Source organism: Stigmatopora argus, chromosome 13, assembly GCF_051989625.1.
Source record: "Stigmatopora argus isolate UIUO_Sarg chromosome 13, RoL_Sarg_1.0, whole genome shotgun sequence".
Classification (NCBI taxonomy): domain Eukaryota; kingdom Metazoa; phylum Chordata; class Actinopteri; order Syngnathiformes; family Syngnathidae; genus Stigmatopora; species Stigmatopora argus.
In genome coordinates, this window is record NC_135399.1 from 16,997,309 (window position 1) to 17,241,101 (window position 243,793).

Below are 243,793 nucleotides of genomic sequence, written 5' to 3' on the forward strand. Positions count from 1 at the left end.
CTCTCTCTCTCTCTCTTTTTCTCTCTCTCTGTCTCTCTTGCCCTCCCCCTTTCCTAGGAGAGCAGCAAGCAAAGCGAGGAGATCGCTCTTTCCCTCTGAAACAACGCTGAGGTGCCTGAAGAAGAAAATGTCACCCAAAATATCATTGCAACAAGGACCTGAAAAAGGTAACGTTTTGCACAATTCATAAGGCAGAAGCAATGACATATCCATCCTGTTTCTTTGGTAAACCACAAATTGCATAACTACACTCCCTGTAATAACAGAAATAGGAGCATTTATTCCTTATCATTCGTCATAGGGAGCGACTGATAATCATTTAACACTCCCTTTTTCTCTAGTAACCCGCAAAATGGCCAATTATTATAATTTTTATTACCTGTTAAAGGCTGATGAGAGCATCCAACTAGTGTACAAGATGAAAAAATGCTCTTCTATCACCAGGGGAAAATTCCTTTTTCAATACAGTTAATAATGAGGAAAACAAGTTTATCTTTATTCAAAAATATAGCAATTTTCCACTGAAACCGCATGCAAAAAAACCAATTACCAATTCAAGTAATCTTTTTACCTGGAAATTTATTCTATGAAAACTCACTTATTTGCATTTTTTGGCTGGTTTCTGCAATGCCCTAAGATCCCACAAGATGCCACCAAACTGCTAATTGGTATAAAAAAAATGTATGTTCAAGTTGCTTTCTATACTTTTGAGATTTTTGCCTGTAAAGGATGAGCTAAATTTAGAATGTGTGGATTCGTGTTGATGTTATCTAAACCATGAGTGTGTTATAAAAAGAGGAACTGGAAGTCCTTTCTTAATTTTCCACATTGGCTTTGCATTCAATAAATCAAAAGAGCGGAGAAATCAGGCTGGAAAGATCCACGTCACACTTTAAAGCTCTTCCATATGTTGGGAATACCTGCTTCCGATTGGGCCCAATTCCCGACTAAATATTTGTCAAAGTGTCCTGCAATTTAGCCGAAATGACCAACTTTTCATTCAATTTCAGATATGTGTCATACTATATCTTGCATATCTCCAACTCGCATTCAGAGTTAGCTTTTGCTAACTTTCCACGGCACAGCAAAGAGGTGGCCAATTGGCCACTTGGGATTTCCATTTCAGTCCAATTTTCCAAAGTTTTCCAGTTCAATTTCTCTCCAAGAAAGCACGGTAAAAGAGTGGTTGGCACACCGTTTTGAGATCAAGGCTTGAATCCCAGGCTACCGCCTTCCTGTGTGGGATTTGCACGATCTCCCTATGCCTGCGTTGTTTTTTTCCGGGTACTCCGCTTTCCTCGCACTTATTAAGAACCAGCATTGTAGGTTGATTGGACACTCCAAATTTGTGAATTTCTTTGAGACCTACTGCCCATAACTGTGGGTATAGATGGGATGAACTCCAGCACCCCCGCGACCCACCTTAGGATAAGTGCGCCGAATGAATTTCTGACCAATGTAACGTTCATACTTCCCAATGATGAACACCCAATTGTTACAATTCGTCAAACATTCAATGGGTAATTTGCCCCTTACAGATTAAAACATCTCATTTAACATTTCATTTCATTTCAAATCAATCAAACTGGCATCCAGACCAATTATTTTTTATGACCAATTTGGCATCCCTTTAGTCCTCCTAAAAACCCATTTTTTCACCAACATACTCAACATTTGTAATATGGATTTCCTATTATTTTACCGCCAACGGCACCTGTTGCTTCCACAGTTCCAGTCTACGTTTCTCCGATATAAAAACATATTTAAAGAGCCATGCACGCATGTTTCATGGGATATTTGAGGGACGTCTCGACAATTTAGCGCGAGCCAGTCGTGCTGACATTCTAACCCGCATTCACAATACCGGCTGATTGTTTCAGCGTGTGTTGGGCTGCCTTCGCACATGTCATCCCCCCCGGCCCGCCAAACTCAAGGCTGTTATTTCCATCTCTCCTGGCTTTTCTGAGATGCACAAACTCCACCCCTCGTCCACCGTACATCGCAATCGCAGTGGTGTTCCTAGCCATTTCTACTCTTCATTATATCTAAGCTTGAGTTGCAAACATTTGCCCCAAAGCGTCTTGTATTTTAGTATTTAAATTTTTTTGTGTCCACTAGAAGGCACTGTTAGCAATGTAAAATTGTGCAGCCTCACGTGTTGCAGCCATGTTGTCCAGCTGTATAGCAGGCTTAGCGAGAAATTTACAGTGTGTGGGTATTGGACGGTACCCCCAGGAATCCCAAAACAGACGCTGGAGTATTTGTTTTTAGAAAGAGTGTTTTCCTTGTTGAGAGCGTCAAAGATTAAAATAAAGTCCTGCAGCAACTGAGACGGAGAAACACACATTTGTGCTAATCTGGCGGTTTTTATGGAATGTGTTTTTGGGCGTTTTGATGCGTCATTTGTCATGCTCGTTAGCATCGTCATGCATTTTTATGCATGGCATTGTTAGGTGAGGTAAAAATTATTCACAGTTTGAAACTTTAAAAACTTTTAGCATAGTTTAATGGTGATCTAAAATGGTTTGCCGTATATTTTTTGCTTAATTTGTTGCTTGCAAACAGCAACAAAGTTCAGAATTTTCGTAATTGAAGAAAAAAAACAGCAAACATTGAGTTTACTGGCCTTACTCACTATTTAATTGATGTTTATGCAAATAGTTGAATGAACCTCAGGTTAAATTCGCTCTGATAAGTAATAGAGTTAAAAAATAGTCACGTCAGCCTCGCTCAAACGTGACGTGGTAATTTCTTTCATTCTCACTTTCATTGTTTGCTCAGTCCTTGGAAGAAGAAAAAAATCCAAAGATCTGCTTGATGAATTATTGGACGTCATTTTGTGGCGCATTATGGCGTACTTTCTCCAGAGAGAGAGAGATTGTGCACGTTCTATTTTCAGCAATGAAAACAGGAGCAAGTTGTGTGGAGTCATCAAGTGACCCTGCAATTTTCCAGATTCAATCAAGTCCAAAACTGGACATTTCAACTGTCAAACTCTTGATAAAAGCCAGAAGTGGCTTGGCCCTCACTTGGCGCGACAGCGTGCCAGAAAGCACTCATTAAAACAATTCAGCGGGATCCCAAGTATTAGTTTGGATTTCCACAAATTCCATCATTTTTCGCTATTGTTTTTGGGGCTCCGACCCGACGCAAGTAGAGGTCACTCCTCATATATTTGACAAAAAAAGATTGAAGGGACACTGGTTAACCCTTCTGAGTTCTGGTTATGGTTTATAAGGTATAACTGGTATCATAATTTACAATTTATGGATGCCTTGTCTGAAAAAAAATGTTGATTAGGTTACCTTCAGGCCCCTAAACACCAAAAAAAGTTCCAAAATTCATAACATGTCATTAAAAAGAGCTCAGTGAATACTTTTTGGCGGAATTTGTCAAGTATAATGAGCTCCAATGTAAATTTATTAGAAGCCCGAATTATGATTTTACTCAACGAGTGTCTATGCTTTTGCACAAAACCGAAGTCTTTATCCACACAAAAATTCTCCTTTTTTATGGTAAGTTATTGGGCAATGTTTCAGAAATGTTGGCCTTCAAAAATGCATCTAAATCTGCATTAATATGTGTTATTATTTGGTTGGAATTTGGAGAGAGGCATAAAAGAAAATGTATCAAAAATATGTATTTATGATAAGATTTGAATCCGGGTTTAGACAAAAGAGATAGTTTGAAGCAATTTTAGTCGAGCTCAGGTTGCCGAAGCGTCGGTTTGTGTTTGGATTTTCACGCCGCTAATTAATATGAAATCATATTTTAGATATGAATTGTGTTTAGAACCCGAATTTCTTCTTTTCAGCCTACAATCATCTTAATTCCCTCGCCTTTCTGCGTGGCCTTAACTTTGTATTGTTATACGTATCCAACCTCACATTTCTGCCAAGAATAAAAAATATTGACTTTCGGACAATATGTTGAAATATTAAAGTGTATCACGTATCTGTGAAAGATACGAGTCGTGGAAAGGTGCCATACAAAAACACTGCTATCAGTGTCCACCTTGAAACTTGGGAAATCGGGTAGAGGAGCTACAAAAATATGTTGGGGAATTATTTTGAGGGTAGAAATTTAAAAAATAATCTTTGAAATTATTTAAAATGTAAAAATACTGTACGTTGGCTAGAGTTCTCAGAATCTGGGTTCAATCCTTGCTGGGTTGCATCCTTCCTGTGTTTGCATGTTCTCCCTGGGCTTGTGTGGGTTTTCTCCAGGTAATCCGGTTTCCTTCCACATCCCCAAAAACATGGATGCCGGGTTTTTTGAACACTTTAAATTGGCCCTAGGTATGATTATGAGCATGAATAGTTGTTTGTCTTATTGTGCCCTGTGATTGGCTGGCCACTGAATCATGTCTCCCCATGACCCTTGTGAGGATAAGTGTTATGCAAAATGAATGTACATGGGCATGTATGAGATATAGCTTTTAAAATGGCCTCTCAAAAATTGCATTCATACATTATATAGGTGTATTAGTATGAATGTAGTGTATGAATTTATGTAAGAACTTATATAAAATTGGCCATGCTTTGTTGCTACAGGTGGTAATAATTGATAGACTTGGATTTCTGGTGTTCAGGATTTTGTGTGTGTGTGGGTGTGTAGGACAAAGATGGTTTTATGTCTTTCAAATACCTTCTTAATGAAAAAAAAAGGAGCGAAGCTAAAGTTTGAACGTAGCCAATGCTGTTCCCAAGTTGACAGTGTTGCTATAGTGGCATTGTCAACAGCGCGCCCAAACTCCCTGGAGATTGAAAGCTGCAGGTTTCAATTACCATCAAAATGCCTGGATGGGACCGCCAGAGAACCTGCATGATCTCGTAACCTGAAACTTATCTCCGCGCCGGGATGGAAACTGCAGATGAAGATAAGGAGGCTGTTAAACTGAAAACTGTACACGCACGCGCTAGTCTTTTTATAGTCTATTAATGTATGGTTGGCCTAAAGCATTTCCAAAACAAAGACCATTTAAACACGTGCGCAGAGACGTTGGAGGGGGGGAAGGAGTTGAATGCTTTTGCCTTGTGGCCTGGTCTGGTCCCTGGCCAAACATTTACACTCGTCCTTACAATAGCCAATCCTGTCGTTTGTTAAATAGTCATGTATTTGTGCTTGGTCCTCCCTGCAGAGTTGGATTTTTTAAATTATTTTTTTTATCATAACATCAAGACTGCCAAACTGCCAATCATTTGGAACTGACTTTTTGACTCGATCCAAGAAATGGGACATTTTGTGTTACCTGGTTTTTGAAAGATTTTTTTTAACTTTAAACAGGGACAAGGAAAGATAGTTCAAAAATTTGATTAAGCAAACTCAATTGGAAATTTTGTGTCAGGGTCATTTTAAGAAAAATCAAACTTCGTTCATCATGTTAATCAGGATTAAAAAAAATTGGGGGGAATTATTATTTTTTTTTCAAATAGTATTGACTCTTTGGTTGCTATTGCCGTTGACAGACGTCCAATCCGTTTTGACAGTCAAACTGTATTGAGTGTTTATCACCAAGAACAAGAAAATACTGGCATTCTACAGTTTTACGAGATTCAGGTTTTGACTCCTGCGCTAAAGCAGAATGGATGTCTTTTGGCAGCCAAGCTAAGAACTTGAACATTTGAGAATGGCTTGATGCGTAAACATGTTGACGCTTTTATGACTGTTGTATGATTACATTTGGAAAGCAATACTGAAAACCTCAACATCTCTTAAAAGCAGTGATCTTGAGATTTCCGCGCACATGGATCACACAAATCTTCCATGTTTATCCCAAACATCTTAAAGTTGATGTTGCTAGTGACTCTTGTTTTGGTGCACATTGATGTCATGTCACCACTTCCCAAAGGTTAGGGGCCAAAAAGTGGTTTTCAGTGATACTACGGACCATGCATGTGAAAACCAGTTTTTTTATATATATTTTTAGGCATGATCATCGACCACTCGCGCTCCAAAACGCACTTTTTAGAAGAAAAAAACGACATCAGTACAATAAAACATCTCATGCCCAGAAATGAACAGTAAGTCGGCCATTTTGGTTCAAAGCGATCATTTCGAACTGCATTTTTTTTGTCCATTATAACAATCAGCACTTATCAATTTCACTGACAAACACAAACTTGATTTTTCTTGGCAGATTGAAAATAAAATAAAATAAAACCAAATAAAGTTTTTCCCCCCCTTTAAAGGTAAATTAAACACTCCATCTTGGATGTTTGCCCAACAAAGGTCCAATCCGAATTAAATTGTGAATCCTTATTTTGCCTCGCAGTCGGACCATGACATTAAGGTTTTACGATCAAGATTCATCATCAAAATAAAAAAAGAGTGTGTGTTTTGAGGGCATTGCTGCTCGCAAGCTTTAATTTTGAACTTTTCTTGACTTGTGGTTGTCGACAGGGAAAGCAGCAAGTCTTGGTTTATCCACGTACCGCAACATTGGACTTGCGCGAGAATGATATGATGTCAAATTGACCACGTCAACTGGAGGTCATCGCCATTCACTCATTCCAAAGTAAGTCCATTTTTTGTTTACTTTGGCTCGCGTCCTTTCCTGCGATGTGTTTTAATTGGCGTCAGCGAAACATGTGCTAGAAAAAGCACCATAAAACGTTCATTTATACCAAATAAGTTTCAGCTCATATTCTGTAATTACCATATGGCATTGAGCAGGTCCTTCATTTTTTTTTTTCAAAATTACAGGTTGTGTCTCATCAACCACAGCGGTGATTTTGTTGCAATATATTAAGTTTTTTCCTCCGCCAACTGTAATGACGGGACGACCTTCGTAAAAAGTGTGCTATTTTATGGTAGCTGAAATGCAAAAGAATAAAAAAAAAATGTTTGGCTAAGATGTAGATCAGAAATTACACCCCGTTCGTCGGTGTAAGGCTATTTAGCCGACGCGAAAGATCGCCTCTGCATGCGAGGCTCTCTCGTTCTTTGATTAGAGAGTGGCTTTCAATTTTGATTTGGTCAAGGCTCTGGTTTGCGACTGCCATGCTACAGCGAATCCACAACGGGCCCGGAGGACACTCAAGCTTTTGCAGGCTATGTAATTACCCAGTAAATTATTCGGTGGCTCCAAACCGTAACATAAAGGCATTCATTTTCAAAACCAGCTTACAAGTCAACCTCTGGCAGTCAACTTTTTTTTTTAAAAAGGGATCTTTAACATACGACGGCCCAGAGAAGGCTTTGTCTTTTTTAAAGAAAAGCACAAATATAAACGAGGAGCACCATTGGAAGATGGTCACATTTCAGTGGAGAGGAACGCAAAGGAAGTGAGGGGAGATGTGATGGGAGTTTGATGTGTTTGGCTCCGGCCGGCCTTGAATCTGCATCGGGAGATCCGACAAATGTGTTTGTGTGGGCAGATGTTGGCCGATGAATCTTGAAACTTTAATACGAAGCAAAACTGACCTTCGGCGAGTTCAGCGTTCATCATTGTGAAGAAAATATTTTTTTTCCTTCCATACCCATAATAATTAACTCTCTATGAACCCGTTTTGGGATTTTGCAATTGGAGTCGGAACTCCTCACTCATTCTTCACAGAGACAGGCAAAAGCTGCAAAGTCGTAAATTTTGCGAGCTCAGCGTTCTGGTTCATCCGGTACAAAAAAATGTAATTTCTTGACTCAGCACGGTGCAGCTTTTGAAATCTTTTGGCCTTGTGTTTGGCCGCTGGCAGGAACATTCATGTTTCAAGACAAAGAGACGCACAAATATGATTTAATCTGTCATCACAACAACGAGATAAAAAAAACAACACTCGGAGCCAGATTATGTATTTTCCTCTTTGAAAAACAAATTATTTTAGAAGACCCGAGACTGCTTTTATTTTGTAATTGGTTAAGGCAGCTTCACCACAAAGATCAGCACAATGTCAATTGAATTGCAGCAAAAAATATGCCAGTTTCTTTTTCAAACAGATCTAGGAAGCTTGTTTCACTTCCTTGGAAATTAACAAAAAGCTTTAAACTATTTTCCCATGTTTCCTATATTACACCAGATAGAAGAAAATCACATATTTGATGACATCATCGCATAGATAAAAAAAAAAGTAAAGGGCCTATTCCACTGATTATGCACAATACTTTCGAGACTTTCTGGCCCAATACTTTTGTCAGTCCCCATATTAGCCCAAAGCCACACAAGGTTTTGATTCCTAAAGAATCCAAGTGGCCACATATTGTGACAGCAGAATGGCCGGCCTTGATTTGTAGCAGAGAGGCTAAGAAGGTCAAAACTGTCAACATGCGTGCCTGCTTGAAACGTGACTGTTGAACCACATATTGTATCACGCTGCACTCAATTAAAAGGTTAAGGCTCGTGGAACCTGCCTAATGAGACATTTGACCTCGCGTGGACACTTGCTCCATCTTAATCTCCAACAATGGAGCACATTCAGAGCTGTGGAAAAAGCTAGAACATTTGCTTGTTCGGTCCAGACTGCGTTGGTTGGCTAGTAGATCAATTTCATGACACATTCAAACCCTGGTTTTCAGATTCTCATGTATATCGGGACCCCTAACGGGAAGGAGGTCAGAACGTTCTCTATTTGGGCTCCAGTCCTTTGGAATTCCGACCCTATGGAAAGTAGAGCTACTACCTCTGTGGTAATGTTCAAATCTCAATTTAAAACTATCTTTGACACTCCACCGCATCTAGTATGCAATTAACCCTGCCTTAACCCCTGACATCTGGATTTTGGCCTGTTTTGATGCCCCCGACACCACCCTGACTCCGCCTCCTGCTCGAAGAGTGGACTAGGTGGTGTATAAATAAACTTGATCCGAATTTTAATCATTACGAGAACAAAGACGTATTTTGTCAGATGTCGAAAGTTTAGCAAAGCACTGATGTCATTTTTCAGAAACTGAATTTCATACTTGGACATGATGTTTTGCCTTTTAGTTAAAAAAAAGATACTTTTATCTGTGGATGTAGAAATGTAGTTTCAAAAATACTTTGCTCTGACTTCAATCTCAGAAACCCTAAATTTAATGACCAGGATTGTTGTCAAGCTTCGGGAATGTTTGTTGATGAGTTGATCATTCGATTCAGGTATGGAAATATAGAAAACAGACTGGATGGGTGCACTTCAGGACCAGAATTGCCGAGCCCTGTTCTAAAACAAAGACTTGATTCATGTTCTTGTGTCAAATCATAGACTTGCGATGTGCCAAAATCAAACAGTTAACTCTATTCATGCCACTGACAATGATAGACGTTTTCTAACCCATTTTAACTTTTGTAAGTCACAATGGATGGGACAATGAATGTGTTTGACCCGAGACTACATAACGTTAATCAGTACAAACACTTCACCTAGTTGTGCTGTGACCTGTGATACCGCCTGATTTTTGTTTTCTCTCCAACTAATTCAAAAGGTGAACTAATGATTAGCTCATATCTGACTCACAGTTCTGGGTTTGTCTCTCACTGCAGGATTTCACAACATCCTCCCACAATACAAAGATGTTAGCTTGTTTGAAGACTAACAAAACAAAACACCGAAACCTATGGATGAAGGTAAGTTTCGGTGGTTTGACCGTGCTAAATTTGGTGAACACCATTTTCTAGTCCTCTTGTGTGTGATGGAAAATGGACACACCTAAGTCAAACTAGATAGGGTGATCTCTTTGCCGTGTGTTGACTCAAGTGTTTCTCCATTTTCTGATCTCCAACTAACCTTGGAACTGAACGGCGTAGTCAGTTTCACCTCCATATGATTCCGATGTTCTCTTTATGAAAACATAAATCCCAAATTAGCTTTTAATACGTTTCCTGGAATTGGCATCCAGTAAGTGAGCTAAAGCAGCCCAGCGAAATTAAAGAAGTCACATATCTGCCAAACCATTCTGCATTATTTAAGGCTCATGTATATTAAAGAAAATTGGAGCACCCGGAGAACGTAGACCTCCGCGAAGCCGAAGCTAAAGACAGCCTAGCCTGTTGCAAATATTACATTATGGAACAGAATACGGGATCACACCCCTGCCAAACACGCAATCTTCAATTTTTGGCTTCTTCTTCCCGCGCTCATGTTCACTTGCTCTACGATAACCTTCACATAAGTGTTGCAATGAATCAACAAATTTGAAACCATCTTCCACAATTACACTTTAACTGTTCCTGGGTCTGTACTCCAACGGGGGAGATCTTGGATTTGGTTCCTGGGATCAGAAACCAGACTGTTCCAATTTCCTCAATCACACTCATTTCTTGATAGTTACCGATATTTTAAATGGTTATACATACATCTCGCTCAACTTGCTTCTTATGTTCTTTGTTAGTCATCACAACATGGTCAGTGTCAACCACGTGCTGGTTATTTTTCATAATATAGGCGCTCCTAAACTAGCTTTCCAGTTGTCCACTCACAAGAAAACACATGTTGTACATGAACCCCATTCCATTGTTAACATTGTTCCTATTTTTGATATACTCCTTCCATAAAAAACTGAATTTAATCCCGAGTTAATCCCTTGCTCATTGTCCTAGCTGCTAAATACCTTGATATTTCTGTGGTGGGGTAAGCAATGATTCCTCTGCGTTGGTATTTTTATTGCCGAACATAAATCTCTCGCCATGACTAGAATCCACCTGCTACTGCGGTAGAAATTCAGCAGTTTGAAAACATTCTACGTTTTTTCGCGTAGCCTCGTTTGCTAGAATTGCTCGTATTGTTGCACAGTTCTTTTAGGGACACTGATCTTTAAGAAAAAGAATATATTTTGTAGGACAGATTCTTATTTTGACCCAGCAGGACCACCACGTGTAAGCGATGCGCGTACTTTCTCTCGTGACAAACTCGTACCCCCCCCCACCCCCGGCACGCCAAAGTTGGCCCGGCCAAGTAACATGTGATGGGCCACTGACAAAGTGCTGACTGGCTGAGTTCTCGCTCCCTTCATCAGTCATGACAATTGCCATTTTTTCCCCTCAATGAATTCCATTGTTGTGCTTTTAGTGCCACAAAAGACATTAGCGGTTCTGGATTTCTGTGCAAAAGTTTTGCGGTTGATTCAGTGGTAGCTAATCAACTGTAACAGCTGCCCAAGCAAACACAACTAAAAATACGATAAAACACACAACAGATTTCAAAACAAAACTTTCTGTTCTTTCTGTACTGGCTCAAACTTGTATTCGGAGTGGAGGGAACCTGATTTCACAACCAATTGGAAGCATAGAATGTGACACATATTACACAATGCAACATAACCGCCAGCTCATAAAAGCAAAACATTTTGTTCAGTGCAAAACCAGTCCGTTGTTATTATTTATTTTTAAATTGAACGAGTCAGATTCCTCAGGCATTTAACATCCTAAGTAAAGTAAATGTGTCAAGAGTCAAATACGGCGTGTTTACGAATAAACCAAGGATGCTCGCATGCCTATTTTGGGGGGCTGTGGGCATCTTTCTGCTAAAACGTTCCATGTGTCGTGAGGTTCACGGGGCAATTCATCAAGCGTAATGATGCGAGGGCACTCTGAGGTAACGTCAAACTGATGCTAATCTTCTCTGCCATAATCAGCATGCACCAAAAGGGAATGACATGCTAAATTATTGCCTCATGAATAATCTGGTCGGGATCATCTTGATAAACAACAATTTTCAGAACCGCCAGTTCCTTCCTGGCAGACGTCACCGTGACAAAAGCTTTTGTCCAAAATTCATTGGGAAACTTGTGGAGAATCCAGAAAAGCTCTAAAAGAAGTGGACTTGAAATCTTTCTCTTTGTAAGAAAAGTCAAGTCGATGCGCCAAGGAGCTTGCTGATGGTTGTCGTTCACGTTGATATAATTATAGACATTCACACCTGGGAGTCGTGCAGTAAAAGTGCTGCGCACGGCAGTTTCACTGCCGCATCTGGAGGTTAATGACCTTCCAACAAAACTTCTCAGCAGGTTCTTATAAAATGGTTATTGTGCACTTACTTCACCGTGCCTGCACTTGAAGCTCTAATTTCTTTCCATTGAGTTGGAGCGCCAAGATACGTAATTATCTTCGAGGTGAACACAAATTGAGGCTAACAACTTATTTAAAAACAAAAAGCTTTCTCTTCAACACCTTACGGAGAAGGTATACCAAGTATATGTAACAATAATTCTCTTTAAAACTAAATGAGCGCCTGGGCAAAAAAACTCAGATAGCCTCTTTCTGGGCCATAATCCCAAATATACATCCATTAAATGGGTATTTAATTTCTGGGCCTCTTTCAAGGTCACTTTTCAATCCAACTCGGCAATATTTCAATGGAGTCCTTGCAACAAAATCAAATTTAGGGTGCAACATAATGAACTATTTTTGTTAAAAAGAGAAATACAGTTCCTCCATTTCATTTTTCTTTATACTAGCAACTGGTAAATCCCAACTTTTATGTGTTATCCTCCCAAAATGTTGAAAATTCATGCAATGCTGACAACAATCACAGAAACTTTAGACGCTTTAAACAACCATTTGACTTCACCACCAACTGCTTAAGGAGAACAAAATGAAACTTGCATGAATTCCCGGGAGAGGAAATCATATCTCAATGGATAGAAAAATAGCATAGACGGACTAACACACAGACATGTACAAGAGCTACATTCATTCACTTATTTATTTTCCATTCCGCTTATCCTCACAAGGGTCGTGGGGGTGCTCGATGAGACAAACAACCATTCACGCTCACGCTCCTGACTTTCTACTGGCATTCTACCAGCCTAGCATGCATGTTTTTGGGGATAAGGAAGGACCCTGGAGTACCCAGGAAAAAAAACAAGACATTGCAAACTCAGCAAGGATTGAACCCTTGATTTTAGACCTGTGAGGCGGACGTGCTAGCTACAATACAGCCATGTTTGTTTATTTGGTTTTAACAACGTTGATGTGGCAAAAGACAAGATTTTCCATGTGGTACTGTGACTTACTGTTACTCATCTTTTTAAGTGAGCAAAATGTCAAAACCTCAGGATCTTCTCCTACTGTTACGGACTCCCGCGGCGAAAACCAAGGGTCAATTTAGCCAGAGATTCCACTTGCGAGATGGACGGATGTGGGTGAAAGAATGTCCAGCCCGGTGCCAGATGTTGATCGCAATCGGCCAGTGGGATAAGCAAAACTCCTCCGAAAAAAAAGCTCTCCTTTCCAAATTCAATATGTTGTGACAAGGCATTTGCTTAGACAACCTTGCAAAGAAGGGCAAATGTGAGATTACATAAGAACTCTAGCATTAGTCAGCCTATTACTCAGACTGTGACGTACTCAAAACTCCCGCACTCAACTTGAGGTGGATTACTTTTGATGAACTGAAAGACTTTTGAGTCGTGAAGCACAGGAAGGCAGATGGTCATGTTTAAAAATGTATTTATTTAACTACAAAGACAGTACTTTGACCACTTTTGCTCCCCCAACAAGCACAAATTGAATTACGGGGACTGAAACAATATAAATTGCCCATAAAATCCCAAGTTCAAGTTGACTCGGTCCAATTCAGATTCTTCGTACAAAGAAGTGTTTTTATTTCATGACTCCAAATTCTGCCGACGGCTTTTCATTATTGTTTTAGGAGCGTTCGTATCTGCGCCCTCTGAAGCGTAACAATCTTCTGTTTTCTTTCCGTGACGTCATGTTGACTCTTCTCACATCTCATTTTAGGAAAGTTTCCTGTCTGGCATTTATCTGGACTAGATATACGTAACTTAAGGCGAAAGCTATGAGTTTCCCTGCTGAATTTCAATTGGAATAGACAAAAGCTCTTTTTATTGCATTTCTGCCAGCTAGTTTCTTATAAATAATGCTTTTATACGTCTGAGTAATGCACATAATCCGCCCGATTCACGATCTGCGTGCACCCAAATGGATTTTCGTAAACACCTATATATTTTGCTCTTGTGTCATCAGACATGGCATCGAGAAGAAAGCCAAGAACCAAGAGCTGAATATCATAAAAAGTCTGACATAGTTGCACTTGTGGTTGCACTTCCATTAAAAAAAGGGGCCCCAAGTTCATTGTCAGCTTTTGTTGACATGCGAGCAGCCAAGGCCGAAATTCTCGGCACCCAAACAACACTTATAAGGGCAAGAGTAAGTCAGTGTGATTCATTGGTTTACAGTGTGGAGATGTGCGTCAAAAGGCCTGTTTGACATTTATATTCACCACATGGCAAATGACAGTAGGCTCATTAAGGCGTCTCTCCCATTTTTTTCCCCCTTTAGAAACTACAATACAAAAGATTAATGAGAGCAATGTTCGCAAAGAGAGACGAACAGACCGAGGCGACTGACCGCAAGCCACACAAAGATTTCTAAACGCCGCAACAAAAGAGTTCGGGTTTTGTGTCGGACTGACGGTGTGGCAATGTGGAACCGACTCGGAGGACTTAACAAGCTTTCGGAAGGGATGAAGTTGAACGTCACTGAGCTTTGGGACAGCAACATTACGGTTTCTACATGTAATTTACGACGTTGAACGAGATACCGTTACTCATTACTGTCATCTTAATACTTTTCTTTATATCTTTTACCTTCTTAATCAATTGACTGTCTAATATCCATTGGTTAAGATTCAGACAGTTGCAGGGTTTAGTATGTACTATGTCTTTTGTCCAAAATTAGCTCCGATCCTGGCCAGAAGCAGCAGTGTTGATAACCGAGGAACAGCTGTATGACTATTTGATATTATTACCGTATTTTGCTGTTTAATATACCCCCCCCCCCTTTAATATACCTGAGTACATTTAACGGCAGGGGTATATTAAATGGCGCACAAACGGGAAGGTACGATCCACTACGCACTCTTTATGCCGTGACGGGGTGCATCAAAACTACTTACTGCTGAATAAAGTAAGACTTGAAATTTTAATGAACTTAAGTATCTATAATGATGCCCCCATGAACACCATACAAATCTTGCCAAAAGAGCGGAGTTGGCGTTTAATATACCCGGGTATATTAAACGGCAGGGGTATATTAAATGGCGCACAAACGGGAGGCCCAAAAAAGCAAAAATCATTTAATATACCCGGGTATATTAAATGGCAAAATACGGTACCATTTTTTTCTCAAAGGGAGAATTATTCATGACATGAACTTGGTAGGGATTCAAACTTAAGTGCTTATACTTGAAACGTGCTCAGTTCCACCTCTGTTTAAAATCGACCTTTTGCGTCACGCCTCCTTTTTTCGTGTTTCTATGTCCTCTTTTCTGTTTTGTTTATCTTTGCGCCAGGCTGGCATTTGTTAGCCTCGCCAGTTGCCACGAGCACACCTCCAGTTGATCTCCAATCAACATCTGCCGGCAATCACGCCATCAGTCAGCCGTTGATGTACCTGGAAGCCGGCGCCGCCGCCGCCGCCACCAGCGTGTCTTATTGTTGTAGCAACCACAGCGGTAGCTAATGTCTCAAGCCACGGCTCAGCTGTTTAATACCGTCTCTGTGTGTTTTTCCCTTACGCATCTAAGCTGTGTTTTCATCTGCTTAAGATCATCATCGCCAGATGCCGACCTGCCTCGTCGATGTCATCCTTGTTGCATACCTCAGCAATTGGTTTGGATTCTCTTGTCTTTTTTTCCATCACAAAAAATGAATTCCCTCACGGTTTATATGAATGTACTATTTTGCAATAAGGTCCATCTTCGTTTATGACCCTGACATACTCGGAGTCAAATTAGGATAAGAAATTAAAGTCAATAAGACATTATTAGACAAAACTAAAGTCATCTATTTTGTTTCATTGATTTAGTCAACTAATGGTGAAAGATTAGTGGAATTGAAATAGGTCAAATACAACCGCAAGATCAGATTTTCGTTTATTTTCTTAATATAGTACATATGTTCGTAATCGGTGGTTGAAGTAATTTTCCAGAGAATTTAACCATGAAATGTCAAATGTTTAGAACGGGAGTCCAAAGAAAGGAAATAATATCATTGAGACTTTTTGATGATTTAACATCGCCTTGGTTAAAATGACCCCAAAATGTTGTTGCTAAACCAAAAAAAACTAATTTTACAAGGGAAAATTAATACGCAAAAAGTACTATAAGGGTCCAAGTACGAAACTAAAGCTTGGCAAAGAACGTATTACCAAAAAAACACGAACTGTTGCTAAAAATTATTTTCAATGATAGTTATATTTTGGATTTGTGCACTTTTGAATGCCAGAACATGCCAAATGTAAACATTTTTTAAACTTCTTCAGTGGAGGCTCAAACTGAAGTATTTGCCTCTTGATTTGCCAGCCGGGAGTTCCACGTCCACACACCACATGAACTGTTGTGTGTTCTGCAAGTCCAGTTTCCATCTTAAGTTTACAGCCGTGATCCGACCAAGGACAGCTTGAATGCTGCTTTTCAGCGCTTGATTTGCAGTTTTGTTGTCAACCAAACTGCAGCAGATTATACACAAGGCCAAGTGTAAGTAATACCGTGTGAGCGTCTATGGATGTTATTGTTTGACATATATATCCTTAAGATGTTACTGAAATATTTTCCATAGGAATTGCCAAACGTCGTTTTCGACGAGCACCTGCAACTTAGCCCTTTTATTTCATATACGCAGCACTTTCCGACTTATAGATTGAAGCAGGAAGCAAAGAAATGAGATGAAAATTGACCTTGGACGTCTGAAGGCATCCATTCCTCATATGAACCTTCATCGAATGTGTCAGTAGTTTGATGAAAAAATATTACGGGGGAAGAGAGGTGATTAAATTTTAGTGCAAACACATGACGAAGAAGCTTACGCGCTTTTTTTTTCCTCCACGAGGCTTCTGTTCAACTAAGAAGTCATTCGTGGTGTGATTTGTTTCAAGTTTGAGGAGTAGTATCTAAATGTGTCATTGGTGGAGCCAAAATCTGCCTGGCAACAGAGTTGGTCAAATGGAACCGTGTGCTTTTATTTTGCTTGTGATGACGAATTCCTTGGAAGAATACCAAAGAAACAAAAAGACACAATCTAATCCTCTGAGACTGCTCGGTTTGTACTTTTTATCTTTTGGCTCGGACCAGACAGTTTGTGAGAAAATATAGGCTGAGCGTTGCCAGATCTTACGGAAATTTACTGTAGTTTTTATGTGATACGAAAAAAAAATGCTTTTAGCGCAAACCGATAAGTCACCGGTGTCCACTACCGCTTTGGATTTATTCAGTCTTTCCTTAAGTTTGTCAAAAATGTTTTCTCGCGTCATCACTGCGAACGACGATGCGTCACGCAAGCGAACACGAAGCCGAACGTCTACTTTTACGATCCGAGCTCTGCGAGGTCTATGGAAAGATGGACTATAATCCTTGAGCAAACATCAGAAGAGCATGGCTCACTTGATTCAAACAACCATGACGCTGGAGAGGAATTTTAGATCAGGCAGACCTGATTAGGCACTTGCTGTTGCTTTGCAGCACGTCCTCCATCACTTATGCTGATCTGGCACTTTTTCTCCACTCTGTGTATGAAACGTACACATATATACGTACACATTCTGTTTTTGAGGAGGCAACATAGAACAATTTCAATCGGGAGTGCAACAAAAGACTAGTAAATCATCTCCATTTTTAATCCATAAGGTTTAATATAATGTGTCCACCCTTTTCAGCTATAAAATGCTTGGACACCTCTGGGAAAGATTTCCCATTGTTTTGTAGGATTTATTTATTGGTTGTTGTTTTTTTTAGCATTCTTCCAGAAGTGCACTTGCGACCTCACATACTGTTGGATGAGAAGATCTAGCTTTCCGTCTCTTCTTAATTCATCCCCCAAGGTTTTCTTTCGGGTTGAGGTCAGGACATGCCAATTAAGTTCATCCATACCTGTCATTATGTTAGAGTAAGAAGAGGCCATCTTTGAAATGTTTGATAGTCCTCAATGCCTTGCTATCCGGAAACATACAGACTTCCTTACATCGGGCTAGAATCTGATTTTTGGGAGAGTTCCATGTGTTTGTTTGTTATTGTTATTTGTGCACTTGGTGTTGAAGCTTTAAATCTCAAGCATTAACTGAAGAAACAATGTGGAGCCATTTAAAGACCCCCTTTAAATGGATTAGCTTCTTGCAAGGTAGTGACCAAGATTATTCATCCAATAGTGAAGACTTGAAAAGGGTCCCGTTAAAACCAATCTGGAAACTATCGCTCCACCAAGAGGTAGAAGATAAGTCTTGATTCTTGCCAAGAAATATCTGCATCGTCTAACAGGTTTAAAGTGCTGCTAGCACTTGATTGACTGATAAAATATAATGTTTTATCGAATCTTCCACGTGAGCAGCCTTGGGTGCTTCGCTGATGGCTTTCTGCTGCCTCCATCTATCCGCAACTTTGCTCACACATGTACAGATACTATCTACTTTTCTCTTCAAACCTGACACTTGGTCTTCCCCTCCCCCACGGCCACGAAAAGCTCTCGGAAATTCCGGTTTGACCTCCAATTGATGCATTTGGCAAATGTACTGTAGGTGAAATTGCTCGTAGTTTTATCACTAATATGTGCTGTTTTAAAAATAAGCGTCGAGACCGGCATATGGGTCGAATGGCGTGATTGGATCGGGGCAGTATATTTCTGAATTGACTGTCGTCTTCATTGATATGCTCATCCGATATGCTTCCCAGACCAGAGGCTAACGCTCTGGGAAATCTGAGAAGTGGTACACGATGTTCCAGACTGGTCGTGTTTTTGAACCGTGTGTAATCCTGGCAGAGCGCTGCCTTGTCCAGTGGCAGCACAATCAAACCCCCAGCCACCATTACTCCCAGTCCCAAGCATGATGTCATCCTCGATGTCATCCGTGACTGGGATGTTGAACAGCCTCTTAGTGCCATCCTCCTTGTCTGCCACAGAATAACACGCAGAATTCCCAGACGTTAGGTTTCTTTCAGGGAGTATCGTTTGTTTGTTTCACTTTTTTCTTGTTCGTCGACGTGGACACGGAGACATTGAATCGGAGGTTTTTTATAGGCTGAACAGTTTTTTTATGTGCCACATGGAAGTTTGGAGTACTCCCGTTGTGGTTGTTTATTTTGTATTGTTTAATCAGAGAAAGCAGCTGGACAGATAAGAGTAGAATAGTTGAAAATACCGTTAAAAATATATGCTACCTAATACAAATACCATTGCTGCCTAGTCTTACTGAGGGAAAACAATGTTGGGAGGGACCTAGTAACCCAAATAAAGGAAGATAGGGCAGATAAAACTGTGTTGTGGAGAATCCATTTCCAGGGTAGAAAACATGAATACGAAGCGTACTTTGAAAGCGAACCGATTGTTGCTCATTGGCTAATATTGCAACCCAGAAACAAATCAAAATGAATGCTTTCCTCCATTGCCGTGATATTTATGGACGTTTATCCCTTCCCAGTAACAAGATTTAAAGAATAGGGAAATTTATTGGCTGCATTCGTACGAACTGTTTGAGAAATATGAACTCAGATTTGAACGTCAGTATTATGCATTTTGCGTATGGATCAATGCCCCCAACGCTAAAATATGCCACGATATTATCACATCATTAAACGGAGAAAGTTTTGCAATATATAAATATATATACATACCTGTCAACCTCTGCCGATAACTGCCCAAAAAACCTTACAAACACCGTACGAGTCGTACGGTGTTTGTAAGGTTTTTGGGGGGTTTGTAAGGGGAATCAATAATCATTTATAAGGGCAGTTATCGGCAGAGGTTGACAGGTATGTATATAGAGCACTTTAGTCGATTCTTGACCTATACGTATTTATGGATTTTAGTTCAAAACTGAGATTTACATCGCTGTTGGTTTTCTGTGCATGTGTTGGATGTTGTTTTTTTCTGTCTTTTTAGTCCACGCATCTACTTATAGAATCCTTGAGTTTTATGCTCGATGATGCTTCATGCTGCAATTTGCGTGCGTGAGTAAAGCCATACATGAGGCACATAAATTAAAGATTATGCAAAGTCTTGTGGCCACTTTGGTTGAACTTCTGATTAATTGCACAGCTCCAGCGGACTGTGGTGAAGGCACGCCACTTTAATTTTGCAGCTGCTTGCTTTCAGCGCATGATACGCACAGTAAAACTGACCACATACCAGAATGCTTAAAATAGGCTTGTTGTTTTTTTAATGTTTTTATTTTTTGGACTTGACTCAACAAAGTGTTCTCTGGCTTCGAAGGTTAATTGTCATCTAGAGGGGACATTTATTTAGATTGTACAGTACTACTCTTATGTATTATTGACTCTCAGGAATGTCGACCCACCCATCAAGTATAAAAAACCTTTTATTAGTCACCCTTAAAATACAATCTATGGATTTAATTAGTAAAATTCAACGCATTCACGTATTCCATAACTCTACGTTATTATGTGAAGATGGTCAATTTCCAAAATATCGTCACTTTTTGACACTTTCTACTCAAAAGCTATCGTATCCAAACCAACATTTTTGGGTAACACAAATCAATTGAATTACTGCCTGGACACTTTTATTTGTCAACTAAAATCCAATTGTTTACTGCCAGCAAACTACGGTCAAAAAAATAATAAAACACACTTAAACCACTTTTCTTTTTAGCTCTATAGCACAGTAGCAAATTGGCGGCCCGTGGGCCAGATATGGCCCGCCGCATCATTTTTTGTGGCCCGGGAAATTCAATCATGAGTGCCGACTTTCTGTTTTAGGATCAAATTAAAATGAAGAGTATAGATGTATATTAAATTTCTTGATTTTCCCCCTTTTAAATCAATAATTGTCATTTTTTAATCCATTTTTTCTGTGTTTCTAGTTCAAAAATCATTTTGTAAAATCTAAAAATATATTTTAAAAAAAGCTAAAATAAATCTATAAAAAACTGAATATTCAGGGCTTTTAATCCAGTTCTTTTAATCCATTTATAAAAAAAATTCTAAATATTATATCTAAAATGGTCCGGCCCATGTGAAATCAAGTTGATGTTAAAGCGGCCCGCGAACCAACCCGAGTCTGAAACCCCTGCTCTATAGCATTCAACGCCACATCCAGAAAAACAGAGGTCTAAATCATTTTGTCATCCACGGATGGAATTGTCCACTGTTCTATTTTCTCGCAGTCATGCGCGTAAAATGTTCTGATGGACGCGTTCCTGGTGAGCCAAAAACCTTTGCTCACTTTTGCTAAAACAGCATCTGCGCTATCTCTTCCTCATGTCAAATGTAGTCTGCCTAATCCCCAACAGATTCAAGCAAGACAGAATTTCTGGAGAGCAGACGCACTTGTCACTTTTGATGTTCTTTGATAGCACGCAGATATCAAGCAGTGTCAAAATCCATGACAGTAGCAACGTGGTATAAATATCCCATTACCGGACAGGCCGAATCCCAAAAGATCTTTCCTCCGACTCTTTCCCCAAAAATGAAATGTCCATCCGAGATGCCAAATACCATGAAAACGTAAAGTCTCACCTTGACGGGTTCACGCCACTCGTTAAAGGTGAGCGAAACGGGGCGTTAAGGGATCAAACCTCCATACGGTTTTGATACTCGGCTTCTGGACTTTCTCAGCGTTTGTTTGACTTGGGCGATAATTAAAAGTGATTTGGCAAGGCGGGGAGCCACTGTGGGCCGTCAGAACGTTGGACGCGTGCCAAACGGGTCCACCCGCCGCACGCAGGCGCTCCGTCACGTGGCGCAGCTCGAAAAGGTGCGCAGTCATGGAAAGCTGGCTTGCACTTTTCCAACTTGGCTCTTTTTTCCCGCATTAGGTCGCACCAACATTCCCACCTGGGTCGAATCACGAAAAAAAATCATTTGCGCCGCTTCGGAGCAAAGATGAACGAAGCTCATTCCACGTGTAACGTATTTTTTGGACAATAAGTCGCACACGAGTATAAGGAAAATGACAAAATATATATCTCGCACTGGACTATAAATTGCGTTTTTGGAGTTTTTTTTAATTAATCAGAAACCAAGAACAAACGTTAGACGTTAAAGTAAGAGTAAAATAGGGAACAATAGGCAAAATAGACACACCTTAATCTTTTTTTTTTTTATTATACCTATAGCCTAAAACACACAACAATGATTTTCCATGATGTAATAAAACTTTGACTCAGATCACGGTTAGACAAATAATTGTGCTTATTTTAAACTTCCAATAAATTGTGTTTTGTCAGATTTCATTAAGCCAATCATGGTTTGAAGCTAAAAATGTCCAAGTGGATAAACATCATGAACATTTCTTTACATGATCAGAACTCATTAACGTAATAACGTCATGTCATTTGTGCGCAGGGCAAAGTGTGTTGTTGCTTTAAGTCATATCACATCAAATCACTTTATGAGTCACGACCAAGTAGAGAAAAAATGTCATACCCTTGCCTTTTGACATCTAAAATCATAAACACCTACCAATGGTCCATAAACATTAAAAACCAGTCAATATCTGTGGAACAAAGATTAATCAATTTAACAGTAAACTTGTGAATTTGTATTGCATTTGACTGAAAAACAGAGTTTGCTAATATTCGAAGTCTGTTTGATTGACATTTTCCATGAAATCGTAGTTTCTTAGGAATTGGAATTTGAACGCTAATGTCGTCAATAATAGCACGATGTTTTTCCTCTAAGCATACGTCGATCTACATCCTATTGAACCGGTCTCAGCACGTTTCATGAACACAAGCAACTACTCTCGTCTTCTCTGCGCACAGTAAATCATATGGAGCGCACAGCAAATCATCATCATCAATTTTTTTTTTTTTTTTTTTTTAGCTGTGAGGCCGACGCGCGAACCACTCATCCGCCGGGCCACCCATTCATAGATATTAATCATTACATTTTATAATTACTAAATCATTTATGTGTAGTAGACATGCACCTGCTTATGGCAGGTGTGATACTGGTGTGTGTGTGCCCATAGCTAGCAATGATGATGTTTGTGTTTGTGGTTGTGTCTTTCTGCCCAGACAAACAAAAAATTAGAGGGAACATTGAACACAAGGCGGCGTGACTCTCGTCGGAAAACCATTGGACACCCGTCTACGTCACGAATTCCATCGAGGACGACCTGAATCTGTTTTTCGGAGTTTGCAAATTCTCCCGACAAAGTTCCGAGATCTCTCGGCGACACTTCTCTCTCCGGTAAGCATTCGGAGGTGAGGGGGTGAAGGAATTGATTTCACGGCATCTCGTGTGACGGTAACAAGCATTCGGAGATTAGCACGTGTGAAAAGGGGGCCTTGCCGCGGCCTGTCCCCGGCCAGACATCGGAGCCGCCATTTACAAATTCATCCGGGAGGACGTGGAGGGGGCCGGCGGTGTTATTTGCCACGGCACCCCTCTTCTCCTCTTCCCACTTTGGCATTCCCCTGTGGAGCGCTCTGCCATTCAGAGTTTGATCCAGAACAGTAAATGAGGTTCCCACTGACATTTCCAAAAGTATCCGGGTGCGCCGAATACTCGCGAGCCCGAAACGCTGCCTGAACTTTTGAACCTGTCACCTTGTCTTTCTTCTCCACAACTGCACGGGAACTCGGCTTGCGTTTTGTGTCGTGAGCCCAAGATGGACTCTATGTGAACTTTCTCCTGGTTTTTGCTTCCCTGTTTGGACGCTAAAGTATTTTCCCCTTTTCGTGATTTGTCCGATTTCTCACGTCAATGAAAGCCTCTGGAAAATGTGTACACAAATGAATTTGGACAAACTTTTACGGGTTTGTTTACTTTTGTATGGTGACCAACGAAATGATCGACACACCGACACAAAGTCGGCGTTGAAGAATTTAGTATTTTCTTAAGTAATCGGCCGTAAAAACTGATTTTCGGTCATTTTTAAAGAAGAAAATGATCTTTTTGTGGAGCTAAACAAACAGCTGACATTTATCTTTTATATATTTTTGGGATTTTGTCGTCCATGAACAGCTAAACAAACATCTGGAAACTGCTTGAAATGCCAAAGTAAAAGATTTCCATCCCGCTGTATTTGTTGAATACGTAGAGTCGCTAATTTTAGCATGACAAATTTACAGTCTGCCATACAGGGATAGCCCATAAGAGTGATTGATACTGAGGGGGTGATTTACTGTGAATGCCTGCAAGTATACGGACAAACTCGTAAAGAAATCAACAACAGTATTATTTGCATCATATCCCTCTACTCAACAGTCGCGGTATGCGTCCTCTGAACGTCGGCCGTTTTTGAGCGAAAGATTACGTTAGTTCCAGTCCAGATGCGGGGTTTAATACGGCGTTGCAATCTCGCTTGGCGAACACCTGGATGGTGACATTGCAACTGGAAAAATCCTTCGCCGAGAGCCTGTAACCCGGCTCTGGCTTGGCTCTGCTTCCCAGCTTGCTTCCATCTCGCTGGAAAGTCTTTTTCAGCTGCTGGAAAGTGAGACGCCCGCTGCCCGGCGAGCCTAAATAAATACTCCCGTCTCAAATGTCCTTGCGTGCGGCGCTCGGCCTGAGGATGCTTCAATTAAGACCCTATCTGATGTCCTAATTATGCATCAATATCTACAAAAAATAGGCCTCAAAACCCACCTTTGCCGTATTAAAAACAAAACAAAGCATGATAGATCATTTATTTATTCATCAGTTAATGTGCTTTTATTATGGTCTTGGTGGGTGACCTGGCATTTCAGTGGTTAGCGCGTCGCCCTCACAGTTCCGGGGTCCAGGGTTCGATTCCTGGTTGGTCCTCCTGCATGGAGTCCGTGCTTGCGTGGGTTTTTCCCAGGTCCTTCGATTTCCTCCCACATTCCAAAAACATGCATGCTAAGCTAGCTGGGTGAACACTCGAAATGTCCTGACCCTAGCTATGATTGGTATGATTGTCTCCTCATGCCCTGCGATTGGCTAGCCCCACCTGGTGCCCAAAGTCATCTGAGATAGGCTGGAGCACCCTCCGCGAACCTTGTGAGGATAAGCGGTTCAGAAAATGAAGTAATAGTCTTGAAAGAAAAGCCTCTTTTCTTCACGCAGGATGCCAGAATATAACTGATTAAAACCCATTTTTTTGGCACCCAAAAAAATCCCAAGAAGCCCAACGTATGAATTGCAGACCCCTTGTAGCACCCGAAGATCTGAACTTTTGCAACAGGCAACTGCCTTTAAGTTAATGGAAAGGACGGAGCAAAATGATCCTCCTCTCTCTGCAGAATATGTCAACAGTGCCCGTTGACTTCCAAGCCAAAACCTCCAGCCCACCAATCTTTGGTTAACCATAAACCAATTAGGTTTTTTTTTTGCTGGCAACTGGACTTGTCCCAGAAATGAAGATAGGCTTTTCCATCAGAGCAGCTCACAAATTGGTCTCCTGTGAGAGAGTGGGATTAGGTTCCCAGTCCCAAAAAATTGCTGCCATGCTGGGATTTTTGGACAGATGGGATTACTGGCTGGGTGGGGTCAGCGGAAGCAGGATCTGCTCAGTCTGGTGCTGCAGACATCTGGAAAAGTGGAATCCAAGCCCTGATGACGAGGTGAAGAAAAGCGCTTTACCCTCTGGACCTTCGGCACCAGGCAGTGATTTGTGCCATGCTACAAAAAAAAAACGAGAAAAAAACAGTGCTCACTTAGAGCTGCTACACTTTCCAGCTGTCTGGCAAGTCTTGACTATTTTTATGTGCCCACGGGCAGCTTTCTCTCCAACTTACCTTTGCCCGGCTTGTTCGTATTGGCGGAAATTGAGAAATTTTATATTGGCCGAAAACGACGCTGGTTGAAACCTCATTTACAAAAGCGGCCATTAACATGGCATTGGGCCATTTTTAACACTTGGGATTGGATAATAAGTTCTAACATAAATCACACCCATACAGTTTTTGACCACTAGTGTCATTTTGAAATTTGATACCACAAATGTATAGCCGATATAGCGTATCGTTAATGTAAAAAAATTGGCACGCTATAGTAAGGTTAGCTTTTCACAGCCGTTGACAATTCGACGTCAAATCCATTTTAATTGGAAAAGCTGGCATTGAGCGATCATTTTTTGCTGTCATTGATGACGATAGACGTCCAATCCAGTTTGAATGGAGGAATGGCAGCAGTCGATTTGGAAAAAATGCTTTGCCACTGGAACGTAACAAAACATGAAACATTATGTAACAGCGTCTTACTGCATTCGAATTGAAACATTAAAAAAAAAAACGTGTATATATATTTTTGGTACAATTACATAACAAGAATACCTTTAGCTAGCAAAAGTGATAACTCGCCACAAAGTCACATAAAAACAATAAATTCCATTTCGATTTGTATCCTAACCCACTGAACACCAAAGCTAAAAAAAATAGCACTTTGTCAAGACATCGTGTTTCGTTATAAGTTTGAACCGCTATGATCAGTTTCTTTCTAATCACATGGGAAGTGTGCGGGTGTGTGTTTGTTGGGGAACAAAATGAACTGTACTTGTTTTGGCCTGATGCAAAACACTTAAAGGCTTTTTCATGGTTGGAAACACTTAAGGAGGCCAAAATGCCCATTGAACCAACGGCTCGAGTCCATCAGTGCGGCGGCCCGTTGCGGTTGTCTTCAGCTGTTTGGAGGCCATAATGTGAGAGTTGTGGGCTTCCATCAGCCTTTCTTTGTCTGCTCCCACAGAGAGGCTCCTGTTGATGACTTATTTTGGAAACCAGAAGCCCGGGCCTCTCGGCATTTGGGACAAGATGGCGAGTGACGGAGCCTGGCCGCTACGCCTGTGTGAAAACTAGAACTTGATAACGGCTTAAGGGATATAGCCGGTTGGTTTATTATTTTCGGTACCGTGTACTTTTGGTGATGGGATCAGGACGGCTAGTGATATGTGGAACTCACCAAAAAGCGAGATGTTCTTTTTGGAGTTGTTGTTGGATTTCCGAGAGTCTGGTTTTACGTGTGTTCTGTTCTATCGTGTTATAATGTTGCTTTTTTTGCTTGTTTTGGTCCTGGTTTTTCAATGTGTACATGTATTTATCATAATAGATACAAATCAGAGCCCTGGATCACAGGAAAACAGAACTGGAGATATTTTGGTCTCAAACAGGAGATAGCGTGATGTGAACTTAGCTTCAACTTGTCTCACTTTTAACTCTCTTATCCCTTGAAAGAGTTCATTGCCGCATAATGCTCGTGTGATGTAAAACTCGGAATCCCGGAAGAGGCTTTATTTTAATTAGAAAGTTCATACCTTTGTTGCAGAGAGAAGAGAAAAAGGTTAATGGACCAAAACGTTCATGAACCGCTTAGTACTGATCTCACAGTTCACTTCATTGGGTAAAATGACACGTTTTTGCAACGGAAATCAAAGCAAATGTGATCTACACATCTTGGAGAATATTCTTTAAAGGAATTGGTCGTCAATCCAATGGAAATCGCCATTGGTTTGTATTAGAGCATGTTGGGCGAGCTGCAAATTTAAAAAAAATCTTCAAAACAAAGCACATTTTCCTTTAAAGAACGAAATGCTGAATATTAAACACCGCCAAGATTTGGCTATCTCTTGAAGTTTTGCTCATGCAATCAAAAATGGACAAACCAGGATGTACTGGTGTGACTGGGATTCATTTTAAGGACGGAAGCTAGTTACTGTCTGGTTACATCGGACTCTGAAAAAGTCATTGCAGCCGGCGACAGATGGGAAATCCATTCCGGGAAATCACATTTGGAATGTCAGTCCAAATGGTGAGCCGGCTACCAGAAGTTAACCTTTTATCAATGCAAAAAAAAAAAAAAAAAAGTTTTTGCATGTAGCATTTCCCGCTCCAGGCTGCCTCCTTTTACGCAAATTGTTTTAAACGTACCAGCTGATCTTTGCCGCTCGCATTTCCAAATGACCTTTCCAGCAGTCGTCATATTGGGAAGCTATCTAGTTTATTATTTTCCTACTGTTGACGACAGCGAAGCGACTCCCGTGCGAGGAGTTAAAATGCAAACAAGAATCGATGGCCGTTAATATCATCATGGAAGGAAAAAGTCGGTGTTTAGTTTAATCACGGGTTGTGCTTTTTTTTATGTGCATTTGATTTCCGACTCTTCACTTCTGTTTATAAAATTTTCAAATCACTTTGCTCCGCCCAGTGCCTTTTTTTCCAGTGATTTAAGCATCTCTGTCTTCTCTCCTAATCATATCCCCTATATTATCCCTCTGCCTGCCCAACTAGCGCCTAGAGAAGATGTGTTACACATATGTTCTTTCCGAACTCCGATCCACCAAAAGCCAGTGTTTCCATTGGGAGAAGCTCATCGGATGGAACGGCAACAATGTGGAAATGTTTAAGGTACGTGGAAGAGGATCCCCTCGACTGTATCTCCACTCTAAACAACAAATTAGACAAAATACGATCAGTTGACATGCAAGAAAAGGCAACAAATTAACGTGGAATTGTTTGACAACCCACTTTTTCAAAGTTGAGGCCTCAACATGGAATTGCGATGCGAGTCGTTCCAAAAGGAAAAATTATTTGGAACACTCAACTTGGGGGAAAAAGGCTTAATGTTAAGTATTGACAAGTTTGTAATACAAAGCTGTCGTGGTTTTGCATTTTTTGATGAATTTTACTGAAAGTTTAATAGCAGTGTTCCAGTAGAGCAAGGGTTCGCGGGCCGCATTAATGTCAACTCGATTTTATGTGGGCCGGACCATTTTAGATATAATATTTAGATTTGTTTTAAATAAATGGATTAAAAGAACTGGATTAAAAGCCCTGAATATTCAGTTTTTATAGATCTAAAACAATGTTTATTTTAGCTTTTTTTAAAATATATTTTTAGATTTTATAAAATGATTTTTGAACTAAAAACACAGAAAAACTGGATTAAAAAGGACAATTATTGATTTAAAAGGGGGAAAATCTGGAAATTTAATATACATCTATACCCTTCATCTTAATTTGATCCTAAAACAGAAAGTCGGCACTCATTTACTTTCTCGGGCCGCAAAAAAATGATGCGGCGGGCCAGATTTGGCCCCCGGGCCGCCAGTTTGACACCTGTGCAGTACATAATCCAGGTGTGTGCAAGAGAGACAAACTCTTTCCATAGATTTTTACTGTTACTGATGAAAATAATGAACTAATTCATTTGCGACTGATTAATATTAACCTAATTTAAGAGTGAAAAAATCAAGAATACTTAAGATAAATGATTTGGAAAAAAAATCAGAAAATGTATCTATCACACACAGGTGCGACAACTCGTTTATTTTCCAAACCGCTTATCCTCACAGGTGTGGACTATCCCAGCTGACTACGGGCCAGCCAATCACAGGGCAGGAGGAGACAAAGGACAGCCAATCAGAGTCCAGGGAGAACATGCAAACTCCACACAGTGAGGACCCACCTGGGTAAGAACCCTCGACCCCAGAACTTAGGCGCGGGTAGATAAAAAATGCAATTTCACTATGTTAAATTTAAGGCCTCAATTTAGAGTCAGTCTGGATTCATTAATAAAATATATATAAAACATAAATGTCTTAAATTGACTTTACTACAGTACCTGAAAATATTGTCGAGCGTTGGCTAAGACGTGCAAAAAGTTGTCGCCAATGATCGATTTATGGATGTGAACATGCCAAAGGAATTTCGAATCTAATCCAGTAGCGTGGGTCTTTTACATTTAAAAAGTCAAACATGGTTGTATTACGTTTTTTATGTTGGCTTTCACTTGATTTATTGCTGTACTTATATATTACTCTTATTTTTTTCCAGGACTACGTGTGACTGGTACATTCGATTGGCAAGTGTAGGTCAGCCATGAGACTTTGAAGGGTTGAAGGATTTAGAAAGGATCAGAAAATGTTCTGGTACAAGGTGCCAAGTCAAGTATGGTGAAGCCTGTTAGGTACTGAGAATGCTTCCAAAAAAGGTTCTAGTTTAAAAAAAAGAGGAAAAAAACAAGGTCAGTGAAGAGAAAGGATCAAATGGGATTACTGTGAAGTCTCTTGAGCAGTCCACCAGAGGTACTAGGATTAGTCCACTTGGATATTATGACAGAATTGAGAATTTGCACTCATCGAGGCACATATTTGACTTAAATTAGCAGATAAAAAACATATTAACCAAGGGAAAATCTTGATTTAGGAGTTATTGGATGTGCAAGTCAGTGGGTCATCGTCAATTAGCTAGATTAGACATTTTAAAAAGTTCTTTCTTCTCTCGACTGGTCATTCAACCTTCAGAAGATGTTCTGATCTGTCCAAAATAACTCTGCCTTTTTTCCAAACATTCATTGAAGTCAAGCAAAAGGCAATTAATTCTGACAGGTGACACAACGCCATTTTTTTTCAGGGTGCGAAAGTCGAGAAGAGGTTGTGACACCTGGCCACACATGAAGATTTTCTTAGTCTGTGATTGACGACGGGCCTGAAGGGTTTTCGATTACATGCAGGTAAATACAGCCTGCCATCTGCCTCTTTTTCTACTGTCAATCCATTGTTCTTTATTACTTTGCGAAAAGAACACACCTTTATTTTCCAGTTTGATTGTTTGCGCATTTTCGGCAGGAAAAATGGCTCACTTGAACCAACGTCTTAGATCACAGTTGTCAAAGTGGCGGCCCGGGGGCCAAATCTGGCCCACCGCATCATTTTGTGTGGACCGAGAAAGTAAATCTTGAGTGCCGACTTTCTGTTTTAGGATCAAATTCAAATGAAGATTATAGACGTAGTATATTATATTTCCAGATTTTTCCCTTTTTAAATCAATAATTGCAATTTTTAATCCTTTTTTTCATTTTGTGTTTTTAGTTCAAAAAGCATTTTGGAAAATCTAAAAATAAATATATAGAATATTTTCTGTTTTTCACTTTGTTGAACATAATTTAAAAATATTTAGTCTCCTTTTGAAATGAGAAACAAATGATTAAAATATGTTTTCCCTTACTAAGAAAAAAGCTCAAATAAACATTGTTTTGGATCTATAAAAAAACCTGAATATTTAGGGCGTTTGATCCAGTTCTTTTAATCCGATTAAAAAAAAAATCTAAATATTATATCTAAAGTGGTCCGGCCCACATGAAATTGAGTTGACGTTAATGAGGCCCGTGAACCAACGTGAGTTTGACACCCTTGATAGATATTGGAAGTTCCCGGGTAAACCCAATCGTACTATCCGATAACAACTGTTCATTTTTTTACTTAGATGACCAAAATGTCTGACTGTTTCGGCGTCACGTAACAATCTTGAGGTCGGTGGTCCAAATGTTTTTCCCAATCCAGCATTCTTGCAACAAGTAATTGCAAATAATTTGGCGATCTCCACATGGAAAAAGCAGCTTGCTGTCAACATTCAAGCTACCTTTACTCACGGCCCACTGAAGACACACACTTGTGGCTTATTTGCCAGCATCTGCAAGGCATGAATGAACAAATACGTATAATTCAGGGGGAAAAAAAAAAACACACATGCTCGTAGCATCTGAACTGATTTCTCTGTTCTTGACATAGACTGTTGAACTGGAGTTGACCTAATATTGGTGACATGACAGTTTCAGCAGGTACTAAATATATTTATGGATGGCTGCACTTTGTGATTGCAAGGGGAGTAGTGAGCGACTAGCTTGGATAGTTATTTTCAGACCCATAAAGTCTGCGGAATAATCCTACACCCACTGGGCCTCACGGCCTCCGGCGCAAAAACAGACTCGGGCCTTAAAAAGGGTCGATGCTGGAACTCTCATTAGAGACACCAATCCAAAGAGAATAAAGCTTGTCCACAAACAAGGCACGTATTCACGTGCGAGGCTGTAAAGCCGACTTTTATGGAAAAGTGGCTTTTCACCGGCTCGTAAATAAATAGTCGGTTCACTGGAGGGCCTGTCCGACCATCAAGTGTGAAATGACATGAGCCAATCAATCTTTGGCAAAGGGCCAGTTTTGCAAAACCAGGGGAAGATTTGCCACGGTCAAGAAATTTAGAAAACGTCGATATGTAAGCACAGCTAGAATGGTAACAATTTAGCATCATTTGACACACATCTGTCAAAGTGGCAGCCCGGGGGCCCAAATCTGGCCCGCCACATCATTTTGTGTGGCCCGGGAAAGTATATCATGAGTGCCGACTTTCTGTTTTAGTATCAAATTAAAGTGAAGAGTATAGATGTATATTAAATTTCCTGATTTTCCCCCTTTTAAATCAATAATTGTCATTTTTAATCCATTTTTTCTGCGTTTTTAGTTCAAAAATCCTTTTTTTAAATCTAAAAATATATTTAAAAAAAAGCTAAAATAAACTTTTTTTTAGATCTACAAAAAACTGAATATTCAGGGCTTTTAATCCAGTTCTTTTAATCCATTTATATAAAAAAAATCTAAATATATCTAAAATGGTCCGGCCCACGTGAAATCAAGTTGACGTTAAAGCGGCCCGCGAACCAACCCGAGTCTGACACCCCTGGTCTAACAGCTCCTGAATCCAGTCCACACTCACAAAGTAGTTTGGTAATTCACGTGTAATTGAATTTCTATATTTAGAAGCTTCTGCCTCAGCCACTCCCAAACTGCAGACCCCGTTATTATTGCGGAAAAAAACCCCTATGAAGTATTATCATAACACAGCAACTGTCTTCACAAGTAATTAATCTTAATGACAGATGTAGTTTCTAAACAGCGACAACATCTCCCTTGCATAAGAACTGCCGTAATTTACTGACTGACACTTAATGACATCTGAATCAAGTAATATTCATGACCGATGACATGTCATAGTTATGAATTTTATCATTATGTACTCCGATAAAGTGTAACCTTAACCTTACTTGTCAGAAGATTGGACCACCCAATAAAAATAGGCTAAGCTATTTTGCAAGCAATTTTGAAACAAAGTTAGTAAAAGGAATAAAATCACGGTACTGTACAATTTTAAAAGCTCCCAATTTCTTCACGATTTGGCACCTTTTTCAAGGTCTGAAAACAATTAGCATTCCCTTGTAGTCGCCATTGTTGCGAACAAAACCCATCTGCATGCGTAGCCTTCTGGGTGGGATCACCAATATAATAATTAAATAGATCTGCTCGCACGTTTAACGACTTTCCAAAAATGCCAAGAACAAACACTACAAAACACGCTTTGAACATTCAGCAAAATAAACGCACACACCCCGACCACTTTTTCCATACAAGACGTTGGTTTAAAAAAATAAAAAATAAATCAAATGGAAACGAGAGATTTTTTTTTGCGGGGAGACGAAAGCAGATCCGGCGTGCCTGGCTCGGAGAAGTATGGAGGGTGTCGGAGGAATTGCGCATGACGTTGATCCGGGTGTGCTCCGTGACTGGCCTTTTGCCGCCCACACTGGGAAAGTGCTGAAATCACAGAGACAAATCTCCAGTTAATTCAGTCATGGGACGGACGGCAGCAGGAAGTGACGGTATGGCCGGGATGTTGACATTACTAAACATTTGTTTCTCTAACCTTGTGAATTTACTCACACGTCTCTCATCCCTCACTTTATTTGCCGGGATGACGTCTTTCGCCAGTGATCTAATGGTATGTTCCAGTGCGGGGCACCTCCAGTATAAATATACTTCACATCAGAAAAATGACACGTATGCAATCACTTTGACTTGTGTTTCCCCATGTCTTGCTTTTTATTTTTTATTTTTTCTCCCTGCCCTTATGACCTCATACTTTTGGGAGATGTAACATGTCGAGTATTTGTATCTGGCTTCTCCGCGGGGACGGAATCCACGTTCCTTCAAGTCCAGTGAGAAGTTTCCATGGTCTCTGATGATTTGTCATCAGCTGGTGCTAGTGCAAAGGGCTTTCTGAAATCTACAATCAAAGCAGCCATCTACTGGGAAATGTTACAACACCTCAGAAAAGTGGATTTTATTCCTGCCCAAACGACCAAAAGTTCCTAAAATCTGTTTCAATGAGCATACCGTGATCAATAGGCCAAAAATCTCCCCTGACACGAACCCCATAGAATCTCTATCGAGCCACCATTGCAAATGGGCTGAATGCAGCTCATTCATTTCATTTTCTGAACCGTTTTATCCTCACTGAGGTCGCGTGGGGGTGCTGGAGCTTATCCCAGCTGAATTCGGGACACCCTGAATCGCTGGCTAGCCAATCACAGGGCACGAGGAGACAAAAAAACATTCACGCTCAAACTCAGACCTTTTGACTGTCCTATCAGGCATGTTTTAGGAATGTCAGAGGAAACCGGAGTACCCAGACAAAACCCACGCATGCCCGGGGAGAAGAACATGCAAACTCCACACAGATGAACTGACCTGGATTTTAACCCTTGACCCCAGAATTCTGAGGCCGACACGCTAACCACTCACCCACCGGGCCACCCCTGAATTCAGCTCTTAATGCTATTTGGATTTACCATCAAGCTATTGTTAACCCCGCCCACGCGTCATCCAGGACCAATTCCAAACATGCATTTTGTTACGACAACAGGGGTGACGTTTCGGTATCGCGACGAGTCGAGCAACCTAAACCACTTAGACTCTGAAGAGAACTGTTTCAGTTGAAGGAAAATCATTTTTTTTGTATTTTTCTGGTGCGGGCAGCACTTCATCAGCAACCTGCCGAATTACGCACACCTACGTTATGGCTGGCCGTGTGTTTTCACGATAACAGCAATGCACCCCCGTCTTAAGGGAATACCCACAATTACTGGAAGAGATGCTCAGTCAGCACCACAATAATGTCAGTTTAAAAATCCGCTGTGGGAAATATCTCTGGCAGCAGGCCAGGGCTAACTAGTTCACACTTGGATCAAGAATGCAGCCTTGGCTCCGGTCCAAAAATGTGAGGTCCAGGCAGACAAGCGTTTTCTCAAAGAAAAAGAGCACGACAGCTGACAATGTGAGATTTGTCTGCATCTGGAAAGGCAATTCGCTCTTTCTGGTCGACGACATCAGGGTCATTTCCAATGACTTTAATGCCGCCTTTCTGTCCCTATCTGAATCGTGCCATTTGTTCACTTATCCAACGCGCACCATAACTGTGAAATATAATCCGATTCACTGATATCTTCTACAAAAGACCGAAAATCTTGACGAAGAACAGTTCGTCTTTTTGAGCTGTCAACATTTCCCATTCTTGAATTTTCCAAACTCAACTTGAAATTGGAGGCAATGTGTGCAAAAACACGACATCATGTAATGTACTCATTGTGTGTTCAGTTTCAAAAACATGTAAAGGTTGTGCACCAACTGTCAGGTTGAAGAAAAACACCTAGGACGATGAAGTTACTCTTAATTTAAATGTTACACAGAGCATTAAAAGCTCTATTTGGCTGTACATATTTCCACTTCATCATTTGTCGTCGAGGAAAAACTGATTTTCTTAGCCCCTGTAGCTACACACTCAACAAAAAAATGAACACCAAACATTTTGTTTAGGATGGCCCGGTGGATGAGTGGTTAGTATGTCGGCCTCGCATTTGGGAGACCTGGGTTCGAAACCAGGTTGGTCCACTTGTGTGGAGTTTGCATGTTGTTTGTGTGGCTTTTCTATGGGTACTCTGGTTTCCTCCCATTTTCCAAAAGACATGCATGGTAGGCTGATTGGACACTAAATTACCCCTACAAATGAGTGTGAGCGTGAATGGTTGTTTGTCTTTTTGTGCCCTGCGATTGGCTGTCAACCAATTTAGAGTGTCCCCTGCCTCTGGCCTGAAGTCAGCTGGGATAGGCTCCAGCACCCCCCCGCGAGTGAAGATAAAGCTTTTCAGAAAATGACAACATTTTGACAAATAACCAATCCACTTGACAGGCGTGGTCTGTCCACAAAGTCAATTTATTGAGTCAAATGAAGTCCTAAAATTCACCTGCCGTGTTGCATTCAATATCTGTACTTGTGTAAGATATATTAAAAATCACAATTTATCTTTATGTGGTAGTTTTGTTAGTTTGGCTAACATAGTATGGTTCATGATAAAAAGTTGTTTTGTTTTGTTAAATGAGTGCATTTTGATAGAGGTGGATGTCTAATTGGGCAGCAGCACACAGCTTGCAAGTTTTTTTTTTTCTTTTTTTCCCCTCCCTAAATGAATGCAATTATCTCCTACAGCTGTGTTGGGACCTTTGCTCCATTTAAAGGGTGGAGGAGTTTGATCAACTGCTTCAGGATGATTCATGGGGTATGATACTGATTTTCCATTGTTTTTGCTGGTTTTGATACTCTAATTTTCTTTTATACACACAAAAAAAACAAGAAGGTCATCCCTCCATCATGTGTTGGGTGGAGGGTTGATTGTTCAGGCCAAAACATCCATCAATCTAGTGCATTTAGCCAGGAGTCCTTTAGAAAAATATATGTGTACTAGTATATTGAAGATTGTATATTCATATAATAGATAATTAAACCACAATGCTAAAGAAATCAATGATGGATTGTATGGATGAGGTTGCATCAATAGATAATTAAACTACAATGCTAAAGAAATCAATGATGGATTGTATAGATGAGGTTGCATTAAAATGGTAAGGAGTGAAGTCACACAAAATAAATAAACAACATAAAATGAATGATTTAACAAATAAAAGTTTGCTTGGGCTTTTACTCGTCACACAAAAGATTTGCCGGCTGCTAAAATGCATGTTTTTAGCTGGCCGGCAGTCAGTAATATGACAAAGATGAGCTGTCAAAAGCGAGTGAAATGAAAAAGCGCTGCTAAGATGCATTTCTTCTCTTTGCAGGCAGGTAAAGGCATGCGTTTTTCATGGGTTGCAGCCTCCCAGACTCCGTTGTCAGTTCCAAAATAGGAATCCAGAACAAACACGAGCTGCACAACAAAAGCCTGCAGCTTCACAGAATGCAGACTCTACTTCAGCTTAACTCTTGCACCCCCTGGAAAGATTCAGCTCACGGTGAGTTTCTTGTTTGCCATATCATCTTCAGTGCCCTGAGTGGAAACCAAAAAAAATGTAAAAACAGGCTAATCAGTCCAGAAAATGGGATATTTTGACATCACATTTATGTATTTCGCCCTGAATCACAAAATATATATTCTAGAACACGTGTCAAAGTGGCGGCCCGGGGGCCAAATCTGGCCCTCCGCATCATTTTGTGTGGCCCGAGAAAGTAAATCATGAGTGCCGACTTTCTGTTTTAGGATCATATTAAAATGAAGAGTATAAATGTATGTTAAATTTCCTGATTTTCCCCCTTTTAAATCAATAATTGTAATTTTTTAATCCATTTTTTCTGTGTTTTTAGTTCAAAAATCATTTTGTAAAATCTAAAAATATATTTAAAAAAGCTAAAATAAACATTGTTTTAGATCTATAAAAAAAACCTGAATATTCAGGGACTTTAATCCAGTTCATTTAATCCATTTATTTAAAAAAATCTAAATATTATATCTAAAATGGACACATGAAATCGTTTTGACGTTAAAGCGGCCCGCGAACCAACCCGAGTCTGACACCCTTGTTCTAGAAGATTCCACTGGATTATAGTTAACTAACATCTGGACTGAAAAGCTCATTGAAAAATATTTTTACTCAAAAAAAACACAATGTTGCAAACATCTATTTTGATAAAAACCCTTGCTAAAGTTCCCTTAAAAAAAAGCATCAAATCAAGAATACCCAGTTTCTTAACTTATTGTTGTTTAGCATGCCTACGCATGACTTGGACTGAAATGAGAACGCAATTTATAGATCTCTTCGAGGTAAATTAAAACCATCTTCTTTAATTTGACAACTACATTCCCCTGAAATGGAACCCCCCTCCGCCATATGCCTAAATTGACTCCCCCGCGGTATGTTTTGGATTCCTGGGTGATGACGCGCCAACGGTCGTTCCAAACGAGTACCTACATTAGGAGTCATTAGATTTGCGCTGTCATTATCCTCATTATAATCTACTAATGAGCGAAGTACGTCTCCTTGCACGAGAGCAGACACGCCTATGGAGAGATATATATCGTCTTCCCCCGGGGAAAGCTGTGGAAACATGCCCCGGACTATCTTGACCTCATCGGCGGAGGTTTGGCTCCCTTCTGTTGGGGCCTGTATCAGACACATACCCAATGAAGGATGGTTCAAACATGACCTCATCGCGCTGAACAAACGACACAGAGAGAGGTGTTATGAATTGCAATCCGCTGGAGGTCATTTTAAGTCCATTTTATTTAAAACAAGAAAGTGGTGAGATGTAAACAATGCAAGATGGTGGAATAATACATCTAGTTTCTCACTTAAAGCTGTCTTAGAGCAAGGTAATAATGTTCTTGACGTTACAAGGGAATGCCGTGCAAATGGTGGAGAGATGGTGGAGAAGACCAGATGTGTGGAAAGATACATAGCGGGTACAAGTTTGGATAAAAAAAAGAATTAAAAAAAAAAAGAGTATGATGTCAATAGAAGTGAGCCAAACTTAATTGGTCACTTTTGGACTTTGGTGGTTGCTCTGCAAAAAGTTAAGTTTGCTCATGTTTGGATTGAAAGACGTGACCAGGGAGGTCAAATCTGTTTGGATTTAAAAAATAAAAAGGATAAATATGAGTTTTAAGGACCACTGCTTTGAGGAAAGTACCGTATTTTCCGGACTATAGGCCGAAGTGGGACAAACTTAATGGGTCACTTTTGGACTTTGGTGGTTGCTCTGCAAAAAGTTAAGAGTTTGCTCATGTTTGGCTTGAGAGATGTGACCAGGGAGGTCAAATCTGTTTGAATTTAAAAAAGAAAAAGGATAAATATGAGTTTTCAGGACCACTGCTTTGAGGAAAGTACCGTATTTTCCGGACTATAGGCCGAGCATTTTTCATAGTTTGGCTGTTCTTGCAACTTATACATGTCTTTTAGTTAGTTTTTTGTTGTTGTTTTGTTGACTGCCAACAGTTTGTTTTTATCCCAAAAAACTGTTAATGTTACCTTAACAGGAACCTATGTTTTCTGTTTTCCCTATTTTACAATTACTTTCAGCTACACTATTTGTTAATGTTTTTTAAGGAATTAAAAAACTTCTACACTAGTGCGACTTACAAATTTATCCTTTCTTTGTCTATGCTTTGCCTAGGACGACTTGTATTCGGGTGCGACTTATAGTCCGAAAAATGTGGCAGTATTATGATGAAATATCGCTTTCTTGTTACATTTGGTATCACAACTTATGAAACCACAATTTACTTGGCCTATTTAATTTTTTTTTCCCGCAGGTACTTGTCATTGAACGTTAAAATTTAAGAAATAATTCAGACTTTTAGAGCCCAGACTTGAAATAACGGTCCCTCTAATACAATTTCAGCTCACTTGAGCTGGCTTACGCCGATGCACTCGCTAAGACGTTGGAAGGAATGAGAAAGTGACACCAAAGAAAACATTCCGTGACAGGGACCTGCTCATGCTCAGCCCGATGTCCGCAACGTTCCCAGCGTGTCAGAAGGGAGTCGTACCAGCGTATTAGCCTTCTACTGACATGGGAAGGGAACCTGACACCATCAAATAGCTGCGCAACTGCAACCTCAGATGGTAAACATTTATGGCAAGCACCCTCCTGCCACATAGTACGAGTATTCAATGTGGTCCTCCTTTAGATCATCGGGAAACTAAATGGACACTCATTGTTCTCGTGTAATTATTTCAAGCACTCGTTCATTCATCTTCTGTAGCACGTAAAGTTTTATCCCTGCCAGTTTTTTCTAGGTTTTGAGCTTAAATTATTGTGACAGAATTGAAGAGTTATGAGTTTGAGTTTTATTCATTCATTCACTTATCCTCATTAGGGTCGTGGGGGGTGCTGGAGCCTCTCCCAGCTGACTTTGGGCACCCTGAATCGGTGGCCAGCCAATCGCAGGGCACGAAAAGACAACTCATACCTAGGGGCAATTTAGATTGTGTTTTTGGAAAGCGGGAGGAAACCGGAGTACCCAGATAAAACCCACACATGCCCGGGGAGAACATGAAACTCCACACAGGTGGACCAACCTGGATTTGCACCCAGAACTCTAGAACTGTGAGGCCAACATGCTAACCACTCATCCACCGGGCCGCCGTAGTTTGAGTTTTATTTATTTAATAAAGGGACAATACACATTGATGGACATATGCATGTAAATATGTAAGATTTTAGCCAAATTATGCATAGGATGATTTTTCAAAATACAACTTTATTGACCAATTTGGAAAGATGGTTGGATCAATATAACTAGAACATTTCTGAGGGCCGCGTTGCCTTCACTGTAATACCGTAAAGATGAATGGCGTATTCATAGGAAGACTAAATTTGTGAAAAAAAAGCTCGCAGGTTTCTGATCGGGGCTTGCCAGGTTTCGATTTGGACGTTCCATCCACGCCCAGATCTCCATGGAGATGGAGACGACAAATAAAAATAGCTTTACTACTAATTCCCTACGGGCCGCTTCACTGGCGTTTGGTAGAAGTCTTTCAATCACGTTACGTGAGGCGGATATGATACGTTGTGTTAATATGGAATTTTTCTCTTATAGTTACGCATTCACAGATGCGCTGTTGTTCCACCATCCAAAGGCAGAAAATGTTTATTAAAAGAAAAAAGCCTCGCTCATAAGGAAGATGTTAATTTTACAAGCGTATCATTGCGATTAACGGGAGCCACGTCTTTAAAATCTTCAATCGCAGCTGCGGGATCATATTGGAAAATGATAACCATGTGCCGAGGACTGGAATTTCAGATGAGGGGAAGACGTGGAACGGACTTAGAGGTGCACATAGTAACACTTTTAACAACGCTGTTTAACATTTAACCATTCTAAACGTTAGATGACCAACATAGCAACTAAATTTTGACTTTCGTTCCCCATTAGTACTTGAAACTCACGTCATGTTTTCAATCTTTCCGATACCAAATTTGATTGGCTCGTCCTAGCAACGGCAACTTGTACCTAACTTGTACCTGCTGATTAGGTTATAGGACTGCTTAGGAGGATCTAGGCAAGGAAGATGATCTTTAAAACCTCTAGACCACAGGTGTCACAGTGGTGGCCCGGGGGCCAAATCTGGCCCGCCACCTCATTTTGTGCGGACCCGAGAAAGTAAATCATGAGTGCCGACTTTCTGTTTTATGATCAAATTCAAAATAAAGAATATAGATGTGTATTATATTTCCTGATTTTCCCTTTTTTAAATCAATAATTGCATTTTTTTAATCCAAGTTCAAAAAGTATTTCCTCTAAAAAATAAATATCTAAAAATATTTTCTGTTTTCCACTTTAATATTGAACATAACTTTAAAAAGACGTTTTCCCCTACTAAGGAAAAAAAAGCTCAAATAAACATTGTTCTAGATCTATGAAAAAACTGAAGATTTAAGGTTTTTGATCTAGTTCTTTTAATTCGGTTTTTAACAAATATTATATCTAAAATGGTCTGGCCCACATGAAATCGAGTTGACGTTAATGCGGCCCGCAAACCAACCCGAGTTTGACACCCTTGCTCTAGACTGTAACCTTAGTCTTCTTGGTGTGGCTCCAGTTTTTTAACTAGGTCTACAATGTCTTGTGTGTCTTGTGTCTGTCTTGCTACTGCAACCAAGAAATTTCCCGAATACGGGATAATATAAAGTTCTAACCTAACCTTACGTACTAGCTCACGGATTGACATCATCGTAAACACTTGCTTTTATCCTTTTTGGTTTTCCCAAAATCACGTTGTTGGAGTTCACTTAGATATTTCTGACCTGTATCGGTTCATTCATTTAATAGCCCGTGACCAATTGAGAACCGTTTCTGTTCCTTAGAAACAAACGTGCTAATAGTGGGATCAGGGCGGAGATGCAAATATCAATAAACAATATACAAACAGACATATAAAGAAATTTCTTGAATACAGGATGAAATAAAGGCTAACCTAACGGAACAGCGTTCAAGAAACTCATTACCCATGAGTATAATGTTAAAAAATACGGCTGTAGGTCTATTTTTGCTGGTTTTTAAGCCATGTACAGCATTCACAAGAATCGACACAATGGCTAGCCTCTAATGAACACCTTTTTCTGGGAAAATCATGATGGAATTTGCTCACGCTCCATTTAGTTTAATTAGGATTCTCTCTTTTAATAATGTCCGAGCACAAAACGCTATGCCTGGCCAGTTTAAGTACATAAAAGGGCATTAAATGCACACATTTAAGTCTTAAATACAAGCTTCAATAGTCCGTGACTGCAGTATGTTAATTGTTGATTTTCAGAAGTGTGGAGGCCAGCACACTCAAGCTGTGAAAGTATTCCATGTTGTTTTATGTATTTAATGAATGCCAAAGCTTCATAAAATATAACCCTGATTTTTTTAAAACCAAGAACAAGCTATTCCTGATCAGTCAAGGTGCGGGTATTTGTGGAATATACAAGTACCAACTCCATGCAACCAGGAAAGTCCCTTTATGGAAATATTTTTGTTGGGATTTGCTTTTGTAAATACGTGGGAGAATTTGCATTCCAGTTAATGTCGCTTTGGCAGAGTTATGACAATCAATTGTTGTGCCTTGTGCTCATGACCACGCGATTCGAGACTGGTGGCTTTACTTGCAAGTTCGGGAGACTTTTGCGATGTAAAAAGGAACTTCATCAGGCCAAAAAAAATGTCAATTTAATTTTGATCCAGACCAAATCAAACAAATTTTGGACTTTCCTGTTGTGAAAATGCTTTAAGACCTGTCCGAGACTCGTTGAAACCAAAACAAACCAAGCCAAGATCAGGACAAGTTGAAAATGACACACAATTAAATATTTTAACCCATTTGTATTTTTTTTTTAAATCTGGCTGGTCAAAAGTCAATAACACAAAAATTAAAGGCACAAATTCGAACTGGACTGAATGCTTTTATTGTCATTTTGCAAGAATATTGCGTTTTAAAGCTTCACCACAAAGCGCCCAAAAATTCCTCCCATCAGCTGTCAGGCTCTTTAACAAAACAAATGGCTGAGTGTTAAGACCTACCTTATGTATTCATGTTCATCTGTGTATGTATGTGTATATATATATATATTTATATATATGTATGAATATGTATGTGTGCGTATATGTATATAACCATATATTTCAGCAACACGCTTATTTATTTATTTATATATTTATTCATGTATTTATTTATTAACTTACTTATTGCCTATCTATTTATGTCTAAAATGCCTTTCCTATATCTGCATTGTCACCCTCTTGCTACTGTGACAATGAAATTTCCCGAATACAGGATGAATAAAGTCATCCAATCCAATCCAAATAACAACAACAAACAAATAATCAATAAATAACAACAATGAATAATAAATAATCAATGAATAAATGCATATTAATACTACTACGTAGTGTTTGTCATTGAACGAAGCAAAATAATTCCAAATTGTAAAATGGTTTAGCAGCTTTCCAAAATGTTTACATGCAATACACTATTTGTTCTATTCCATTCTATTGAAAGAGAAAATAATCGGGTACTCGGTGTACTTCCTAAAAAGACTTTGCTTGCCAGCGATAACATGCTGTGTCATTGTGGACACGGATTTGCAGCTGTGTTGCACTTTCCACTCATGTCAATTAGTTCTGCTGTGTCATTGTCACCAGATGATGGCCTTCACGGATTTTGTTTTGTGTCCAAAATGCCTCGCTGCCCCCCTCCCGTCGTTCAGTTCCTGGCCCCGATGTCGAACCCCCTTGGCCGTGTCAATCCTCTCAAGAGGTTTTCATTCCGGTGCAGAACGGGCCGAGGACGTCGCCACCGGTTCTCCGCCCGATTCGATACTCCTCGCTGCTAGCGGCTATTCGGTGAGCAGTTTTAAAGAACTTGGGCATGGCGCCAGAAGAAAAAAAAGGTTTCACAAAAGAAATTGGCACAATATGAAGGCAATTGTACGAAAAGTAAGAAAACAAGTGAACATGCCCTGGCGGAGAGAATCGCTCTCCGTTTTTTTTTTTTTTTTCGGGGTTGGTGACCAATTATAACGGCGGAGGGTTGTCCCAGGTCAAGCAACGCTAAAATGAACGACGAGCCTTTAACACTTGTGGCCAACAGACACAAACAGTCACCCCCGGGGGTTCAGGAACTGCTTTTAACTCAGTAGACCATGAAATCATATTCCAGACTGAGCAGGAGGGGAAAAAAAGAGCACAGACGGACATCTTGGGACATGTCGGAGAGCCCAGAAAAGATGGGCCTATGCATTCTTAATCGTTGCTGGGATGTACAGACGCGATCATCGTTGGCGCTAAAAAGAAATTGTCGGAAGTTCTCGCAGCGGCGGTTTCTCTTTTTGATCAAAACAACGATCCTTGAGTTTGATATTGACGTCACGACAGTCGTTTCTAAAGTTGTATTGCTTCTCCCTCTTGGCTATATATTATTTATCAAGTGGCATGTCTATAAAAAAAGTATAGGAACAGACTGAGGGACTTCATGTATAGTTTCCATAACAGGATCATTTGGAACTTTTCGATATGAATATTACATGTTCATAAATTGTCCTGTCTTTGACCTGTTGACACTGAAAAGTGCAGACAGCAAATGAAGGCGGAGAAACGAGACAAACGGCAAAAGGGAACAAAGTTTAAGCATCGTTGTCACGATTGGCGTTCAAGAAAAACAATTTTTGTTGGGTTTTTTTTTATCCCAAAGAAAAAACTCTCAAATGACCAACTTCCATTGCATATAATTTCCACATTACATTACTGCAATTCTCAACATTTAAGACTCGAGTGGAAGGCTTCTAACTTTTCCCGAATCCCGCATAAGACATTTTCGCCAAACTCCCGCAAACACGGGTGACTCAAACCCTTTGTTTGTTCACCTGGAGGTGAAATAAGTATTCCTGAATTGTCCATTAGAAAATAAATATTTTCATAGTTGACACACACGATCTGGCCTTTCTTCTGCCAACGACGTGAGTCAGTTTTCCTCACGGCCATAAACAGCGATCTGATTCGCTGACACGAACGAGGGACTACTTTAAACTTGCACTTTGACAATGGACAGAGCAGAGACAGAGCACCACCGTAGCGTGAATACCCGCATAAACATAGGCTGGGCTGCTTCGCATTTAAAAAGCAGGACAGGGCGCTCCCTTGTATTTGTACTGGATGCTGACCATTTGTTTGGCAGTCAAACAAACGTCATTAATTTTACTCTGCTATTTGATTTAAAGTGTTTAGCTTATATACAGCTAAAGGACATCATTTGAATTTGTCTTTGACAGGACATAGTGTGGACAGTTGATCTTTTGTGTTGTTGTTTTTTGTACAAATAGCAGTTCTTTCCCACCAATGTACGTATTTTCTACCTTTGACATTGATTTGATCATGTTTTGTTGGGGTTTGGTGGATGTTTTTGTTTATTATTTTGTGTCCTGGTCATGTGATTGTATGAGTTTCACCTGCTTTGGCTTTTTTTGGCTCTCCTTCCCTTGTGTGACAAAGCCAGGTGTTCGTTATTGTCATCAACCCCTGTCTGTGTATTTAAACCTCGTGTTTGTATGCGTTGGCATGGAAGTCTTTTCTGTCTTTGATATGTTTGCCTTCGTCGGAGTGCGTCTCCCTACTTAACTTTGTTTTTTTGTTAATTTTTTTCCCTGTTTTTTTATTTGTATGGTTATTTTGGAGTGTTAAAATATTAAGCACCTCCCTCTGGTTTGCCTGAATTAGCATTAGTGCTGATGGTTGCACTTAATCAGGTTCAGTGCCTTGTCAACATTTTCTCTTGTTAAGATGAAAATGTGTCACTTAGCAGCCATATTAAACAGAGCCAATCCCAGAAAAGCACCGAGTGATCCAATTTGAGTGACCAATTATACGCATCCAATTTGCATGTAGCAACTTCCTCTGCAACGCTTTAATGGCTGCAGATCAAATCCCCTAATGGACAAACCATCGGATTATTGAAGGATTCATAAATGGAATTCGAGTCAAACATAAGAATACAAACTGCGAATGTTACCTTGAATTGTTTGCAAGGCACACTGAGATTTTAAAAAACTTAACACTCTCACTCATACCTAAGGACAATTTCCAGTATTCACCCAGCTTCCCCTGCATTTTTTTGCCACATAGTACCCAGAGAAAACCCACACAGACACAGGGCGAAGAACTGAAAGGTCCGCAATGCTCGCTCTCAGAACTGCGAGGCGGACGTGTTAACCACTCTCGTACCGTGCCGCCTTTGATTGTTATAAACTTTAATTTGGTCAAATTTATTGGATCTGTGGTTCGTGTTTATGTTCCTATTTGACTGGTGTAATATTTTTACCCTCCAAGGAGAAAACCCTTCCCAACTTTCGACATGCGATTTTGTGTTCCATCTTGTCCGGCGTGCAATTTTATTGGATCATTCGTTTCTGTTAACGTGGCTGGAAGGTGCGCCGCCAGAAGCTAAATTTAGAACTCTGTGGTTATTGGCTGGCACGAGAGTATATGATGAGAAAAGCCCTACGCGGCGTTGCCAAAAAAAAGAGAATGCCTCCGGCCTATGACGGTGAGTCAATGAACTATCCCACCTGGGCCAAAGAGGTTATGGGATTTGTTGGATTTTCCATCTGCCTGTCAAGCGCCATCATTCGTTATAATTGTTGCATTCAGTTTTTGATTAGGACGTGATGGACTGAAGGAATTGGTAGTAGGCGGTCCACCACAACGCATTAACGAATGAAGGTTGGGGTCTGATATTGGATTTGAATGGTTGGAACTGGTTGATGAGGTTCCAAAAGGATTAAGAAGAAAAATGCTGAGAAAGAAAATGAAATAGCGAGCCAGAAGATGAGCGTGACATTTCGTGCCCACTTGTTTTGTTTGACTTCTAGCGTGATGTCTCCCATCATTGACTAGCTTCCAATCACCCTGCAGCTGACTCGGATGATTGCAATTTACAGATGTGTACACACCAAACAACGTAGCCAATGGTGATTGGCTGCCACTGCGAGATGCCAGTTTTAAAGGCTGTCAGCTGTCATGAGTCGTCAAACTGCGTTTTGGCAGTCATCACGTTCATCCTCATTCGTGCCTACTCGCTCTTTACCGTTTGCTTTTTTATTACTCTTCATAGCCAGATAGTTATTTGTTCAGATAGTACTCCCATTTGTTATTCACTGAACTTTATTGTTTTTACAAAAACAAATAAACAACATAAATATACACACACATCCCGAACTTTTTGCGCTAAAAGAGGCCACCAAATTTTACATACAATTGAACTTAAATTTAATAATGTGGTTCAATGGACTATAAGATGCAGGATTTATTGTTGGGGGGGAAAGTAGCAGTTTATAGTTCAAAAATAATATTTAAAGACCTTAAATTATTTTGAAACCAGACTATTTTGCAAAATCTGAACCTTAAAAGGTCATGATCAACTACAAAACTAGAATTCAAATGTGAAAATAAGAACTCTAGTACTTCCTTTCGCAAAAATACATGTTTTTCGAAATAAGATAGCGTCACAATTTCTCTACGGAATACGTATACCTCGATAGTTTACCGTTTTACAGCACGTATTCTTAACTGTACTGCAAACAGCCTCACTAAAATACTTGGACACAGAATACAAATCATGTCTAATTTTAAGATCTGTTAAGGCACAGTCACTGTGTGTGGTAGCAAGGTTACAGAGGGAAACCAAAACAAGCAATGGGGAAGGATGCCATCGGGCAGACAAAAGAGAACTATTTAGTTTGGCTGGAGCGAAGCGTTTTGAAAGGCACCGCTGGTTGCTAAAACAAAAAACCTGGGTGTGGGACAAGTACGCTGTGGCCGTAAAATATCATTGTTGGGAAGCCACCAATAAGATAACGAAAAACTGTGCGATAATGCATGGGAGGTTTTGGTCAAGTTGCCATATTGAACTATAGAGTTAAAAAGTCCATTTGTATTTAAGTGGAGCATTGCCGGGTCAATTTATTTTTTGAATATGGTTCAATCGTTCTAGTCAGTTCTCCCTTTGACTCTAAAACAGCTTTCACTCTTCTGGAAAGATTTTCGATGATTGTGTTTACTCAGCCGAATGAACATTTGTGAGGACAGACAATGATGTTGGACCAGATGGCCTGGTTTGATGGGGTTGAGCTAAGGGCACTGGGGCAGTCAAGTGATCCACTACTCCAAACTTGTCTGACCTAACCCCCCGCCCAGATGGAGGAATTACTTACTGAAAAGTGCAGACTATTCCCTGGTATTGTCGTGGTTGACTTTTATGCAGTGTGAATTCTAGCTTGTCAACTCTGAGACTGGCAAAAAAAACCTCCTGAAAAGACAATTGCCAAGAGAAACTTTAAAGAAATGACGCACTTTTCAGGACCTGTCTAAAATCGTTCAATGAAGAATTGTGAACGGAAAGGAGAAAAGAAAGATGGCGGGTTGACAGGCCTTGAGTCCAGATGTCGTAGACAAAGCTAGGGTTGGAGAGAATGCTACACGATAGCTGTTCTTCGTTCAAATGTGACTGAGTAGGTTAGGTTAGAACTTTATGTCATCCCGTATTTGGGAAATTTCTTTGGTTGCAATAGCAAGACAGACACAGAAGACATTGTAGACCCAGTTAAAAAAACTGGAGCCTCACAGGAAGTCCATAAGGTGGGGACTTTCTCCAGACTGAGACTGAGGTTACCGCACAGTTCGGGTTTTTAAATGAAAACATTTGTAAAAATATTCCTAAAGATCGGGCATTTCCAAGTACGTTTAATTATGCTTTTTTTTAAATCCCTGTGCATCAGTAAAGACAGGCACGTTCTAATTGCCATCCGTTTAAAAGATAGTCAAAATAAAGTGTATTTTGATTGATGATGCTTACGATGAAGCTATGCTACCATGGGCAACGTGAAAGGCAAAAATTTGGGCAATCAAGATGATCTCAGTATATTTACTTAACTTAATGCATCGCCTTGGTGTCTCTCGCTGCTATCGTTTCTGGTATGTACCTGTAGCAGGCGGTGGAATACATGCATGACAGGGGAAAATAAAAGGGGATGAAGGGAAGATCATCCATCAACCACAAGTATTTCGATGAGTATCCTCCAGTGGTGGCGTTCTCAGCCCAAAGCAGGAGAAGCGTGGAGACATGCCACTTATTGTTTGGTCTGACTTGCAGTGGGCTTTCAAGAATGCGAGGTGCCGGGGGGCATTGCAGCGAAGGGATTTGTCTGTCACTTTTTTAAGTAAAACTGTCTCGGGTTAACCGTTTGGGTGCTGACTCTGAGCCACGACTCTCAAGACAATATGTGGTTGCAACGTAGACCAGAAAACATATTCTCTTAACTTGAACATTTAAACAGCAAGTGCAACATCACTCCATGAATAGCTAAGTCGTAGTTTAACATTTTTCATCTGGCCTTTTAATTGGACGTTGTCTACGATGTATGATTGTTTAAATTTCACTTGTAGACACACGGTAATGTCAAATAGATGATGGGCGATGACAGATGATACAACGGTGCGACACTTTTTGCCTCAGGTCTTGAATTTCACGGGCTACTTTGTCGACACGGTGCGACGGTTATTGAAGCGATGATGGACATGTCCTGGGCTAAACTACCGGCAATCTTTTTACTCATTTTCATTATTTAGAAGGGCTAAGAAACAATATCTATATATTATATTCTTTTAAAAGTTAACGTTACAATAGGTGAAACAAACCATATTCATTAATTTAGTCTTGGGCAGAGCTTTATCGACAATCATGTTGCCCAACGCTCTTAGCTTATCAAAAACAACGGTTATATTAAAAACATATCAAATAAGCTGCACCAAAAAGACACAACCAAGGTCAGACGAACGAAATATCGCCAATAAACAAAGGTCTCGATGGAAGCTCAATGTTTCTATGCTCGCAAACGATGATTCTCCGCTCGCCAAATATAAAAAAGCTTTCATAAAAGGTAAACGTAGACAATAAAAATGAGGCGTGGGATGCAGGAAAAGGCTAAAAAGGCGTGTAAAGAACATCTCTCGGGTGTGTAGTGTTACTGCTGAATAAATAAATAAAAAGGAGACCCAACTAAGTACACGGCGATAGCGCCTTGGGCTTTTACTTGGCTCGGTCCACGTTGTTAAAGATGTCAGTCACCAACTAGAGGAGACGTGCCAAAAGGCAGAAGTTATGCCTCCTTTTAAGATGGATGTGTTCTTGGCATGCGTCCCAAGAGCAGTTTGAACCTGCGTATTCTCGGGCTAAGACACTCCGTTTTCTATTGGCGCCGTCTTACCTCCATACGAAGTCTATGCATGATTCTCTATGATTATATTCTCATTTAACAACCTACAAAATCTGAGAATCAGTCAATTGCTGAAAAGTCAAGGATGAATTTGACTGAATTTTTAAGCAGGTATTTGCAGACGATTGCAGTCCTTATTAGAAGTTATCGTAAACGGTGAAAAATAATAACCAGTATCAGTTTCAAGATCAAATCAGAGTCAAGCCTACAGCAATTATATAAAAAAGACAACTCTAATTGCAAAGATGAAACTGGGGGATCCTCATATCTGGAGCTGTCAACTAAAATTCAAGACTTTTGCAGCCTTGCTTTATGTCCGAAAACTCTGTGATTTAAAATCTCCAAGATGGCCATCTGGGGCCTCTTAAGCTTCATTCTATGCAACATTATCTTATGAGGGGGTTTGTTTCTGAAGCTTTATGACTTGGAATGAGTATGCGATGGGTCCCGAGAGTATCCGTCTTTCTCTACCTTAATTCATTGATGTCATGATCTGAAAGAACTTTTCTACTGAAGCTTTATGACCCGGAGATGATATCTGAAAATGTCATTTCCATCCCTCAATTGGAACTCTGGAAAAGCTTTCCCCCCCTGGTAAAGCCATTCTTTTTGGATGTATGAGTTTTCGCGTTGCTCTAGAGGTTAACGGACCTACCTCGTAGTTCTAACGCAATTTCGGCATCTGTCTTGTTTTTTCTAGAATATTCCCACTTTAAAAAAAAAAAAAAAAGGCAATGCCGTATTAGGCATTAATAGTGTTCAACTGGAGATCCTCAGTTACTTGTAGACACAAATAGCAAAACAATACAAAATACATACTAATCTAAACCAGGGGTGCCAGACTCGGGTTGGTCCGCGGGCCGCTTTCACGTCAACTTGATTTCACGTGGGCCGGACCATTTTAGATATAATATTTCTTATTATATTTTTTTTTTATAAATGTATTAAAAGAACTGGGTTAAAAGCCCTGAATATTCCGTTTTTTATAGATCTAAAACAATGTTTATTTTAGCTTTTTTATATATTTTTAGATTTTACAAAATGATTTTTGAACTAAAAACACAGAAAAAAAATGATTAAAAAATTACAGTTATTGATTTAAAAGGGGGAAAATCAGGAAATACAATATACATCTATACTTTTCATTTGAATTTGATCCTAAAACACAAAGTCGGCACTCATGATTGACTTTCCCGGGCCACACAAAATGATGCGGCGGGCCAGATTTGGCCCCCGGGCCGTCACTTTGACACAGGCGATCTAAACCATCTCTAAAAGTCTCCAAAATATGTCTGTTGTTCTTTATGTAGTAGTTTAAATATGCGCAAATAGGAGTATATAAGAATCTGGCAAATATTTTGACAATCACCATCTCGACCAAGGAAGGTTTCAGTGTTTCCCCCGTGGCTACGAAAGCATCCTGTCAATGCTTGTCTCGTATTGACACCCCTTTTCTTTTTGCTTCTCTCACACGCTTTCATTCTGGCTTGTAAAAGACAAAAGAATGCTGCAGGTGCTGTTTGACGAGTGCAACAAATGCACTATTTGGTCCGGCTGTTTTTACAAGCTACAAGTCTCCCCTGTACGCTTTTATTTCAGCACGCATGTTACTGTCTGCATGTCTGTGTATGCTTAACACCTTCTTACGAAATGTTGGGGTGATTGACATGGTTGTATCTCTACTTTTCATTTTATTAATTTAATTTAAACCAATTTTAATTAAATAGCTCTTAAAATGAATGTTCCTCATATCATTTTCATATTATTAGGTGTATTGTAAGCTTACTTCATTCAATTTTCTGAACCTCACAAGGGTTGTGGGGGGTGCTGGAGCACACCCTGAATGGGTGGCCAGCCAATCGCAGGGCACGAGGAGACAAAGGACAACCAATCATAGCTTCAGTTAGGCAGTTTAGAGATTTGGGAGGAAACCAGAGTACCCGGAGAATAGCCACGCAAGCCCTACTTATTAATTGATTATTTATTATTGTTATTTACTGATTATTTATGTTTGTTTGTTTTTGTTATTTGTGCACGTCCCTACTTATTTAGGTTGTTGACTACTTATTAATTATTATTATTATTTATTGATAATTTTTGTCTATTTGTTTATTGTTGTTATTTGTGCACTTTGTGGTGAAGTTTTGAATTATACAAGTATAAGGAAAATAAAATAATTCAATTCAACATGCAAACGCCACACAGTGAGGACCGACCTGGGATCGAACCCTCGACCCCAGAACTGTGAGGCCCAAAGGCCGCCTATATTTTAGTTGGGTTTTGAATTTTTGTTTAGCTTTGAGGTAACTAAAGATGGTAATAATGATTTTTTTTGTGAGGTGGCGCGTTGATGTCATCATTAGTTTGTCAAGTGTTGACTTGAGTTTGTAACTGGAGATAAAATCTTGATGGCTCTGTAGTGGGTTTGTTCATAAGGATGGAGTTACATCGGTCTTGATAATGACTGAGTGACCTCTTCAAGCGCAATTCCGTATCACGTTGCGCCGTCGCAGCTCGCCTTAACTCCTCGTATGTTTAATTGTGTTAAATGGCGATGTCAAGCTTATGGCAATCCGGGTTTCGCATTACACCGACTGCAGCACGTAAAACAATACCGGCGTTGACTTGCGGATTAGATGGTGGTTTAGCAGTTTATTCGTGGATCACTTTAGCCAAATAACACAAAGTATTCCTTGTATCCAATGCTGCAAAAACATGTTCGGTACGGGGGCGGGCGGGACAGAAAGGCTTCGTCAGACTCCATTTTTAAATGTTTTCTTTTCATTTCAAACTCTTTTGTGATTAAGAGCTATACAAATATATACGTATATTTTTTTTGTTCATGCTATGTTGATGTTCTTTCAAATTACAGCACACTGGGGGGAGCTTTGTCCAGTCTGGTGAAAGTGATGGACTGGAAACCCTATCTCATGGACTACTGGGCCAGAAGCAAGTATGGATTTTATTACCCAGAGAGCCAATGGAGGGAAGGCGGCTTCCACGGGGGGGTTAACAAGGTAAGCAGCTTTCTTGAAAATGGCCATCAATCTTTCTTTATCCAGCTTGCTGCCACTTTAAGAATAGAGATATAGCAAAGTATTACACTGCATGAATTGTATACATTCAAAATGTGGAAGGTCTTCTGAAAAGAACAGATTTCATTCCAATTCAGCATGCAACATACATAAAAAAATAGGATACATATATTTCAGGATATGAACACTGCCATATTTTCCAGACTATAAAGCCCACTGGATTATAAGGCACAATGAAAAAGTTTATACGTTTGTTTATACAAGGACATACTGTACATTTTGCGGTGTAAGTGTTGCGATTGTGAGTAGAAGTATGCGTTATGTAGTAAATGTGACCGGTACAGCTGCCATCTTGGATATATGACACAAGGATCTCATGGTCACCATGCGAACAGCCGGTAATATTACGAGTGACGCGTGTCACATGCCTTTCTGGGGGTGCATGTTGTATGTATGTTGTGTATATTGGTGTCTTTTTAAGTAGGAAATAAGGCCAGAAAAATGTAGCATTTTATTTTTTAACCATAGAGCTTGTATGAATATAAGCAGCCCAAACGGGCAATATTTCTGAAAAGTTTTTTTTTTAATCCAGTAAAAAAAATTGTAACAAAATCAGAAATAATATTCAACAATAGAGAAAATCTCCCTAAAAAAACGTTTTGGAGAAAATCCTCAGTATTCCCTTGTCAACATTTTATTTTTATTTTTTTATGCTACACTTTTGGCTCGTCACTTGCTAATCACACAGATGTATGATGCCGAAAAACTGCTTTTTTTATCAAATGGAATATCCTGTCAACTCTGGACAAAATAAAACAGATTAGGAAGAGAGAAATGTGTAAAAAAAATATTGTAAAAGTGTTGTAGTAGCTGGAGTCAAACCAAGGGATAGAAAAATGCCGTGGAGAAATAATTGATATGATATTGGGATGGGCCCTGACAGAGTCTCTTTCCACTCCGTGTTGAATAGGCCAATTGTTTGGACAAGGCTTACACCACACAGACCATTTCATTAGAGAATGTGCAAGGGCATGTGGGAGTAGATGGCGGCTGCAACGTAACTCCGCCGCTTCCCCCTTAGAGCTCCTCTCAAAGAGCTCCATTCTCTCACCCGCAGGCCTACCTGTATGGGGAGAAAGACAGCGATATGGGTGACGTACTCGCAAAAACAAACAGGTTGACTCCACCACAGTAGCGGGGAGAGAGATATGTGAAAAGACATGCGTAACTTTAGAGGCTGTGGTGTAATATGCCGCGTCTCTCCAGTCATTTGGAAGCCATCAACAGTGCAATCGGGTCTCGCGATCGCCATTTTTTTCTGATTTTTGTGCAGGTCAATGTATTGGATGGCAAGGGTGGATATTCACGGCGTGTTTTAAGTGATCCGATGGCAATTTTATTCTCCCAAGCGGTGCCGTTTGTGTATGCATGAGTCATGGTCGTGTAAGCAGAATAAAAACACGTGCAAGCAGATGAGTTGGCTGCAGTCCGATTCGGGACTCTGTTAGGGTGACTGTGTTGCAAGCCGAGGTGGTTGGACACTTGGATTTGTTCAGACAAGTCTAGTTTTTCAGAAATATAATCATTTCAAAATCATCTGAGGTCTCAGTTTTCAAATGGGAGATTTTGGTTCCTTTAAAATTCTGAGTGGCGACTATGTCTTGGTGGTTAGCTTGTTGGGCTCTCTTCTTGGGTCTTGGGTTTGATCCCAGGTCCGCCCACATTCCAAAAACATGCTTGCTAAACTAGCTGGTTGAACACTAAATCGTATAACAAAATTGCTTTGTTATACGTATCATCTAGTTAAAAATTGTAGTACGTACAAGTTAATGCTATGCAGCCTTATGAATGGAAATGCTATACTCATGTATTGGGCAAATGCTGAGAATTTAGTGTTTTATTTTTTTCTGTGTGTGCATAAAAAGGAAGGCATTTCGCCGGGAAACCAAAAGTGAAAACATTTGCCCATCTGACAGAGAATTGAAGCAGATTTACACTTTCTTTCCAACTCCTCCAGTCCTCACATTTTCAATCAATCTCTTCGACCACCCAGCATTGCACGCAGAGCTGGTTTATGTTATTTAGCACCCTTCCAATATCGGAATGTAAAGGATATTGGTTTTGTGACGTTCCGATCCAGAGATTGGCAGGCACAGCTGGAGATGAAGTGTTTTCTGTGTGATAGTGCCAAAAAAAGAACACACTCGATGAAATGAGGCAAAACAGACTATGTATATATTACACGTCAAGTCAAATAGATTTAAAAGGCCCAACCAAAGAGTCGTGGTTTCCATGACGACAATTTTGAGGACATTTAAGTGGACTTCGTTTACAATGTAAAGTTTTTTTTTCAAATCCTAGCGTGCCGAGTGCTTTTTCGCTATGGCACTTGAAATACCCGTGTATGGAACTCTACGGAATACCGGTTAATGGGTTAGCAACACGCTGATGACGCGGCGATAAGAGCAAGCGGGGGTTCCGTAGCTTCCCCGGGGAGCCTGGCTGTCAGGGAACAAACATTACAACATTCAGGTTTGGAAGGTCCAAAGCTTGGCTATAAAAATGTCAAACTGTGTAAGAACACAGGTTCAATTGAGGATTAATGTGGCTCATTGTTCTGTGAATTGCAGTGTTCCTTTACATCCGTCAGTCTTCACCATTGCGTCATCGTCAACCCAATAGACTAAATACGCAACTGCTTTGCATATGTGAAGTTTCAGTTGCTGTGACAGAACACTGCCAGATAAAGAGCACGCCGTTGGAAATTTTTACTCTTACTCCAGCTCTTGGAATGATCGAGGCTCTCGTTATGCTTTGAATCGGATCCAGATCTTCTGCTTACCTCAAAATGCCCCAACAATATCTTTTCATATCACAGCTGTCCGATTGCCAAGAAGCTTTTTGAGGAAACTTCCATCGGGATTTCACCTGGAGGGCGTAGGGACCTATCCCAAAACTGGAATCCCTACAGAGTGCCTGGCGGAAAGGCAGGCGGGGGTGAGGGGAGCGTTTTCGGATTCTCTCCAGGCAATTGCGCATGCACAATTTGTCTTTGTAGCGGGAGAGTTGGCACAACCCTCGACTTCAAGATGTCATGACCAGACCAACTTAGCACGCAGCAGAAGTGCTTATTACGCATTGTATACTCATTCCTGACACAGGGGAGCCCAGTGTGACTCACATCCCGGTGATGGAGCCCCAGCTTTTTCTCAGTTTGTGAGAAATCTGGTGAATTTCCACCAACCCCAGCGTGAACTCCACCACTTAACCATGAGAGACTCCTCATTTTCGGAGAACCAGAGTCGGATAAACACCGGGGTAGGAGGAGAGGGGGTGCTGGGGGGGAAGACGGGAAAATGGAAAACAGGGTTGGCACCTCCAGCAGGTTTATTTGAGGCCGTGACAGCGAGCTCTTGAAAAAGGGAAGGGGTCTGAGGCCTGGGTCCACGGATGGGCAGAGGGTAGACAAAAGAGGTCGTGACAAGTAGCCATGGCATTTCTAAGCCCTTTCGCTTCTTCTTTGCAGTCTGAGAGATAAAGGAAGGAAAAATCGGATTATGGTTCTCGCCCGGTTACTAAAAACTCACTGGGGCACGCTGAAAACAGCGCCTGGGAACAATTTGTCCAGCCTTCATCTCGTGTATCAGGGATGAGAACCTCTTGCCACTCTTTGTGATAAAATTCATCCTCCAGGTAGTTACCTGCTCACCCCCAAATGACGAAAGCCAGCCCTAAATATCCAAACCGATCTGCTTTTGATGTACCGCCTTGTAAAAATCTGGGATTTCAAGGTTTTCAAGTCAGTCACACAACTCGCAGTTGCATTAGCGTGATATATCTTGTTAAAGGCCCAATCCCAAAGTGCGCACACCCAATAAAACAATGAGAACAGTCCGAACAATCGTAAAAAATTTACACCTTCGACCAACTCGTCTTTAACTACAGCGAGTCTGGGAGGTCCCAAAAAGTTCTATTTTGGGGAAAATGACGAATGGAATCCTGGTCCAAAGCGCACGCCATGCCAAACTATCCCGTAGAGAGCCACTACACGCGATGGCATTTATAGTCAAATTTGACTTCCTTTCTCAGGACAGGGGTAGTTGCCTCCGTTGCCCTTAAATGACCAGCTTTCCAGGCCAAATTGGCAGAGAAATGACAAGGTTTGGTCGTCTTTGAAAGTCAACTGGACTCGCTCCATAAATCCAGAATGGAAAGCTATGAAAACGGAGCACGCTTCCATCAGACAGGTACTGTGAAGCTATTGTCCTGCCAGAGAGCGGCGCAGATGGTGGATATCAAAGCAAAAGTACAGTAACATAAAAAAAAAAAAAGCCACCATAAATGATTTGCATGACACCGGGTCGCAAATGCTCAAACCAAATGTCACATTTTAATGATTGCAATGACTGTAGTTCCGGCTATATCATAAAACTATATTTACAACTGACCAAAAAAACAAACACTTATGCCAACCAGATTGTGTCCATACCAAGGAACGATTACAGGTAGCCATTTAACTCTTAAATTTTGACGTTTGCCGCCATGTTCAGCTATTGGAATCCAACCGTGAACTGCTACCGACGATTCTATCCGCCAAGAACCAGCGAAATAATCGAATACCGTATGTCGCAGTAAGTTTGTTGTGCTTGTTAGAGATGTTCAGATGTTATTTGGGTAAATCTAGAATGAAAAAAACTTTTGATTTCATAACGCTCAAAGTAAAAATACTTTCCCCGACTTGAGAAACATTTCAAATTATTCTCCAAACGATATTGTTGACTCTCAACACGTGCGCCGATTCCAACTCGCCGCCATGTGTTGCCTCGGTGTATGCGGAACATCAGCAAAATTTACCACCGGTGACGTGTCTGCTTGATTAAACCCATGTGGCCCGTCAGGAAAGTTTCTTTAGATGTGCTACGAGTGGGGCCCCTCGTGGCCGCCGTGGATGTCGACTTTTACGGCGCGTGGCGCGTTCAAACCGCCGATATCGATATTGTCAGAATACATCTGCCTTTGTTCAAAACATGCCGCAGACCTTGACTGCTGACGTTATGGATTTTCACTATTTACCGCCACAGTTCATAAAATAGCAGCATCACCCGCGAAGACGGATCTCAGAGTCTGAAAATCAGTCTTTGCTTGTGTCCATACATCATTTAATATACGTTTAAAGTAAGGCGGTTCAAGCCTGATTAAGCGTATTTAACTGGAAGAAACGTATTGGAAAAGGTCAAACGCTGAGATTGATTTTAAAAAAAAAAGTAATTTCAGAATTTTAAAGGCCACAGCCTCATCGACATCAAAAAATAGTCTGGTACAAAACCGAATCCCTCTTGAGAAGCTTACTTGCACCAGGTCAACGTGACCCAAGACCATTTTTGCTGCGGCTATTTCCAAGAATTACACGTTATGATTCCAACGAAAGGATGCAGGCCAAACATGAGTCTCAAAACTCCCTCCAATGTCTTGTTTTCAATATCTTGCAATAGAGAGGAACAATAAAGAAAATTGCTTCCCTCGACTCCAGGCTTCCTGTCCAAGCCTCAAACGGCCGATCGTTACCATGGTCAATTCCACGGTCAATTCCACTCAGTCTGTCTGACAGTTGTTTAGAAAACATTGAAGATGATATTAAGTGATGCCTCATGGTGCTTTCCCTCCATCTTGCGCCCTTTCTGTCATTCCGTACTTTAAAGTTATTGTCTGGTGCCGGATTTAGGAGAATTAATTATAATATTTTCTCCAGTCAGGGTAGAAGGGCCGATACCCGGCTCGGTGCTAAAGTGTCCGTTATCAAAGAGCGTTGCCGGGTTGGCCCGTCTTGGAGTACGAAATGTGCACATGTTCACATCTTGCTCGGAGGAAACGCGGGATTACGCCAACATTTCTGAGGAGCTGACTCATGGAATCTTTTTTTCTTCTTCTTCATTGTTGCTGATGTTGTAGTCATGTTTATTGTTTGATATTTAGTTTCCCCGAGTTTAAAACAAAGTCCAAGACCCAGGAGACCGCTTAGCGTGAGTTGGATTTTAAGGGCGTTAGGGAGCTGCAATCAAATGTTTTATTTAGTTAAATGGCTTTCAATTTCTGAAATTCATAACAGAGTGACTCAACGCTGACAAGTTGCTCTCGGTCAAATCGCATCTCCAGAGGAATGGAAAATTCCAAATCCCATTTTTTTCTTTGTCCTCAAAGAGACACAACTTACCTCCATTTGACATCAGTCAGCCATTTTCACATTTTCTCATCTCATTTTCTGAAACCGCTTTATCCTGGGGGGTGCTGGAGCCTATCCCAACCAGCCCCCGAGTCACAGGCGAGGGACACCCTGAATCGGCGACCAGTCGGATAACCAATCACACTCCACATCCATAGCTAGAGGCAATTTAGAGTGTCCAATCAGCCTAGCATCCATGTTTTTGGAATGTGGGAGGAAACCGGAGTACCCGGAGGAAACCCACGTAGGCCCGGGGACGACATGCAAACTCCACACAGGTGAACCGACCTGGATTTGAACCCACGACCGCAGAGCTGTGAGGCCGACGTGCTAACCACTCACCCACCGGGCCGAGTTTCACATTTTTTCCCCCAAAAAAGGTTTCGAGTATAAATTTCCATCTCTCAGTTTGGAACTGATAACAGGAATGGATTTCAGGCCAGACCTCAGAAATGAATGGTGTATGTGTCGTTAACTACGCTTGAGTTTATGGTTTCACGAAGTTCTTTTGTTCAAGACAGAGTATACATTGAAAATATCAGCCAACAAATTGAATATTTATATTATGAGGAAATGTGAGATGTGTGTTTGGAATAACAAGAGGTTTAGCGTTTGTATTATGGACTTACATCGTTTGATTTCCTTCATTTCTGCTACATTTTTTTCAATCGGACAAATTCCACGGCCCTAAAAAGCAGCGTTTCAGACCGTACGTTCACTTCAACCGCAAAGTCCAAGGACAGAATGCACCGTAGAAAATGATGGCGCTTATTCCTCAACTAAAGAGTTTGATTAAAAGCAGAAAATTTGGTTCCCTCCGCAGTATAAACTCCCGTGATGAAGTGAGAAAAACGCTGTGGCGGAATGTTCTGCCTAGTTAACTCCAACATCAGCCACAATGCGTGGTGACATTTATTTAAAACAGTCCCTGCTTTCTGGAGAGACTAAAGACGGGTGAAAAGGAGGTTTTATGGAGATCTCAGGTTCTGTCATGTCCCATCACATTAACGACTCTTTCAACACGAGACCATGTTCGCTAAACTTCAACACTTAAGTACCACTTTCAAGTTTGTTTGGGTTTTTTTTTTCATCATAATGAGCCAGTGTCAAACGCCCAAAGGAGTCTTTAAGAATTATTGAGTCTACTGTAGTATTGAGACCATGCACCACATAAATGAGGGGAGTCGTATTTCATTCATATCACGACTCCATTCGATCCCGATTAGTTCCGATACCACACTTGAAGTTTATTACGGCAATTTGTGTATGTCACTTTATAAAATATGAATAAACATGGCCATGAAAGTACATTGATATCAATGTATTTCTGAAAAACCATTCCACATTGTTTATTTCCACCCAAAACAAAAGCGTAATGATCGATTCCAATGGATTTTGAATCGGTACGAGAATCGCGTGTGCGGTCGATTGGTCGCCGGTCTTTTGGTCGCCCCGACCGCGACAACGGGCGACCAAAAGACCGACAACCAAAAGACCGGCGACAAAACAAGGTAAAACAAGGTAAAACAAGACGGTCTACGCATCAATAAAAGCCAACAATGGCCATGAGCAGTTTCACTGAGCCGACGTGTGAGTGTAGAAGAGTTTGTATGTACATGCGTTGTCCCTTTAAGAAGCGACGTCCGTCAGGGTCTTAACAAGTTCTCCAACAATAAACAATAAAAGTCCGGGAAATTTGGAGCTTTTCTTTAGCCTAATAATTACTAGGGCATTAAGTATGACTAAATAGTCATTCGCAGTTTGTATTTAGGGAATTTGAGCAACAATTTAAATGGTAATTATCACTTACCTTCCGGGCGACCAAAAGACCGGCGACCAATCGACCGTGTACCCGAGAATCGTGCAATGTAATTTGCCGATATATCGCCAAATAGATTTTTGAAAACACCTTTAAATAATCAATATTCTGGCTCTTTCTGATATAAGCACTAATCTTTACTTAGACAACAGGTCCAGCTTTGACATGATTCTGGCTAGTCGAATTTGGAAATGACTAATTTTGGCCTGCCATGCCACGGACAGAAAAACTCATTGTGGGGTCGGTTACCAACGATGAATATTTGCCAAATGATCTCATTGTTTCGCACTAAATTCAGAAATTCAGGGACACGTATTTGGAAAGAGATTTTTCTTGTTTAATTGCACGCTCGATGGGTGGGCAGGCCCTCCGTCCGATTGCCCAACTATTGACATCAAAATGTCACTTATTTCAAATTTCCCCTCAAATGTTTTGCACATATCTTTTTATTATCATCGTAAATTACGAAACAATTGCGACAAACAATGAAACCACATCCCAGTTGGAAGAAAGATTGAGGTGTCGACATGAACAAAAACACGATACGCCAAATATATTTAATTAACATTCCTCTCGGTGTTTCACACTTCCCGTGATCTCTGCACACAACCTTAAAATAACCTCTGAATCATTGGTGGCAAGGACATGATGTTTATGCTTTGCCTTCTTCCTGACTGGAATATTGTAGCTTACTTCTCAGCAAGCGCTCCAAAAATGTTCCGATAAATTCAACAAGAGAAACCAGAACAGTGCACATTAGTCCATTTGAGTGAAACCTGTTGAAGTGTGTGCCGTCTTCTGTTTTCCTAAGGCTAAATATAAATAGGCCACGTTCAAACCAAGCCGAGAAACGGGGAACGGCGTACCTTGTGGTTTACAATTCGAGTGTTTCTGAAATAAAACATACAGGCAGCCATGAAGGAATCATTTATTTCATAGAAAGCAGTTTTTAATTATAAATTGTAGGGGCCATTACACTTAAGATACAACTCTTCAGTAGCAACGGATTTTGACAGATTTTTTTTTCAAGGGTTGTAGACTATTACACTATGGCACATGTGTCAAAGTGGCGGCCCGGGGGCCAAATCTGGCCCGCCGCATCATTTTGTGTGGCCCGGGAAAGTAAATCATGAGTGCCAACGTTCTGTTTTAGGATCAAATTAAAATGAAGAGTATAGATGTATATTAAATTTCCTGCTTTTCCCCCTTTTAAATCAATAAATGTAAATTTTTAATCATTTTTTTCTGTGTTTTTAGTTCAAAAATCATTTTGTAAAATCTAAAAATATATTTTAAAAAAGCTTAAATAAACATTGTTTTGGATCTATAAAAAACTGAATATCCAGGGGTTTTATTCGAGTTCTTTTAATCCATTTATAAAAAATAAAATCTAAATATATCTAAAATGGTCCGGCCCACGTGAAATCAAGTTGACGTTAAAGCGGCCCACGAACCAACCCGAGTCTGACACCCTTGCACTATGCAATTATTAGGGTTCGGGAGTTGATTATTATTTATAAATAATCACCAAATATTATTACTTAACTAGTTTGGGAAAAAACCTGACAGATTTTCATCACTGGTTATGTTCCAAAGATGGAATCTTTATCAATGCCCTATTTTTCGTTACCCTGACATACTGAGGCGCTCGTTAGCTCAACCCACAGATACCAAAACAAAGAAATCCAATTAAAACCAGCTCCATAAATAAAATAAAAAGATACCATAAGCAAAAATGTTCATCGTTGAAGAGTTGCGAGGATGTTCCCAAGAAGAAAGGGACTAAAGATGGAAATTAGCCCTCGGCTACAATCTTACATATATTTACATTAAACAAATATACTAAATATTCATTAATATGTGCTGTCCCTTATTAAATAACTCAAGAGTTTTTGTGAATCCGTAGTTCCAGGTTTCCAATCGCTTCGTCACCCCAATATTTCGTACACTTTAGTACATTTCCGAGCCTGTTTTTGCTCAAACTAGTTCTTTCTTTACACGTTGAAATGGTCAAAAAGTTGGCGAGATCTTTGTAGAAATGTCCTTTGATTGAACCAGCCATCCCAACGTGTAACGCTATACTTGTTTTTTTCCCGTCCATCCAGTTGCAAAATCATCATCCAATCATTTTTTTGCGGTCATTTATTTGGTTTTTCATTGCACGTAAAGTCAACGCTGACAGCGTTGATTTGGAAACAGCCTCCAAAAGAGAGAAATAAAACGTCGAGGCTCGCTACGAGCTTGAAAGGCCATAAAAGTTGATTCATTTGCACGGCTTTTGCGGTGGCAGCCAACACTTTTACAAGCCGACAACTGCAGGCGACGGTATATACCAAAATATACACTCCTTTTTAAATTTAGAAACTCAAGAACTCAAGAGTTATGGACCTAATTGCGATATTATGCATGTACCGACTCTGCTTTAACTGTAATTTGACAAATTGGACCGTTTAGCGCGTAAAATGGAGGATTTAAAGCCGTGTCATTGGATAGGACGATGCTAAAATACATGAAAATAAATTAGTAGCAGAGATTGTGATTCAGGATGGGTTGTTTTTTTGGAAATGTGGAACGAAAAAATGCAAAGCTGGGTTGAAATTGGTGAAATTAATGGATAGAATGGCCTGGCACTCTTTAGGTTGAAAATGAAATAGTTTGTGAGAGATTGTAACAACGTTTCAGAGGCGTGTATTTAAAAATGCCAAAGTTGTTGCAAAATTCTGAGAGGAAACGGGTGTGTTGAGTTACTATTTCCTTGGTTGGTTGTTTTCATTGATGTTCCAAGACTCAAAACTATGTTCGATTTTGTCGTGTTCTGTTGTTGGCCTGCTCGTCTTATCCCGTTGGAGAACCCAGGTGTGTGGTGGGGAGGCGGAGCTACCTGAATCCCACCTGAGTTCCATCTCGTCGAACCAGTGCGGCACTAAACGTCCATTTAAGTTGTTAAAAGTTCGACCCGCTCAGATTTCTCGCTCCTATGTGTCGTTTTGTTGTTGTCAGGGAAGAAAGAAACCCTTTAGTGTTGCGACATGAGCAATATCACGAAAAAAAATAGGCTTGACCAGAACTTTTTTGAAAAATGTATTTGCCCAAATAAGGACTGTCATCGTCTTTTTTCATTCAAAATGTCTTAAAAACAAATTTTCCGTTTTATAGCCATGTTGCATGTCGTTGCCTTATGGCTAATATGAATAGCCAAATTCCATGTAAAGCATGAACTATATAGACCGGGGTGTAACTCAGTACCACAGCTTTAAAGTTCAAAGAGCGTTTCCTCTAAACGACAGTTTTTCCTCCACCCTTAATGCCTGTTTTCTTTTTTTTTTCTTTTTTTCTTCTTCACATCCCCTTCCTTTTGAAATCACCCAGCCTCCACAGCAACTCTCCAAGTCAAACAAATCCTCGCAGATCGTTGGCTCTCGCCCTGAAACCGGAGCGCCGAACGCTGGTTGAATTGCAAGAAAAAAACACTTGTGTTGCCTGGTGGTTTTGATGTCATACTTTTTAAGCATGCATGTTTTACAGGGTTCCCCAAAAAAAGTCTTTTACGTTCAGGGAAACTCATAAAGTGAGTACAAGGTCCCACTTTTGGAGTATTCCAATGCGGCATGTTGACAGATCATGAAATAATACGTTCGGATGATTTGAGGCTAGATGTCGTCGCAACAGGTGTTGACCAGAAATGGCCTTTGTGGCATGCTGGGTTGGACAAATTATGTTTTTATTGTTCGCATTAAATGTATTCAGATTTTATGTGTGTAGTCCTTGGTTTGGACATTCTTGGATTAGGTTTTGGGTTACCTGTGAACCCCAAGAAGACCAGCATTATAGAGCGAATATGGAATATATTGTCAATATTTGACTTGGCTCTGGGATTTTAACGTAGGTTAAAATCAAGGCTGGACTAAGACATGCCAGAAAATAAAAATCAAGACTTCTGGGTGTCAAGACCGGAACAAAACTGACTCTTTTCGGGGTTGAGGCCAAGACCTTTAAAAATGTGGTCTTCAACCAAGACCAGTTTTGAGTGTACAATCCAACAAGTACTGGTTATTGTGAAGCACTGACCTTTTAAAGAGGCTAAGCTAACTAGTTTGACATCCCTGGTCAATATCATGTCATATACTATGACTGGAATAAATACTTTGAATTGGCGAATGCGTATTCTATCGTATAATTATGTATAACCTGGATAGATTAGGACGAGTTGGCATAAAGTTCTCTTCTAAGAAGCTTCCAAACGCTGGGCTTCTTATCTAATCTGTAGGTGACTGGGGAGACAGTGATTAGTATTTAGTATAAAAAAAGCATCTGAAAAATTCAGTGTGAGTAATTTGTCCAAGTTGACACCACCTAGAGTAAGAACCTCATCTAATACTGTGAAACCATTAATCCTCTGGAAAACAGAGGAACTCCCTTCTAAATATCCAATTCTCTCCTGAAAACCAGAATTACCCCAAATAAGATTGAATGTCTTGGGTGGGAAAGCTCGCTAAACAAATCAAACCGTTTGTTTCTCTTGAAAGGTCACAATTGGGTATCAGTTAAACGTCGATTTTATGGACCTGACCTATGACAACCCACAAACAAGTCTTTGTAAAGCCAACTTCCGAAAACATCAGGTGTAGGTTGAATTTTGGATTCCTGAAGTTTGGGGTGACTAATAAAGCCTGTTCATCATTACAACATATAAACAAACATAATCTAGTATACCAGATGCTCAACTTTAAAGGGTTGCCATGTTCTCATCTTGAACGTGAACACGTGTCCATGACGCAGTCCCGTAAGGCGTCTTTCAAAGCCACGCCAAAATCAATTCCCATTAAAAGGTCCACGAGGACTTGCATCCCACCTTCCCGTGGAGATGAATTGAGTTTATCTTGGAGAAGAAACCGCTAAACAGCGATTTTAATATCCACAACAGTAACGCATCAGGTTGAAGGTCTTGCGAGGAGCCATTCCCAAACTGAAGAAACCCTGAAAACGTAAAGATCGATCAACCGAGTGCGATTCCTCTCAAATAGGTGCTTAAATGCAAAATAAATAAAACCCGATACATCACGTTTCAAGAACTCCAGTGAATCTCCGTAGCCAAACGCTAACGTCAAATTCAATCTCTGTGCTAATTTTCTCCCCATGAGACTTGAAGAGCTACAGAATGTGCTCACCATTTGAACTTTGAACACTGCAAAGTAAACAGCTAACACTTGTTCTGTAGTTCAAATGGAAAATCTGGACATTGGACAAGCGCTCTGGGATCTCAGTGGAAGCCCGAGAGTGGGCGGCGGCTCTGTTTCCCTTTCACTTTGCTCATCTCCATTTTCTCCCCACAGCGAGCTTGGACGGCGGTCAGCTCGTCTCAACTCTTTCTGACGAGGTCATTTGGCGTTTGAGCGGAATAAATCAGCAAAAGCATTTGCAGCCCAGTTGGGGTTCTAAAAAATGTTCTAATAGCACAGCGCATCACTTTTTCCCCTCTAGACAAGTCAAACAGAACCAACAGGTTATCCTTAAATCCCATCATTTCAAAAGCTGTCCATTTTCATGGGAAAATGTCAATGTTACCATGACAAATGGACGCCCTTTAATGAAATTGGCTGTCGGTTTTTTTATTTAATTTTTTTCCAGGAACCAACAAGACCCATTTTGACTTTTACCAAGAGACGGTCAAATTGTCCAGAGAGTAATAATAGACACAATTCCTCGACGGTTGTCGTATTGCCAAGTTGCTGGAGTCCATAAAATGCATCTGTAACAATGGAACCACCCAAATGGAGTCCAAATGGCTGCATTTTACTTTGAAAATCCTGTTGGCTGTCCTCTTTTGAGTACTATTGAGAAGTTAAGAAGACAAAAAGTTTGGCGTCAATCAATCATCCAATCGTTTTAGTCCAGTAGACGCCAATCATTTTGGGTACACAGGGCAGGCTGTCCTGACCGGGAAGGCAAACTGTTTGATATCCGGCATTGAGTCAGCACAACTAATGTGGACCGCGTTTTAAATGGCGACACATGCTGGATGCAGAAAATGTCTCTGGCTGGACTTGTGTTCAGTGCTGTAAGTTTTAAAGTCGACACACTCGGTCGACTGGAAACGTCATTTGCTCTTTTGATCAGTCCAGGCGACGAACAAAGTGAATTTTCGCTGTGAGAAAATCCACGCAAATGGTGTGAATGACCTCAAGTGAGCGTTGGTTTCTCCAGAATTGAATTTCAAAGACGTTCTTGGCCTCTCCTTCTTCCCTCCAGTCCAACTGTTGAGGCTTTTTTTCCACGTCCAAAATGCCAAATCAGAGCCAAAGGAGAGCAGATTTTTCAGGCTGTAGATATTTATTTCCTTTGTTGTTAACTTGCTTTTAAACGTCGCTCTTTCGAGAGATGATGTTTCAGATTAAACCAATATTAACTTGACGCATTTCTCATTGATTTGCAATTTCTCTCTTCTAGTATAAAGAGATCTGATTTCATAACAAAGTAATGGCAGCCACCAGAGCTGAACTTACTTTCTAAGAACTGAAATGCGAGTTTCCATCACCATCCAATTTTCTCTCAATTATTTCTCTGTTTAAGAAAAGATTACGGTCCAGAACCAAGAAATAACGAACAGTAGCCAAAGCCCAAATGAACCCTGACCACACCCCGGAGCTCCAACTCTAACCTATAACTCAAATCAGGCTGACTTTCTGAACGGGAAGAATCCAAAACGATGATAATGTGATTTTCTTTCAAACATCAGCCTTTCCAAAGATGATCGAGTTTCAGAACGAAGTAACCCGAACGGGGAAAAGAAGGAATACTCGAGAATATCCAAACCCCAGACTCCGAAAGCGTAACCAAAAATCTGGCCGACTTTCTGAGAAGATAGATCTGCGGTTATATTTTGGGGGGGTATATGGCTAGTCCATGTTGAATGCCATACGCCACATGTGTCAAAGTGGCGGCCCGGGGGCCAAATTTGGCCCGCTGCATCATTTTGTGTGGCCCGGGAAAGTAAATCATGAGTGCCGACTTTTCCTTTTTTAGGTTCAAATTCAAATGAAGAGTATAGATGTATATTAAATTTCCGGATTTTCCCACTTTTAAATCAATAATTGTATTTTTTTAATCCATTTTCCTGTGTTTTTAGTTCAAAAATCATTTTGTAAAATCTAAAAATATATTTTAAAAAAAGGTAAAATAAACATTGTTTTAGATCTATAAAAAACTGAATATTCAGGGCTTTTAATCCAGTTCTTTTAATCCATTTATAAAAAAAATATCTAAATATTCTATCTAAAATGGTCCGGCCCACGTGAAATCAAGTTGACGTTAAAGCGGCCCGCGAACCAACCCGAGTCCGACACCCTTGCCATAAGCTATCTCTCAGCCTAACTGTTAGCATTCGCCATTTGAAACTTCAGATGAACTGCCGATTGCAACATTTTTGGTGGAAACGGTTATTAATCACTTGTTCTGATGCAGTAGAAGGACTTTCCGTTGGATTTGTTTTGGCTGATATGCTATCCTTGCTCTGTTTTGATACACTAGCTCAAGCTGTGCACGGCTCCAATGTTTTTTGAACTTCGCACAGTTGTCTTTATTGGCTTTTCCCACGATGCCTCTACCCACAAGGCTGTGCTTCCTTATTATGTCCTGCACTCTGATATAAATTCTAGCATCATTCCCACCCTTCCTTTGTCGATAAGTCATCTGTTTTCATTTTCATTTCGTTTCCTTCTCTCTTCATCAAAATGCCGCCTGCCATGAACCCAATAGCAAGACAGTTTTATGCCATGCCTTTTTTTTTCGGGAGCGAGGAGTGAGTCATCGTCCTTTTTTTCCGGGGATGAGATCATCCAGCAATCTTGTTGAAACGTTACCTGATTCGAGGCATTCATCCGTGACCATCTCCGATAAAGCAAAAACTGTGTGTGCGGGGGGTGTTGTCTTAAAAGTTGCATAGCGCTACTTTCATCCGCATCTTCTAGGCCATCTCTTGTGCATCATTTTTTTTTTCTCTGCGGACAAAAATGGCCACGCTTTGTTCACTCAGCTGCAAGGCTAAATGCTCCGAGGCCAGACGGTCTGATCTGGATGTTTTGAAAGATAGAATTTTTCACATCATGGCAGAAAAATACACAACTGTATGTTCCTGACTTGCTCCCAGAATGACTATTTTGTCTCATTGGGTCGGGAAATTATTATTATTCCAAGATCCTGGCATTGGATTTATCTCCACGAGTAGCACCAGTCCAAGGTCAGAGTTGATTTCACATACCTGGCTTTTATATCGGCCACGCATGAGATCCACGAGTGCAGCTGTGTTTACGTTCAGATAGGACCAATGCAGGAAAAACAGGACACCGTCTTGCCACCGCGTCCTTCTCGTCACTTGGGCTTTTATCTCGCCCCCATGCTGACTGTTTCAGAACGACGCTGGTTTAAAAGTTTTAACCCCGCAACGAGCTGATGAAAGGGAGACTCACCCCTGCGGTCTCCGGGGTCTTTGCCTCGCCTCCGTTTCTTTGAAACACCTGCATTCGCTCAGTTCTTTTGATTAGAAATTTCCCAGGATTGAATCGAGTCAAAGATGGACTGATAGTTTGGGAGATAAACAAACAGGGAGGCAGGCTGGGTCAGTAAACAAACTGGATCTGATGGTGTATGTCATCACTTGTGTCGTCATACTTCCTGCATCTTCTACAAATAAGCATTTTTTTGCAATGAAATGATAGCGGTTTTATCGGCGTTCTTGCAGTACGTAACCTCAAGAATAATTTCCTGTAGCGACTCCGTGCCGAGAATATGCACAGCATCCGCAAGTTGTTGTTTTTTTACAGTTGTTGGTGGGGGAGAGTTGTCTTCATAGTGAGAGTTGTCTTCAACCGCAATACCCGGTTGGTTGTTATAGATCGGTTTTTCTTTGGGGGAAAATGGCAAGCACTGACTCAGTTGTAAAAAGGGGAACAGAGCATATATACATCCATTTATCCATTTTCTCCTGCTGATCCAAGCTTGGGTTATCTACGAACCAGCAGCAGTAGGTAACCTCGAACTTTATGGGCCGCTTGCATTTGACATTTTCCTCTTTTGGTGACGACCTACTAGACCACATGTCTCAAAGTGGCGGCCCGGGGGCCAAATCTGGCCCGCCGCATCATTTTGTGTGGCCCGGGAAAGTCAATCATGAGTGCCGACTTTCTGTTTTAGGATCAAATTCAAATGAAGAGTATAGATGTATATAAAATTTCCTGATTTTCCTCCTTTTAAATCAATAATTGTAATTTTTTTAATCCATTTTTTTCTGTTTTTAGTTCAAAAATCATTTTGTAAAATCTAAAAATATATTTTAAAAAAAACTAAAATAAACATTGTTTTAGATCTATAAAAAACTGAATATTCAGGTCTTTTAATCCAGTTCTTTTAATCCATTTATTAAAAAAAAATCTGAATATTATATCTAAAATGGTCTGGCCCACATGAAATCGAGTTGACGTTAACACGGCCCGCGAACCAACCCGAGTCTGACACCCCTGCACTAGACAGTGAACATAGGTTAGGTTAGGAACGTACATCAACCTTTTAAATTGACAGCTTCCCTTTTTTGGTTCAGTTCCTTCTCGACCACAACGAACCGATAGTCCGCAAGATTGAGCGTTATTCATTTTTCAAGTCTCCATGTCTTTCAAGATGTCTGAAAAAACGAAATATTCAGCCTGATGGCAGATTAAGTTATGAAAAGCTCTTTTTTTATTTCCCGAAAGAAAAATGTATCCCTCAGCATATGTCTGGTTTATATAAGATGATTGACCGTGATAACGTATGTGTCCTATACGTATGTTATGTCTCGTGTGCGCAAAACGCCGTCGTAAAAAGCGTAAAAATGTCCTTATTTCCGAGGAATATAGTCTTCCAGGAAAATGGGGATTTGTTGTTGGCTGGCTTAAATCAATGTATATTATTTTGGTCCCACTGGGTGGTTGTAAAGTCCCCGAAATGAATGAAAAAATTGAATATCATAGCTATGTGGTCTCCTACTAGCTTGCTTGCTGACACATAAAAAGGACAACAAATAGAAAACAGCAATCCTCAACACGAGAGTAAAAGAAAGCCTTGAAAAATAGTGAAAGTTGGGCTTTTCCTGGACGGACAGATGTGTGTACAGATGGTAATGCTCTCTGACTTTCTTTGCTTTACAAGCAAGAGAACAATTTCCCCCTTGGAAAACGTTAAAGCGCGGCCATTGAGGTAAGAGTGATGAATATCCTCATAACCGCGGTGCCTTTCGGAGGCCGGCGAAAGGAAGTGCAATCAAACCGAGATGGGTGAAAAAAGCCGACGGGAGGTGAGAGCGCGGCCATTAGCGGCACAGCCAAAAAAAGTATCATTAAAAACCCTCGCTACGTTACGTCAAGAGCTCGAAAGCAAAAGGCCTGCCGAGTTCATTACGCGCCGCCAGGAAGGAGTTTGCGAGAGGTCACCGGGAAAAACACAAAGCCTTAAAATCACTTCAAAACATGACGTGTTGGACGGGGAGAAAATATGAGAAGAGCAGAGGCAATTACCCTCGTTGCTTGGGCGACTCGGGTTCAAGAGTTTCGGATTTCCACTTTAGCGGGAGGATGACGGGGTTTTTTTTCTTGGGTTTTACGCATGTTATGGGATAGCAGCCGGTAAATTAGTGGTTAGCACATCTGCCTCATAGTTCGGAGCTTCAGCGATTGACCTCAGCGTGCTTTATTTATTCTAAAAACATGCATATTCGGTTAAAGGAAGACTTCATTTAGTGGCAATGTGACAAGCACGGGTCCCAAAAAAATGACTTGAGGGTTTTTGCTTAGGAAATTAAGTTGAAATTTGACCAAATATTTTTTATTTATTTCATGAGAGCAATATTAAAAGCAACAGTTTGCTGAAAAATGTTTATGGACCCTTAAGGCCATTTTCCGTACTGTCTGGATAGACGTTATACAACACGATTGAGCTAGCCAGGTCAAAAGGTCAATCTTCAACATGGGATTGCAGCGACTGTCTGAATTCTCATCTTGACGTCAGAGCAGCCTCCACTGGTTCCTACCGTCCAACTCCCGTTTCCTCCTATCCCATTCCCGCACCAGCACCCCAGGCCAACGCGGCCCGTCCCCGGACCTCCTCCGCCAAATGCTTTTTACTTCTGCAGCTGTTGCTAATCACGCAGGTGTCATGTTGGGTTACAAGCCCAGCTGTTGGGAAGGCTTATGCATGTCCTGCTGTGGAAAGGAAGATGGACTCGTCAAAGGGAAAATGTGCTAATCATACCGGGTCTTTTTTTTCGTCTTTTTTTCGTCTTTTTTCCCCAAGCCCCGCTTCACAACGGCCAGGATTCCCTGGTGGGAGTTTTCATTTAACCTCCATCCCTTCCACACATCATCGCTAGTGATATTTCTCGAAATGCTTTTGAAACGCAACCCGGCGCTTCTTTTAACAACAGCGACATCATGTCAGAATAACCCACTGCTTTCCCCGAAAGTACCGTTGAGCGTTTTTGAAGGATAATGGTGGTAGCCTATCCAAGTATTTGGTTCTTCAAATTGAAAATTGATTTCTGGTTCTGGGCAACGCACTCAACACAAATTCCTGTCAGAGTTAAAGGTTCAACTCCATGGTCCAAGCTGTCAAGTCTATGTTCTACGGGTGCGTTGTTCCATCTGGCAGCGGCTGTCCGGATCCACAAAAACCTGAATCCCAAACCTTATTCCAATTGCTCAATCCGGTCCGATTTTTTTTGTAATCTTTGCAAGAGCGATAGTGATTACTTGGTGTTTGGTGAATAATTCTTTTTGAAATGGTTTTCTCAGACCTTCACCGAAGTAGCGCCGCACCTGAAACCGCATTTTACCCAATATTTTTGTCATCTTCCCTTCCGCATCCAGCGGCGCCATCCTCTGGCTTTTCGTCTCTTATTACTCAACTGAAATACTTCCATCAGGACTCCATTAAGATCACGAAACGGCAGTCACACCCAATTCCTTCGAGTTTGGGTGGATCTTCATCGAAATACTATCAAGGGCACAATTTCCACGTATTGAATCTGAAGATAAACCTTGAACTTGCCATCCTGGTGGACTGGTGTCATGAATTCTGCACGATTTTATTAAATAGTAAAAAATTGACGCAGCTGACGGAGGGGAAAGCAGGAAGGGGGCAGTAAAGAGCGGCTTCTCCACCCTTTTGGACGATGTTGACAGGGTGCGTGGACTCTCCGCTGCATGGGTGTGCCTTTCTTATTCTCGTCTATTGATCAGTCGTGCTTTCCCAGACCCGTTCGTGGTCGAATTAAACGCAGCTGCTCTCGCTAACTCCTCTGTCGGATATGCTTACAGGATATATTCCGGGAGGTGTCCGTGTTTAGTTACCCAGCAGGTCCAAGAGCCATCATCTTGTCCAATGGCAGTGAATTTCCTTCACTTGATGATTCATTTTATGGCTCAGGTCAGCCACGGGTTCATAAATCAAGATTCTCAGGGAAAATAATGACTCTGCTGCTAGTTTTTTTCTTCTCTTGGTATCTTTTCCATTGCCGGGAGAATCGGTGGATATTGGAAATATTGGGATTTATGTGGATACGGTAATAATTACGTTGTCTGTGGTTATCGCCAACAAGACCATTGCTATAGGGTTAGGGTAGGCGGGGCCTGTTAGACTGGCAGGTTGTGATGTCACAACCAGAATTGTCTGGAGAAAAAATAGTGGGTGTTCTCGATGCGTTGTTCTAACTATGAAAAGAAAGAGCCACATTTGAGGGCCAAATTTTTGGATTTTAAAATTTGAACCATTGTAAGAAGACCGTTCACTTCCCTGATAGCGACCAGTTCTTTCAAATCTTTGTCTTCCTGTAGAGGAATAAAAGGATGATCATCAAGGGTAGGTGTGGAGGAAGTGAATCATCGTATCGCAAAAGAACAGAGAATGATAATCTTGTTTGTCTTACAGACTTTGATGGTTCAGTGAATTTGATCAAATGTCCCTACTTTTTGTGATTATTATTTTTTTGCCATCGCCTTACTTTGCCTCTTACTCATTTCACCCAAAACGTGTTTCACATCATCGATCGTTTTGGAGGATTACTTTGAAAAGGCCGACGTCCGTTGGTTGCCGTACGACTCGACATGAGTAACGCGTTGGCTGCGTGGAGACAAAAGCTGGCGAGACGTCAACAGCGTCCAGATGTGAAGGGAAATTTACAGTTAAAAATTCAAACGTTAAAAAACCAAAAGAAAATGTCCATCGGCCAACGCACAGCGAGAGGGCTCGATTTGTTTCTACGGATAGTAACATTTCATTTATGAGGTGGTATTAGACATATAAATCAAATGTTTAAGGATTATTAAAGTCAAGTTATGTAGAGTCATAAGATTTTTTTATCAACATCTTTTATAGCTTAGACAGGGGATTCCATTGAAAACTACTATTGTTGAAATACATTTAATTCTTAGAAACTGGTGCTCAACTAAGCCAAGTGGTTAGCGTGTCAGCCTCACAGTTCTGGGGTCGTGGGTTCGAACCCAGGTCGGTCCTCGCTGTGTGGAGTTTGCATGTTCTCCCCGGCTCGCGTGGGTTTTCTTCAGGTACTCCGGTTTCCTCGAACATCCCTAAAATATGGACTCTAAGCTAATTGAATGCTAAATTGCTCTTAGCTATGAACGATTGGTTGTTTGTCGCCTCGTGCAATGTGATTGGCTGGCCACCGATTCAGGGTGTGCCCCGCCTGGTGTCAGTAGTGAGCTGGGATAGGGTCCAGCACCCCCGGTTTCCTCAAACATCCCTAAAATATAGGGTCCGGCACCCCCCACGACCTTTGTGAGGATGGGAAAATGATTCAATGAATCAGAAAATGAATGGTGCTAAAGTTTTTTGTACTGTTATGAGTGGTGGTGGGCAAATCGGCTTTCTGCGATTTATCACAAAGAATCTGCTGATTCAGGAAAAAACAGGATCCATGTTTGTCTTTTCTGGTGTCTCAGGGAGTGACCGATTGAATATTTGAGCGTTGGATGCTCGGCGGTTTTTCAGGCGTAACACATGCCAAGCTTCAATCACACAGAGAGGAGGTCATAAACTAGCGTTCAAGCAGCGTTAAAGCGTCGCTTGTCAGTTTCCATTGTGAAACACTGTGTTTTTTATAGCATAACTATTCTTTGACTGGAGCAAACATTTTCCAAAGAAGTGATTTACTGCACGTCATGGGCTTTTTTTTTCTTCAAAAGTCCTGCTTCGAAATGTTGTGTTTGGATTAAGGGGGAGGGCACTCAAGATGAATTTCCCAGTGCAGTAGACCTTTTCGTTTAACTTGTAAATATACTACAAGCAAGTTCTAAACCTAAATATATACCAAGCTGAGCAGAAAAAAAAATGGTTTTTTTTAACAAAGGGAAAAGTGGGAAAACTCCCAACAGGCTTGGGAATACCTTGGGATCCTTCTGGATTTAAAAAATGATCATATTCTCCCGAATCATAATAACGCTCATCAAATCGACAATTTATAACTATTTTCCATCTTTTTCTGTGCCGATCCTGACTCAAAAACTGGGAACACCTTTTGCAAAGTGTGCAAAGTTCTCCACTTTGACTTTATTACCAACTTAAATTCATGTAAACAGCGTACGTGGTAAGTCGTCACAGTCCAGGACCAATGTCACGAGACCTGAACGGGATCTTTGCAAGGATTGGCTAATCCTTCTGATTGACTTTGTGCTAACCTCAGGAGAAATGTTTACAAATTGGGACTGTCAAATCATCTCTCTGGGATTGATGGAGCAAAATAGAACGGGAGTTGGGAAAATAAGGGGAGCACGTCGACGGTGCAGCATAGCATGAGTAATAGATGCTTTGCCCTAGAAAGAAAACCACTTCAACACAAAAGTCTTGTCTTCGGGGACTTTTTTCCCATTATAGGCCTTGGCTTTTAGGTATTATCTAAACTTAAGCCATGGCAGTCAGACCACAGGCCATAGCCCAAAGCAGGTCAATGGCTTTTGTTGGGGTGCGATGTCTGTGGAGAAGGGATTGAACGCTGGAGGTATCGGTTTATAGCAGGTGACCTTACCCAAATAGTTTGCTCAAACAGATGAGGACTTAAAACATTCGATGAAAATGATGATTTAAGCCAATGAACATTTGTATTTGTTTTCATATCGTACTGTAAAAAAGATGCAGTCCACTTTAACGTCAACTTGATTTCACGTGGGCCGGACCATTTTAGATATAATATTTAGATTTTTTTATATAAATGGATTAAAAGAACTGGCTTCAAAGCCCTGAATGTTCAGTTTTTTATAGATCTAAAACAATGTTTATTTGAGCTTTTTTATATATATATTTTTAGATTTGACAAAATGATTTTTGAACTAAAAACACAGAAAAATGGATTAAAAATTACAATTATTGATTTAAAAGGGGGAAAATCAGGAAATGTAATATACATCTATACTCTTCATTTTAATTTGATCCTAAAACAGAAAGTCGGCACTCATGATTTACTTTCCCGGGCCACACAAAATGATGCGGCGGGCCAGATTTAGCCCCCGGGCCTCCACTTTGACACATGTGGTCTAGAGGGAGCCAAGTATCACCATTCCTTTAGCAATAGCAATAACAATAATTTAAAAAAAAAATCCCAATAGCGTCAATCCTGAAAAACCCACTCATATGATTGTTGATTCAAATTTCCACAAAACTTCCCGATATTTTCCATCCAGTGCCCACTAAGTTTGAGAATATATATAAACATAACTGAGACGAATAAAACTTGTGACATCTCTGGCTTTATGTCCCCAACATAGCAATCTCGAGATGGCCGCGGTAAATTATTGAGTTGGAGATGATGTAACTTTGAGACGGGAGCTGACCGAGTGGTCTGTCGCCATGGCGATGGGAGTCAAGGAGCTCCAAAAGAGCTTTCATAATAGAGCACTCATACGTCTCCATTTCTTGAATTCTCATGGCCCCAAACATGAAGGAATGTTCAAACTTTTACTCTTCAAGTGCACATACCGTATCCATGAAAACAAAAATATTTTCATTGGTTCAGTCTTTTGATGTGAAAGGATTGGTCGCCAGCGGAAGCGTAACAGGTCACCCGCTAGAGCCCAAACCTCCGTCGAGGTCAAACACCTGTCAAGAAGTCATCGAACCCCCTCCCAGTTTTTCCAGAAACAACCCACCCCCCCATCTAGACCGCGTCAGCAAAGCAAAGACTGGAACAGGTGTCATTTTTCAGGCCATCTCGTGTTCCAGTAGGTTTCCAATTGTGTTTCAAAGGTGAGGTGTGGTCATGTGCATTGTGTTGATGCGCTGCCAAGAATTTGAGCGGGAGAACGGCAATCCGGCCAGTGTGAAATTACACAACCGAGTTCTTGTTCGCGAGCTGCCTGTTCTGGATTTCACCTTGCCAGGATCAGCTTGGGTCGCACGCGAGCTGCCACTAAGTACAATTCAAGTGCTGCCTCAACTACTTAAAACACACTTCAACTTGGTTTTTATCCCCCTTTAAACTCCACACAGGAAGGTCAGATCCTGAAATAAACCCAATGTATAATTTACTAATAATAAAACCATCATGAAAATAGGGGAAGGATAGTTATGTTTTTACCATTTCAATAGAAGAAAGTCATCATCCCTTCATAAACGTTTTTTAAAAATGAATGCCACACCTAAAGTAAATTGGTGTAATAACCGAGACAAAATAAATGGCGGGTGGCACGGTGGGGCGAGTGATTAGCGCTTTGGCCTCACAGTTCTGGGGTCGTGGGTTTGATTCCAGATCGGTCCTCATGTGTGGAGGTTGCATGTTCTCCCTGGGCTTGCGTGGGTTTTCTCCGGGTACTCCCATTTTGTACATGCTTGGTTGAACAGTCGAAATTGCCTAACCCTCGCTATGATTGGTTGTTTGTCTCCTGGGTGCCCTGCGATTGGCCGGCCACCGATTCAAGGTGTTGTCCCCCGCCTGGTGATCGTAGTTAGCTGGGATTGGCTCCAGCACCTCCCGTGACCCTTGTGAGGATAAGCGGTTCAGAAAATGATCAAATGAATGTATAAATAAATGCGTACTAGCTTATCTTTGGGAGATGGAGTGAATATTTTGAAAAGGTTCGTCAGGACAGATGTTATGGTATAGAAAGGTGAAAAATATATGATGTTATGCACAAGCTATAAATTGAATGGAACCATTGAGCGTACAACATATATCATACATCAGGGGTAGGGAACCTGTGGCTCGGGAGCCATATGTGGCTCTTTCCATGGGTGCATATGGCTCTCCACTAACCTGTGATATAAAATATGGAAATCACTGGTGAGATAGGTGAATCCTGAATGCACTAATAGGAATGTCATGTCATGTTGACACTACCTCTACCACCACTTTAATCATAATTTTGTTTGATGATATCATTGATACTGATTTATTAGCAACGGCATAACAATGTTGTCAAAAGAATTCAGAGACTTTTTGTACTTTAAAAGTGGTGAAATGACAAAAAAACATCACATTTTCATGTGTTTTTACCTTTCAATTCTGAAAACGGCTCTCAAGAAATAACATTAGAAAATAGGAATTGTTTATGGCTCTCTCTGTCAAAAAGGTTCCCGACCCCTGTCATACATTATGTTGTGTGGGCCAACTGCATCTGTTTTAGGAAGAAAGATTTAGGAAAACATACTGAGCTCTATAACATAAAGTTGGACCAACATAGGCATGTCTGTAATACATCGCTGTCGAGTTGGAGACCTTGACAAGACAAATGTTGCCAATGAAATTCTTTCATGTCAGCTTCACCCATGCAAATTTAAGAAAAAATATATCCTCCAGTTTTTCTGCAAGACAAACAATCGATCCCGGACTATTTAAAAGGTCCTTTGTATTTGATCATCAGAAAGGCCATCTTTCATCCTTCATTTGTTTTTGCTTTTTATTCTCCCCACCCTCCGCATTCCCACCTCCCTTTCCCTTTCGCAGTTCCAATTCATTAAACATTTTTGGCTTGGTCAGCGCTCACTTTTCCATTACTGTACCGTTCATCACAGCAGTCCTTCTCTCTTCCCACCACCAGCATGTGGACAAGCATTTGGACAACCCCCACTGCCTCCACTGCCTCCACTACTCCCAATATAATTAGACCTGCTTGACAGTTGTTATCTTGGGTGGGAAAAATGGCGGTAATGGCAAGTGTGCCACACATAGAGAGAGCAATGCGACATGAAAAGGAAAAGGGTGTGCTGAATGAGTAACATTTGAATTTCGTGGAAGCGTCACTCGTCAAATGGGTGGATGTAAAGCCTTTAGGTCTGTGGAAAAACATACCAGACCGTAAAATCACATTGTAGTCCGGTTTGGATTTAGGACTATAAAATGACACTGAGCAGAAAGCAAATCCAATATCGGAGAGTCCATTTGAACGGCCTTTGACAAGTATTCTTGTTCATTTAGAATACAAACGCCCAGTCCACGTCATTGACTTGCCTCTCTTGTTCAAGTCTTTCCAATTCGCGATTTCAGGGAAGGCCCAATGCACCATTATGGAAAGAATAAGCTGAGTTAATGGGAATTTTCTGCCAGACATCTTGGCGAAATGTTCTAGTTCTGATGACTAACGAAAGAAAGGTAGACTCCATTTTTGTTTCTAGTAAAGGAAGAGGAAGTTTGGCAGATTTGGTAGATAGAATACAATACTCTATGGTTCTTGAAAATTAGTCCAAATTATATAAAATGGCTGCCAATCGGAGGTGAAAGAGTTGAATATTAAAAACAACAGTCATTCCTAAGAAAAACTATTTTGATACAACAGTGGCGGCACTGTGGAAGAGTGGTTAGGATGTCCGCCTCACAGTAATGAGATTAAGGGTTCATTCTACGACCTCCTTGTGTGGAGTTGGGTGGTGTGTGGGTTTTTTCTGGGTATTGTCCATAGGCGAAGTGAGTTTGTGAATGATCATTTGTCTTAAAGTTGCTCTGCGAATTGCTGGCAAGCCATTCAGAGTGTATCCTGCTTCCTGCCCAATGTTAGCTGGGATAGGCTCCAGCACCCTGGCAAACCTTGTAAGAATGGATCAAAAAATCTGATACATGTCACATCTGGGCAAAAAATTCTGAGTTGACCAACGGTGAGAATATTTTTGAAGAGTTTAGAGTGAGATCAGACGCAAAGACGCAAGTGTTAAAGAAATGAATCTTTTTTACTATTTTCTGTCATCACATTAAGCAGCAAAATTGTCGACCAGCTGGAGAGTCCCAAACGACTTGTTGTAGCGGGGACAAAGGACATTTGCAATAATCCAGCCTCAAAGTCACGTTGGAAGGAAATTGTTCAGCTGCAAGTTATGTCAGACGGAAAAGGCATTTCAAATGGGATATTAAAAGACTATTTATTCTTCTGTCGGGTGGGCACTATCGATTTCAAAATGTTAGCTCACCTGCTTAACAACGGAAATCCAAGGGCTTTCTGGCCTTGTTCGATTCAAAAATGATCCCATCGCAGATACCCGACCGGCTCCGTGACGGAAATTTTCCACACTTTGTCAAACGGATCACGCAAGACTCAGCGGTTGATTAAAACTAAAATTTATGACCCGCGTTTCTGGACTTTTCGACAAGTCCCATCTTGGGCTGACTGGTGATTGGTCTTATTTGTGCTACCTTGGACTGACGTCTTAATGGTTTTTTAGGCTTCTTGTTAACAGCTCTGCAAATGTTTTAACCGCCGCTGCGTGCTTTTTACAGTTCCTGGCGACAGTCAAAGTTACGATACCGGTGGTTTCCTTCTCCAAATTCTCGCAAAGCCGACGGCTAGACTTGGATCGTCGGGATACCTTTTTACGAGCGACAATAAGGCAAAGGGAGCGAGCTGGAGGTTGACCCGCGTCGGCCGATAGTACGGGAAGACGTTCCATCTGGATGGAAAACGGAAGCAGGGGAAAACTCTGGGAAACGCCGCCCTAATGAGCAGAAGAGGTGTGACCAAAGGATGGATAATATTTTGGAATGTTGGCCAGACGTCGCCAATGAAAGTGACCACTGTGGGGAAAGGACACAGTTCGTGCAAAGCGTGCCGTAAATCCGTGACTCATGATCAGTTAAAGGCAGACAGGTGAACAATCTCCTTGATTCCGGCAAATATCCACTCAGCCCCAAAGCAGCTCAATAAAAGGGCCACCCACGCGGTTCCGTGCAGAGGATTATGCGTGGCGGTAAACGTGGCACGGGCCCTTGGGACGCCGTTTACTGGTCGCAAGTCCAGCTGCGAGTCGTAGATGCCAACCAATCCTGTTTGAGAACAGTTGACTGCGTCAGGTTGCGATAAATGTCTACACGCAGGGGTGTCAGACTCGGGTTGGTTCGCGGGCCGCTTTAACGTCAACTTGATTTCACGTGGGTCGGACCATTTTAGATATAATATTTAGATATTTTTTTATAAATGGATTAAAAGAAATTGATTAAAAGTGCTGAATATTCAGTTTTTTAATAGCTCTAAAACAATGTTTATTTGAGCTTTTTTTAATATATTTTTAGATTTTGCAAAATGATTTTTGAACTAAAAACACGGAAAAAAATGATTAAAAAATGACAATTATTGATTTAAAAGGGGGGAAATCAGGAAATTTAATATACATCTATACTCTTCATTTTAATTGGATCCTAAAATAGAAAGTCAGCACTCATGATTTACTTTCCCGGGCCACACAAAATGATGCGGCGGGCCAGATTTGGCCCCCGGGCCGCCACTTTTGACACGTGGTCTACAGGGACAAAATCTGTGGCCGTTAGTTTTTGAACACTGGCTTAGTTTTGAGAAAAAATAACACAAAATACCGTAATCATGCCAGTCAATTTTTCTACCTTTTGAGGTCTTTTTACTTATGGTTTGGATTATAACATTATCCATCTTAAAGTTACCTTTTCTCAAGTGTCTGGACCCTTGAATAGAACTTTCCCGGTTCCAACTCTGACACCTCACAAAGCATTCAAAGAGAATCTTCCAACCATCAAATCCATGTTTTTCTCCATTCACTTCAGTCTCATTTCTTTCTTTCCTGATGGCAAAACAACAGGCAAGCTAAGGAGATTGCCATCAACCAAAACATGTTTTCGAATGGAGACGGAGTAAAAACTGGAAGTAGGCAACGTTCTGTGGGTTGGCGGCTGCCTGGTTGGGAATTTTTTTACGCTAGAGAAGAGCCAATTGGACGCCACTGTGCGGTCGAGAAGGTATTACCGTGAATCTCGCGCTGCGCAGGTTGCCAGTTCCGTTTGCGGTGCGGCATAAATGCTTACGTTAATTACTCCCGGTGTCTATAATGATGGGGATTTCGTTTTGGTTGACTGCTCTGTAAACTACAGTCATCTTTCATTTGCATTATTTTCACGTACACGTTTTTTAAATCTCTATACTGTTGCTGTTCCGCTACATTGCGTACTGACTGCTCCGTGCGTGGCCTTTTCCCAGCTGGCTTTGCTGTCTATGTTTTGGTTTGTTTTATTCTGGGCGTGCTGCTCATGAAACAAGATTGCCAGTGGCTGTGAACAACACCTGGCTTGTATTTAACCAGGCTATAAATAGATTTGATACAAATTAAACCCCTCCTCTCCCAGTGCTATAGGCAGGTTAGTCAATGAACAATTGTGTGGATGTGGGTTTAAATTTCGATTTTGTTGCCGTGATGGGTTTTAGGGGACTTGGGTTAGACTTGCAATTTTGTGACATATCTGGCCGGGTCAAGAACGCGTGTTTCTAATCATACTGAGAATAGTCGGCGCTTTAAATAGAGACTGGGCGTCGCCAATTTCCTCTGCTGACTCAAAGGATGCAACCGCACAAGAACTAATGAATTACAAGTTCACTGGAAATCGTGAAGACTTCCAGAAAATGAGAGTAATTTGGCGATAATTGCCATCGGCCTGTGAGGTCTTCATAGGTTGAGAGCGCAGGTGCGGCGGACGGTTATTTTCCTGTTGAACAAAACTTCCTCTTTCATTGGAATCACATTAAAAGCACACAGTAAGTGCTTTCCCACTTAGTCATATTTTTTCGGGTGTGGGAGGTAGTTGTATGTCTTGGACAGTATGCCAATGCGTTGGCAGGACAAAGGGTCTTTGAACAGAGCATCTTTTAGTTTACCGTTGAAACACACTCGGGATTTTGTCCTTTTATATTTTATTTATTCAATACACGAGCAAACAGAATTGAAAACGTTGTCATTCATAGGTTGTAGATCCTGACTCGAACCCTGTAGTGCGAACGGTGAAGCATTGGTAATTATAAGATATTTATTTTTACCAATTATACTGTAGGATATAACAGTTAAACCAGGTTCCCTTGAGTTGAAAGTAATTTTGGGAGTTTCTCGAGATATGTGGAAACGTGAGATCGGCTCAAACCGTTTCGCAACAGACGGAATTTTAGTCGCGAGTGGCCCATTCTTCGTACGATGTCCGTCCGAAACGCCGAGGAAGCGCAAAGTGCTTTTTCATGTGAAAGCTCTTGTGTAAACGTGGCCCAAGACGGAGGACAGGTGGTTCGGGTCAAAAAGAAGCCATGTGTGTGAAACCTGAGGATCCCTCCCTCAACGGAGAAGGTCAGCGACAACACCTGCTTCCGATCAACAACAACGCCGTCTTTACTCAACGTTGGCTGACTCCCGGGATCAATGGCTGTTCACACTGGCTCTCTTGTGGTTCTCGTATGAATGGCCATTCACGCTTTTGCCCCCAGGTGACTTTAGTGAACCTTTAAAAAAAAAAACGTTAGTCCAGACTAGCCGTGACATCACCTTGGCCTGCGTCTAAAATCGGGCCATTGAGAAGGGAATTTAGGCTCGATGCTCACTAAAGAAGCAACAGAGATAAGCTTTCTCCATTTATCGGACCGTTGTCGAACTCTTAACTTTATCGGATGCCTTTTTTTAACCTTTATCCAAACATAATGTTGTCCTGATGGGGAGTAGTAGTTTAAATGTTGTACACAAAGGAGGTTTTTACATAAGAAATCACTGGATTGTATTCTCTTCTCAATCCTAGGTAATATAAATCCATTATTTTTGGAACTATACTCTACTCTATACTCTTTTTACAACCTGGTTTGACAAAAATACAATAGTAATTAAACCCTCTGTAATGTCACAGGTCAAATGACCCTTAGTATCAAATAATAAGCTTGTCTGATTAGGTTTTACATCTAATATTGAATGTCTACTTTTTGTTCCCGATATTTAGAAACATTTGGATAAAATATTGACAAATCGTAGACATTCTTGCAAGAGATTGAAAACAAACAAATCACTTTTGTGTGTACTGCATTTGTCAATGACAATTTAAAGACTGTACAGCAGTCTATCATTATTTTAGCAGAGTGTAACTTTAGAGGGTGCAATTTTAACTGTCTTTCTTTCATCTTATTTTGAAAACAATCTGCACTCCATAGTTTAGTAACAATTACTTTCAGCACCTTAAAAGCCACAAAAAGCTCAAGCGGGTTTTTTATGTCGAAACGGAACCGTATTTCCACATCGAATGAATTGTTTTCTCGTGTAAGGCACTTTATTGCCTTACTTCACCGACATTATTGAAATCAATTTGCTTGTACGGCTTTGTTATTATCATCTCCATCCCGTGGAGTTTCGGTGAGGTCTCTTCTTCAAAGCCAGAGATTGAGTCCTTCCTGGCGTGTTGAATTGTCCTCGGATGTGGAGCCAGCCCGGGACTATCCGTTAGACTGGGCCAATTTTATGTCATCAGACTGTAAAGTTACAATAGCTCGACTCGGCCTCGCATTGAGACTTTGCCGATGAGATAGGAAGGCCCGGTAAAGTCTTTCCTGCTACGGAAGCGTGGGATTTCTTCGTCAGGTAGCGTCGCTTGCTGTCGTCGATGTGAAGAATCGACACTTGATGACATACAATGAACGCGATAGCCGCAATCCTTAATAACATTCATAAGTAACAGGTCTTCGTAGATCAAAAGTTATGGCGATCGCTCATTTTCTGGCCAAGAAATGCAACTTTTAATCTGACAATTCAACCCAATTTCAACTGAGTATTGAGTTTTTTTCTTTTTTTTTTTGCAGTTAAAAGGTAATGTTTTCATCAATTAGTATGCCCAAGTATTCGTGGGATGTGACCGTGTCAGTTTCGACCCCATGAATAGTTAACAACCTAGGAAGGTGAGAAGGAAGCTGCCTGTCAGTTAAAAATAGCATTGACTTTGATTTATTTGCGTTTAGTACTAACTCCAGCCACGTCAAACTGAATTTAAGGGTGCGAAAGACTGATTGCAACAACCCAAGTGATTTAAAAGCCGATGAAAAAGATGAATAAATCCATCATCGGCATCAAAATAGAACACGCAAATCATCACAAAGATTATTCACATAAATAATATCGAAACTTGTGAGGCGCCCTATTGGACAGGTCGCCTTGTATTTGCCGACTGTGCAACTTTAGCATGAACATACAACTTTAAGACTGTCTTGCAGTTGTTTACTATCACATTCTATTTTTAGAAAGAGTTGCACATAAAAAAAATAATAGAAATGTTTTTCTACGAAACCTGGAGTTAACCTACTTCAAGTCAATCGGAACTACGACCACCCGGATTGCTCGCTAACCGTCTCATCAACCCAGCGACATGAAAACCACAACCAAAGAGTGCACATGACCTTGACTATCTGAAACTATGAACTCACTCACCAATCAGTCTGAATCCCAATTTACATTTTCCCTGCAAATAAACCCCAGTCCGAATTGAAGTCAGTCATTTTCAGCATGTGGCAATGGCGGATAGAATTTGATTGGAACTCCTCCACTTTCTTTAAAAATCCCACACCCTAATTTGTCACCTCCACACCTCATTAAGAATCCCTCTCGGACACACCAATGACACGGATGCATCGTAGTCATGGAGGCCTGTTTTGGAGTTCCTCTAAGTGCTCTTTCCATGTTCTAAGTATAGCTTTAGCAAATCACCTCCCCTGCTATGCGCAGCTTGAAGCAAGCCTCCTTCGCTTAGTCATTTTATTGCTCCAACTTCAGATAAGATTGATCAATCTTCCCAGTAAAGATGTGTGGAGATGGCCTGGTCCACTATCAATACCTAAACCTGGTCCACTAGCACTGCACAGACTCAAACCCACACGAGCATGCGGCGATTTGCGGCAAGATTAGAAACCGTGTGAAATAGTCTTTTTGATTACGTGCACTGAAAGCCAAATCCTTTTAATATAGACGTATTTATTTTTGGCTTAGTATGTATTTGTCGCTTACCAAGTCACGTATACGCTAGGCCGGCCTTTTCGAGATCAAATTGGGGTCAAGCCCGCCCACGTTCTAAAATTAGTCTGACACCCCTGAATTGTAGGCCCTTCAAAACGAAATTAAAGAGAAACCTCAGCTTTTTCTGGATATTCTCATGGAGCATTCTTGCCATTAATTTCAAGTGTCACCATCGTCTCTTTAGTTAGACAAGTCAAAAGCAGTCAATTACAGTTTGCAAATGTAAAGAAAAGGCGCCATTTGGCAGAAGGAACTTGAAAAAATCTTAAGCCCTGGAATTGCACTCCATATATAGTAGAGAATATGGATAACTTTATTCATCCCATTTTCGGGAAATTGCGTTGTCACAGTAGCAAGAGGGTGAGGATGCAGAAATAGGAAAGGCATTTTAAACATAAATAGATAGGTCATAAGTAAGTTAATAAATAAGTAAATACATGAATAAATATATAAATAAATAAGCCTGTTGTTGATATATATATATATATATGTGTGTATATATGTGTATATGTATATATATATATACATATACACACACATATACACAAACATACACACACATACACACACATATACACACACATATACACACATATACACCACATATACACACACATACACCACATATACACACACATACACACACACATACATACACACACACACACACACACACACACACACATACACACACATACACACACACATACACACACATACACACACGCATACACACACACATACACACACACATACACACACATACATACACACACACATACACACACACACATACACATACACACATACACACATATACACACACATACACACACATATACACACACATATACACACACATATACACACACACATATACACACATATACACGTACATATACACACATATACACGTACATACACATAGATGTAGATGCATGCATACGGTAGGTCTTAACACTCAGCCATTTGTTTTGTTAAAGAGCCTGACAGCTGAGTAGTCATAAGTATATTCTCTGACTTTATTCCAATTAGATGTGAGTCTCAAAAGTGCCATTAAAGAGGAAGACTAATTGAAATGATCCGTAAATCCATCTGAGATGTCAATTGTTGCTAATTGTCGTACAGACCCCCAAGTCAAAGACTCCAGAGGAGTTTAGGAATGAATCCAAGTGCTCCCCTGCCAGGACTTTAAGAATAGGCTACTCCCTCACACACCCACACACACACACACAGAAGAGACTGACAGTCCCAAGAAAAAATTGAAAAGCATAAGAAAATCATAGGAGGGAACCACATCCAAGAAGCATTTTCGTCGTCTCTGCGGTTTCTGACATTTCTAAAACAACGCCATTGACTTAGCGGCTTCGCTGTTGTGCCGCCTCAGACTCCACGTCGTAATTTTTCTGGTGATTTTGCACGAACCATCTGTCGAAAAATCCCCAAACCAAGCCATGGAAAAGTCCAACACGTGTCAATTACTCTGAACCCTCATTCGTCTTCCCCCTCGCTAAGAGCGGCCGCTCATCGCTATTCCCGCGCGTACGGCGACGCCGATCAATCATATTGCCTTCCCGTCGCAAAAGGCTCGGTAACGACGATCCCAGATGTGGTTTTAATAAGTACTCGCCGCCCCCAAACGATTGAAGCTAACCTTCTCGTCGACAAGCCCGCTGGTTAAAAGTGAAATAATGGCAGCTGTTTACTTTATTTGTCTTCTCAAAAGAAGCTGGCGCTAGCGGAGGGTATACTCTGGACCAATATGGTTTCCATTAGGGACACTCCATATTTCACATCTTTTTATCAAGAGGATGGGGTGAAGTCAGGGATGGCTTGGAGCTAGCGCCACCGCAATCTAAAAATACGGTAATGTGCCACGGTCGGAGCTATAGTAATACGCCCATCGCATGCATCGGAATGATTTAGTACGCATGCTTGAAAGCCGTCTCGTCTATTTACATGGTCACGCATTATATAAGCCTGATGGATCTCCTTTACTGCTTGCCATGAGTGGCAGATTTTGAACCGCGTACAAAGACGTAGCCGGAGAGACGTCTATTAAAAAAACGTTAGCCTATAAATATGCTCGCATCCACCATTTTGGTGGTTGAGGTTTTCGGTGCAATTTCTATTTTGGAAAGATTCTTAAGGAGAGGCCAAAAGAGCCTGAATGGCTGGCTAACTGATTATTTGAGGCATAATAAATGCAGTACATTAAAATTGGGAGTCGGTGGCGTAGTTGTTGTGATCCTCGTATGATTCGTTTTGAAAATTTACTTGGTACTAGGATTAGGAATAGGATTAAATCGGGTAATTTGTTTAGTAAAAGAAGCTTCTAATTCAATCGTGCTTTCGGGAAGATGCGTTTAATTGGAGTGGGGTTGAAATGGTTTGTTTTGAAAGTGTTGCATTTAGTTTTTATTGATTTGGGCGCATACACTGCCCTCTGGTGGCAACAGTGAATAATTCTTGTCTATAATGGCCCCGTTACGACTTTCTGAATGAGTGGAGGAAGCTTCTGATACAAAATTTATGGCAAAAACAAATGAGAATAATTACTTATTTGTATAGTGTTTATTTTGATTTTCTTAACTTTTTACATTTTTGTTGGTGTAAAACACACTGATTTCAATGTATGCCAGTGAGAATAGGTTAAAGCAGTTTAAACATGTAAATAGTTCATTTAAGTGTGTCATCAATATAGTGTATAATGACATATATATTTTTTATAGATTCTGCTGTTTTGTAATTTCCACATTGTTTGGCGTGTATTGGTTGTATTGAACATGATGAAAAAATAAGACCCACATTTAGATGAAAGTGCAATTCTGTAGTGTTTAATTTGGGATTTGGATTTAAAGCTCTTTTGAAAGCAATGACTTGAGTCTGACTGTACTTCTGACTAGTTGAAAATAAAAATCTGACTCAACTTTTTATAGGCTTGAAGTTTGCAGCTCGCGGCTGGCATTTACTGTACGCGTCTTAGTAAGATTTCTGGGACTTTCAAGGTGACCTTGCGTGGATTTTTACTCTCAGCATTCCCAGCATAAAATTAGTCCGAAAGACTTTGTGACCTGGTGGAAGTTTTTTTACATATGAGTTGATTTCACTGGATTTTGTGAAACTCTTGCCATTTGAAATCCACGTCACACTGCGTAAACATGTCAAATAATAATGACGATGGTAAGAATGCGTCAGCTTTCAAATCCTTGTCATGTTCAGTGAGTTTAGTTTAAAAAAGCGTGTCTGTTTTGTATTTGTTTCCCAGCTGCTGTAAACGAGCACTTCTTTAATCGAGCCAACTTGTTGACTTGTGAGCGCAAAGCGAAGAATGCAAAATTCCTAGAACAGCACGAAGGGATCACAATTCACAGAGAATGCTCGGTGGAGTGTTGCTTGTCATAAATCACGCAGTTGTTTGCCAACACCCCCCCCAACCAATCGTTATGTTTGCATCGAGCGTGGCGTCATTATCGGCTTTCGTCCTCCACGAGTTCATTTTTCATTGATGTCGCCGAGGAGACTAAATATGGTACGGTAAAAATAATAATAATAATAATCTTCTTGGCAACCGAGCTGCCTTCGTTTAGGTGTTTTTTAATGTGTTTATAAATCAGTCAGTGGTGGCAAGCATGCATGCGAGAACAATGCCTGGAATTTAACAGGAATAAAAAAAGGCATTTTGTTGACAGGTCCATTTTTGTTTGGAGATTTAACAGCGTCCAAATGTAGTGTTTGCTTATTTTCTTTGGCCTGCATTTAGAAAATCTGGATGTGGTCGTCTCGGGGCTTGGCCAAATTCGATCATTATTCACCTCAGATTGTCGAGAATTTTGTAAAATTGTTTGCAGTAGCCTATTTTTCCGACTATAAATCGTACCTGGGTGTAACTCTCACCAGCCAAAGAATACACGAATATATAAGGCGCACTGGACTATAAGTCGCATTTTTGGGAGGACATTTTTGTAGTAGTAATGTTAGTATTAGTCAAAACTATGAAAATTGTGCGACTTGTAGTCTGGAAAATATGGTAATTTGGCTATTGACATAAATCTTACCTGGGTGTAAGTCTCACCAGCCAAAGAATACACGAATATATAAGGCGCACTGGACTATAAGTCGCATTTTTGGGAGGACATTTTTTTTTAATCATCAGAAACCAAGTATTAATGTTAGTATTAGTCAAAACTATGAAAATTGTGAGACTTATAGTCTGGAAAATATGGTAATTTGGCAATGTTTCTTGATTTTTAAGTCATTGATAGGACAGTGGATGAGTGGTTAGCACGTCAAACTCACGGTTCGGGGGTCTTGGGTTTGATCCCAAGTGGGTCCTCACTGTGTGGAGTTTACATGTTCTCCCTGGGCTCATGTGGGATTTCTCTGGGTATTCCGGTTTCCAAAAACAAGCATGCCAGGCTGGTTCAACCCTCTAAATTGCCCCTAGGTGGTTTACCATCTCCTCGTGCCCTGAGATTGGCTGACCACCATTTCCGGGTGTCCCCTGCCTGGTATCCAAAGTCAGCTGGGATCACCTCTAGCACCCTTATGAGGATAAGTGGTTCAGAATTTGACGTAGATTCTCGTTCTTGGTAGTGGCGCAGTCTTGGGGTTACGTGACAGTTTTTAGTTGTCCATCTGTTTACTCCAAAACAAGTCCGGACACCTCCGAAAGTTTACACGTGGATGCGTTTGTGTACATCATGTCGCCGAAGCCCCTGAAGGGCACTTGTGTTCTTCTGACCGTTCCATGTTCCCATGAACGTGGGGTGACGCTTCCCAATTTGTTTTGTCGCTCCTGTCAAGCTAATGAGGTGAGCGAGCGGGGGCGGTTTTGATGGCCGAGCGCGGAGGTCAGCCAAGAGCCAGGCTGCTCCGCGCCGGACTGTTGTGCTTGGGAGACTGCGAGCGAGTGCATGACTGCGAACTGTGGTCATGGCGAAGGCTCCAGGAAGTGCTTGGCATGCATTGCGTCCATCTGCCACACACACACACACAAATACAGCCTGGTGGTTGGCTAGGCTGATATGTCCGGGCGGCCTTTTCACAGCAAAAGTGCACCAGAACAAATTGGAGAGCTTAAAAATTTGGACAAATTTGGACAGATTCCCCATCCCAAAAGACATGGGCCCCCGCCACCTGTCAAAAGACGACTCAATACGTCTTTGAGAGCGTGCTTCGGTATGAGCAATTCTTTTAATAACGGGTGGGGTTGGTCTCACACACTCAGAGTTCCACGTGTTTTTGGTCCGACGTGTGAATTTTTCATTCCAACAAGGGGGAGAGTTTGCAAAGTTTGTTTTGTCAACTTGAGTGGTCAAATGGTGACTTAAATCAAATGAAGTCCAAATTGTCCTCCGGTATAAATGTGAGTGTGAACGGTTCTTTGTCTCATTGTGATCTGCGATTGGCTGGCGACCGATTCTGTGTGTACCCCGCCTACTGTCTAAAGTTGGCTAGGATAGGCTCCAGCACCCCTGTGAACTTGGTGAGAATAAGCAGAACGGAATATGAATGAATTAAAGTCTATGCCAAATGTGTCAAAGGGGCGGCCCGGGGGCCAAACCAACCCGAGTCTAAGACCCCTGGTCTATGCAATGCCGAATTGAAACCTCACTGACCCATGTTGTTCTTCCCGTGATACTTTAAATGCCACAAGTTGGTGCCAAAACTCCTGCAAAAAGAAAATTAGTACTTGTATTTATCATTAAAATCAATCACAATATTGCGCTAATGATGCAATACACTTTGGTGTACACTCGCAAAAATGCAAGTGCAAAACCCAAAACAATTTTATGGGCGTGCTGGTTTAATGGTGCTTTAGCGACCCAAGTGATGAGCTATGGTGAGCGGATTTTACAGAGAAACATTTCTACGTGTGCAATTCCAATAGTTGGAAAAATAATGAGCATCGTATGACCACGTGAAATGAAAGGCTTTTAGGATCCTAGTTTGTGGTATATTTACGGCGCGCCTGAAATTTCACCTGCCCCGTCACTCAACGCCCGCGTTGGCCCGAACTGAAAACCGGTCGGCGCAACTGCTGCCGGGGGCCGCAGCTGCGTCCCGCCCGGGACACGCAAAGTCCACAGAAATGGTGAAAGGTTCAAAGGTCGCCACCTCTTCGCCACTCTGTCTTCTCGGCAGCGACACGGCAACAGCCCCCTCCCCTTCCCCATCGCTCTCCAAACCCCCTCGGGGTAGTGTAACGGCGCCCCGTGTCACAAGTGTGTACGTCAACCCGCTCATGTCCACACAGCTGGGGGTGATTTAACGCAGGGGTCAAGGTCGGGGAGCAGATGGGCTTTTTGGAGACCGTTCCGTGCGGACACCGTGAGCTTAATTAGCTTTTTTTTGTGGACCTCTAACGGGGACTTGGAGAGTTAAAACTAAGTCACGTGTACGGTTGTCCTGTTATTTTCCACTTTTACGTCGGGGTATTCCAATGTTGTACAAGGCCTATATCAAAGGTCATGGTCTTGTCTTGGATTTAATTACAGAAAAGACTCACTATTGGTTCTTGGTATGGATCTTGTTTGGGTCTTGACTCTCTAAAGCAGGGGTGTCAGACTCGGGTTGGTTCGCGGGCCGCTTTAACGTCAACTTGATTTCACATGGGCCGGACCATTTTAGATATAATATTTAGATTTTTTTTAATAAATGGATTAAAAGCCCTGAATATTCAGTTTTTTATAGATCTAAAACAATGTTTATTTTAGCTTTTTAAAATATATTTTTAGATTTTACAAAATTATTTTTGAACTAAAAAGAGAAAAAAATGATTAAAAAAATTACAATTATTGATTTAAAAGGCGGAAAATCAGGAAATTTAACATACATCTATACTCTTCATTTTAATTTGATCGTAAAACAGAAAGTCGGCACTCATGATTTACTTTCCCGGGCCACGCAAAATGATGCGGCGGGCCAGATTTGGCCCCCGGGCCGCCACTTTGACACACGTTCTCTAAAGTATTGATTTGGTTTTAGCAATGTCTGGTTTCAGGCCAGTCTTGCTCCAATGGTGTTTTTTTGTTTCACTCTTACCCTTTTAGATGTGTGTTAGACATCGGATAATTATAAAATGGTATGTTTTTCTGGACCTTTTTGTAAATAACTGCAACGACCACTCCTTTACGACTCCTACTGAAAAAAGAAATCAATCATAGTACTGCTCTGACAAGGGTTATCAGTCCTCCACTATTCCCCGTGTTTACTCTGGCTCCCCTTGCGAGCCTCATTTCCCCCACCTGACGCCCCCCACCCCATGGCTTAACACTGCACTTTTCCAAAGCAGGTGCGAGGGGGTCGCTGAGTAAGCCAAACATGATTTTTGGAGGCCTGCTCTAGAATGTCAGCGGAATCCCTCCAACCAGGGCTTCTTGACCTGCAATCAGAGCCCCCCCCCCGACTTTGACAAGGGGGCGATGGGCGCTCGGGTCCGAATAAGCACATGTTACTCATCCACCTGCACACTGACAGGCAGACGGGCCGTGTCACAACAATCCGCAACCCCCCCGTGCCCTTGCATAACCTTTGCCAACCCCCCAAACCCCTCCAGATGACCCCCAGAGACCCTCGCGGCCATCTGTTACGGGGCTTTGGGGATGTGTTGATTGGCTTGGGGGGGTGAAGGGTGGGCCTCCAGGCTCCTGGATGGCTAATAGGCACGGAGGAGATTTGGAAAGAATGTGGTTAGGAGACAAAAAGCATTGAGCGAACGTTTGCTAAGCTGCCGCTTCGCTTCATGAAGAACACTCGGCGTGCATGGTGTTCACTTGGAAACTTGCAAAAATGTTCGTTTGTTCGTTTTTAAGTGGCAACGTCAGGCCTCCAGCAATAGCCGTCAGGTCTCCAAGAAACCTAAGTGACACTTGTTTTTTTCGTGTGCGGTCGATTGGTCGTCAGTCTTTTGGTCGCGGTCTTTTGGTCGCCCCGACCGCGACAACGGGCGACCAAAAGACCGGCGACCAAAAGACCGACGACAAAACACGGTAAAACAACACGGTCTACGCATGAATAAAAGCCAACAATGGCCATGAGCAGTTTCACTTAGCCGACGTGTGAGTGTAGAAGAGTTTGTATGTACATGCGTTGTCCCTTTAAGAAGCGACGTCAGTCAGGGTCTTCACAAGTTCTCCAACAAAAAAACAATAAAAGTCCGGGAAATTTGGAGCTTTTCTTAAGCCTAATAATTACTAGGGCATTAAGTATGACTAAATAGTCATTTGCAGTTTGTATTTACGGAATTTGAGCAACGATTTAAATGGTAATTATCACTTACCTTCCGGGCGACCAAAAGACCGGCGACCAAAAGACCAGCGACCAAAAGACCGGCGACCAATCGACCGTGTACCATTTTTTTTGGCCGTGGCTTTACGGAATCAGCAGTTGACTTTGTTGATACTATAAGCTTTTGATGATCAAGTTCTGTCCTTATAGTGAGTCACGGCCATATGATATGCCATTTCCCATCCGAGATAAAAATCCTAGATATTACGTGCATATCGTATGTATATTACGAGGTTTTGTATGCACACATGCAGACTCCCCCTATTTTCTTAGGAAAACACTGGGTGCTTGCAAATGAATGAATGACATCTCTGTGAAAGCATTGAGTATTGTCGATTTGAGCCAGACGCAAAGGCCAACGACTGGCTCGACATTTATTGGCCAAATCAAACCAGCCGTTTTAATTGTGCATTTTTTTTTCAAGCCCTATCAAGGGAGATGATATTTTCGACCTTATCTTCCCGTTGACACTCCATCTGGCAAAGCCTGCGTGTGTTCAGTTGGACGCCCGACACCTTGCTCTCCCTGCATGGCGTGACTTGTTTGCATGTGAGAAAATGCAAAAAGGTTCTAGCCACAGATAGAAAAAGACGCAGCGTACTTTTGTCGATTGCAATGTTCAACAATTCATATACCACAATCGACGGCAAAGGAACAATCTTTGCCCCTACTTTCACCAACAACTGTTTTGTTTTTTTTGTTGGCAAGACTGCAGATATGCGCTTAGCAGACAGAACTGTTTGGCTCCACGCCAGGTGCTTTGCCGAGCAAAGCGTGTGACGAGAGCAAGCCATGCGAGACCAATGATGTCACAATCATGTCTTGGGGTTTTTACTGGCCCGCAGCTCATTGGCTCTGAAGGTTTACTCTAATGCCGCAATCATTCCCCTATGTCAGGGGTCGGGAAGCTTTTTGACAGAGAGAGCCATAAACAATTCCTATTTTCTAATGTTATTTCTTGAGAGCCATTTTCAGAATTGAAAGGTAAAAATACATGAAAATGTGTGATGTTTTTTGTCATTTCACCACTTTTAAAGTACAAAAAGTCTCTGAATTCTTTTGACAACATTGTTATGCCGTTGCTAATAAATCAGTATCAATGATATCATCCAACAAAATTATGATTAAAGTGGTGGTAGAGGTAGTGTCAACATGACATGACATTCCTATTAGTGCATTCAGGATTCAGCTATCTCACCAGTGATTTCCATATTTTATATCACAGGTTAGTGGAGAGCCATATGCACCCATGGAAAGAGCCACATATGGCTCCCGGGCCACAGGTTCCCTACCCCTGCCCTATGTAGTCACGCACTATTTAATCATTCACACAGGAATACCCAACCACTGGGAGGACAGACCTGGAATCGAACCCTCGACCGCAGGACTGTGAGGCTAACGCGCTAACCACTCGTCCGCCACAATGAGACAAATGACGATATATGCTCCCACATTTACTTAGGAGACTGTTTGGGGTGTTGCACCAGCCTAGCATGCACGTTTTTTGGGGATGTGGGAGGAAGCGGGGTACCCCGAGGAAAAATTAATTTTAGGCATTATTCATGTTCACTTTATCAGCGCAAAAGTCACGTTTTTTTTCGGTAAAATTATGCTGAATATTCTCAACAAGGGATTAGCTGCCAAGTGATTTGAATTGATGTTTGTGAACACCCGCGTTTTAACAAACTCCTTTATATCGCTCAATTGGAATCCTGACGTTTAATTCCCATCGTATGTCATATTTTGTCATTTGATGTGTGATTTTGCGTCCGATCTTTGGTGCCACTTTGTGTTCATTTTACAGCGACCGAAAGCTCAGGTTACTTTCCACCGAAAAACGCAAGCGAGCTGACGTTTATTTGCTCATGACATCACCACTCCAGGAAATTTAGACAAAGCGCGGACGGATCCGACACCCCCGTCGCTCCCCTGGTTGAGGTCGTTCGGCGTCCAATAGGACGAGGTCAAAATGTCTGTTATGAAGGGAAAAAAAAGGTGTGAAAATGACAGCCATAAAGCAGGCGAAGCACTCGGAGGCAAAACAGAAACCAGAAGCACCCGCAGATTAAAAGGATTACCCCCTTGTCACGCACCCTCTCCGCCCCAAAATAGAACATCTAATCTCCCGCCCCACCGCACATTTTAGTCATCAGGACCCCTGTGGAGAACGCCATTTCAAGTCCCGACTCCATTCGGTGGTGCGAAAGGCCCGCAAGCCCTGACGGGAAGAATTTCACTGTTTGTTTTTTTTAGTTCTTGTCAACTAAATGGCATTTTAAGTCAATTTGAAGAGTACAAAAAAATATTACAATATCTGTCACGTGGGTGTCTTGTATTGAAGACAAGGTCATACAAACCTGATTGGTTTAAGACTAAATAGCTGACTATTTAGTGTAGATAGAAAAGGGTTAGTTAGGTTAAATTAAGAGGTAAAACATGATTGGCAAGGGTGCTCGTGTTATTTGTATTGAGGGGAGACACTGACATCGTGAGGAGAAGGTATGTTATTACAGAAAAAATGATAACCATGACCTGGGTATGTTAAAAAAATCGAATGACAACATACATTTTTCTTCTTTTTTAGTGCCTAACGGCATATTTGTTTAGGGAACAACGGAATATTCAGTTCTCAATTGTTAATTAAATCAAATTAATAGAAAGAAAACAAGTTGTGCTATGCTTGAATCTATTAGTATGCCTGTGCTTGGGTATAAGTGACATCACGAAATGCTGACATTTTTTTTCTATAACTTTTTTTCCATTACCAGAGGTCTTGCAAAAAATATTCTATTTTATTAATTGCGTTGAGTAACTATTTATTACATCAAAGTCGTTTATTTTCCTTCCCATGACACAGACACTGTCACATTTAGAATACGGCTGTCATTTATATGCAATATATTTTGAGAAAAGTTAAACAGTAATTCCACACAAGTCCTGAATCAGCTGAACACTTGTGTATTTTTCTTTTAAAAAAAGGCGAGAACATTTTTCTTTATTAGAGCAGTTTTATTTCCCCCATCAGAAGTAGTAAAAGCCATACATACAATGTAGCCATCCAAAAATGACAACACTATCTATACAAACATTGTAACTCGGCGACATTTTCTGCAGTCCAACGTGAAAAGATGGGGTGTTGGGGGGGTCTTCAATGGGTGGGCACTGGGACGGCAACATATACATTCTCCCCAGTCCACTCTTCTTATTTCCTCTGCATGCATTTGTAAGCATTTCCTACTCTATTTTTTTGTCTATCATGACATAAAAGTGAATCCTAATTTCTTAGTAACACCTTGCATGCATCTTTCAATTAATACATACAGCTGGCATTGTATAAAAATGCAATTTTAAGTGCTTGGTCTTCCCAATATCTCTTTTTAATTCTGCATTTATTGATGGACTTTGGATCATTTCAAGTCCTGAATTGGTTTTCAGGATTCAGTGTAGGCCTTAAACCCAGCATGCTTTTAGTACATGCCATTTTCATTTCAAAATGCAAAGATAGGAATTGTTTTTGTCTTTTCTTTAACGTTGAGATACACTCGCCAATGTATATTTCATTTAAAGTTATTTTTGTACGAATCCCTGGAAACCACTGTGGTTCCCAACATTTATTCCAAGGCACATTTTTTTTTTCATTGCAATAATGACATGATACATCAACAAAAAATGTGACAAGTATATATTATGGTGGAATAATCACAAATGTATGGAATTATGGTAAAAGGTGGCCTTGCTACGTGAAATACAAAGAAGTGGAATCACAGGTTTAGCAATTCTGCCATCTAGTGGAAGAGAATTTAGTTGTTACTCAAATCACTGTACATATGTAGCTGGTTAATACTATTATGAACAAATAATTTGGAGTATATTCTGGTGGTAATAATGGGGGTGATCCTACTTTGCGGTTTTTCGTATGTCGCTGGTTGACATTAACCGCGATATTCGAGGGATCACTGTAAATAAATAAAACGGTGGAAGATGAAGAAAATAAATTACGTGTAGTATCAAAGAGGAAAAAAAATGGGAAATAACAATTGGATCTTGCTTGGGATTTTTTTTCCTGGTTAATTTTATCCATATTTTAAAAAAAAACGTAAAACTGCTAAGTGCTCGATTTGGGCAAGGGATATTTTTAAAGTTGGACTCACTAAGCATGTCAATTATTATTATTTGATGAGGATAAACGAGACTAAAATAAGCCAGTGATACACTCTCATACACCTTATATAAGAATGCACTGTATATGTATTTGCATAACTTTTTACATAACATGATGTGTACAAGAAAGCGACAAAGCGAAAAAATAAATATCCTTATATATTTATATCTGCATATGTATATTTATATATTTACTTAGCTTGCTTTAGGGTAGCGTGTGAATGAATGTGTTTCGTTTTGGCCAGCTGGTGAGAATTATGAACAATAATTCATAAAATGAAAACAGTGTCATGGTACAGTGCTTTTCTATAAAGCTGCTTATCCACAGAAAATTATAATTTTTTGTATGGTTTATGAAATGCAATTAAAAAGATGCACAGGTGGGATTTTTTTAAATCAGAATTTTACACAATCATTTTGGATATTTAACCCTCCTTGTTTGTTTCTTAAAAATAACATTAAATGGGTCAATATGACCTGCTCGTTTAAGAATGAAAAAATATCACATTGCGTAATGCTTGTTAATTTTTTGACAAATTAAAAAAGGAAAACATGGAAAAATGAAGCCGGCGGAATAACGAATAATGACATTTTTCGATTTTTGCTAGCAATTAGAGAAGCGAGATTACAGGAGGGTTAACAAAGCCTATTGGATGTTTTGTTTTTCCTTGTTTTTGTTTAGTTTTTCATTAAAAAAAGCTGTTTTACAAAAAAAAAAAAGTCAGGCACCAAGTCAACTAACAACAGTCCTACCCACCAAGGCCAAATATTTACATACAGCACGTAACAGGCTGTTAAAAAAAATCCAAAAATGAAAAGACCCCTGTAATGTGATCCATCATTGACCTACAGTATCAGTACATATACAAAGAAAACAATCCAGCAGCCATGTTTGTTTTTACAAAAGAAAACGTTCCAATGTCTCTCCCGCCATGCAAGCCCTGACTACTTATTTTTTTGTCGTTGTTTTACAAAAACTATCTTTGGTTAACTCCTCAAAAAGTGAAGATTTACAATCCACCAAGGTCACATCACTTGACTTTTCTTCTTCTTGTGTATAAACAAAACCACAGCGACCCAGTCTTGACTTTAAAAGGAGGAAAAAATCAAATGTGGCAAAAGAAATATTGTCTCACTTATTCTAGCACAGCAGAGAAAAGCACTTTTCAACGCTCTTTTTTTTTTAATTTTTGGATGCCATTTCAAAGCCGATCAAAAGTGAAATATGAGGCGCTATGAACAACACGTACAAAACAAATGATTTAATTCTCGGAAAAGGCCTTTCATTTGAAAAAAATGGACTTGCTATCACTAATCGTACTTTAATTCCACACTTTTTTGATCTTGTTTTTTTATAGAAGTGCCACATTCCTTTTTTCCAAGGTCAAGTCTGGTTCGCCATTCAAAATTAAAGAAAAACCACTTTCACGCCATTCAAATGTTTCGCAATTTGCCTCCCTTCTCATCCGGCCACGCCCCCTTTCTGCACTTCCTCGGGTCCACTTTGTAGTCCGTCCGCAAAGAAAGGCATAAGCGCGCACTCACGCAAAAAACGAAGAAAAAAAAAGGCTTACATGCCGAGAAGCAACGCAATGATGGGAGTGTCCATCGACCAAAAAAGGGTGTGAAAATAACTAAAGGCATTTTGGGGGTGAGAAAAATGGGGGAGAAAGTGCCAGGGTTTGCTTAAAGGAGCTCATCGCTTTTGTAATGTAACCATCCTGGTGACAAAATTGACGATGGCGTTGGCAGGCTGGTCCGGGTCCATCTCGGCGAAGAGGTGGCTCACGTTGTCCGTCGTGCTTCCCTGTTTTCGCGCCACGAAACCGAACATCCTGGAAAGACACGCCCGTGTGATTCAGTGAAATGATAACTCGATTGTTGCTAAATAATCTTTGTTTTTCGCTTACTTGGCTGTGCCTCCCTCTGGCTTGTTCCACCTGTAAACATTTCGACAAAAAAATAGTGTTACTCACGGATAGTTTGGTCAGCATCCCCTGACTTCAACCCCAATTAGAAACTGGAAGGATTGCATTTTAATGTATTTTGTAGAAAGAAAAATCGATGTAAAAAAAGGAAGGAAAACAGATAGTTTGGTCAGTATCCCCTGACTTCAACCCCAGTGAGAACTGGAGGATTCAATTTTAATATATTTTGTAGAAAGAAAAATCTATGTAAAAAAAAAAAAAAAAAACTAAATAAGGAAAATAAACTGATAGTTTGGTCAGCATCCCCTGACTTCAACCCCAATGAGAACTGGATGACTCAATTTTAATATACTTTGTAGAAAGAAAAGAATAAGTAAAAAAAATAATAAGGAAAAGAAATGGATAGTTTGGTCAGCATCCCCTGACTTGAACCCCAATGAGAACTGGACCATTGAAATTTAATGTATTTTGTAGAAAGAAAAAAGAACTTTTGCAATTTAGTGGTCTTGCTGAAAGAAGTTAAAGTTAAGATTGAAATATGTTCGTTGATGTTGCAGGAAAAAAATGAAGACAAACGGTGTGACTAGATTGTGACATCCTTTACGACACTTGTTGAAAAGCCTCATCGGCTAAAAAAAAATTAATAGAATCTGTACTCACTTTCTGTCCTGGGGGTCAATATCACAAAACGTGACTGTGTTGCAGGGGTAGTGGCGCCGGAAAAAAAGCCTAGGAAACAAAACAAAAACAAAAGCCTCGCGTCAATAAGCGAAAAAGAAAATCTGAAAACCCTGTTTTCTTTCTTTAATGGGCCAGTTTGGCTGTATTTAATATATATTTCAAAATCCTAATGAAATACAAATGCTGCGCAAAGGCGATTTTGAAGGTCTGAAAAGTAATGATTTTTGGTTGATTCGTTTTTCAGAGGGGAAAAAAAGTAAAAAATATCAATTGGAAATTAGCAATCAGCATGAAGCGGTCATAGGATAGATAACAGGATAAAATATGTCGTAAATATTTAAGATGTTGAACATACTTCCTGTGGTTGTCCGTCAGCGTGATGCCTTGCGAGGACACCTTGAAATGCACCACGGTGGCGCTAGACAGAGAGCCACCCGCCGCCATGGTCTGGGAAATGGCCTTGGCGATGGCCTGGGGTCCCGTCAGCGACTCCATGTCCACCGAGTTTATGTAGAGCACGTTGCATGCTGGGATTGATGGAGATATTCCAGACTCAAATTCAACACATTCAACCTCAATCCACACATGCACACTTTGGCGTTCTCGTCATTAGTGCGCATGCTCGATGAGGACATTGAAGACATTGTTGACGAAGGAAATCCATCCAAGTCATTCCATAAAAGCGAGGGTGCCGTGTTGTACAACAGTGGTTCTCAAACTCCAGATTTTTTTTTGTATTTTTCTGCATTTATTGATTATTAACTGCCGTTAAGGGTACTGAATGAGTTAAAGATCAGGGGAAAATGATTGAGTTATGACGGTCAACTCTATGTTTTATGTGAATTTTACATTTGGAGGTGGCCCTCTAAGATAACCTTAGACGGAAATAGTTTGAGAACTCCTGTCACACAGGCTATAAAAGTTAAGAGACGACGTCTTCTTGAACAAAGTTAATTTAAGAAAAAACATGACGACATTTCCACATAAAATATCAACAAACGGCAGACATGTAGGATGCAGATTTCAAATGCCGGTTTCCAAATGCACTTAAAGTGCACCGGGTTTTACCATGGGATTCAGCGGGGGGGCTCTGCACTGGGATAACAAGGACGGCCACTTATCAGAATGATTTAAACTCAATAATTACCTTATTCAAACTAGATATGACAGATGCGGATTTATTTAGTTAATGTATACCTGCTCCTTGTTTTAGTCTGTCAGCTAGTGGATTTGTTTTCACAACTTCCGGCTCTTCCTCAAGAAGATCTGTTAGAAAACCAGGTTTAGGTTACCTTACATTACACTTTGACAACGCAAAAAAAACAGATTTAACAAATTGACAGACCTGTGGTAGGAATGAGAAGTTTGCAGGGCAGGGCCAGAGGCGTGATGGCATGTTGATAGACCAAAGCGGACAGGCAGCCTGAACGGAAGACAAACGCAACTTATTTTTGAATCCTGTCTTTCACACAGATCATAATTCATCTGCGAATTTAGAGGGCGTGATTTAGACTGCGACACGTTTTAAGGAAATGTCCGCTTACCAAAGTAGGGTTCGTTGGGGCAACCCTTCAGTTTGACGCCTTTAGGACTGCTCTCGATTAGGAAATGCCTGACTAGCTCATTGGTGATGTCCCCTGTTAAAACAATCACAACAAAAAGACAGACTTTATTTTCGCAAATCTGTAGGGTTTACGTCGTATCATCTTGAATAAGTCCAACTTTTGTTGGCGAAATGTAGAATCACTTCTTACCTTTCTTATTTTGATGCACTGTAGGCGGTGGTGAGGCGACCTTCATGGCCAGACCATAAGCCCCTTTGAATGAGTGGCTATCCCGGATCACAAAGGCTCCGGGTTCTCGTTCTTTCAAGACGCCGATAGCTAAAACGGAGTGAATGCTTTTTCCCACATTTCTTTGGATGTGAATACTGTCTCGTAGCTTACCTTGCTCTCTGGATATTTCAGGTTTGTACCAGAACTTTGACGTATCTTGGACAAACTTTACATTCAGTCTGCTCTCGGGACCACCGTCTGCAATTTAACATTTTTTTCAGAAGCACGCAAACAGTCGATGCAACGAAACCAATGTAATTCTTTATAGTATATCAAATCCAACGTTACGTTATCAGAGTTTCGGACACATTGTTAAAAGTTGTCTGACTATCTGTGACCGGTAGGAAAGGACAAGATGTTCTACCCAGGTCCCTACCAGGTATGTTGAAGCGTGAGAAGTCCGACAGGGTGTGGAAGTAGCTGGGGTTGCCCGACCCGTTCACTGGGGATACCATCATTCCGTTCAGAGAGCTGTACGACATGGCGTTCGGATTGGGTCTGTCGCCACTGGACATGCGCCTCTTTTCTGGAAGCTGAGGCTGAAAAGTAGGCGTTGTGCTCCCTTGTCGAAATCCCGCGCCCATCCCGGGCATTCCCGCATCCTGGTAAACTGCGGGAGAAACCGGGAAAGAGGGGGTAGGTGGTCCCTGGTATCCCGGAGAACTGCTCTGTCTGGAAAGGTTGCCGTGCCGCTCGTCTGGCGTGGTGTAGCCGCTGTGCACGGGGTGTCGGTCTAAACTCGGGCTCCGTTGAGACATCTGAGTCAATGACGGGTGGCGGCCTAGCACTGGACTTCCGCGGGATTGAGAAAGCGAAGGGTGTCTGCTGACCACGGGGCTGCTCGGGATGGTTTGTCCCAAGGACGCCTGCCTGCTGAGGATCGGGCTTCGTCTGGATTCTTGCCCCATCGAGGCCTGTCGGGTGAGTACTTGCCCGCTCTGACTTCCCTGATACTGATAGTGTCCTAGGCTGGGACTGTTACTGAAGCCCTGGAGATTTGTTTCAAAACCATTGACTGCTGAACCGTTCTGACCCACGATGGAACTTTCCTGATAAGTATTTGGGTGCTTGTCCAACAAAGGACTTTCCGTGGCGGTCGGGAGGCGAGGCCGGCGTTGCAGTTCTGGGCTTCTGTGGCTGATGACGGTTTTGGAGGATTCCACGTAGGCGGGTTGGATGGAATCTAAAGTCGCTCGGCTCATCGTTTGGGTGTAATGGCCCGGACTGGAAACCGTCGGAGTCTTGACGCCGAGGTATTGAACGGAATCGGCGTGAGAGGCAATGGGAGGAGTGGAAGCGGGGTAGGACGGTGTTGGGTTGGAGTAGTTGCTCACTGCCGACTGAGTGCGCAAACTGGAATCGGTGGTGGGTTGGGACGCAGTGCTGGAGTAGCTCTCGGTTATAGCTGGATCACTAGAGGATGATTTAAAAAAGTGTACTTGGTCATCGGGCAGATTAGGATAAATGATCTCCTATCTCCGTACTATGAGTATCGGTGTACTAGAAAGGATTGTAGTATGTATTTACGACTCACCCTGGTGAGGTCTGGATGGGGCTGCTACTCGACAATGGGGAGTTCAGGGCACGGGTAGCAGGACTTGGACTTCGCTGCTGTTCTGCAGCGTCTCCTGCAGGACTAAAGCTTTGGGGGGTTGAGGGTTGTTCCCCAGCTGGAACTGCTGACCTCGCGACAGACTCCACGTAGCTTCTGGGTGCTGAACGGGAGAGAAAGGGTTTCATCGTAAGCCACGGACTTGTTGTATTTTGGGGTGTTGTTTACACATATGAGAAAAGGTAAGTGTGGAATTGTAGGAATGAATGATACGAGGGACGGGATGGTCACTTTAGCATCCAGTTAACGTAGGTGCTTACCTTCTCCATCTTGAATGCACTCATCCTCTGAGGAGCATTAATGGAGATAATCCAGAGAAACAAATCATTGTCAAAGCGCAGAACACAGGTATGCAAGGGTGTTGGAATATCTGATTTTTTTTGGAATGTGTATGTAGAAACAGGCAATACAAATTCAAAAGGTTCGAGTCAAGAAGGATTTTAGATTTTCTTATTAGTAACCTTATATGCTATGTCAGTTCTGTATTCGGACATTCATTACTATTATGTTTTCAGGTTATTGTCATAAAAATTTGAACCCGTTTTCAAAATTTGGGAAATTTTACAAACCCACCTGAGCCGGTTTGATTGAGCAAGAGTTCTGCAGGGTTGTGGGGTTTTAACCCCAGCGCTGAGAGCGGAGTTTTGGCAAGACCCGGAGGTGAACGGCCTATAATCAATCAAAATGAATCAATTATTACTCAATGCATCTTTGATCTAACGAGCTAAAACTGCAAACTGCTTTGGCAGCAATTTTGCCAATTTAGGGGACCAACATTTCATTCTCTATTCCAAAATCAGTTCATAAAATATCATCAAGAGTCAACACATTATAATACAAGATTTTGGACATTTATGGACAGGTATGCTCATGCTTCATGCTCGGATGGAGGGAGCAAGACGTGCAACATCACATCAAAATCAACAGAATCTGTGATCTAATCTGCATTATTCCTTTAAGGTCCTTTTTTTACAGTGGGATTCCTCAAATGTTACTGCTAGCAGATTTTTTAAGACTACAGTAATCCCTCGAATATCGCGGCTTCAACTTTTGCGTCTTTACTACATCACAGATTTTTTTCTGGGGGCAATTTTTTAAATTAAATTATTTTTGTAAGTTAATAAAAATGTGAAAATCCACGCAGAAACCCAAACACTGAAGTAAATTTATTTATTTTTTATAGCGGCCATGTCGCTATAAAAGGTCTACATTAACCGCGATAATCGTGATGGGTCTAGTCTAGGATCGGACAATATGGCAGCCAAAATGCAGATGACGACAGCACACAGAGCAGCAGAGAGCAAACGATCTACTTTTTAACACTGTCGTCTAACTTCTAGAACTTGTAAGTCAATGCTCGTGGTGTGGTGTTATTCCTTTTCGCTATTCTGTTATGTTTACCGGTGGCGCTCTCGTGCCAAAGCAGCGCAAGGCTGGGATAGGGTACTTTTCCTATTTAGCTGGGTACACATAAATCAAGAGTTTTCTTACAAATTAAATATTTCACATGACAAAAAATGGAACTAGTAAAACAAAAATTGGCACAAATTCGTTAGAAACAAGATAAGTGTTCTTATTTTTCGAATTGTACAAATTTTCTGGCAGTCTGGACACTGTTACCGCTGAAACTTGTAAAAAGTCAATCTTGGTGACTTCACATTGCTGTTTGGTTGCTTTAAGCACCCCAGAGCCTATATTAGCACACACTCACTCTCGAGATAGTAAACATATATATGTGTACCCCGCTAAAATGGTTGCACAGGCAGGAATAGGACACTGGGAAGGGGAGCTGGAGTGACCGTACATGGTTGACATGGACTCGGGACTTGGAACTCGGGGACGGAGACGTGCAAAAGCCACTTACCACAGCAAAACATTCCCCTCTTACGGTTTCTGTGGGCTAGGTGCGCAACAGTCTAAATGGACACTTAGCAATGTGATTTGTGGACTGGAATTAATAACCAAAACATCTGGTGTCACATGCACCACCCAATGAAAGGACAGTGCTACTTTCACCAGTTTGGCTATTTATGGAGAAGCTATATATAGTTAACTTGCAATACAAGTTAACTGCATTGGAAAATCAATGCACAGAAAACGTGGTAGAACATCATCATAAGACGTGCATTGGTTTTCTACGAGCTTCCATTTTCAGGAGCCGATGAAGATTATTACAAGTAATAATCCATTGCCTATGTAACTAAATTTTAAGAGTTGTGTGTCTTGTTTTATTTCATTTTCCCAATCTACGCCTGCGCTCCACAGTCCCAGCCAGAGGGGAAACTTACACAGGTTGAAGTAAGGGGTTTGTGGTGAGGTGGGGAAGGCAGGGGTTTGGGGAAGCACCTCACCACCAAATGTGGGGGTCGGACTGCTTGGACCCTCCTCCATCTCCTCGTAGGCTTCTCGGTAGCTGTGCATGTGTCTCTGACGGGGAGAAAATGATTAGATGGAGGCAGAAAAAAATCATATCTAATGTAAATAAGGTCATTTTCAAGCATTGACACATACCCACATGACATAGTGCTGGCAAATTAGCAGCTCTCGAGCCGCATGCGGCTCCCGGACAAAATTTGCTTCTTATATTTTGTATATATTGGGTGTCTTTGTCTCGTTTCATGTTTCGGTTATTTTCATTCTCTCTTAAAACATACTCCAATTCATCAGAGCCCATTAAAAACAAATCATAAATGTTTATGTTTAAAAAAAAATGGCAGATTAGTCAGATAGGCAAAAGAAAAATAACATATTTGCAATTAGCATTGTCTTAGTGTCTCGTATAGCTGCTTTAATAAGAGTTTGTCAAAAGTGAAAGCATGAGTTTTGGTAAAAATAATGCCAATGTTTTTTTTTTTTTTTTTTTTAATTCCTAAAAAGGCCGAGCCAGATCCAGGTGCCGTAAAAATCTAAAACTGTTGCAACGAAAAACAAACACTACCTCCTTGGGTCGTCCACCAGGGTTCATGGCGATGGCGTTGACGAACTCCGGGGAAACGCAACGAACGGGGGAACGAACAGGGACGTCGGAGGAAGGAGCATCTTCCGGACCGTCGCTTGTGATCCGCCCACGAGACAAAACCGCTGGCTCATCCGGAGACATTGCACGTGAGTGGACGCCTGGAAAGGATAAACAAATGTGACTTGACAGGAAGTGAGACGGATTTAAACAACAGCTGTTTGAGGACTTCAAAATGCACTCATGGTTGCAAATTCAAATTTTTCTCTTAAACCAAGATGGCCACCACGAGAGAAGGAGATACACTATGCAAAGTCCATTTCTCCAGAAAACCGTTCCGACTTTGGGGCGCAATTTGAACAGAAAAGGAGGAGTAAAAGCACAGGAATTTGTCATGCTGTTAATTATAAGATTTAAAAGACAAATGCATTTTCATGCAAAAAAGGCACTGGATGGATTAGAAGTTGAAGGAACACTCCAAAAAGTGGTGGCAGGAAGACGGGTGAACCAACCCAGAAACAAGCGAGAAGGGCTTTGCTCAGAATGGGAAGAAGAGGAAATACTGCTGACCCTTTGTGCACGTGCAGAGTATTCTGGGTAAACAAATGAAAGGATTGAAAATGATGAAAAAGAAATGTTGAGGTGGTACACAAAAAAGAAAGATAAACGTGCTTCCAAAAAAGGAATCCTGCTAAACTGGCTCGGAATTTTCAATTCTGAATGTTAACAACAACTGTGAAATTAACTGGAATTGAGGAACTATGCTAAAACAGATTCCAACCTCCAAATATCCGAGAGTATTTTTTGCATTTTTTAAATGATATAACGTTATTTTCTGTGGCATGTTGTTTGAAAGTTGCAATAAGGTGGGCTCAATCCGAGCAAAGATTGGCGTGCAGCCAGACTTCCTGGTGACTATTTGAGTTTGAACAGATGTGTGTTGGCCTTCAGGATGTCTGAAGAACTGTACACTGGGCCTGTTCCTGTCTGGGCCTGAACCATACTCGCACTTCCTTTTGGGAAATGAGATTGAGAAAGTTTCCAGTTGAATTTATGATACGGACCACATCAATATTATCTTTTGGTGCCCGCTTTGAAAGTCAGCTTTGGGAAACGATACACCAGAAGTGGTGGAAAAATACCAGACGTTTGTTTTTTACCTGCCACTCTTTGGGCCACCAGTCCTTCAACGTTGAAGACTTCATCAGAATCACAAGCCCTGGAAGTGGGTGATGATCCAATGCTAGAGTTTCTTTGGAGCTCATAGACCTCAGAGTTGGTCTGGAAGGAGTCGGTCGCCTTGACCTGGGGGTGACCACTCGTAGAAACCGGTGATGAAGGACTGGGATCGGCGCTTTGCAATCCAAAGGCGTGGGCCGACTCCGAAGTGCTTGGGGACTGACGACGGACCTTGGCGGACATTGGGGGAGTGTCCACCTCATAGATGGCTCTGCTTTGGTCCGGAGAAAAGGACGGTTGTGTCGTGACCACCTCGGTTTCCCTCAGAGGAGCGCTTTGCGACTTTGGTATGAAAGAACGGCTGGGCTCCAGGTCCAACATGAGCAGATTGAGCGTCTCGATTGATTTCTCAATCTCTTCCTGGGAAGTGCTGTGGCGTTGAGGGAACTGCGGAAGACTCTGGTGAACCGCCGGCATGCTTACAGAAGATGGCGGCGTCCCAAATGTGAGTCCTTCGGTCACGGGCTCTTCGGGTACGCCAAAGCGTTGCCAGATATTGAGACCGCGTTGGACGGCTTCCCTGCTGCTGGTGGTCCGGGCAGGAGCTGGTGGCATAGACTGCGTATCCGAAGCTGACCGGTATAGATTCTGAGTCGCCATATAGTCAGAGGCTTGGACCGAATCATTTTGAGTCAGTTTGTCCGTGATGCAGATTTGCGAGGGCATTGTTTCCGTCGGGCTTTCCGCAACACTGCGCTCCAGGTACGGCACGTGGTCCTGCCCGTTGATTATGGTTTCCGACTGGTAATAGAGATCCGCCGGCGTGGCCCGGCCATCGGTGGACGAGAAGGTTCCCAGACTGTCAACGCTGTTGGCTTTTTGGCTGCCGGGTAATTCGTCATCTAAAATGTCTGTTTCGCGGTCAATACTGCGGTGACCGTTTACGTGGATTTGAGCGGGAACCCGGTGGAGGGTCCCTGCGACAGCCGAGGACGGGGAGGTCCGGTATCCCTGGCGATGCATAGGCCCTTCCAAGCCGCCCAAGAGCTGCTCGAGCTCCTGTTTCTCCTGCTGGCTGATTGGTTGCTGTTCCTGGTGCTCCGCCCGGGGTGCCTCCTCGACGGTCGGGACGCTGGGCAGGTTCGCCGTGGAATGGGCCGCGGCCACTTCGTCGGTTCTGTCCGTTTTAATGGACGCCGTGGAGTTTCCCGAATCGCTGCTCACTGACAAGGCGTGGTCCACGACAGGAAGGGTGTGTTCGATCGCAGTCGTTGGGATCCCGTTGGTCGTGACCGGCCCGTCGACAGATTCTTTTTTGCGCACTTTGGCGTAGAGACTCCCGTCCAGAGGTCCTTGGGTGTGGATGACTTCTGCAAAAAAGAATAAGGGACGGTCATGGTTTGGGAACAAATGAGCGATTGTTTTAGAACTGCTAATGATATGGAGCAGGATAAATGGGAAAGTGTGTGGTCATTGGTAGAACAGTTGTCGTCAGATTATGGCTCAGGCCCCGCTATTTTTTTCCGATGTAAGGAAATGAACAAGCTCTGTGGCACGCAGTGTGGAAAAACCGTTTCATCACAGGCCGGACTTGTTCGACATCAAGTCAATGCGATAAACAAAAATAATGTTGAGGGATGCATCGCTCGTTGTTTGGATTGATATTAAGAGAGAGTGTGTGTAGTAAAAGAGCATCCAAAAATTGATCAGTAAATGGATGAGTTTTATTTTGCCGTTTGGGTTCGAGGAAATCAAAGTAAAGTTGGGCTAAGCATGTCATCTATGTAGCTGTTCTGTTGTGTTATGATTGAAGTTTAACCACTGCAAAGCATTTTTTGAATAGGAATAACATTCATATTTTTTGTGAAAAATTCTTGGATTTTTTATATATATATTTTCATTGATATGTGGCCTAATATGTTTGAGATTTCAAGGTTATTATTTTATGAAGAGGCGGAACTTGTCGTAGCTATCACAGCAGTTTCCTCTCGTAGAGAAGTGTATCAACACAAATACGAATATTTTAATCTGGTATTATTTCATCAAACACAAGTGTCCCAATTTCACAATGACCATGTGTAACTAAAGGCAAAAATAATACATATAAAACACATCCATGTGCCTGCAGGAAAAAAAGATGACTTTGGGAATTACGTCATTCACTATTTCATTATTTGAAGAAAATATGAATGCTCTCTCTGACTCTATATCCGTTTTTAACATCGTGGCAAACATAAAATTAAGAAAACATCATCATACCTTACTGCCTCTGATTAAGAAGCCCATTCCAAATGCGAGTTAAACTGCCCAAACTGCTCTTTTGGCGCAAATTGAGCTTCCCCTACCTGTTGAAGCATTGGATGACAACCTCCAACTAAGCGGAGAAAAGTCCTACTCCAGAATCCCCAGCGAGGAAAATCCGCTACTCTAACGGTCTTCTGTTTTGCCCTCCCACTCCTCCCGTCTCAACATCTCTCTGTCCGTCTGGATCGAGAGTGCAGAGACTCCAGCCCACTGCTCATTGACTTGTGCTTCTGTGGGAGGTCCGTGACAGCTTTTTGACGGCGCCTTAGGAGGGTGTTGCCAAAAAAGCACAGTGCCTTGACTGTCGGAGAGCAGAACATATGTCCCGTAGGGTTTTGCCGGGAAAAACTAAGCCCATGGCCCCTACAAATGTACTGCATGTTAATGTCCGCACTGACATTTATGCAAGTTAGTACACACATTCGAGAGGCCATTGGTATCACGGCAACGTGAGAGTGGAGAACGCCATCCGTGGAGTTCCAGAGGCCATTATGTGGATCCTATATTATATCTTAGGAACCAAAGTCATGTTCTTGAGTCACTTTTACGCAAGGCGAGTTTGACTGTCAGAAAGTTTACAAAATCACAAGGAAATGTGATCCTTCAGAATATCCGTTGTTGATAAGATCTAAGCTAACATAAATGGATCGTGTAGAAAAATATGTTTTAACTTCAACCAAATCCTGAATTCTGACAATGTTTTGAGGTCACGACCCCAAAACGTACTGTTTTCCATTGCATTATTTTTATGAAGTTTATATTCATGGCCTTAGAAGTGTTTTTATTACATTTTACACTCATAATGACTTTGGCAGTTCAGTAAATGGTGGATTTGTTTTTACCTCACTTCATTTTTATTGTATATATGTTTTATGGCTAGTTATCATTGGCAAAGCTTTAAATCTGACTGTACTTGCATCATAACAACAAAGGCATTCAATTCAATTGGCATAGCCCACGTCTTCCAAACATTAGCATGCAGGAACTTTTTGTGTGTGTGGACCAACAACCGAGCGTTTGTCATATTTAAAAATAACATGGCATCTAACATCATCTTACAAGATCATTTGTTAAAAATGAGAACCAACAAAGGTCATTTCTTAATAATTAAACCTGCTTTTTTGGCACTTTATTACTGTGCGGTTAAGAGCAGAGCCATAAACAACTCATATTTTTAAATATTATTACAGACTCAGAATTTAAAAGTAAAAATAAATGAACATGTCTGCCTTTTTTGGTCATTTCCCCTCTTTTAAAGTACAAAACACAGTCACAGTGCTGACATGACCATATTTGACCAAACAGGTTAGCAAAGAGCCATATCCACCTATCAAAAGAGCCACATGTGGCTCCCAAGCCATATCTTCTCTACCCCTGATTTGAAACGCAAGACCCCAGTTCAGACCGTACGACTAATCAGGCGCATGTCGTCACTTTCCAGATGACACGACACCCCTCTTGACCTTTGAGAAATTCAAATCCATACCATTATACTCATAGGACTACTTTTTGTGGTGGACTTGTTTTTGTTGCTGTTTTAGCCAGTGAACCTCTGACCTAGAGAATTCACATTTGTGGATGTGTGATGTATTAGTGAGTTTTTCCCTCCCCAGGGGGCACATTTCTTTTTTACGCTCCACTAGTTTAAGAAGGGAATGTCGACCCCGTGACGTTCGGCCATTACGTAACAAGCGGAGAGGGTAGACCGTGACAAGCTTTGGCCGCGGCGAGCGCTTGGTTACGGTTGTTCTTTGTCGGACAGATAAAAAAAAATACATTTGAAAAAAAAAATGGGGTGAATAATGTACGAGGATCCGTCCCACCTGGAAACTCCCATATCCTCTCGTCTAGACAGTCGGAGATAAAGCTGACACAAAGGCACGGCGAAGGATTAAAGGTGAACAGAGCGGGACATGCTGCGTATCGTAGGTGGAGTTTGCGGCGGCCAGATATTTTAAGGTTGGAGGAGGAGGCAGACGGTGCGAGCGTTTGACCTTTTAATCTCTGAACTTTGAACCCCGGAGGAACAGAACACGTTAAGGAGTGGAAATAGCACGTGTTTGATGCCAGAAAACGCTGCCGAGAACAATATGTGATGGCGTGTTTAAGCACTTGGGGGCTACAAGAAACTGGTCAATTAGAATGAGGACATTGAGGATTATATGAAATGACTTAACACTCAAGTTGGGGCAAAGAACCTACTACATTTTAGACCAGGGGTGGCCAACTCCGGTCCTCGAGAGCCCCTAGCCCACATGTGTCAAAGTGGCGGCCCGGGGACCAAATCTGGCCCGCCGCATCATTTTGTGTGGCCAGGGAAAGTAAATCATGAGTGCTGACTTTCTGTTTTAGGATCAAATTAAAATGAAGAGTATAGATGTATATTAAATTTCCTGATTTTCCCCTTTTAAATCAATAATTGTAATTTTTTTAATCCATTTTTTCTGTGTTTTTAGTTCAAAAATCATTTTGTAAAATCTAAAAATATATTTAAAAAAAGCTAAAATAAACCTTGTTTTAGATCTATAAAAAACGGAATATTCAGGGCTTTTAATCCAGTTCTTTTAATCCATTTTAAAGAAAAAAATCTAAATATTCTATCTAAAATGGTCCGGCCCACGTGAAATCAAGTTGACGTTAAAGCGGCCCGCGAACCAACCCGAGTCTGACACCCTTGCATCCAGTCTGTTTTCCAGATCTCCCTCCTCTACCACACCTGAACCAAATGATCAACTGCAAGCTGTCCAGAAGCTTGATAACGATCCAGATAATTTGATTCAGGTGTGTTGGTGGCAGGAGATATGGAGAACAAGGACTGTTTTAGACCAAATCTGTCGTAGGTAAGTATTTGTGCTATGCTCATAAATGGACCACAAGGCAAACTAGTAAATCCAAACTTAATAACAAACAAATACTATTTTGGTCTTATCTGAAGTTTCATTTTTCAGAGTATTGTAGAAACGAGGCAAGCAACAAAGCGTTTATTTTTTCCAGTTCTTCGCATATAATACACTACGCGATGTTAAAATGATATTTGCATGTAGTGAGATTGTAAACTGAACAGATAGTGTTTGTAGATTGTAGGAAAGGCTTCTAAATGATGAGGTCAGGTACTTTGAAATTCAGGGGAGCTTGGCGGACTAAATTTATCGCCAAAATGGTTCCTAGGCAAATGTGAGTACAGGGCAGAAAGCTAAGTGGTTCTTCAAATATTCATCGAGGTAGCGTATCGCTAAATCAATGGTTTTGAGTACACTTGGATTTCATTGGAAGGAAGAACTTTCAAAAGTGGGAAGAAGCTGACGTTAAAACTATTCTTAATCTAAATTTCTCTTACCAAACACCTTCCAGGAGAAAAAATATATATTTCAAGATGAACGGGTGTCTTCTTTCAGATGAAGTGTTGATATTGCACCGCGTTATAATTACAACTTTGCACATGTTATGCTTGTCTTGGTGTCTGCCCTGTGAGTCAGAGATAATCAGTTGAGGGTTTACCTTGCCTCACCAGTCCGAGGCATCTCCGATAACGAGACCCTAACCCTGGGGTGACTCTGCGCAGGATAAGGTTGATAGAAAAATCATTGAGTTCTACATAACCATGAGGCTTTGAAAGGTTATGTTGACCAATAGAAATAGAAAAGTGAACCGAGGTATCTCTGGAAGAAAGACAGATGGTACATCCATCCATTTCTACACCCTAGAGCGGTCGCCCGTCAGCCATAGGGCACACGGAGAGACAGACGACCATTCGTACTCACGATCAGACCGCCACCAGCGGGAATCGAGCCCAAATCATCCGCACCCAAGTCAGGCGAGCGAACCACTATCAGGTGGCTCCGAATGAGATTATCCCAAATGACTTCTGATTGACTCGCCCTTGTTTTGCGCCAATCCTTGTGACAAACTGAATTTTCTATGACGCTTTCTGTGCTTCTTGCTGTCATTACACAACAAACCTTTGGCATTTGCGGCTAGACTGGCCGAGTAAAGATAAACAACAAAACAAGACACGACTGATAGTGGTGAAGAGCGTCTGGCCCACAGCTGTGTCCACGGGGGAAGCCACAGACCACTCGTGCATTCCTGACATAAAACCTCCACAATATTGCTTCTAAAACACAACTCGATATATCAAATAAAACTTTACACAGCGTCAAAAAAATGAAATTCTCTGGAAAAAGCATCTACGACTAAACATCGGTTTCTATTGCACGCTAAGCAGACCACTACTATAAATGTCACTATACCAGAACCAGTGCTAGTCCAGCCCGAAATGATAGACAATAACAACACAGAGAACAAATGACTTGTGTGTGTAAAAATTTGCCTGGAATCCTTTATTTTACAGTCTTGGCTGACGCTCAAAAGGAGAGACGACTTGTTTGGAGTCCAAGCAGTCTAAAGCTCCCTAAACATTGGATAGCGTCTCAGTTTACTGCCAACAAAAGTCCAGACATTTCCTCTCTGCATCTCATCTAAGGTAATGCCATGTCTAAAAAAAATAATATCAGCTATATATAAGATTGAAAGGAGCATTGTGGAAGACGAAGGCAGCGGCCCCAAGCCTGAGCCGGTGCCAAAGTGCCGGTCTCGTTGGCTTGACAACCCCACTGCCCTCACGACCATAAAGAAGGCAGACTCTGACTTTGCCCTAATCAAGCTTGAAAGACAAAAGTCTTTCGTTTCAAAATGAGTCACCAAACACACTGGCAGGGAAAGGACAACAACCTTGTTTTCCCTAACTCGTCCATTTCAAAACAGCTGAATTGCCAGAATCAATACATTGAACGCCAGACTATATCTGTCCTTCCAGAAAATGTCCACTCGATACAAATGTACCCAAAGGGCTGCGAGTAATAATAAACGCTAAGGCATCCACATGTACAAGTGCCAAAAAATGTAAATGATCTTTCTTCCAAGAGTCAGATATTGCAAAAGGAATAAAGGTCTTCCATTCCCCAATCTGGTTTTACGGCCATTTTCTGCAACAGCAACTAAAAACTGATGAATTGCTTCAATTAGTCGATGGACACGAGATTATTTCTGTCCTCCGAGATAGCATCTCCTCGAAACTGATGCACTCAAAGGGCCTCCATAATGGAGTGTAAGGTATCGGCTTGTACGAGCGCCAAAGAGGTAGCACGCTTTGGTCTTGGTCGGTTGGAATCCTTTTAGTGAGAAAGGACACGGCCCTCTTGACTAATGTTTTCTGGATCAAAAGGGAAACATTGACTTCCAGCAGATAGAAATGCCAATAAATACACGCTTGCCTCTTGACACAGCAAATTCTTCATGGACTTTGGGTAAACAATAACTCGACGGTAACTTCACCTTCACCTAACACTGTAACTTTGTATTTTTGGCTTTTGCCAACCCGGAATGGGTGGGTAATGTTTTCAAGATACGCTCCTAGAATTAGCTAAAAAAAAATGGTTTGGATAAATTTAAGTGAAGAAAATGCCTTCTTAAACTATGTGATGATTTGATATCACATACGCTAAATTTTCTTGATGATGGGATTTAAATATTTTTTAACTGTGTGAGACTTCGGTCAATATTCTATGGTATTGGTTCTCAAACATTTTTAATCCAAGGAGTAATTCCGTTTTCCCCCTGCTCCTTCATAACAAGATCGATAAACGCAATTACTCTTTTTGTCATCTTCTGATAGTTTAGTTTTAGATATATATTTTTTTATTTTATTTTTAAGCACACCATTACTGACCACAGTTTTAAGAAGACTGCTATATAAGAAGCAGTGTGTGATTTACACACAGTAAACCTCCCGGGAAGAGAATGGGAGGAGACCAATTCTATTTTAGCAAAGACTATTTCCAACTTCCACCTCATATGGCATCAGGGCCGATAGCCAGGGAACCTTTGACATTTGTCTACACGATAAAAATATAGAGAAGGGGAAATCTCTGCCAATGTTATTTCACCATAATGACCACTTGCAAAAATGTGAGCATTCAGGCACGGTCGCCAACGAAAACTTTGAACCTGTTCTCAATTGACTTACCTGGATAAATGAAAACAACATAGATAATTGTATACTAGAATGAACACAGTGGTTCCACGAGTACCGGATTCCTTTTCTAACCAGTGTGTATTTCTGCAGACTGCCGGAAGAAAGAAGAAAAAACAAAACATGTCGCCTCTCTCGGCGCTGGAAACCAACGCGACACACTGCCTGGCTACCGTCGTGAAGGGCGGAATGTTGCTTCCAATGAGGAAAGCGACATTTAGGGCGGTAAGTGACCAACAGTCGATTAACTGGGTCATGCCTGTGGCAAAGCGAGAATGCTGTGTAGAGCTTTGAGAAGCAGCAGAACCGCAAGACATTTTGGGTTCTGTGAGGTTAAACTGTGGCCACGAAGGAATTAGCGGTACTATGGTTCTGCTCCCTTTAAAAACCGACCACATCTCGCACATTAAGGACAATAAACATGACCCGATGATGTCGTTTCCACAGCTTCTCAGGGTTGTTTCATTTTATAAAGCATGCGGTTTTCAATGACTTCAATAGTTCATGTTATATTTTCTGGATATAGAGACAAGTACGATATGGGTGGTTGACTGTGCCGTGACGTGGATTATTATCAACCCAAACAGGATTATTGTTACAATGAAAAGTAGCTTGATGTCTCTGATATTGAAAAAAAGTCATCTAGCGTATAGTTAGTCCATTGCTGACCTTCTAAGGTGTCCTCGTTATTCTGATTGAAGTTCTCGTAAGAGTCCCAACGAATCAACGGATCTTGCGTGTTGTAATCCACCGAAACGCTGGGCCCGTTCTCCAGGTGATCCATTCCTTGACCAGAGGTTCGAAGAGACAAGAATAGACGTATGAATCTCCTCTCCTACTTAAAACAATCATCCTTAAAAAGAAAATCTAGCACTTTAAACATACACAATAGCCACGCAAAACAAGGACAAAGTACTTTGATTCTTACCATACATTTTCTCAGGGCCAAAAGAAAAGATAAACTCCACTTTGCCATATTCTGGAAATCTCTCATCTGTAAAGAGGAAATGTAAAATATGGTCAGACGACATGCGTTTTCTAAAAATGTAGGAATCCGATGGGCCTACCTTTGAAGGTCTCGTCCAGCTCATTCTTGCCAAAGACGACCCCCAAATCGTGAACGGCGCACGTGTGGAACTGCACACGGAATATGACGTCCCGGCACGAACCCCGATAACGCTTGTGGTAGCACTTGAGCTGGAAAAAAAGTCATTGGATGAGATTTAACAAGTACCACGACATCGTTTCCAAAACGAGAGTAGAGCGAAAAAAAAATCCTCGAAATGGCTACTGTGGCGTCATAGTTTCCAACATATTTGCAGCCTAATTGCAGCTCCCCCACTGCCTGTTTTATGGCCCCATGTTTTTCTGCAAATGTGAAATACTACAATAAACTCCACATGCTCTCGACACATTCATCCAATCTTGAGTTGTAAAAACAACAACAGGATTTCCACAGAATTACTAAACGCTAAAAATCATCTGTAAATGTTGTTACTCTGGGTTAAAACTGTCAAATTTGGCCAAAGATAATCGGAACAGCAGCCTCTCGAGGAAGATCTTTCTAGACATAACGGACGATGATTTCCTAAAAAATAGTATTTCCGTAAAATAAATACTACCCATTTTCCCCATCGGTTTTAAATGGTTGACCTGAGAATATATGTTCCTCAGTCAATTTCATTCATTCATTTTCTGAACCGCCTATCCTCACAAAGATCATAGGGGGTGCTAGAGCCTATCCCAGCTGGCTTCAGGCACCAGCCGAGGGACACCCTGAATTGGTGGACAGCCAATTGCAGGGCACAATGACACAAACAACCAATTACTAATAGCTAGGGGCAGTCTAGCATACAATTAGCCTTACATGCATGTTTTAAGATGTGGGAAGGAACTGGAGTACCCAGATAAAACCCGCAGGGAGAACATGCAAACTCCACACAGTTGGGACCGACTTGGGATTGAACCCTCGACCCCAGAACTGTGAAGCCGATAACAATTTAACCTATGTAAATATATACATTGTTCATAGCTCATTATATTTCCTACTTTCCTAACAATTTCTATCATTATTCCATATATAATCTCTCTCACATATTGTGCTTCAAGTAGTATATCAATTTACTTTTTTCCCCATTTTTCAAATTTTTGGGGACTTGCTGTAAACTAGAAGGGCTGCACATATGTCATAAAAATAAAGACTCCTTCGTAATTAGTCCACATGAACACAATGGATTGCTCATTAAAGCACCCTCCTACTACACTGGTAAGGATGATTTTTGGGGGAAAAACATAACTACGAACATACTACATCCACCACGTTTGCTTGACCTTACCAAAATGTCTCCTTTCAGAAGTAAGCCGGGTTCAATGGTGATGCAGATACTTGTTTGACTGTCCCCTTGAACATTACTACAAGAGAAGAAAAAGGTAAGAGTCTTTCACACCATTCCTACAAGCACTTTGTTGGTGGATCAAAAGGCTGCCGAGTGCTAATAGGGTGCACGTGAGGGAGAAAAATGAGAAGGAATGCCGTGTGGTGGCTTCGGGGGGGACCTTAGAAGTAAAAACTTGGCCCTCTTGGTCATTTTAACACGTTTACTGTAAAAACAGCAGTTGAGTAGCGCGAAGAGTCCGGATTGTAACCTTCCTTCCTCTTACGCTGGTTTCTTTGCAAAGGCAAAAATATTCCTGGTCATAAACCACCGTCGGGTGACTGAAAGAAAAATAATTTCTTTTTCGCACTGTTGATTTTACTTATTTAGCGGAACAGTAAAATAGCAGTTAGTGGAAAGACTATCTGGAAGCCGTTATGATGTTATTTTGTGCTACGTTAAAATACTTTTTATTGTAAAAATGCCTGTGTTTAGACTTCATTCTCAGTTTTTTCTGTCTTTTTTTAAATCTCCTGAACCTAAGTTCATTTAGTCACTAAATGCTTAGTTTAAGTATATTTTATTGGCATGAAATTAGCAGGCTGAGAAAGTTTTCAAGCCCGTTTCAATGATTTGCACAAATTTTGGGAAGGATTTCTATCATGTGTATACACAAAAAAAATCTCATGAGGTCCTCAGGTGCTAAAGGAAATAGCCATTTTGCTATGCACTTTCATAGACTTTTTATTTATTTTTTTATAGATTTTGTTAGGTTGCAATCCAGTTATAAACTTAACACACTGCTAAAAAAAATGGAGTTTTCACCATTGAAGATAAATGACTTCCCATTGGTGCAATTGACTTTGAATTTGGATTTTTTATTCCATCTGAAAGAAGGAACCAATTTGAGGCACAATGTAAACCCTTTGTAAGAATTTCATTTGAAATATCTTCTTTTACATAGTGCACCTAAAACTACGTCCTAGTCTATCCTGCCACTGCCATCCAGTGGCCAAACAGATCCAGAGTCAAAACCCAGCCAACAGGGGGCTGGGTGGGGGGCTACCTTCTTGGCCACTGGATCATTAAAGTAAAACCGCATCTGTGTTACATGACCACCAAATTCCACAAGCATGATCTCAAGGCGCAATCCTCCCATCTCCATTTACGTCGTGGTTCCCATCTCAGCCTTGAGTACCATGAGAATGTCGGAGTAGGAAAATCTTTTCCAGGGTAACAAATGACAACAGTTAAACTGCAGGATTTTGACTATGGAAACAAGGGCCCGCTGCTAAGTTAAATACAATCATTTGTGGGGAAATAGTCATGTCTTACAGGCCCGAATATGAGAGTCAGGGGATATAACTCCGGCTATTACAGAAAAGGACTAGTATTTTCATTATGATTGTTACCGAGCGCTTGTAAGAGGACCGAGCGCCCCTGGATTCCCATTAGAAAGAAAATGTGTCGGAGTGTGATGAAGACTTACTAAATGCCAGATGTGTAGACGGGCTGCATGGCTTGGTAGATTTTGAGGAAGGGACGGCATCCTAATGGAAAACATTTGTATCGGGCATAAGCATTTTGGGAATGCCGTAAGTGTAACGTCAAGGCGGGCGAGTACCTCCTTTGGACTCAAAGTTTGGGATGCCGTGCAGGATGACGTGGTGGAGAAACAGGGGTTTGTTGTTGATCTTGATGTGTCCGCTCAGCAAACCGCTGAAGTACTCCACATACCTGGAGGACGCAAGCGGATAGACGATTATGGAAGGTCACCTGGACAGTGATCGTGGTTTACTCTTTTACTATCTGGGTCAGTTCTCTAACTTTTAGATGTGTACCCTTGACCTAGTCATAAAAACAATGTAACAAGACGCCTGATAAATATTCAAAATCGTCCCGCAAAGCTTTCTTTGCTATCTGGAATATCAAGTCTGAAGTTTTTCTCCATTTGTCTGCTTGGGCACTTCATCTGTTGTTTAGTCTCAGTCTGGAGAAGGTCCCTACCTTGTGGACTTTCTGTTTGTGGCTCCAGTTTTTTTTTACCTAGGTCTACAATGTCTTGTGTGTCTGTTTTGCTTGGTTTTCTAAATATCACGTTGTTGGGGTTCACTTGGATATTTCCGATCTGTATCGGTTCATTCATTTAATAGCCCGTGACAAATTAAGAACCGTTGCTGTTCCTTAGAAACAAACGTACTAATAGTAGGATCAGGACGGAGATGCAAAAAATCAAAAAACTATATACAAACAAACGCTGACCTTTTCTGAGAGGGTTGACCCACAGGAAGTACTTTGTCTTCATAGAAGCGCTTCATAGCAAACCTGTCCAGAGCCTGGTCAGCACTGCATTCGTTTTTTTAGACAAAACATACAATGGTTTATTTTGGTTAAAAGATTAAATATTAAAAATGTAAACACCTACCTGGCGGATATATTGCTGTAATGCATGTAGGCGGCCACCACCACTCCAGTTCTCCCTCTATTGCCCTAAAAAAATAAGAATCCAAAAGACCGTTAAAGGACATCCTTCCTAAAAGTTGAACAACCAAAATTGGGTTTACAACCCCTTTTTTTCAGATCTTCAAAAGATGTATAATGCTGTGGTATTTATTAGATCCATGTGGTATGACAACACGTGGATGCCTAGACCCAAACAAAGTCTTGCTTCTTAGTGACAAATACCAAAACTTCCTGTGAAAACAAGACCGGCTGTCATGGCAACCCACTGGTTTGTGACCTCTGTGCGGAGATTCTTGGAACAAGGGAGGCTTGCTTTGGGATCCCAGAGCCAACCATTATATTGAAAATTATATATATTATAATCAGAGACTAATTCGGGCCAGTCGTTGACTTTAACTTTAAGAGTCGTTCCTACGGTTCCTGTTGGTGCCGTGATGAGCGCGGTTTGCCGCAGGAATATAATGTGACAGGAAAATATTGGTCAGCTGGGTTGTCAAGTTGAAAATTAGAGCGGCTTGTCTTTTTGTATGTTTCTAACTGTCTGCATAACAAACTCTTGTCGTTTCACATAAGAACAAAACCACCCAAAACGCCATTACTAGTATTATCCAAATGATTTTGGAATAAACTTCACCTCAGAAAAATTTACTTCAGGTTTTGCATGATAGTTTTGTTCTTGTTTGCTTTTTTTAAGCCATCACGGGCATTGAGAAAACAGCTGAAAGACAAAAACGCCTGTTTTTCAGACACTTTCACCATTGTTAGTCATCCGCTGTAAAAGGCCTGACCTACAAGGCGGGGCCATTATTTTTCCATAAATCCGTAAAATAAGGAGCGGAAGATTGTTCGAATAAAGGATGGTTGCTAAGGACTTGTGAAAGGCAAACATACGCCATGGCGTCGTCCACCATGATCTCATATTTTACGAGCTTGGAAAAAAAATCGGGTTCGTTCCCAAATTCTAATCAGGTTTTTGAACGGTTGAACCTTTTGGAAATCCGCTCAAAATACCTTTTGGCATCAGCCAATCACGTGAATGGGGGCTGGGTCTTAGTACCTTATTGTGTATGACCACCACATTGTGGCTGTCTGCACTCAACCACGTGTCCATGGCCTTGCAGATGCTGCAGATCTTGTCCAGAGCCGGCGCGTGATGGTCCGGCCAGCCAAAGTCCAACACCTGAAAGAGGCCCCGCCCCCCGGAGTAAGCGAACGAAAAGCCCGCGTTCGGATTCCGGCTCACCTTCGAATGTAATTCGCCGATGTCGTAACGTTTCTCGCTGAGGTTGAAGAGCTGAGGATGGGAGAAGTTGGGAGAGGTTCTTGGTCCGTTTTAAGTCACTTTACGGGGAAATAAGCAACGTTCTCGGGTGCACTCTACCAGGTAGTGGTGGCCGTGTTTGGAGCGCAGCATGGAGGCCACCTCGCGCAGGTTGGCGGCGTAACCAGGTTCCTCGGCGCCGCTCGGGAACGAGACGGAGATGATCCTCTCCGTGATGTAGAGCAGGTCCAACTCGTAGTTCTCCTCCAGAGACTGCAGTAGACTCGCGCTTCTGCTAACAGGCACCAAAACACAGCAGTACATATTATTAGTATTGTTATTGTTATTGTTGTTAGTATTAGGGCGGCACGGTGGTGCGAGTGGTTAGCGCGTCGGCCTCACGACTTTGGGGTCTTGGGTTCAAATCCAGTTTCCATCTGTGTGGAGTTTTCATGTTCTCCCCGGGCCTGCATGGGTTTCCTCCGGGTACTCCGGTTTCCTCCCACATTCCAAAGACATGCATTGTAGACTGATTGGACGCTTTAAATTGCCCCTAGGTATGAGTTTGGGCGTGAATGGTTGTTTGTCTCCTTGTGCCCTGCGATTGGCTGGCCACCAATTCAGGGTGTCCCCCGCTCTTGGCTCAGAGACAGCTGGGATGGGCTCCAGCACCCCCCGTGACCCTAGTGACGATAAAGTGGTTCAGAAAATGAGATGGGATGAGATTATTAGTATTAGTTTTATTTGTATTATATGTTGTGCTTGTCTAATTTTGTCTGTTTTGGCATAATTTGAAAATTACAATTAGTTGCAAATTCTGGAAATCACTTCTGACTACAAAAAAGCATTGACATTCAAACAGCTGTACAAAAATATAACTTAATAAGAGGGTTAACTGAAGGTGGACGACCAGTAGACTGTAAAATATGCCTCTTAAATTTGCCAGAAATAATCCCCTCACATGTGATTTCAAAACATGTGCTGCCTGTCCATGGAGGAAAAAAAACAATTGTCTCAAAAATGTACGTATCGCGGTAACATTCTTTCTCCACAGCAGACATAAGACGAGAAAAATATGATTCATAACGGTGATTCATGGGAAAACAGACTTTTCTTTGTGCTTTTTTTGCCTTGTGTTGTTCCACACAACGACACAATTGCACCGCAGAAAACATGATTTGGTACACTTCACATCCTTTTCAAGTCTGGGAGGACAAAAAGTCACCAAGCCAGATGCTGAGGAGCAATATGTTTATGTTTATGCTTATGTTTATGTTTTCCTTCCTTCAAATGAGTCCATTTCAACCCCACATTCGACCCAATTTTGGGTAAAAATGGCCACCAACGAATTGCACATCACACTCTTCTTCCCTTTAAAGGAACACGATCCTTTTATGGCTCACCATGAGAGTTCACAAGAAATGCTAATGGTGGTGCGTGGGTGGGTGGGGGGCACGTCTTTGAGGAGACCCCGCGCACTCAGACAGCTTCATATTTCCCCCATTTGTCAGCTGTGAGCAGCCCACAGGAAATGACTCATAACAAGAGGGAGAGCTCGTCCCGATTGGACCGTACAATAAAAAAAAACGGCGTGCACATCTGGAAGCGCCGCTCGGATTGCTCGCTGGAGCTTCTCCGTTGGCCAAAGATGGACTTGAAAAATGTTCTCACACGTCGGGTGGGCCTCATAGTTCAGGCCTTTTTAATAGCTTGGAGTATTCTTGTTAGTCTTTTGCTTTTTCTCTAAATTTAAGCATAATAATCTGAAATGATATAAATTGTTGGGAATATAGCTCAGGGATTTTAAAATGTAGAGTTGTTTGAATAACAGCAAGGTAGGATTTAGAGTTGAAGTTAAGGGGAATATTTTTGTGATATTTTAGTGGCATCAATACCATGTTTTAGAGCAAGGGTGTCAGACGTGGGTTGGTTCGCGGGCCGCTTTAACGTCAACTTGATTTCACGTGGGCCGGACCAATTTAGATATAATATTTAGATTTTTTTTTTATAAAGGGATTAAAAGAACTGGATTAAAAGCCCTGAATATTCAGTTTTTTATAGATCTAAAACAATGTTTATTTTAGCTTTTTTATTTATTTTTAGATTTTACAAAATGATTTTTGAACTAAAAACACAGAAAAATGGATTAAAAAATGACAATTATTGATTTAAAATGGTGAAAATCAGGAAATTTAATGTACATCTATACTCTTCATTTTAATTTGATCCTAAAACAGAAAGTTGGCACTCATGATTTACTTTCTCGGGCCGCACAAAATGATACAGCGGGACAGATTTGACCCCCGGGCCGCCACTTTGACACGTGTTTTAGAGTGTGTTCAAACTTTTTTGCTCCAACATCTACTTTTCAATGAGCCAACCTCCCCCGATCTAATTTGTTGCTAGAGTTGAAATTCAAGGGTGGGCAAAGTGTTTTGTTCCACATACCCAGAGTTCAACCAATGAGGGCTTGTGCTGAAACGACAAGCACCTGACTGCAATCCACTGATTGCACTTGCAACATACCACATTTGTGGAAAGGTATCACACACTTGTTCCAACTTTTTTTGCTACAAGATCTACTTTTCAAGGAGGTAACCTTGCACAATCTACTTTTTTTTTTACAGGCCACTGACAAAGCTTAGCAATGATGTCATGATTTATACCATGAATTGTACTCTATCAACATGTATGGGAGGGAACGTGGGTGAAAATCCACTCTTATACGAGCCTAGCTAAGGAAATCCATAGATTTGTTATTGTCATGCCATCTACCAATGATACCATGGCGATCTACTGGTAGATCGCGATCTATGTAATGGATGTCCATGTTTTAGAGTGATTCTTCAGAAACATCCCTTAATTCTATAGGCACAGTGGAATACTATAAAAGGTAAATATATGTCAGACTTTAAGGACTGAAAATCTTCTTTTAGGCAGACATGTTGCATAACATAAGACAGCTGCCATTTTACTGACATTATGGATTCTTTCCTCCGGGAGGAATAGAATAAACACATTCAGTGTGTGGACTTGCACGTCATTTTAATGATGAAGTGTCATGCTTGGGGGAGTGGTTTTTTTTTTTTGTGTTTGCAAGCATGAAACAGCTCTTAGATGAGCTGTAAAAGTTAGAAGTGGAAAATTTATATGAATATTAGATGTCGCATAATATGACGGTTGGTGTATGCAGCCAAATGAATACTACAGTGTTTCCTTTGTTTCATTCAGTTTTTTCATGAGGGGTGCTGGAGCCCATACCGGGAAATCCTGAAGATGAAAAGACAGCGTTACCTGGAAGGTCGGCGCCGAGATTCCATGCTTTTGGAGGATTTGGTTGAGCCCTAAGAAAAAGAAGGTAAAGACGTTAAATTTATGGACGCTGATGGAAGTCCAATCCATTTGAACTGGGATAGATGGCATTGAATGATCACCACTAAAATGTAGACCAGGGGTGTCCGACATATTTAATATATTTGGTTTTATTTTTATCGTTCAGTTGTTGCCATAGCCCTAGTTCAATTGGATTGGACGTCTTTTGCCGTCAATGGGGAGAAAATTATCACATAACGCTCAATTGGATTTTTGTATTACATGTAACAAAATACTGAGATTGAACAGTTTACCGAACTGAATTCAACATTTTGTCAGACTTTGACCCTTAATTGTTAAATTGCCTCGTTCCATCTAGTGTTCAAACTTAGAAGTACAACAAAATAGACTGGATTTAAGCCATATTTGATGATATTTTCACAATTTGCTGCAGGCGCCATTTTTAACAGCACGTAACTATGTTGAAGTACATCAAGGGAAGATCTTAGATAAGACAGACCAAGCCCTATTTCATATATAATACAGTATTTTGGAGCTTTCTTGCAATATCCATCAATTATTTTAAAATTCTGCACTTTTTTTTTTTGCTGATAGTCATTTTTGTCATTTAGAAAAGTGGCAATTCTCATAAATTGTGGAGGAAGTGTGGCTAGAAGTATTTCAGTTTGAGCCCGGGGTGTCTTTACTCCTCAAAACCAGCTCGAGGTCATGGGGTCAAAGGGCGTTTAGACTTGTTCACTCCCCCATAGTGTCGGTTTGGGTCCCGTGTATACAGAATAAGCCGTTATCCATCACCGTGCTCGAGATCAGACGCCGTGTCAAGACTGCGTGATGATGTTTTGCAGCCTGCTAACACTAATAAACACTAAAAACCCAAATACGGATGAAATAAAGTTCTAATCTAATCTGAATTAGCTCCAAGATGCAAGCGTTCCATCGTGAAGGCCACTTTTCTCGTAATAAGTTGTCGTACAATGTAGGAGCATCATTGATAAATCGTTTTTTTTTTCCAATTATAATGACTTTTGCCACTAATGTAATTGTGCATGTCTGTTTTTTTTGCTAATTCGCTTATGCGACATCTCAAGATATATTTTCGACGGTGGAAATATAGGTCAAGACCCAATAATCGATCATTAGGATGATCTTTCTCCATGAGTTAACCCTCCTGTTGTTTGGTTAAAAAAAAAAATGTAATGATGTTAGTGGGCTAATGAGATGTCAGGAATGTTTAGTCGGCCAAAATGGCTCCAGGAAAGAAATCCCAGTAGTGCTGAAAATATGTCAAATGAAGCATTTTCATTCGATATCTTACAGTCCACTACACACTGACTTAAAAAATGGGTCAATTTGACCCCCATTACGACAAGTGGTCTTTATTTGGATCATAATGTTGATGTAGAAAAACTATGTGGAGTCAACAACGACCAATTTCGTGCACATTACGGAATATGCTTTGTTATTCAGTCCATCTGTAGGAATGCAAATAACGATATTTTCTGTGTATTGGTGGGAGCTGTTGCTATTATTTTTGCTGACGTCTGCACGAATATATTAGAGCGCTCAGGGCGCTGTTTTTTTTTTGTTGCACTATTTGCCTTATCTTGAGAATTCGCAGTCGAAACGAGGCAACACGGTTGCTTCCCTCGGGCTTTGGCCTAAACGTTCCAGTCTGCCACGAGGGCCTCTAACAAGGACCAGAAGGTCGCGAGAGGTTGAACAGTGATGAACGAGCGAGAACCGGTCGGATCGGAACCAAATGAGAGAGAAAAGACACAATTTGGAGGATTTCGAATGGTAGAGCCTTTATCTTAGAACGCCATTTTCATACACAATCAAATTCTAGACTACAAATCAGGCTTGAATTCTTTCAAATTCGATCCATTCACGGGGCTCCGCCCACAATTCTGCCCGCCTTCCAATTTCAAACATCCATCGCCAAAACAGGCAAGGAATAAGTTTAATAAGAAATGATGACATTTTAAAAGAACCCTAAACCATTTGAATGGGAGGCGACATTCGCATTGCATTGGTATATTTTCTTATTTTATCTTCACATGCTGATTTTGTTTGAAATAAATCAGATTTAATAATTCTAGCCAACTTTTTACATGTAAAAACTCCCTTATCGATCTTGCGTACTGCGTGTGCCACTACATTTAATCCGAAATAATAAATGTCCATCGCTTAACTGAGATTTACGAATGTTTACTAGAAGTCACTTTGTAATCAACTCTTTGTAATCCGTAGACCAAAAAGTAGTATTTTTTTTCCCTATTCAGAATAAAGAAAACCTTGAAAAGCCGTATAGGAGGTTGGTGTTAAAAGAATTAGAAGTAAAAGCAGGGGGCAGGGTAGCTCTTGAAAAGCCCGCGTCCAGATGAAAACCATCTGGGGAGATGGATTTTACAAGTCGGCCCTACAAATTAACCCTCTGAGAAAGGCGCGGGGCGACTAAAACGGGGAGTCAGACATTTGTATCAGCTGCCTAAAAGGAACACTACTATAAGGACCACAACCACAACACAGGAAGTACTCCAAAAAAAAAAAGCATGACCAATTATATCTCAGAATATTTTTGACACATGCAGAAAAGCTTTTGTGATACGAATAAAATGTATTTTTTTAATTAATTTGGGTTGACCCACATGACAGACCGCCCCGTTATATTTTGAAACCCAAATAAATACAAGAATAAAAATAGTTTGCATCTGGTTTAAAATACGTGTTTAGCAACAAAAACTACTTTCATACTTTGATGTAGAAGATAAAACACTGTCGACTTATTTCACATGTCAAATTGATCAAATAAATATTGATACATTCATAAATAAAATCAAATGTACTCTTAATGCTTCAAATTCTGGACCAAATAAATCCTTTAAGTTTGTACTTTATGAAGTCCACCCAAAAAAGCGCTAGGAATATAAAAATCAACAATATTGATGTGGTTACACTCTGGAAAAACTGTCAAAGTCATTATTGACACTTTTTCATCCAAAAGTAGACTAATATCAGCATCATTGCAAGCCATGCGACGATTCGTAACAACAAACTATTCCAAAAACGAATCAACACTGCTTATATCTTAAGCCATGCAGACGAATATTTAAAAAAAAAAAACAATTTTCCTGGTCAAAACATGACATTTGGCCCAAAACAATTGATCTAGTGTTGGTTCCCCTGCCGCCTACCTTCCTGAATAAGTATCCCGTACTCCATCGCCAAGCGCCCCTGAGGGAGGAGAGCCGCCTCCTCAAAGAACCTTCTCTGTTCATCTCTGGAAGATACTGGAGAAGGATAAAATCGTGTCTCTACTCCGGGCTTCCCGTCGTCTTCCCACACATGATCCGGCTTTTTTTGCCGTGCTTCTGTTGGCTCCTGGTGGGCTCCTTCTGGCTTTCTGGTCTTTCTGGCTTTCTGACTTTGCCCCTCTCCTCTCTCTCTTTCTCTTCCTGCCCCCTCCCATTCGCTCTCCCATCTCGTTATCTTTCACCTCCTCTTCCACTTTTCCCCTTTGAGATTTGGCCGCCCCCTCGGCGGTGCGCGGGCTCGCATCAAAACAGTCTGCGGCTGAGATCTTGGGATCAACATGAGATTTGTTGAGTCACACAACAAAAGAGACAATATTTAATCATATTTAACCCTGTTTGTGGCAAGGAACAAAGTCTGTGTCCCAACTCAAAAAACAAAACAAAAAAAAACAGTTTTGATCCTCCTACTTTTTTAAATTAATGTTTAAAATTAAATTAAAAGTGGCAACCGCAAAATTCTATTTGATGGGAATCCTCAGATTTTGACTCAAGAGTTATAACAAAGAAAAAAAATCCGCCTGGAAATCCTTTATTAGCAACATCTGGAAATTTGACAAAAAGTTATCACGCGACAGCCGTTTGATCCATTTAAAAAAAAAAAAAACGCTTTACGTGGCTTTCATGTCAGACATTTTGGGTAAAATCCAGGATCAACAATTTGCTATCCTAAAAAGATGGCCGCTACTAAATCAGCAATTTTTTTTTATAATTTGGTGCTCATTTGGAGGATCTGTTAAGAAATATTATTCCGATAGTTTTCCAGGAACGTAAAACCTGAACAATTTTCAATTCAATTGAAAAGAAACTAAATAATGGAAAAAACAAGCTACCAACTGAACCAAATTTAGATGAAAAAAGTATAAAGTACTATTATGCATACATACAACCTGTTCCCATTTCATGTGTATCCAGAGCGTATCCTCTTAAATATCATTCACCTTCTTTTATAAGACGATAATTTGCAAGATGTTGTCTTAGTTTGTCATGTAATTGTCTGCTATCCCTTACAGCACTGTCCGTATCTACTTGTCCAATAATATTATCTTGACAACAACAAAGCAAAAAAATGAGTCAAGTGGGGGGGTAGTGGGGGTCCATTGAAGCGAGGCACTTGGGTAGTCATAAGGCAAACGGACGCAAGGCTGGGAGGCAACGAGGCGTAATCGGGGAGCCCCCAGACATCCCCCCCCCCAACATGGCAAGCACATGGCTGAGCGACGAGAGCAGCTGCGCACACGTGAAATCAAATATGCATTCATGCGTGTACCCTCAACACACGCCAGTGCGCCATACTTGCACAAAAGGGGGGGTTTTAGTGAACCCCGCTAATGTTATATTTTGAAAAATATGTCAAATAGTTCATGAAATCGTTATCTAGCGCCCCCTGTATCACTTGAAAATCCAACAATTTCATTTCAAAAACATCAAATTTGCTACTGTACACATGAGGGTCATATAGTGAACGCTCCACTTTATTATTTATTTATTAATTTCCTGAACCGTTTAGCATCAAAATGGTTGCAGGGGGTGCTGGAGGCTATTCCAGCTAACTATACGCACTAGGCGAAGAACATCCTGAATTGGCCGTCCAATCGCAGGGCACGAGGAGACGAAGGATAACCAATCATAGCCAGGGGTAATTTAGCATCCAATTTATATGTTTTTAAGATGTGGGATGAAATGGGAGTACCCGTAGAAAGCCCACACAAGCCGGGAAGAACATACAAAGTCTACACGGTCAGGACCCATCTGGGATTGAACCCGCGACCCCAGAACTGCGAGGCAGACGCACTAACCACTCGACTAATAATGACATATTTAATATTTCCTGCATGCAACTGTCCCAAAATGTGGTTTTGATGGATCTGTGATCTTTCGCATGGCGAATGACACTTAACTGAACTTTAAACTACTTGTGTGTGTGTGTGTATGTATAAAACGCGTTTGCGGTAATGAGACCCAAATAGAAAACAGCCGCATTTTCATGGTTGCAAATCAGCTGCTAATCCCACTGTGTGATACATTTGCTGAGTGGTGGGAACACAATCAGCTGTTGAGTACAGCGGGGAAAGCATGCTGGCTGTTGTTACTTGTTAATTCCTTTAGTCAAACCCAAATGGACGGACCAACATCTGGGAGTTCAATCAGACCACACCAAACTCTTGCAATAAAAAGGTTAAAAGCATACATTCCTCTAGCATGTACATATTTCCTTAGACTGGCAACATTGAGGGATGCTAGAGGAAATCCCCCACTGATTCATTGCTTCATTAAAAACAAGAGCTTTATTTTGGTGTAGAAATCGCATTTGTCCAAAGGCGAAAATAAATAAATAACTCACCTAGGGTCTGTAAATATCTCTCTAGGACTCTAAATTGAAGCAGGAGGCTTAGAAACGACTCATTGAAACTAAAACTCTAGGGCCATATAGTCGCTATGTGTTAATAATACAGAGAAATGCCACCAGATTTTTGAAGACTATGATTTTTGCAGATGGGCTGGCACAGAGAGAAAAAATGTGAAATATCTGACTTTGAGAACAGGACCGTCATGATTGTGGTCTGTGCAAAGTTCAAAAGTCTGTGATAGGACAGGGACGTGTTCATTTGACTTGGCGTGGGTATCTTCAACATCTGTCAAGGCATCAGATGCCATCCAAAGGACGTCTTTTCTTATTTCAGCAAGACAATAGCAAGCCACAATCTGTTGTTTGGCTTCCAGGACAAGTACGATCCTGGACCGGACTCCCAACAATACAGGTCTCTCTCTAACCCCCAATGAAAACGTGCAAAATAAGTCCGTGAAAATGGAAAGAACTTCCATTAACACGAACCCCAAAAAGTTTCAAAACATTGCCGCTGGGTACGATTTCAAAACCAAACCCAAATGTGATGTCATTCACGTTGGTTAAAAATAGCCCACTCACCATTGTGTCTACATGTTTGAGAGGCAGGTCACTGGTGGGCGCCTGTTCAGGAAAAAAACAGAGAGAGAGAAAAAGAAACAAGACGTGAGGTCACCCATTGCTTTGCAACACCTTCCCGCCTTAAAAACTTCACCTTACATCATGTTTCATCACGGCAAGTTGATGTGACTCGGCGCACCATTCTTTGCCCTAATGTGGCCTCGAAGTGAAACGGTACTCCGCCCTGGATGTGAGGGCCCATCTATTACCCCGCTACGCAAATATTTACTCAAAGAGACAAGGCGGCTTCCATTAGCCAGGAACGAAAACGCCGGACTGGCTTTTCAATGCCATATACAGCCATGGACGGTGAGAGAGCCGTGGACTGAGAGAGTGGAGCAAACATACAAGATGAGGAGGAAGGGGAAAAATGAGATACTCAGAAAAATATAGGAGGCCTGTGTCCCGAGGAATAGGCAATTCCGTGACGACCAATCGCAAGGAAAAGGACATATCAGTCATCTTTTGCCATGGAGTCCTCGTAGCAAAATGTATCAGACTGTCAGATATTTAAAAAAACTCAAACGCCTGAACTGGGACGATATTGTTAAATATGCTGATGCCACCTTAGTTTACAAAATCTTCCATCACAAAGCTCCTCTTCCACTACAAGAATTTGTAAAAAAAAAATATAATAAAATTCCAACGCTGGTTCTAGAGGTGACTGTGTAGTTCCCTTCCGAACGATTGCCCATACTTGGAACTCGATACGGAATTACCATATGTAAACTCCCGTCTCTGAACCTCTTGGCCAATCATCTTAAAGCCTGGCTGTTAGAACAACAAAATTGCGATCACAACGCTGCCTAAAAGTATGCTAGTTTGTGTGTGGGTGTGTGGGTGTGTATGTTTCATCGTTTATCGTCAAACTGCACAAGGGACTAAAGATGGAAATTATCCTTTGACTATAATCTTACATATTTACATATGTTCATTAATATGTGCTGTTCCTTTATTAGATAAATCGAACTCAAACTGAATTAAATTCATTATTTAACAAACCGCAATCCTCTGTACTGTATGGCTGTATGTATACATAGTATGGTATGCCGCAATATTGATGACGCTCAGCATTCTTGTTTCTTTAAAAAACTTTAGTGGACTTTGGTCACTAAATCCAGGAGTGAAATTATAGTATGGCCGAGAAACCCCAAGAATACACATTTTACACACCCAAACTAGACCGCTAACCAAAAAGAAAGACCTCGGCATAACTCTGCCCTAAAGCCTGGCGTCAACGTTCATAACGTGGCTTGTCAAACTTGTTATATCCGACGACATTTTACAAGGAAGAATACCCCGTTACGACCCTAAAAGCCATTTAAACATCAACATTTGCCCTCGCTTTATGGTAGAGCAGGTATCAAAGTGGCGGCCCGGGGGCCAAATCTGGCCCGCCGCATCATTTTGTGTGGCCCGGGAAAGTAAATGATGAGTGCCGACTTTCTGTTTTAGGATCAAATTCAAATGAAGAGTATAGATGTATATTAAATTTCCTGATTTTCTCCCTTTTAAATCAATAATTGTCATGTTTAATCCATTTTTTCTCTGTTTTTAGTTCAAAAATCATTTTGTAAAACCTAAAAATATATTTTTTTAAAAGCTCAAATAAACATTGTTTTAGATCTATAAAAAACTGAATATTCAGGGCATTTAATCCAGTTCTTTTAATCCATTTATAAAAAAACAAATCTAAATATTATATCTAAAATGGTCCGGCCCACGTGAAATCAAGTTGACGTTATAGCGGCCCGTGTAAGCATGTTTGTTGTTGTTGTTCTTTCTTAAAATGAAGTAAAAAGGCCATGTCAGACGGATGCGCTAAAAGCAACGGGTGAAACCGCTCCCGGCCAAAAGTTTGCAGCCGCAAGCGTTTTGACACAAATAGAGCCATTGTGCGCACACCCAGAAAAACACAACATGGTCTCGCGAGCAGCTATTCTCGCGTGTGCATTTCCGCTTGGCGCAATTGCAGCCAGATGCTTGCTGTCTGCATGCTGTGCGTGCCCATAATAACCCGCCATAGAAGTCGGATTTTGTCCAAGTCATTCTTTGAGACTCTCAATCTTCTAGTTTGAGAGCATCACAAGACGATAAATGAGTTAAAATGTGCACTATTTACACCGCCAGTCATCTTGTTTCGTGTGATTGCTTTCCCGCAACTCAGATTTACCGTAACGTCGCTGATTGTCCTCGACGGCGATAGCAAACTCGATTTAATTCTCAGAGTCCTTCTATGAAGGAGCTTCCAAGAAGCCGGCGTTGCTTCAAAACAGACATCAGTAGCCGCGTGACTTGTGACAAAAGTTTTTTGGCGCATGGAGAAACCACGTCAGTGATGAAAGAATCATTGTCGTGCAGTCAGGAGTTGTGCACCACCTGCACGCAAGGCTGACCACCAAATGCTTGCCCTCCTTGTTGACGTCTTTCGGGTTCCTCGGCGCATTCCGAGGTCACGACCTCGCCGTCCCTTTAAACCGAGTCAGCTGAGCGTCACATTTTTTTTCCATTAAAGAATCTACTGTAAGTAAAGACGTGGCTTTTTCCCTCTGTGAAACAACATGACATATGCAGTAATCCCTCGAATATTGCGGATAATGCAGACCAAACATGGCCGCGATAATCGGAAAACCACCAAGTAGGATCACCCCTATTATTACTACCATGCTGTATGTTTTCGCCCCTCTTCAAAAATACACAAGCATAATTATCATGAAGTTTATTCATCAAATAGTTCAGTTCTAGGCATATGAAAAGACTGTATTAATATCTAAATATAATATAAATATTAAAAAACATTTAACAGTGGGCCGCTTTAATGTCAACTTGATTTCACGTGGGCTGGACCATTTTAGATATAATATTTAGATTATTTTTTTTATAAATGGATTAAAAGAACTGGAATAAAAGCCCTGAATATTCAGTTTTTTATAGATCTAAAACAATGTTTATTTTAGCTTTTTTTATATTTTTTTAGATTTTACGAACTGATTTTTGAACTAAAAACACAGAAAAAATGGATTAAAAAATGACAATTATTGATTTAAAAGGGGGAAAATCCCGAAATGTAATATACATCTATACTTTTCATTTGAATTTGATCCTAAAACAGAAAGTCGGCACTCATGATTTACTTTCCCGGGCCACACAAAATGATGCGGCGGGCCAGATTTGGCCCCTGGGCCGCCACTTTGACACATGTGGTTTAGAGGAACTTAACAGGTGGATAGTACCTCGAGATACGAGCTTAATTCGTTCCGGGACTGAGCTCGAGCGTATGTCGATTTACTCGTAACTCAAATGAACGTTTCCCATAAGAATGAACTAAAAACAAATTAATTTGTTCCATACAATAACCTTACACTAAACTTAATTCTAATTTTGTTAGAAATGTTGATACCTTTTTTCTCCTTGGTTGGCTCTACTGGCCCCGCCTCCACCCTGACTTTCAAATGCAACCTATCAAGGGTTGTTTGCTTTTGTATTCCCTTCAAAATATTCCCAAAATGATGCACACAAATGTCCTCACAATAGGATAACGCTCAACCACTTGCTAACAAGAAGTAGTAAATACTCCTCTCGTATTAGCGATCGCTCCGCCATTCGCACTGACTAACGGGGAGAAAAAAAACACTGAAAAAATGCAAGGCTCCGCCCAGTGCTCGTGGAGACATTACACAGGGGCGTTGCAACCAAAAAGACAGTGGCCATGATCAAATTGTGTCTTGTATCTCGAGATGAATATTTGCCCGAAATCTTACTCGTATCTCAAATTGCTCGTATGTCGAGGTATAACTGTATAGTATTTGACTTGGATTGTTAATCTTGTCTGAACGTTTCCTGGCAGCGTACGGAAATGTGGATTTGGGACAAAATGGTGGACGAGTTTAGGAAATCGTAGCAGGGCCGCCTGATACGATAGGCGGTCGGTCGTCTATCTTGTTTTCCTCCTACGAGTGTAAATCACGTCACAGAATGCCTTTCGCCCACATCTTTATCTCCGTCGCCGCCGTGCCATGTGCTTCCTTTCACGTAAACACAGTAGCTCCTTTGGCCGGCTAAATTACAGCCCACTTCTGGAGAAAAAGCAGTGAGACGCAGGGAGTTTCCTCCCCTCGGCATTGCAGGAATAAATAAAGGCAACGCCGAGCCTTTTTCGGGGGAAAGAATCCTGGGCTAAATATATAGCGTTTCATCTTACGGGATAGAGACACAGCCCATTTAGCTTGGCCTGGCCCGCTCACTGCGGACGGCGCTGTGGTTCCGATCGCCGCTTTTGGCGTAAACGTGCGGGTGTGAGGCTGGGAGACCAAACATCGCTCCCGGAAAACACTGAGTTCTTTTACGGCGCGCAATAGTGTTTTTCAAAGTCAGATGATGCTGATATAATGAGAATTATTCGGTTTTTGATGTTCTAAATGTTCTCATTTTAAGAATGCGCATGGCATGGGTAATTGTGAAGAGGCACCATGCGGGTTGCAATGAGAACAAAAGTGTTTTGGGTTGGACTTGAACCTCGTGCAATGTCAGAAAAAGACACATTTACATTCCTGATGAAAACAAATGCAACTTTGAAAACTGAAAGTGTAATAAAATTTGAATAGATGAAGTGGTTTATCTAGAAAACAAACCGGAGTACCTAGAGATAACCCACGCAAGCCCGGGGAGATCATAAAAAATGGAAATATTCCATGTTATCATTCTTCTTCATTGTATATTTCTGTGTGAAATCAAAAGGAAAGTGCCTCCACCAAGGGTGTGCACTGGGAAATATTCGGAGTGAAATATATATATTTTTCTTTAATAGCAGCTTGTTTGAGAGTTTTGTCGCTGGTTCCTGCCAAAATGAGGCTTTTTTTCTTCAGTACAGCTCGGTGGCTTATTATGGTGACTTTTCATTGGCCCTGCACAGCTGTTTGGATAGCGTTTTAACCAAAATGGCTATTTGTACATCAAGTACAAGAGCAAGAAGAAACACTTTTTAGGCGGCAGATGGATATAAACGATCATTGTCCCTGAGTTTAATGCAGGCACAGTTTATTTTATCATTAATAAGCATCATAGTTGTATTTTTTTCTGTACTATAAATATTAGAATGGACTAGCATCAACAATCATATTTTCCTATGAATTGTTTAAAGTGAAATTTAGCAACAAATGATCTGAGATCATCCTTGCTCTCTATAAAAGTGTCTTTTTTTGTTGTTTTTTCCCCCCACATTTTTGCCTTAGTTGCTCCTCTCCTTGTGATTGGCCACCGCTCTCACCTGGTGTCGCCCCAAAATGTCCCGCCTCCTCTCACCTGTTCCTCATGTCTTGTTAAATCACGTCCGTGTATTTAAGTCCCCTTTGTTTGCTCACTTTTTGATGCGTGTTGACGTGTGCTGTCCAAGTCTTGCCTTTGTTTGTCTAACACTATCTTTTAAAGATGTATTTTTATACAATTTTTTTTTTAAAAACAGAAAGATATAAATTTAACAAAAGTGCCGTCCAGCAAACCAACAACAGAAATAAAACATCATAATAGCGCTTTAACATATGAAAAACGTGTCTGCCTTTATTCCCACACTTGTAACCAACCATGTAAACATTCCAAAAGTTACGACTATTTTACATGACTTCTTTATCTTGTTCATAAAACATCCCTGAAGCCATCTGCACGCAATTGTTTGCCATCATCTTAAAAACATATGATTACGTGTGCTAAAATGACTTTCCAAGTTTAGAGCGAATGAGCGATAGCAAGCCGCATCTGTCCCACGAAATGTAAACAAAGCGTGTTTGGAGAGTTTCGACTAAATTTGGAGCGTGCAAGAGTCCGGTTCCCATCCCCTTAGGTTAAAGTCAGGGCTATTAAAACGACAGGGATCCCTCAGGACACACCCCCACACCCCCACATACCCGCACACTCCCCAATACAAGTAGAGAGTGGTCTGTCTTCATGGGAAAAAGTTGAGGGTAAGAATGTGTGACCCTAAAGTGCCTTCCCGCACTTGCCCCCACTAATAGACTCTTTTTCTTATGTAACCGGGCGTCTAGTGGGAATCTGAAAGAATTCAACAAGACTTTTTTTGAACTCTTCTAGGAAATGTTGGTATGCAAACACAGCACCCCCCCTTGCAGACACACCCGCTAACTATCCATTATCTATACCGTTTACGCTCATTAGGGATTGGCATGAGCACGTCGTCGCAAAACGGAATGTGATCTCACTTGCACTACTTATGTATTTATTTCTTATTTATTGATTATCTATTTGTCTGTTTGTTGTTGTCATTTGTGCACGTGATCTCACTTGGACTACTTATGTATTTATTTCTTATTTATTGATTATTTATTTGTCTGTTTGTTGTTGTTATTTGTGCACGACGTAGTGAAAGCTTTAAATCTTGTTACATATGTATTGATGGTAAAAGCATCCAATTCAATGCAAAAGTCTCTACGTAATTGTTGATTTTTTTTCTTAACTAGGTCTACATTGTCTTATGTGTCTTGTGTCTGTCTTGCTACTGCAACCAAGAAATAGTTTAATTCAAAGCAATTCGATTCAAAATTTTCTACGTAATCGTGGATGTTCATGTTTTTTTTCTTAACTAGGTCTACATTGTCTTATGTGTCTCTTGTCTGTCTTGCTACTGCAACCAAGAAATAGTTTAATTCAATGCAATTCAATTCAAAATTGTATTCGTAATTGTTGATGGGTTTTTTTTCTTAACTAGGTCTACAATGTCTTGTGTGTCTTGTCTGTCTTTCTACTGCAACCCAGAAATTTCCCGAATATGGGATGAAATAAAGTTCTAATCTAATGGCACAGGTTCAACAAGGTATTGGAAGTGTTCCTCGCAGGGATTGGTTCCTGTTAAATGATAATTTGCGGTCCGTGCCCCCCGTTCCGCCACATCAAAATGTGCTCTATTGGATTTAGATCAGGTGTCTGTGGAGGGCGTTTGGGTGCAGTTTCATGTTCAAGAAACCCATCTGAGATCAGTCCAGCTCAATTCCAAACCTGACCTGGCAAAGAGACATTTTTTGACCTGACCTGGGGGGAATTTCAACAAGAAAAAAAAAACACGTCACCAAGCCTGCAAACTTTGAAAAAAAATGTCTTCACGCAGAAGGCATCTGGCCCTGAATTTTTCTTTTCTTTTTAAAAATAACATGTTGGCACATCGTTACATAGTAACTAGTCTTTGCATGAAACATAAGCCGCGAAGAGAAGCATTTTCCCTGGGAGCAAAGAAATGTTGAAGGCTCACTGTGTGTGCTTAAGGGGGGTGCTTAAGTTTGTCAAGCATCCAAAACCATTAAAATACAAAACATGCAAGAAAGATGGCGCGCAATCCATATCCCCGCCGCCGCCGCACGAAGGGCCTGTTGACCAAAAAAGGCAAAGAAGCAAGTGTGTTTTTTGCTTGTCTTGAAATCCACTTCATACTCGCTCGCTCGCTCGCACTCCATCCCACGTCCATCGTTAGACCAAAATATGTCATCACCATCGTGCAGATTCCCAGAAGCCGTTGCCTTCACCCCCAAAGTTGCTCTTTTGATTTCAGACCGCAACTTTTGGATTCATATCTCCAAAACAGCCTTATATTTGTAGTTTATTTCTATTGGCAGAGGTTAAATGTCTGCTTTGGGAAAAGAAAATATTCCTTCTCCAAGCTTTGTGTCACTAAATTTAACGTTCTGTTGGTCTGCTGAGTTATAATAGTTTTGTGTTTTTATTTTTTTTGACTCATTGAGGGTGGGAACTTGAAGACTGCTTTTTTACGTTGTTTCTTTCTGTTCGTTTGGTTAAAAGAGAAAATCTAGAGGAAGACAAATCGACATTAAAGTGCCACCTACAAAATAGCAACGACTTTGAGAAGCAGATTTTTTGGTGGTTTTACTCATCTTAGACGTGCCTGCAGAATTTGATGTCGTTACCAGATGTCAAATTTACCAAAGCAACATATTTTGGATGAATTTTAACCTTACAAAATCGAGAAAATTGACCGTAACATTGCTGCATTTTTTTATAATCTATTTTTTGCAGGTCCTGCATCTCAGCAGGAACTTTGCAAATGTCACATCGCTAAATTAAAGGAGAGGAATTCCTTAAAAATCAATCATTTGCATCATTTTATTGAAGAAGAAAATCCACTTACCAGCTCGTAGTTGGTCGTCGGAACGCAAGATGAAGACACCTAAAAAAAGAAGAAAAAAACAGGTAAATTTCTATCTTTTTATGGACTACTTTGACATTCTATCAGACCGACTTCATCTCTAAAATTGTGTGAACATCTCAGAGGCCCAAAAACGTACTTCCCATGGGGTAATGATACCCCAACATGACAATATCCTTCCACCAAAAATAATTTAGGCATAGCTTTCACCACCCCAAAAAAATCTATTCATGCCGCTGTTTAAAATATACTGTGTGAATCATGAAATGACAATGTTTAAAAGTTGAACCAACCGCTGCATGATTACAGGGCAACAGAACTTTCTTAACAACATGACTATCCGGGCCGGTTTTGTATGTTTTCAACTCGGACTGACGTCGAGCTTATCAAGCAAAAATTTAAAAATAAAAATGTCCATATTGAGGTAGCAGTGGGATTCCTTCAAAAGGAACTCATGATCTATCTGGGGATAATCAGATTAGCATCCGCTGACTTCACAGTGACAGAACTCGTCAGAAGTGATGAACAGGAAGAGCGCAGGGATAATGGCCGCCAACAGGAGACGCGAGCGATGACTATCGAGACAAATAGGACGCCGAGGTTTCCTTCCTGAACCGCTATATCATGTCACAGATTGCTTTTTCCGCTGCAATCATTTTAACATTTATATTCATTTACATTTACGGACATCTTTAGCTTTTGCCAGCATCATACTCAACTCGAGTTTTCAACCGATCTAGACCCAATTGAGTATGGTCACTGCAATTTACGTAAAATGCCATAACACTATGTTCTGAGACTTTTAATTCAGTCTCGGCACTGCAAATTTTTATTTTGCGCTAAAACACCTCCAATTCGTGGTGCTAACACTTATTAGCGCACTTCATTTTTATTGGATATATCATTTTTTTTACGATTATTTATTAATGTGTGCACTCTATGATGACGCTTTAATTCTCATTGTACTTGGTGGCCAACAAATTAGACAAAAAGAGTCAAAATTTGAAACTGTGAGAGTCAAAGAGCCACGCCTTAAATCAGAAGTAGCATAAAAAAATCCAATCTGCCAAATGAGTTTTTTTAAAAATTATTTGTTTTTACTGTGCCCTGATGAATTTGAGTGTCCTTTTAGAGAGAATACAAATAAGAGAAACAGGAAACAAGGCAAAGAGCCAAAAAAATAAGTAACAAAGAGCCGGATGCAGTTCGAGAGCCGCGTGTTCACCACCTCTGTACTTGTATAATGACGATAAAGGCTTTCCATTCCATTTGTGGGACCAATCATTTCATGACATGGGTGCAATTTCTGACTTACCCAACCTGGCTCAACATGTTTCATAATATCCAAACCAACTATTAACGGGTCTGCGCTTTGTCATTTGCCCCACACGTCACCGTATCCGAGCGTTGATAAACGGCGAGGGCAGTGCCAAGGAATGTGTCTCTGTTTTTACACAATTTCATCCGCCGATTCGACGTGTGTGTGTTTATACAGTATCTGAGTATACAGCTATACAATGTAGCCCAACGCTCCCTTATCGTTGGCTGTCCCGTTTGTCTTTCAAGGGGGGGGCTCGGCCTTGAAGTGGTCTTCGAACTCCTTGACTCGTTGCTTGGGCCTGCTTCATGTTTTCACCTGACAGCCCTCCGGCTGAGAACCAGCAACACGACGTGAAACGCCAACGTTTGATTTAGAACGTTAATTCTTTCAGAGTCGGCGGTCTTATCGGCTCATTGATTTGCGTGTCTGGCAGACAAATACGGAACGTGCGGCGGCGGCGGCGGCGGTCTGCCCGCCCGCATTCTCTGCTTGTGAAATGACGGCTTTGTAAAGGAACTCGCTTAAGCTTCAGACGTGATATCAGACTCGATGTCGTAGTATTGGACTAATTACGGCTCGACCTTGTCTGTCAAAATCAACTGAAAATTTCAAAAGGGGAGGATCGCCGCTCCGAAGGTTACGCAACTGCTCATGTGAATTTTCTGTGTTTTCCAACCTTTTTTTGGAGGCGGCACACTTTTTGCATTGAAATCTCAAGGGACACCGCCATCGGAAAATCTTTTAATTTACAACTATGTTGCCTATGTTAGCAATAGTCATTGTCATCAAAGTTTTATCAGCAGGAATCGCATAAAGCTCCAAATGTCCTAGAAACCAAACAACTTCCGGTTCATGTTAGAGAAAAACAAAATGACAGTTTCACAAGAGTAAAATCTATAATTTGACGTTCATCATATTTAGATTCTAACCTTGTAATAGTTCCATTTTAATCTCCTTATATTCATATTATTTTTTCTCTGAATATTAGACTGTATGACAAAAATTAGGGTTGTTTTTTTTTACATTTTTTGCATCCTTGATGACTGAAAAATGATATGACATGAAAAAAATTCATTAATAAACACAAAATGAAGGAGGTTTTTGGTGTCCATTTGGCCTAATTAACTTCTAGAACAGGGGTAGGGAACATATGGCTCGGGAGCCACATGCGGCTCTTTCGATGGGTGCGTCTAGCCCTTCGCTAACCTGTGAGCTAAAATTTGGAAACCTTTGTCTAGAGCTGCTTTAATCTTCATTGTTTTGGGGGGTTTTTTTGCATTAGACTCTTCTGGAATGCATTGATTATCAAAAGTATTCGATTTTTTCAAATTTAAACGTGGTGAAATTACAAAAAAAAAAACGCATTTTCACGTATTTTGACTTTTAAATTCGGCGTATGGCAAGGAATAACATAAGAAAATATGAATTGTTGATGGCTCTCTTCGTCGAAAAAAAGGTTCCCGACCCCTGTTCTACAACGACGAAATATTTGACGTCTCCGAAATCCGCACTTTTGAAAAGCAATACAGTCTTTGTCTGCGCTTGGCGGTGCGTGGGAAGGCTCAGCGATGCTATCGAGACTATTCAAATGATTGTAATATAATAAAGGATAATTGTGTTGTTGCATTCCGCAGAGGCTTGTGTTAACGACATTAAGCCAGGACCCATTTCCTGCAGACAAAGGTCCGAGTCGGCCGTCTCTGGCTGGTCGGCCCGCGTTCGTTGACACATAGCGCCTTTTCGGCTAATAACGTGCGTCGTGCTCGCTCGTGTCGTGTAACGGCTGTCAGTCTCAATAAGTCAATAACGACATAACGCTTTGCAGGACTTTATGATTCAAACAAATACAATTATAGTTATAATTCTTGGGTTCGATCCCAGGCCGGTCCTTTGTGTGGAGTTTGCATGGGTTTTCTCCGGGTACTCCGGTTTCCGCCCACATTCCAAAAACATGCTAAGCTAGCTGGGTGAACACTGTAACCCAGGGGTGTCAGACTCGGGTTGGTTCGCGGGCCGCTTTAACGTCAACTTGATTTCACGTGGGCCGGACCATTTTAGATATAATATTTAGATTTTTTTTAAATAAATCGATTAAAAGAATTGGATTAAAAGCCCTGAATATTCAGTTTTTTATAGATCTAAAACAATGTTTATTTTAGCTTTTTTTTAAAAATATTTTTAGATTTTACAAAAGTATTTTTGAACTAAAAAACCCAAAAATGGATTAAAAAATGACAATTATTCATTTAAAAGGGGGAAAATCAGGAAATTTAATATACATCTATACTCTTCATTTTAATTTGATCCTAAAACAGAAAGTCTGCACTCATGATTTACTTCCCCGGGCCACACAAAGTGATGCGGCGGGCCAGATTTGGCCCCCGGGCCGCCACTTTGACACATGTGGCCTAACCCTCGTAGTTCCTGGGTTCGATCCCAGGTCGGTCCTCCTGTGTGGATTTGCGTGGGTTTTCTCCGGGTACTCCTGTTTCCTCCCACATTCCAAAAACATGCTAAGCTAGCTGGTTGAACCCTCTGAATGTCCTAACCCTAGCTATGATTGGTTGCCTGTCTCCTTGTGCTCTGCCATTGGCTGGGCTTCAATTCAGGGTGTCCCAAGTCAAATGGGATAGGCTCCAGCACCCCCCGTGACCCTTGTGAGGATAAGCAGCTCGGAAAATGAATGAATATGATTACACATCTGTCTTTAGCAGTTGCCCATTTTCCTCGTTTCTTTACTGCCCCCCCGAAGACTGCTTTTATGCTGATCCAGGTCTCGATATTGGGGGTGCAAATTAAATTTATGAGGTGCAACCAGTAACAGGAGGATCGCTGTATCCACGGTGACGGAGCGTGCCAAACCGCGGGTTCGTGTGGGATTATTATCAAAGAGAAAAGGAATCTAGGCATCTTAACTATTGATTTATAGCAAAGTCTCAGTGAGAGTTATGACTCTTTTGCTCTTCTTATTTTTTTGTGTGTGAAAAGGGTCAAATATATCAAGCGGACTGGACCGAGCCGCCGTGGAGTGGACAGGACCGAGCGAGAGTTTAAGCACCTGGCTCAAACGCTGATTCCTGTCTGAGTGCCGCTGATTTATATTTCACATAAAGAAGCTTAAAGGACTTCACAAATGGAGGCCCGTGTGATCTGGATTATTTGCAGTCCGCGTCTCGGTTTTTGGGCCTGATCCACACATCATATCCACTGGGTAAGTCACAAATTGCTTTATATTTTCCTGACAAACAACCACTGTTTTCATGGGAGTCGAACCTCTTGAAATTTCCACCTCCTAACAAGCCACTTTTTCACACCACACAAAGAAAGCGCTTTGACGGCGTGAGGTCAAAATGGTGGAAATGTCATTCTTTCCAAGCCTCATCCAAAAAAGTGAAGAAGCCTTTCAAATATCTTCCGTTTCGCATCTCAAGGCCAGCAAAAACATTTTTCCACATGACGTCATTGGGCAGCTGCGAAGGAGCTGCGAAGGAGCTCCGAGGAACGTGCCGAAGGGCAAAGGGGGGATAAAGCAGGACGTGGGAAACCAAGACGTGGAGACCCCGGGTTTTGCGGCATGTCATCGAGCGACCGCGTTTACGTAAGGCATGGGTGTCAAACTCGGGTTTGTTCGCGGGCCGCAATAACATCAACTCGATTTCATGTGGGCTGGACCATTTTAGATATAATATTTAGATTTTTTAAATTGGATTATAAGAACTGGATCAAAAGCCCTAAATATTCAGTTTTTTTATAGATATAAAACTGTTTATTTGAACTTTTTTTTCTTAGTACTAATTTTTTTTAAATAATATTCAATATTAAAGTGGAAAACCGAAAATATTTTTATATTTATTTTTTGATTTTACAAAATGCTTTTTGACGTAAAAACACCAAAAGAAAAAAGAATGGATAAAAAATTTCAATTATTGATTTAAAAAGGGGAAAATCAGGAAATGTAATATACATCTATAATCTTCATTTGAATTTGATCCTAAAACAGAAAGTTGGCACTCATGATTTACTTACTCGGGCCGCACAAAATGATGCGGCAGGCCAGATTTGCCCCCCGGGCCGCCACTTTGACACCTGTGATGTAAGGCTTTCCCAAAACTTTTGGCGTCTGCCGGGGCGAGAATTTTCCTCCAAAGAAGGCCTCGTGATCCCAATGGAAGTAAAACATAACCACCGTGTTTACCTTTCAGAGTCGTTGTTTTCTAAAATTTTGTAACGAAATCGCACTTTTTGGCTCCTGTGATTGATAGAGAGGCCAAAAATGCTAATATTTGCAAGTTGCTGATATCCTTGTCTGACATTTTTATTTTGTAGTAGTAGTAGTAGTAGGAGGAGTGTCATGATTTGGAGAGGCATGAATCCAACAAGTCGAGGCGAGATTGCGCTCTTGCCCCAGCCCGTTTTAAATGGCGTATTTTTGCGTTTGCCTTAGGAGTATTGGCTCGCCACTTTGGAATCCCTTTGTTATTTTTTTTTTTAGTTGTTTTAGCTGCCCGTCTGTTACGGTGCCGTCATTAGTGTGGTGATGAGTAACTGCAAACACTTGTCTGTCAGTTCAAGAGTACATTTCAAATAGTCAAGTAGTCTTTTATTAAATGTCAAGAACTTTAAAAAAAAAAATCATGATCCAAATTGGCCTATGTTGGATCTTGATGTTTTGTAGTCATTTCAATAGAATGTGTCAAGTGATGTTAAGTTTCGGTTTTCTCACATTTAGAGGTTTCGGGCAAGAAATTTTATTTTCAGCCAAAGTTGTTGCAAAAACAACTGTTAGGAAGTGAAAAAGAAAAGCACTATCTGATGTTTGTAGGTGATTTAGATGAAAAGAAGGAAATGACACTCAAAAATGGAAACCAATCATTTGCACCGAGAACAAGCCAGGTTGAAATTTGTCCCAAAAGGAAAAATAACAAGCCATAAAAATTCCAGCTGAAAATCTTTTGGCATGATGACACCACGATGAACCCAATTGATCCCAAAATAGAACCTCGCGTGGGAAACACAGTGGGGGTGATGTCACCACACTTTTGGGATGATGCGACTCAGTAAAATACAACAATTTTTGGAACGTCCGACTCATCCCCAGACCTCAAACCCATCGAGCATTTTTTTGCATGGCAAATAAATGTCACATTTTCACTCACATTCATACTTCCAGCTAACAGAAATAGAACATCTACAACATCTAGGGATTTTTGGAAACTACACATACACAAAACGGACACACGTGGGTATTGCATCCCTCGAGAAGCGTCACCATTCTATTGGTCCGTTTCTGAAATGGAACCCCACCTCCACACACTTGAAAACAGACACAAACGTACACATTCAAACTACCGTATCCCCAAAAATGCCTCATTTCCAAATCTGCCGAACCAATCCATGTCCGTTTCCTGCCTTAAACGTGCAGTCGTTGTGGTTAGAAATCTATCACGCTCGCCCAAAGGGGGGACGTGGGTCTGACCGACTGGCGTAGCGCTTCCTTGGCAGCTCATCATCATGAAAAATGCCTCCATTGAAATCCAGTCAAGCGCGGGCTCGCCGCCAGTCAATGCGCGTCCGTCCCGCGCAACCAGATGTCACGGCGTAATGCGTGTTGTCCGGGGAAAATGGAGTCGTGTTTGCCTCTGCTTCCAACTATTTCCCCTTTTTTTTCTTCTTCGGCGCTACCGTGAAGGGTGCGGTTAAGTGCTTTAGATCATCGCGAAAGAGGTTCTGCAAGTCTGACTTGGAAGCTCATTTTTAAAGCTCATACATCACTTGGCTACACATGATTTGAGTATGGGGCAAAATAACAGTTTTTCTCTGGTATATATTGTTATAACTATTTGTTTCAGATGTATTGTAATTATTTTCTGTATAAAAATTGAGTTTGGTGTTCAAAAAAAATGTTTTTTGGAAACTTAAGTCTTGAAAAAGAAGGCGTCGTCTTATAGTTGGGTCAATATGGTATTTTTACTCTGCTCAGTGCTGACCGTTTATTGAAATAAAATATTCGTTATAAGTTAACTCCTCAATTAGGGCAACTTTACATCTCCACAGAGATGACTAAATCTTGCTAACAATTTTATTGACGCACAACAGCCACTAGGTGGGGGTAATGCATCCTTTCTCGTTTGATATCAGCCAAATTTGCAAGATATCTGCCAGAAAGAAAGAACATGAGACTGAAAAGGCCGAATCAAAAAGCTTTCTCCTTGTCGAAGAATTTAACTTATTGGATTAATTTACTTTCTTTCAGGTGGGTCAAGAAAAATCAGTCCAAATTCTACAAATGAACACTTCAAAGAATCCAACATCCTGAAAACCCCATGCGTAAACGGAAAGGATAGAGAGAGAAAAACACTCTGCGAGGCAAACTTGCTTACTACGAGTCTACAAAACTGCCGATTTTAGAAATAAAAACATAAACCTCTCTCACCATCATCGGTAGTCATGACGTCCCCCAAGAAACAAACCACACCAGGTGAGTTAATATTAATCTTCTAGTAGCACTTTCCTCCAAATACCAAAACCATCCAACAATGTTCTCCAATGCAAGCCTTACTTTCCCCTAAAATTTGCGGTCCAATCACAGACTGAACTTCCCCCACCCCAGCAGGACGCCCTACTGGTGTCAGCCGCAAAACATCCACCAAAACGACCACACGGATGCTGTCGATGGAATGTATAAATTCCCATCAAGTCCAAATGCATAGCCACTCAATGTAAACCGCCATGCAAACACGCACACGTGACTTCAATTCCAAACAAATTGATGCTTGTGTGCTTACACGGCAGAGCGAAACGGTGGAAAAAAAGGCTTACATATGTTAAGTGATGGCGCTTGTCAAACATTTTAGTGCATTCCAATGAGAAAATTGGAGCACTTCCCAAAAAAAGGGGAAAAAAAGTAACAAGCAATACTTTTGTCCTTTCAATCCAAATTCAGGTTCCTTACCTGAAATAATGCAGTCGCCATCCTGTCTGACTCTTTTAGGTGCAATTTTTTTTTTTAGTGCTGCATCGTCTAGGCAAAATCTGCTCCGTTTTACCTTGGTAAAACGCGGGTGGTTGCGTGGGGGAGTGTGTGTCAAAAAAGAGAGGGAGAGTTGCCCCGTGTGTGCGTGTTCGAGCCCCAAAGTCCGTCTAGTCTAGGTCGCTCTGGCTTATCCTCTTTTCCATTTGAAAGTCAGCGTCAAAATGTCCAAGCGATCGGGAGGAGAGCGCGGGAAGTGCGGCCGGAGGCAGATCCTAACATCCCGCCAGTGGAAACATCGCAGTGCAGCACGCCGGCGCTGGAGAAGGGAGGCAAAGTCTGCCTTACTGGGTTACGGCTTTTTTCCCTCTCTGTTTGCTGTCGGAGCGTTTCTCCTCCCCTCTTGTTCGAGGCGTGCGTACTAGTCATGAGAAGGAAAGAGAGAGAGAAAGAGAGAGAGGAAAATACAGGGATTCAATCCTAATTTTGTATGGGCAGATTTGGGAGGAGGAGGAGAAAGCTCTCGTTCTTCAATGTCTTCATTTTTATCGAGTCTCAAGTTACCGCCGCTAATAAGCTTTCTTTCTTCGCTTTCTTTTTCTACGCTTGATGTCAGTGATGAGTTCATCGACTTTATGGTGACTGGCTAAGAGGAGTCCAACTCCGACTCCCTTGACTTTCAAAGACTATTCGTGTGTTTAACCTCTTGACCTCCTGAGTTTTTTACGGACTTGACACTTTAGAGCAAGGGTGTCAGACTCGGGTTGGTTCGCGGGCCGCATTAACGTCAACTCGGTTTCATGTGGGCTGGACCATTTTAGATATAATATTTAGATTTTTTTTAATAAATGGATTAAAAGAACTGGATTAAAACCCCAGAATATTCAGTTTTTTATAGATCTAAAACAATGTTTATTTGAGCTTTTTTTTAAATATATTTTTCAATTTTACAAAATGATTTTTGAACTAAAAACACCGAAAAAATGGATTAAAGAATTACAATTATTGATTTAAAAGGGGGAAATTCAGGAAATGTAATATACATCTATACTCTTCATTTTAATTTGATCCTAAAACAGAAAGTCGGCATTCATGATTTACTTTCCCGGGCCGTACAAAATGATGCGGCGGGCCAGATTTGGCCCCCGGGCCGCCACTTTGACACCTGTGCTCTAGAGAAATACATCATCTGTCTGCTTGTACTCATTAAGAATGGAATGTTGCCAAAATGTAAAAACTACAAAAATACAAATTAGAATTAAACCCTATAGTGTAGGCAGATCTTTTTATTTGAGTGCCTACTGCTTATGTTCAGGAATAACGGCAAGGCCATGTTTAGCGCCTCAACTCACAGCGATTGACGTCACATTTATTTATTTATTACCTAAATATTTATGTCTAAAATGTCTTTTTCTGTGTCTGTATTCTCACCCTCTTGCTACTGTGACAGTGAAATTTCCCAAATAGTTATCCAATCCAATCCAATGTCCAAATATCAAATCCATCTGAATTTGGACTTCCCGTCAAGACGTGCTTTCACGCTGTCAAAATTCAAAGTTAGCGGTAGCCCACTAAAAAAAAGGACGCCGGCTCGCCCCGCGATGCGCTCCCTTAATTTTCCCCGTGTTCGCCAGATGTCGACGCGGAAAGTGTTGTTTAATTCGCCATTAACGACGAGATCCAGGAAGGAAGCGAGGGGCCGCCAGAAAGGGGGCGTGCGCTTTATGGTGCCGAAAAAAAAACATGCTTGTTTATGGGAGATAAGCCTTTTATGTCCAGGACGGCCTGAACCGGGACGCGCGGGGGGGAAAGTCCCTGGTGTTTGTTCACATGGGGGCCACTCTGTCCGTAGGAATAGCGGCTAGCATTACATCTGCATGCCACACATCTGTTGTAAAGCATGAGAAACGAGTAGAAACGACAACAATGTGTAATCCAGCCCCGCCCATTCGTCTATATTCATAAATGTACATTTTTGTAACATATTAGCATCCTCATTTCACATGCTGGAAAACTCCCCTCTTTCTGTAAGAAGATTTAAAACCATTCATTCATTTTGCAAACCGCTTATCCTCACAAGGGTCGTGGGGGGTGCTGGAGCCCATGCCAGCTGAATGGGTGGCCAGCCAATCGCAGAGCACAAGGAGATGGACAACCAATTGTTTATAGCTAGGGACTAGTTAGCGTAGAAGTATGCATGTTTAGGAGATGTGGGAGGAAACTGGAGTACCCGGAGAAAACCCACACAAGTCCAGGGGTGGACATGCAAAGTCCACACAGTGAGGACCAACCTGGGATGGAACAAGTCAAACTGTGAGGACATGGAGACCTCGTGTGAGGAAGCCGGAGTACCCGGAGAAAACCCACGCAAGTCAAGGGTGGACATGCAAAGTCCACACAGTGAGGACCAACCTGGGATGGAAAAAGTCAAACTGTGAGGACATAGAGACCTCATGCATACGGGTGAGTCAGGTTCTTGCAGTCGAGGGTCTGATTTATACCCGCATATTACCCAAAGACACATTTGTGGAAAAAATGTATTTAAAAATTCCCCCAAATTTGGGTTTGGTCTATCGTGTGGAATTAAGACCCTAAAGAGACTTGATTTTACGTCCAACAGCCACGGTATGTAAACAAAAAAATAAGGGTAAAGTTTGTTTTGAAAGGGCTGACAGCAAAGCAGTGAAGGTTGGCACCCGAATGGAATCCCTGCCAAATGTCCCGCTCTTGCATTACACTTGCCACCCCACTGCCACTTGTCTGCTACACGCTCTTGGCTGCTGTTGACATTCTTTCCCGCAACTTCTGATTACTCCATCGTGTTGGAGTCTGGGTGTTCCTGTTTGTTGTCCCTGCCGTTTCCACGCAGCGAGTCTCTACGACATAAACGCAGAGGTAAGGACCCATTCTGGGTGGCATTTGGCTCTTGTCTTTTCAAATTCAGACTTGAAATGATGCTCAGGATTTTGCTTTTTGGGTGTGTTGATCCATTTTGGCATGCGGCTTAGGGTTCATTTGCGCAAAACCCTGCATAGCAACAGAAGCTCAACTGCGCAATACACATATTTATGAGTGTGTTTGTCTCAAGACACAAGTTAACTTGAGATGAAAATATTTGGGGAGGATTATCATTTTGTTTGTATTGGGAGGATGGATGACCTTGGTGAAATAAAAGCCGCTGCCAGCTAGCAACACTCAATCCTTTGTTCAAATATTCCCATGTTTGATATTTTAAATGGGCTTTCTCAGACTTTTTGGACATCCGGGTGACAAAAGATGTCTTTTGTTGACATAAGAGTTTGACTCTTTCACTTTGAAGGATGTAGGTAGTTTGAATAAAATCTCATATTTTTATGATGTTTTTAAAAACACAATTTGTGATATTGTATGATTAAGAAAATGCTTTTGGAGAGAGAAAAAATTGTGTTACATATACAAAAAACTATTTAAAAAAATAGATGCCATTTTATAGGGGGAGAAATAACAAAATTTTCAAGAAAACTTTTAACAAATTAAAAAAATATTTTCTCTTATATATTTGTATATATTTATTTATTCATATATTTATGTATTTATATATTTATCTATTTATTTATTTATCTATTTATTTATATATGTGTATATCTGTAATTTTTTATATATATTCATTTATTTATATTTATATATATATATATATATATATATATATAGTATATAATAGCTAACTTTTTCCTGTATCATTTTAATGTGTAAGTGGCAGGTATCCAGCCAATCATCGGATGTGATGCAATCACGCTACGCAGCCAATCACGTCACTGACCGCACTTGCGGCTGAGGCTAACGCTAACTCAGCAAACGTCAATGTGATGCGTCGACTTCCCAAACCGGCGTTAAATGGAAATGTGCATCTATCTCGTGGAAATGGCTGTCTGAGCTTGTGCAAATCGAAGAACAAGCGTTGAAACAGTGGAACATCTTTTGTTTTTCGAGTGTGAAAAGTCTGTTTTGCAAAACGTGCAGCGAAAGTAAAGTTATGAGCGAGTTTTGCAAAGGAAGAATATGGACATCTATCTAATCAACCCAGACTACCTCAACGACAGACGTGGAAAACAAGGTAAGTCAGATTTGTGCAAATTCCAGTCTCATTTATGAAGATGCTTTATGTATGTATATTAATAATGAAATGTTATGGCTAGATGATTAATGGGTAGTAAAAATGCACATGGTGATGACAGGTGTCGTACTTTTGTTTGGCCGTAATGAGCACTTCTGATGTCGCGTCACAATGGTCGTCATTGTGCTGAGGTAGGTTGACTGTATGCCCAGATTTATGAAATATTAGGGGTAACATTGCCTTCCAGTTGTACTCATCATCAAGATGTGAAATTTTGCCTACATGCCTTAAAGCCTTTTTCACATCCAGTTGCAAATAAACACATGACCGTTACACACATTTTCACACACGTGATTTAGGCCTGTTTTCCACTTGGCAACATTAATCAAGGTGACCTCCCTAAAGAAAAAACCTACTACAAAAATATTGGTCTAGAATAAGAAAAAATATATATTTGTTCTTATTATTTGAATTATAAATTCAAACTCCTGATAAATTGATTGGGATGAATGAAACCATCTTGGCCACCAGAGGGCCTCATGTATAAATTGAGTTAGGGTCACTGTCTGTCAAATGAATTTGGGTATTTTTAGTATGGTTTATTGTGATTTGTGAATGACTCATATATGGCAGCGTACGCTAGCAGTTTTCATACTAAATAGGGTTCGGGGAAGGTCAACAAATGATTGAGAAGAAGCCGTTTTGGACTTGCGATTGCAATCGAGACCCCGTCGTAGTCACTCCCTTGTTTGTCATGTCCGCTTTGCAGGCTAATTGTTTCCTGTCGAGGCCGTGACATGTTCCTCTGAAATGTTTGGAAAAGGAAATGCTTCTGTGATTTTTGGACTGGAATGTTTGCCTTTTGTATACATAGACGCTTCAAGTATGAAGTATTCCAACTCCGCCGAAACAAGCGGCAGATTGTTTAGGAACAACGGGGCTGTCGCAACATACTTTTTAGTGCATTTAAAAAAAATACCGACAACTATTTAAGTTATTGCCGGTGTTGGGGAACCTAAACTAAATCCATTTTGCCCGAGATATGTATATAAAGTTGCAAAAATGGGTGAGTTTGCCAGCTGCAACAATTTTTTTTTTTAAACTTACGTATTTGGTTGAAAAGTATCATAGCAAAATGCAAAAAAACTGCACTGTTGGTAAAAAAACATCGCGATTAAAATATATTTTGAGCATGATCATTCAGCCCTAATATATACAGTGGGAATCTATTTCAGTAGTATTTTTATGCGTGTCTGTTTTTGGCAGCAGTAAAACTGTAAATTTTGAACGTATCAAAGAAATGTGCGTCATTTTTCACGCAGATGAGCTGCCACCACGTTTGAATATTTTTATAGCTGCGAGTAATTAAGAGGAGGAAATAGCAGTCGTCGCGGAAACGACTTCCCGCTGCTGACGCCGCCTTTTCGGGGCAAAACAAAGTGATAGAACACACGTCGGGTTTCCGAGCTCCGTTCCCCCCAAATTTCAGAAGGCTTAGACGAAACCCGAAGCCGTCCCAGGCTTAAAACGGACTCATAACTCTACTGTTCTGGCTCGTTCCAGCATGAGCAAAATCCCCTTTTGCCCCCTTGGCCCCGCCCTCTTCCCATCATATTTAGTACAGACTGTCTGCAATGCACCTCTGGCATTTCCTGTAAGTAAAATACAGGGTTTGGGCAAAGCTAGTCTCTTAATTGAAACCAAACCGAGGCTACTGTACGTCTACGGTCAGGTGGACGTACGCGTCAGACGTTTAACTTTAGCGTTCCCGTCTTCCAGTGGCGGTCCGTGCATTTTCTAGTGACGCCTTCAGCGAATCAATCCAACCCTCAAACTATTTTATGGCTATAAAACCTCTACTGCAGCTACAGCTGCGACACATAAAAAATAATCAATAATAACCTCATACAATTGAAATATTATTTAGGAATATAGCCATATTTTACTCACCAAAATCCTTTTTAACTGTACACAATATCCATCCTCCTTTCTTTCTTCCTTCTTTTCTATCGCCATCAAAGCTAATGCTGAAAGTCGAGCCTGTCCTGTCGTATTTCTGGCATACGTTTTTATTCGATTTAGTGCTGAAAATGTTCGTTCCCGGTTGTGACAGATTTGCTTGCTTTGGAGTTGTCCGACCTTTCTTAATGATGTCCAGCTTTTTTTTTTCTTGAAAAGTCCGTCTTGGAAATGGCTTTAAATCAACACAACAATATATTTGCTTGTGCAGCTCGCTCCAGATACAGTTTGGTAGCTCTGGCTAATCCACTCTATCACTAGCCAATCATAGTTGGTCAAAGCGATGACGTATCCCTACATTGTGGTGTTGCCAACTCAAAATCTGATTGGTCAAAGCAACAGTCTTATCGACGCTTGTTTAATGCAGCAGAGCCTGCAGAACTGATTGTGAAGGCCTTGAGGCAGATTTCTGACCCTGGCAACAAATAATGGCTGAAATGTGATTGGTTAAATGCTTCAATATGAAAACACATCTGGAAGCCGTGCAACCAGGGGGAAAAGCAATGAAAAGAAGCTAACAGACAATTTGGAATTATTTTAAGTATTGATGGACAAAATAAAATCTATGATTCAGATATTTCTTAGGCCAGCAGAGAAGGCCTTGAAGGCCCTGACGGCCCGCCACTGCCGTCTTCCTTAAACGGCATTAATCAGGCGAGCGAAGGCTTGATAAGCCCCCAGAGGTGTTTTTTTTATTTGCAGACTGGAGGACAATCTTCAAGTGCTGGTCCAATGTCAACACATTACGACACAGAACACTTGTTGGGAAATTCTTCAAATGCTTTCGCAAAGATATCCAATTTCCAATAAGGCCCACGGCACGTGAACGTTTTCTCAACGGTGGGATATTTGCCAGAGTTTTTTTGGGGTCTTACCTTTGCTTCGCATTTCTTGTGGCAAGGAATCCGGCACACTGGGGGAAAGAGAAGAAAGTAGGACGGGTTATTTTAAGGGCTTTTGGACCGCAAAATGGTATTTAAATGATAGGATATCTTCGTTTTTACCTTAATTTGATGAAATGTGCATATAAAGGTCGAAAATTAATGGCTATAAAACTATATAGCATGCAGATTTTGATAGAAAATGTGTTTATTTTCAATGCAAGTAGGAAAATATGTCATTGTTTGTTTATTTTGTGTAACCAGACAATATTTTGAAGTTGAATTTTATATGACAGCTCTAACAAAGACATCAAAAATTGAAATTTTTAATTTTTGATGTCCTTGGAATTGAAATTTTCAATTTTTGATGTCTTTGGAAGAGCTGTCATATAAAATTCAACTTCAAAAGATTGTCTGATAACACTAAATAAACACAAATAATGACATTTTGAAATTTTTAATTTTTGATCCAACCATCTATTTGGCAAAATCATATTATGGGTGGTAAAAAGTCGAATCTTGTTTAAAAAAAAAAAGGAGTAAACCTCAATGTAACCATTCAAGAAATACAATATTACAGCATTTGTGTGTTTACGCTTGTTTAAAGTGGTAACGTGAAGAGCATGTGCGGACTTGTAGTGCATTTTGTTTCATTCAAATCATCTGTAAGCAATTTAGAAGTTGTAAAATGAGTATAGCAAATTTCCGTTTATGGTTTCATCTAACAATATAGGCAATTACATACAAATGTTAGCGGTTTGGGCGTCAATTAGTCACGTGATTCAATCTCAACAGAGCTCGGTCTTCCCCATGAAAAAGAGGGAGGCCAAAAAAGCCCTTGTTTAAAATAAAAAATAAATAAAAGTGTGTTTATTGGATAAAGTATTGTGTGGGAGTTTTGAGAAATTGGTAAAAAAAAAAAAAATCAAATGTGATAGAAGCCATTCCTCCCTTTTTGAATGTCAACACAAAATTTGCAGGCTTCCTTTGGAGGCTTTTGAAGCCTCCCCCTTTGCTAGACTCCCCCCATGCGGGGTCTACAAATGAGGGTCAATAGAGGAGCACATGAGCCAGCGCCTCATAAATTGTCCGTTTCCTTTTCGAAGGACAAAAAAGGTGAAAACAGACCGCTGTGTGCTCGGCGTCGCTTTTCCAAATAAAGGAGTAGATTGCGTGTTTGCATTGGAACGGTGCTTTACCTTACATAACCGTTTATTCTTCCTGTCTAAAGACGCATTTTTCAATAATCCGACGCAAAAAACAAAAAAATGGAACAATCTAGAACTTAGGATGGATCCCTGGGGTACCCCACGGGTCACATTAAAGCAGGGATTGGGAACCTTTTTGACAGAAAGAGCCAAAAACGATGAATATTTTTAAATGTTACTTCTTGAGAGAGCCATACTCTGACTTTAAAGGTCAAAATATGAACATTTGTGCTTTTTGGGGGGTTATTTTCAAACTTAAAGTACAAAAAGTCTCAGAATTATTTCAACGTTGTGACGCTGTTGCTAAGCAACCAAAGTATGCATGCACAAGGGAGTAAAATGAGAGTTACAGCGCCGCTAGATGTACATTTTGCCTTACAAAGCTATATGCACCCATTTCAAAAAGCCACATGTGGCTCGCGAGCCCTGCATTAGACTGTCACGGCTCGGTGGAAGACAAGCAGAGCTGCATCGAGTTTCGGGGAAAGCGCAAATTAGAATGGATGCTGAGGTATTTGTGTTCCCCGAAGCAAAACATACATTAGCGTTTTCGAAATGATGCTTTAATTGCGGGGCCTTTGGGTATTTTGATGAAAGAATGTCACAGACATTTGGGAACCATTTAAAATCGTGGTGGGGAGGAAAAAAAATGCATGATATGTCTCCTATAAGCTAAGATGAGGTTTCATAGCGACAAAGTACAAACTTGAAAATGGGTCAATTTGACCCACAACATAACAGGGGAATAAAGAAATCCGATGACATCATCCAGCATTTGGTTCCTATTTAGGCGCTCGCTCGCTCGTACCAAGTGTGCGTTCGTCTGAGTGTGTGTTGGCTAAAGTCATTTTGACTTGATAATTATAGGCCATCAAATGCGGGCAGCGCCGTGAAATTCTAGCAAAAAAAATAATAACATTCACGTTCCCAAGGTTTTGAGGCTTTGACATCACGGCTCGCGTCGCCCAAGCGGAGTAAAGAAACAGTATCATGTCACGTTCATTCTGGAATAAAGTACAAGGACACGAGCCAACCCATTTGAGAAAACCTTCCGTGTACTTAGAAACATTTTTCCATGTTAAATGCAAGTAACAGGAACTGAATTTTGCTGGGGTGTTCACAAATGTTATGGACTGTGGATATTTTTTAATAGGCCAGGTTATTCTTAAAAAGTGCCATAGTTATTTTTTTAATTCCCTTTAAAAGCAGTTTTGCCAGATTCTTCATTTGAATGGACGAACTTGCCAATTCAATGTATTTGGAAATTGCACCCGTGGATCAAATGAACCTGGCCAAATTTGTATTTTATATATATTAGATTAGATTAGAATTTTATTTCATCCTGTATTCGGGGAAATTTCTTGGTTGCAGTAGCAAGACAGACACAGAAGACATTGTAGACCTAGGTAAAAAAACTGGAGCCTATAAAAATATAAATATGTATATGTAAATATGTATGTATCTGTGTTTGCATATTTATGTATATATGTACATGTATTTGTATGTGTATATGTATGTATATATGTGTGTATATGTATGTGTGTATATGTATGTCTATATGTACATGTATGTATTTGTATGTGTGTGTATGTATGTATATATGTACGTTTGTATTTGTATGTGTGTATATATGTATGTATATACCATCCTCTGAATCCACTTTAAATCCACTTTAAATCTCATTATACTTGTATAATGACAATAAAAGCATTCAATTCAATACAAAGGAGCAGTATATTTTAATTGTGCCTTTAAATACCCCCTTTTGTTGCGTACATCAATAATGAACAAAAAAAAGAGAAAAAATGTCTTCCAAATGAATTGACTGTTAAACAGTGAGGAAAAAAGTAGTCTTCTACTGTAAACCTTTCCTTCTTTTCGCGAAATGACGCTACTCGTAAATCAAAGCTAAAGTGCACAATAAAGTTTGAGGAAATCCAGCCAATGTCAACATCTTCCCACAGTCGAGCCTTATCAACACCACGCTTTTTTTATCCAGCTTGCGTTGATGCGTCGCTATTCAAACGCAAGTGGCATCACATCTCCAAGAATCCGCAAGATAAGTCACGCATTCATGTCACCCAGCAAGCAAATACGTCCAAAAAAAGCAGAAAAGAGCCCTGTACTATAATACTACTTTTTTTTTTTACTGTAATTGTGTGTGCCCAAACAGTACACGGGTGTTGGAGGAAGGAAAATATGAGGGAGAATGTGGTGTTTTCCTTCCTGCAGTCCTTAGGCAACAAGTGTGTACTCCCACAGGGCTGGGCTGAACCCCTCCCTGCATAACACGCAACACAATCAGTGGGCTTGGTCCCAGAATTTCCTCTCACTTTCCCTCCGTCCCCATTACGTCGTCTTTCTTTTCAGCTGGCCCGACACGTGAGCGGCAAGGCAAGGGAAGGACGCGGGCCAAAGTCAACGCCCTTAGCGAGGCACCCATTGTTTACAACAGGGCTTCACATTTAGCCAACATATTTTACATGTGAAAAAGGAAAAAAAAGTTTTAGTACTTTTAGTGATCCCATCGACTAGATTCTCACTCACTTCATTTTTCTTGTACCATATTTTCACGACTATAAGGCGCACTTAAAAGTCTTAAATTTCCTCCAAAATAGACAGGGTGCCTTATAATCCAGTGTGCTTTATATATGGATTTTTTTTTTTTAAATGTGTAATTCATTGAGGGTGCGCCTTATAATGTGGTGCGCCTTATAGTTGTTAAAATACGGTATATGTTTTTTTTATCAGTACTTATTTACTGGATGCTTTTATTGTCATTATACACGTGTATAATAAGATTTAAAGCTTTGCCACTAAGTGCACAAATAACAACAAACAAATAGATCAATAAATAATTAATAAATAATAAAAATACATAAGTAGTCAACACCATGGATAAGTAGGGAAGAGCACAAAAACAACAACAAACAACCAAACAGATAAATAATCAATAATTGTGTGTGTCCTGGTATGAATATATGAACAGCAAGACATTATTTGTAGTAGATGAAGGAATTTAGACCAACTAAAATAGTATAATAGACCCAACTTCTACATTTGTTATTCCATTTTCCATTACACCTCCCTTTTTTTAAGTTTTAAGATTGTACATCGACTGAAGGAGGTCTACATGTTAGCCATTTTGGAAAAAGTTGCAATAATATTGCATATTGAGTGGTGGTATACATGTACAGAGCTCAAATTTTAGGCAATATAACATCACATAATTTAGATTACTCACCCTCTTTTCCTATTTATCATGCTTACACATTAACTACTGTATAGAGGAAGGAATACATTGAATTTTTTTTATAAGGGTAAGCTAAAATAAGGCAAAATAAAAACTTGAGAACCTTTTTTTCAACCTTATGTATTTTCGAATGGTAATGGATATTATATTATATTGTATTATTTTTGTTAGTCTTTGTGACCACTTCATTAGAGTGGGAAAGGTTGTAACAATGCCATCTATCCAACAGATGGTGCACTCACCCACACATTTGCACTACTCAGTTTTTCAACCCATACTTTATTTCCAATCTCACAGATTGCCACCAAAAAGGCCTAAAAGTGCCACAAAAACTCGTTTTTCAGAAGTAATCATAAAAATCTAGTCTCCACTAATTCCCATATGTAGTCAGTTATCTACGAACTTTAACAGAAAGCAAATTATTCCGTTTTATGAATGGCGACAGGTGCACACACTTTTTTGGGGGGAACTTTGACTTAAAAATAATTTAATGGCTTGCAGCTATATGAACAAAAATATTTTTTGGTTGGAAATGACCATTTTTCAAATCAATCGCTACAGGAAAATTATTTCCCAGAGGGTGCTTAGAAATCCTTAACTGCAAATATTTTTTGATTACAAAATATTGCAAACCCGTGTGTGTGTGTGTATGTATGTGTGATCTGCATACCAGCTGTATGAGCTCAGCCATAGCGATGATAACCTTCCACCGTGCCTTTCACATACACACGCATGCAGTACATGCACGACTCAATTGTGTTTTTCATTCAATCTGTCCACAAATTGAACCTGTGCCTCTGTCAATGGGTGGGAAAAAAACAAAGTGACTTCCTGCCCCGGAGGCCTGTGGCTGTCCCAAAATACCCCATTACGAGCACCTTGTTTTGTAACAGCGCCGCAGACCTGCGTCAACACGCCTATTGTGAGCGTAACCCACACCTTGTATCCTGGCAACCCATGGGTGGGTGGGAGGAAGTCCAAGTGCTTGTGTCATCCAAAGACCATGTGACTGCACAATGTTGGTAAACAAGAGCAGCACACCGGGGGCGCAGAGGGGTTGGGGGGGCAAACGCTTCTATTACTATGTGCTCAAAAGCAGGGGTTTACAAAGTGTGGGACGAGGGCCACCAATGGTACGTAGGATTCTTCTATTGGTAAGACGACTTACTGAATTAAAATGTTCAAACTACGTTTTTTTTAAGATTTAAAAAAGAGACACATTTTTAACAAGTGTTTCTATTCAAATGTTATGGAACGTTTTTTTCAACCAATCATTAAATATGTTACTAGTGCATTTACAGCAGTACCTCTACTTACAACATTTTCAAGTTACAAAAGTCAACAAATTGAAGTTACGGAACGCATAATCTCACCGATGGAATATTGTTATACTTTTAGAATTTTTTAAAGGGTTTCAGAGGCTGGATTTGAACCTTGGACTGGATTAGGGCGCTTCCAGGTAAAATGTGTCTCTACTTACAAAAAAAATCCAAATTACAATACCAATTTATTTCGGAAGTAGAGGTACCACTGTATTTTCCGCAATATTAATGCCCAAACTGTGGGTTATAAAAATAACTAGAACCTCAGCCATATTCTTTTGGTCAGAACATTTTGACTTATGGCACAAACAAATTTGAACTCAAATCCTACCTTTTGAAAGCAATACACGCCCAGTTTATTTAGATTCTAATGCAGTTTAAGGCAGTCCATGAGTTAATTTAGGCCCTGGTAGAACTATCCAGTATTTTTAAAGGTGGTCCAAGCTTGTAAAATCACGCAACATGAACTCCAAAGTTCAAGTTTCCCAGCTTTAACTTTGACATGACTAATATTTATGTATATAGAGTATACACTTCTGACTGACCTCGACAGAGAAGTCCATCATGGACGATGAGTTGTTTGCAAACGTAGCAGTGCTTGGACTTTTTGAAGCTTTTCTCCCGGAACGTGTGAGAATGCAGAGCCTCCAACTCCTCCGGCTGTGGGGAACCAACAAAAAAAATAAAAATAAAATCAACAGGTGGCACTTCAGCGCTAAATAGTTTTTCCTTCACGGCATCCAGGTGATGGTTTTCGTTGAGAACAGATGTTCCCGCAGGTGTCGGCCAAACGCTTCGTTGCATAATGTGGCGAACGAACGAAACATGGTTGTGAATATTAATCATAAATATCCGTTAAAAAATTCTGAGCGGGGGGAGGGGCATTTGCATAACTGAACGAGCCTTCTGTCGAAGTGATTGACATTCCATTGACAGTTTGAAATAGTGATTAGGAATATTTAAACTCAGTTTGCAGAAGGTCGCCACCTTGTGGGCTTTCTGTGTGTGGCTCCAGTTTTTTTAACTAGGTCTACAATGTCTTCTGTGTCTGTCTTTCTACTGCAACCAAGGACATTTCCCGAATACGGGATGACATGAAGTTCTGATCTAATCTAATAAACCAGGGCTAGCGAACAGGCGGCTCCCGAGCCGCAGGCGGCTCCCAGCCAAAAACGAATGCGGCACTTTTGCTTCTAATCACCATCCAGAATCCAAATGCAAAAAAAGTGCAGGGTTTTATTCGAGTTCACTGGCTTATCCACCTTTCAGGTTGACATGGTAGCAAATACGAATGTAGATGTAACAAAAGATTGGCAAAAAAGCAGCGAGTTCAAACGGAGGTTGAAGTCACGGAACGACGCGAGCGACCTTGGAGCTTCAGGAACCCTGTGTGACAGCTCGCTTGTTTGGATTTGAGAGGCGCTGGGCAATGGCGCTCAAGCCGAGCCTTCATTCATTTCTCCCCGCTGGCTATCGGTACCTAACGTGATTAGCTTAATCGAGTTAGACTGAAATAGCAGCCGTGGCTGCGCTGGATTCACTCGAGATGCTTTGCCTGGGAAGCTTCTTCGGCCGGACGCCGAAGGTACTGGCGTGGTATCGCGGGAGGGTTGTTTTGGCCCCCCAAAAACCTGGAGTTATGAGATGAGTGGTAACTCAAAAACGACAAAAGCCGTTTTAGATCATCGTCAATCAGTGAAACAAATGGAAATGTCAAAAACAAAGCAATAATATCGGCAATGTTGTACTCATGACTGTTCTTGGCCTTGTTTGAGTCAAGGGGTCATTTTTGTCTTGGTCTTGGACTTGTTTCAGTCTTGGTCCCCAAATCAGTTTCAGTTTTTCTCTCCTTTTACGGTCTTGGACTTGTTTCAACCTGGTCTCCATCTTGGCTTCAATCGAACTAAATCTTTTTCCTTTATTTGCCCGGTATTGACTCACCAATGTCTTGAGCTCAAACCAATCTCAGTCATTTCTAGAACATGTCAATCTGGTCCTATTTCCATTTTTTGGGGCTCTCAATTCTGCCTTTTGAACCACGCAATGCACGATGTGATGCTCCTTCCAATGTGCAAACCTCAGCTTTGTGACATTCGGGTCTGCACAGAGATGTCTCAGCTCCACAGTGGTGGTATTTTTTGTTCTTCGCAAAGGATAAAGACTATCCTTGTAAATATTGTGATACTTCTACATGTCCTGGCCCACTTTATAGTTACTTCAACCCCACAAGACTCTTGCCATTCCTCCAAATGTCCATCAATCCACTGTTAGTTGAGTCTATTTAGATGCCTCCTTGACATCTCCAAAGCCGCATTCAGTGAGTCTGCCCAGTAGGAGGGATGCTAGGGTAGTGGTGGTAGGGGGGCACCCAGTCAAGCACTTGTCCTATTTCCACATTTGTCTTCCTCCTAAATGCGAGGGTGAACGGGGGTAAGGGACTTTGTCTATCCTCCCGCATTTCCGGCCTCGGACATTTAACCTGAAAATAGTGTGTAAATATAGTAAGCGGGCACTAGAACGCCATGCTTCCCTTTGTGAGCTGGTAATTGTTTCCGACCATTAGCGATGCAGCTGGCACTCGAGGAGTTTGTTTATTGTTTTTTAAAGAGGGGGGGCAGGCAGGGTCTAGCGAATCGCTTAGGGGGTGGCAGGGGTGTCATGGGGGTAGGGCTGCAAAGAATTACTAATTACTTTTTTAAAGCAACTCTTGGAATATCTTCATAAACAAGTTGGCCCTGGCACTTTTTCTTTTTCAATGGGTGTCAGGGGTTTTGGAGACCAAATCCCAGGCCTTGAAAAGAGCTACAAAGGAGTGGGGAAAGCTTCCAAGCGAGCAGACGGGACCCCGGAGCGAGGGTCAGGGTGCGCACGTACCCGGGGCCAAGCACCCCCGAGCAGCCCCCCATCCCCTGAGCTCCTGGGAACGGCGGCGCTTCCCCAGGCGACGCATGCATAATCTGCCGCTTGGCATTCATTAGCACACACGGGTTAAAACAGAAGATGAAAATGCGCAAACACGTGCACAAAGGGAGGGAAACGGAGCACAAACACACATTTCCGTCCTTGGCTTGCTGGAAAAAAGATGTCAAAATGTGCCCACCCCTGTTTTGTTGTTGGTTTTTATTCGAACTTGCAATGTATCTTTTTAACGTACGTGACATTTTTTTAATTAGGGAGTGTTTGCCAATGTAATAACCAATGATATCTAGCCCAGGGGTAGGGAACCTCTGGCTCGAGAGCCACACTTGGCTCTTTTGATGGGTGCATATGGCTATCCGCTAACCTGTGATGTAAACTATGGAAACTGCTTTTGCATAACTGTCAAAGTGACTGCCATTCTATTGACATCTTGAAAGAATGATTCCGCATATTTATCCTCAGTTTCAGTCTGCAGAAGGTTGCCACCTTGTGCGCTTTCTGTGTGTGGCTCCAGTTTTTTTTTAACTAGGTCTACAATGTCTTCTGTGTCTGTCTTGCTACTGCAACCAAGGAAATTTCCCACATACGGGATGGCATGAAGTTCTAATCTAATCTAATAAACCAGGAGTGGCTCACAGGGTTATGAATAACCGACCTTTGATTTCTAATTGTTGCCCTTATAATATTTTTTTTTCATAACAGTCCTGCATGGATATTCTCTTTGATACTCATTGATTAGCAAAGACGTAACAATGTTGTCAGAGACTTTTTGTACTTTAAAAGTGGTAAAGTGTCTAAAAAAAGGCACACATTTTCATGGATGTTGACTTTTAAATTCGGAAACTGGCTCTCAAGATTAACATTGAAAAAATATATATTGTTTATGGCTCTTTCCATCAAAAAGGTTCCCGAAATGCAAATTCTGTGATTTGCTTAAAATTGTTGGTTCACACTAAAATGGCCGACTTTCAAATACGTTTCCGAACCCTGCATTGCTCAATCTTCTGCATTTTTTTTCATATTTGGACCCCTCAAATATTAAAACAAACATTTTCATCAAGATGGACACATTTATTATTCATGCTGAAGTCCACTTAAATTGTCCACTAAAGAGTATAATGACAAATAGAGATTCCAAAAGGACCCTAAAAACGTCCAGCCGAGCAATTATTTCAGAAGATGGGCAGCAGACTTTCTATTCCTTAATATTACTGTTAAAAAAAAGGTAATGGATTCCATATTTTGAGTTTGAAAAGACGCATTCCAGCTGCCAAAAGCAACCCGGAGGCTGTTTTTCTTTTTTTTACTGCAGAACTCGTCCCTCAACTGATTCCAAAAGTGTGACTCATAGTGATGTAAGCGCACACACACACACACACACACACACACACACACACACTGATTACAGCGGGTATCATTTTAATGCAATTAATGCATTCATTACATCATTTGCAGACTGAACAAAAAAGTGTGTTGGTATTAACGAGCATCTGTAGCGCCAAAAAGAAAGCTGACTTCTTGCCTATGTTGCGATATTCCACGTATGTGCGCTCATGTTATATACATACTATATATATATATATATTATTGCCTTAAAAAAATAACCACTCACTGCATGGAAAGTGAAACAAATAAACTGAATATTGTTCATTAAGTAGCCAGAAAACATGAACTAACAAACACCAGTTCCTGATTTATTCATATTTAATCATCCACAAGCGGGTATGTTTGAAAAATGGACAATTATTGCCTTTTTTTTTTAATCTGCTGTTAAATGCGGGCAGATTATGATGACGATTTTAAAGTTATACTGATGAAAATCATATTTAGTTCAACTACTTCACTTATGCCAACCGTGTACAACAACAATAATAGTGTACAATTAGCCTAGCTTGCAAGTTTTTGGACTGTGGGAGGAAACTGGAGTACCAAGAAAGAACCCAGCCAAGAACATGCAAACTCCACCCACCTGGGATCGAACCCAGGACCCCAGAACTGTGAGACCGACACGCAAACCACTCATCCTAAAAAGACCATTTTTGAAAATGACGTAGTAACTCACGTCACCGTCAGTATTGTTAAGAATCCCAGTAAGGGACAGCCATGAAGACGAAGAGTGCGGACCCCCCCTGCGTCTGGGATATTTCCGAGTGTCTGAACAAGGTAATAAAGTCAATAATGAGGCCGGGTTCCGACCTCGGCGAATCAGACGCTGTCATTGTTCTCCAACCCCCGTCTCTCCAGTCAACTGGGTTAATCAGTGAGTTAGCGTGTCGCCATCTCTCATATGGGACACCATATGCATGAGTGGACATTTGAACGGGATCGGCGGGGGGCCGTGGAGACGTGTCTCCATATGGGTCTTCCTTGGGTTCCTTCCCACTTCCCACCCAAGTTTGGCTTCATCTCCACCTAGCGAAGGGCTTCCATCCACACCCTTGCCTCGTTGGATTCCGCCCATTCCTCGGTTGTCGTCCAGCGACGACAGACATGGACGTTAAAGACAAAAGAGTTGAGTTTTCTTAGGGTTTTTTTTCCCAATGAAAGCCGTTCACTGGTGCGGAAACAAACAAATACTTGACTTGGCAGTGACGAATGGGCCATCGCAGTCGGCAAACTTTGACGCCACGCCATCCATTTTCAATGTAGATGAATCCACTAGCAAAAGTTTATCATCTCCTGCCATTTGTGTAAGATATCTGCTTTGCCCTAAAATGGCGGATTCCACTTAAGGATTTGAAAAGGTCAACGATCATATTGCCGATGGGGGATTGTCAAATTTTCCGGGGTGAGTTTGATGGGAGCCATGTTTTAGACCACTAAAGTAAAGACTGTGTGGTAACCTCAGTCTTAGTCACCTTGTGACTTCCTGTGTGAGGCTCCAGTTTCTTGGCTAGGTCTACAATGTCTTCTGTGTCTTGTGTCTGTCTTGCTACTGCCACCAAGAAATTTCCCGAATACTGGATGAAATCATGGTCTAATCTAATCTAAAATCATAGATTGGAGTTATTGTATGATCACGATACATACATTTGGGGGATTTTTAGGTATGGGGTAGTGCTTTGTCATTAACCCCAACATATACCAATGGCCTACTTCTCTTCATCTGTTGTTCCTGCACGCCAATTTTGAGACGACTCGACTGGATGTCTCCTAATTTCCAATCAAATTCCTCAGCCGGCTGTACCGGCACTCCCAACACGGCTCAAGGTTCTTTTGTAAAAAGGGTTCTCGAGCTGCCTCCAAGGCCTGACCGACTTCAAAACACGGAGAAACCCAAAGGAGAAAGCCAAAGGAGAAAGCTCGTCCTCCCAGCAATCGCAATGGGAAAACAATGGACGGCGACGACCCTGGAAAGAACTTTCCCTTCCTCCTCTTTCTTTCTTCCGCTCTCCGGTTCCCAGTGTCCGAATGGCTTTACAATGAACAGTCACCTGCTATTCATTTGGGGAGTGGGGGGTGCACCCCAGGCATTCCAACCTCGCCTCCTTCCCCACTGAATGGATTGGACGCCAATGGCGGCAAGTCAGTTAACTATATCGGCCAAAATAAAACTGGGTTTGACACCCTTGATCTACTTACCACTTGGAAACCAATGTTAAGATTAGCCTATCAAAAAAGGAATATTTTCAAAATGACCTCATGTCAAACTGACCCAAAAACATTTCCGGCATAGCGAAGAAGCAGTCATGCCAAACAAAAGTTTACGTCCCCCCCCCGACCGAGAGAGATTCAGATCAAATTTGGCAGCGTTAAAAGGAATGAAAAGAATTAAAGTCAGCGCGCAGTTAAGTGGACATAATTGAACTCAATCTCCTTGGATCAGGCAGCGTAAAAATTGGGAAAAGTCGAGCGGCTTCAAATCGCGCCAACGCCAAAAGACCATGGGAGGTTTAAGGCCAATGTGCCCAGTCAAGCGTGCCCGAAGTCGGGGGGGCCGGCGGGGGGGTTCTTGGCCAACCAAAGGCTTGGGAGGGGGCTTACACAAAGCTCAACACCTCTAATAAATCAACCAAGCGCTGGTTGACCGTCCCTTTTTGTTGTTCGGGATTTTTCATGCAAGTCGCCCAGAGCAAACATGTGAAAAGAGAAGAGAAACATTTGCAAACATTGATTAAAAATGGCCTCTGCCAAAGCGTCCTTGCCACACACGGGTGCATGGTGGTGCCCCAATAATGATAAAACAACATTAGTATGATTTAAATGGTTTGGTCCATCTGAATCTTTATTATTGTAGTCAATAACGCTTGCTATAATTCTGCTAACTACCTGTAGACCAGGGGTGTCAGACTCTGGTTGGTTCGCGGGCTGTGATAACGTCAACTCGATGTCATGTGGGCCGGACCATTTTAGATATAATATTTAGATTTTTTTTATAAATGGATTAAAAGAACTGGATTAAAATCCCTGAATATTCCATTTTTTATAGATCTAAAGCAATGTTTATTTTAGCTTTTTTTGTAAATTTTTAGATTTTACAAAATGATTTTTGAACTAAAAACACAGAAAAAAATGATTAAAAAATGACAATTATTGATTTAAAAGGGGGAAAATCAGGAAATTTAATATACATCTTTACTCTTCATTTTAATTTGATCCTAAAACAGAAAATCGGCACTCATGATTTACTTTCCCGGGCCACACAAAATGATGCGGCGGGCCAGATTTGGCCCCCGTGCCGCCACTTTGACACAGGTGCTGTAGACGGTAATGATTCCCCAATTTAGTCTGAGTCGACACAGAATAATTGCTACATTTGGATAAAATAAACTCCGGTTCTACTGTTAACTACTCAAAAATTGAAAAAGGTAGAGTTAAACTCTTCTGGTAGAAGGGAGTCTGTCTATTTGTTGGATTTTTCCAAATTGATAAGTCTTTTTTTGCTATTTTAGTCGATTAAAATAATAATTTGCGAGGCGACTATTGCGCATACCGTGATGCAATGTTCAATCGATATAACGTGCAGGCCTGATTAACATACTTTTTTTTCCAGCAAATGTTTTGAATTACATACAAATTGCAGTTATTTTCCACTGTAGTCACAAAACTCCATTGTAATCTGAATATTATTCGTATGAATACGCATTGAAATACCATCCCAATTTAGATTTTTTTTACATGGGAAACATTTGGGTTTAAAATCACTAGCAGTTATGCAATTAACGACATTAACAATTAACGGCCGGGGCCCGTATTGAGACCGTTACCAATACATGAGCTGCCTTTGTTTTCGGGCGCTTCGGCGCAGTCGATCAAGGACTGGAGGGGATGCTGGTGGGGAGGTCTGAGCGCGTTGAGGGTCTTTTACGACACCCCCCACTCTCTGCTTTCACCTCGGTAATTAACTGATGAAGAGCTCTGCGAGATTATCCCGTCCCCTCGTGAAAAAAAACTGCTGTGCGGTCATGTCCCAAAGGACCGGCCTAGAATGAAGAAAGATGGATCTCAATAGTCTATTCAGGGATTTCCCTCTTTCATCCAGAGTAGAGCGGCGTTTACGTTCACGTTATTCAAGCAGGAATGCGCTTTAATCCTGGGATAAATGAATCAGGCTCTTGTTATTATTGCCTTTTTTCTATTATATTGTTTTAATATTTTGGAATTTGCTTAAACCTTGTTCTTTTAAGGGATTCGTGTTTTTCAAGGATGATCTGGCCTGGCATTTTTCTCTTTTTTAAACGTTGAATTGTACGTCAGCAACATTAAAAGCAGAAGTTGGACGAAAATTACTGTTTTCGGCTTGATATATAACTTTTTGGATTTAAAATGCATCCATCCCAACCACAAAAATTAAATAACTTGATTTGGCACAGTTTGGGCAGAACTGACCATTTTTATATTGACCCGTTTTTGCTTAAACGACAAAACAAACATAGTTACATTGAACTTAGAAATTGGCGCCACCTTTTTAGACAAGCCAAAACTGAGCATTTTCTTGCAGTTCCCAACCCGGAAGAGCCATAAGCGAACAAACAAGCCCTCAGTGAGCACGGGCAGATTCAATTACACAAGCGAAAGGGAAAAATGGCCGCTGAATAAGCAGCTAGAAACGCGCTGAGAAGGACCCAGAGGTCAAGGCATTCAGCCCTGCTGTGTGTTTTCCCAACCTCATCATCTTCACCCTCTTCTCGGATCTCCCTAATTCCAACGTGTCGCCGTGCCAAGGCCCCCCGCGGCCCGGGATCTGACCCTGCACCCAACCCCCGACAAGCAGACCACCCAATAGATCTCTCGGTCTGAATTGAGACGAACGTTTGTCCTCAAAAGGACGCAGAAAAACATCTCTCATCCCCAAGGTTCCAAAACCGTTCTGAAAATCAACAGCAGTTCCATTTGAAAGTTCATTTCCACACAGATTGTCCAGGACTATTTGCACAAGACAAAAAGACAAGACTGGGCACCAGAAAGTTGTTCATTCACAGAAAGGTCAACCTGGACAATGAGACCACCCAAAAGACGCTCTGGTTCGTTAGTCTGGGTCTGGATCAAAAAAAATATCTCGTGCCTGCTACCAAACATCTTCAAGGACAAGAGAAAGTTTATTCCCAGAGAGCTTGTCAAGTACACGAGAAACCAGAACTGTGCCAGAAAAATCTCCTTGACATGGTTCATGTCTTGGGGCATGGACACCAGGCAACGCAAGACACCGGTCAGTCAATTCCCAGAGTTGTCTTGTGTCCAGGAACCAAAAAAAACAATAAAAATGCAAGACTCCCAGACAGACAAAGACAGTCTGACACACTACAATCGGCTCATAGTCTCACCCAAAACATGCAGGACAGGCAGACCCAGGTACGAGCAGGACCGGCCAGAGCCGTCGGCAGGCTGAGGGAGACCGACGGCATGGCGAAGCACGCAAAGGTGGACGGACAGGGATGCTTAGGGGCTCTCAGAGGGCTTCCGGACCTCCAATCCAGGTCATTGCGATGCACCGAGCGGACGCCCGCGGCGCCTACCGCTTGGGGAAGGTCCGGATCCTTTGGCTTCTTCCCCTTGAATGTTCTAAGTGCAGCTCTGGCCTCTAATTGGATCCGGACTGCCTCTCCTCTCTCCTCTCTCCTCACTCTGCCTCTTTTTCCTTCTGCCGGGGCAAAGTTTCACAAAGCTTTTTTGGGAACAAGGGGGGCGGCGGGGCATGGGTTTTTGCCGGGGAGGGGGTCAGGCAGCTCCAACCTCTCCACATGGAGTAAAAGGGGGTGGGGGTACTCTTATTATCCATCTCTCCTGCCCCTCCTCTTTCCATCTCATGCTACCTCTCCCCCCTTCTTAACCCCTCTCGGTCGCACTTATTTTAATTTCATTCTTGCCTTGATCCTTTGGCCCTTCCATTTCCCATCACCTCCCCCATCTTGGCCGTGACAGTTTTTATGGGTAATACTGTATTTACAGATGGGGTGTCCTTGAGTATTTCGACCCGTGCTCCCTAGTTTGTCCATCTACCAGAGAGGGACATAGTGTTTTAAGACAGTCGGTCCTGGATATCTATCGATTTGGAGATTTAGGTCTGTCCATGCAAGATGGACGATGATGTCTGCTCACCTGCCAGATTTGGTTGGAACTAAACGTGAAAAGTTTTGCGCTGCTGTGAACTCTGGGAACTCCGATGGCGTACCCTACATATTGCCATTTACCTGGCGATTAGTCTGCGCATGGACTTTACGACAAAGTAAATTCTGTGCAGTTCTGCCACGTGTTGGCGTTGAACCCGTTTTCTTGTCTGCGAGTACGCCAATGCGATTGGACCGCAAGGTGTTGGAATATGATAAAATGACCAATCAGGCATCGACACAACAATCGTTACCTCAACGTTGACTCTCTTTCCAGTGAGAATGATAAAAATGGGCGATTTAAAGATCATGGAGTTGAGTTTTGGGCCGCTTGTTCAAAGCACAGACATTCCATTTTTTTTTTAAATTACGTATCAGGTTTTGGCGCAACGGCTCACAAATGGGCCTTCTGTGGATTCATGGCTTGTTGATGACCAGAAAGTAGGACTCAACTTGAGCAATTTCCACAGCCAGAGTTGTGCGATGGCCTTTCGCAGCGGCGAACATAAACCCACGTCATTTCCATTTGCAAATGCATCCCATAATATAAATCCACAAACAGCTGCCAATAATCACTTTGAGCACGGACACTTCTTGACAGCTTTCTCACACACCGTATAAACACGCAAATCCACCGACCTGCAAAAAAACACCCGCACACTCGTACAACAAGCAGAGAGGATTAATCCCCTGGTATTTCCCGCAGACCACCCTTAGAGAAGCAAAGTCACCAAGGGAAACTACAACCATTTAACCCCAAATGCCAGAAAATGTGTCCGAGTTCCATTGCCTCATGTTTATAATTTGTCTTGAAGAATTCCCTGCTGCTTTTCTATTGGTCCAGACTTTTCTTTGTGATTCAACGAGTTGAAGCCTTAGATTAAAAACACATTTCACTAAACATTCTTTTATATCTCATTTCCCAAAAAAAAGTAACCCGTCGTCTTCATTTGTTCTGCACGAGCAGCGTGGACTCACAGCTAACGAAAAAAAAATATTCTCAATAAATTTGTGCAAATTTAAAGCCTGTCTATGTACTTATTAGGCGGAAAAATTAATTTTTTCTTCTTCTTCTTGGGACTCCTATTGATGAATTCATATCAACAATTTGGACTCCAAACCAGCGATTTTGTTTAAATCCTGGAAATCCTTTTAAATTCGACTTACAATACCTAATTCCACCCAATTTATCTGCTAATATTGAAATTAATGTCAAGTTTAGAGGAAGCACAGCTGATAAAATTTGCCTATACTGTCGACTTGAAACAAAATGGCCAACTTCAAACTGAATTTTGGCTATTCGTCAAAAGAATAAAGCGTAAACAGTCCTTTTGAAAAGAGCTTTACTTTAGCTTTGCCTTAAATTTGCACTGCCACAAAAGATTGACATTGCTTTTATGAAACAACCTAAATGAAAGTCAATGACGCACTCTTAAGTAGATGAGTAGTCAATTCTATTCAGCTGGTTGTCCTTGAGAGATGGCGAGGAAGCCGGCCTCCCTTAACTGCGGCGTCATAAAAAAATCTGGTGAAAAATCTCCCTTTTTTATATCTCAATTTTTAATTTCTAATTGAAAATGGCTAAAAACCACCAACGCCCAGAATGCGAAAAGTCGACATCGGGTGGACAAACACAGCAAAAGGGGGCGTGTCCGTCCCATGAATGGCAAGTCACCATGTGGAAAGACACTTCAAATAAATATCCAACACACATTTACACACACATACATACACACATTTCCACCCCCTATGACTTCCATCTGTTGAAAACAATAGAAGCCCAACCCTCCCTTTACTGAAGCCCTCACATGTAAGAGCACGTTTTTCCATTTTCCTCGCTTAGAAAGAAGGCTCCACTTATCAGAAAACAACACAACTACCACACCAGATATTTTCAAGTTTTAAGCCAATCGTAACACACGATGAGGTCATCCAGCGTATATAATACCGATTTACAACAACATAACTCAACTCTTAGCTCATCCATACACAAATATGATTTTCCCTTTTCATAGAACGACTGTAAATAGATGCAATTTAGCATTAGCATTCGGCAAGCACCGTTTGGTATTTGTAGTTCTATTCCTTTAGTAGTTTAATATGACAGTTGACAGCTGATTCTGATCAGGCAAATTTCTGCAAAGATTCGCCCACAGTCAAAATCTTGAGTAAAATATAAAACATTAAAGCAGCATGTCATTAGTTTTGAAGGCCTTGCCTTGCCTGGGCTCATCAATTCATTAAGTGATTGCCGTGTGACGGAGTCTTCCCATATGTGCCGCATTCTCTTGATTAATGGCCCTGTTCAGCAAATCTGCAAACGGGCATCGTGCCCAAATCCCAGCCAGAATATGCGGCGATGCACTCCACGTGTGTCTTAATTGAATTGGATGCTTCAAATGTAGCCAGAGATTGAGTTTTGCATTCAAAGAGCAGAATCATACTTTTAAAAAAGCTAGGTGTACATGTTTTTCTAGTGTTTGTCAATATTAAAATAGAAATTGTGACTTAAGACATTGTATTTTTTAAATGTTTATTTTGATTCAAAAAATGGATAGTTGTTTATGGGTCTATGCTTTTTCAATGGGAGAATTTTTCCATTGCCAAATCCAAAACGATACACATTTCTCTTGTTTAGACTAGCATTTTGTGCTAAATTGATATATATATTTTTTATAATCTGATTTTTTTCCATAAATTTCATCCCAAAAGTGTTATTTTTAGGTTTGGATTTGTCCTGAATGAGCTAAAAAAAATCTTCAATATATTTCTGGTTAACCATGACTAACATTTGTTTTCCTATTCATCAGTTGCGTACTTGATAGGGTTTGAATCCCAAAAATCAACATTCAAAAATGCGAATGAGCCTAAAAGTGGACCAAAACAAATCTATAGTGTGAAACTTGGGCAGACTAACTTTTCATAGATGCACCACAAACTACCAATAGTACCTTTTTTAGGCTTTTCCTGCGTTTCCAAAATGGCAAGACGCTGCAGAAGAGCAATCTCACCCAATTAAAGAACGTAGTCAGACACCAGCCTAGTCTGCCCATCCTCTCTGGAAAATCTAGATCTCCTCGCGTCCTCTACTTAAAGCCGGCTTGCATTGTCCCCTTCAAAAGCAATCAAGTCACAGAGACCAATCCTTGCGGGAATATCGAGTCCATCCAAAAAATGGTGGATGGAACGGCCTCTCTGTTTCGGGTCTTGGTTCTACGTGGACTTGGAAGAAGTGAAATGACATCTTTTTGAGCGCAGCATCCTTGCGTCCAGGGGATGCTGCAGGTCTTCCATTTGCAGCATTGGAAGGAGAGAGGAAAAAAAAGACAAAAGCAGGAGGCGGTGGGGCGAGTGATGGGACGAGGAAGGAACTTTAAGTGATGAAAAAGGGAGGGAAGAAGGGGGGAGGGAGGACGCTAGTGGGGGAGGGAGGGATGCTTTTCAGGCTAATGACTCCTGTTGACAAGACAGATGTGGTCGTCTTCTTCATGCGAAAATCGACATGGCTTTTTTTTCGCTCCAAGTGAGTTCGTATTTACTTTGTTTTGAATTTTTTTACTTTTAAAAATTGTGTTTGAATCGGTTTTCGGTGTTTACAATTTTGAGATTTTTGTTTTTCGACAATGCTTCCCTTTGGGTTTGTTCGATTTTGTAATAGTTTTTCATGTGGGGTATTTCCTTTTAAAATAATTAGTACAAAAAATGAGGGAAAAACTATTTGATGGGGGTAGTGAAAGGTCAAACAGTCTGGTTATTCAATTAATACAACTAATATTTTTGCATTAGATATATTTGAAGCATTATCGATCCTCAGAGGCGTTTGAGATTTTTACGACCTTATCTCTAATAATTATGGAATTATTGTTGCCTGCAGGTTCTGAGCTAGCCCATCATAGTTCATTTTGACCCTATTCATAAAAACCTTGAAGGGCGATAAAACACATTTTGTCAAGATGTCTTTGCAAGATAACATTGACTCCATTCAAATCTCCACCAATCAAAGTGTGGCTTGGTTTCCTTTAAATGGCACATTGACCTAAAAGCATCTGTGCAATACTTCAGTTCCAAAAGCGGCATTGCAAAACGGGTCATTCTCACACAGAAATTGGACCCGCCAACTATTGTTCTTAAGTAAGCAATCAAGTAATAAGCTCTTCTCTTTAACGGCTCCGGCATGGTCCGGTCACAGCTGGTGAACGCTAATATTTTGTTGGTAGGTCGCTATTAATCAGCACAATGGTCTCTCTCTCTCTCTCTCTCTCTCTCTCTCTCTGGCTCTTAAGTGGCCGGCGACGTGATGAAATTTTGCTGAGGCCAGCCCTCGGTTCACGGCGCCCTTTCTCGCCAGCTGCGTCCATGACGTCATCCCGACACTTTCCCGCAAGGCCGAAAGTCACCGCTTTGAATGTTTTCAATCCAAAACATGAACCCCATCCGACTATTGTTAATCATATCACCGGCTGATATGATTAATGTTCCCATTGTCTATCGCCCCTTCCCGATATCGATTTTTTTTGTTTTGGGCTAACGCAAGATGGTGGCAGAAAGCCATCGGGGATTAAATCAAAGCTCATTTCATTAGTGGTGCAAAGGAGCGTCCGTTCCGTCTTGAGTCAGCAGAAGGGAACCTTCTTCGGAGTCCATCAGTTTTTCGGGAAGAAGATTGAATCTAATCGCCGGCCAACGCCGCATCGCCGGGATGCCGACGTCAAAACAATCGGTGAACCGCGAGAAATTCCGAAGCCTTTTTTCGCCAAACAGGTGAGAAATGACATCAGAAGTGGAGGAGCACTCACCCTCAAGAAGGACATTGTGGTCTCTAAAGACACCTGAAGCCACGCTTTCCCCCTTTTTTTGTTGACGGATCCCAAATGTTCTTTCACTGGATGAGCGAGCTATCCTGGTTGGTGTTCTCCTCTCTGAGACTTTCAGGGACAAAAGCGAGCCCTGGAGTCTGGCACTTATCCTGACATACTTCCTGAGCAGCATTGTTAGGCACCGGAGAGGAAACACACACACACACACACACACACACACACACACCATGGAAAGCCTGTGTCAGGAAAATAGAACATGGAAAGCAAAAATACTTTTTTTTTTTGGGCCTGCAACTGGCTGAAGTTTCCCTTGGTCGATTTTAGCACCAGCTTGTTGAACAACTAAAAGACTCCATATGTGTTTTACTTATGTGACTTGCAACTTGGATTTATCTTATCTCACTACAAGATGGACAAATGTAACTTTTTTTTTTCAAGTTGTCAATTTGAACCACCAAATAATTCGTCAAACTCGACTTATTCCTCTAAGCCTATTCCTAAGGTCTATGCTAGCCTAGCCGCTAGCTAGGCTAGGTTCAACTTTTGACATGACCTGTCATTTGATGGACAGATCCATCATGACATTCTCAAGTACCCAGACTAGCTTCTTCAGTGGGCTACAGTCAATGATATTTTCATCAGGCCAATAAAAACTGGGTTGCGGCCACAATTGGCCCGCCGGCCGTAGTTTGGACACCACCGCTTTAGACCGATGAGACAGAAATTTGGTGGACACGTCTACTAAAGTCGTCGCTTTCACCGTTCTGGGGTCCTAGGTTCGATCCCAGCTGGGTCCTCAGTGTGGAGTTTGCAAATACTCCTGAGGGCTTGTGTGGGTTTTCTCCAGGTACTCCCACATTACAAAAACTTGTATGCTAGGCTAGCGGGTTGAACACTCTAGCTATGACTGGTTTTCCTTTGTCTCCTGGTGCCCTGCAATTGGCTGACCACCCATTTAGGGTGCGCCTGTAGCCAGCTGGGATAAGCTCCAGCACCCCCGCAACCTTAGTGAATGCAAGCAGTTCCGAAAATGAATGAACGTCTACTTTAACAGAAAACCTTGCAAGGACCAAAGTCCGAAATCTAATGAAGAAATGAGCCGCTCTCGTTTCAAATCCAACGGTTTTTCCCACCGTTTGAAGGATTTCCGGGATTGGCAACGAAAAACGAAGGTGTGAGAGCCCATTCATCGCCGTCCACCAATTGAATTAGTGTCCTCAATGAGTATTCTTTCAAGTGAAATAACCGTTTAAAAAAACAGGTTGAGGCAGATACCCATCGAGAACGATTACCCAGACTGCGAAAAGGCAACATGGCTAATCCTGACGTCGAAAGCCACACAAACTTCATTCCCCGCAAAGCCCACCAAAGCCTGGCTCGCCTGCATCAAAGCGCGTGTTGTGTGCTCAGGTTTTGACATGGGGGGGTATTTTGCGCGGGTATGTTATCACTCCTTCAAGTGCTAAGCCAGGAGAAAAGCCGCTGATGAGCATTGCCGACGGGAGTGCTCGCGAATGCTGCCATTGTTTTTGGGGCAAGCTGTCCAGAAGATGGATTGCGTTCCCCCCGCTAGTTGTTTGGATTCTTCTTTTTTGGGAGGGGTCTCCCACTGATTGAAATGCTTGAGCCACAACAACCGCTGCCGTGGCCATTTTGGAGATATTTTTACAATCAGCATGGCTTCTCAAATTGAGCTCCCCCTTTAAAAAACGGGTTCACCACAAGCCGTTTGCAGAAATGACTTTTTTTAAGTGCATGCATGGTTCAGTGATGAGTAGTTGGTGGAAAAAGTTTCAGAAACTTTGCAAGTTATCTATAATCCTTGTAAAGCGTGATTGATGGGTGTGTGAGTGTGTATGTTAAGATTCTCTCGCTACGTTTGTCCAAACCGTGCAACGTAGAGAGTTGAAATGGCTGTCGAAACACTTTTTTCCGGTCCCCCCTGCTTGTAGAATATAACTGAAATTATTATTTTTTAAATGATAGCGTTAGCTTGAAAGAAAGATTTCCTTAATTGAGGTCAGCTGGTTTATTATTGCTACTGCCTGGGAATTTCTTTTTGGAAGCAACAAAATTGCTTTTAAAAGATTTTTGGCTTTGATGCGTTTAAGACGCTGCAATTTAATCAAATCTACAGGTAATCTTTGTTGGGAAAAAATGACAAAAACATCACAACAGCCGAGCCATAATTATACGTTAAGGCAGCACCTGAGGGTCTGAAAACTAGACGTAAAAAACACAATGCAACTAAATATTCTTATTTTTGTCCATTGATAAAGTGAATTTAATTAAAAAATAATAATAATTAAATCCCAAGTGTGAGTAATGTAATGGCTTGCTGTCCATATTTGTTTTTGAAATGCATATATGAAAGTTTTGGGTGCCTTCTTTCTCACAAATGATGTCACTTGGACATATTTACTCTGTCAGAAATGAAGTAAACGGTCGAATAAGTGCAAGTGTGTGTGTGTGATGTCAGTCTGTGTGCATGCCGCAGATCTTTGAGGTGTGTGTGCAACACATGTCCGGCATCAGGACTGGCGAGTGTGATTTAATGAAGCATTCCTGGGCCCGCGGCGCAAAGGGCAGAACACGAACACACCCGGCTGGCGGGGATCACGCCAGGAACGCCGAGTATGTGCCACTAAAACACACACTCAGAAGGTTATTAACTTTCTACACACTAATAATAACAGCATCCATTTACGGAGAACAAAGAACTTCATACACACACACCGTATGGAATATTTGGCCAATTTTTAGCAAAAAAAAAAGTACATATATCTCAAAATGAAGTAATTTGTTTGTTGTTGTTATTTGTGCACCTCTCTAATTATTTATGTTGTTGACTACTTATTTATTCATGACTTATTTATTGTTATTTATCGATTATTTATTTGTCTGTTTGTTTGTTGTTGTTATTTGGCCACTTTGTGGTGAGGCTTTAAATGTCATTATACTTGTATAATGACATTAAAAGCATCCAATTCAATTTAAAAATCTCAGTTTAAGAAATAGACATATTTTTCTCATCCTTTTTTCTCATGTTTATATTTCAGTCATTTTTTTCACTTGACTTTCATCTTTTTTGGAGGGTTATTTTTATATGTTTGGGTAGATTAAACATAACAATTTTCAAGAGTCCACTGTGAAACCACATTCCAGCGCTAATACCTACAAACATATCCTTGTTAAAAAAAAAAAAAACTGTGCAAATGATGTGCCTCAGCTTGTTATGAGCACTGGTCCAAAACAAGTGGAGGGGGGGGTCACTAAAAAAGAAGAAGAGGAAAAAAAAGGGTGGTCTTTTCTTCCTGTGTATATATATATATTCAGAGCAAATGCAGCATGTCAAAGGGGGATTTATTACATCCCAAAAAGGAAAACATTCCGCCCACGATGAAAACAAGATTGGTCGACGTGGCTAATATGGCCTGGCTTCCAATCCAGTGTCACGGCAATTACCCCCGGACCCCCAAATACCCACAAAACATCCCAGAAGAATCCAAATGCCTCGGAAGTGACAAGTTTGCCTGCCCGCGAGACCCCCGGGGCCAGACTTTGCGGCTGAAAGCAGACGTCGGTCCCCCCGTCCGTCCGTCCATCTGTCCGCTCGCTCGCTCCTGCCAAGTATGTACGCACGCGTTGCCCAGAAAAGACACAAAAGCGAATAAAAGCCACATTCACAATTTGACATAATGCCATCTTAGTTCTTAGTATAGGATACGGGCGGGGGCCTCCAATCACGGGCTTAGGTTACGTCCGGGCCGCGGGAGATGACAAAGTCCAACTTTGACTTCCCAGACTATTCATTCTTTCGTTTTCTGAAGCGTGGGTGGTAGGGGGTGCTGGAGCCTATCCCAGCTGATCGCAGGTCAAAGGGCAACCCGTCGTAGCAAGGGTGAGGCAATTTGGAGTGTTCAACCAGTTAACTTAGCATGCATGTTTTGCAGATGTGGGAGGAAACCGGAGTACCCAGACAAAACCCACGCAGGCCCGGAAGAACAGGCAAACTCCACACCGGAGGACCTGGATTCGAACCCAGGACCCTACAACTGTGAGACTGATGCGCTGACCACTCATCCGCCATACTACCACAAACCCACTTCATACAAAAAATACTCTAAAAAGTTGAACTTAAAAAATACTCTAAAAAGTTGAACTTAAAAAATACTCTAAAAAGTTGAATTTAAAATATACTCTAAAAAGTTGAATTTAAAATATACTCTAAAAAGTTTAGTTTTAAAAATACTCTAAAAAGTTGAATTTGAAATATACTCTAAAAAGTTTAGTTTTAAAAATACTCTAAAAAGTTGAATTTAAAAAATACTCTAAAAAGTTGAATTTAAAAAATACTCTAAAAAGTTGAAGTTAAAAAAACACTAAAAAGTTGGAGTTAAAAAAAAACACTAAAAAGTTGATGTAAAAAAAAAAACACTCTAAAAAGTTGAATTTTAAAAATCACTAAAAAGTTGAATTTTAAAAATACTGTAAAAAGTTCCATTTAAAAAAACACTAAAAAGTTGAATTTTAAAAAATACTCTAAAAAGTTGAATTTTAAAAAATACTCTAAAAAGTTGAATTTAAAAAACTCTAAAAAGTTTAATTTAAAAAAACACTAAAAAGTTGAATTTTAAAATTACTGTAAAAAGTTGCATTTAAAAAAACACTAAAAAGTTGAATTTTAAAATTACTGTAAAAAGTTGAATTTTAAAAATGACTACTAACAAAAACAAAGAATGACAGGAGTCCTGTTTGCTCAAGTATGGGAACCCCCTCCACCCCAAGTCAAGCGCACACACGGGACGGACAGGGCCCGGGTCCACACAGAGAGGGTCTTGTTGTCAGAGTCCTCGTCGGCAGGTAGAAGTCAAACCGTAGGCCGCCCTCACCCGCGGCGGCGGGGGAGGCAGGGAGGAATGGGGGGGAGGGCACAGAGGAGGCACTGTTCGCCCCGATGGCCAAAGCGTCCACCGGAATGCGTGAGGAACTCTCCTTTCGTTATTGAACTATACTTACACTAACTAAACTTCTGTCATTTGTTGTTTTTCCAGAGGAAAAATACTACAAGAAAATCATTACCTCGTATTATTACCACCAGTGAAATTTCCCGAATACGGCATGAATTAAATTCTCTATTCTAATCTAATTTGCTGAAATTCTCCGCGATTTTTTAATCTCATGAAAATAATCCCGTAAACCTGATTTTTAAATTGATGGCCCAAATTGACTTGTTTTAAGATTGACAGGGAGAAAACAAACATTTTGCACAAAAGCCCAATTGAATGAAAAAGGCTTTTAACTGCGACATCGTCAAATTGACCTGAAAAAAAAAACCAAGGCAACGCCAGGTTGAGCCAATCAAGACAAATTGCAGTGGCATGCATGTGAAATTGGAATGAAGCACCTTTCGGATTATGTCAACCAGAAAGTAGACCCGCTAGTTTTTTTTTGTTTTTTTGAAAGGACCACCCTGATGATTTCAAATGAGTCACTCTGGAATATTAGATCAGCACCAATGAAGCGTGTGTTTCAAATCTTTTACGTAAGACTTCAAGCCTGACTGAATTAGGACTTTTCATCATCATCTTCATCAGGGTCCTCCTGTTTGGTTTCTTCTGCCTGACCCAGCGTCCCTATATTTACCGTAACCATGCTAAATCTGCTTGTGTATATTTACTATATCAATATTCATTTTTTTTAAAGTGGATATTTGAACGAGTAAAAATGCAAAAGTGTCCAAAACAATATAGAAGAAAAATGAATTTGTTTTGATAAAGACCCTTACACTTAATGCAAAATTATTTCAAACTGATATGATATAACAACAAACACTTAAGCGGCAAAAAAATATATATTGATGACGATGGGGTCCAATTCTTTTTACTTGTGAGGACTGGCGATCATTAATATTACTGTTTTCCAAAAATCTAGAATTCACTGGCATAAAATTAACATTGCCACAACTCTAAAAGTAATCATTGTTTTGAAAGTTGTAAAAACACCTCAATGTGCCCGAATGAGTGCAATTAAAACCACTCCAATTGACACCACTTTTTATAGTGTACTGTATTGATTGTCTTAAATGTTGATAGAATAAACTATAAAAAATAGTCATTTCAAAATATTATACATTATTTATGAGTTAAAATAACTGAAGTCAATTTGCAAGAACATAATTACCAAAAAAAACAAAGTTCCTGCTTGACTCACCTTGAAAAAACTGTGATCTTTCTGTGTCCTCTTTTTGCTGTCCTCATCCTCTTCTTGGTCATGGTGGTGAAGGAGCATTGGAAGAAAGTCTTGTTCACAGCAGATGAAGCTCACGGTGCATCCCATCCGGGCAGAAAGGCGACCAATCCCATTGACGGCCCCTCGGCGTCCACCCGTGGCTTCGGACTGGCTTCTGGCTTCTCGCTAAAGTGAAGAAGAGAAACGCACGCTTGGGCGCTCGACAGGTAGGTTCTCCGTCGGTTCCGCCCTTTCTCTCGCTCAGACCTTTCTTTTCTGCTCCCCTCTGCTGGTTTTGGAATGCTACAACACAGGTTGGCTCTCAAATTCAATTCAATTGAATACTTTTATTGCCATTATAAAAGTATCATGAGAATGAGAAATACAACCAATAGGAGTTTCTCTTTTTTTGTCCTATTTTTTTTAATGTACTTTGAAATAATTCTAGCGACTACAGCAATTGGACCAAATTTTCATGTGATCATTCCAGTCCAGTTTCGGATACTACCGTGTCATCCACATTTAAAAAGTTTCACATTTCTTAATCATTTAGACATCAAAATGCTGAGTGTTTTTGTAACCCTTTTTTTTTATATTACACACGTTTCCACTTGAAAAAAAATAACAAATTGCAGCATTGCTGGTTTCTTCTGCCAATTTAATTTAAGTTTTAATTTTATCTACAATATCTATATTCCTTCACTAATTCTAATGCTCATCTTCCACTTTTTCACTGATTTTTACATAACAAACAAAAGTTCAATAAATCCATTTTGCATTTTTAAGCCATTTCACAAAAAGGTGAACTTTTTAATGTGCAATAATATGACACAACAAACCTGAATTACTTTTTTAAATTTTATTTTGACCTTCCCTTTTCAAACGAAACACAATTTACACCATAATGCTTGGAAACAAAATGTTATTTAAAAAAAAAACGAACTAAAACTGTACAAAAGAACTATTCCTCTGATTTGTGACACCATCATTCCAGTGCGTCCAAATAGTAACATCATCAACTTAGTTGGTGTGGTTAATAAAAAAAATACAAAATAAAATGTAAAAATGAGGACAAAGTGACAACTTGAAGGATCTTTTCAGTATGGCAGTCGATATTTCTCCGGAAATATGCAGTTGTAGTTTTACAATTCCCCCCTGCTGTAGCGCTTCTGGCCTTGCAACGAAAGTTTATACCTTGCGGGTGGGAAACAAGACAAAGTCCACATAGTGAGGACCCACCTGGGATCGAACCACGACCCCAGAATTGTGAGGCCGACGCGCTCAATTCTCCAAAAATGGGTCATGTGTTGAACCCCCCAAAATCCCACTTTATCAAATCACGGGTCCAAAGTAGGGAAAATGGCTACATACCAGTCTGTGACATCTTTCGATAAATCCAATTGGGCGAGACTGATCAGCACCTGAAAATGCGCAAAATAAAAACATATTTACACCAATTTTTTTCACTTAAGTGGTCCGTCGGTTGCCCACCGTTCCGATATCCTTCCTTTCCCGCCTGTGGAACATTTTGTTGTTCTTCACGGCGACGTCTAAGGCACGCGTCAGGGCTTCTTCCAGGGATACGTCAAACTCAAACCTAGAGTGTGCAAGTCCACGGTTAGAATCCCGACGTCAAACTACCGTATTTTCACGACTATAAGGCGCACTTAAAAGTCTTAAATTTTCTCCAAAATAGACTGTGCGCCTTATAATCCAGTGCGCTTTATATATGGACCAATACTAAAATTGTTATCACGATAAAATAAAATAAATCAGTGGATAGGGTACACCATCCTCTACAGCTCTCACAACTACGGCAAGCAGCCCCCGACTCTACTATTTTCCCCCGTAGAAAAAGTACTGCGCAGTGACTGCTGGGATATATACCGTATTTTCACGACTATAAGGCGCACCGCATTATAAGGCGCACCCTCAATGAATGACACATTTTAATTTTCTTCCATATATAAAGCACACTGGATTATAAGGGGCCCTGTCTATTTTGGAGAAAATTTAAGACTTAAGTGCGCCTTAGTCGTGAAAATACGGTAGTTCTTTTGTCAATACACCCAGTATGACGGCGAGCACACTAATTTGGTGCTCGCCGTCATTCCGGCTGGATTTACAAAAGAACTCCTGCCGCTAGATGTTGCCGTGGACATCGACATCAACACAGCTTTACAAAGGATGGCAGGCAGCGCCAGGCTAGTTACGCTAGCTACTATTTGCGAATGGATTGTGGCCGCCTCGACGAACGTATAAAACTCAGCGTTTTCGATGACTCATTTGCACAATTGTTCAATTCGGACACAGAAAATGATGACTTTGTATTTGTGGGTCATGATGATGTGAGTACATTGTAAAATGGCTAAATAAAGTACAACCCAACTCAGTTTTGCTTCCGTTGCCTTTTGAAAAACGTGTTTTAGCGTGTGTCCGTATGTTTAGGCAGGTGTATGTTTTGCCATGCCTGGCTGTGTCTTTAAAAACGGTGCGTCCTTTGTGTGTCAAATACAGAAATAGCACTCGTTACTGACACTGCGGCTTTAAATGTGATGCGCCATATAGTCGTGAAAATATGGTAGTCTTAGCACCGAGATTTGAAGAGCGTACTTCTCTTCAAAGACAGGATTGACAGTCCTCTTCTTCACGTGCGTCCTCTTGCGGTGTCGCCACGTTTGGTCGGGCAGCAAATAGAGGCGCACGTAAGAGTCGGTTCCGTTTTCACTGCAGGGAAAGATGTTCCTGTGGACGGCAGGACGGTACAAGATTGGACAAAAAATGGCTTGAAAAGCCCGAAAGCGTCTGGTTCTGCAAAACACCTGCAGGACTTGACCTCAATGACCAGTTTTTTCCTCAGCGTGGCGTAGCGCACCGTCAGGTTGATCTCCCCTAAGGACCCCTGGTGTTTGCGCAGGGCCCTAAAGTCACCGTAAACACAAAAAAAGGTCAACATTGGAGGACAAGTGGACATTACCGTAAACACAAAAAAAGGTCAACATTGGAGGTCAAGTGGACATTTCCCTCTTCGTGATGTCTCTACGAGCACTGGGCGGAGCCTTGCATTTTTTTCAGTGTTTTTTTTCTTCCCGTTAGTCAGTGCGAATGGCGGCGCGATCGCTAATACGAGAGGAGTATTTACTAGTTCTCATTGGCAAGTGGTCGTGCGTTATCCTATTGTGAGGACATTTGTTTGCATTATTTTGAAGGGGATACACAAGCAAACAACCCTTGATAGGTTGCATCTGAAAGTCAGGGTGGAGGCGGGGCCAATAGAGCCAACCCGGGAGAAAGGTATCAATTTTTTTTTTTTAAATAGAATTAAGTTTAGTGTAAGGTTAGATGAAACTTATTTTTGAGTGTGTCTGCATCATAATCTAAGTTCATTTAAATTTGTTTGTTATGTTACGAGTGCGTTGCCGTGCAAAAAGTCTTTATCCCGGAACGAATGACGCTCGTATCTCGAGGTACCACCGTACATAAAAAAAAGGTCATGGCGCTGCATCGTGCTCATCAGATTTTGTTCTTCTTCATTTGCAGTGCTAAACATCCCAAAGGCACGTTTACGTGTGTTTTGCGGCCACGCGCCGACTCACTCTGGATACATCGCTCCCTCTGCCAGATCGAAGCGGGACGACGCCAGGGCGTTTTCGGACAGAAGGCTGTGGGAGTCGTACCGCCTCATGCTGGGGGTGGCCGGCGACCCCCGCAAGACCTCCGAGGCCAGGTAAGAACCCCGCCGGTAGGTCGAGAAGTCTTCGGATGGGACCGCCCGGGGCGAGGCTTGACCTGCTGGACCGATCTGGTCAGAAACGCCGGGCGAGGAGAAAGCGTTGGCTTGGTTCGGCGCTATTTCGTGCTCCGCTTCAGGGGGGGGCGGGGGCTCTTCCAGGGTTAGAATCTGTTGGTTGGGATTGGATCAATGATTTGTCAACAAACGTCCACTTATCATGATAGTGATAGTGATAGATATGATACGACGTGCTTCATTGGTGTTTGAGAACGTTCATTTTTGGAAGCGCTGAATCACGGGGGGTGCTGGAGCCTATCCCAGCTGGCTTTGGCCACCAGGCCAATCTCAGGGCACGAGCAGACAAACAACCATTCGCTCGTAGCTGGGAGAAATTTAGCGTTAAAGTAGCTTAGCTAGCATGTTTTTGGAAGGTGGGGGTGAAACTGGAGTACCCGGAGAAAACCCACGCAAGCCCAGAGAGAACATGCACACTCCACACAGGGAGGACCCACCTGGGATCGAACCCAGAACTGTGAGGGCGATGCATGTTTGGGAACAAAAATATATATAGTTTAAAATGTTAGCTACCCTAAGTGTAGCCTTGAGTTTGAGTTGGCTGTTAGCTCCCGACTGCTCCAGCGGGAAGCGCTGGTCTAGGGTCATGTTGGACACGTTGAGGAAGCGACTGAGGGGCAAGCGCAGGACCCCCAGTTGTGTCTTCTTGCTATTTTCTTTCACCTGCAAAGTCCACAAAAGACTCCAGGTCATTTTTAAAGTCAGCCTATTCAGGCGCTCGTGTGCGTCCCACCTGAACAAAGAGCTGCTGCGTTTTGACGTTGTGCACGAAGAAAGTGAAGCCCTCCTCCCAAGCGGGGTCTTTGGTGGAGTGGATCACCTGAGGAGGAATTTAGATGTTTCAAATGTGTGTCTTCAAGAAAGACAAATGGCACATTTGATCTGAAGAGCACAGTTTGTCATGAAAACGTGGATGTCCAATCGCTTGCCTGGGAGGGCCCAAAGTGAATGATCATTGAAATTGGACTGGGATTATTGTCAATGGCAGGAAATGATACAAATTCCCAAATAGAATTTAAATGAATTTAGCAGATTGTAAGCCTCACCTTGCTTTTTCGAACATTGTCATTGATGGATAATTCCACAAAGGAGCTCGGACCTGCAGATTTCCTGGTCAGCTGAAAACATATGAAAAAATAAAAAATAATAATAAAAAAAATGAAACGCTTCAAATCCATATTTTTAAAAATAAACCAGCTCGTATATTATTATGGGCAAAAAATGAACCACATTGGCAATTTTTTCTTTTTCTTTTTTAATGAGGGGAGTAAGCAAACGAGTGTTTTCTCGTTCACGTCCAGCCGGTGGCGGTAGCAACGCCTACCCCACTAAAACACAGATTTATAGTACTAAATTTTGAGATAAGAATTCTGTCCTCAGTAGGGGAAGTGGAAAAGAAGAATTAAAAACAAATAAGAGTTATCAAGAAAATGTTAAAGGAACATAATTATGAATTAAACCCTTTTAAGATGGAAATGCAAAAGCTAAGCAGGTCTAAACGAATGCAGTGGAAAGACAGGAAAAACCAGCTACCGCGGCATTAATGCTCGGCACTAAAAATGTAGATAAAATGTACTTACCCGAACTTCTCGGGCATGCTTATTTTTATTCTGCTGCTCAATCTCATTCAGGTCTTTCTGTTGGTATATTCAGACCATTAATTGGCAACATGATTTACACAGAAGTTATATAAACTCACAAGAATTTGTACAAAAAAAATACATCAGAAAAGGGGAAACTACTGAAATGATTATAGTCTTTTGTCACAAGTCTACTTCATTCAAAACTACAATCCAATGCTATACAAAGCTAAATGAATATTGTTAAATTATATTACAGTAATCCCTCACTTATCGCGAATTCACTACTTTGCGATTTTTTTCCGCTATTAATTATGATTTTTTTAAGTTCATTAAAATGTGAAAAGGACTCAGCACTGAAGAAAACAAAAAAGTTATAATAGGGGTGACCCTACTTTGCGATATTCGAAGGATTACTGTCCAGTTCACTACAGGCCCAGATAGATAAACATAGATACGATGTTATTAGTGAGATTTTGAATAAACGTCCACCTCAGATGCCTTCACTTCAAGGTTTGCAAGTTAAAAAATTAGGTTAGACGTAAAACTACTAGAAGCTTTCTATAGGACACCGGCAGCTGGGGAAACAATTTGATTGGGAGACAGAAAGTCACTGACAGGAAGGTTGGAGGCGCTGTCCAGATACACGGCCAACATGGCGCAGGCGTAGCCTTCAGAAGACTGGAAGAAGCAGAAGAGGACATGTCGGTAGGTGCCGACAACGTGTTTTGAGGACAAAATCCTTGTTCATACCTCTTTTAGCATGGTGGGGTCACTTTGCAGTGAAAGCCAGTGAAGCTTTAGATGAACTTCTCCATTCTCAACACCTTCCACAGGAAACCACTGGCAAAGAAACAAACACATTTGCTTACTCAGCATCATTCCAAAGCCAATCCAATCAGTCCAACCTCACCTGATCCATTTGTTTCTCCTTCTTTACTTCTCCCAGATCCAGATGGTATCTTCCACAGAAAGTCCACGGTAGTGCACAGAGCTCGCAGTAACAGAAAGAAGACCATGCCATTCTCCTTACCTTCCGAGGAAGTCGTCTTTGTCCGTGTCTTCATCATAAAGCTCCACTTCCAGCTCTTGTCCTGGCGCCTCGTGTACAACAAACTGCCAACAGAGACCACACCACGAGATTCGAATCAAGTCCAATTCATTTCACCGATGACTCTTATTCAGTTTTTGGTGAATTTCAAAGACAAAGTGCGTGCGTGAGACCTTCCCCAAGACCTTGAAATCCATTCCATTGAGGGAAACATTGCAACGCTACCGTACCTCATGAACTTCACCCCAACTGGGGTTGAGATTCTCTTTGACGGTTTTGCTCTTGACTTTGCGGTCGCCCACGCAGAGCGTGGCGTACGGGTCCGACTTGCCCTTCACCATCCCCAGCATGTACGTGTCCTTGGCCAACAGGTCTCTGGCTTCCACCAAGTATACTCTCACCACTCCCTGAGGGATGGAAACAGCTTTTAAATCAGGAACGGTTCCAGAAGACGAAGAAGAAATCCGCTTAAAATGGTCGACGGTTTTTCCGCCTTACACGGGGCAGCGGAAATCTCATCTGGTCCACTTTGACTTGGTCGATGAGCGGAATACACATGCGGTTGGGCAAGACCATGTAAGAGGCGATGATGTCCATGATGGTTTCTTCGGAGAACGAACTAAAAAGGAAACGGGTGGTCGATCAAGGCCACAAAAATAAAAGCTCGTCGAATGGAAAAGCTTGGGCTAAAAAAAACGAAAAGTCTCGAATAAGAAAGCACCTGAAGGCGGAGCTGTCTAAGATGTTGGTCATGCCGGTCCAGTTGATTTCAAGGGTCTGAAAGATTATAAAATGAAATGATTGTTCGCACATCAATCTGAATGGATTACGCCATGGATAATATTGATTCAGATAACTTTAGCAAAAATATTTGAGACTGCTAAGTGCAACAATTTCTACGTACACGTATTGAAATATATTTATCATTAGCATCCATTGTACGGTCGATTGCCCAAAAAGTTGTGTGGGACAAAACATACCGTATTTTGCCGTTTAATATACCCGGGTATATGAAATGATTTTTGCTTTTTTGAGCCTCCCGTTTGTGCGCCATTTAATATACCCTGCCGGGTACACGGTCGATTGGTTGCCGATCTTTTGGTCGCCAGTCTTTTGGTCGCCTGTCTTTTGGTAAGTGATAATGACCATTTAAATGGTTGCTCAAATTCCCTAAATACAAACTGCGAATGACTATTTAGTCATACTTAATGCCCTAGTAATTATTAGGCTAAAGAAAAGCTCAAAATTTCCCGGACTTTTATTGTTTTTTGTTGGAGAACTTGTTAAGACCCTGACGGACGTCGCTTCTTAAAGGGACAACGCATGTACATACAAACTCTTCTACACTCACACGTCGGCTCAGTGAAACTGCTCATGGCCATTCTTGGCTTTTATTGATGCGTAGACCGTCTTGTTTTACCTTGTTTGGTCGCCGGTCTACTGGTCGTCGGTCTTTTGGTCGCGGTCTATTGGTCACCTAGACCGCGACCAAAAGACCGGCGACCAATCGACCGCACACGCCCCTGCCGTATAATATACTATATTAAATGGCAACTCAGCTTTTTTGGCAAGATTTTGTATGGTGTTCATGGGGGCATAATGATAGATACTTAAGTTCATTAAAATTCCAAGTCAGACTTTATTCAGCAGTAAGTAGTTTTAACCTGAGCAGTAAGTAGTTTTAGTATGCAAAACGTTGATGAACCCCGTCACGGCATAAAGAATGCGTAGTGGATCGTACCTTCCCGTTTGTGCGCCATTTAATATGCCCCTGCCGTTTAATATACCCGGGTATATTAAACAGCAAAATTCGGTACTTGATTTGAAATTGTCCCAGACGTGGCGGACTTACCGGGCGGCGTATGAAGAAAAAAGTAACTCCTCCCACGAGTGGCACTTGACCAACGAGAGGCTCTAGAATCACCCTCATCATCCCCCGCAGCTAGAAGGTTCAAGACACTTGCATTAGAAATCTATTTACATATTACAGACATGTTATTTGCGCACCTCAGAAGTTTGTTTTTCTTAACGAAAGCACAAGAAAGTTTCAATCGATTGAATTTGAAATTTCTCACTTTCAGTCCTTTGACGCCACCCGTGATGGCCGATTTGATCTGGACGTCGATGTCCACGTCGCCTTCGTAGCTACGAAGCAAAACGTGTCAGAAACATGGCGGATTGAGGCCAACAAATGTGTCAAACCAACTTGATGGTTATGTCCAGAACCACTTCCCGGTGGTCCACCTCGTGGGTGTACGCTTGAATCCCCACGATGCGGAGCGGCTGCAAATGCGGGCAGGTAACAAAAAAAACGTGTCCCATTATTATATGCAATTGCGTCATTTCACTTTTCAGGCAAAATTATCGGAAGGTCAAGAAATAACCCACGATGTGTCCAAAGTGGATCTTGGTGAAAGTGAAGGTCTTGAGCTCCGAGCTGGACTGGCGGACGGCCGACTGGATGTTTCCCCGCAGGAGTTTTTCCATGAACATCCCAAAGAAAGGCCAGGCCTGCTCCAAGACCTTCAAATCGAGAAACCATGTTTCAAATGGTCAACATTTGTGTTACTTCTTAGCAAAGGAAACTGCCAAAATGCGTGTTTTTTGTTGTTGTTAGCATACCTTGTTCACCCATTCCACTTTCTCCACATCGTTGAATTGGATCTTTACAGATAAAAAGAAAATCAATCAAAAATGTCAGTGACGCATATTACTAAATGTCCGGAAAAAGAAGACTAATGCATCATCTTTATGTTTAAACATGATACATTTCGCAAAAGATGCCTGTTTTGATATTATGTTGTGATAACGTTCATGTCTTGGAAAATCTAAACTACAGAAATTGGTTAGATTTGATGCTAGTCATTAGATGCCCAGAAAAACGAAATAAAAACAACTTGCAGCCACACGCTAAAGTATATATTAGCTGAATTATTTGAATTAATCTGCATGTTTTTGTTATGTTGTTGTTTTTTTGCGGAATGAAAACTGAAGCCCCAACTTATACACATGCACTTACTCAAGATTGACAAAATACGAACGAATTAGCGAACAAACACATACTATTTAACGAGTTCCTAATGAATAGGTGTGGCTGGTGCAAATGCTGCCGGCCAAGATCAACCAACCCAAGTCAGGTATGTGCCTAACATAAAACCACTTCAAGCTGAAATGTTGAAAATGTATTACTTATTACTTACTCATATAATAACTGAATCCCAACCACTGTCCAATTTCACTTGCTTAGTTTCTAGAAATAGTTTCCCCATACAAATAGTAATGTATATTTTGTCAGCGACTTATTGTGACGGGTAGAAATATTTAATGCACTTCCTTTGGATGTTAGAAGTTAAAAAGTGTATGCACTTTTTAATTTTTTTGCATGTTAATAGAATTTATTTACTCAGTGAAAGCACAAATTGTGACTTTGGTTAATATTGCATACCCATGATGCCATCTGCAAGGACTTCTTAAGCTCAGTGTTCACCACTTCCTTCTCGTTATCCACAAAATCGATGGCGGTTCCGACCCGAGAGACCTTCCACTGTCGGTTCTTCTTCCACCAGGTGACCATGAGCACGCACAGGAAGAGCCAGCTGACGCTCAGGCCCAGGTAGCCCGTCAGGTAGACGGGGTAGAAGAGTACGACGCCGCGGAGGAAGTACACGAAGAATTCCGTCAGGATGCGGTTGACGTTGGACGGGCTGAGCTTCTCCGAACTACCTGCTCCCGCTTCGCCGACTCCGGGGGTGATGTCGTCGCGGGGTTCGAGTCCCGCTGCGGGACTCGGGGAAGCCATCGGGTGGTCCGATCCCCGCCGGGCTCCCGAGCTTCTTTGGGGGTGTAAAGTCTCCGCAGACGGGGCTCACGACCGAAGTAGTGGACCGAGACGCTTCCGCCTTGGGGAACCGTGTGAGGTAGGCGGAGTCACACGACACACCTGAGCATATTCTGGGTGGGGCCTCTAACTCGGGGAGACCCACTACAAATTATTTGATTGAAAATATTTCATATTTATATAACAAATGCCCTGACGTTAGAATTGTGGGCCGTCACAAATACGAGAAAAGTAAATAATTACTATGCACGTTACAGGTTATCACTTTTCTGTTATTAAAAAAGACATCACACAATTTTGAATTAATAAAAGTTAATACGTAATCCTATATATTGTTATTTTGTCTTAACATATGTTCACGTCAGTCAATATCTATAAATATATTCTCTATAAATGTATACTAAATTAACGTTATTTACCTAAAGTGCCACCCCACTTGCAAGAATTTTTTCTGGCATTTTAGCGTCTCACAGCGGACAAGGCTAAGAACTGCATTTAATTTCAGCTAAGAACTGCATTTAATTTCATTCATTTCTTCATTAACTCGGCTGCGTCTACAATGGGCGTAAACTCTGGCTACTCCACTCTACCACTAGCCAATCATAGGTGAAAAGCAATGACGTATGTTTCGAATTGTTTACTCGTGGTAGGTGAATTTGCTTTACCTTCTGACGTCGCAATGTTGTTTTCATTTTTATTTGTGGACGCTACTTATGTTTTTATGGTTTTTTATATGCTGTTATGTTATGATAAAATGATTTTTATTTATTTAAAAAAAATGAACACAACTAGTATTTCCTGTGTTCATGACACAACTTCCCGTCTGGAAACCTGTCCCCACATTTTCCCCCTTACAATCATTTGCTGAACAAACAAATCAATTCTCGCATTTGATATCGATTTCCTTGACACAAAATCTCTTGACAACAACAAAAATGTTCCTTTGAGTTAAACTCGTTGTTGTTTTCCTAAAGAATAGCAATCATAACATTGAGGGCTAACAAGCTAACGCTAGCAGCGACGTCGTTGGAATCTCGTTGTGCATGTAAGTACGTGGCTAAAATACATATTTTTTTCATGCATTATTTGAGTTAAGTTGCCTACTATAAAGCTGTTATCTGCTTAAAAACTGTTTTCACGTGTTAACTACGTCGAGGGTGGTGGGGCATAGTAGCGACCCAATCCCCCCACACGCCAGCCATTCGCGAATTTGCTTTTTTTCCCTGACTAAAAAAAGTGCAATGGCGTTTTTGTAACTTTTTTATTAAATCCTTTAGGATGCCACCAAAATGTTTGAGAAGGCATCTACCCCACCACGAGAAGATCAAACTCCTGGATTTGCTGAAAGAAGGCAAAAGTTATGCCGAGGTGGCCCGCCATTATCTGCTCAACGAGAGTACCGTTCGGTACATAAAGAAGAGTGAGACCAAAATAAGGATGAACGAAGTAAATCAATAATCTTTTTATATTTCAATCATGGGATCAAAACGGGATGCTCAGTATTGTTGGGATGCGTTTTGGGGATGACTAGGCTCATTTACAGTATAATTATTATTATTTTAATCTTGTGAAATCATTTTTTAGGGGATGATGGAGATGAGTGGATCTCTGAATGATCTGAATGAAGAATCAAATGAGCAGAATTTCGAAAATGGTCAACAGCTTACTGGCAACATCGCAGAGAGATGCTTCAACATCTTCAATGGTAAATAAAAACCTCAAAATATGAGGAAAGTGTTCATTTTAATGATTTTGGGTGGTTAAAAAAGTCAAAAACGGGCACCTTTGATGCATGCCTTAAACCACGTGTGTCAAAGTGGCGGCAGGGGGCCAAATCTGGCCCGCCACATCATTTTGTGTGGCCCGGGAAAGTCAATCATGAGTGCCGACTTTCTGTTTTAGGATCAAATTCAAATGAAGAGTATAGATGTATATTAAATTTCCCGATTTTCCCCCTTTTAAATCAATAATTGTCATTTTTTAATATTTTTTTTCTGTGTTTTTAGTTCAAAAATCATTTTGTAAAATCTAAAGATATATAAAAAATAGCTCAAATCAATATTGTTTTAGATCTATAAAAAACTGAATATTCTGGGCTTTTAATCCAGTTCTTTTAATCATTTATTTAAAAAAAAATCTAAATATTATATCTAAAATGGTCCGGCCCACGTGAAATCAAGTTGACGTTAAAGCGGCCCGCAACCCAAACCGAGTCGGACACCCTTGCCATTAACGGAAACAAAAAGTTCTTGCTTTGAAGTCCTCTGGAATTTCACAACCTTGAACTCTGGTCAATGAGCTTTCTAGTTAAAGTTCAACGTTAGTATTTTTGCACTACATCTTAATATGTTCCTATTTATGTTACTATTTAATGGACTTAACGTTACTTTGTTATGATCTGTCCGCAGTTGGTGAATGCACAGAGGGAGTCTTCCTACCCAAATCGGGGTCCACGGAAAGCAAAACGCCAAAAAGAAAAAGAAAACCAAACCTGCATTTCATCCCATCCGCTATATCAGATGGGGGCGAAGCAGAAATTGAAGTAGAAGTGGAAGAAGAGGAAAGTGACCAAGTCGTAAAACATAAAGCCAAAAAAACATGGACACCAAAAGAAAAACAGGAAAAAAACAAATCCCAGCCATCCATAGGTACGCTCATGCAATGTCCAATTTTATTTTATTTTTTCAAATACCATACCAAAAGTATGTGGACAGTTAATACAAACTACCGTCTTTTCTCGCATATTAGCCGCATCCGCGTATAAGCCGTACCCTTAAAATGGTTGAATTTTACAATTTCTCTCGTATAAGACGCCCCCTGGTTCACAATTTCCATTCATAGATGTCAAAATACATTTAGTTTAGTGTTTTATCTGTTTATCTTTTCTCTATTTTGAAATAAATGACCATATCGGCCGCGTTATGGCGTTCGGTCCTTGTCACATTGCAGTTTCGTGCATGTCAAGTCTAATTTGTGCGCATATAAGCCATACCCTCGATTCAGTCATCACTTCTTTTAGCGAAAAATACAGCGTATATACGAGAAAATACGGTAAATGTTTCATTCAACACAATTTCAGTATTTTGTGATTTTTTTTTTTTCTCCAATTCTCTTTTCATCTCATTTTTCATTCGTGCGCAATTGCAATAATATAAATGATGCCTAAACCTCTTCTACATTCCGTCCACCCACTATTGCCTCAATCAACGCATGCTCTAAAGCAGAGGTGTCAAAGTTGCGGCCCGGGGGCCAAATCTGGCCCGCCGCATCATTTTGTGGGGCCCGAGAAAGTAAATCATGAGTGCCGACTTTCTGTTTTAGGATCAAATTCAAATGAAGAGTATAGATGTATATTAAATTTCCTGATTTCCCCCCCCCCTTTTATATCAATAATTGTTATTTTTTCATCCATTTTTTCTGTTTTTAGTTCAAAAATCATTTTGTAAAATCTAAAAATATATTTAAAAAAAAAAGTTAAAATAAACATTGTTTTAGATCTATAAAAAACTGAATATTCAGGGCTTTTAATCCAGTTCTCTTAATCTATTTATAAAAAAAAATCTAAAGATTATCTCTAAAATGGTCCAGCCCACATAAAACCGAGTTGACGTTAATGTGGCCCGCGAACCAACCCGAGTCTGACACCCTTGCTCTAAAGTCTCTTTTTCTCATTTTCTGTCCTTTTAGACTACACGATAAAGGAAGAGAAAATGAACGACGAGCTCGTTTGCCCCAAGTGCCAACGCATTTTCAAGATGCGCACCCACCTGGAAGAGCACCTCCTCTCGCATTTTTCCGACGCCGGTCCGCAGTGCCCCGCGTGTGAGCGCTTCTTCGGCAGCAGGAGCAAATTGCGCTTGCACCAGCTTCGCAAGGACTGCAAAAAAAACCAGCGTTCCCACAAAGCCGCCACCGCCGCCCACCGTCACCTGGCGGCGATCCGCGCCGACAACACGAAAGAAGAGCCCACCCGTCGCCGCTACCCGTGCTTCACTTGCGGGAAGAGCTTCGGTCAAAGCGGGTTGCTAAAGTCTCACATGATAGCCCACCGTGTCCGGACCCCCAAAACCAGCGTGCACTGCTTCTACGAGGGTTGCGTTTTCCGGAGTCATTTACGCCGAGCTCACGTGCGGCACTTTGCGGCGGAGCACGGGACGGAAGGAGTGGGGTGTTCCTATCAGGCCTGCGTGGCGGTCTTTCCGACCATGGCCCAGATGGAGGTCCACTTCAAGAGCCACATGGCGTACCATTGCGCCGAGTGCGATTTCGCCTGCTCCAGCAAGGCTTTCCTCGTCCAGCATCAACGGAAGGGCCACAAGGGCAGCGAGGCGCTGGCCTGCAAGTTTTGCCACTACGTCACTTTCAACCCGGTGGAACTCAAGAGGCACGGGTGGCACCGGCACGCCGGCGAGAAAAAACACGGCTGCGAGCAGTGTAGCTACGTGACTTCGAACAAAGGGGCTTTGGCTCGACACATGCTGACGCACACTGGTAAGGACCGCACTGTTTTGGGGGGATTTCTAATGATGTTAAGTAGGTTGATGCGCTAGTGCAGGGGTAGGGAACCTATGGCTCGGGAGCCATATGTGGCTCTTTTGATGGGTGTATATGGCTCTCTGCTAACCTGTGTGGTAAAATATGGGAACCGCTGGTGAGAGACCACCTAAGCCCCGAACACACCAATGAGAGCGTCACACTGGGGCCTCTTTAATCATAATTTTTCTTCATTATACTCTTTTGCATGCATATTCTCATTGATACTCATTGATTAGCAACAGTGAAAACATGTTCTTAAAAGAATTCAGAGACTTTTTAACTTTCTAAGTGGTGAAATTATTAATAAATGAACAAATTTTCATGTATTTTTACTTTTAAATTCGGAGTATGGCTCTCAAGGAATAATGTTTGAAAATATGAATTGTTTATGGCTCTCTTCGTCAAAAAGGTTCCCGACCCCTGCGCTAGTGGTTCACATATTTGACTCGCTGTTGAGAGACGAGATTGGTTCTGTCGGAGTCGCTTGGGTTTTCTCTAGGTACTCCCGCTACCTTTGGAAATTCAATAACATCCACCCAAAGTCTGTTGAAAATGTCTTGTTGTCCGTGTGAAGGGTTGTTCTTTCAAATGTTCTATACCAAGGGTGTCAGACTCGGGTTGGTTCGCGGGCCGCTTTAACGTCAACTTGATTTCACGTGGGCCGGACCATTTTAGATATGATATTTAGATTTTTTATATATAAATGGATTAAAAGAACTGGATTAAAATCCCTGAATATTCAGTTTTTTATAGATCTAAAACTGTTTATTTTAGCTTTTTTTATATATTTTTAGATTTTACAAAACTATTTTTGAACTAAAACACAGAAAAAATGGATTAAAAAATAACAATTATTGATTTAAAAGGGGGAAATCAGGAAATTTAATATACATCTATACTCTTCATTTGAATTTGATCATAAAACAGAAAGTCGTATTTCTAATGTACTCAGCTGTAGGTTAAATAAGGCAGTGAGACCATTTTTACATTTCTTGACTGTATATTAACCAAAATGTATATATTGTTGAGTTTTGCAAGGCACGCACAGACATAGCTGACAAAAGTTGAATCAACGGGGGTTGGGTCGCTGTGGGTGGGGAGGGGGGAGCTTTTCGCTCAAGCTATCCGGCACCGACCGAGCTGACTGACAGAGTTTGAACCAGCGGGGGTTGGGCTGCGAGACGCACCTGACTGCAATCCACTGATTGCACTTGCAGGACACTAGTATTGTGGAAATCTTTTCCTCTTTGGAGGTTGAAACTAAAGCACCCCCGCACTCACTTTTGCCCTTATTATAGTTTGCCCAGCCCTATTAAATGAACGCCTAGTCTTAGTATAATAAAGAGGAGTTCTGGTGTAACATTCAAAACAAAAAAATACAAAACCTAATCATAAGACCTATTTCAAACGTGGGCCATCATAAGATTAGGCATTTATTCATTTCAATGTCCTTTTCTGGGCGTACAAATCACTTTTCTCTGTTGCTTACGGTATCGGGCAAGCTTTTCAGTAGGGCTTTCCTCCCACATCCCAAAAACATGCTAAGCCAGCTGGTTGAAAACTCTAAATTGCCTAACACGAGCGACCATGTGTTGTCTTTTGTCTCCTCCTGCCACGTGATTGGTCGGCCTCCGATTCAGGCTTAGCTGGGATTGGCTCCAGGGACCCATGTGAGGATAACTGTTGGAGAAAATGATGTCGTTTTCTTTGTCTTTCAAAGGTGAGAAGCCCTACCAGTGCGAGTTGTGTGACTTCCGGTGCCGAGACGAGACGTACCTCCCCAAACATATGCTCACCCACTCGGGCGAGAGGAACTTTTTGTGCGAAGAATGCGGCTACGTCACCAAGTGGAAGCACTCCCTCAACGTCCACATGAGGAAACACGGCAAAGACCTCAGGTATCGTGTGGTTCTTGCCGTCTGGCTCTTCTTTTAACACTATATATATGCCGTTAACTTATTGTGTGTACTGCGTAATACAGAGGTACCTTGACTTATTGTTTTATTTGAGTAATCAGCCGCTCTCTTGTGTGCTAAAATTTGAGGGGTACTTCAAGTTAAAAACTGAGAGGAAATCAGTTATTGTAATAACCTAATATCTTGGTGGGCTGAAAGTAACTATAATTGAATTTACTGATGAGCTTAAATTCCATAACTGGCCGAGTTATGACGAATTCAATTGATAATTTCGTGACCGGACATTTCGTCGACGAACGGACGCTTCGTCGCCGGACATTTCGTCGACAGACTCGCGAACGATTGTTTTTAAAATAAAAGGCAATGAATAAAATTGTTTTATTAAGAATTTTATTAAAAAGAAGACAAAAGAAATTCACAGATGGGAGTTTTTCTTTTTCTTTATTAAAGAAAATAAAACAGCAAAAACTCGCTCGACAACACAAACACATTAACATTTGGGCGTGTGCAAGTACTAAATGTGCTGGTCTCAGAATCAACGTGACATAACAACTCAGATGTCACGTTGATTCTTTTTGGGGTCTTTCCAAACGTGGAGCGCTCAACGTAGGAACCGTTTCGAGCGTAGTGTGTTTAGAGACCAGCACATTTAGTACTTGCACACACCCAAATGTTAATGTGTTTGTGTTGTCGAGCGAGTTTTTGCTGTTTTATTTTTTTTAATAAAGAATATGTGAATTTCCTTTGTCTTCTTTAATAGTGGTTAAGGTTAGTGGTTAAGGTTAGGCAAACTGTCCGGTAACGAACCGTCCAGGGACGAAGCGTCCGGCGACAAAATGTCCGGGTACCGATAATTTACACTTTCTTTTGTCTGTGATGGTGAGCAAAATCCAGAACCAAAGTCAGCGGCCCCAAGTCTACCTGTATTACAAACGTGACAGTAATTTAAGACTGGGAACGAAAAATGACATTTTCAATGAACCTCTGCCACTTTGCTTAAGAACCTTTCTTGAACTATTCACCGAAAAATGTTTCCTCTTGCGTAATATCGTGCCCAAATTCCTGACCATTGGCGTCAAGTGTTGAATATCTGTTCTTTACTTTCAGTTGAAATCCTTTTTGGATTGTAGGCCACTATTTTTTTCTTCCGTGTTGAACCCTTTTGCTTTACAGCTTTCTATTCTGCTTCCTGACGTCTAACTATTGTAGACCGAGAAGCGTCTTTACACGTAGAAAACACACTCCCCTTGCAAAAAAAAGTCAAAAGTGAGGTCAATTTCTTTACTGTTGCATCATGACATGCCATTGCTTCGTTGGTGAAGTGTCTTTTACCTTTTATTTTCAAGCCCCCCGAAGCCACGCAAAGTTTCTGCACCTTTGGTGTACATTGGCCTGAAGCTCAAGCGCAAGAGGAAGTTTATGACCCTCTTCGAGAAAGTAAAGATCCTCGACATGCTTCGCCAGGGCGCCAAATTTTCTGCGGTCGCACGCACTTACAAAATGAGCGAGTCCACCATTCGCTCCATCAAGAAGGAAGAGGACAACATCCGGAGCACCATGGCCATAAATAACTCCCAAACCTTAAAGAGGGTCTTCACCTCTCGGAATAAGCACATAGTGAGGATGGAGTCGGCCTTGGTTCGCTGGATCCACGATTGCAGGAAGAAGAAGATTCCTTTGGACACCAACATCATGAGGAAGAAGGCCAAGATACTTTACCAGGAATTCGCCGGGGTCAGCGACCTGGTCGACAAGGTGAAATGCGCCAACGGGGCCCCCCAACCGGGCCCGTCAAAGGAACCGGTGGAGTTTCTTGCCAGCAAGGGATGGTTCGATCGTTTCAAGAAGAGATACCAGCTGAAAAAAGTCTCGCCCCATTGGGAGTCCGCCTCGGCCGACGTGGCGGCGGCCCAGAAGTACCCGGAGACCTTCAAGTCGCTCATCCGAGAGAATGGCTACAAGCCCGAGCAAGTCTTCAACGTACGCGAGACCGGCTTGTTCTGGAAGAACCTGCCAGCGAGGGTATTCGGCACCAAGACGGAAGTCCGGCCCCCCGGATTGAAGGGGCACAATGATCGCGTGATGCTCATCATGTGTGGCAACGCTGCCGGTTTCCTGATGAAACCAGCGTTAGTCCACAAAATTGCAAACCCTCGGTGTCTGAAATTCAAGGACAAGAACCTGCTGCCCGTCTTCTGGATGCAGAGTTCCAAGGTGACCGCCACCAAGACCCTGCTGACCGAGTGGTTCCTGGAAAGCTTTATTCCTCAGGTCAAATCCTACCTGTCCGAAAAGGGTTTGGACTTTCGCATCTGCCTGATGATGGATAACGCCGATGGACACCCGCTCGATTTGTCCTACGAGGGAGTCCAGATTGAGGTCTTGCCAGCCGACGTTCAACCTTTGGCTCAAGGCCTCATTCGCACCTTCAAGACTCTTTACACCCGGTTCACCATGCAATACATCGCCGACACCTGCGGCACCGACGGGAAAATTACCCCCGTGGAGGCGTGGAAAAGATTTAACATTGCGACATCTCTCGAGGTCATTCATGCATGTCAGGAGGAGTTAAAACCGGAGACCCTCAAGTCGTGTTGGGAGAACCTGTGGCCGGAATGCGCCCAGAATTGCAGAGGCTTCTCCCCTCAGGAGATCCGAGATCTGGCGGTAGCCAAGGCCATCCATCTGGCCAAGTGTTTGGGGGGCGGGGGTGCCGGGAACCTGGAGCCCAAGGACTTGAATGAGCTCCTGGAGACCAGCTGCAATCCAAAGGTGGATGACAACCTGGCGGATTTCACGCCATCGCTCGGCGAGGAGGCGGAACAAGAAGCAGAAGAACTAGAAGCGGAGGAACAAGAAGATGACCCATCGCAGGAAGATGATACAAACGAAGGATTGTCCTACCAAAGGCTGTCAACAATCGTCAAAACTGCCCGGGACCTCCAGGGAATGGCGGACGCGTGGGATCCCAGTATGGTTCGAGCTTTGCAGATCAAGACTACTATTGATGGTGCCATGAAGACCTACAAGAACCTGCTCACCAACATGAACCAGCAAGCACCCATCACTCAAGATACACCAGGTTCCATGTCCCCCGAGGAACCACCTGAATACGCCGATCTACTTTCGCTACTCCCTCCTGAAACACCCGATGGAGATGTTTCGTATGGAGACTTTTAACCTTAAGATGCATGACTGACTCCAACGGAAACTTTTTCGTTAATTAGGTCAAAAGCCCCACCCCTTTACAAATCAATGCGTTTTTTTAATAATCCTAAGAAATTGAGTTACTTTTGGTAGCTGATTTTTGTTTTAAAAATTTGCCCTGCGATTGGCTGGTAAGCAATTCAGGGTTCCCCCTGCCCACAGTCTGCTGGGATAGTCTCCAGCACCCTCGCAAGTGTTTATTTTAGTCATGGAGGCGTCGTGGCCATTTTTTTAACCCGACTTTTGCGAAAAAGTGATACAAAAACTGCAATTCCATGAAATATATTTTGTTCCATGGTACAAACATGGCTCTTGGGGAATTCCTGCAATATGAAAAGTGAAGTACTGTTAATTTTAAAGCTTTTAAATAATAACACACCTCGGGTGATATTTGACCCCCAACATTCATCTAAGTGTTAAATGATCTACTTTTTTTCTGTGCAGTGCACGACAAATCATTGTAGTTATTTTCATGGTGATGCAAAGCCAATTTATTATCATCTTCACTTGAGTGTCTTTCATACTGGTAAGTAACTGGACAGTAAGTAAAGTTTGTTAATAAGATGCAGAATGTCAATTCTGCATGTAATTATTTAGGCCAAACTGTTTACTCTCTGCAATTGAGATATTGCTATTATTACACTTTACCTTTGGACTTTTTATTTTTTGCCATTAGGGTTGTGTGTGTTTTTTGTTGTTGTATTTACAACTGTTTCGGATGCACACTATTAGAATCATTATTTAACCCACCAAAATGAACATTTACATGAAGATTCTCAGTAGTTTAAATATGTAGTCAAACTTATCGGTAGATCCTTTCTTGTGCAGAAATAACTAAGGAATTAATCTGAGGTAAAGAAACTTCTCCTGAATCTCCTGAATTAGACCCCATTGAGAATTTATTTTTTTGGAGGAGATTGAAAGGGCTAAATAACCTCATGTATTGACACTCTAGGTAAAATATGGCAAAAGAAAACAAAGTTTAATTGCTAGCTAAGGCTTTCTGTTTCCTTTTCACATGTATGGAAGTCTGAAATCATGATCAGTATCCGATCCAGTTGTAAATACCTAAAACTGTTTCCATCCATTATCTGTTATTCATCTAGTTTGTTTTCAATCTACAGTAGCAAACATAAAGAAATTGGTCCGACACATTTTTTTTCAGAGGGGAGTGTATACTGTATAAAATATGGGTTGATTATACCCCCCCAAAAAACAAGACTGAACCTACACCAGGGACTAAAGACAGAAATTAGACATTGGCTAAAAACTTATATATTTACATATATATGTTCATTAACATGAATATAAATATGTTCATTCATATGTGCTGTCACTTCTTAAATAAATCAAACTCCAACATTGAATTGTACAAAAAGGAGCAAACCACAAAGAGCCGTAACCCGATTCTGAAAAGGTAAGCGAGTCCACCAGCTAATTAAATCCTGACTACCAAAGCTGTTGTTTTAAAAAAAAAAAGCACCGCCTTGAGTATCTTCACTTTGTTTTAGGTATGGTTGCGATGAGTGCTCATATCGCTGTCATCGCGTGGACCAGCTCAAGAGCCACAAAGTCCGACATCAGGCCAAATCCCTCATGTGCGAAATCTGCGCCTACGCATGCAAGCGCCCGGTCGAACTTCGCAATCACATGTTGACCAAGCATTCTTTCGAAGGACATCCGGCCTCCGCGCACAAGTGCCAATACTGCGCGTACACGACGGCTTTCAAGCAAGCCCTCCAAAACCACGAGAACTGCAAACACACTCGACTGAAGCAGTACCGTTGCGCCCTCTGCCCCTATTTCTCGTTCAGTAGCGTTAGCCTCTTCCTGCACAAGAAGAAAGCTCACGGCTACGTGCCCGGCGACAAAGCCTGGCTGGAGAATTATGCGGCAAAGGAGAGGGAGAAAAACTCAAAGAGCATGTTACGGGACTCCCTGCTGGTTCAGAAGAGTTCCGAGAGGTCCACCGAAGAATGCGTTCGGATGAAACGGACCCACCCTGAAGCTTCTGTGGAACAAATTGCTAGCATAGCTCATTCCCAAGCGGTGCCACCGCCAGATGCTAATCAAATCGGGATGAACGAAGGACTGTCACATAGTCCTCAACCCGAAGCCAGTCCAGAGTATTGCACCCTCGTTCTAACCACCTTGACCCCTGAAGGTGAAACGAGTCCTTTACCAAACGTTGACTCCGCCTCTGACGCCATAGCCGCTAACACCAATACCAATTCCGCTAAAGAAGAGTCAAGAACCAGTCCTCGTGACCAAGGCGAAAGTCCGCGTGGCTCGGACAACGCGATTCCAGATATTCCACCGGAGAATAATCCGATCCCAGGACGCGATCCCAAAACGCATCCTACAAAAAACCAAGCTCTCGTTTTGGATGGGAGGATCCGAATGCTTGCAGTCCCAACTCCAACCGCTAATCGACACGTTTCCAGTTGCCAAAAACGAAAAAAAGATGGACAAAAAGTTGGAGAGAAACCACAAATTCTGGAGCGTTCTGAGGAGGTTCCTTTCAGTGGATCTGACAGCAGACTGGGAGAAAACCAGGAGAAAACCAATCCCATCCAGATCCCTATTTGCGCATCTAAGCCAAAGCCTTTAGCTCAAAAACGGACTGTCGAGCAAGAACGGCGCAAGGCACGAAATCCAAATGGCTCCGCCCCTCCACACGCCTGCCGTTACTGTTCTTTCGCCACCGCCAGGCGTTACCGTCTGGAAGCGCACGAATCCCTTCATACGGGAAGCGGGCGCCACGCCTGCGGCGTCTGCGACAAGACCTTCGGCGCGGCGACCAAGCTGCGCCAGCACGAGGCGCGAGCCCATCGCGGCGAGCCGGCTCTGCCTTGCCTGCTTTGCGACTACCGCGCCCACACGGCGGACGACGTGCGGCGCCACGCTCGGAGGTGTCACGCGGCCAACTCCGATCAACACTGCCCCGATTGCCAGGCTCGCTTCAGCTCGAAAGCCGCCCTGAGGAACCACCGCCAACGAGCTCATCTGCCTCTGGTGCCACCTGCCCTTAAGAAACACCAACGGAGTGAACATGAGGGAACCCGCCTGGTGCAGCCCCATGACAAGTCGTCGTCCCCGGACCAAGCGCTACGACACGGGAGCTCCGAGACGACTTGTCGGCACCCGCGCAAACGTTTGTACGAGTGCCCGGATTGCAAGTACTCAACGGGCAACAAGCAAAAGATCACCTGGCACGTTCGCATTCACACGGGGGAGAAGCCGTACCGCTGTGAACGTTGTAGCTACGCCTGCGTCGATCCCTCCAGGCTGAAGGTAAGCTCAAAGTTTTGGACCGACCACAACAAAAAAAAGCCCATTTCTAGATGGATAAGCTCAAATCTTATCAGCTATGTCTCCATGCTTTTCCTTCTTGAAGCTTCACATGAGGGTTCACCAAGATGAGAAGAAATACCTCTGTCCTGAATGTGGCTACAAATGCAAGTGGGCCACTCAGCTCAAGTACCACATGACCAAGCATACAGGTGAGAACCGAGCGGGAAAAAAATCTCTTCGATTTACCGTGTTGTCTCGCATATTAGCCGCATCTGCGTATAAGCCGCACCCTTAAAATGGCCTTGAAATCATTGAATTTTACCATTTCTCTGGTACAAGACACTCCGATTCACAATTTTCACCTCCATATTCATGGTTTTAATAGGGAGTACGAATGGGTTACTTTGAAGGAAAAAATGTCGCACTTGTATTTCTGCGATTCCAATCTGTTCTAATTTGTGCACATATAAGCCGTACCCTGGATTCAATCAGCATTTTTTGGGCCGTACATGCGAGAAAATACAGTAAATTCTGGGGTCCTTGGTTCCATCCCAGGTTGGTCCTCCAGTGTGGAGTTTGCATGTTCTCCCGGGGCTTGCGTGGGTTCTCTCTAGGTAATCCGGTTTCTTCCCACATCCCCAAAACACGCTTGATAGGCTAGCTGCTTGAACACTCTAAATTGCCTAAGCCCAGCTATGATTGGTTGTCCTTTGCTTCCCCGTGCCCTGCAATTGGTTCACCGATTCAGGGTGTGTCCCCCGCCTGGTGCCTCCAGTCAGCTGGGTTAGGCTCCAGCACCCCCACGTCCCTTTGTCAAGGAGAAGCGATTCCGAAAATGTCTGAATGAACAATATCTATATAAAACCAATCTAATCGAAATTCTCTTCACCATTTTGAGCGCAGGAGAGAAGCGGTACACGTGCGACCAGTGCGAATACCGCACGAACCGAGCGGACGCCCTCCGCGCCCACCAGACCACGCGCCACTGCGACGTACGCGCCTACGTCTGCGAGGAATGCGGCAAAGCGTTCAAGAGCAACTTCATCCTGAAAACCCACCAGCGGCAGCATGGCGAGCGGCGCCGATACCCGTGCGGCGTCTGCCACAAGGCCTTCCGCTGGCCCGCCGGCCTCCGCCACCACTTCCTGTCGCACGGCGACCGGCTGTCTTTTGGCTGTCGCCGCTGTCCGTACAGAGCCAAGCAGAGGTTTCAAGTGGTGAAACATTTGAAGAGGCACCACCCGGGGACGCCGGCGGACCAGGGGGTGCAGAAGGACTCGGGCGTGGGCCGCCTCACCCTCCAGGAGGCCATGCGAGCAGCACCGAACCAGACCGTATCAGGAGAGAAGGCGACAAAATGAGAAACGAAGAGGAGCGTGCAAACTGTGAGTTGAAGAATGTTACAAATAATATTCATTTCAAAACACGGGATAAGAAGTATTCTACCGTCATCAGGTTCGTTTTCTTTGATAGTGTCGATTTTTACGGCCCATTTTCAGTATATTAATACTGTTAATAAATAAGACGCACATTGTCATACAAGTGTATTGACATTTGATGCATAGAATAACATTTGCATAATACCTGAATTGTACACAACAAGCCCCGTGTACTCGGGAGAAGTCCATAAAACCAACTTAGGTGTTGGAGGTTTGAAAGGCAAGATATTGACACCAATTAGGAATATTTAAGGTAGGAAACCAAAGGATGCAGATGACTTTTTTGTTATCTTTTACATATAAATCGGGCATTGCCAATAATTGCAGAATAAAGCAGATGCTGCGCGATTTGTATAAAATAGAACCATCATTCATTTTCAGATTTCAGACGTCAAACCTTTTTGGCCACATTTGTAGAATGTCATGTCCCAAAATAATGCCGCTTTACTTTACCAAATCATGCAGGTTTTAAAATGTACTATACACAAGAAAATGTTCTCTATGAACCATCATATGCTAAATGCACTACACAATATATTAACACTTAGCCATGGACAATCATGATATACAAACAATATATATCCGATTTTTTTTCTCACTTTCAGATCATTAGACAAGCCCCTCTGTCTAATTGACCCACTTACATTTAATTTCATGTGGGTTTGGAGATACTGACGTTAACAAAAAGTGAAGCAGGAGGGATGGCCGTTCCGTCTTTTGATAGTAGATGAACGTGTCGATATCCTGCGACACCAATGAAACTATTATTAATTTATTGTTTCCATTGCACTTTGTGTTTTTCTCTAATCGCTTACCTGATTGGATGCACGTAAAAGGTATGGTATATTGTCCAATGAAATCATTCCAGGATGTCTTGTCGTAATCTTCCACCACAAAGCGAACCATGGCCAGGTCGGGAGTGTGAATGAAAAAATTCAAAGTCTGATTCCACACCGGGTTGAATCCTGCAAGGAAAAATCAGCACAATTCTTCTTCTGCTTCTGCGTCATTTCCATTTCAATCATCCATTCCCACCACCATCTCTCACCATTGTTGTTTACGTGACTGGTCTCCGCCTTCGCCAGGTCCTGCTGAACTCCGTACACTTCCACCCTAACCAAGGGGTCTACAATGGAACCCTCTTTCTGGTTAACTTTGGGAAGCTGCTGCCCACTTATCACCTAAACCAAATCATAACAATCATCGCATCAACAATCCAAATCGGCCAAGGACAAAATATTCCCCGTTCACCTGGATTGATAAACGTAGCGGCGTATAGCCCGGCTGTTCTTCGGGTTTTTCCGGATCGAACGTTAGGCGGTTGTCTCTCATAAAAGTCGGTTTTAGCACGTAGCCGCAACTAGCATTCTGTCCAAAGAGTCCGTCGTTCAGGTCCATCTCCAGGCCGGCCGTCTGAAAGTTGAGAGCCACTTGGGGCGAAAAGTGACGTTTATCATCTGGATTGTAGTCAAAGCATTGGGCGTCAAAGCTCTTCTTACCGATTTGGCATCCCACGTTCCACAATTCCGTCGGGTTGTAGTTTGATGAGTCAGTCCGGAGGCCACTTGGGTAAATCCTGCTCAGTTGTTTTACATTATGCCGTACAAAGTCTTCTCCTGCAGACAAACGTCATGAATAAAGTAGAAATTCAAGCGGTGTTCGTTCACTACTCTTTCGTTTCATACCTGATTCCTTCGCGAGCCTTTTGGCTTTTGACTCCGAAAACGAGGACATCTCGTTACATTTGACTTGTAAAGAGTTGCCTTTAAAACCACGGAAGTGGACGCTTTTGCAGTAAACCACCAGGTCGGATAACTCCCGGGAGAGATTGGATTTGGGTTTCGGAACCTAGCAAAACAAAAAAACTGTGTTGTCAACAAATCTGACAAATGAAATGATGCAAGTCGAAGCCGATCTTTTGGACAAAGTCCTACCTTATCTTGGTGGTTGAGTGTTTCAGCATGAAGTTCTTTTTCTCCAGCTTGACCATTGGCCAGGTCCTCTTCTTCGCTAAAATCATCGGTGAGCGTTCCATCCTGGGATCCCTCTGCGCCACTGATTTTCTTGGCTTTCAACAAAACTTTTCTCTTGAGCTCCTTTACATGTGAAGAAGACGCTATCATTAGTGCAGGTCTCTGAATTGTGAATAGTTTGGTGTACTCTCTAGAGGACACCTGGTCTTGATGCACTTAACTGTCTCCTGTAGACATTAAAATACATTGATGTTTGCTAAGTGCTAATGTAAAGTTGTCTACGCGTCTTATAGGAGCTAAAACAAGTGCCACTCTATTTTTTTCTAGCAAACATCATCAGGATTTAGCCTGAAGCTATTATTCAAAGATCAAAAGTTGAGAACACATTGGCATTTGTTAAATACAGGTTTTTTTGTTTAGATTTTTTTTCAAATATTCCCCTACAACCCTTTTTTTTTACATATAACAAGCATGGGGGCCGGCGAAACTTGTTTAGAACCAAAAGTCAATTGTTGCGCGATTAAAAAAAATATCTTTTGAAAAAAAATGGGTGTTTAACAAATAAAAGATTGAGTTTACACACTTAAAGAAGGTGAAAAAATTCAATCACTCGTCTATTGGGATCCGATAGCCGTTTCTGGCCACCATAAAAAAAATCAACTCTCTACATTACACGGTTTGGACAAACGTAGCGAGAGAATCTTAACATACACTCATAAATCACGCTTTATAAGGATTATAGAAAAGCCTTAAAATGCCAAAACTGTTAAGTTAAAGTATAACGTAATGGAAACAAAAAAATGGTACATTTTTCTTTGTTTTCCTTAAGAATGGGCAGAAATTCTTGGGTTACCTTGCACAAAGCATAGCGTTTACCCAAAAAGGTTGACATCTTGATCGATTCAGGACATAGATCTAAATTTCTGTCTTCTGATGCGATAACAAAAATATTCTCATCGACTGAGTAACTTCCCAAGAGCCGCTAATGACTGACAACAATAATAACGGCGATTGTACCATTGGTGAGGGGAGACACTGAGAGGTGGTCTGCCCCCCGGGTGGGTCCAAAATGTTCCTGAGCAGCATGTCGCCCAAAATCTTGCTCAAGTGTTGAGCCATAACTGTCTGCTGTTCTACGCTGCAGTGATTTTCCAGGGATAAAATGAGCGGGAAGTCAGAAGCCTAGCAAGAAAAGTCAAAATTGCACTTGTTATACCGTAGTATTTTTTCTTCACTTGTATACTACACGGTTACTGCTTCTCACCGTAAAGGCGTATTCCTTCAACGTCGCAATGATGTCCTTGAAGAGGATTTTGGAGGTGAAGGTGTGGCCGTGGTACACCACCGGCTCTCCGTCGCTGCCATCCCAGCAGTCCACCTCCACGCAGCGACAGCCTCTCTTCAGGGCCCTGTTTTAACACAAATTTGAGAATAGTAGTCTTGTCTTATGCTGTAGTTGGTGTTAAAGTTCAAACTTAGAAATTGAATTGTCTGTTAATAGGCGCCACGCAAGAAAAAGTCCAAAAGAACCATAGATCGACTCAAATGGGGAAGGTCAGAAAAAAACTTGAGTCAACGCAGGCTAAATCATTGTGTGTGTTATGACCAGAAGGTCTCACTGGATGTAGGCCTCCAGGCTGCTTTGGCCTCGCAGCTGGTCCTCCATCAGGTAGGTGTTGTGCGACGAGGAGATGTAGTAGTGGCTCAGTGGTTGGCTCATGTCCTGGTAGAGAGCCAGCTTGTCGGGCTTAAACATGGAGCCCTCCGAGGAGCACAGGTACATCTGGAACCCGTCTAGCGACATGGTGCCGTGCTTCTTGGCTGTGTGAGATGAGATCACAATTCAGAAGTTAACCATGTCCAGACAAGTGTGCCATTAGGAATTGCCGCTAAAACTCTTGTTTTGCTTAGCGTTATTTCACAGCCCGAATGCTTGAGGGCGCATTGCTGACCCGTTCCCGATGGGTCGTAGCGCTCCATGAGTTCCTTGGCATGTTGCCCGCTGCTTTCTCCCTCCTGCTGTTCCACGTTCAGGAAGTTCTCCAACTCGTCCAGCATTAAAGTCTCTCCATCTCCAGAGTAGTCCTGGAACACTCTCCACACTTCATCCCTCTGGGTCAGCATCTTGTAGAAGACGACAAACTCCCGGAGTCCCAGAGAGTCGCTCTGCGATTGGTCAGCCATCTGCAAACCAAACAGAAGATGTCTTACATTCGATACCACGTTTGAGGAGCGACAAATCATTTCCAAATTGTACCGTGAAGAGATAGAAGGCGTGTTCCTCGTTCATGTCCACGTTCATCATCTTCAACAGCGTGCGCACTTCTTTGAAGTTCATCTTTCCGTCTTTGTTTTTGTCGGCCTTGTGGAACCAGTCTTGGATCCACCTTAGCGCTAGCTCAGGGAAACTTGGATGGAAAAACCTAAATGTATCTTAGCACGCCCACTGAAGGATACTGATCCAGTCTCTGCTTCTCATCCATGGTTTGAGCCTTGTGAATGAGCTTGCGCAATCCCCTTATCCAGGCTCGAGCCTCCCCTGGGGTCTCGGCCACGAGGTCCAGGTTGCCTTGGCGACCGTGAAACACCAAGGTGAAACAGAGGTCGGCCGGGAACTCGTCCGCGATGCTCTGTAAGACCTCCGAGTGGTGGCCCTCCCGAACCACCTCCACCTCACTCACTGAGACTGGGAAGAGAGGACAGTGTAGGGAGCGTCAATAAATTGTTGGCTTTGGGAAAGGTTTACCCGCTCCCGATCTTTGTGTACGAGGGCTGATTAAGTCATTGTGGACTTTTTGTTGCCTGTAGGTGATGGATCGTGAACGTTTAGGATTGTTATTGGGAACTCACAAGTGGATTGGCCTCTTCCCATCCATCGGGACTTGTACCAGATCCTCAGACCGTCCTCCAGGAGTCGGAAATGCCGTTGCTTTTTCCAGTTGTGGGACTTGACCTTTCTCAAAGTGGACCCTGCCAGCATGACCCGGATGTCAGGGTCATCTGGAAGACCTGCCGGAGAAGCATTCAAATAGTTTTGTATCTTGTCTTATCCCAAAGATGATTGGAGCAATATGGATCAGGCACTCACGTGAACCTTGAGTCTCCATTTTGTTAGCCCTTACTCATACCAATGGAAATGTTCCTGCTGAAAGTAGAGGAGTTATTCCAGTTGTTTGAAGACATTGCAGTGCAATTTGCAGATTTTTCTTAAACGGTATAAAGCATAATGTACATGTAGTTTTGTGATATTATGATATTTAACAATAACGACGCAACTTATTTTTGAGCCAGAGAACGTCACGAGACAGGAGCCTTTCGTAAAACAGCTTTACACGGCGTTTCTCGTTATAAATAGTGTACTCCTAGCTTGGGTTCACTCCTAAATGAACAGTGTTCTTCTAATCCTGAGTCGGCGCTGCCCGAGATATCCTATCTCCTCAACGGTGTCCTGAAAAAATACTGATTTGGCTTGTCTTTCAAAAGCACAAACCGCGCACACACACCCTATTTTTTGACCGCAACAACAAAAATCTCCATTTTAAAAATGAGACAATTGGGCCCCCAATCCACAAGCCTTTTAAGCGCTAAGGTTAATTATTCACTTTCCGTGAAGATAATTCTGTCGTAAGGGTCCGTGTGAGCTGTAAACAAAGCCGCCAGTGTGGACTTTTTTATTATTATTATTATTTTTGGGCCTTTTGAGTGAAAAGTGTTGTGGATCGCCACTCTCCAAAGTCAAATGAGTCATTGGCCCTCGGGGAAGTTCACAGACCATGAGTGCAAAGAGACGTCTGGCCAGTTGGAATTGAGGATTTAACGACACAAATGTCCTCTGTTTTCTTGTTGGGTTTTTTGGTGACATTATAGCTATTTTTGTCAGAATTTGCAATGACCTATTTTAGAATGGAAGAAAAAAAGGGTGAAGCTTCTAGTTTGGGGTTGTCACTATTATTATCTTTTTTTTATATATATGATGGCATGGTTCCTCTGGTCGTAACTAGACTGTTGGTTGTCTTTAAAAATCATTCTCCTTCATCCAATCAGGTTTCATTAATGATTGTAGTGACCGTTAACCAGCAGGAAATATTCGCAGCCGTGACATTGCTCATTTTTAAATCCATTTCTCAGCATCGAGGCGCGATCGCAGAGACAAAATAAATGAAATATTGAGTCGTACTTGAGTTAATAATGAGATGTCATGTCAAATTTGTTGTCATTTATTTTTCATCTGCTGACACATTTTGACAGTCGAGCTCTACACAACCCGACTCGACCTAGAAAAATTGAAAAAGCCACAATCTGGCATTATCAGATGAAAAATTGTAAACAGGCAAATCCTGCCACTGCACACTTCCCCAGTCATTGCTGCAGACTGTAAATTAGAAGCAGACGCTATAAAGACGTGACATCATCTCAGCCCGAGAACCTCCCCCATGCACCCCCCCTTACATATAAATATAAGTCAATCCAAAAAGAAGCCAATATTTTTGTATTTACTGGGAATAAAATGTTTGATTTACCAGATGCGTCAGATGTCCAGACGCTGTCAATTTACAGCCGAGCCTCCGCTAACGACCTCACGTCCCGGGAGATGGGGGGATGGGCTCGATGCATTGTGGGCAGACCGAGAGATCGTTCGGGCCGTCTGGGAGGACGCGTCCCGTCCTCGGATGCCTGGCTTTCGGACGCTCGCCCGTATCTGCGGTACGATTAAGTACTGGGAGTTCCCGTGTTGAAATGTGTCTCGGTCAAATCCTTACTGGCTGGAGGAGCTCCTCCTTCTCCTTTTAATCCTTCCTTCCCTTTTGCAGCCCCTCCCTCTTCTCAGTGCATCCTGTGCTTCCTTTGCTAATTTTACCCCTGTGTGGTAAACGCTCTGGAGGAGAACTGGCAACAATTACAAGACGCGCGTTAGTGTCAAATGGCTTTTTTGAACAGATTCAGGTCTCAGATTGTTTTGGTGTGAACCGTTCTTAGGTGTTTTGAGGTTATTGAACCGTTTTGAGACCCCACGTCAACCTTTTATTTCTAAACAGTGCATTTGTCTACAGATTTAAGACATCTGTCATATGTAGCAAATCAGACCTGGTTCATCAATGGGAAAGTGTACGTTTCAGTCTTTAACGGGGGAATGCCAACACTTCATCTCATTGCGACCCATCAATTGCCATAGACAGTCAATCCATTTGTAGTGAAAGGCTGGCAGTAAACTATCATTTTTCAGACAGGGACGGGTGTCCTTTTGGTTGTTAATGATCACTGCTAGCACTATCAGTACGAACGGATTAGCGGTCAATAGAAGCAAATGATTTAACCGTAGAAAAGCGGGATTGGAATTTTGTGTACTGTGCTTTGATAAGGCACCGAGGTTGTAACTTGTGGCTTTTATGATCTTCACGGTATGATAAGATTTACACCTGCTTGAGGTTGTTAGTCTTCTTATGTTAAAACTGTAGCGGTCACAGAAATGCACTCTTATGCATCTTTTTTATTTTATTTGCATTTTGTCTTCATGGTCATTATTGCAAATGAATTGGCTCAAATGTGTATTAATTGAAATGTTGGAAGGAGCTGTTAGCCCCAACTGGTAATTGTTTTTTTTTTCAATTGTGAAAAATGCACGTCCCCTTTAAGTCATGCAAACCAATGGTCTGCTCAGTCTAATATAGTTAATGCACTGCAATATTGACAGGCTGTATAACTGCCTGCTGTTAAAAGGGAATTTGGCAGGAACATGGCGCAAGTACTCAGGAAGTTAGTGTGCGAGTAGATTTCTCCTTTCAAATGCATCTCGTCGGAGGATAATGGAAGCTATTAGTGAAAAAGAAGCCCCACTAAAGTAATGCTTCTCTCAATTCCAAATGTAATCAATTTTCTAAATGGACCAAATGTAATTCAGATAGTGCGCAACAACTCCCTTTTAAATTGGACATTTTAACATTCTTAACGAGGCATATTTGATTTGAAAAAAACAACAACAGTGGGTTTGCAAAGTTTTTATTAATCTGAAAATGAACAATGCCATTGTTTGTGTTATTTCATACTAGAAACTGCAGAAAAAAATGAGGTGCAAAACCTTTACAAAGAGCCTGCAGTCCTTCATGTGCCTGAGACTGACATCTGCCAATCACATCCGCACTGAAGGTATTTACAGTTTTCCATGTTTTTGTAAAAAAAAAAAAGGGTCCATTTATTTAACCGTAACTGAATTATTTCATACATGGTACACAGAATATGTGGTCATGTAGAATTCCACTGTGTCCACAGCATCCACATGTATGCTATTTTTTGGCCATAATTTAGCTTGAGTATTGACTTCATAGCCCCAAATGAGTCTATTGTGACCAAATATGGGTTAGAAAGCAAAGGCGAATGTGTAAATGATAAAATGTGACCCAATTACCTTCACAAAATTAGACTGGATTGAATGTCATGGAGCCCTTTACTACACGGACAATCTTAGCACCAAATTTTGGGAAGTCAAAAAAGGCAAATAGTACAGACGACTTGGTCGTGGACATCACTGCGGCGCCAGTGGAATGCCGCGGGCGTCGGTCACTTGGCCTTCCTGGAGGTTCTTTACCAACTGGGCCAGCCAGCGCTTGGTGGTGGTGTCGTCCTTCAGTACTTGGGCGAAGGTGCTGTCCTTCAGCTGGTCGGGCAGACACTGCCGTAGGGCTTCTCTGGCTCTGGACAGAAGAAACCCCCATGGTTGTAGGACATGTCTTTGTTCAGTTAATAGTACATCTGACAAAGTACAGTCGTACCTCTACCTACGAATGCCTCTAGGTACGAAAGTTTCAGGTTACAAAATGTTTAATATGCTAATGAGTGACTCGAGATGACCAATTTTAAAGGGTTTAGTTGGTAGTTGTGTGATGACCGTGGAACGAATTAGAGAATTTACATATAAAGTACACCTCTACTTACGAAAAAAGTAAATTAATTTCGTAAGTAGAGGTACGACTGTAGATCTACTTTTTACGGGGTGGACGATATTTTTTAAATACATTTTTCTATCATCAGAGCTCTTAATTGGACAGTCCGACAGCTTTAAGGGAGCCTAAAAGCAACGCCATTTTGTCCAGCACTACTCTTAACTGACATTATCTTGCGTCTCTATTGCAGGAATGTCACGTCAACAAACCCAGAAACTCAGTTGACTGTGGATCTGCAACAACAGACCTTAACTCTAGCTTGAGAGGGTTCAAACATGCCATCAATCCAAAGTCAGAAAATCAGGTGGATTTTCCAGCAGTGTTAACACACCTGCACGACCTACCTGAGATTGTCCGAAAGGCGCAGGTAGCATCGAACCACGTGTTTCAGCAGCCGCGCAGAAGGCTCTTTGGACAACTGCAAAACCATTTTGCCCTGAACGCACGAAACGCAACGACGTGAGTTGGGCGTGCCCTAACTGCGGACGTGAGTAGCGAGTGGCACTTACGAGGATCATGGCCACGTGGGAGAAACGCTCGTACGTCTGGCAGATGTAGGCCAGCCCTGTGTCGTCTAACAGTATCTTCTGCAAGATGAACGTCGCAACCTGGCGGACACAAAAGGGAGAGGTGAGTTACAACAAACAATCACACATAAACATCAGACTACACTTGAGGGCGTTTCGTTACCGTCTTTGAGAGTTCGCTCCCAGACTCCATAATACGGAGACACAACGGGATGATTTCAGTCGTGAGGAGGAAGTTGATCACTTCCTGCTCGTCCGTTTTGACCAAAGCGCCTGCGGGGAGGACGGCGATGTTGTTTAGCAATGTACACCACGTGACAAATAAGGCAGCCCGTGCAAATAAGAAATCTACGTACCGATTACGCCGAGGCTAGTGAGCCGCAGGTACTCGAATGGCCGTGTTTTGCTGACAGTATGCAGAAAAGGGTAAAGGAAGAGGGGGATGTGGGCTGCGAGAAAGGCTGACCTAGTGGGGGGTGAGAATAAGTTATTACATTTCCAGGTTCTCGTGTTTAGGCTTCCAAGAAAAAACTTTATTTTGATGCAAGATTCATAGTTCAAAGTATTACCTTGTTTCCGGGTGGGAGGCAACACACTGAAGAAGCGCTAAGGCGTTGCACACTCTGTTAGACTGGTGGGCCGTTAGCGTTGGCGGGTTTATAGATGGATAAATGTTCACAATTTCCTAAAATGAGAAGAAGCGATGTGAGACATATTGGCAATGGTTGACAGATAAGACTTAGGAATTAATACCTGTAAAAGTGCAGCAATGGTGCCACAGGAGTGCCAGAGCATGGGTGCCAGATCGGGGACAGATTCCCGTTTCTTGCTGAGCTCCAGCAAAGCGTTTTCCCGCGTCTCCGGGCTGGATAGCTCATTGATCCATTGGTAAATCTTCTCTCGGTCGACCTGGGCCAAGGCCGTAACGTTGGTGACTGCCTGGGAAACGAAAAACCACAGAAAGTTTTCAGCGTGACCAAAGTGAATTCAAATTATTTGGCAACACACTGCGAAGTCATTGTTGCATTAAATAAACAACAAAAATGGAATTCCTTTGTTCATAGGCATACTGTCAGTGTGCAGTGTTATTTTTACAATGTAAAATATTTGCACAAACGCAATGAAGATTGAAAAGCACCGTTTTAAAGTGGTATGTTTGAGCAATGCTTCCGTGGTGATAAAGTCACGTTGCTAGGGTGGACATGTAATAATATATAGCCAAGGGAGAGTTAAGTAAATCTTTAAGGTAAATACGTACGGCTCCTGTCGCCAGCATTCTCACAAGCTCTGTGGGGAATCCTTCGGAAAGTGAATTGAAACGATAACGGTGATTTAAGTTGTTTTAACTGCTTAGGTTAGCCGCAGCTAGCAGCTAATGTCTCACACTGGGGTGGCTGTTGTAACTACATTACAAAGAGCGGAATGTAACGGGACAACAAATATTAAAACTACACGAGTTTCCAAGTTTTAGCGCACCGCAAAGACCGCCAATAATAGAATATGCGTTTTCTTCGCGCATAAAAAACGCGAACTCCGATTTTGCTTTGCCAAATTCGAGTAAGGTAAAATCTCGCGAGATGGGAAGTGGCGTCGGCAAACCATGCACTTCTGCGTCAGTTCCTGCCTGCATTTTTACGTTCCCGCCATCATCGGGCTCCGCTGCGTTCTGCGAGTCCTCGCCTCTATCAACAAGAACCCGTGCGAGCCGGGGTAAATGCCGGCGAAACAAACTTTGGGCTCTCAAGAAACGCCATTAGGGTACTGCACGGTTCACAGCGAGTGTTGGCCAACAGCTGGTGAGTGCATTTTTAACTATGCAACGTCAAACGAGGTGACTGTTTTCACCTCAGTGAGGCAAGCAGGCAAATTAGCCTGTTAGCCACATTAGCTTTACTAGCCGACGTGCTAATGTCGGCCTTCGTCCATCCATTCGGCGCTGCTCGCTGAGGACGACGTTGCCCCCGAAATGGATACTTCTCTCTCTTCCCGTTTATACCAAAAAACTTCTGGCAATACATGCAGAGCTTTCGCAATTAGAATTTCCTAAAGCAAATCGAGTGGTTCGTCGTGGTTTGTTCGTGTTTTTTCCTCATTTCTGTATCGCTTGCTTATTTATTAATCCGGAATTCTTGGTTCAAAAGATTGTCTAGTGGTTCCCTTTTCTCAATTTTTAGCGTCAATTGTGTTTTGACAAAAATAATTTTCGTAAATGTGTCACATGGTTGCCCGTGCAAACTGGGTATGTTAGCCCCCTATGCTACCGTGTGGCGACCCGAAGTTCTCATTCCATTGATTTGTATGGGAGCGTAGTTTTGCACGAGTTGAGAAAGTGCCTCAAAATGGCGATTTATATTTTCTGTGGTTGTCTATTTAGGTTTCCACTGATCCTCCGAGGTGATCGTTAAGCCATGGCCACCCTAGTGCCTAAAGTCTCCAGTGGCGGCGTGTTAAAAATCCGCTACCAGAGCATAGAACTGGGCACCTCGCGATGGAAGGAAGGCACTTTTGAGATACTGGAAAAGGATAACAAAGTTAACCTGTGTTTGAGATTCAACTGCGGCGGAGTGCCCAAAACATTCCAGGTAATATTGAAACTTCACAACTAAGTGCGTGTATTTCTTTTTTTGGTGCTGAAAGTGCATTTCTGTGGCTTGTGAATTAAATAGCTACTTTAACCGGATTTACTAAATTACCGAAAAACTACCATTAACAAGTCTGTAGTTTCCAGACCATAAATCGCACATGTATTTGTGTGCAACTTGTGATCAAACCACTGACCGCATGTTATGGTTTTTTTTGGGGCTATAGGTATTGAAAAAAAAATGTTAGCTGATGCCTATTCAGCTTGTTGTTCTCTATTTTACTATTGTTACTTTAATCACTACATGCAATTAATTGAACTAGACGGGTAAGTTATTATTCTATTTCCTATCCGCAGTTGTATCAGAACGTGAAGAAAGTTACATGCAACATGAACCGAATCATCCTGATTTTGAAAGACAATAGCATCATCACACTTGACAAGATGGCACCCCCTTTGGCCCTGAAGACCCGAGACTACTTGGAGAAGCTTAAGCAAGGAAAAACAAGTGAATCCCCCTTTTTAATGTGATCTGAGCATTACAAAAGCCATTTTTCTGATGAAATTAGTGGCTGCAAATCAATGGTGTCCTGTCAAATCAGCAAAATTTACCTATTATTTTGTCTTCATGCTCTAAGGTGTTTTAAAGTCATCCCACGGGAGTGTTAACTTTAGCATTCCGACACGGCGCTCAATAAAGAACGACAGCAATCCATCTGCAGAAGGACAGGTGAGATGTCTTAAAATAAAAAATTCCATTTTTTTAAAATTAAAATCTCGGTTGACTAAAAAAGTAAAAGTTTTTATATTTGTAGTGACCCAATTTGCACTTCTCACTCCCCAAAAAATCTTTCAGAAGTGTCCCAATTTTTTTTTTTTAATTTATTTTACAGATGACCACCAGGCGGCAGAGCATGGAGGGACCGGAGGACTCGACCCCGCGGAAACCTCTGCGCAGCCCGAGCAGAGCGACTTCCACGCCAACACGAAGCGCACTTTCCGAGAACCGGTTGGGCTGACATTTGCTTTGCATTGAAAATAATGTTCATGTCTACAATAAGTCAACAAAATATCTGTAGAAGTCAATTTTAACATTTTTGGGACGGGCATTTTTTTCCGGGTAGAGAAAAGAGAAAGCGAATCCTCGCCCCTGAAAGCGACTTGACGGAAGACTACCCCAAAGAAAATGATTCATCTAGGTAAAAGTTGCATACTCTTAGACGCCGTCTCCATAGACGTACACATTGTAGATAATATTTTACGAGTTGTCTTTCAATGTAGGACAACTCTTCATCTTGTGTACAATTTTGTATATGTTTTTTTTTAAAGCAACAACAAAGCCACTTTGGACACTTCTCGAAAGTTTTTAATGAACTGCAAGGACAAACTAAAACAGGCCGAAGAAAACCGAAGTTTAGGTAAACCCTCCAATGTTTTTTGACATAATGTAGCTAACATAAATAGCTAATCTCTTCCCTGGTGTTTATTTTTGTTATTTTGGATTTTCTTTCACGTTCCTCCCAGCTCCCCTCGGTTCACCGACTCCCCTCGGGCCCTCTTCGTTTTACGGCAGTCGAAGCATGACGAAAGATTACAGCCAGAGCCACGCTTTTTCAGAACGGTGAGCTTTTTGCATGTGTAGAAGTCAAAAAACCACATTTTTCTCATTGGCAGCAAATGTCCTTTAAAACTCGACTATAGCAACTGTTTGGTGAACAATTTGTTGACAAATCTCAGGCCCTCGAGTACATCCCTGACCCCCACCGCCAAGCGTAGCCTACTGCTGCCCAATCACTCCACCCCTTTCAAGAAAGTACGGCCCTCCATGGATTACAGCGGCTGGAACAAGCAGAGACCCTCCACGCCGGCGCAGTCACAACCACCGCTGCAAGGGTAAAAATCTAGTTTCTTGTCAATCCAAAGAACGGCTGTTTTTTTCTGATGGTGTCACCCGTTGTGTAAATGGTTGACAGATTTTCCAATTTGGGAAACACTTGCTACATGAACGCCATTCTCCAATCGCTCTTCAGTCTCCCGTCTTTCTCCAATGACATGCTGAAGCAGAGCATCCCTTGGAAGAAGGTGCCCCTCAATGCGTTGCTCAGGTTGGTTTTCAACCTTGCTAAATTCAGAAATGTGCCTTTTTTATAATCCAGTGCAATCCAATACTAGAAAAGTCCCACCTCGTGATCATGTAACGGTATTTCTAGGCGTTTTGCGCATCTTCTGGCCAAGAAGGACGTGGGCTGCCCTGAAATCCAGAAGGACCTGTTGCGGAAAGTAAAAAGTGCCATCTCCTCCACCGCCGAACGTTTCTCGGGAAACATGCAAAATGTAAGAATTTGCCGGCGAGAAGCCATTGTTTTTACGCATCGGTTGCGTTTTTAACCGATGGACGACTTTGCAAGGATGCGCATGAGTTCCTCAGTCAGTGTTTGGATCAACTTAAAGACGACGTGGAGAAAATGAATAAAAACTGCGCGAGCGAATCGACCTCGTCGGCGACTTGCGAGGCGATGCCGGATCTCGGCGAAGAAGCGGACACCTCCCGCATTTACACCTGCCCCGTGGCCGTCAACATGGAGTTCGAGGTGCAGCACACCATCACCTGCAAATGGTGAGCCCACGACGTCTGGCCCGAGCGTGTGAATTTTGCGGAAAAGATTAACGTAGCTTACATTTGCTAGCTGTGGCGAAGTGGTGACCAAGCGCGAGCAGTTCAACGACTTATCCATCGACCTTCCTCGCAGAAAGAACACGCTGCCCCTCCGATCCATCCAGGATTCCCTCGATTTGTTTTTCCGGGTGAGTCCACGTCAACTTATTTCTGTCGTGAACCTTTGTGACGAAATAACAGGCCGTCTTTTTTTTGCTTCTACAGTTAGAGGAAATTGAATATTCATGTGAAAAATGTAATGGGAAGGCAGCCACGGTAACGCACAAATTCAGCAAACTTCCCAGGTAACTAAATACACACCCAGGCTAGTAGCGTTTCACAAGGGTCGCGGGGGGTGCTGGAGGCTGTCCCAGCCAATATCAGGGCACAAGGATACGGACAACCCATCATAGATTGGGTTAGGCAATTTAGTGTTGAACCAGCTAGCCTAGCATGTTTTTGGGATGTGGGAAGAAACCGGACTACCTGGAGAAAACCCACGCAGGCCAGGGGAGAACATGCAAACAGTGAGGACCCACCTGGGATAGAACCCTCAAATTTCATACTGAAAAAACAGGTTTTCATGCATGTTTATTTGGGAAATGTGAGTTTGGAAAATAAAAAAAAAAATCTGAGAATCTCGCTAACTTAGCGGTTGAGGTATGCCAGGTCAGGAATGTCATTTCTCCCTCTTACAAAAGCACTTGCTCTGTCTGATCGGTGGCAAGGGTGAGTTGTCGCGTAAGAGGATAGCAAATATTCATCACTGTGGGTGAGATGGCAGTGTCATTCAGTTACTGTTGCCTCAATCAGTAATGAGACAAGCAAACCTTTTAATGTGTTGATGCAGACCCGTTGTCATGTAAACAGTGTCGTAATTTTTTTAAATTTTTTATATGTTCCTCTGCAGGGTCCTCATCCTTCACCTCAAACGGTATAGTTTTAACGCGCAGCTGTCTCTGAACAGCAAGCTGGGTCAACAAGTGGTGATCCCCCGCTACCTAACCCTCCTGTCACATTGCACCGACTCCACGCGGCCACCCGTCACTCTCGGCTGGAGTTCCCAAGCGTAAGAACTTCACACTCATTCCCCCCTCTTCTCATTTTCCTGGGAAAAAAATAATTTTATTCTGCTCTTAAAGGTCCAGAGCGTTCAAAACCTCACAGTCGCACAGCGCATCCACGTCACAACTCCGGTAAATTCTCACGTTACCGTACTTGATAAGAGACTTAATGGTGGACGAGGCGAAATGTCGTGACCCAATGATTCCTCAAATGAATTTCAACTTAATGTATTTGCCTTGCAGCAGAGTTGGAGGGAAGTTTGCCAATTCCAACACATCCGTGCTCGTGGACTCGGATGGCGAGGAGGAGCTGATCAGAAAAGTCAACCACAAAAGGCGAAGCGGCGCGGCCCTGTCAGAAGATGACAAGCGGCCAGAGGAGGTCAGTATGTCACTCCCCAAAAAAGACAGTTTTGCTTTTATCTTTCCTTCTGACAGAACCACTTTCCTCGTCGTTCTCAGATGGGCGTGTCCATGGACGCGGCAGACTACAGCGAAGTAAACGACGACGAAATGTTGGAGGCCGTGCTCGAAATCAGTCGCCGGGAAGCCAATCTCACCTCTCCGCCCCCCCTGGACATAGAGCCCACCAGCAGCCCGGACACCGGCTTCGGGGACATGGATTCCCCGGAACTGACCTATCGCTCAGAGCTGATGGACACGGACGGTAAACAACCTGGCGGTACGTGAAATTTTGCGCTTCCTGCTGCGAAATAATGTCGCTGGCGTGCTCATTAAGATATCTCCACCACTCTCGTTTAGACGTGTCTCTGGACCTGACCATGGACGAGAACAAGGAGAACCAAACTCCGGAGAGCTCGCAGGCGCCGCAGGGGGAGATGGATTGGGTCCAGCAATACAACTTGGATCAGGAAAGAGAGGATCAAGAGTTGCAGCAAGCACTGGCCCAGAGCCTCAAGGAACATGTACGTTTTTTTGCTAAATCAGTTCATTTCAACTGGGAGTCACCATTAATTCTCAGTCAAAATGGATTGGAGATGATTCGAAAACGTGACCGTTGACGCGAGTGGAATGCAAACTTGCCTTTGCACGCAGGAAGCCCAAGAGTTGCGAGAAGATGACGATCTGAAGAGGGCCACGGAGCTCAGCTTGCAAGGTTGGAGTAGTTCATTTCACCTTTCAACAGCGACATTATCTAGCGCCGATATTCATTATTTTATTGTCTCCGCGGCAGAGTTCAACAATTCTCTGTCCGAGCTCATGTGCTCGGATGACGATTCCGGCAACGAAGAGGTCCTGGACATGGAGTACACCGAAGCGGAGGTGGAGAACCTCAAGAGGAACGCCGAGGTAGCTCGCACGACGCGGAGATTTAGGAGAGCGTCATTTCTGAAGACCCGCTCGTCTCTCATCCACAGTGTGGGGAACTAGCCAACTCATTTCGACTCATCAGCGTGGTCAGCCACATCGGGAGCAGCTCCTCCTCGGGTGAGTGGCTCACGCTCACGGTCGTCGCCAAAACGCCATCCGAAATTTACCCGGCGCGTTCGCATCCGGTCAGGACACTACATCAGCGACGTGTACGACATGAAGAAGCAGTCGTGGCTGACGTACAACGACCTGGACGTGTCGCGCACGCAGGAGGCGGCCGTTCAGCTGGAGCGCGACCGTAGCGGATACATCTTCTTCTACATGCACAAGTGAGCAAACCCAGACTTCATGGTCCCAAGGGTGGTGGCTAAAGACCAAAATAATCTAGAAACAAGAAGGGACCACTCTCCCCCTCTTACTAAAAGCACTTTCTTTGTCTGATCAGTGGCAAGAGTGAGTTGTCGCGTAAGAGGATAGCAAATTCATCACTGTGGGTGAGATGGCAGTGTCATCCAGTTTCTGCTGTCTCAATCAGTCATGAGACATTTTTTTGAAAAGACATTCAATAAACTTGTACGTGAAGAGGCACATGTGCGTTCTCTCATAAATACATTGGTAACTGTTCCGTGACACTTCCGATTTCTCAATTTATTCAATTGGAAGGGTCCGCAAAAATATATTTTTTAAAAATTATAATTGTGTAATTTTAAACTTGACTGTATTTTTGCTAAAAATGAACAATAGGCATTCCCCCCTCCCTGGGCATTGATCTTGGTCGTCTAACATTTTGTGCTAGAAATAAAAACAGCAGCAGCTTCCAACACAAAACTGAAGTTGGGGCACTTGGCCCACTTTCAATGGAATTAGTTTTGCTGCCCCTGAACACAAGTGGCCAGGAATCAATAGATGAAGTTGTGACTGATTTTTAAACTAATATTCCGTTTATCTTCAGGGACGTGTTTGAGCAGCTGTCTGAAATGGAGAAGGCCTCCATCAACAACATCTCCGACTTGGCCAGAAACGTCCTGCAGCCCCTATGAGCTTTGGCTTTGGCGCCCCCTCCCCGGAAACACAAGAGCCTGAACGTAACTAGACTGGTGTCTTAAATACTACTGATTGCGTTTTGTGTTTTTTTGCAATGACTTTCTTTTTTTTCACCACGTAACAGAAACAACTTTTTGTTACTCTACGGCCCCAGTTGAAATGTTTGAGGAGCGTATTTCTCTCGGTTTTGGGGTCTACATTTGTTCCCTGCTATAGATCAATTTAGATCAATATGAAATTTGTAAATTTAACAATACAGCAGCAAGGGGAGCGTCCAGAATTTCACAAATGATGTCAAGTTCTTCTCCCAAATCCCTCTATTTGCTTTATAAAATGAACTATATTGAAAGATAAGCTATTATTTAGAGTTTAGAGGGTTGCTGTAGTGAGCAGGTACAGTTGGTGCAATATCTTTTTTTTGGACACAGTTCAATTTCTGTGTGACCTTTTTTTCGTGCTTTACCGTGTTAACGAGCTCCAGCAAAAAAGCCCTGTCTTGAGTTTTGATCTTGTGCCTCCTGAGAAATCTTTTATAAAAGTGTGTATAAGCTCTACCCTTGTTCCCCTTCAATATTTTTGTCAAACTTTTAATAATTTTTGTTTTATAGTTGGAGTTTTTCTATTTATTGAGACTTGGGGTTCTTTGACCGGTTAAAGCGCAGAACACCGGTGACGTGAGATCTGTTGTTATACCCAATTAAAGTCAAACCTTAACTTCCATCTCATTTATTCTTTTTGCAAATACATACAGCAATAGTGCTAGAGTCCAATCACGACGTCCTACCGGAATTGGCAGCGTTCACTTTCCACTCTAGCGCCCGTGCGCAAGTTGATTGAATTCTCACCGCAGATTTAAGGAATAAAGTATTACAATCAATGCAGGTTTGTTTTGTTTTTTCCAGGTGTTTCTTACGTTGGTGTCACGTGTCTTGCTGGCATGGCTTCATCGTGGGAAGCAAATGTTGACCTGTCAGTCTGTTATACTCACTAAGAATGTAGCTTTCCTTCTGCAGCATCTAGGGGCAGAACAACACGCAAAATGGTACATTTGTCTGCTTGTCTTAAAAGAAGAAAATACCTTGCGTTTGTCACAGTCAACATAGGCCTCTCCTGGTTTGTATTCTAGTTTTGCAATATTAACCAGAATGTTGTGTTGAGTCGTGGCAGATACAATGTAAAATATAATTTTAGTTCATCTTTGAGAAACTGCGATCTCAATCGCATACAGTTAAAGTCAAATTTTTGGAAGATCTTTCATTTTAAAACTTGGAAAAATTTGACATGACTTCAAAAATTTGAACAGTGCCATTTTGGAATTTACCTCACTCCATTCTTCCTCTGTTTCATGTCTGTACCCAAGCATGTGGCAGATATTGTGGGCCGTCACGACCTTAAAACACGGGAATAATAGTTGTCCACCAGCCCGGCGGATAGGTCGTCGGAGGTCACCACTTGCAGTGAGAGCCGCGTGCAGATCCACAGACTCTTCTTGACACTGTCTCATGACGTACTCCACGCCCAGGAAAATGTCCCAGAGGTTCAATGCTAGAAAAATCCCACCCCGTGATCTTGTTACGGTATTTCTAGGTGTTTTGCACATCTTCTGGCCAAGAAGGACGTGGGCTGCCCTGAAATCCAGAAGGACCTGTTGCGGAAAGTAAAAAGTGCCATCTCCTCCACTGCCGAACGTTTCTCGGGAAACGTGCAAAATGTAAGAATTTGACGGCGAGAAGCCATTGTTTTAACTCATCGGTTGCTTTTTTAACCGGTTGACGACTTTCCAAGGATGCGCACGAGTTCCTCGGCCAGTGTCTGGATCAGCTGAAAGACGACGTGGAGAAAATGAATAAAAACTGCGCGAGCGAATCGACCTCGTCGGCGACTTGCGAGGCGACGCCGGATCTTGGCGAAGAAGCGGACACCTCCCGCATCTACACCTGCCCCGTGGCCGTCAACATGGAGTTCGAGGTGCAGCACACCAACACCTGCAAATGGTGAGCCCTAACGTCTGGCCCGAGCGCGTGCATTTTGCAGAAAAAAATGAACGTATCTTAAATTTGCTAGCTGTGGCGAAGTGGTGACCAAGCGCGAGGAGTTCAACGACCTATCCATCGACCTTCCTTGCAGAAAGATCCATCAAGGATTCCCTTGATTTGTTTTTCCGGGTGAGTCAATGTCAACTTATTTCTGTCTTTAACCCTTTGTGATGAAATAACAGGCCGTCTTTTTTTTTTTGCTTCTACAGTTAGAGGAAATTGAATATTCATGTGAAAAATGTAATGGGAAGGCAGCCACGGTAACGCACAAATTCAGCAAACTTCCCAGGTAACTAACTGCACACCCAGGCTAGTAGCGTTTCACAAGGGTCGTTGGGGGTGCTGGAGGCTGTCCCAGCCAATATCAGGGCACAATGATACGGACAACCAATCATAGATGGGGTTAGGCAATTTAGAGTGTTGAACCAGCTAGCCTAGCATGAATGTCTTTGGGATGTGGGAAGAAACCGGACTACCTGGAGAAAACCCACGCAGGCCAGGGGGAAACATAACAACTAAGATAGAACCCTCAAATGTCATACTGAAAAAATAGGTTTTCAGGCATGTTTATTTGGGAAATGTAAGTTTGGAAAATTAAAAATAAAATCTCGCTGAGTGGTTGAGCTATGCCAGGTCAGGAATGTCATTTCTCCCTCTTACAAAAGCACTTGCTCTGTCTGATCGGTGGCAAGGGTGAGTTGTCGCGTAAGAGGATAGCAAATATTCATCACTGTGGGTGAGATGGCAGTGTCATCCAGTTACTGTTGCCTCAATCAGTCATGAGACAAAAACACAAAAACCTTTGAATGTGTTGATCCAGACTTGTCATTTAAATGGTCCTGTAACCTGTTTTTTTTAATGTGTTCCCCTGCAGAGTCCTCATCCTTCACCTCAAACGGTATAGCTTTAACGCCCAGCTGTCTCTGAACAGCAAGCTGGGTCAACAAGTGGTGATCCCCCGCTACCTAACCCTCCTATCACATTGCACCGACTCCACGCGGCCACCCGTCACTCTCGGCTGGAGTTCCCAAGCGTAAGAACTTCAAACTCATTACCCCTGCTTCTCATTTTCCTGGGAAATAAAATAATTTTATTCTGCTCTTCAAGGTCCAGAGCGTTCATGAAGAAGCAGTCGTGGCTGACGTACAACGACCTGGACGTGTCGCGCACGCAGGAGGCGGCCGTTCAGCTGGAGCGCGACCGTAGCGGATACATCTTCTTCTACATGCACAAGTGAGCAAACCCAGACTTCATGGTCTCAAGGATGGCTAAAGAACAAAATCATCTAGAAACAAGAAGGGACCACACTCCCCCTCTTACTAAAAGCACTTTCTTTGTCTGATCAGTGGCAAGAGTGAGTTGTCGCGTAAGAGGATAGTAAATATTCATCACTGTGGGTGAGATGGCAGTGTCATCCAGTTACTGTTGCCTCAATCAGTCATGAGACAAAAACACAAAAACAAACCTTTTAATGTGTTGATGCAGACTTGTCATTTAAATGGTCCTGTAACCTGTTTTTTTCTTGTGTTCCCCTGCAGAGTCCTCATCCTTCACCTCAAACGGTATAGTTTTAACGCGCAGCTGTCTCTGAACAGCAAGCTGGGTCAACAAGTGGTGATCCCCCGCTACCTAACCCTCCTGTCACATTGCACCGACTCCACGCGGCCACCCGTCACTCTCGGCTGGAGTTCCCAAGCGTAAGAACTTCAAACTCATTACCCCTGCTTCTCATTTTCCTGGGAAATAAAATAATTTTATTCTGCTCTTCAAGGTCCAGAGCGTTCATGAAGAAGCAGTCGTGGCTGACGTACAACGACCTGGACGTGTCGCGCACGCAGGAGGCGGCCGTTCAGCTGGAGCGCGACCGTAGCGGATACATCTTCTTCTACATGCACAAGTGAGCAAACCTAGACTTCATGGTCTCAAGGATGGTGGCTAAAGAACAAAATCATCTAGAAACAAGAAGGGACCACACTCCCCCTCTTACTAAAAGCACTTTCTTTGTCTGATCAGTGGCAAGAGTGAGTTGTCGCGTAAGAGGATAGCAAATTCATCACTGTGGGTGAGATGGCAGTTTCATCCATTTTCTGCTGTCTCAATCAGTCATGAGACATTTTTTGAAAAGACATTCAATAAACTTGTACGTGAAGAGGCATGTGCATTCTCTCATAAATACATTGGTAACTTATTCCTCCATTTATTCAATAAGGGTCCACAAAAATAATTAAAAATAATAATTACAATTGTGTAATTTTAAATTTGACTGTATTTTCGCTAAAAATGAACAATAGGCATTACCCCCCTCCCTCCGCATTGATCTTGGTCGTCTAAAATTTTGTGCAAGAAATAAAAACAGCAGCAGCTTCCAACACAAAACAAGTTGTGGCACTTGGCCCACTTTCAATGGAATTAGTTTTTCTGCCCCTGAACAGAAGTGGCCAGGAATCAATAGATGAAGTTGTGACTGATTTTTACACTAATATTCCATGTATCCTCAGGGACGTGTTTGAGCAGCTGTCTGAAATGGAGAAGGCCTCAAACAACAACGTCTCCGACTTGGCCAGAAACATCCTGCAGCCCCTATGAGCTTTGGCTTTGGCGCCGCCTCCCCGGAAACACAAGAGCCTGAACGTAACTAGACTGGTGTCTTAAATACTACTGATTGCCTTTTGTGTTTTTTGCAATGACTCTTTTTTTTCACCACGTAACAGAAACAACTTTGTTACTCTACGGATCCAGTTGAAATGTTCGAGGAGTGTATTTCTCTCGGTTTTGGGGTCTACATTTGTTCCCTGCTATAGATAAATTAAGATCAATATGAAATTTGTAAATTTAACAATACAGCAGCAAGGGGAGCGTCCAGAATTTCACAAATGATGTCAAGTTCTTATCCCAAAGCTCTACCCTTGTTCCCCTTCAATATTTTTGTCAAACTTGTAATAATTTTTGTTTTATAGTTGGAGATTTTCTATTTATTGAGACTTGGGGTTCTTTGACCGGTTAAAGCGCAGAACACCAGTGGCGTGAGATCTGTTGTTATACCCAATTAAAGTCAAACCTTAACATCCATCTCATTTATTCTTTTTGCAAGTACATACAGCAATAGCGCTAGAGTCCAATCACGACGTCCTCCTGGAATTGGCAGCGTTCACTTTCCATTCTAGCGCCCGTGCTCAAGCTGATTGAATTCTCACCGCAGATTTAAGGAATAAAATATTACAATGAATGCAGGTTTGTTTTGTTTTTTCCAGGTATTTCTTACGTTGGCGTCACGTGTCTTGCTGGCATGGCTTCATCATGGGAAGCAAATGTTGACCTGTCAGTCTGTTATACTCGCTAAGAATGTAGCTTTCCTTCTGCAGCATCTAGGGGCAAAACAAAATGCTACATTTTTCAGCTTGTCATAAAAGAAGAAAATACCTTGTGTGTCACAAACAGTCAACGTAGGACTCTTGGTTCGTATTCTAGTTTTCCAATATTAACCTGAATGCTGTGTTGATTAGTCGTGGCAGATACAATGTAAAATATTGTTTTCGTTCACCTTTTAGAAACTGCAATCTCGATTGCATACAGTTAAAATCCAAATGGGGTAAATTTTTGGAAGATCTTTCATCGGAAAACTTGACAAATGTGACGTGATTTCAAAAAATGTGACCTGTGCCATTTTGGAATTTACCTCGCTCCATTCTTCCTCTGTTTCATGTCTGTAGCCAAGCAGGTGGCAGATCCCGTGGGCCGTCACGACCTTAAAACACGGGAATAATAGTTGTCCACCACCCCGGATAGGTCGTCGGAGGTCACCACTTACAGTGAGAGCCGCGTGCAGATCCACGGATTCTTCTTGACACTGTCTCATGACGTACTCCACGCCCAGGAAAATGTCCCCGAGGTTCAGTTCGTCTCTGTAGAGAGGGCACGGCATCTTACCGGGTCGCAGACCCTGGAAAGCAAAACCAATATGTTAAGTTGTTACATTTAGATCTGAAGTTTTGCACATTTGGTCAAAATGTGCCAATCAATCGTAACCCCCATCTTACTCATTTAAAGGGCGTGTCAAGTTCAGAGCATGCAAGTATGATTTATTGGATCAAATCAAGCCAGGAAAGTCAGTTACCTCGTGGAATGGAAACGACAGGACATCAGTGGGCTCGTCTTTCTTCCGGTAAATATTATTAATTTGCTGTATCCTGCGGTTATCCACACAAACTACTCCCAAATCAAACTTCTGGATGCCCAGAATGTGTCTGAGGGTGTTTACATCCTTTCGAAGCCGAGCGCGGCGAAGAGGTACAACCTTTTGGAGGTTACGTACCACTACCCCCATTCAAAAAAATAAATAAATACTCGTTAATTTACGATTGCTTTCCAGCCACTTTCATTACACGACAGCGGCCATGTCTGTAATCAAGGTGACGCGCGCTGGTGGTTCAAAGTACAAAGTGGCATCGCCGGTTGACTGTTGTGCCTCGTTTCTCGATCAATGAGAATGTATTCCCGATAGAAATCCTCTTCCGATTCTTTTAAATTGCCATGTTGTAACAAATTTCATTGAGCGAAACGTTCAACGATGGCGGATCACACGGTGGTGCGTTCAACGAAACTAAAATTTGTTAAACGTGTTTCACTACAAGGTGGTCTGTGAGGAAAATAAAAAAACAGATCATAGTTGTCAGCCAAACCGTTTCTCTAACAAGATAAAGTTCCTTTGTTGAGAGCGTCAGCAACGTTGGCTAGAGAGGTTTCATGTCGGGTGGCATATTCAGGTCTCGTTTATACGATTTACCAGCATTGACAAACGCATCACCAGTAGTTTGACACCGGAAACCGGATGTACAGTTTTGATTTGAAGCTGTGTGTGGTTAAAAAATAATTTTGTTCTTTGGCTTTATTTCTAGGTTAAAGATTTGTAATCCAACTTCTGCCCCAGTGAAAACTAAAAGAAAATGAGAAACAGGTTATTTTGATGGTGACTTTTTGCAACGTTTTTTGGCCAGTGTTTTATATCGTCAGCCTAAAAGACCAAATCTTTCCAACTACTGTTATTTCATTCTTAGAATACAAGTTAGTCGTCACTTTCTAAATCATCTAAATCTTAAATAAATACATCAACTGCAAGCTAGCACGTGTAGTAATTACCATGAGGTCCCTGAGTGGAGGAACTCGGGGCTAACCCCCCCCTACGCGTTTCCTCCTCCCGTTTTGATTGGCCAAGTGGCCTCTGGTCATGTCGCTCCACAGCAGAGTGTGGGTCGTACGGTGCCGCTAAGCATTTTGGGAAATGTAGACAACCTTGAGCAATTTTGAAGGTTTTGTGCCCCTTGACGAACTACATCTCCCACGAGTAGCTTAGAATCAGAAACATTCGGGATACCTGTAGCTCCCTTTAGTCACTCAGTGTAGAACTGCTGTTTGCTGGTGCTATCATAGAAAATGTAAGTAATATCAATACTAATTTTAATGGCAAGTTGTTGTTATGTTTTTTTAAAAATGTGTAAAAATGCCTGGGTTGGTCACATGCTGCGAAAAAATAATTGCATCCATGAGTAATTATGAGTACAGTCAAAGTACAATTTTTCTCCACATTTTTCTCGTGATTTGTTTGCAAATCTAATAACACAACTACTAGTCTTAATACTGTCAACATCTTGCTGTCTATGTAATTGTGTGTTCAGCAGAGTGGCATTTAAGTAAAGTTGTTTTTTTTGATTCAGCAATTTCCAAGTCACATTTGGCACCTGGTGTCCTTACTATATGTAATGCCACAAAGAAGTTAGGATTTTAGTAAACCTTTTACCAAGCAAAAACCAAGTTCTGGACTGAGAAACTGCAACTTGCGTCCTCCCTCCTTGCTCCGACCACCGTGGTACTACGTCGAAGATTGACTTAAACTTTTGCCTTTATGTCCCCCAGGGAGTTACGGAGACGAGGGGGACCGTACAAGACGGATCCGGCTACCGACCTCAGCCGCTGGAGGCTTTCTAACGTGGAGGGCAGGCAGACCTGGTCTTACGTGAAGGATGGGGATGCCTCAGAAAGAGAACAGACCATGCTGGAAGCTCATTCGTTAGGCTTGGACACAGTGGGTGACGGCCCAATCACATAATCCACCTTAATGGTAAAAACAATCTCATTATAATTTTCCATTTGTGCCTCAGACTAAGTTTCTGCACGACACCCCCGCCGCCTGCACGGCAATGGACGCCGCCCTGAAAGGTATGAACTTCTACAGTCGTCTTCAGGCCGAGGACGGCCACTGGGCAGGAGACTACGGAGGACCTCTCTTCCTTTTACCGGGTATGTTTTCATAAAACGACAGACTCGTGTTTGTTATTAAGCAAGGGTGTCTGACGTGGGTCCAGGTCTTCTGGTGACTTGCCATATCGCTAAGATCCCGTTGGAAGAGGCCTGGAAGAAAGAGATGGTGCGATACCTGCGCTCTGTCCAGCTGCCGGATGGAGGCTGGGGCTTGTAAGGAAAAAAATGCTTCTGTCATCTTTGGATGTCCGATAATTAGAGTGAGAAAGACGAGCGTGTCATGTTTGTTATCGGTCCACAGGCATATCGAAGACAAGTCCACCGTGTTTGGCACGGCTCTGAGTTACACCTCGCTAAGGATTCTGGGGGTCGATTCGGATGATCCCGACTTGGTTCGAGCGAGGAACAACCTGCAAAGCAAAGGTCCAAGTAAAGTCCTTGTTAAAATTGCTATTAGCTTAAAATAACAAAATTAATCCATAAAGATCCATTTATTAAAGATTACTTTATTCTAGTTTTAATTGACGGTAGCCTTTGCAAAGCTACGATCTATAATCGACAAATACAATTATTTCACAAATAATCCTATAGTAGCAATGTTTTTTTTGTTGGTTTCTTTTTAAACCCATGTTTTTTTTAATATGAGAAAATGATGATTACATCTCTGGTTGCTTCATTTTAGGACCCACTTTGTTCATCCAAAATTCCAAAAGACCATGCTAATTGCATTATTCTAATCACCGATTTTTAACGAGAATTAATTTGACCCCCAACATATAAACATTTTGTCTTTTGCTATACTTTCATATATGTGAGGTTCTCCTGTTAAATGCAATCTCTTACCGTGTATTGTGAATTAGCAGGCCACGCTAATGATAAACATTTTCCGCAGGCGGTGCAGTGGGCATCCCCTCCTGGGGTAAATTCTGGCTGGCTATTTTAAATGTCTACAGCTGGGAAGGAATGAACACACTTTTACCAGAGATGTGGTAAGACACAATTGAGTCCTAATGCGTAATATAGTATGTGTAAGCACCTTATTGAGACGCTCTATTTGGTGTCAGGTTGTCCCCAAGATGGCTGCCAGTCCACCCTTCTGCACTGTGGTGTCACTGTCGCCAGGTGTACTTGCCCATGAGTTACTGTTACGCCGTCCGATTGGTGGCCGAAGAGGACGATTTGGTCCTCAGCCTCAGACAGGTACGTTTTGACCTATTTTCACCACAAGGAGGCGATGTTTTGTCACAGATGTTGTCCATGTCAGATGCTGTTCTTCTTGGTCGTATTTGACTTAAGATGAATGATTCTACAAATTACAACTTGCTTTCTTATCGGTCATTGTGGGCTTTTTAGTTTTGAAGTTGATTACAGAGTGGCTGAAATTGGATGGATTTTTGTGTATTCTGGCGACAACAGTTTTCCCTCGATTATCGCAAATTCACTTCTTGGCGATTTTGTTAAAATCCACGCTGAAACTCGCAAGCGGAAGCCACTTTTGCTACTAGGACTCGGCACTGAAAAAAATCAATAAAAAAGGTAGTTAGAATAGGGTTGACCCTACTTTGCGATTTTTCGATTATTGCGGTCCTGTCCGGTCTACATTAACCGCGATATTCGAGGGATTACTGTTTTGTTTTTTGGAGACAAAAAGACTAGTTTTTCGATTTGAAGTGCCCATTCAGCCATTGGGAAAAAAACAGCCCGTGACAGCAGTTTGACTAAAAACTATGATATTGAACAAAATGCATAATGGGAGGCACGAAAAAAATCATAAAGATCTATGCCAAAATTGAACGGGTAGTCAACCTTTTAGCACAAATTCCACTCTTAGCCAGGCGACAACAACTAATTTATCCAAATGAGGCTCAATCAGGAGCAACTAATCCCAATGACGCATCATGTAATGTGGGATTTTTCAGTTCACCAGCCATAGCTTGAAATTTCCTTTTGAATTACTATTCCCCGTCACCCCCAGGAACTTTACGTCCAAGACTATGCTAGCATCGACTGGCCCGCTCAAAGGAACAACGTGGCGGCATGTGACATGTATACCCCCCACAGCACGCTTCTGAGCGTCGCCTACGGTAAATACCGAAAGCAATTTATTACAATTCCCCGTATCGCCTCACGCACGACCTGTGACACCCCCTCGCCACTCTTTGTCCAGCCTTACTCAACGTGTACGAAGCCCACCACATCACGGCGCTGAGACAAATGGCCGTGGAAGAACTGTACGAGCACATAAAGGCCGACGACCGCTTCACAAAGTGCATCAGCATCGGACCGGTAGTGTGGACCGTCTGCCGACGTGTCCTCCGACGGCGAGCGATCGAGCTCGAAACTAAAACGGCACGCCGACGCGTGGCCTCTGTGCTGCAGATCTCCAAGACCATCAACATGCTGGTCCGCTGGTACGTGGACGGTCCCTCGTCAGCCGCCTTCCAGGAGCACGTGTCCAGGATCCCGGACTATCTTTGGTCAGTCCATAATAATCCAGTTTATCTTTTTTTTTTCCTCCCCTCAACAGGGATTAGAAACGATACAGTAAATAGTTTCGGATTATTTGGTGCACAAACTGATTTAGGTCTTAAACAGAGTTTTAAATGTGTTTTCTGTATTTCAGGTTGGGACTCGATGGCATGAAAATGCAGGCAAGCAGCATTTTTTTCTTACTGTATCCAAATAATTCTTCTCTTTTAAAGCCTAAAGCAAAAATAATCCAAAATGTCAGATTGTGTTTTTTTATGGGTTTGTTTTTGTTTTGTTTTTCTAAACAGGGAACCAATGGGTCACAGCTTTGGGATACTTGTTTTGCTGTACAAGCTTTCCTGGAGGTAATGGAGCAGCTCCAAATGACTCAAACTTAACTTTAATTGTTCGAGATGACCTATGAGGAATTTAAAAAAACAGGTTTACTCGTTTGCTGTTAATGTGACGCATCACTGACAAGGACATATTTGTGCACTTGTGACATTATTAAGAATGTTCTATTTTGTTCAATTGACTACACTGCACTGTTCTTGTAATTTTTTTTTATCGTATAATACAGCTTTTTAGCCGTTCTTAATGCTCATAAATTGACAACCTTAGTCTCTTATTCTGACATTATTGTCATGGAATTAATTTTACTGATATTCCCTACATTTCTGCAATGTCTTCTCAATTATGTCAAAGATTTAATTGTAATCTGAAAACTGACTTAACTTCTACACTTTGCACCATTTAATGGTTCGTTCAGCATATTTTCAAGTTGATTTAGCCAAACGAAGGCTATTTTTTTAATTCTCTCCAAAGTTATTTTGGGATAATCAGTCCATATTTCAATGTGTATTGTTTCTGTTTGACCTAAATCGTACGATATGGTCTTTCAGGCAGGAGCCCAGGACCACCCTGAACTAGCCAAGTGCCTCCAAGGCGCCCACCATTTTCTCGCATTGACGCAGGTGAGGGAACTAATAAAACTTTCATGCATGTCGTCTTTTTATGCGCATATAAGCCGTATCCTCTTCAGTCATTTTATGGTCCGACAAATGCATCTTTTTATGCGCATATAAGCCGTATCCTCCATTCAGTCAGTTTATGGTCCGACAAATGCGTCTTTATACGCGCATATAAGCCGTATCCTCGTTTCAGTCATTTGATGGTCCGACAAATGCGTCTTCATATGCGCGTATAAGCCGTATCCTCCATTCAGTCATTTTATAGTCCGACAAATGCGGCTTATATGTGATTAAATATGGTATAGTACCACTATTTAATGGTAAAAGTGCCAATCTTTTCACCTCTTTGCCTTCTTTTAAGTGTACCGTTTTGTTTCCCCTCCACCAGATCCCAGATAATCCTCCCGATTACCAAAAGTACTATCGGCAAATGAACAAGGTCATTCATTCTCCCCCAGAAATCCCTCTTGGCTTCCCAAAGGGAACCTTTTTGGATAATAACGTACGTATTGAATGTGGGGCAGGGCGGCTTCCCTTTCAGCACCCGCGACTGCGGCTGGATCGTGGCCGACTGCACGGCCGAGGGCCTCAAGTCCACCATGCGGCTTCAGGAGACGTGCCCTTCCCTCGGACAGCCCGTCGCGCCGGAGCGCCTTTACGACGCCGTCCACGTGGTCGCTTAACCGACGCCGTTTCTCCACCTCAAGCCTGGTAACCAGCTCCATTTCAATCAGTTTTATTTTTTATTTTTTGTAGCTGCTGAGCATGAGAAATTCAGACGGTGGATTCGCTACGTACGAGACAAAAAGAGGGGGTCGACTCCTGGAGCTGCTCAACCCATCCGAAGTGTTTGGTGAGACTCAAAGCTTCTTTTTTTTGGGGGGTGGAGCGTGCCGTACTCGCCCTGAAAAACAGAATTTAAACGTGACAATGGCTTGAGATAGAGAGGCTTCCGCTTCAAAAGATGTTGAGCAATGATCTCGCTTGTCGCAAACAGGTGACATCATGATAGATTACACCTACGTGGAGTGTACGTCAGCGGTGATGCAGGCGCTCGCACATTTTCACCAGGCTTACCCTGAACACCGCACAGAGGAAATTAGGTATAAAAAAGCCTTTTGACTTTTCATTTGAGCCATTTTAAAGCTAGCCCTCTTCTGTGTGGAAATAGAGACTTCCTGAAACTTTAAAATGTTTGACTGCAAATATATATATATATTCTGATAATTAAGTATAACAAGTCCAACCAATAAATCTGAATTCATATTTACAAGTGAGATAATGAAATGGCAATTTGCCTTGGACTGAAATTTGATCCTGGGGGTCATTAAAACTTCATAAATTTAAATTGCTTTAAAGTAATTACCTGTTATATTACAAGTGTAAATGTTTTTTTTTTAATTAATTTAAAGATGCCTTGCATATTCATTTAGAAAATCCAAACAGGTTTTATAATGAAAAACGAAACTTGTACGCATTTAAGTTATTTGGGAAATCAGTCAAATTTAAGCTTGGAATTTTAGTTTGAATTGCATCAGGTTCAATTAATCATCTATTATTGCTATTAAACAATTCATTTGTGTATCTCCTGACTAGGAAGACTCTGACAGATGGACTGGATTACTGTCGGAGGGTTCAGAGGCCCGACGGATCCTGGGAAGGGTGAGCAGTCAGCTATTTTTATTGATTTATTTTTCCAATGTTGCCATTAGCATTTATGCTCATCAAATTGTCACCCAGGTCGTGGGGAGTGTGTTTCACCTATGGAACGTGGTTTGGCCTGGAAGCATTTGCTTGTATGGGACACAGCTATCAAAGGTGAGAGTCTGAAGGGAGAAATTCTTTCCCGATTCCGCCACTGACGCCGACCCTCCCTCCCTCTCGACTAGCGACCCCGGCGCAGAGGTGCGGAAGGCCTGCCAGTTCCTGTTGGAGCGGCAGATGGCGGACGGCGGCTGGGGGGAAGACTTTGAGTCGTGCGAGCAACGGCGCTACGTTCAGAGTCCCGCGCCGCAGATTCACAACACCTGCTGGGCTCTCTTGGGGCTCATGGTCGTCAGGTAAAGGTCAACTCGGGGTCAACTCCGGGGTTCCTTCGGGAGTGGAGATCTTTGGCGTCTAGCCTCGCCGCGGTCTCGTCCGCAGGCACCCCGACCAACGCGCCATCGAGAGAGGCATCAAACTGTTGGTGGACAAGCAGCTTCCCAATGGCGACTGGCCACAGGTGAGCAAGTCTCGTCTGTTCGTCCGTCCGTAGAATCGGCTCTCCATGTTAGATTCCCCCTTTAGGAGAATATTTCCGGCGTGTTCAACAAGAGCTGCGCCATCAGCTACACCTCTTACCGCAACATCTTCCCCATTTGGACCCTGGGCCGCTTCGCCTCGCTTTACCCGAGCAGTCCACTGACCGGAAAGATCAAGCTTTGAAAGTCCGGAGCTTGGGACTGAGAACAAACTTGCCCGGTACTTTTCAACTATGTGTGCCATAAATGGGGAAGTACTTATTCCGTGGTCCTCTTTTCCTATTCAAGTGGATGGAAAATTTGACTTTTTAGCTAACTTGAATCAAGCGCAGAACCCAACAAGTCAATGTTTTCTGTTCGGACCGCATGCCTTAGCTCTGACACCACCGCTTTACGTCCACACCGAAGCGTGCCAACCCTCCCAGGAATTCGATCTATTTAGTTTGTAGTGATCTGACATTGTATTTGACCTGGTCTGTTTTCCACTCAAGTAAGGCCAATTATTCAATATCATTGTTTTGTTGTTGCAGTATTAGTGTGGCTAATATTCTTGAGGATTTCTATTGCACAACTGCGACGTTTTGGTTGCTCTGTTATTTTGAAGGTGGGGAGTTGCAAATATGAGTGACATATCACACGGAAAGATCTCCATTTTTCAAAACGGGTTTGCCACACATGATCTTCAACAATGATAACGAGCCAGTAAATTCTGTTTGTGCGGTCCCGATGGACACTTGAACTGCCTTACAGTTTTTTGGGGGGGCTCATTTAGGAACGGCAATAAACTTTTAGGCTCATTTTGACCTATTTCGAGTAAAAAAAAAAAAACCATTAAATTTCTCCTTTAATATCCCAACATTGAACTTGTTTAGAGGCGTTTTTATGAGTATGTTGCTTAAAATGGAACCTGTCCAGTTAGACTTTTTAATGAAAACTCACTACTAATATTGAAATAAAACAATTCAAAGACAGAATGGACATGTATTCTTGTCAATGAGTTGAATGCATCTTTGCAATATTTTGGACATTCTTCACGCCGACCGATGCGAGGATTGTGGACGCCTTTTTACGCTCTACTTGCACATTAGCCGGATTGTTCAGATTTTTCAGCTCGCAAAGCAAACAAAAACATTTGTCCTTAAAAATGATGATGATACGTTAGATTGCCCCCCCCTCACGCTATTTGTCCCCAGATGAGATAAATAGAAGGACCAAGTCGGTTGGTCCAAAACGTTGCGTTCAGCGCACGCGGTAAGTGCCGGGAATTCATTTATTTTGCATTTTGGTTGTATTTTCTTACATTTTTCTGTCTCTAATTTCAGGCACCAATGCATCACAACAAGCACAGTGAGTTTCCGATAACTTTTTTTTTTTCCTTCAGCCTTTTTATTATTATTAATGTTTCATTTTTTTAATATTCAGAAGGCCACTGCGGTCGTGGCGGTCACGGGCACGGACGCAAAAAGCGTCGTCCCAGATGCATCCACGGCAAGGGATGTAAAAAGTGTAAAAGAAGGCACAAGTTGGGACACAAACATCGCAAGTGTCACAAGAAAGGGAAGGAGTGTCACGGGGTAAGAGTTATTGACAAAAGGAAAATATTTCTTGATAAATACTTCATTTTCTGGACAAAATACGTTTGGATATATGAGTGGATGTGTTTATATATGCATATACTCTTAAAGTACATTTTGGGGAAAATGTCAACGTTTTTATAGTTTTAAGATAAAAAATCTTTCCACTTTTAAATAGTTGAGTGAGGAAAAATATTTTAGAGATTATAAATGTGAATTACGGTGGTAGAGTGGTTAGCGCGTTGGCCTCGCAGTTATGAGATCGAGGGTTCAATCCCCGCTTGGCGAACAGTTTGTATGTTCTCTCTGAGCGTGCGTGGCTTTTCTCCGGGTGCCCGAGTTTGCTCCCACAGCCCCAAAAAAATGCATGCTAGGCTCTTTTAGCGATCGAAACTTGCCCGTAGCTACAAATGATTGGTTGTTTGTCGATTGGCTGACCACCGTTGGACTCCAGCACCCCCCTTGTGAGGATAAGCGGTACGGGGGAAAAGAAAGTTTTAACGATTTAAGTTGAATATTTGAATTCTTAAGTTTTATACTACATTTCACAGGTGAAGATAAACAGGGATGATTACAGTAATCCCCCGATTATCACGAATTAACTACTTTGCGATTTTTTTCCCCCCACTATTTTTTAAATTATTTTTTTAAGTTAATAAAAATGTAAAAAATACACGCTCTAACTTGTAAGTGGAAGCCACTCTTGCTAGAAGAAAAAAAAAAGTTAAAATAGGGGTGACCTTACTTTGCAATATTTCGATGTCTGGTCTACATTAACCGCAATATTCGAGGGATTACTCTATTAGTTTAAAATAAATAAATAATTTGAAGTCAAGTCATGCCACTCAAAACAAAACAATGAGGGAAACATGTCATGGTCAAACGCCTCAATTATCTTGATCTTCAATTGTATTAGTAGCTTTTATTGGATGAGCTGCCACATAATGCTAAAAGTTTCACCCTATTAGGAGTAAAAACTTAGCCTTTTTTCCTTCCTAAAATCTGACGAGTTTTCTGTTTCACTGTACTGCAGTACTCCAGCAGTTCCTGCAGCAGCAGTAGCAGTAGCAGCAGCAGCAGCAGCAGCGATTCCGACTAAAAGAGTCGTCAAATGTTGGCAAGCATCCACTTTACCCAATAATCATCCACCAATGTCCTCACCAAACTCCCCGTTTTGGTGAAATCGTTCGTCATCGAACGCTTCCTCATTAAAAACAATCCTGCTGACAAATTGCCGCACTGACTTTGTTGTTGTTCTTCCTGAAAAACAACTTAACAGGAGGCTAAAATGGGTTGTGCAAGGCCGTATTCAAATTGATTTAAAAATACATTCAAATCATGTGATGTCGTTACACATCATACGGTCTCACAGGTGGAAAAATATGCAACTTATTTCCAGCAGATGCTTATTTTGTTTTACAAATAGCCATTAAACGTATAATTGTCCATCACATGTACTTTTTTTTAGTAGTGTAAATTTAACAATATCTATACTGGGGTTGTCAACTGATTACATCTTTTAATCACAAGCAGTTCATAGTTTACGTCAGATTTTTATATTTTTACAGTTCTCATAATTTAAGGTTATTTTGTTCCTGGTAGTCACTACCCTTGACAGATATAGATGTCAAAGCCATTTCAA

At 41.7% G+C, this 243,793-nt stretch overlaps 10 protein-coding genes and 3 long non-coding RNA genes across 16 annotated transcripts in view; 6 read left to right on the forward strand and 7 right to left on the reverse strand.

The window, feature by feature from the left end:
* The window catches only part of igfbp5b (insulin-like growth factor binding protein 5b), a 10,660-nt gene extending 10,658 nt beyond the window's left edge, over positions 1 to 2 (reverse strand). The window contains exon 1 of the mRNA XM_077616532.1: positions 1 to 2. This exon is cut by the window's left edge and continues 966 nt beyond it. The gene's annotated coding sequence lies outside the window, so the exon portion shown is untranslated.
* A 35,868-nt stretch (positions 3 to 35,870) lies between these two features.
* LOC144086524 (uncharacterized) lies at positions 35,871 to 53,050 on the forward strand. The gene is made up of 3 exons (XR_013304505.1): positions 35,871 to 36,008; positions 36,568 to 36,738; positions 52,905 to 53,050. It is a non-coding gene; the product is annotated as an uncharacterized LOC144086524 (long non-coding RNA).
* Positions 53,051 to 98,797: 45,747 nt separating this feature from the next.
* tns1b (tensin 1b) lies at positions 98,798 to 123,786 on the reverse strand. The gene is made up of 27 exons (XM_077617685.1): positions 123,583 to 123,786; positions 123,445 to 123,495; positions 123,259 to 123,381; positions 122,164 to 122,228; positions 122,001 to 122,084; positions 121,363 to 121,475; positions 121,228 to 121,288; positions 119,700 to 119,775; positions 118,431 to 118,560; positions 118,292 to 118,357; positions 118,033 to 118,149; positions 109,010 to 110,398; positions 107,832 to 108,010; positions 107,182 to 107,320; positions 105,467 to 105,562; positions 105,154 to 105,180; positions 104,816 to 104,996; positions 103,658 to 104,703; positions 103,393 to 103,479; positions 103,201 to 103,329; positions 102,991 to 103,083; positions 102,792 to 102,869; positions 102,644 to 102,712; positions 101,802 to 101,973; positions 101,426 to 101,494; positions 100,748 to 100,777; positions 98,798 to 100,672 (listed from the first exon to the last, which is right to left on the reverse strand). The coding sequence occupies exons 1-27, from the start codon at positions 123,784 to 123,786 to the stop codon at positions 100,534 to 100,536; spliced, it is 5,013 nt and encodes a 1,670-aa protein (XP_077473811.1). The 3' UTR covers positions 98,798 to 100,533.
* A 2,200-nt stretch (positions 123,787 to 125,986) lies between these two features.
* Positions 125,987 to 132,739, forward strand: LOC144086608 (uncharacterized). Its single transcript, XR_013304535.1, has 3 exons — positions 125,987 to 126,056; positions 126,694 to 126,820; positions 132,603 to 132,739. It is a non-coding gene; the product is annotated as an uncharacterized LOC144086608 (long non-coding RNA).
* A 7,318-nt stretch (positions 132,740 to 140,057) lies between these two features.
* LOC144087276 (tensin-1-like) lies at positions 140,058 to 184,015 on the reverse strand. Its single transcript, XM_077617686.1, has 5 exons — positions 183,802 to 184,015; positions 162,851 to 162,965; positions 156,517 to 156,554; positions 141,221 to 141,259; positions 140,058 to 140,084 (listed from the first exon to the last, which is right to left on the reverse strand). The coding sequence occupies exons 1-5, from the start codon at positions 183,925 to 183,927 to the stop codon at positions 140,058 to 140,060; spliced, it is 345 nt and encodes a 114-aa protein (XP_077473812.1). The 5' UTR covers positions 183,928 to 184,015.
* A 706-nt stretch (positions 184,016 to 184,721) lies between these two features.
* On the reverse strand, positions 184,722 to 194,182 carry esyt3 (extended synaptotagmin-like protein 3). Its single transcript, XM_077616533.1, has 23 exons — positions 193,704 to 194,182; positions 192,881 to 192,922; positions 192,647 to 192,781; positions 192,465 to 192,541; positions 192,334 to 192,403; positions 192,111 to 192,200; positions 190,980 to 191,035; positions 190,757 to 190,877; positions 190,489 to 190,665; positions 190,241 to 190,323; positions 190,121 to 190,169; positions 189,961 to 190,050; positions 189,826 to 189,888; positions 189,208 to 189,264; positions 188,674 to 188,745; positions 188,361 to 188,447; positions 188,141 to 188,290; positions 187,416 to 187,720; positions 186,642 to 186,740; positions 186,433 to 186,564; positions 185,311 to 185,416; positions 185,191 to 185,240; positions 184,722 to 185,013 (listed from the first exon to the last, which is right to left on the reverse strand). Exons 1-23 carry the CDS (start codon positions 194,055 to 194,057, stop codon positions 184,962 to 184,964), a joined length of 2,517 nt encoding a protein of 838 aa, XP_077472659.1. The 5' UTR covers positions 194,058 to 194,182; the 3' UTR covers positions 184,722 to 184,961.
* A 728-nt stretch (positions 194,183 to 194,910) lies between these two features.
* On the forward strand, positions 194,911 to 208,410 carry znf142 (zinc finger protein 142). Its single transcript, XM_077617687.1, has 10 exons — positions 194,911 to 195,141; positions 195,374 to 195,542; positions 195,681 to 195,801; positions 196,505 to 196,744; positions 197,784 to 198,587; positions 200,353 to 200,530; positions 201,895 to 203,725; positions 205,313 to 207,049; positions 207,153 to 207,258; positions 207,953 to 208,410. Coding segments are annotated over exons 1-10 (5,646 nt in total). The 5' UTR covers positions 194,911 to 195,139.
* A 678-nt stretch (positions 208,411 to 209,088) lies between these two features.
* LOC144087334 (1-phosphatidylinositol 4,5-bisphosphate phosphodiesterase delta-4-like) lies at positions 209,089 to 213,467 on the reverse strand. Its single transcript, XM_077617773.1, has 14 exons — positions 213,312 to 213,467; positions 212,919 to 213,147; positions 212,719 to 212,848; positions 212,414 to 212,645; positions 212,081 to 212,282; positions 211,726 to 211,870; positions 211,479 to 211,643; positions 210,423 to 210,584; positions 210,174 to 210,336; positions 209,988 to 210,104; positions 209,740 to 209,918; positions 209,537 to 209,669; positions 209,304 to 209,453; positions 209,089 to 209,232 (listed from the first exon to the last, which is right to left on the reverse strand). Exons 1-14 carry the CDS (start codon positions 213,439 to 213,441, stop codon positions 209,141 to 209,143), a joined length of 2,229 nt encoding a protein of 742 aa, XP_077473899.1. The 5' UTR covers positions 213,442 to 213,467; the 3' UTR covers positions 209,089 to 209,140.
* A 2,975-nt stretch (positions 213,468 to 216,442) lies between these two features.
* On the reverse strand, positions 216,443 to 219,519 carry cnot9 (CCR4-NOT transcription complex subunit 9). The gene is made up of 8 exons (XM_077616855.1): positions 219,185 to 219,519; positions 218,680 to 218,865; positions 218,496 to 218,611; positions 218,283 to 218,392; positions 218,090 to 218,199; positions 217,909 to 218,007; positions 217,744 to 217,835; positions 216,443 to 217,150 (listed from the first exon to the last, which is right to left on the reverse strand). Exons 1-8 carry the CDS (start codon positions 219,200 to 219,202, stop codon positions 216,982 to 216,984), a joined length of 900 nt encoding a protein of 299 aa, XP_077472981.1. The 5' UTR covers positions 219,203 to 219,519; the 3' UTR covers positions 216,443 to 216,981.
* Positions 219,520 to 219,550: 31 nt separating this feature from the next.
* On the forward strand, positions 219,551 to 227,317 carry usp37 (ubiquitin specific peptidase 37). 2 transcript variants are annotated; one of them, XM_077616852.1, is made up of 24 exons: positions 219,551 to 219,722; positions 220,301 to 220,508; positions 220,865 to 221,015; positions 221,146 to 221,237; positions 221,401 to 221,516; positions 221,632 to 221,706; positions 221,837 to 221,925; positions 222,032 to 222,128; positions 222,245 to 222,400; positions 222,481 to 222,612; positions 222,718 to 222,841; positions 222,916 to 223,124; positions 223,195 to 223,312; positions 223,389 to 223,468; positions 224,074 to 224,232; positions 224,306 to 224,359; positions 224,471 to 224,609; positions 224,690 to 224,909; positions 224,990 to 225,153; positions 225,284 to 225,344; positions 225,423 to 225,538; positions 225,607 to 225,676; positions 225,750 to 225,888; positions 226,512 to 227,317. In XM_077616852.1, the coding sequence occupies exons 2-24, from the start codon at positions 220,335 to 220,337 to the stop codon at positions 226,597 to 226,599; spliced, it is 2,823 nt and encodes a 940-aa protein (XP_077472978.1). In that variant the 5' UTR covers positions 219,551 to 219,722; positions 220,301 to 220,334; the 3' UTR covers positions 226,600 to 227,317. The 2 variants fall into 2 exon arrangements, with proteins under 2 accessions (XP_077472978.1, XP_077472977.1); XM_077616851.1 differs by lacking the exons at positions 219,551 to 219,722; positions 220,301 to 220,508; positions 220,865 to 221,015; positions 221,146 to 221,237 and having other exon boundaries at positions 221,403 to 221,516; positions 224,474 to 224,609.
* A 4,223-nt stretch (positions 227,318 to 231,540) lies between these two features.
* ybey (ybeY metalloendoribonuclease) lies at positions 231,541 to 233,436 on the reverse strand. 2 transcript variants are annotated; one of them, XM_077616857.1, is made up of 5 exons: positions 232,754 to 233,436; positions 232,448 to 232,579; positions 232,316 to 232,384; positions 231,902 to 232,004; positions 231,755 to 231,817 (listed from the first exon to the last, which is right to left on the reverse strand). In XM_077616857.1, exons 1-4 carry the CDS (start codon positions 232,961 to 232,963, stop codon positions 231,909 to 231,911), a joined length of 507 nt encoding a protein of 168 aa, XP_077472983.1. In that variant the 5' UTR covers positions 232,964 to 233,436; the 3' UTR covers positions 231,755 to 231,817; positions 231,902 to 231,908. The 2 variants fall into 2 exon arrangements, with proteins under 2 accessions (XP_077472982.1, XP_077472983.1); XM_077616856.1 differs by having other exon boundaries at positions 231,541 to 232,004.
* lss (lanosterol synthase (2,3-oxidosqualene-lanosterol cyclase)) lies at positions 232,697 to 241,716 on the forward strand. Of its 2 annotated transcripts, none has more exons than XM_077616854.1 (22): positions 232,697 to 232,801; positions 234,550 to 234,718; positions 234,795 to 234,933; positions 234,999 to 235,107; positions 235,196 to 235,317; positions 235,787 to 235,883; positions 235,959 to 236,094; positions 236,870 to 236,978; positions 237,062 to 237,180; positions 237,274 to 237,371; positions 237,518 to 237,545; positions 237,672 to 237,728; positions 238,266 to 238,337; positions 238,723 to 238,773; positions 238,859 to 239,008; positions 239,091 to 239,187; positions 239,332 to 239,437; positions 239,931 to 239,996; positions 240,075 to 240,152; positions 240,224 to 240,394; positions 240,480 to 240,558; positions 240,624 to 241,716. In XM_077616854.1, exons 2-22 carry the CDS (start codon positions 234,686 to 234,688, stop codon positions 240,759 to 240,761), a joined length of 2,055 nt encoding a protein of 684 aa, XP_077472980.1. In that variant the 5' UTR covers positions 232,697 to 232,801; positions 234,550 to 234,685; the 3' UTR covers positions 240,762 to 241,716. The 2 variants fall into 2 exon arrangements, with proteins under 2 accessions (XP_077472980.1, XP_077472979.1); XM_077616853.1 differs by lacking the exon at positions 232,697 to 232,801 and adding an exon at positions 233,909 to 234,071.
* Positions 241,717 to 241,746: 30 nt separating this feature from the next.
* LOC144086772 (uncharacterized) lies at positions 241,747 to 243,244 on the forward strand. Its single transcript, XR_013304571.1, has 4 exons — positions 241,747 to 241,828; positions 241,900 to 241,924; positions 242,000 to 242,151; positions 243,185 to 243,244. It is a non-coding gene; the product is annotated as an uncharacterized LOC144086772 (long non-coding RNA).
* Positions 243,245 to 243,793: the final 549 nt, after the last annotated feature.

What these genes read in the sequence shown, in the direction of transcription:
- tns1b (XM_077617685.1), bottom strand. Translation starts at nt 123,786, where the DNA reads ATGTACTGCTGTGTTTTGGTGCCTGTTAGCAGAAGCGCGAGTCTACTG. An exon ending in GGTCAACCCTCTCAGAAAAG is followed by an intron (nt 121,476 to 122,000) that starts GTCAGCGTTTGT and finishes TGCGTCCTCCAG; the next exon opens with GTATGTGGAGTACTTCAGCG. An exon ending in CTGGTGGACGACCCAAGGAG is followed by an intron (nt 107,321 to 107,831) that starts GTAGTGTTTGTT and finishes TCTCCCCGTCAG; the next exon opens with AGACACATGCACAGCTACCG.
- LOC144087276 (XM_077617686.1), bottom strand. Translation starts at nt 183,927, where the DNA reads ATGGGATGCACCGTGAGCTTCATCTGCTGTGAACAAGACTTTCTTCCA. An exon ending in TGATGGACTTCTCTGTCGAG is followed by an intron (nt 156,555 to 162,850) that starts GTCAGTCAGAAG and finishes TCTTTCCCCCAG; the next exon opens with TGTGCCGGATTCCTTGCCAC. An exon ending in CGACGACCAACTACGAGCTG is followed by an intron (nt 140,085 to 141,220) that starts GTAAGTGGATTT and finishes TCTCTTTGCCAG; the next exon opens with GTCAGGTTTGGAATTGAGCT.
- esyt3 (XM_077616533.1), bottom strand. Translation starts at nt 194,057, where the DNA reads ATGGCTTCCCCGAGTCCCGCAGCGGGACTCGAACCCCGCGACGACATC. An exon ending in AATCCTGTCTTTGAAGAGAA is followed by an intron (nt 185,417 to 186,432) that starts GTACGCTCTTCA and finishes TGCACACTCTAG; the next exon opens with GTTTGAGTTTGACGTATCCC. An exon ending in AAAGGAAGGATATCGGAACG is followed by an intron (nt 185,241 to 185,310) that starts GTGGGCAACCGA and finishes GCGCATTTTCAG; the next exon opens with GTGCTGATCAGTCTCGCCCA.
- znf142 (XM_077617687.1), top strand. An exon ending in ATGCTTCAACATCTTCAATG is followed by an intron (nt 195,802 to 196,504) that starts GTAAATAAAAAC and finishes ATCTGTCCGCAG; the next exon opens with TTGGTGAATGCACAGAGGGA. An exon ending in ACACATGCTGACGCACACTG is followed by an intron (nt 198,588 to 200,352) that starts GTAAGGACCGCA and finishes TGTCTTTCAAAG; the next exon opens with GTGAGAAGCCCTACCAGTGC.
- LOC144087334 (XM_077617773.1), bottom strand. Translation starts at nt 213,441, where the DNA reads ATGCTGGCAGGGTCCACTTTGAGAAAGGTCAAGTCCCACAACTGGAAA. An exon ending in GGGAAGAGGCCAATCCACTT is followed by an intron (nt 213,148 to 213,311) that starts GTGAGTTCCCAA and finishes CTCTCTTCCCAG; the next exon opens with TCTCAGTGAGTGAGGTGGAG. An exon ending in CAGTCACGTAAACAACAATG is followed by an intron (nt 209,454 to 209,536) that starts GTGAGAGATGGT and finishes TTTTCCTTGCAG; the next exon opens with GATTCAACCCGGTGTGGAAT.
- cnot9 (XM_077616855.1), bottom strand. An exon ending in CCATTGCTGCACTTTTACAG is followed by an intron (nt 218,612 to 218,679) that starts GTATTAATTCCT and finishes TTCTCATTTTAG; the next exon opens with GAAATTGTGAACATTTATCC. An exon ending in GGAGCGAACTCTCAAAGACG is followed by an intron (nt 218,008 to 218,089) that starts GTAACGAAACGC and finishes TGTGTCCGCCAG; the next exon opens with GTTGCGACGTTCATCTTGCA.
- usp37 (XM_077616852.1), top strand. Translation starts at nt 220,335, where the DNA reads ATGGCCACCCTAGTGCCTAAAGTCTCCAGTGGCGGCGTGTTAAAAATC. An exon ending in AAAGAAAATGATTCATCTAG is followed by an intron (nt 221,707 to 221,836) that starts GTAAAAGTTGCA and finishes TTTTTTTTAAAG; the next exon opens with CAACAACAAAGCCACTTTGG. An exon ending in CGGGAGCAGCTCCTCCTCGG is followed by an intron (nt 225,677 to 225,749) that starts GTGAGTGGCTCA and finishes GCATCCGGTCAG; the next exon opens with GACACTACATCAGCGACGTG.
- ybey (XM_077616856.1), bottom strand. Translation starts at nt 232,963, where the DNA reads ATGGGGGTAGTGGTACGTAACCTCCAAAAGGTTGTACCTCTTCGCCGC. An exon ending in TGTCGTTTCCATTCCACGAG is followed by an intron (nt 232,580 to 232,753) that starts GTAACTGACTTT and finishes TTTGCTTTCCAG; the next exon opens with GGTCTGCGACCCGGTAAGAT. An exon ending in CAGAGGAAGAATGGAGCGAG is followed by an intron (nt 232,005 to 232,315) that starts GTAAATTCCAAA and finishes TTTTGCCCCTAG; the next exon opens with ATGCTGCAGAAGGAAAGCTA.
- lss (XM_077616853.1), top strand. An exon ending in GAACAACCTGCAAAGCAAAG is followed by an intron (nt 235,318 to 235,786) that starts GTCCAAGTAAAG and finishes CATTTTCCGCAG; the next exon opens with GCGGTGCAGTGGGCATCCCC. An exon ending in CCCGACGGATCCTGGGAAGG is followed by an intron (nt 239,997 to 240,074) that starts GTGAGCAGTCAG and finishes ATTGTCACCCAG; the next exon opens with GTCGTGGGGAGTGTGTTTCA.